General features: G+C 38.6%; 1 protein-coding gene, 3 long non-coding RNA genes, 1 other non-coding gene and 2 pseudogenes across 7 annotated transcripts in view; 5 read left to right on the forward strand and 2 right to left on the reverse strand.

The window, feature by feature from the left end:
- LOC102523517 overlaps positions 1-2,565 on the forward strand; it is an 11,816-nt pseudogene extending 9,251 nt beyond the window's left edge.
- A 32,121-nt stretch (positions 2,566-34,686) lies between these two features.
- LOC102523263 lies at positions 34,687-37,409 on the reverse strand (annotated as a pseudogene).
- Positions 37,410-54,287: 16,878 nt separating this feature from the next.
- Positions 54,288-221,018, forward strand: COP1 (COP1 E3 ubiquitin ligase). Of its 3 annotated transcripts, none has more exons than XM_032463682.1 (20): positions 54,288-54,848; positions 64,422-64,481; positions 71,548-71,645; positions 77,264-77,328; positions 77,998-78,117; positions 86,531-86,599; positions 100,004-100,063; positions 101,485-101,561; positions 114,084-114,141; positions 126,965-127,079; positions 131,007-131,142; positions 152,560-152,703; positions 155,045-155,153; positions 155,531-155,612; positions 165,248-165,364; positions 187,437-187,554; positions 190,181-190,305; positions 191,344-191,504; positions 216,845-216,889; positions 219,040-221,018. In XM_032463682.1, the coding sequence occupies exons 1-20, from the start codon at positions 54,430-54,432 to the stop codon at positions 219,055-219,057; spliced, it is 2,196 nt and encodes a 731-aa protein (XP_032319573.1). In that variant the 5' UTR covers positions 54,288-54,429; the 3' UTR covers positions 219,058-221,018. The 3 variants fall into 3 exon arrangements, with proteins under 3 accessions (XP_032319573.1, XP_014416895.2, XP_032319572.1); XM_032463681.1 differs by having other exon boundaries at positions 54,289-54,848; positions 77,264-77,340; XM_014561409.2 differs by lacking the exon at positions 86,531-86,599 and having other exon boundaries at positions 77,264-77,340.
- Positions 181,819-195,468, reverse strand: LOC116658639. The gene is made up of 3 exons (XR_004313862.1): positions 195,459-195,468; positions 192,704-192,705; positions 181,819-181,905 (listed from the first exon to the last, which is right to left on the reverse strand). It is a non-coding gene; the product is annotated as an uncharacterized LOC116658639 (long non-coding RNA).
- LOC116658640 lies at positions 210,625-215,825 on the forward strand. The gene is made up of 2 exons (XR_004313863.1): positions 210,625-211,853; positions 215,471-215,825. It is a non-coding gene; the product is annotated as an uncharacterized LOC116658640 (long non-coding RNA).
- LOC116658858 lies at positions 211,624-211,763 on the forward strand. The gene has a single exon (XR_004314149.1).
- Positions 221,019-270,140: 49,122 nt separating the features above from the next.
- Positions 270,141-288,358, forward strand: part of LOC116658801 — a 22,462-nt gene continuing 4,244 nt past the window's right edge. Inside the window, exons 1-2 of the long non-coding RNA XR_004314109.1 lie at positions 270,141-270,216; positions 287,690-287,700. This is a non-coding gene — a long non-coding RNA (uncharacterized LOC116658801). The remainder of the gene's footprint in view (positions 270,217-287,689; positions 287,701-288,358) is intronic.

Genomic DNA, 288,358 nt, shown 5'->3' on the forward strand with positions numbered 1-288,358 from the left:
ACTTTACAAATTTCACTTGAATTTAATTCAACTTTCCAAAAAAAAAAAAATTTAAGTCACCTTTGGACTGGGATGAAACGTGGAAAATTTCATCTCAAAGTAAGATTTTTTTTTTTTCTAGGAAGCTGTGAGCAAATAAAAACAAGGGTTGGTGGAGGCATTTTACCACTTCTACCACAGGACGGGTCACTGCCAACGCCACACTTGTTGATGAGACATTTGGCAAAAGGCCTGCTACAGAAACACAGTCTGTGACTTTATTTTGCTGGAGATTTCATCTGTGAAGATTTTCTTTTCCAGTTACAAAGTTCTCCCAAGGGGGACATAGCTGCTTTTTGGAAACCTGTGAAGTGTTGGCAAGCCCTGCCCTGTTTACCATGGAAACTTGTGCTTGGATAGAATTACAGTGTGTGACCTGGTACGAGCATAGATGGATGTCTGATGCCTGCTATTTTCTCTTCATGTTGATTTGAAAATTATAAATCACAAAACTAGATCAAATAACTTTGATTTCTCCAGTTCATTCGCTCATCATGGTATACAGTCATACCTACGCAGACTTGAAAATAGATTGGCGGACAACAGAAATATATGCTACAATATATTAGAACGTATGAGTTTGGTTCTAAATAATCTGCATTGGGTTGCCTGGAAAGGGAGTAGACTGTTTGTAAGCATGGGTGATTTAATATGTGTTTATCTGTTGTTTTTTTCTTAAGAAGTTACAAAATATCATACGGCTTCTAAATTGCTTTGATGGGTTATATTTGTTTAATGAGAAAGAAAAAAATGAACTAGCACTGCCTGTAAACAGATATGATCTGCTTTCCTCTAAATAACTGCTTAAAGCATCTGGCCCAGGATTGTGTAAGAAATTTGTTTTTATGTCTTTGGGAAATAGTTAACAGTCTGGTTCAGGACCTCATCACGTCTTGCCTGGATTACTGCAATCGTTTCTAATTTGATCCCAGACCACGGCTCTCACACCCCACCCTCAATCTATTTGCCACACTCCTACTGGCACTGGCATTCAAACAACAGATCTGATCACCCCAATCCAATGGTTGAAACCCTTCTAAGGTTTTAGGAGTGCTTTGAGGAGAGAGTTAGCATGGCATGCAAAGTTCTGCTCTAGCCTTCCCCCTTGCCTCACACTCCTCTCACTCTGTATTCCACTGTACACGTGTCACTCTCTAAGGTACCACTCAGTTGCGCCTCTCTGCCTTTGAACTAGCCTCTCTCAAGCATCTAATGTCAACTCTGGAGCTCCCTGCCCTTCCCATGGCTTGCTCCCATTCATCTTACAGCTCATGTGCCCCTTTCTCTAGAAATTAACCCAAAGTTTCTCATCTAGGAAGAGTTTGACTCCCATAAGTGTTCTCCAGTAACACTGTGCAAATCTCCAGGATGGCAGCTGTCAACAGCACTGCATTCTAATAGCATGGAAGTTCCAAGAGACCCAATTTTAGGCAGAGCTTAACAAATATCCTGGTGTGCAGATGGTACTCGATAAAAATTGATCAAATTATGAGTGAACAAAAGAATGAATGAAGAATTAAAATTTTTGCGTTTACATTATACTTGTTTTCTGGTTATACTTTTAGACACTGCTAGTCTTGAATTTGCCATTTTGAAAGGATCTCCGTGATCAGAAATTATTTTTTCCCTTTTTACCACTTTGGGAAAACAAAGTAGGTTTAAGAACCAAGTTGCATTCAAAGAAAGTTTAGACAAGCTAAAAAGAATTGAAGAATGCTCTTTCCATGGCTAGCACAACCATGGGCCCAAGAAGGATCTGAAGTGTGTAGCAGCACCAAAGCACTGGATGCTAATAAACTGATGAATATGTTTGTTTCTCACCCATCTATCCATCCACACAAGCTTGAGAGAATGTCTCCCCCTCATCATTTTCGAAGGAATAGACTTAAGTACACTCCATCAGGAGATGAAGTAAAGAAGGTCTGGATGCAACAGTTCATTAAGATTGATGGCAAGGTCCAAACTGATATAAACCTACCCTGCTGATATAACAGATGTCATCAGCCTTGACAAGACCAGAGAGAATTTCCACCTCTGCCATGACACCAAGGCACTTTGATGTTCATTGTATTACACCCAAGGAAGCTAAGTACAAATCGTACAAGGTGAGAAAGATCTCTGTGGACACAAAAGGAGTCTCTCCTCTGGTAACTCATGATGTTTACAACAACTACTACCCTGATCCTGTCATCAAGGTAAATGACACCCTTCAGACTAATTTGGAGACTAACCAGAATACCCATTTCATCAAGTTTGACACTGGTAACCTGAGTATGTTGACCAGAAGCGCTAACCTGGGAAGAATCCGTGTGATCACCAACAGGGAGCGGTCTTCTGGTTCTTTTGATACACTTCATGTGAAAGATGCCAAAGACAACAAACAGCCTTGCCACCTGCCTCTGCAACATTTTTGTTATTGGCAAAAGCAACAAGCCATAGATATCTCTTCCCTGAGGAAAAGTGACCCACTTCACCATTGCTAAAGAGAGAGACGAGAGGTTAACAGCCAAGCAGAGCAATGGGTGAAATGATCTCTAGGAGGTATGATTGGAAGGGTCTTTGTACTTAATGGAAGATATTATGGTACGATTGAAAAACAAAAATAAGAGTGGCACAAGCCATTTAAGAACTAAATATTAATTATTAACACAGCTATTCATATGATTTTGTGACCTTCTACACTGTGTACATTACATTGTCCAACCCTGAGCATCTAAATAAAGATGCTAACTTTAGTTTATGACCAATAAATTGCCTTTAGTTATTGCACAGATAATGGTAATTTTCAGGATAAAATCATTTTAAATTCAGTTGAAAACAAAAGAATTAACGTAAGTGACCTTCTTTAGCACTTCTGGTAAAAAGTATGTTACTAATTTGAACCAGCATTAGGGTTTACAAATCCCCCTCAGATCTGAAACAATTTGCTTGCAGGATTTGTGACTTTACCACTTGTTTTCCTTCATTCCTGCATAGGCACTGACAGTTCAAAAAGCCCAATATTTAATTCTCGTGGCAATAAACCAAACTCCAGTCCAGAGCTCATACTTCCTGACATCTTCCACCCAGTCTCCAAGGGATAAAAGCAGTGTTTGAAATCAGCCTTCTATGTAGAAAAAAAAAATATACAGTGTGATATGAAGTGCAACAGAATTTCTAGCCCCCAAAATACATCCCTCCCCATTCCCTGCCCTTACCTCTCAATGTCTGAAATTACTTTGACAAACAGAAACACACAGTGAGAGAGAATAGGCTTAAGACGTCAAAGACGTTTGTCCACCAACTTAAATTCACACTGCTTATTATGTTTCCCTTTTTGCCTTATTTTCCAGGAAGCTCAGAGACCAACTGATTGTTCAGTTGTAGTAAAACTTTTCTTCCTGCCTCAGTTAGAAGCCTCATCCCTTTTCCTGTATTTTATGGACTGGAAGTTTGTGCCCCCCAAAATACATGTGTTAAAGTCCTAATCCCCCAGTGTGGCTATATTGGAAGTGGGGGCCTCTAAGGAAGTAATTAAGGTTAAATGAGAGCACAAGAGTGGGGCCCCTCCTATAGGACTAGCATCCATGCAGGAAGAGACACTCGAGAACTGGCCACTCTCCTTCTCCCTCCCTCCCTGCACACATATCAAGGAAAGGCCATGTGAGGACACTGTAAGAAGGCAGCCAGGAAAAGAGCTCTCACCAGAAACCAAAAGAGCTAGAACCCTGATCTTGGACCTGCAGCCTCCAGAACTGAGAAAAATTCATTTCTGTTGGATAAGACAGTATGTCCAAGCTGACTATTACATATACGATTCCTGTCTTTCTTCTTTTAATCTCCCTACCACTTACCTGGCACCCAGGCTCTAAACCCTGGTCCCTGTAAACTCTGCTGCGCTGCATCTCCCACTGTCCACCTACCAGTTGTAAAAACCTTGAAAAAAACATTTCATAAACTTAATGAAATCAAGAAGGGTAACAGCCCAGCACAATAATTTGAGAGCCACTCTTAGTCTATACCTGAAAGCTTAAAATTCATCTAGTCTATTGCTTTTCTGAGTATCTGCTATAATTTTATAAAAAGCAACAATGACTTTTTCCCTTCTTATATGTTAGTGTCCAGTTTTATAGGTGATGTTTCTGTAAAACAGGCAAAATTAACAAGTATGATACTGTGGCTTGATTTCATGGGACTGCGTGTCCTTAATGAAGGGGGCTTAATGGGCTTAATGAAGGAAGCCCCTTAATGGGGCTTCCTCCCGCCCCATTTTTTCATGTTTTTCTCCTTTTTCTAATTTTTAATATGATCCAGAATCCAGCCCCACTCTTACGTTCTCAAGCCTTTCCTTCCTCACACATTTTCAGCCAATGATCTCAATATTGCCTATTTCTTTGACATCATTCAGCTAAATTTGTGAAAACTGTTTTCTTCTCCTAAGACCTACTCCAGATAGCTATCCTGTAAGCCTTATGAACTACAAGATCTTCTAAGGGAAGTACAGATGTTTAGAGCTATAACAAGGCTAACCGTGTTTAATTAATAGTTTTTGTGCCAAGAAAAAAAAATCATTAAGATGACAAGTTTCCACTAAAGGTCACATGCTTAAAACTTTCTTTAAAACTCCTCCTTATGAGCTAAAAATAGTCTGTATTTGCATTGAATAAAAAAATTATATTACTAGAATATTTGAGAAAAACCCATATAGGCTTTTTTCCTTAGGTGTGGAAGTAAAGAAATGACATTCATTTTTTTCAAATTTTTATTTGGTCATTCTTACAAAAGCAACTGAAAAGTGGTTGAACTTGTTGATTCCCATGTGGATAGACTTCAGTGCGAGGTAATGTTAGTGAAACACAGGAAAAATAATAAACTGAAGTTAAATGTGATTTGAAAACACTCTATAAGCAACTGAGAAAAATTCTTAACCCTCTCCTGGATGAGCTTGTCAAGATTAGCGTCTTGGGCATTTAGAAGCTGAAAAAAGTTAAATGACTCCAGATGTAATAATGCCCAAATAGAGAAAGACCATTTCCACTGTCAAGCATGGATACAAGAGTCCCTCTACACAGGGTTCTGGAAACAACCATTGGTCGGGAAAGTGAGCATCAGATCTCACTTCTTTAAGAACTAAAGTACTTAGTGTTTTCTAGAAATGCCCCAAAAGAACTTCCCAGGACTGACATTCATGGTATTCCGTGGACTACTCCCCTCCCCAATACAGATCTTTCTAGTTTTTTATTTCACAATCACAGAACCTACTCTCCAGCGAAACTAAACCCCTCCTTGACCACACTACCTAAGGTCTTCCACCCAGCTTCTGCCCTTCTGCTGTCTTCTTCATAATACTTACCCCTGTCAGAAATTATCTAAGTCTACTGTCAGTCCCTAGTCTCTCAGAATGAAAGTCTCATGAGAACAAACATTTTTCCTTGTTTACTGCTGGATATTCAGGGTCTAGGACAGTATTTGTCATATAACAGGTACTCTGTAAATATTTATTGAATGAATGAATGAAACATTCCCCATAAACATCTGAACTTCATTGCCTCTATGTCTTGGCCTATAAAGTTCCCTCCATTTAGAATGCCTGTACTCTCTTTCCACACATCTTCATGGGCCAAGTAGTTTTATAGCATCTAGGCCTGTGTCTGAGTTGACAATGTGCAAGCTTCAGCTCCCTTCAAAGAACAGCAGATATTTAAGGGATCAGCCTGTGATTTTTTCTTTCATACACACAGACACACAAGTGCACATGCACACACATACATACACACACACTAGCACAGTATCACTCAGAAAACATTTATTATATTGATTAATGAGACTAATGTACCATTCTAGTTCTAAATGTGACTTCACTTTAGCTAGAAATTTAACAAGAAAAGTGGACCCACCATCTGGTTAGTGCTATGGCATAGCAGGAGAAATATATCAATACATGTGTTCAATCCACACAGAAACAGCAAGGGTGGCAAATTCTGATGTCAATTCAGATCATTAGTTAAGAAAACTTTAATTCAATTTTGTCATATTACCCTCAGTTGTCCCCTGCCTGGCTCCTGGGACATATCCAGGACTCCCTATGACATTCTGTGGGAGTTTGGAAAAAGAGAAGGAAAGAAGAAAACCCAGAATCTTCCCCAATCTACATAAATCTTCAGGGGCCTCCTGTCCATGGGTTTATGTCAGGCTGACCTCTGTTTTGCTCTAGTTGAAGAATCCAGCTTGAACAGGTCAGTCGTGATTTACGAAGGCAGAAAGAAAAATGCATTTGTTCATCTCTTGGACTCAGAGTCTTAATACCAGGTCAGTCATTCTAGTCCCACACATTTTTCCAACCACCAAATTCCCTTTTCTCCTCCCTCTTCCTCCATGCATTCAGTGTCAACAACCTATTCAGTAATAAGTTCTTTTAATACATTCTAAGAATTCTCATGGCTTATTACTTATTGACAGTAAGTTCTCTGACTACAAAAAAAGTCAATATTTAATCTCATCTTTTTCTCTGTGTTTCTTCTATGCTCATCCTTGGCCGTATAACACAGAAGTATGTCCTTTTTATTTCAAATTGCTATGTAATATCTCTAGCTGGGTCTAGAGGTGAATGTAATCTGCAGATGATAGCATAGTCAGTGCATTTATTTTGATTTTTTGACAAGTGTGAATGGTGACTTACAAACTGGCCAATGATTCCCAAGGTTCATTTTGTGATACCTAGGTTGTGATACGCCAAACGGTATCATAAAATTCTTAAGTATCTTAAAACTAAATTAATTTGGATTTACCTTCAAATTTCTGATATAAATATGGAGCAATAGCATTCCTTGACATAAAACATAACAAAAGTTGTATCTCCTGATTAGAAACTATTGTTTCCAGAGGCAGACTCAGTCCATTCGCGAAGATTGTTCTGTTACTTACTACAAAGTTTAGATGTTTTCTGATGATAATAAATGAATTCATGTTTGCTGCGTTCAAAGACTTTGTCTTTTAAAATATTCACCCTTCTTTAAGCCCTTGGAATTAGAAACCTGATGCGTGTGGGAAGGTTACACAGACAACTATTAGGAGTTGCACCAAGTGTTTCCTCCAGGCTTTAGGTTGGCTTGCTAAGGTTAAAAGACAGTGTAAGAGTTACCTTGTGGTCAAGGAAGAGAGATGCATACTCGTTGATGCTAATCCATTCTACTGATGCAGGTGAGAGTGAGACATGACTATGGCTTACTCACAAGACTGCCTTTAACCATGGCTTAAAATGCCCTATACCAGTTGGGACATGAATTAGAAATAAGAGGAGGAGACAGGGAAAGATTATCTGCACAGCCTCAGTCCCAACTGCACGTGCACAGAGCTGGGAAGTATTTTGCTGGGTACCAGTGCACTCAACACAAATACATTTAGTGCCTATTAATGACATTTAGCACTTATTACTGAGTATTTACTTAGTACTTACTATGTGCCAAGGAGTGTTCTCTAACACATTAGTCCTTTAACACATTAGTCTTTTAAACCTCATGGCAGGTAACAGGCAGTAGGCTACTATTACTGTTTTCAATACTTTATAAATGAAGAAACTGAAACACAAAGAGAATAAGCAACTTGCCCCAAATCATACAGCCATTAAGTGAAGGAACTAGAGTTCAAAGCCAGGAATTTACAACTCCACAATCATTAACCACTCTGTTACCTGCCTAAGGGGTATAAGGCGTGCACATAAAACACTAGTGAAAGATATCTTGAAGTTACAGATTATTCAAAAAGCATTGCACAGGAATGAGGCAATGATGACAATCCAAGGGGTTGCACTGCTACAAACAACCTCAAAGACACAGCAGACTAACCTAGATCCGTACAGACTAATGTTACAAAAAAGGGGGCGATACCTTCATCGTCACTAGAGGAAGACACTCCACAATTACCAAAGTAAGAAGCCATTTAAAACCATCCAGAAAAAATCATGCACTTGTTGTGGGCAAGTCAAATTACTAGGAAGCTTGGTAAATACTATAATGATGGGTTTTCCTGACTTATCTTTAAGGGGGAGTTAGATATACCCTTCTTGGCATGCCAGCCAAACAGGTATGCAAGAAAGGAAATGAACAAATACCAAGTATCGCCAATAGGCATCTTGAACAAATGTCACAATGATCATGAAGGCTCTAGAGGTGTTCTGAAGAATCTTCATGACTCCTTCAAAGTCATCCATCTCATAAGAATAAGGGACTGTATCCCTGCTCAGCACAAAGCCTTCTCCAGGCAACGTGAGCCACTAGCGATAGCTGTATCAGCGGAAATCAGATCAGAGCTCTGTTACTAGTTCATTGCTTGCTTTGTTTTTGCACTTGTGTCAATTAAAATGAATGAAAGGAAACACATGCCTTATGAGATACAGGTTTCCTATTACAGTCAATGAAATAATCACATGAAATGCACCATTTTTAATCTATTCAATTACTTAGCAGATCACTTGGACAGTTATCTAGCCTTAATTAAATTCTTCTTTGGCACGTAAGAACTACAAATATTTCATTAATATTGATTTATTTTTGTAAAAGAAAAATACAAAGTTAAAAATTGAAGTAAACCTGCAAATTAAAAATAAAGGATATAAAAAATAAATGATAAAAAAATAAATTATATAAACATAGTCGTCTAGAAGCAATATTAAGACACTTGGAGACAAGCAGAACATTTAACCATAATTTCAAATAACTCCTTTGTCAATCGCACATGAGTTGCTAATAAAAATTACATTTAAGTCTTTCTTATTTTTAATAAATTCAAAGACTTAACTCTTCAGCAACATAGTGTTTTAGCATTTACGAACTTGCTCATGTCAGTGATTATATAAATAAAATTATAAAAACAATAAATATTTTATTATTATTAAAATCCACTTAGATAATATACCATTATTCTGACACATATTTCTTTATAAAAATAACTAAAAAGTAATAATAAAGCTGAATGATATGATATTACAATTAGGACATGAGGGACATTGCATCCAGATTAAACTGCCTGAACTTAAAATGGTATGTTCTAAAATCTTTCTGAGGAAATAATGTGTTTCATTCATTTATTCATTTATTCATTCATTAAGTCAAAAAGTATTTGCTGAATACCTATAAAACAGTAAAACATATGTTGAACTACCAACTTCTGCTGATTATTAATATATTAATTTATTATATTTCTATTTATATATTCTACTGTAGGATAAACATTGTTCTTCTTAGATATATTTAATGAATTTAATGATGAAACTCTTGAGAAAATCCCATATAGTTTTCTCAAAATGTTGTCCCTGGGGTCAATTTTTCTTTGTAGAAAATACACATTAAAAATTTTGGGGTAGTGGGCCAGCCATGTCAACAATCTCCTTACTCCCAAATGTTTCAGAAAAAAAATTACTGCACTATACTTGAATATTTTCACTGTGAGATTTCTTTTTCAAAACAGATACTTTTTAGCATTGAAAAAGGATAAAAAGACAGGATAGAAAGTGCATCCTTTGAGACTTTTGAATAGTTCCACTGTAGAATGAAGGCTTAAGGCTCTAAGCCTTCTTGCTCTGCCTCCTGCTTGATAAATCCTTTTCCACTTTGGGGCCTGGGCACTTGTGTTCCCTCTGCCAGAAATGCCTTCCCCTGATTATGTCCATGGTTCTGTTCCTCACTGCACTCAGGTCTTTGCTCAAATATCATCTCCTCTGGCTGTACCCTCCTCCATCCCTCTCTATCCTTTTCCCTGCTGCAATAGATTATTATCTGAATCTGCTCTGCACAAGTGTGCTTGAAATAACGAAAAGAAATTTGTGTGTAACAAACTCAGCACTAAGATGGCTCCATGACATGGGTCCTGAAACAAATTGTAGCATTACTCATCCTTGTGCAGCAGTAAAGATTCTATTTCCAGACATGATGACATTCACTGGTTTGAAAACTATTTTCATCTTAACATTAAAGAATACTACTTTTATTAAAAATCCCTTAGAGGAGGAAGGGTATAGCTCAGGGTTAGAGTATGTGCCTAGCATGCACAAGGTCCTGGGTTCAATCCCCAGTACCGCCACTAAAATAAATAAATAAATAGCTAAGTACCTCCCCCCAAAACAAAATTTAAAAATAAATAAATTTTTAAAAAATCTCTTACAGGTTTGATAACATTTGCTGATTGAATTTGAAAGTCCAGTACAGTGAGGTATTTCCTCTCCAGCACTGTGAATGTGGGTTTTAAAGTTAGACAGTCTTCAAATCTCAGGTCTGCAGCTAACTACCTATGTGAGCATACCCTTAAACTGCTCTCATTAACAGCACCAAATACCTTCCTTTGGTTTAATCTAATAGACACATTCCACCTCTCATGTTAAGGAGCTACCTTGAATCATTTGATGCAGATGACAACTCTTTTTTTTCCAGAAATTTTTATTTTCTTTCTAGATTTTTAGCTACTCCTTATCAGTCACCTTTTCAGACTCTTCCTTCTTTGTTTTTCAAAGGTTGATGTTCCTTGGAATTCTAAGGAATTGGAATTCTGCCCTCTTTTCTCCTCACTCTACATTTTCAGTGCTACCATCCTCTCTCACACTCAGATTTCTGATGTATTAACTTAGCTTACAGCTCTCTCTTAAGGTCCAGATCCAAGTATACAACTTCCTACTCGATAGCATTATATGAATTTCCCAGAGACATCTGAAGTACAATACATACAAGTGGCCAAGAAGTCCATGAAAATGTGTTCATCATCAGTTATTAGAGAAGTGCAAATCAAAACCACAATGAGATACCTACTTCATACCCGCTAGAGTGGCTATCATCAAAAAAGAAAACAGACACTAACAAGCGTTGGTGAGAGTATGTTGAAACTGGAGCCTTCGTGTATCACTGGCGGGAATGTTTCATAGTGCGGCTGCATAGTATGCACTATTCACAGAGCAGGGAGACGGTTTGGCAGTTCCCCAAAATATTATCATTATAATATTATGCAGCAACTTCACCTCTAGGTATATATACAAGAGAAATGAAAAACACTGCTACACAAAAAACTTGTACACGAATGTTTACAGCAGCATTATTCATAATAGGCCAAAAGGGGAAACAACCCAAATGTCTATCAACTGATGAATGGAGAAATATAAAAGGTGGTAAATCCATAGTAGAATATTACTCAGGCGTTAACACAGAATGGATTACTAGTACATGCTACAACACATATGAACCTTGAAAACTTTATGCTAAGTGAAAGAAAGACACATAAGACTACATATTATATGATTCCATTCATATGACATGTACAGAATATGCAAATCTGTAGAAACAGTAAGTTGATTAGTGGTTGCCTAGGGCGCGAGGTGCTTGGGGGAGGCAGGAGATAGGGAATGGCTGTAGATGGATAAGGGGTTTCGAGGGGGAGGGAGGAAGCACAAAGGGTCTAAAATTAGATTGTGGTGGTGATTGCACAATCCTGTGAACACATTTAAAAACACATTGCTTTAATGGATGAATTGTAAAGTATGTTAATCATATCTCAAGAAATTTCGATTTCTTTAAAAAAAAAAGAAAGAAGACAGTCACTACACAAAACCTGTTTGTCAATAGTGTTGGATAGAAATGCATTCGACTACAAGCGTCAAAACTCAACTGACAGCAACTGAAGCCAAAAGGGATTTACGTTTCTCCCAGAACCGGAAGTCCCGAGGTAGGCGATGATTTGTGGCTCTCTGAGTCTCTGCATTGCCCTCATGGATCATTTCCTCATCTCTTCCCTGGCCACTGGGATGGCTTTCCTGCCACGGAGGCCACCTTCTAGATGCTTCACTTTCTAGTCTCTGGAAATCCCCAGTTTGAGTGTGTACTGACTAAAGAAAAAGACACAGACAACAACAAAAATCCTGACCACACAGAAAACGCTCTGATCTTTTTAAGGAAAAGGAAAACTTGCTTTCCTTTCCATAATCTCTTTGCCTCCCGCCCTGCAGCCCGTACCCCCCCCCCCCACACACACACACAGACACATACAAACACACACACACACACATACACACACACACACACACACAAAACCTCTTTTTCTGTTCTACCCAGAGAGCTGCTTTCAGTCCCTCTTAGGGATGCTCTCTTCACCTACTCCTCTGGTGGTTTTTACATTTTAGCCATGTTACCATAGTTCTAATCTTATTGAAAAACCAAATGTGGTGGGATTGTGGGCTGTTATCAGTCACATGTAGCAAGGTCTCTCAGAAACCATTCTGTTTCAGATCTTCACATGGACCTGACAGTTTCCACCATCCTATTTGGAAGTTCACCTTTTTTGAGGAAATACTATATGTCAGACACTATGACAAATGCTTTGATGCATTATCACTATTGCTCACATTACCCTTTTCATTTTTTTTTTTTTTGAATTTTATTTTATTGAGTTATAGCCAGTTTACAATGTTGTGTCAATTTCCAGTGTAGAGCACAATTTTTCAGTTATACATGAACTTACATGTATTCATTGTCACATTCTTTTTCACCGTGAGCTACCACCAGATCTCACATATATTTTCCTGTGTTATACAGTATAACCTTGTTTACCTATTCTATATATACCTGTCAGTATCTACAAATTTCAAACTCCCAGTCTACCCCTTTGTTGGCGAAAAATGTGTTAACTACCACTACGCCAGCAGGCCCAGAAGAGTTAACACTCCAAGGTCTGGAACCCGGCTGTAGGGTTACACAGGCCTTTTATAGGCTGCCAGTTTTACACTTTGCAACATCATATGCAAATAAAGTATAACAGAAGTTGACCAACCAGGAACAAGCTTTGTAGAAACAGACCAATCAGGAGTGAGCTCCGTGCAAATGAAGTAGTACAAATGGACCAATCAGAAGTTAGGGAAGTGGACCAATCAGAAGTGAGAGTAATAACCAATCAGGAGTGAAGGAAATAACCAATCAGAAGTGAGCTCAGGGAACCAATAGGATTTTAGGTGTAAGTTAGCCACTTTAGAGGCAGAAAGTGAGATAGAGCCTCTGGGCCAGGGAATCAGTTGGTGCTGGCCAGAGAGTAGTGGTCCTGCTTGGAGGTCCTGCTGGTCTTTTTATGGGGCTTCGTGCCTCACCTTCCCACCCCCTTCCCCTCTGGCAACCACAAGTTTGTATTCTATGTCTATGAGTCTGTTTCTGTTTTGTATTTATGTTCATTACCCTTTAAGTTTGGTGTGCTAGACCAAAAGTAACTGAGTAACTTTCCCAAACTCAAACTAGTTAGTTGCAGAGCTGAGATCTGAAGCTGGATCTGTCTAACTTTAAAATCCATATATATAGTGCCAGAGAGGGAACATCTCATTGTACTTAACTTTCAAATTCAATCAGCAAATGTCATCACACCTCCAAGAGATTTGTAATAAAAGTAACATTTATTTACTATTTTAACATTAACATTTACTATTAAGATGAAAATAGTTTCCAAACCAGTAAATGTCATTACACCTGGAAATAGAATCATTATTGATGTACAAGGATGAGTAATGCTACAATCTGAGGATCCATGTCATGGAGCCATCTTAATGCTCCATGAATTTCTTTTCGTTATTTCAAACACAAAGGTCCAAAGCAGATTCACATAAAATCTTCTTCCCTAAAAAAATACCAGATTATTTACAACATAATGTAAAATAAAAATTATCCATCCAGTTCATTTGAATAATTGTATAACAATTTCCCTGATTGATTAGTTTTTAAAACCTGCTATTTCTAAATATAAGTTCACTGAATTTGTATTAAAGGTTATTTCCATAATCTTTAAGTCATAAAGGAAAAAAGAAAGTTATAAAGGAATTTCAAGCAGAAGTTTTTGAAGGTTAATTAAATAGAATGCCTTGGTAGATTTTTTTCTCAATTATTCAATGGCTAGAGATTTAGGTATGTATTATATTCCATAAACTCATAAAGTAAAAACTTCTGTATTTACCAAAATAGACAAGTGTACAGCTCGTTTATTCTTAGAACAAAGCCTATCTTTGACATCTCATAGTATGTCACATTTCATTATATTGTAGATAGAAAACAATCTCTACAATAGAAAGGTAAAACAATTTCCAGACTTTCCAATAACCTTAAAAAGAAAGTCATGGCTCGGTCAGTATTTTGTAACTTGAGATGCTCTTTTATGTGAGAATGTAATCCAGAACAGGACAAGCCAGGTCTGCCTACAAATGCCATCTGGGAAGTACATAACACTTCTGAAGCCGGAACCAAATGCTTCTAGTAAATCTAGTTGCCATACTATAATGTTTTAAAAGTAAAATGCATTCTTAGTGATCATTTAGTATGTCAAGGCCACATGTTTCCCCCACTGAAATACCTCTGAAACAAGATCAGAGTCACTCTTTCAATGCATTTTATTTCAAGGAATATTACTCGATCATCTGCACACCTACCCCTCCTTTCTTCACCACTTACCTAATGAGCAAAGAAAGAAAGAAGTCCCTAAACACCAAGTCACAGCTCATGCTTCCACATTAAGGTTAAAAGCCCAAGCGTACAGATTCTTGAAAGTATGTTAGCCAAGTTTCTTTTCATTGCAAATGCTAGGCACCCAACTCAAATCAACTTACATTAAAATAAAAAAATGTATTATAGTCTATAGGCTTATGTATCTAAAAAGTCCAAAAACAGAACTAGTTTTAGGCATGATTTAACCTGGAAGTCCAAGTGATATAATCAGGTGTCATTCCTTTCCTTCTTTTTACTCTGCTTCCTTCCACAAATTGGTCTACTTTTCTAACCACAGATAGTCTTCCTCCCTGTGGTTGGGGAAAGTGGCCACTGGCAGCCCTAAACTCACAGTAGCCTAGCACCATTACAGCAGAGGAAAGAGACATTCTTCTCCCACTTTTTCTAGCAGAAAAGTCCCACTTTGCTATGTCAGTTTGGCTAACATACTGACAACCTCCAAGGAGGTTGGGGTATAAAACACAGTGATTGACAGTTCTTATATGACCATAGAATAAAAAAGGTTGGTTCCCCAAAGAAGATAAATAATGGGTAAACAAATAAGATCCATGCAGAATCGAAAGCAAGAAGTAGAGGCAGAACTCTGTTCAACAAATTAAATATGTAATTTAAAACTGCCCCACCAGGAGAAAAACCACTCCAGATTCAGATGGCTTCACTGTTCTGAATTCTACCAAATATTCAAGGAAAAAGGAATATCAATCTTATATAAACTTTAATGAAAGGAAGAAAAATTTACCAGTTTGTTTTACGAGGCCAGCATAACTCTGATACCAAAACCTGAAAGCACACTTAGAAAAAACAAAATCACAGACCAATATTTTTTATTAACACAGATTCAAAAATCCTGACAAAATATTGGCCATTGGAATCCAACAACATAGAACAAAGACGATATAACTGTGATCAAGTGGGGTTTGTCTTAGGAATGCAAAGCTGGGTCAAAGCTGGCCTCACTTTAAGCCAAATGAGGTTTCCAAAGAACCATTTGAAAAGGTAATATGCGTTCTCTGGAATTTAAGGGACACGAGGGCAAATTACCTTATCTATGAATGAACAAAACAGCAGAAGTACACATAGCCAGAGCTGCCTAAAGAAGAAAGAGTTTGTATCACAAGTAAGCTTCACGCCTGTTGACAATAGGGCAGAGGGGTCCGTCTTCCTTGGATCAGGTACAAATCCTGTGGAGTGGAATGACTGAGTCAAGGTGGGCCAGGAGTCCCACCAAAATCTCCTGCCAAGAGTGAGGCAGCCTTAGGTTAAAGGTGTCCCATAGAGGCAGATGTGGAGTGGAGGGATGAAGCTGGCCATGGGCAAGCAGCATCACTCCTGCCAGGAACTGCAGATGATCACCTCCAGGGAGAGTCTCACTAAACTAAAAGAAGCACGGGGGGGGGGGGGGGGGGGGGGCGGGGCAGTGTGAAGGGCAAGGCTTAGCTCCATCATGCTCCCGGGGCATCACCACCACCTCATAACTCTACAGTCCAGGAGGGCTTTTCTGCCCCTGACTTCTCTTTCCCCTATTCTAACATTAAAAGGCCCCCAAATCACAGCTATTAAGTGGAGAATGCAGTGAAGTAAGAAAAGAAAAAAGTCAGATCAAAACTCCTGCCTGTCTTACCCCTCCAATCCTCTAAGCCTGAGGCACACCTAAACTGGGGAAGAAGAGATTTTAAACTGAATGAAATTTTTGATATTCATCTATATTGTGCTGTTGATTATTTAGTGAAACAGAGAAACCTTGGAATCTGACTGAGACTCTATTCCAGAAGCTAGAAATATGTAACTAATCCAAAGAACAAGTGGAAAAGAATAAAGGTGCCGTCTGCTTCAACTCTGCTGAGTGCAGCTCATTCAGTAAACCGATTAAGTAAGTTTAGCTTGTCGTAAGTAGGAAGAACTCCACTCCACAGTTATGAAAATTGAGTTAGACTTACTGAGAGAACAGGCTGACGTAACTGTGGACTCTTTGGATACGAAAAGTAAAGTTAAACAAAGCTTCCTTGACCAATTTCCAATACTCTATGGCAACCGAAGATAAGAGATTCATAGAAAAATAATAATATGTACTCCCTCCACTATTGGGCACCTTTCCTGAGTTTTTCCAAATACCACCATTTTTTCTCTCATCTCATCTCAGGATAGGGAGATTGTGACCTGTGAAGTACAGAGCTTCCAGGTGGGTAACTGTTTTTCTTTTTTTTCTATTCTAAATTTGAGTAAGAAGCCTGTAAAAAAAGGTTCAGCTGGGGTCAAATAAACACAGTGTCTACCACCTTTGCAGTAGGATACAAAGTTCATCCACAATGGGAGATAAATGAGTCAGAGACTAAATATAGTGGATGTTTTCAGATCAGCATGCCCTGGTAGGTAGACCTGGGAATAGTTAAGACGTGTCCTGAACTTATCGTAGAAACAATCTTTCTGAACACACGGTGAACAGCTATGAAGTCTAAAAACAGAGGAAGAGCACGAGTAGGGCCTACTTCTAAAGAAGAAAATAAAGCAATAACCCTAAAAATTATAGCCTGGTCACCTTAACTTTGATACCTGAATAGACCAAACTCATCAATCATTTCCTTTATAAAATACTAAACAATCACAAGGTGCCAGTGACTAGTAAATGGGACTCTGGGAAGGCTAAATCAGTCAGACCTACGTAATACCACCCCATGACAGACTGCCAGGAACTATTGATGGAAAGGGAAGAAAAAAAGACTTTAATCCTGGTGCTAAAGGACATACTCATAAATAAAGCTGGGAAAATATTTTCAAGGTATATCACTATATGAATTCTCAACTTATTAGAAGGCAGAACAGATGGAGTTTTATTCTCCCCTTCTCTTTCCTGGAGAGAGGACAACAAGAGGTATGATTAAGTCTCCACGAAATATGTAAGAATGTAAAAAAAAGGCTTCACCAAATTTTTGTAAATTGGGAGAGTGTCATTCATTCTGCAAGGGGAATTCTACTTTCTCCACTTGCAGAATGAATATTGTAAATTCACATTATTCAAAGTCTGTAATATTCAGCTGTAAATGGCTTTGCAGATAGATTTATTATATGCTACATTAATCTAAAAAAAAAAATCAAAGGCCAAGGAATGTTGCCCCCAAGAAAAATTAGAGAGTTTCACAGTAATTCAAAAAAAAAAAACAAAAAACTAGCTGGGGAAAACCAAGACAGACTGAACAAAAATAGAGGAATTCTTGGGATCTGAGTAGAGTCTTTCATATCAAGGAAGTGGGAAGAAATTTAATTTGTGTAGGTAGAATCACATGAGGACAGGAAATGAGTGCTGGATTCCACTGACGCTGAGTTTTGATCTGAAGCCAAGGGGGTGCACTCCCACAGGGACCCAAGAGACACCAAGGGAATTACTCAAACTGTGAGACAGACTATTCTATATAGTCTCAGACTCTTCCACAAGTGTTGCCTCCACTGAAACATGGTTTGCTGTGAAAATACAACTACTTCATGAATCTTTTGCACCAGCAGAAGTCCCTCTCACTAATTAGGCAGGAGGAGATAGAGCTCTGAACGTTCCTGGCTCCACACTGTTCTGTCAACTCATGACAGCCTTTCCCCAGTTTCATCACCGTTACTTACAGGTCACACCACCATTCCTGATGACTTTGGTCAATGAGCTAATCTTTCTATTCATCGGATCCCCTACCCAACCCCATTCCCAGTCTAATTAACTTAATACCTAGCTCCCTGGCCGCAGAACGCCTCAGTTCCAATGACATGGACTCACACTTAACTTCAGTTACAAGACGAAACAGGCACACTTTGGATTTTATTATACCGCATTGCTCCACCTCCAAATTCATAAAACCTGAATCTCCTCTATATAACAATTTGATTCCCTTATTTGTATTGAACCCTTTCTTAAACTTCATTATAACTCCCAAACTTGGGACACTAAAATAAGCAAAACTAAATTTAAATACAAACTTTCACATTGACAGGCTTTATGACTTTATATGAGTTACTCCACAAATCTCAGGATGCTTCTCTGTATAGTAACATATCAGCACTGCCTGATACAACTCAACTCACACCCAACTCACCATTAAAATTCCGTGACAATACAAGAAATAACAAAAACCAGCTATAACTTTGTAAGCGAAAACTGAGAAGACCATATGACAAATCCAAGTGGAATTTCCATTACCTGCATTGTCAATCAAAATGGATTAAGAAACATTTTTGGACTATAAATCACATTTTCTACAACTGAAATAAAATAGCATAGAAAGCCCCCCAAAAATGGAGGAAAAGTCTTCACCTCTCCCTCACTATGTGCCTCCAGCTCTGAGACACAGTGAATATAATAAGCAGCAAAACAAATGACTGTCCCTAAACTATATCAGCCAAAGCCAGAATCACAAATAGCATTGGCTCTTTGATTTTTCTACTTCATTTTTCCCTCTTTCTATTCAAAAATTACAATCTTTAGCGCTCAATTAGGTAAGATCAGACAGGGTATTTGGAGATACAGCCAATCCAATCATTCTTAGTTGCCTAAGTATGCCTAGATAAAAACATTATTGAGAATACAACTTTTCATATCACACACTTTTTCTATACCAGAAAAAAAATGCACCTTATGTTTTAGCAAATCAGAGAAACCAGCTGTTAAACTAAGAAAAGATTTCATGACAATTCAGCAGGTCCACATAAGATAAATATTTGCTAGTCATTGTACATACCAACCTGCCCTCAATAAAATTAAAAGACAATTCTTTTAAAAGAACCATATCTTTTTAAAGTAGGAGAGGAAACCAGAAAGGGAAAATACATTTAAATAAAAGAAGTAAAAGGAAGATGACTGAAATAAGAATGATGCAAGGAAATTCAAAATACAGTGCCAAATTAAGATCCACATCTGAAATGGTCAAGAAAAGAACAAATATTAAAGGAACTTAAATAAGCAAATTAATTCCATCAATAATAAAAATGATAACTCTTCCCAACCAAGTGGGGTTCATACTAGGAATTCAAGGCTATTCCTATATTCAAGCTACAATCAATTTCATCATATTGACAGATCAAATAAGAAAAACCATATGATTATCTCATTAGATATAGAAAAAGCATTGAACAAAATTCAAAATTCTATATCCATTCATGATAAAAACCCTCAGCAAGATACTGGAAACCCTCTTTAACTTAATAAAGGCATCTACAAAATACTTAGCACTCTGTCACCACTCTTATTCAACATCATGTGAATGGTTAAAGACAATGTTTTCTATGAAGATCAGGAAAAAGGTAAGGTGTGTTCTCTCACCACTCCTAAACTATACTGGAAATCCTGACCAGTGCAATAAGGTAAGAAAAATAATTTTTTAAAAACATAAAGATTGAAGAAAAGAAATAAAACCATCTATTTGCACATGACATGACTGCACAGAAAATTCCAAAGAATCTACAAAATATCTTAGAACTAAACAGAAAATTTATCAAGCTTGCAGAGTTCAAGGTGAATATACAAAAGTCAATCATATTCTTATCTATCAGCAGTGAATGACTGGAATTTCAAATTAATAAAAATACTAATGACTTTATCAAAAAATTAAATACTTAGGAATAACTCTAACAAAATATGAATAATTTCTGTATGTTTAAAACTACAAATCATCATTAAAAGAAAACCTAAATCAATGGACAAAGATATCACCTTCATGAACTGGAAGACTCAATATTGTTAAGATATTAATTCTCCCCAAGTTGATCTATAGGTTCAATGCAATCCTAGCAGCTTTCCCAGGAGGGTTTTTTGTAGATATTTGCAAGCTTATTCTAAAATTGTATGGAAAAGCAAAATAACTAGAATTGCCAAGACAATTCTGAAAAGAGGCACAAAGTTATAGCAAATCAAGACAGTGTGGTACTGACAAAAAGAATATAGTTGGTATGACAACCTGTTAGATGCTAGAGACATCAAGTTCAGTTCTCTCACCCTTCCATACATATAATGGAAGCTATTAGAAATTCTTCATCCCCCTAGCCATGCCATCATCTGACTGCAGTCACGAATGAGCCCAGAATAAAACCAGCAGAACCATACAGCAGAGACCAACCAAAAATTAGTTGGCCTTGAAAGGGACGTGTGTAAGTGGGAATCTCTGCACCTGCAGCTTCATTCAAGGTACGTGTACCTCTGGTAAGCATCATGGTTAATTTTGAAACAGTAATAACATCCTTTAGTGCCACAGAGAATAAAGGAATGCCTGCTATAATCTTGCTACATAATTTTGTTCTAAACGTCTTATCCATAAAGTAACAATGACAGTATATTTAACACTTATTATGTATCATGCCCTTACACTAAGCATTTCACCTAGATTGTTTCAAGCATTCCACCTAGAATTATTACAACAACCTACCCCTTTGTAGGTATAAACCTCTTTCCTTCACTAATAACCATAAGTTTGTTTTCTATGTCTGTGAGTCTTGTTTGTCTTTTTTCAGATTCCACATATAAGGGACACCATATGGTATTTTTCTTTCTCTTTCTACCTTACTTCACTAGAATGAAAATCTCCAGGTACATCTATGTTGCTGCAAATGGCATTATTTTATTCTTTTTTATGGCTGAGTTGTATTCCATTGTATAAATATACCACAGCTTTTTTATCTAGTCATCTGTCAATGGACATTTGGGTTATTTCCATGTCTTGGCTATTGTAAACAGTGCTGCTATGAACATTGGGGTGCAGGTGTCTTTTTGAATTAAGGTTCCCATTGGATATATGCCCAGGAGTGGGATTGCCGGATCATATGGTAAGTCTATTTTTAGTCTTTTGAGGACTCTCCTATTGCTCTCCATAACGGCTGCACCAAACTACATTCCCACCAACAGTGTAAGAGGGTTCCCTTTTCTCCATACCTTCTCCAGCATTTATTGTTCATGAACTTTTATATGATGTCCATTCTGACTGGTGTTATTGTAGTTTTGATTTGCATTTCTCTGATATACAGTGCTTGTTAACTGCCCAAAGTTACATGGTTAGTAAATGTTAGGTTTCTGCTAAAATTCATGTTCTTAATAACTATACTTTGTAATGCTGGTAAAATAAATGAGATAAAGTCATTACTCTTTCCTGCATTATATTCCTTCCATTAGAAGGAGAATATTTTATTTTTGGTTATTATATTTTTCCTGTAAACTGAAGGGAATTTTTCTAATATATTTTCTAGATATAAAGGGAAATCATGTATATTTATATTTATTTTAGAGATCACTACCGTACTGATCTCCCCAATAATGTGAAGCTGATGTTCCAGGATTATACTTGTAAACAAACATGTCATGTGGAAATAGAGATGAGGGCATGTATTTTCCTCCACATGGACAATTCTAGAGAAATAATTAGAAAATGCATTAGAACTATTATAACTAAAATAGACTTCATTAAAGTGAAATACACAATACACATTTTTAACCTAGTTTTCTTCAAAGCCAATAATAAATGGCAAAAAAATATAATAGGAACACATAGTATTTAGAGTAGCATTAAAATATAATGTACCTAGGAATAACACATGAAATATGCAAAACCTATGTAAGGACAATTTCAGATATTCAATCAGCTTCATTAAAAATCCTACAGATAAGGGCGGAGGGTATAGCTTAAGTCGTAGAGCGCATGCTTGGCATATACAAGGTCCTGGGTTCAATCCCAAGTACCACCCTTAAAAACAAAATAGTAGGTAAACCTAATTACATCCCCCTCCAAAAATACTTTTTTTTAATTTTAAAAAATTTAAAAAGAAAAATATCCTACAAATAAATGACTTTACATAATACTTTCCTATATGTGAAGTTTGAACATTACAAAGTTGTCAGTTCTTCCCAAATAGCTTTATGAATTCAATTCCAACCCAGTAAAAGCTTCACAGTTGTTTGTTTTCTTGCTTGAATTATTTTCATGTTTGAATTTTTTTTTCTTGTTCAAATTTTTTAAAAGTAATACATTCACAGTGTTCAACATATCTAAGATACCATATGATGGATCAAAGAACCTAAATATAAGAGCTGAAAAAAAAAAAAAAAAAACCTCTTAGAAGGAATCATAGAAGGAAACCATCATGATGTTGAGTTTGGCAATGACTTCTTGGATAGGATAGCAAAAACACAGGCAACAAAAATAAAAATAAATTGGACCACATCAAAATTTAAAACTTCTGTGTACCAAAAGATACAATCAATAGAGTAAAAGGGTGACCTACAAAATGGAAGAAAATATTTGCAAATCATGTAATAATAAAGGATTAAGATCCAGAATATACAAAGAACTCTCACAACTCAACAACAAAACCAAACAAATCACTTGTTTTGAAAATTATGAAAGGGCTTGAATAAACACCTCTCCAAAGAAGATATACAAATAGCTAACAAGCACATTAAAAGATGTTCAACTTCACTAATCATTAGGAAAATGCAAATCAAAAATACAGTGGAATACCACCTCACACCCATTCAGATGGCTAACATCAAAAACAACAACCACCACCCAGAAACTGCCAGATGTTGGTGAGGATGTAGAGAAACTGGAACAGTTCACAGTTAGTGGGAATGTAATGGTATAACCACTATGATGTTTACTTAGAAAATTATAAGTATAATTACCATGTGATTCAGCAACTCCACTTCTGCATATATGCCCAAAAGCATTGAAAACAGGGTCTCAAAGAGATGCTTGTACACCCATGTTCATAGCAGCATTATACACAATAGCCAAGAGGTGGAAGCAATCAAATTTTCCATCGACATATGGATAGACAAACAAAATGTGGTATAAACACAATGGAATACTATTCAGCTTTCAAAAAGAAATTCTGCCATATACTACCACATGAATGGACCTGTAGGAGATTATGCTAAGGAAACTAAACCAGTCACAAAAAGGCAAATACTATATGATACCATTTATATGAAGTATCTAGAGTAGTCAAATTAATAGAAACAAGAATTAGAATCATAGTTGCTGGGGGCTGGGAGAAGAGGGAAATGAGTTGTTGAGAATATAAAGTTTTGCTTTTACAAAATGAAAAGAATTCCAGTAATTGGTTGCACAACAATGCAAATATACTTAATACTACTGAACTGTACACTTAGAAATGGTTAAGATGGGAAATTTTGTTATCTGTATTTTACAACGATGAAAAAATTTTTAAAACATACAAACATAACATATCAAAGATACCAAATGATAGATTAAAAACAGACATAAAAGCTAAAACTAGAAAACTCTCAGAAGAAACTTTGGGGATAAATCTTCATAAAGCTGGAATGGACAATGGTTTCTAAGATATGACACAAAAAGAATAAGCAACAGAAGAAAAAAATGGATAAACTGAATTTTGTCAGTATTTAAAACTTCTGTGCATTAAAGGACACTATCCAGAGAATGGGAAAAAATATTTGCAAATCATACATCTGATAAAGGTCTAGTATTCAGAATATATAGAGTGCTTACAACACAACAATAAAAAGACAAACAATTCAATTTTTAAGATGGCAAAGGACTTTTAATAGACATTTCTCCAAAGAAGAACTATAAATGTCAAACAAGCACATGAAAAGATATTCAACACCTTAGCCATTAAGGAAATGAAAATTAAAGGCACAATGAGATATCCTACATTATCGGTCAGAAAAATTAAAATATTAAAGAGTGACAACACCAAATGATGGTTAGGATGTGAAAAAACCTGGGTCATACGTAGCTGGTAAAGCCACTTGGAAAATAGTTCCTCAGTTTTTCACAAAACTAAATATGTGGTTATCATATAACCCAGCAACTTCACTCTGAGGCATGTATCCTAAATGTAAAATTACATTCTCTCTCCCTCTCTCTCTCTCACACACACACACGCACACACACACTGTAATGGATGTTTATAGCACCTTTATTTGTAGTAACCCAAAGCTGAAAACAACCCCTGTCCTACAACATTGTTAAGCAAACTGTGGTACATCTACACCAGGGAATATATTGAGCAATAAAAAGGAGAAAACTATTGACACACACATAATGATTTGGATGGATCACAAGGAAATTTTGCTGAGTGAAAGAAGCCAATCCGAAAGGTTATGATTCCATTTACAAAGCATTTTGAAATGACAAAATTATAGGCATGGAGAACAGATTAGCAGCTGCCAGATGCTGGGTGAGGAGGTGAAGGAGGGAGGTGTGGGTGGCTATGCAAGGATAACACAAGGGATTCTTGGATAGAATGATTTTGTATCTTGACTAAAGGCAGTAATCACACAAATCTACACACGTAATCAACCTGCATACACATATACACAGAAGGAGTGTGTGTTGAATTGGTGACATCTGAGTAAGATCAACAGATTATATTAATGTCAGTTTCCTGGTTGTGATATCATACTATAACTAGGTAATATATACATAAGATGTGTGATCCCTGGACTAGTAGCATTACCTGGAACTTGTTAGAAACACAAACTTTGGGGCTCAACTCTGTATCTTACTGAATCAAAAACAGTGGGGTGGGGCCCAACAATCTGTTTTAACAAGCTCTTGTTGATTCAGATGCATATGAAAGATTAATAACCATTGCTTTAGCTTATAATTTGGGAAACCCCTGGAAACCGTATCACATATAGAAAGAATTGTTTATCACCTACAGATTAAGGTTTTCAAGCTGGAAGCAGTAATTGCATGAGACTTCGGGGTTGTTGAACTTCGAGAAGAGATGACAGTATTCCCATGAAAAAGGATAAAGGGTGTGTAGAAAAATTGTATAGCCTTAGGGGTGGACTCCAGTTGTTGGCTCAGCCAACTTTTTCTCCCTTCCTACCTTCTAGTCAGGCGTGGTCATTTGACACTGTTCTAGCTAATGAGATGTAAGCAGAAATCTGCTGGGGGATTCCTAGGAAAGCTTGTTTTCTTGAATCCACATCTAGAGGACATTTATCCTAAGGAAATCATCAGATATGTGTATCAAAAGGATTTAGCTCATGGTGTTCATCACTGTGTACTTTTTGCAAATAATCTTAAGGTTCAATGATAGGAGAATAAATTAAAAAATAATAATTTTTGGTGTTTTTACAAGACGGAACTTTTGTGGCCACTAAGGATAATGATTACTAAGAATTTTGATGATATGGAAATACTTACATGAAAAATCAAAGTGAGAAACTATACACGTGTTTGATAAACAATTTTATATATATTCACATATATACAACCTTTAAAACTTAATGTAACCTAAAAATAAATATTATTTATATATGTATGTATAACTTAATCACTTTGCTGTACACCTGAAACTAACATTGTAAATCAACTATATTTCAATAAAATTTTTTAAATAAATAAATGCATATTATTAATCTTTTGAGGTGGGGTAAGGATCATTTTTTAAGCACTGTTCAAATGACTAGAGTTTCAATTCTTTCTTACATAGGGCAAATTGATAACGATTTTTTTTACTTTTGTTATTGTCATATATATAGTGATATTGATAATGATTTTTAATGTGCAGCCAGGATTGAGAATTATCAGCATATTCTGTGTAAGGGTGTGTGTGTGTGTGTGTGTGGGTTTTTTTAAATGTGTAAGAAGACTAAAATGTTAAGAATGCTATAACTGGGTATAATTCCCCCATTCTAATGCATTTTATATTTCTGTATACTTTAATGATTTTCTACTCCATAATCATTATTATTTTTAATACCCGAAAAAATAACTTTTTTAATATTAAAAATGTAAGAAGAAATAATTCAAGCTCAAGCTAGACCAACATAGAGCCAGGGAAGCAGCTCAAAGAGTGAAGCAAGCTACCTAAGAGTCTTAAATACCTGCCTTCAATGGTAGCCTCACTCCATCAGGCTCCAGTTTACAGATTAACCGCTGCATGCCTGTTTACTTGCTCCTCCATTGGTCCTGACAATGGAATTAGATTAATTTATTGAGCCTTTCCAAAAATTACAGACAGATGGATAATATAGATAGAGATATACAGTTACACTCACACAAAGAACAGATTTAAGTTTCTTTTATTCACACATAACTTTTCCCCCAACATGAGATAAAGCCTTTCACTAATCCATAGTTTTGCCTTTAGGGAGTCCGTATTAGATTCACAAAAGGCAGAAAATAAAAACACATTGGGGAAAACAGTAGTTAGCTCTTCAAGGAGTGGTGTGATCAATGATCTTTCCACGCACCACCTCTCGGCTCTGTTTCCACTAAGATGTAATACAGCAGGAGACACCAGACCCTTAATTTTTTATCAGGTATTTCTCAAAGAGTTTGTGACTCTAGAATTCAAATCAGATTTTTTTTTTTATCTTAGAATAAGGATTTTAAACTATTAAAATTCTTCAGAAGTTTCCCCTGCAGAGCCGGTGATAATGACTAATCACTGAAGTAACAGCCATTACTCCCAAGGCAACACTCCCGCCACATCCAATTCATTTAATGACCACAGGAGTAAGCGCTCTGTTTCCCTCACGACCTCAGAGTCTCCCCATTAATTTCAGGAACTTTAAAGGAGTTGAATTTTAAAAGAATGACGTTCATGGTCTACTTTTTGCCATTGACAGAATACAGAATCTATACTGAACTGAATATATAATTTCTAAAATGAGCTATGTTGATGAATTTATTAAAACACTGAGTTATGAGATGACTTGTGGGAAATCACATGTAGGTCCAGTATTACTGAACAAAGAGCACAAACTTGGAATTTCGAACTACTAGTATGTATGCCCAAAAGACACAGGATTTTGCACTGATGTATCTGGCTCTTGAGAGCCAGATAATTCAACTGATTGTTTATTGAGCACTTCTGTTCTTTAGGAAAAGATGACCTCGAGTTTTTGAATGGCTACAGGACCAAAACGTACCAAGCTTTTGAGGAAGGGTAAACTCAATTTGTTAACAGACATATTTTTAGAAAATAATTACAATTTTGCAAACTTTCAAGGCAGACATTATTGAAGTCACCTAAAGGCCAAACAGTTTCTGTCACTTCCTCAGCGCGAGTCATGGGAACCAACTAGACTGTTTGAAGGTCATTTTTTCAAGACCAGCAACCACTCAGAAACCCAGTCTCCCTACCCTTGGCTGATGCCCCAGATGTCTCAGCTCTGCCAGGGGATTTATGAGACTGGTTAACTAGAAAATCTTTCAGTCAGCTGAATTCAGCGCACCTGCTACTGCTCTGTGCTTGTTCTGTTTAGGAAGCTGCTCTGGTCATCCACGCCTTCCTACTACTCTGCTCTTGGCTTCCTCCCTGCTGATCCAAAGCCTACTGCTATCCTTTCTCCAAAACCGTTCAACGGTGTCCTCTGAAATGTCTGGGTCATGGAAAACTACCTTTTTTTTTTTAAAGATATCAACAGTTAATGTTCCTCATGGACATTTCTCTTCTTGAATCCTTCTCAAATGGGTTCTTCTCACACCCTTACTAACCCCTAAATCATGTGTAGAATTAGTGTTTTCCTTACTCCTCAGTGTTATTTGAAGACCTTTTTCCTTCGCCCTCATGTAACACATCCTTCTCTTTGTGTAGCGTAATCAAGGAATGTTGGTATGTGTCCATGGTAAAGGTGGTATATAAGGATAAGGGTGTGCCCAATGACTTAGTAGAATTCTTACCAAAGCTGAACTAAACAGGCCAAAGATAGAGCCCAAGGTCGGGGCCCCATAGAGAAGAGGGCTCAGAGGAGCCTGACTCAGGTTTGATGAAGGAGAGAGACTTTTTCAGGAGTAAAGGCAACAGAATGGAGAAATGAGGTATTTTCAACAAATGATGTTGCAGCAATTGTGGGGGTCCAGGCACAAAAAAAAAAATGGAACTGGATATAGACCTTACATCTTTCACAAAGCTTAGCTCAAAACAGACCATAAACCTAAACATAAAACACAAATTAAAACTTCTCTAAGATAACATAGGAGAAAATGTAGGTAACTTTAGATTTGGTGATGAATTTTTAGATTTAACACAAAAGCATCATCCATTAAAAAATTTGATAAGTTGAACTTAAAATTTAAAATGACTGCTCTTTGAAAGGCACTGATAAGATGACCCAAAAGACAAGCCTCAAAATGGGGGAAAAAATTTGCAAAACACATATCTAAGAAAGGATTTGTATCCAAAATACATAAAGAACTCTTAAAATTCAACAATGAGAAAACAACTCAATTCTTTCAAATGAGCCAAAGATCCTAACAGATATTCACTAGAGAAGGTATACAGATGGTAAACAAGCACATGAAAAGATGGTCAACATCATTTGTCATTAGGAAAATTCAAATTAAAACAACAAGATCGTGCCAAACAGCTATTAAAATGGCTAAAATCCAAAACACTGATAACACCAAATGCTGACGGGGATGTGGAGCAACAGGAACACTTACTCTTTGCTGGTGGGAATACAAAGTGATACAGCTATTTTGGAAGACAGTTCAGCAATTTCTTACAAAGGTGAAGCATAACTCCCTACCCTTCAAAGTACCAGCTGTGCAAAGTGACTTCTTTCCAAAGGCTACAGAGAGATGATCGGAGAAGAAACTTTACAGTAAAGAAACCTGACAGACACGACCTAAGCTAGATGATTAGGGTGATCAGTGATAAATTATGTTGCTAGAAAGTATTTTTGATATTATATAATGAAAACGGTCATTTACCTCTATGGTCTTGCTCCCAAAAACCTATAAGCTCAGTCTAATCACGAGAAAAACATCAGACAAATCCCAACTGAAGAATATTCTACACAATACCTGGCTGGTACTTTACAAAACTGTTAGTTATTAAAAACAAGGAAAGTCAGAAACCATCACATTTAAGAAGAGCCTAAGGAAACATGATAACTAAATGTACTATATCCTGGATAGAATCCTGGAACAGAAGTACATTAGGCAAGATCTGAGGAACTCTTGAATAAGTATGGACTTCAGTTAAAAAAAATATGTCAATATTGGTTCATTAACTTCAACAAAAGTACTAGACTAATGTAACATATTAATAATAGGGGAATCTGGGTGTAAAGTATATGGGAACTCTTTATTATCATCATAATTTTTCTGTAATTTTAAAACCATTCTTAAAAAATAAAGTCTACTAGAAAAAAATGTGACAATGAATATATGTATGTTCATGTAGAACTGAAAAATTGTGCTCTACACTGGAATTTAACACAACATTATAAAATGACTATAACTCAATTAAAAAATGTAAAAAAGTCTACGGAAAACACACACACAACTTCTCTCTCTCCAGGAGCAGATTCACACAGTGCCACCCCTAGCCCCACCATCAGCACCCCACTGGAGAGGGGATATTTCTTTTAAGAAATTGCTACTAATTCAATAAAAATTTTAAATTAAAAATTTAAAAACAAATGACTGGAGCAAGGAGAGCAAAGGAGAGATCATATAAGAGCCTAGAGAGCCCCTTAAGCTGTAGAAAGATTTTGGACTTCATCTTAGGGTGGGGGAAGGCACTAGTTTTCAGCAAGGAAGTGACAAAACATGATTTGCATTTTCAGCAGGGTTGAAATTTATACCTGATGATGCATGTGCAAAACCATAACTTTATTTGCACAATACAACTCAACTAGCTTAAAAGCCCTCACATCTTCTTGGCAGCAAAAATAAAGACACATTTTGAAAGGTAACAACCACTCTAGAAAAAAACTTAATTATTTCTCAATTAACTCACATTCATTGAGAATAAATATTTAGTATTTCTTTTCCCTCTTCCTTTCCTGCCCTTATCCTAAGGGACAAAATTTCTGGGTGACTTATGCGATGTCTGGTATTAGACTGGAGTGTATGGACCAGGTGCCTTCTCTTGTCACATTGTGTCCTTCGTATACACTTGACATGATGAATATCGGTATGTTATTTTATTTTATATACAGTTTTACTTATTAAGGGTGAAAATTATTCAGAGTGCCCAACATTCTAAGCTATAAAGGTGCTTTTATTGGCACCTGGAAGCCACAAGGACTATCCTTTCCCTACCTCAGAAACACTTTGTTTATGTCTCATTTTTTATATTGTCACTAAGGGTTTGTTTTGTTTTGTTTTTTCCTTACTTTTTTTTTTAAATTGAAGTATAGTTGATTTGCAATATTGTGTTAGTTTCAGGTGTACAGCACAGTGATTCAGTATCATAGTGGTATATTATTATTACGTTAACCCCAAACTTTACTTCGATTTTGCCACTTTTTGAATTAATGCCCATTTTCTGTCCCAGGATCCAATCCAGGATACCTACCACATTATACTGGTCCATTAAATTTCTAAACTATCACATAGAATCTTCATGTAATCATCACTAGTTCATCAACTATAACCCAAATGTGGACAAAATATTGTGTTCAGGCAATAAGCAACAGTCTGTGCATGACAACAGTGAAAAATGGAAACACTCAAAGGGAGCCCCACAGTCACCTCAGATGCCTGTCAGGAAATGCTTTTGAGCAACAGGAGAGGGAAGGAGAGGCCAGTGGAAGAGCTGAGGGAGTAAAGACAAGAGCTAGAGACTTCCGAAGCAGCTGGAATTTGTGGAGCAGGGCACCTGAGAAGAGGGAGCTGCACATCACAGAAGTCCAGATGTCGGTGTGGGACTCACCACGGGGCCAGGACCATGGGCTGGGCTTCACAAGCATAGGACAAGACAGCTCAGGACCTAGCAGGGAGCCTCTGCACAGAGCCTACAGCTAAGTTATGGTCAGACATTGAAGTCCCAGCCCAGACAGGGTTCAGAGATCTCACTGACCATCTCAGAAACATCCTTGGAACTTCAGAAACTCCATGTCTTAAGAATCATACTCCAAAGTAAGGTGCACATCCTAGGACTGTTAACACAAAAAAGTAATCAATTTATGTAAGAAAGAAAGGGAAATTTTTATCCAAGCCAAATAGATTATACCCTGGGCCTCTCAGAAAGCTCCAAAATCTGTTCCACCTGTCAACAGGTCAAAACAAAGTTATGTAAGTTTTTGAGACAGAGGGCTGTATATTAAATGATGTATTACTGACAGTTACACAGTCCAGATCTACAAGTACGAAAGGAGTAGTGGGTCATGGGTCATTATAAAATTAAGAAGGAAGTGGTGACCCTTGATAAGTTTAAGAAGGAATGTTGGATGGACCTGGAGAATGTCATTCTAAGTGAAGTAAGCCATAAAGAGAGAGAAAAATACCACATGACATCACTTACATGTGGAATCTAAAAAAAAAAAAAAAAGACAAACGAATTTATTTACAAAACAGAAACAGACTCACAGACATAGAAAACAAACTTATGGTTACCAGCGTGGGGGGAAGGGGGTGGAAAGGGATAAATTCGGAGTTCGAGATTGGCAGATACTAATATATAAAAATTAGATAAACAACATGTTTATACTGTATAGGACAGGGAACTATATTCAATATCTCGTAGTAACGCATGGTGAAAGAGAATATGAAAATGAATATATGTATGTTCCTATTTGACTGAAGTATTGTGCTGTACACCAAAAATTGACACATTATAAACTGACTATACTTCAATAAATATGTGTATGTGTATAAAAAAAAGAAATGTTTACTCCTGAGGCGCTCTGGTTAATACAGATGCACAGTACACATTAAAATGGAGGGCGGGAGCCCAAACATGCAAAATAAATTTTTATGTTTAAATTTTTCTCGTCTTGATGTAAAATGTGAATTTTATTTCATATCAGGACTAAGCTGAAAATTGAAATCTGACAAGACTAAAGTATCTACCAGCAGTTGAACCTACTGCCAGAACAAAATTCAATATTCTTTATACAGGAATAAGTCATAATCCAGGCTTCCAACAACGTATCATCCACAATCCATATATTATAATAGATATATGTATGTTTCCAAATATATACAGCAGAAATGACAGAAGCAGTAAATGGAACCATGCTGTTACCAGGGTCATACGTTTTATGTAAAGTATTAAACAATATTAACTCTAAATAGGAGAGAGGATATAGCTCAGTGGTAGAGCGCATGCTTAGCTTGCACGAGGTCCTGGGTTCAATCCCCCAGTTCCACCACTTAAAAAATAAATAAATAAACCTAACTACCTCTTCCCACCAAAAAAAAAAAAAAATATATATATATATATAAACTCTAAATAGGTTGTGATTAGTATGCATACGGTAATCCTGACAGCAATCCTAAAATATAAATAAAGAAGTATAAACTGAAAAGCCAAGAGAGTGATTACATTATAATACTAAAATAATATTCTATTAGCCCAAAAAAAGCCAGGAAAGAAGGAGAAAAACTAAATAATAGATTTGGCAAATCAAAAGCAAGTAACAAAAAGGCTAAATGCAACCATATCAATAATTTCTTTAAATGTTAAAAAAAAAAAGTTTAAAAATAGGATGAAAAAGACCCACCAAGTAAATGGTGTGCAAAAGAAAGCTGAAAGTGTTTTATTAATATCAGACTTAATGGACCTCAAGACAAGAAGAATTATCATAGATAAAGAAAGACATTTATAATGATAAATGGGTCAATCCAAGAAGACATAGCAAAGCTAAAATGTAGGTGGCTAATAACTGAGCTTAAAAATAGATGAAGCAAAAGCTGACTGAACTAAAGAGATAAATAGACAAATCTACAATCAAAGTAGAAATATCAATTTCCTCTATAATAACTAGATAAAAATCTAGAAGGATGTGGAAGATCTGAAAATAATAATTAATTACTTTAACCTAACTGGCCCTTATAGAACAACTTATCCATTAACTGCAAAATTCACATTCTTTCCACATGCACATAGAACATTAACCAAGACAGACCTTATGCTGGGACAAAAAGTCTCAATATATTATAAGTTTAAAATTTTATAGAATATGTTCTCTAAACACAAAATTTAATCAGAAGCCAGTAACAATTTGGTATTTAGAAAAGCCTCAAATATTTGGAAATTAAACAAGCTTCTAAATAACCAAAGAAGAAATCATTAAAAATTAATAAATATTTGAAACTAAATAAAAATACATCAAAATTTTTTGGATGGAGCTGAAGTATACTTACCCAAAGTTTATCAGTCTGTCTTCAAGTTTGCTAATTCTTTACATTCTGCCATTCAAATCTACTGTCGAGGCCGCTAGCGAATTTTAAAATTTCAGTTACTGTACTTTTTGTTGATGAAAAATGCCTGCCATGTCAGTAAACAGAGGATGTTGTGGCCACCAAGCCATCAGCCACTGCAGCTGCCCCCAAACTGCATACCGAGTGGATTCAGGATGGAGAAAAACAGGATACCGGCCGTAGATAGTTAAGGTACATATCAAAGGAATGATTTCATTGAGCCCAGACTTCTGCATCTTCCCATACATAGAAAAGCACTAAATTCATTAACTTGAAATACTGATTTTCTTTAATGAACAGTAATCTTTTGATGTTCGGCTACCTGTTTTTTGTTTGTTTGTTTGGTTGGTTGAACTCCCATATGTCCTGGGTCCTCCCTTACCTCTTTGGAGTGGTCCTTCAGGACTGAGAGGTTGCCTCCCAGCCTTCAGCAAGTCTGCTAAATAAAACATAATTCTCAACTCTTAGGTTGTGCTTTTTTTTTTTCCAGTCAACATGTTCAACTTCAAATTCAAAGGAATTTGCATTTGGTTTTTCTTTATAATTTCTCTCTCTTTATAGATATTCTATTTGATGCAACATTGTCATCATATCTTCCTTTACTTCTTTAATCATGCTTTCTTTTAATTCCATGAGCATATTTGTAATGGCTATATTGAAGTCTTTTTCTATTCAATCTGTCGTCTGCTTAACTCTCAACAGGCAGTTTCTGTGGTATATACAGGTCACAATTCCTTTTTCTTCGCATGCCCCAAAGTTCTTGCGGAAAAGTGGACATTTTTGATAATATACTGCAGCAACTCTCATACTTGTCCTCCCAGCCCCTTTCTAGGATTGTTTTTGTTATTTGCTTTTTTTTGGGGGGGGGGCGGGTGGGTACCAACTTACTTTATTTGAAGAAATGGTACTACGGAGAGAACTCAGATAGAAGTTCTGGTACAACTTACAGAAAAGGTAAAGGTAACCCAAACATGCACGCACTGCCCTGGGGACCAGGAGGTCAGCCCCGTGGCCCCCGGAAGCCAGCCTAAGGCTTAGCTCTGGTTATCACTGTTTCTCAGGGTGCCCTTGTAAGAGAGACACCCTTCTAGGACAGATTTGGGGGCCCCACCTTGTGCAAGTTGGTTACGTGGTCACTCGGTTCTTTGATGGATGTCACCTTTTCACTGAGGTAATAATGAGTCTCAAAGAAGTCACACAAGTGGGGGGCATTTCTGTCCGTGGCCAGTTTGTGCAGTTCCGGGAGTGACTGAGTCACACTTTTCCCCAAGTGTGGCGCCCATTCCACTGCATTCAGCCCATTCTCCGGTCACCAAGGTCTCGTTCCTAGATATCCTGAAGGCAGACTCGGCCACCTCCTTGGCTCTGCAGCTTCACCGGGTTCCTAGCGTGTTCCCGCTCCTCAGGAGACTGCTCAAAGAAGTCTGTGGCGAAGTTCTTCAAAGCCACATCATCCTAATCAAAACAGTAGGACACGGACAGGCAGACACAGGAAGCGCAGGGCTGCAGGTGGACTTGGCGGTTAATGGCAGCCTCCAGTCCGGGTAGGCCTGGGGGACGGCCGGCGGGAGGGCGGCGGCGCAGGCGCTGGAGCGGCGGCTTGGCGCCTTGAGGGGGTCCTGGGCAGTGTGAGGAGGTGGCGAGCACCGGCTCTGAGCAGCCAGGGCGGGGGAGGAGCGCAGGGTCACACCAAGCTCTGTTAAAATTGGAATCCCCGATGACTCTCCACGAAATCTGTTATTTGCTTTTTATTTATGTAAAGAAAATGCTTGTTTCCTTCACTCACTATTCAGAGAATACTTATTTACTCTCAGAACTATTTCACTTTCAGTCTCCAAATGTGAGGGTTTGCCCCACAGCAAGCAATTCTGCAACACTACAATTCAATTCAGTTCTGACTCCATCTACCTGGAGTTAATATCAGATCCCAGCAGATTAAGTGATTAAGTGCTCAGTCTTGCAAAACTGCTCCCTCCATCCCCACCTCACTTTATTTTTTTTTAAATATTTTTTGGGGGGTGCAGGTAATTAGGTTTACGTAATTGTTTATTTTTTAGAGGAGGTTCTAGGGATTGAACCCAGGGCCTCCTGCATGCTAAGCATGCACTCTATCATCTTTGGTTATATTTGTTTTCTGTCTTTGTTTCCTGCAATATTTTTACAGTGATAAAGGTAAAATGGGTGCGTTTTGTTATTCATAACAAACCCTTTCAATTACACCTGAGTTCATGTTAGTGAGGTGATTTTTGGAAAGCCGCAAGATAAATTAAGGGTGGGGGCCAGGGGAACAAACTGGGGTGATTAGAGGGTTGGAACTTTCAGCTTCATCCCTCCATCTCCCACCTCCTAGGAAGGCAGAGGGCCTTGAGGTTGGATTCATCACCTACAGCCAATGATTTCATCAATCATGCACCACCCTCCTGTTCACCTACCTGCTTTCCAAACCCCTCACTTTGGGGGTTTTAGGGAGACTTCATTACATGGGCATGATTGATGAAATCATTGGCTGTAGGTGATGAATCCAACCTCAAACAGAACACATCCATTTCACCTTTATCACTCTAAAACTACTGCAGGAAACAAAGACAGGAAACAAATATAACAAAAGATGCCTCTATTGCTCTAATCACTCAGGAAATTACAAGGCTTTTGAGAGCTGAGAGGCAGGAACCACAGACAAGACCAAAATATATATTTCTAGGGGGAAGTTATAGCTCAAGTGGTAGAGACATGCTTAGTATGCCTGAGGTCCTGGGGTCAATCCCCAGCACCTCCTCTAAAAATAAATAAATAAACCTAATCGCCTCCCACTGCCCCTCTCCAAAAAAATCTGTGATATTTCTTATTATATCACAATATCACAGGCCACCCCCTAGCTTTTGAGCACAGATCCCTTGCAGCAGAATGATCATACCTATCAAAACCGTCACACTTGGTGCAGCATTTATAGAACAGATCTAGCAATAGTACTGTTAAACAACAAAAATTCAGATGAGTCAATTTGAAGATCTAATTGGCTTTATTAAGTGATCCAGGACATGGGCACCCTTCAACCTAACAAACAGAAAGGAGCTTCATCCAGCTACAGAAAAGGAAAGGTTATCAGTTTTTGTTTTGTTTTGTTTTGTTTTGTTTTGTTTTGTTTTGTTTTAAGGCAGAAAGGGAGCAGGAAAAAGGAAATTATTAGCAAAGAATGCATTGTTTTAGGTAAGGCCATTCTTCTAAGGGGAACAGAAGGGGTCTGTTGGGCTGAATATCTCAATGCTGATCATATATTTCCAGGTTGACTCATTAAAGGTTACACTCCTGGGGGAGGCTGTAACTGCACTTAGGTTAGGTGTTAAGTCTTGGTTTGCCGACGTGGGGACTTACCACAAGTGACTCCATTTTGGACCTGTTGCTTCTTTTTAACAGAACAAACACAAGTATGCCTCCTGCCTAACATTTAAAGAAGACAGTGTGGGGTAGGGATAGATTTAAAGAGAACAACTAATTTGTCCTATAAAGCCATTGCAAAGATTTTCGTATTCTTGTACTAGTTTGATTATTCTTTTTTTTCCCCTTTATCTACTGCTATTTATACCTTAGGATAAACTTGTGTAGAACAATTTAGCATGGAAATCAGCTGGTGGTTAGCCAGATCTAGGTCCTCCTCAGGCCACTCATTTTCCATTGGTATTACATCCTGAGGAAGCTTTAAGTCAATCTCCAGATACATTTGACCATCAATATCGGTATTATCACGCCACATCAACATGAGTAATCCTAATAACTACATAGCAGGATATGTTTTATTCCAACTTATTCTGAGGGCGAGAGTAGTCATGACATGTTGGTGTAAATTTCAAGTGCCCTCTGAGAACTTCCGGAAGTTTAGAGAACTTAATTTTCCCATAGGCGTGCTTCCTTGAGGCTCAGGGCCTGGGATAGAGGGCCATTGCTTCCTGGCCACTTTAGCCTTCATCTGTGTGACCTGACGTGTCAGGTTGCAGGCCGTTTCCCAGCTCTGGGCTCTGACATGACTGAGCATTGCTGTTGAGTCTGCCTGACCCACTTCGCTAGTACTTCTTTCTCTCCCCAGGCTGCCTCCTATCCTCTGCCTTCCTCCTGGAAGAGAACCCTCTCTAATCTGCCTATTCCAGTGTATAAATCTTCTCCCTCTTGTGGGGGGAGGGTAGAGCGCAGTGGTAGAGCTAATGCTTAGCATGGACTAGGTCCTGGGTTCAATCCCCAGTGCCGCCACTTTAAATGAATGAATGAATGAATGAATGAATCTAATTACCTCCCCCCAGGCAACAAAAACCAAAAAAAAAAAAAAAAAAAGGAAAAAAAATCTTCCCCTGAACGCTGCTCCTTATTAAAAGCAAACTCCACTTGTCCCAGAATACCTAGACTGGTTATCCCCCTACGGCCCTTTTCTGTCTTGTGGGTCATTGTTTAATCCACCATGCACGTTGCTGCCACTGTGTACTAACAGTTTGGGTGCAGTTAGGACACATATTTTGTACCCAAAAATGTTGGGCACCCCACACTAGGCTTGGTTGGTCAAAGCCAGCTGTAATTTAGTGTGGGTATGTCGTGACACGGCCCACAGCCTTCCTGTCTAAGGGTGGGGCTGTTGCCCAGGGGGTCCCATATCCACCACGTGATGCCCACTGCTTTAATCCCCGCAGGAACCCATTGTTTCTCCCCATTCTGCTTATAGTTTTCCATCTGCAAAATCCAGAGTGATTGTGTTTGTGCATAGCACACTGGGGCGTGCTGGGCGTGCTGCCATTGCATTCTGACCATTATAACCAGGGACTTTTCTAAGCGTTTGATCATCAAGGTTTACAGTTACACAGTAATCAGTCTGCTGGGAGCCATCCACCACAGGATCTGAAGTCCCAGGAGGAAACAGTTCTCAGAAATTCCTTCCCAAATGATATCCTTTATAGTAGATGTGGCCTGAGAACAGGCAAAGATACTGGAACATTTCTAGGGGTTGATTTAATCAATAAATGTTGATCCTATTCATCAAACATATCCTATGATTAGAATGTCTCCTTCCAGACTCAGGTTTGCAGACTGCCATCAGACTTTGTCAGGTACCAGAAGTAGGAGTGGTCTCGGCAAACATAACTTTGCCCTTCTGGGCATTTGTATAATTATGTTGAGAGATGATAGTATTCTCTTGCTCTGAGCCTCTCTTGAGGTTGGATTTCCCCCATTGCATAACCCACTTAAACACTCCTTTACACTCAGCTATTATTTCTCCTTCTCTCATTTGCCGTTTATTTTTGCCAAACTTCTCCACATTTGGAAGGGACGTTCAGTTCAGCGACCGTCCTGGTGTAGATTGCTAGCAGCAAAGCTAGTCTAGCAAGTGCCTCCCCTCATTTTGTTTACTGATTGGTTGGATTATTTTAGTGACGTCTAGTCTCCCTGGCAATGTACACACACACACACACACAGTCTTAAACTTCTCAAATTTCTCCTTAAAGACTGATGGTTTTGGATATGCCCGCAGTCACCCTGGGATGACCTTGCTCTCTTCCTCTCTTTCCCTGGCCACACCCAGATGTTCAACTCCACTAATTGCTTGTTAGTTGCTTTATTTTTTTTCATCAATGTCCTGGGGCATAAATTGCTCTATCAACGAATCCAATCAAACTGTACCTTCTTTAAAAAAAAAGTAGTTTCTGAAGTTAGTCTTCTATATATATATTTTTTTTACTTCAAAGGACTCCTCCCAGCCGTCCTGTTCCTCAGTCTTCTCTCACAAACCAGCCAGCCTACAGTCTGGTCTGTATCTTCATTAAATCCATGAATCGCTTTCCAATTTCAACTCACAGCTTCTAGAGTTCAGGCCATTAGGTTTGAACTTCTCCAAACTCTGTTACAGGTGAAGTCAGTTCCTTTGGGAAAAGATTAGGAGCTATCTGTTTCATGGCCCACTTCTCTCCCCAGGCAAAATTTCTGAGCCGAAGCTCTGGAGCTGGGACTGGGAACAATGGCAGGTTTCTCTCTGAGTGACACCCCTGCTGCAGGACCTGAGTGCTCAGTGAAGTGCAGGGAGGCAGAAGCCTGAGATCCTCTCAGCTTGCCTCTCTTGGCATGGAACCATTGCTTCCAAGCTGTGGCGAGGACAACTGGACCCTAGTCTTCTCAGCATGCTGTGACCAAGGCCCCGGATTGCTCTTAACTCACAAAATAGCCCCTACTTCCCAAGGGAGCTGTCATTTAAGTCATTAGTGCTGTGGGACACAGGACGGCGGTGGGCTGGTTGGTGAAAGAATTTACCAGAGATAAAGAAGTTTATTGGGGATGTGCTGCCATAGACAACAGTGGGCCACACAGATGGAGGTACCTGTGTGAGCGCTGAGGGTCGGTTGTTGAGGTCTTTTATAAGATAGGATCACAAGATGCCTGATCGGCTTGTGCACAAATCTCTGATTGGTTGTAGGTCAGGTAAGAAGCTTAGGGTCTGTGAAGAGTAGTGCGGTCTATGACTCTAATATGGTGGGTTGAAACAAGCCAGCCTGAGCTATTAGTTTGTTAAGGCAAATATGCCCAGTAAAGAGTGTACTTTATCTGTTGAGGGATCACAGGAAGACATCTGAGAGCCCAGGAATGGGGGTCATTGGACTTTGAAGACGTCCGTTGGCCCCACAATTAATACACCATTGGCACAGCAGTACCATAGACACCCCAACATGTTCCTTTGATATTAATAGAACATCTCAGTTCATCCTCTTTCTATCCACTGCCATCAGGATGTCCACACTTACAAACTATTCCCTCTTAACAACCAGAAATTCTTCAGTTAACTTACTGTAAGTTGTGGGAAGTTGGCTTTCTTCCCTCTTTCCTTTGGAAAGTATGAAATGGTCATATGTTCACTGACATGTGTCGACTGAAATAAATGCACAGCCTAAAAGTTGAGAGTTATGTTTTATTTGGCGGACATTTCTTCGAACCCCGGGATGACAGCCTCTCAGATCACTCTGAGGGACTGCTCCGAAGAGGTAGGGGAGGAGCTAGGATATATAGGAATTTTACAACAAAGACCAGGTAGTTGGAACAATAAAAGATTACTTGTTAACTGAAGAAAACCAGACATCTCAAAGAATTTAGCACTTTTCTTTGTATGGGAGAGAGCAAATGTTTGGGCTCATTGAATTCATTCCTTTGACAAGCACCTAGCTCTCTAGGGCCAGTATCCTGTCCTTTCTTATTCTGAGTCCCCTCAGGGTGCACCATTGTGAGTGGCTGCAGAGGATGGGCTGCAGGCTTGTCTTCGCTGGGGGGTGGCAGCAGCCACTGATGACTTGATGGTTTCAGCACTCTTTGTTTACTGATATGGTTTGCAGTATTTTTCATTCACACACGCAAGGCTTATTCTTCCCAGAATGAGGGATCACTTTTCTCCCAGGCTTTATTATATTTATCTATTTCTAAAAGATAGTGAATCTGAGCAGGACCCTGTGGAACTCTCCTGGGTACAAAAACCTTTCTGTGTCCCCCATTTCTTGTTTATAGGAAAAAGCCTCAGACCTTCTGTGAGTTCCAAAGGGCAGATTCAGTTACTAATTAGGGAAGGGACGGAATGCAGAAACAAAGAAAAAGCAGTCAAGAAACAATAGTGCAGCAATAAAGCGGAGTCCTGGTTCCACCTCAAGGGATATACATAACAGTGTATCTTTGAGTTCTTCTGTAGGAACTAAGTCCGCCAACTATGTAGAGGATGGGAACTCTCTGGTTGAGCACAAGATTCCTGGAACACCACCCTGTTACCTCACCACCAACCAATCAGAAGAAAGTCACACACCCTGCAGCCCTCACCCCAAATGCTGCCTTTAAAAACTTCTCTGAAAACCACTGGGGAATTCAGGTCTTTTGAGCGTAACCACCTGTTCTCTTTGCTTGACCCTGCAATAAACCTTTCTCTGCTCCAAATTCTAACATTTCAGTTCGTTTGGCCTCACTGTGTCTCAGGCTCACAAAATTGGGTTCCACAACAATAGGATTTTCTGAGATTTATTATAAAAAATTATTATTTTTAAGAAACTGTAGATACAAGAGAAACCCTGAAAAAAAAATAAACACCCTTTTATAAGAGAAAAGTTCATTTATGGAGGAAATTTACATCAGAAAGGGGGCCTATACCAGGAAGAGACCTATTACTAGAGAAATTTTTTTCACCTAACAGGCTTACCTGCACAGCAGGGCAGTCTTTGTTTACCAAACACATTCTCTTCTCAACTAACCAAGAATTGATTTTTCCTCTTTAAAGCCCCAGATCCTTAAACCTTTCCTTAGTGCTTCATGGTACATAAACCTCAATTTTCTGGCTGCCTTTTGAATCTCCTATCTCTGAGGGGATCCTATAAATTTATAATTAAAATTATTACCCCCTCCCGCTAATCTGTCTTCTTACTCCTAGCCCCCAAACTTTGGCTCATCTCAATCCTCCCCTCCTGAGAATAAACTGGCTTCAGGGTAAAATAAAATATTTCTTTGGTCTACTACCTGAACACGCCACCTATTCAATCCCACCTTCCCCATGCCTAGTTCTTTTTAGCTTTGTTTACTCTTCTTTTTTTTTTTTTTTTTGCCTAACTCTTGAGTTGCTTACAGACCTTGTGGTCAAAGCATTCTCCCTGTGGCAATAACCTCTCCCCCCATTTTGCAATAGTTTGTTTCCCTCTCTTGCAATCGTCCTTTTGAATACAGCCTCTCCTTCACTAAATCCAGATTTGATTTTTATTCCCGTATCATCAGTGATTTCTCTTGGAATCGCCTACCCTTTGACATCCCAAACATAGGGTTTTATGTTCTTTGTTAACCTTGAGTTAATACTCAGGATAAAAGAATGAGACACAGCACAGTGGAGTGCAGCAGGTTGTTCCTGTCCCCGCTGAGGTCATCATAGACCAGCTGGCCTCCAGCAGACACAGGAGAGAGTCCAAGTGAGACTCGAAGAACATTCCAGTGGAGCTTAGTAAAAATTATCAACTTGTAGAGTCATGAACTCAAGTGACTTTTCGTGGTATTGTCTTAAGCCTCTAAGTGTGTGGATATTATGCAGCAGTAGATTAATGCTACATTGACTGAACACATGAATGAAAGAATGAACAAATGAATAATGTCAATCTGAAGACTGTAGTCCTTCCCAAGCAGGAAGAAAGGCAAGCAAGGACTTCCAAAACAGATTGCAACTGGGGCTTCTGATGGGAGATGATACATAGTATATGAAGTGACAAGGATGAAAATATGACTTTCAAGTATATTTTTGAAGCTTCAGTTGCTATGGGGGTGTTTGGAAGTGTATCAAATATATCACCCACTAAAAATATGGAGTCGTGATACTAGGAGGATATTAGTGAGTTCTCTGTGAGTCATACCTCCACCTTAGACTAGGAAATGTCTTTATGATATTGTTAAAACTCAGAATCACATAGGAAGTTGGATTAATCTTTAAGGCATGTTTAAAATATGATAGCATCTTAATTCAATATCCATTTAGTAAAAATATATGAACTTTGCCCTCTGTATACCTGGCATGCTGTCAGACGCTGGGAATAGACCAGAAAAGACATAGTCATTGCAATCAAGAATCTGACAACCTAGGGCATGGGTATAGCTCAATGATAGAGTACATGCTTAGCATGCACGAGGTCCTGGGTTCAATCCCCAGTACCTCCATTAAAAAAAAAAAAAACTGTTGTAGGACACAGTGGGGGCCTGTCAGTGGCATAGTGATGGGAAACTTGGTAAAAGAATTTACCAGATATAAAGTATAAGAACAGAAAAGAGTCTATTACGGTATACTGTCGTTGACAACAACAGGCCACTCAGACAAGAGGGACCTGTGTGAGCACCAGCGTGAAGAATAAGGGAAAAGTTCAATAGTTACGCTGCTCTAGGCAACAGCAGGTCACACAGGTGAGGGGTGTCTGCGTGAGCGCCGAGGGCAGGTTGTTGGGGTGTTTTATAATGTAGGGTCACAAGGTGCCTGATTGGCTTATACACAAGGCTCTGATTGGTTGTAGGTGAGGTAAGAGGTCTAGGGTCCATAAAGGGCGGTGGGGTCTGAGTCTGATAAAGTGGGCTGAAACAAACCAGCCTGAGCTCTTATGAGCTTAGGCATTACCTAGGATTATTAGTTTGCTAGGGGAAACATGCCCAGTAAAGAATGTCAGACATCTGAGAGCCCAGGAATGGGGGTCGTTGGACTTTGAAGGATGTCAGTTGGCCCCAAAACACCCCCAAACAAAGAAGAATCTGACAATCTAGTTGAAAGATACTGACAATTACAATACTAAGTGCGTTGACAGCAGTAAGAAATTTATTGCATGTGCAACTAAATATTTTGGGTTAGTGCTGACATCAGGTATGGCTGGATTCAGGGCTGAAAAGATTTGGTTGGAATTTTATTTCTCTCCATTTATTAAGTCTGCTTTCTTCCATGTTGGTCTCATTTTTGGGTTCCACCTGGTAGCAAGGTGATACCAGCATGGTGGCAGTAGCTATTACTTCTTTGGCTTCAGATTCAAAGGGAAGAAAACATGCTCTCCTTCCTAGATGTCCCAAGAAAAGCTCCTCTTTTATCAGTAATCTGTCCACTCCTAAACCAGTAACTCTGGTGGGAAGAGCAGGGGAGACACTAAGAGTGTGATTCACTGATTTAAGCCTGGATTCTACATTAAACTTGCTGGAGTGTTGAGGTTGGCTCTCTCCCCCCATGGGTTCAGTCTCATGGACTAAAAGGAGAAAGGGCACAGATCCCCACATGTCATCAGATGTAGGACAACTGGATGGTGGTATTCAAAACATAATCCCCATGGATTACAGACGACCTAGGACCTTTAGCCAAATCCCTGGTAATTCTCACCACACCATTGATTAAGCTTTATTTTCTCATGGGAAAAAAAATGGAAGTAAAATGTGAGTCAATACTGTTCTCAAGGAAGTCCCACCAAGCACAGCATTAAAACAAATGACATGTGTAGTTTTGCACAGTTTCTGTGAATAATATCTCTATTCAAATTAGAACAGTTTACTATTAAAAATGGCTCCTGCCTACCTGTATTAGTTTTCCAGTCCTGCTATAACAAAATACCACAGACTGGGTGGCTTACTGGACAGAAATTTATTTTCTCACAGTTCTGGTGGCCAGAAGTCAGAGGTCAAGGTAACAACAGGGTTGGTTTCTCCTGAAGCCTCTCTCCCTGGTTTGCAGATGGCCACCTTTTTTGCTGTGTCCTCGCATGGTCCTTCCTCTGTGCATGCCCCTGGTGTCTCTGTGTGTCCAATTTTTTTCTTCTTATAAGGACGTTTGCCAGGTTGGATTAGAGCCCATCCCACAGGCCTCATTTTAACGTAATCACCTCTTTCAAGACCCTATCTCCGAATGTCACGTGCTGAGGAAGCAGGGGTTAGGGCTTCAACGTGTGAATTGGACGGGAGAGGGATACAATTTAGCCTATAAACCGCTTTTTTGACCTTATTTCTTCTCCCCCTCTGTAACATGCTGCTGCACTGGCTCTTGAGATCCAGATGCTAAGCATTTTCCCTGCTTAGGGTCTTTGCACATACTCTGATAATCTCTGCCTCGAATGATGATCCTCCCCTGTTCCCTTGGCCAACTTCCCCTTTTCATTCAGGTCTCTATTCAAACATTGGTCTCACAGGAGTTATTGACCAACTTAAACAAAATAGCATTTCCATCAGCCAACTTTGTTTCATAGAACTTATCTACTGACTTAAATGTTAACTGATTTTAAAATATTATTTATTTGATTATTGTTTTGTTGCGGGGAGGGAGGTAATTAGGTTGGTTTATGTATTTATTTTTAGAGGATTAACTGATTTTTTTATTAGCACATAAAACACATGAGGAAGAAAGCTTGTGTAAATACTGTATCTCCAGAATTCGGTACAGTGGTTGATACAAGGCAAGTGTCTGATAAATGTTTGTTGAATAAATGTATGTAATTCTGAAGAATAGAGAGGGACTGACCCACTACACCTTCTACAAATGAGTAATTAATTTATGTTTTATATTTTACTTATTTATTATTGCATTATTTAATTATTTTATTTTGGAGGATTAGGTTTATTTAGTTTTGGAGGAGGTACTGGGGATTGAACCTGGCACCTCATGCATGCTAAGAATGCTCTCTACCACTTGAGCTATACTTTCCCCCCAGTAATTAATTTATGATTGGATATTATACGCTAATCATATCTGTTTCAGGAACCGAAAATTATATAAAAAGAACCAAGTGAAAATATTTGGTAGGGAAAGTATAATCATTGATAGGATAATAGCAGATGGACGCAGCCATAAAACATGTTGGTGAGATAAGGTAGAGAAACTCCACTAGAAGGTAAAAAAGTGAAGAAAGAAAATAAAAGTATAAAAATAATATATACATGTAGCTAAGAGGTAGAGAGGATAGAAATGAAAGTACCTAATTGAAATTTCAACTAATTGAATTCTCAGAAGGAAGGAAAAAGGAGAAGATATGTGATGAAATACGCAATGATTAATTTCCCAGAATTAAGGAGAAATAAAATACCTCAGATTGAAAAGTTCCATAGAGTGGCAAACAAAAGAGGTAAGAAAAAGGATGTGATCTCAGGTTTAAATGGTAAAGGCGGGAGAGATGGAGTTGGGAATAATGCAAATACAGGCCTCCTTACTCTAAAGCCTGAACCCCCTTCACTATGACCTAAATGTTTTAGCATATTTGTATCATAAGGTTATAGAAAATTATATTAGGCTCAATACAGTATATCAAAGCTAGTAGCTATTATTTGATAATTATTTTATGCTTAAACTTCAATTTACGTGGAATATATTTTTTGCCTAGTGTGAAGTGACGACTTCATTTACAGTATTACTAAATGGACAATTTTCCCAGCAGGATTTATTGAATCATGACAATACTATCTCTTTGTCTCATATTTATGTCTTGTTATTTTCATTTTGTCAATGCTTGCTAAGAATTTGAAGAGTGTGTTGAAATTCTTGTGAATTACGGGCTAGAGTAATTTGCGCTAGTTGCTGTGACAATTTTTCACGTTTCAGTGACTTTCCCTAGCTCTGTGTGGGCTTTGGGAGGGGTCCCCCTGCTCTTTTGGGTGGCTCTTTCCCAGACTCTTCTCAGGCAGTTTCCTCACACGTGCCCTGATCAGAATTGAGCTGAGGACTTGAGGAAGCAGCACATCAGACCTTTGGCGCTCTCTCTTTGTACAGCTCTTTCCTGTCCGTGACTCTGCCCTGAAAACTCTAGCTGCTGGATTCTCAGCCACTTCTCAGACTCCCACTTCTGTTTCCTTAACCGAGAGAGACCTCGGTCCCCTCTCCCTGAAGTACGGCCTGCGAGTGTTCTTCAGACAGTAAGCTGGGGCAATTCAGGGCTCACCTCATTTCTTTCTCCTTTCTCAGGGATCACCGTTCTGTGCTACCTCACATCCAATATCTAAAAGCATTGTTTCATTTAGCCATTTTTTAACTTGTTTCACATGGGAGGGCCAATTTGTTCTACTTCTGGATTCATTTAGAAGGAATAAATGGCATGCTGGCTCAACAAATCAGAGTTTCAAAATTTTCCAGATTTTTTTTGTCTCATTCAGGCAAAGGAATTTCTTGCAATATAAAAATACATTAAGTCCTACAAAAAAATGGGAAGATAATTTCCACCAAGAAAGCAAGACTATTGTTTTCCCATGATATACAAAGGAATGCTCAGTAATGATGTCCAGGATTAAGTATCTAAACTTAGTTGTCAACATAAATCTATTCTATAGGTTATTATATTGCTCAATATTTAGTAAGTACACTGAATGAAGAGCAACCTTAATGTCAGAGAGCGAGACGATTCATACTAGAACACATTTTCTCAGTATTTTTTCTCGAAAAAGACCATCCAAAATGATCATTATCTTATTAAGTGGGTCTTTGGAAAAAGCAAATTCTTACCTGTGTGAATAGGCCGGGAAATACTTCATGTCACCTGATTAACCAGCCAGCTTTCCTTGAGCAATATGTACTTTAGATGCACTGGTAAACAGATTTGGCCCCACCAAAGATGTCCCTGCCCTAGTCCCTGGAACCTGTCAATATGTTAATCATAGTATGATTTGCCAACAATTATATAAGTACAAAGCAAAAGATATTTTGCAGCCTGAATTTATCTGACTTTAAGATAAGGAGATTATCCTGGATTATTTGGGTTGGTCCAGTGTAGTCACATAGGCCCTTTAAAAGTAGAGGAGGAAGGCAGATGATTCAGTCAGAGAGATGTGGTATAAGAAGGTCTTGACCCACTGGGGCAGGCGATGGAGAGGGGAGGCCATGAGCCAAGGGATGCAGGTGGCCTCTGGAAGCTGAGAATAGCCCTGAGCTGACAGCCAGTAAAGAAACAGGAACATTAGTCCTAAGACCACATGGAATTCAATTCTGTCAGCAACCTGAGTGAACCTGGGGTCAGAATGGATATCTTCATATCTTCAGAGCTTCCAGAGAGTAAAGCAGCCCTGCTCATCTTGATTTCAGTCTCCCTTCGGAGATTCAGGCAGGGAAACTAGTGAGCCTAATTCTGTTGTTATAAACTGCTACATTTGCGGTAATTTGTTACGGCAGCAACAGAAAAGTCAAATACTTCTACTGGCACTGCGGTGGATACCGATGCTCAATTAGATGTTCAGCATGGACTTCAGCTTGTAATTTCTTCAGAGGTGTCATTAACATTGGTTACATCTTGGTACCGACCAAGCTTCTGTATGTTATGTAACACCATACAGCAATGGAAGAATAAAGAATGGCATATATGGTACTCAATTTTAACTTGTGACTTTGCTTAACCGACTCAAAACCAATGAATGATCTTATATCAGTTGAACTATCGTCAAACAGAGATGACTCAGATTCAGCAAACCTCAGCTATTGAACACAGGGTGGAGTGCTGGGGTTTTGGCCAGTAGCTTTACTGCTTTGACCTAATTTTTTCAAACTGAAAATGAGACAATACCAGTTTCTATGATTTCACAATAAGTTGATAAGTGCAAATGCAGTTGATGAACTGGTTTAGTAGTGGATGCCCAGGGTTCTGTGTGGGAGGAGTCAGTGGGGAGTAAGAAAAGAAATACCTGCTGTAGCTGAGTAAAGTATTCACATTTGGAGTATAAGAATTACCATAAAAACTCAGGATAAAGGAGAAACGTATTGTCAGACAGAATTCTTGTTTTGCTTGACACCACCTTCAAGGGTTAAGAATAGGCTCCCAAACTAACTTCTCTTCCAACCTGACATAAATCTAATTATAATTATTATATCCAAATCCTCTCCATCCTTCACTCTAGGTTGTTTACACAAGTTCATAATTTAGTGCTACTTTAGTATTCCCAGTTTCTTGCAGAATTCAATAAGTGATAGAAACAGGTCCTGGAGGAGATACAGTATGATTTGCCAACAATTACATCTGAACACTCAGGGTACTAAGCAGAAAGAAATATTACTCATAATCTAGGAAGAGACTTGATGCAAATTACAATGGACAATGCACTGTTTTAAACATTTCTTGATTCTATCTATACACACTTTCCCAGATTACTTCGGTATGCAACACTACACGCACGGCTGTTCAAATCCATGGACAAATTACGTGCAGAGTTATCTGCTTCAGTTTCAGCGTGAGGTGTTTTGTTTTGATTTTTCTTCTGCCCTTTAATATTATCTTGTCTCCACCTCGCAATGATACCAATTGTTGTGTTTTTGCACAATGCATGAGACTTCATTTTGTTTTGGTTTATGAACTTCCAAGTGGATTTAAACCTGCCCATAAATTCATAAAATATGTAAGCCTATGTTTTCCTAGTCGATGTTCATTTTTCCCAATCTTGTTTTTTATTTTTGTTTTTGTTTTTGTTTTTAAAGCTGACTAACTCTATTCAGTAACTTGCATTCACATTCATATAGCTCCACCTACAATTCTTCATTGTTACAGTACTTCTGATTGGCTTAGGCCATATTTTGCAACTACCTTGATTAAATTGCTACCAGTAGTTTGCAAAAGGAAATTTACTTCTCTTAATAGGGTGACTGATTTACTAAGGTATTAGTGCTATTAGTTTACCTTCTCTAAAAAAAATGCTTGTAATTTTATATAGGAAGACTGGAAGGGAATAAAAGCTAATGATGCAATTCTAGCAATGAAAACATGTGATAGACGTTTTCAGAAAAGGGACTGTCCTCAAATTATAAGAGATTGTGGGCAGGAGGGTATAACTCAGTGGTAGAGTCCGTGCTTAGCATGCATGAGGTCCTGAGTTCAATCTTCAGTACCTCCACTAAGAAATAAACAAATAAACCTAATTACTTCCCCTCTGCCCCTCCCCCCAAAAGAATAAAACCAGAGGTAGATAGTTAATCTGTGGAGAACTATAATCTCTTCTCTTTTGAGGGTGGGGTAATTAGGTTTGTTTATTCACTTGTTTAATGGAGGTACTGGGGATTGAACCCAGGTCCTCGTGCAGGCTAAACAGGCACTCTACCACTGAGCTATAACTGCCCCCTCCCTCTGGTTTTAACGTATACATTGGAGCTTTTCATTTTACCAGAAGATTATGGATTATTTTCTGCTAGATGCATTATTACGCTGTTGGGTTAAAGAAATTTTTCTATTTCTTTTCTGTCCATTCGCGTAGAAAATATTTTTCCCCATTTTCTTTTCAAGTTAGCTTTTTAATGGCTGTTTATTTCACGCCCCTTATTTTTTTTTCTTTTTTAATAGAAGGGCAATCACATTAAATTAAAAAAAAATTTAACAGGAAGCTACTATTCACTCAGAGATCTGGTTAGATAGCAAACAGGGCTAAAAGGTAGTAAACCCTTCAGGTGGGTCAGGCAGATAAAGCTTTATAGAGGGCCTCTTTTTAAGAGACTAGTTACCAAAGGGCAGGGCTAGTGGAGATGTAAACCAGCGTTCTCATTTCCCTAAAATATTATATTTAGATAAGACACTTTAGAAATATATCTGGGGAGGTCAATCCTGTCGGTAATTCCATTCCATCTTAACTACATTAGATTTTACTTCAGTAGCAGTGTTTTTGTAGAAGAGTCTGGATTTTGTCCAATCACTTTTGTCATTCACAGTACTAATAATATTTAACAACATGATGCAGTCCTTTTAATTACTAGGGCTTAGTTTTTATTTTACATTTACTTTCACTTTTCATCAGTGTCATCTTTTCCACTCCTATTAGCTACTTCTCCTGGATTGTCTGACTTCCTGCATGTGTTTGTGTGTGTGTTTTGCCATTCTTCCTCTTTTCTCTTCTGCTTTTCCAGAAGATCTTCCTTTTAGAAACTAGTAAAGTCTGAGTATTTTCAGAGTAGTCTTTATACATTATGTGGTATAAAAGGGAAATTATATTGCATCACATCCCCTCAGCTTCCTTTTGCATATATTTAGACTTTACTGAAGAAAGGTTCCAAAGAGATAATACTAAGCATTGAGGATTTTTTTCCTAGGAGACTACTCAGCTGGGGTCATATCATTTTCTGTCCCCTGAATAAGATAACTGGAAGGAAGAGGCTATTTTACTTATTTCTCCTATACTCTCTACAAAATTAATCATAGTGTTTCTCAAAAGGTTAGTCACCTGCATGAGATTCACCTGGGTGTTGATAAGAATGCACATTCATAGGCCCTACCCTGGAACCACAGAGTCAGAATCTCTGGAGTCCCAGCTTAGGGACCGGCAGTTTTATTTATGTTGTACGCTGAATGTTCTCCTGTGCCTTAGCCTGAATTTTCAATCACTGCCTATATATGCTGACTTGAGTGCATTTCCCCCCATGCTCACTCAACACACCCAAAATTAATCCATCCACTGGCCATCTCTAATTCTGCCATGCTGGTATACCTGGAGTCATTATTGGAGTTATTCATCCATGTGTTCTGCTACCTTTACTTAATCAACGTATTGGCCTTTGTGCCAGGCACTGGGAAAGACAGTGACGGACAAAACAGACATGGCTCATGCCCTGAAGGATCACCCAGATTCTTTTAGAAAGTAACTTAATCCTATAGATTCGTTTGTGTATGGGTTTTTTTTTTTTCAAAGAAAACTCTCTTACCGTCCTTGTCAATGTTCCAATCTAGAATTTCATCACTTATGCTTGAACTGCTATAATTTTTCCCTATTCAGTCTCTTTGCTCCTAATCTCCCACCTCTTCTCAAAGATTAATCTGCTGAAAACTTAATCTTCAAAACATCACTTTGAATATATTTTACTCTCACTTAATGCCTTCATTATTTCCAATTGCTTATAGTCTATTTTCCAAAGTAGATTCAAGTCTATTAACGATATGGCCCCCAGATGAATTTTTACTGAATTAACTATTTTACCTCTGCCAAATAGATACCTGAATTTGATGTATGCATTCTTACTTATTTATTTTCTAGGCTCATGATTTTAATTGCACTTTGACTGACCAAGCCATACTTTTCTCTTAAGACCTAACTTTCCCTCGCCCAATCAGCATGGCTGGCCTTAAGCACTTGCTTTTGCTTCAGCTCCTATGATGATTCTATACTTTATTCATTAAATATTTGCAATGTGCTCCTTGGTAATATTACTTATCTTTTTATGTGTTTTTCTAATTGTTCAATTATTCCATAAACTTTCTGAATGTAGAAGCAACATTCCATGTTTCTCTATCTCTTCCTTGCCTAGTCCAGACCTATGTGTAATAAATGTTCAGTATTCATCAAACTCATTAATTTATTTGCACATTCCTTCATTAAAAAATTATTGAATGCCCAGTGAGAACCAATATAGTCCTTTCTTTCATAGTGCTTAAAATTTAGTTGGAAAGACAGACTTTAAGCAAATAATTAAAATAAAAATGAGATAAATTGCTTCATTCGTTTGCCAATAAATATTTAATAAGCACCTGTCATAGGCCAGGTATTGTTTTATATGCTGGGAATACAAAGATGAAGCTGACAGGCTAGTGGAGGTGAATTTTATATATATATATATATTATATACATATATATACACACATACACACAATGTTATAAGTGCAAACAAAATAATATACTAGGAGCACAAATGATGATGCAAATATTTCCACCAAGGAGTCAGTAAGGCTTCACATTTCAGTTGGGTCTTAAAAGTGAATTTAAAACAAGGAGTTGGATGATGCAATGTTCATAAAAGAATGGTGGTTCTTGAAAATCTGATATGACATTCTTATATCATTTTTCTGAGCAGAAACTTGAGGTAGGAATAGGAGGGTGAGCAGCTAAGGCAGACTTGAAAAGGATGGCAGCCTTATGATGGTTTACTGCCAGCTGAATAGCTAGGTCTTCATGTAGGCCCTTCCCTGACCCTGTCCCCTCAGCATGGACAGACGTCCCCAAGGAAAGGACGGCTAGCGGCCTCTATAGACTTCAACAACCAGGGCAGAAGTAAATCTGAGACCTTTCCCTCTAAGAATCATAGAAAGATACAGCTGGAAAGGATATCGAAAATCACAGTTCAGTTATTTCTAATTCACATCCCCCAGATCTTAGGGAGTCTAAAAATGGCAAATGAGAATCTGTAATCAACTTTCAATATTCCAAAAAGCCTAACAGAAGTTGCATCTTCTAGTGGTTTTAACAGCCAGGTTTCCTTGTTTTGCGCTACAATTCTATCATACCCACTTTAGCCTGAGGTTTTGGCTGAGCTGTGTCCCGATTGAGTAGAATTTGTTTTCCCATCACTGTTACGCTTAATTTGGTAAATAATTTTTCAAAATACAAGAGTAAGATCATGATCCAACTCACACGTGCTACAATGCTTGCAATTTACAAAGCACTGCTCACTGACTTCAACTTAACTGGTAATACTGTGGAATGGCTAACACCACCAGCAGAGTCCAGAGTCCTTGACTCTCAGTCCAGTGCTCTTCTCAAATGCTCAGAGCTTCTGAGCTCTTTCCCGAGTGTCCCAGCCTACAGAGCCTTCCAATCCCCGATTCGGAAGCACCTGTCGTGCCCTCCCCACTGGGTCAGGACTGCCCGCCGCTCCCTCTTCACGTTCTGGAATGCGGCTCGCCCCGACGCATGCGTAGTGCAGCGACTCCGCGCCGGAGCCGCTCTTCTTGGCCTAGAGCGGGGACCCTGGGTAACCCGCGAGGGTCGGCGCCCGGGACGCGCGTGCGCAGTCGCTTTTGGAGCCCTCCCCCTCTTTCCCCTCCCCTCAAACACTCCGCCACGCCCACCATCAAGTCCTCTCCCTGTAGCCTTTTCACCCCTTAACACTGCCCTGCCCTCGGGCGCGTCACGAACGAAACCGGCTCTGGACTAGGGCGGAGGTCGTTGCTAACCCGCCGCCGTCGCCCAGGGCGCGCTGTGCGTGTCTGAGCGGCGCCCGGGCCGCCTCTCAAGTTGTATCCCCCGCCGCTCCCGCCCCTTCCGCCGCTCGCGCGCGCGCACGGCCGGCCCACGGCGCGCCCGGGTTGGCTGCGGCGGCGATCGCGGCGGCGGCGGCGGCGGCGGCCTCGAGAGTGGTAGTGGTTCCTGCTCTGCTCTGTTAGTTCCCTCCGCCCCCTCCCGTCGGGCGCTGTTGTGTGGTTGCCTTGAAAATATCAACTTTATTGTTCCTCAGCCCCACCTCCCGGGCGGCGCGCGTCCTCAGGATGCACTGAGGCAGAGGGGAGGGAGGTGGCGGCGGGTCGCGGTCGCGGTCCCTCTCCTCCGAGCGCCCGGCCGGAGGGGAGGGAGTCACGATGTCTGGGAGCCGCCAGGCCGGGTCGGGCTCCGCCGGGACCAGCCCTGGCTCCTCCGCGGCCTCGTCGGTGACTTCCGCCTCCTCGTCCTTATCCTCTTCCCCGTCGCCCCCTTCCGTGGCGGCTTCAGCGGCAGCGCTGGGGTCCGGCGGGGCGGCCCAGGCCGCGGGCTCGGGCGGCCTCGGGGCCCCGGTGCGGCCTGTGCTGGTGGCGGCCGCCGTGTCCGGCAGCGGCGGCGGGAGCGGCGGCGGGGCGGTGTCCGCGGGCCTGTCCCGGCTCAGCTGCGCGGCCAGGCCCAGCGCCGGCGTAGGAGGGAGCAGCTCCAGCCTAGGCAGCGGCAGCAGGAAGCGACCTCTGCTCGCCCCGCTGTGCAACGGGCTCATCAACTCCTACGAGGACAAAAGCAACGACTTCGTCTGGTGGGTTGGACAAGCAGCCTCCTCCCCCTGTCTGCATTAGGAGTTTCTGCTGTGGGGGCTGCTCGGGTCTCGGATGAGGGCGATCTGTTGGGCGCTCTGGCGGTGTCCGCAGATTCGAGCATTTGCGGGGTTGGTGGGGTGAGATGGGGAAATGTTGGCGTCCCTAGGCAGGGTGTGGGTACTGACGAGGTCAGTGCTGGTGGGGAGAAGTGAAGGGAGTTTAGGGAATAATTAATAAAGGGGGAGTTGGAAGGTCAGATTGTGAATAGCTGTGCGTAAAAGGAGAGAGTTGAGGACGGAGGTTGGGCCTTGAATTTTCCGGCTATTTGGTGAATTAGGCATCCTGTCGGGATAGCTCGTTGAGGTGAATTAAAATTGTAAAGGGAGAGGATTAAGCTTCCTGGGATGCGGAGGGAGGGAGTTGTTGGTCAGAATTTGCTTTTTGAAAGTATTGTAGATGGTGCTGTCAACATGGATGTGGATATTTTACGAAGTAGTATTTGATGTAAGTATCTGTCGTGTGTACGTGTAAATATCTCCTCCCACTTCAAAGGCTAGGTCAGTTACTTTTAAATCTGTTGTGGAGGCTCCTGTAGTTGAGAAAGTCTTTTCACAAAAAATTCCACCTCTCAACTGAATGTCTGGAAAGAGGGGACCACATTTATTAAATAACATCCGTGTGTCAAATATAACTGTACTACATCTGTATTAACACAGAGTATACTGGAACTTCTGATTTGAGAAACTCTAGGAATTAGATGTGTTGTCATAGTAAGGCATCTTGAATGACACATAGTAGTACTCACTTATGACATTTGGCATAGAGGGTTCTCCTATTAAGTGAAGACGAAGTTGATTGTCTTGCTTGAGAGTGTTTCGGGATTTTCATTGGGTTTTTGTATCCGAAACCCAATCCAAATGGTAGGATTACAACAAAATAATTGCTTGTAGCTGAGTGAGAACTGGTAGGATTTTGTGTTTTTCCTTTGGAGGAAATTGTTGGTAGGTTTAGAATACTAGTGATGTAGGAAGTTGGTTTGCAGTGTCATTATAGGGGAAGCTGATTCACTTCAGGGTTGAAGATGATCAGAGTTGGTGTCACTAAATATGATAGGGCTAGAAGTTAGAACTATAGGTAAGTTATTGATTAGACTTACAGTTTCTAGTTCCTGCAGTAAATATGTTTTTATTCATATTTTTGCTTTTGTCTTAAATTATTCTCGATTAAGAATTGATTCATTTTTCACTGAACCTGGGCCATATGTTATTTACAAATAATTTGAGCAGCTTATGATTGGGTCTAAGAGGTGTTTTGCTGGTACCCAGTAGAGAATGCCATGTGATAAAAGCAGAAGCCAATGAAGCAAAGTGAGGGTTTGCAGAATTTGTCTTTTCAGCCACCATTTGCATTTCAGTTTTCAGCAGGCTAAAGGAAAACATCCAGCATCCGTATAGCTACACTAAAATAATGTAAAACGTATGGGAAATAAGGGAATTCTTCATTCATTCAGCAGATATTTAGCGCTCACTGACTGCCAGGCTCCGTATGCACATCATTATACTTACTATAAAGCCATTTTATAGGGAATTGCAGAGGGATGGTGGAGTATAAGCAGCTGGTATTAATTTTTATTTTTTAGGGGTAAGATTATTAAAATTTTCATTAGTCTGTCGCCTAATTTTTTTAGAATTTCAACCCAGTCTCTGAATCCTAACCGTGTTGCTTAGATTATTCTGCTTGCATTTGTATTCTGAGCGTCCAGTGAGAGTCTGTAGTTAAAAATTCCAAATATTTCACTTTCTGAGAATCTCATAGTCTGTTGTTTCTTTTTCTGGTGGGGTTAGATACTCAGAAAAATTCATTAATGGGAATCATGTTTTCCTGATTCTCAAGCTAGATTTGATTTGGCCAAGCTTTTGGGGTGGGAAGATAAGGATTAGTCAAGGCCCCAGGAATCTTCGTCATTTCTGACTGGCTTTGGTTGGTTGGTCGTCTGCTTCAAGGTCAAATTGTGAACCAATCCAAATTATTCTGTTTTACATCCAAATGAGGCTGAAGTTTGAATAATGATGATAATTCCTTATCACATTTTAAAGATGTTTATACTTCATGTTTCATTTTATCTTAGAGCAATTCTGTGAATTTATATAGAACTTCCAATTTTAATATAATAGTAATGTAACTGTATTCTCATTGAGGTACAGGGAAGTATCTTTGTTTCGCATTCGACAGCTAAGGGGCAAAATGAAAACTCAGATCTCCTAGTTCTCAATTTAGTGCTTGCTTTGTGTGAAATTTAAAAATTTCAGCTCTGTCAGTTTGAGTACATGTATTTAGCTGTGTATTTAGCCTTGTGGTTCTTAAATGTCATAGATTGTGGGAAACAGCTGTTTCATTATCAGGGGAGAGTTAATAGGTAACTTGGAGTTGGATAAATCTCTGACATTCAAAGAAAGTCTTTGTTACTTTGAATTTCTTTCAAAGTTTCTTGCATGATCTATTTGACTAAACTAAACTATGATTCTTGCCTGTATTTGGAAGGTCACTTCTTTCTTTTATTCTGTCACGCTACTGTTGCCTCTTCATTAGCTTTTCCAACTCCCTGAAATGACGTTTTCTACCTCTGCAAGTCTCAGATGGTCTCTAAGTTGTAGCAGAAATAAGTATTTTTGAGTAAATAGTAAGCCCCTTGTGGGAAGGTTAACTCTGCCTGCCTGCTAAAAAGTAGGTAGGATCTACATTAAGTCCATCTACCATTTAATAAATATATGACTGCCTTTCATGTCAAACTATTAATAATAGACTCTATCCTGAAGGATTGCATGATTTAATGTGAAGAAAGAGTCTTAATCACATAATTATAGTATCACATCCTGGCATCATTGCTTCTGTTAGTACCATGACAGATATTAAGTACTCTTCTGAATTCAAATGTTGTCTCACAGTCCTCAACATAGCCCTCTAGGCAGCCACTACTTATTAATCACAGTAAGTATTAGAAATGAAATCTGTTGACCATTCTTGCTACTATAACTGTTTTCCAGACTACTAAAAAGTGAAATAAAATAGGCGATATCATTGAACCTGTCATGATAAAGATAAGTTTGTTTGATGAAACTTTTGGTTAAATATTTATGTACTATGTATGTACAGTGTATATCTTACTGGGCATGAGGGTGAAAAAATTTCGAAAGTCACTGAATTATGGGATATAATTTCCCTTGTGATAGTTAGGAAAGTTAAGTGGAACATTTAAGTGAAGTGGTCACATTTTAAGACCATTGTGAGCTTATGAATGGGACTAAATAATTTAAAGAGCTGTTAAAAGCTGTTAAAACCACTGAAATAAACTCCAGAGTTTATGTTATTATTATAGTAACATCAGCCAAGAACTTCCTTGAATCTGTTAAACTGAAACATAACGATTCCCTTGCTTTATAATACATGTGCCATTTGGATGACAACGGTGATGAAAGGTACACTGCCGAAGATGATGTCAGATCATAGCAGCTCATTATGGTCCTTCTGACTGTCAGATGATGGGTGATCAGCGTCGCAGTCAGCTGAAGACTTAGGTGGATCAGATGGTAGAGGGAAGAAGCAGAATATGAAAGACTTTCAATAGGTGTAGTAGGTGTAGTACTAGTTCATTACTGAAGAATGCGCTGATTAGAGTAGTTGATTTTCCTTTTACACAGTTTTCCTGAGAAGAGACCACGTTACTTAGTTGACCATATTCCATCTAGGAGTTGTTATTGATTAAAGTACAGCCTTAAGCCTTATTGCACATTTTTTTCTCCTTGCATTTGTATGTTGTTGATGGTGATTTCTTTGCTTTAAATAATTGTTTTAGGCTGCAGCCCATTTCCTCAGAACTTCGGTAGCTTGGGAAGAAAGGCTTTGACAGTAGGATTGGTCAGTCTTCTCTTCCTTGTTTTGTATTTGTACTATCCAGAATAAAATGCTTATTAAATTCTTGACTTGTTTTCAACGTATGGTGTTCTCTCCCCATTGTTGCCCTCTACCTTGCTTGTTCTTCGTCCTCTCTTTGTATGTTTGTATACTAGAGTCTATTTGTATTAGATCTCTACCATCTCAAATATTTTCATTGAGAGTAATATTTTTTCTCTTTATGTCTCTCACATATAAGTTAATTGTCTTTTCGTTTTTCATAGTTAAGATTCATGAACTGATGTTGTCTCTGTTTCTGTGTAGAGGGAAAGGTGGGTTGTAATAGGTGATCTGACTTCTGTTCATTGTGTTTCTGATACTACCTTTGGGAATCATCCTTCTCTCTTCCTAGTCTGGGTGGTTTGATGTTGGTGCTCTTCTTCCCCAAATTCAGAATTGGAATCCATGATACCAGGTAGCCTAGTGCATTGGAATTCTTGGCCTCGGTTTAGCTTAAGGTTGGGCATTTCGCTTAAATAGAGATAATGATGCAAAGTGGGTTTAGTAAAAATTACAGATAACTATTTTGAGGACTCATTTAGATACCTAAAATTCAAAGTTCATAAACGCCAAATTTACTATAAAGTGAAGATTTAATGTATTGCACTAACAGTTGATTCAGCATACATAATAATAATACATACCTACTCCAATACAAGCTGTTGCTAGTTGCCAGGTACTGTTCTAGGGTTTAACATTACTTATTCAGTCTTCATAGCAACTGTTGGATACGGACAGTTTTATAATACCCACTTTATAGATGAGGATCGGAAAGGTTATGTAACTTGTTTCAGCTCATACAGTTAATAATGGTGGTGTCAGTATCTATACTTTTACATTTTGGCTCAAAGCTCAAGTTCTTAACCACTGTATTACTTTGCCTTTATTCAGACACTGGAGATTTTGTTTAAAAATCAGCTTTATTAAGGTATAATTTGCATACAATAGAAGTCACTGATTTTAAGTGTGTAGTTCAATGAATTTGACAAATGAATTCATCTGTATAACCACCCTTATCAAAATATAGGATATTTCCATTACCCTAGAAAGTTCACTGTGCCACAACTTTGCACTCTTGTCTTTTACCTTCACCTCTGACACCTGGGAACCAGTGATCTGTTTTCTATCATTATGGTTTTGCCTTTTCTAGGATTTTGTATTAATAGAGTCATTCAGTATGTAGTCTCTTATGTCTGACTTCTTTCACTTGGCCTAATGTTTTTGAGATTCAATAATACTGAATGTTTCACTATTTTCTTTCTTTTAATTGTTGAGTAGTATTCCATTATATGGATATAACATGATGTATTTATATATTCATCAGTTAAAAGATATTTGAGTTTCTTTGTTCCTAAAGTTTTGGGCGACTGTGAAGAAAGCTGTTCTAAACATTCACAGTCAGGTTTCTGTGTGGCTATGTCTTCACGTCTCTTAGGTAAATATCTAGGACCACATTGCTGGCTTATGTGGCCATGTATGTTTAACAGTATAAGAAACTGCAAAACTGTTTTCTAAAGTAACTATCATTTTGTATGTCTGCCAGCAATGTATAAAAGTTTCAGTTCCATATCCTTGCCGACACTTGATGTTTTCAGTCTTTCAGATTCTAGTGGGTATGTGTAGTAGTATCTTATTGTCACAATTTGCATTTTCTTAATGACTAATGAGGTTGAGTATACTTTCATGTGCTTATTTCCATTTGCACATCCTTCATAAAATGTCTCTTCTAATCTTTTGCCTATTTTTCTCGTAAGTTGTTTGTCTTGAGTTGTAAGAGTTCTTTCTATTTTATGACTACAAGTCTTTTATCAGTCCTGTGTATTGTGATGTTTTTCTGCCAGTCTGTTGTTAGTTGTCTTAGCAGTGTCTTTTGAAGTGCAAAAGTTTAAAGTACAATTTATGGATTTTTTTTTTCTTTTATGATCTATGACTTTTGTGTTCTATCTAAGAAATTGTTGTCTAAGTCACGGAAGATTTTCTTGTATATTCTAGAAGCTTTATCTTTTTGTGGTTAGGAATATAATCATTTCATGTTAATTTATATATATATATATATATATATATAAAAAAATATATGTATATGTGTGTGTGTGTGTGGTAAGGGTGGAAGATTTTTTCCCCTCCACTGTAGATGTTCAGTTATTATAGTACCCATGTGTTGAAAAGTCCATCTTTGTTCATTAAATTTTCTTGGAACTTTTCTCAAGAATTAATTAATGTGTATAAATTTATTTCTGGAGTCTTTAATCTGTCCCATTGACCCATGTGTTTATCCTTATGCCAGTACCACACTGTCTTGATTCCTGTGTCCTTACAGTAGATCTTGTAATCAGATACTGTGGTTTTGTGCCTCTTTTCAAAGTCAGTTTAATTATTTAGGACCTTTGCATTTCCACAAAGATTTTAGAATTAACTTATCCATTTCTTTTTTTAAGAAAAAGCATGCTAGGATTTTAATTTGGGTCAATTTGAATCTATGACTCAATTTGGGAAGATCTGACATCTTAGCAATATTGAATCTTTTAGCCATTAACATAGCATGCTTCTTCAGTTATTTAGGTGTTTAATTCCTCTTAGCAATGTTTTATATAGTTTTCAGTGTTTGGATCTTGCATGTATCTTGTTAAGCTTACCTCTAAGTACTTTGTGTTTTTGATGCTGCTGTTAAATGTTATTTTAATTTCAATTTCTAATTGTTGCTACTGTATAGAAATAAAATTTATTTTTGTGTATTGACCTTGTATCCTGTGAATTGTTAAATTCACTTACTAGTTCCAGTAATTTTTTTGTAGAACCTGTGTGATTTTCTGAGAAGACAGTCATGTCACCTGCAAATCAAGATGGTGCCCTTCTTTCGAATTTTATGCCCTATAAACTAAATTTTTAAAGAAAGACTTTGCATTTTTGTTTGAGTGATACTAGCCTATGGTTTTCTTGCAATATGCATGTATGTACATACGCATGTATATCTTTATGTATTTTTGGCTTTAGTATCAGCTTGTATTAGTTTGCTAGGGCTGCCGTACATAGCTACAGACAGGGCAGCTGAAACAGCAGAAATGTATTTTCTCACTGTTTCAGAGGCTAGAGCATGGTATTGGCAAGTTTGAGTTCTTCTGAGGCCTCTCTCCTTGGTTTGCAGATGGCCACCTTCTTGATGTGTCTTCACAAGGTTGTCGCTTGGTTTGTGTGTAGTCTGTATCCTATTATCTTTTTAGGACACCAGTCATATTGTGATTAGGGCCCATGTATAAGACCTCATTTTAACCTAATTACCTCTTTAAGGCTCAGTCTCCAAATACAGTCTTCTGAGGTACTGAGGGGTAGGATTTCAATATATGAATTTGGGAGAAGACACAATTGAGCCCATCACCCAGGGTGATACTGGACTTCTGAAAGGAGTTGAGAAATGTTCTCTCTCTATTTTCTGAGAGTTTGTGGAGTTGGTATGTTTGGTCGAATCCGTCAGTGAAGCCATGCTATTTGTGGAAAGGTTTATTTACTCCTTCGGTTTCTTTGATGGATGGAGAACTGCGCAGGCTCCTTATTTCTTGAGTGAGTTTATTGAGACTTGTTTCATGGTCCATCATAGCTGTATCTTGGTTAATGTTGCATATGCACTCGAAGAAAATGAGTATTCTGCTGTGTGTATCCTGGCGTATTCTCTAAATGTCAGTCAAGTTGGTGGATGTGTTAGGCTCTGTATACCCCTGCTGATTTTCTATGTACTTGTTTTGTCAGTTACTGAAAGAGGAGTGTTAAAATCTTTAACCGTTCCAAGTATAATCGTGGATTTCACTATGTCTCCTTGCACTACTGTCAACTTTTGTTTCATGTGTTTTGAACCTTGGTAAGTAGGGCACACACATTTAGAGTTGGTGGATTGATCCCCTTGTCATTTTAAAATGTCCTTGCTTATTCCTGGTAATATTTGTTGTTCTGAAATTTATTTAGTCTGTTAAGGTAGCCTCTACAGCTTTCTTAAGTGTTTGCATGGCATGTTATTTTGTCCTTCACTACTTCTATGGCCTGTTTTAATATTTAATAAGTAGATTTCTTGTAGATAGCATTTAGCTGAGTCCTTTTTATTTTATATGATAATTTGCCTTTTTAACTGAATTGGTTAGGCTGTTTGCATTTTAACGTAATTACGATGTGCTTGGTTTTATGTGTACATCTTGCTTGCTTTTTATTTTCTGTTTGTCTCATCTATTATTCCTTTTTTTCTTCCTTTCCTATCCTCTTCTGGATTAGTTGGGTATTTTTAAGATTTCTGTTTTGTTTCCACAGTTGATTTATTAGTGATAATTGTGTTGTATGTGTGTGTGTTTAGAGGGGAATGCTTGCTCTAGGGTTTGCAATACTTATTCTAAATTTTTTATACCCTACCTTCAAATGGCATTACATCATTTCATGTACAGTGTAAGAATTTTGCAACAGTATGCTTCCATTCTGTAGCATTCTTTCCAGTTACTCCCTCATGGCCAGAAGTGTAAGTTAAGTTCTCTATTCCTTTAAAAAAAAAAAAAAACTGAGGTAAAATTCATACCTCATAAAATTACCACTTTAATTATTTGAAGTGTACAGTTTAGCAGAAAGATCTCTTTCCCCAAATCTTAAAAATGCTCTTTTAGCGGTGCTGTTTAAAAGGTTGGGGTGTTAATATCTAGATCGAGAATTTGGATGTTTACTCTTGTCCATTTAACAGTTAAGTTTTAGAAAATTAATCAGTGTTAGGACCGCACAGTTTCATCCAAGGAAACAGTTTTTTTTTTAAATCAAAATAATATGTGGAGAAATTAAGACAGTGTGTTATTGGCGTAAGAATAGACAGATCAGTATTAATGAATAGAGAGCCCAGAAGTAGACCCACATAAATATAGTCAACGATCTTTGACAAAGCAGCAGAGGCAAAACAATGTAGAAAAGATAGCTTTTCTAGCAAATGGTGCTGGAACAACCCGATATCCACATGCAGAAAAATGAATCTAGAAACAGATTTTATAACTTTAACATCTGGTCTCAGTTCCCTCATCTATAAAATGGGTCTACTAATAGTTACCTGCCAACACTGTGCTGTTGAATGGACTAAATGAGTTAATATGTCATTGCTTTAATGGATATGCATAGTTTGTGTTAAGTATTAGCTCTCATTACCATCTTCACTACCTAGAAGAGTTACTGAAATTGGAATTTAAATTTATCACTCAGGAAATTACTTTTCTTTGAGATAGGAAATATAAGGATTCAGATGAGCAGGTCTGGGTAGGTGCTTTTAAGTACAGGGATGGTTGAAAAAATGGTAGAACTTAAACACTCTTGTAATTGTGTTCACTTTCAAAAATTATGGGCAAGTTAAAGTATTGGGGCCAGGTAAACTTTTCATTTACTTCATCTTAGAACTTGATGTCCCCTACGGCCATTTTGAACAAATTGTCATTTTACCAGCATTTCCCTAAAGCTCATTCAGCTCAATAGAAATTTCATCTCTCATTGATGAAAAGTGTGAAGACTTAGCTGTGTATTGAAATATGATTTTGTTAGTATTGTTACTAGCTTTTTTCAATTAGTAACCACTCTACTTTAAAAATGTATTAATTATTTTTCTGTTTTCTTTTTAGCCCTATCTGCTTTGATATGATTGAGGAAGCATACATGACGAAGTGTGGCCATAGCTTTTGGTAAGATGATTTTATTTAGTGAAATTGCCTTTTGGCAATTTTTAATTTGTGTGTAAATGTAGCCAGTGAGAAGTTAATGTTTTTAAAACTAATTTTGGTTATTTTGAATCGTATTTCTGTGACTGATACGTCTTTACAGATTCAACATCTCAAGGCAGTAAACTTGGTGAGTGCATAATTTCTGTGAAGTTTTACCATTGGCCTTATAGATGGATTTTTAAACTTTTGGGTTTATTAATTGTTTAAAGAGCTTTGACTGCTGTTTTAAGAAATTGGGTGATACTGTGTAATCAGGATGAAGCATGAAGCACCTTTAACTCACTTGGGGTTAGATATGAAGGCCATGAAAGCAGTCCACAAGGTCACTGGGAAGGGATATTAGAGAATTAAAAAGTTATGTATCCTTTTCTGTAACATTTTTGCTCAGTGCTATCTTTAGGTTGTATGTCACGTTAATCTGTGTGTTTTAAAAGATTTTTAGTTGTGATAAAATACACGTAACTTAAAATTTACCATCTTAACCATTTTTAAGTGGAGTAACATTGTTAAGTGTTGTTCACATTGGTTGTACAATTTCTAGAACTTTTTCATCTTGCAAAACTGAAACTCTGCCCATTGAACAAGTCTCCATTTCCCTCTCCACTCAACCTCTGTCAGTCACCATTCTTTGTTTCTGTGAATTTGACTACTCTGGGTACGTCATATAAGTGGATCGAACAGTAGTTGTCTTTTGTGACTGGCTTATTTCACTTAGCGTAGTGTGTTCAGGTTTCATCCATGCTGTAGCATGTTTGTGCATTCATCTGCCTGTGGACTCTGGGGTCTCTTTCACCTTTAACTGCTGACAGTATTCCTGCTTTGAACATTAGTGTATAAATATCTCCTTGAGATCCTGCTTTCAGTTCTTTCAGGTATGTACCTGGAAGTGGAATTGCTGGATCATAAGGTAATTCTGTATTTAATCTTCTGCAGAACCTCCGTAATGTTTTTCATATCTGCAGTACCATTTTACATTCCCACCAATAGTTCACAAGGGTCCCAGTTTTTCTACTTCCTCTCCAACACTTATGATTTTCCTTTTTTTTTTTTTTTTAATAGTGGCCATCCTAGTGTGTATGTAATCTGTTTATGTTTAACTCTTTTTATTAATTAATTTGTTTTTTTATCTATTTGATGGGGGCGTGATATATTCTACTTGCAATCAATAATCTCCATAAACTATTTACACTGTTGGTATAGTATTTCTGTTGTGTTCTAATAGTCCTTATATTCTTATTCATGTTGAAGTTAGACCCATATTTTTTATACTGAGATTGAATATGGTATCTGATAGGATGATATCCATTAGTCAAGAAGAATATTATCACCAGTCTGTAAGTCCTTTAGTTTGATCTGGAATGTGATGCTTCACTGATAGGTATATTCAATCTGCTAGTCATTAAAATTTTTCTTTTAGAATAAAATTGCTTTCTTAGTTTGTGTTATCTATGTTGTTTTTTTTTAAAATAAACGGTATTAAAATGATGAGAACAATGTATACTCTTGGCTATAAAAACAACTTTTATTGTACAGAAAAATATAATATGAAATGGAAGTGTTTCCCTTTCCATAGCCTTTCTTTTTTACCTCCTCAAAGGGTATCATTGATAAGAAGTGATTGTGTTTCCTTTCAGAATCTTTTTGCTGTTTTTTTTTTTTTAAGCCATCTTACCTTCAATAATTTTTATTTCCTGGCATTTTGTTGCATTGATGTTATTATCATTTGTGAATCACTTTCTGCTTAATGTTGCTACTGAAATTCTGGCCATGTGGGTCTTGCTTTTAGGCTATAGATGTATGATCTTGGTCTTTTCAAGCTTCTTGTTTAGCAGTAGTGTTCCCTTTGATACATTAATTGATCCAGCACGTTAGCATTCCATAGGAAATCATATACTTCTAGAGATTTTGCATTTTGATTACTCTGGAAAATTGGGTGATTGAGAGTAGGGTTCCTTGACCTTGATAGTGTTAAATTTTAGACCAGAAAATTCTTTGTTGTGGGTAACTGTCCTGGGTATTATACATTGTTTAGCAGTGTCCCTGGCTTCTACCCAGTAGCAACGCCTTTACTCCCAGTTGTGACAACCAGAATATCTCCAGACTTTGCCACATGTTCCTTAGAGGACAAAGTTGCCTGCAGTTGAGAACTGCTGATGTAAAGCTAAAAGAACAAGTTTGGTAGACCAGGAATCTAGGTGGGTCTGCAGCTTACCTCACCTTTGTCAAGTCACTCAGCCTGTCTCTTCTGTTGCTGCTCTCTAGCCCCCGACCCTCATTGTCTTCCTACCCCTTCACCTCTCCTTTCATAGATTTAAAGGTATTGAAGAGAAACAGATTGTAGGTGAAAGAGAAACAGGGTGAAGGTGAAACAGATTGTAAAGTGAGATTTTTATTTTTCCTAACTGCCCTCTGCTAACTTAAATATTCACTGTGGCATTAAAAAAAAAAGGTGAAGAGTCTGTGATCTTGCTTGACTATGTTGTGAAGTATAATAAATTACTGTTTGACTTTATAACTAGACAGACCTGGACTTTTCAATGAGTCCTATAATCTTCATGGTATATCTTTGGGTCATTGTTGGAAAGCCCCATTGGTTTCTTAAATACCTTTTTTTCCTTCAAATAAAAGTAAAGTTTAGATCCTTGTTACAACTCAAGTGACTGTATTAACCCTGTGGTGCTTGTGTTTTAAAATACCAACTAGAGAGCAGGTTTTAGGGGGGAGGGTATAGCTCAAGTGGTAGAGTGCATGCTTAGCATGCATGAGGTCCTGGGTTCAATCCCCAGTACCTCCTCTAAAAATAAATAAACAAATAAATACCTCCCACCCCCCCCAATAGCAAATTTTGGTAGGATAGGGACTATAACATTGGCAGGAGCTAATAAACTTGGAGACTGCCAGTCCCATTGTCAGGCTTGCTGAACTGTAAAACATTTTGTACTTTTTTTTTTTAAAAGCAAAAGCTGGTAATTATTTACTCAACATGTGAGTCCTGTGGAACTTGAATCATTAACAATAGCCTGTTGTATCAACTCTTTGCTAACTGGAACCCTAGCTGGTAACCTGGAGCCAAGGACTATACCAGGTCTTCAAGATTCCATCCAGCTTATTGGGCCACACAACTGTTTATCCCTTGTCCCTCTTATGAATGGCAAGCCTTTCCTGGTAACAGGTTGAAGACAATATAGCAAGAACTTCTTTCGCTTTATTCATACCCACTTGACAGTGAATCTGCTATTAGCTATAGTCTAACTGACTCAATCATAGAATTAAAAACTCTGGCTTCTATATGACATAGAGAGAAGATTTGCTTTGTCTTTGCCTGATCGCTGCCTCGAGCTCCAGCTTGTCCCCTGCCCCTGCTTCTCAGACCTCATGTCTGTCAAGTCTCTATTTACTATTTTGTGTCATTACAGATTAGCTACGATTAACAGGGTCCCTCAGTGTTGCCATTTCCCAGCAAATCTGTGATCAAGCCTGGGTGTCAGTTTGCCTCTTGGGACTTCTGACGTGTACCTTGCTATTTTTCGTTGCACGTGGCTATTAAATATGACCACTGGGACTGATTTTTCTTTCTATTCTTGTTATAGTATACCCTTCTTTTCTGAGAATTTTCTGATTATTCGGTTTTCTGTATCTACTCATCCCTGTTTATATTAGGTAGGTATATACTTAATAGAAGAAAGAGAGCAACTATATGCATCTACAGAGTGTATTCATTCTTTTTGATCTGATATATACTTACTAGGGATATAGGTACCCATTTATGTCAGCACACCATGGTACTGAATAATTTCTTTTAAGAGGTGCAGTGTGAGTAGCTATTGAAAATTTCTCAGGTGGACCCAAGATACATATCCTTCTTACCTCTTCATGCCCACCTACTTTGATGACTAGTTTAGGCACTTATTCTTCTTTTGGAATCCAAAACATTTCATCTGGGCTGGTGATGGTCAAGTAGGTAGATAAATGAGAATGAATTAGAGTTATTATGGTAAGAAATATTGAGACTTTCTAGTAGCCTGTTATATGACCCAGAAGGCTGCAAAAGTACGTTTCTTTTTTTTGTTTATATCTATTTTTTCATACATTCAACATTTATTGAGTTCCAACTCTTTAACAGGATATTGTGCTAGACATGAAGGTGCAGAGATGAGTAAAACAAATCACTGCCTTTAATGAACAAATAGAAGAGAGGCTGATGGACACATACACAGATTAAGTACAGAATAAGACAGTTACTGTTTCTCAGACTAAGGCAAGTCTACCCTGAGGTGGTCGTGAGGTAGTAGATGCTGTTAGATAAACTTGATGGATCTTGTCACTGCAGTTTTATACAGTGGCATGTAATTTGACACATTTTAGTTTTGTAGTTTAGATGAATATTGTCAAGTATAAAGCAGGAAAGTTATTTGAACTTTTGTTTCTGAGGACAGTTCCTTCTGGCTGTGTCCTAGGCTGTTTTTTCCTCTAGGAGAGGATGGTGTGGTAGTAAACTTACTGACAAGGTATATGATGAGGATGCTGAAGAAAAAGGAGAGGAGTATGTTCTGCTGGATTCTGGGATAATTTTTTGTATATTGACAAATTCCTTTTCTGGCTTAACAGTTTAGGTTGTTCTTGTCATATTATTGGCTCACTTTCTAACTATCATTTCTTTTCAAAAGCCATTTACTAAAGCCCAAAGTGTCCTTTTGCTTATCTGTCAGTCCCTGTCTCCCATCTTCAATAACCTCAGATTCTCTCCTTCATGACTTGCTTTATTTGAACTTGAAGACTTTTTTAAGGATTAAATCTTGTCACGTGGACATACATTCTGGTAATATTAACTCATTTCCTTTTCCCCTAAGCAGATTATAAATGTTTTCATGTTGGAGCTCTCAATGTGTTGTAATCTGTTGTATCTTCTTTATGCTTTTTCCTTACCACCATAAAAATGAAAAAAAATTTGTGATTTCTTTTACTGAAATTTCCATGTAGGAAATTTCCTGTCAGAGAGCCTATTTTGTGGTATTATAGTATACCTAGCTTTGTCGTAGTTGCAAGAGATGATGATACTGTTTCTGGAACACTGTGCAAGTCATTTGTTCAGTATATATTTGAGTACTTATTATATGCCAGGCATTTACTCTAACAAAGACCACTGCTACATTGATTCTCTATAATGTCCTCCTTTTCTTCATCTTGTAAGTAACAAATATGAGATGGGAAAGTAGTTGATGACCAGAACAGAGAAACCTGATGGTTGTAGTTTTTGTTTTGATGAGGTGGGGGGAAGTAGGTAAATATAAAAGCTTCAGTTTATAAAGTTGAAGTAAATTTATAGTAATTTGAATATAAAATAAAAGAAGTACTGTGTTTTTAGGAACCATCTTTATTTATAAATCACTCTTACAATTTCTTAGAAATAATTTTTTTTCCTGATTGTTAGGTGCAGCACATATTTACTGTAGAAACTTGTAGACACCTACAAAGAAAAAGTTTCCCATAATTATATGACCTGGAGGCATATACTGTTAATAATTTGGTGAATGTCTTTTTCATTTATTGTAAATGTAAGCAAACATAATTTTTTTAAAACAAATGGGATTATACTACATCCACTGTGTTAGATTATTTTTGTTTGATAATATAGTGATATAGTGACTTTTTTTCTAATGTTGATTTGAATAGTTCTCTGGAGTTTACTTGAATGACATATTAAAAGGTTTTTTTTCTAAGACAAAACACAGTTGTAAAGTCAGACATTATAGAAACATATAACATAAGAGAGGAAAAATTTCTTACCGTATTTCTCCAGCTTTAACTATTGATAGTTATTAGATTGTTTTTCATGGCACATATTCACATATTACAATGTGACTTTATTGGCTGTACAGCATTGCATTGGATTGATGTCTACAAATTGATCTAGTCAGTTTCCTAGTGTTTTGATTGCTTCTAATTTATTTTGCTATTTACATGTAACCTTGAATTGAACACCTTTCTATATACATATCTCTGCTTATCTCCTTAGGATAAATTCCTAGAAGTAAAATTCCTACATCAAAGGGGATACACAACCTGTAAGGTTTTTCTGTACAACTTGCCTTCAAGAAAAGTTGTGGCAGTTACATTTCCTACAACAGGATATGAGATTATTCATATCTACAAGTCCTCCTTAACTCTGATAGTTTTTCTGTATTTTTTCATTCTAATTGGTAAAAAGTAGTATATAATTTTAAATCAGTTTTTCATGCTAATGAAAGTGATAATTTTCTCGTGCTTATTGACTAATTTTTGTCTTGTTGATTTTCTGTTCTTCTCTTATTTTCTTTTTTTATTTGAATGAGTTCTTTTTATATTAAGGACATCAGCACTCCAAGAACATGGATAGTCTGCTTAACTAAATCATAAGCATTTGTTTTTCTTGGTGTCGTTATTAATATTTAAATTGTACAAACTTAAACGATAGTACATCTTTTAAAATTTTATATCTGGTAGACTTGTTATTTGAGTTTATTTTTAAATAACTTTTGTGTACTATTACCTAAAAAAAATACCCTGTATATCATCTCCATTTTTTTTAATTGAACTGTAGTTGATTTACAATATTGTTTTAGTTTCACGTGTATGGCAAAGTGATTAAATTATAATTATGTGTGTGTGTGTGTGTGTGTGTGTGTGTATATATATTTTTTTTTTTATACATATAAGTATAATTGATTACTTTTTTCAGATTCTCTTTCAGATTCTTTTCCATTATAGGTTATTACAAGATACTGAATATAGTTCCCTGTTCTACCCAGTAAATCCTTGTTGTTTATCGATTTTACATATCGTGGTGTGTATCTGTTCATCCCATGCTTCTAATTTATGATTACCTATGTATCTTTATGATGTAAAAGTATAAGCTGAAGTAAGTCACTGCTAGATTACTTATATTGAAAACGAGGAATAGAAAACTAATAGGCATTATTTTGTGACCAGTTTATTAATTTATCCTGACTTAATCAAGCCTGTTTTATTTTTTTCCCTCTGCTAATAGCTACAAGTGTATTCATCAGAGTTTGGAGGATAATAATAGATGTCCCAAGTGTAACTATGTTGTGGATAATATTGACCATCTGTATCCTAATTTCTTGGGTGAGTCTTTGGAATGATTTTTAATTTTTTACAATATTTGGTTCCCAAAAGTATGTGCTGACTAATTTATTCAGAAGACATGGCTTAGAGGTAAGTGTGTCTGTCTCTTCTCACCATGGTGCTTTCCCCAGTCTCCCCTGGGTTGTGACATAGCTTCTGTACCATATGTGCCATATCATATATTTAAATTTCACCAAGAAAAATTGACTCGACTCTTAGATTCTCGGTCATGGCTGGACAGAATGTGAGGCTGAAGAATACCAGAGGTCCAGATACTGGTCTCTTTTTATCATATTGTGCATTCCTATTCTTTCTGCTTCTGGAGCAGAAGTGAGAAACATGGAGGAAAAGGTTAATGAAGAGGGGGAAGGGGGAAAAATGTGGGTGTGAGGATTCTTGGATAGGGGAAGAGAGTCTGTGAACTAGGGAGGCAACTGCAAAGTAAAACTGGGGAAAGAAAGACATGAATATGGAACTTTTGAGAAAGGAATGGTAACTGGAGAAAAGAGACACAAATATGGAACCCTTTAGATAAATAGTAAGTGATTGGGAATAATATGTTGCGAGAGACCAACTGTGAAAAATCCAAAAATTCTACATGTTGAAAAGCCTAAGATAGTGTGGAATGAAGTTTAATTTCCCAAAGATTAATTATCAGGTATGGGTAGGCATGAAGTAGGGCACTATTGGGTATATATCAAAAAGGCTAATTCTTCGTTCTAAAGGGTAACATACTCAAGAGTTAAGGATATGATGTCTCCTTGCATATTAGATTCTGACCTGCCAGTGCTTCGGTTGCAGTTTGTTTCGCTCTAATGGTGGTTTATAATAAATTACCAATTTGAACCATTCCAGCTATGGCTTTCCTTTTTATCTCTGCTCTAAGAGTACATTGGCTATGATCCTTTTTTTCTCTTCCATTCTTCACTACAATCCATTGTTTTTTCATGAAGGAAAATCACTGGATGATTGCATAGCAGAAAGGAACCCTGAAGGAAATATTTTGAAGATTTTCTGTTGGAATACCAAGTTCTTCTAGGTTGATAAAATCTATGGCAAACTAGAAGAACAGACTTAGGAAAAGAAGCAATACTGAGGGGTCTGATACTCTGTAGGACTGGACATGAGCTAGGTTATATAAGAGGGAAACCAAAGTCCTGCAAAGCAGAATCCTTTCTCCCTGAACTCACAAACATGAATTGATGCTGCTGTGTGGGTTCTAGAATCACTTTTCTGTGAGTTGTCATAACTTGAGAAAATTACTTCTTGAATGGTAAACACAGAAAGGAATATAATGGTCTGAAGGTTTTGGTATTTACCAAATTTTTCAGGCTATATTCTTTAATAAGTCCACAAGTTAGAAATTCTGCTTTGTGAATTTCTAAATAGTGAGAGAGAGAGAGAGTGGGAGAATGCAGTATTCCTTCCACATTAGGATACCGTACTAAAGATGTGAAATAATTTCATACTTTTTATGTTCTCAAATGTATATATTCAGTGAATAGTGAAGTTATAATTACTGATTTTCTAAGCTAGAAATTATCTTGGGAATGATCTAGTTTTTAACCTTCTTTTTATATGGATAAAAAGTTTTGATTTGGGGTAATTGGAGTGTATTTTATGCCCTATTTGAAGTCTTTTAATTACAGTGCAACTTCACGTGTGATTATGTCATCCACAGAAATAACATTTCATCCTGATACGTCTATTTCTCTTTTACTGCCCATCACCCTTTCCAGTCTTTACCTTTGTGCAGTGAAGTTCAGATCCTTAGGTTCTGTGCACTCAGGATGCCACTGACCTCTGTTTCTGAAAGTGCAGTACCACTTGTTTTTTTCCATACTGAAAAAACTAAATTATTCCTCTCCATTGCATTGGCTTGAGATTACATGATTTGTATAGTGCTTGCAATTCTTCTTGGTTGGACTGATAAAACCTTGAGCCTTTTAAAAGTCATTTCATATTTCCCCTTGAGCATGGTAAAATAAGTATGTGTTGTATGATCCTGGAGTGTTCTAGCTATCCTGGCATCTTTTTTATTGATAGGTTAGGACTCTTCATTTTTAATGCTTTGTATTTACCTGAGTCACGGGTAGAGGTCTGGGCCACACATTTTCTCTTGCAGGGGTCTTCAAACCTTTTTGCTTGGGTAATGCATACAAAAACTCTGAAAAATGATGTACACCCTCCCAGATTGATGACACATTTTAAGTTAGCATCCACAATTTTTATTTATAAGCTTACATGGTTGTAAAGGATGTGATTTTTAGGAGTATTGTAAATATGGTTATTTAAAAATAAACTTACCTCTTTTAAAATGCACCCAGTCAAATCTAAATGGCATAGTGATTTGTTACTTACCATTGATTTGAAAATAAACACTTTTTATTAACAATGAAAAATTTCGTTCATTCCAGATCTCTTTGAACTTCTACCTAAATTGCATATTGCCCACATAATTTTATCCTTATGTATTTTCATGCTTGAAATTCTTATAGATTTACATGTAATACTTTTATGTAACAGAAAATAGAAATTAGAGACTTTGAAGTTTCTTTTGAACATATTTTCTATTAAATATTAAAAAATCTTAAGTATTTTTTGTTATTGCAATTTTAGACATGTAGTTGTCTAAAAGTTTTATAAAGTATTAGGCATAAAAATTTATTAAAAATGGGCTGCTTAATGTTTGATGATGCCTTTCTCAATTAGTTCCAGTGCCATTGATGATACTAAGACAAGCATTCTGTTTTATTTGTATTCTTTTTATTTATTTATTTAGGATCATCACAGTTTTAAAAAATTGAGATATAATTGACATAAAACATTGTGTAAGTTTATGATTTTTACTTTTTTTTAAGTACAAGTCATGAGAAACTTTGCTTACATAAATAAATTGATGGAAATTGAAGGAACTTTGTTACAGTAATGTCATTCAGTGTTTTGACCTCCTGAATTGTGTGCTTAAAAAAAAGCACTTACTAATTTATAGTTAAGAAAATGTTTTAATGTCCTATTAGTTAATAAGTCCAGTCCTTTCTTCAATTTTAATGAAAGCAGAGAATTGAAAGGCAAACATTCAAAAAGGATTTGGTTTCCTGATCTTTAGGTTTATGACGCACTTTTTGTCAAGACATATTTTGATTTTTCCTTTCCTGCCCTAAGCACTACACTACAGCCCCTCCTTCTGCCCCTTTCCCCGCCACCCCCCCCTTCTCTCCTGTTCTGGGAAGGCTCATGCAGGGTGAGGGGGTGTGTCCCCTCCACTCCTGCCAGGGGCTTGCTTTCTAGCTCTCCCTCTCCTTCCGTGGTACAGGATCTCTCCAGCTGCCCCACCCATTCCAGCAGTCTCTTTTCTAGCTTTCTTTGTCTGTGTATAAAATTTGTATGTTGAATGTTCTTATCACCCTAATGAATGACCCTCTTACTCTTTAATGTAAAGATAACATGCATGCAAAGTTTAAAACCCATTTTTAAAAAAGTAGCCAATGCATACAGTGTCTTTACTACTGCTGGGCACTGTCCCAGGTGCTTTAATGCTCAGTCCTGTGACATAGGTACTGTTGTCATCCTCATTCCTCATGTAAGGAAACTAAGGCACAGGGAAGTCAAGTAACTTGTGTAGTGTTACACAGCCGGTAAGTAGCGTATAACTGGGATTTGGTCCTAAGCAGTCTGGCTTGAGTACGTGCTTTTACTATACTACCCTGCCTCTAAAAAGATGGTGGCTAGAATGAAAGCTTTAGCAGTGGAAATCCATTGTTCTTAGTACTATGGCTCTTATAAGAATCCAAAGAATTACAGTTATGGATGTAGAATATTCCTGTTCAGTGGTGTATGAGGTTTCTTGGTAAAATGCAATGTGGTATATATATTTAAGTATCACAGTTACTGAAGTTACAGTTTTTATTCAGATGGCTAATCCTGTAGCTGAAACATTAAGCTCTTGCTCACGTACTCCTCTTTATTCCCACTACAGTATTTCGGGTTCTCTCCTTTATCTTCCCTGTATTACAATATTAACTTCTTGTGAGAGAATGGGCTCTTCAGAATCAGGCTCTGATCTGTCTACAAATCCAGTGTCAGTTTTTAGCCCCTATTAATCATTAGCAGAATCACTCTGACCCTGTGTTTCAGCCATGTTGATTTTAAATCATCTTATCTCCTGCTGTTTTATGAGTTTACCTGCTCCACACACACACCCTTATCTGAATTCTTTTCTGCTTCTCTTCCTGCTTAGTGAATCTCTGTGTACCTGTTGTGGCCCAGTTTTAATGTCACCTTCTATGTAAAGGCTTCTTATTAACATTTTGAGTGCTCCTTGTCCTATGTTCTTTTAAAATCAGTTTCAATGGTAATATTAATTACCATATTATAACTATTACATCATATATATTTGTCTTCTTACTCTGAGTTGCTTGAATCTTGGATTGAGTCTTACTTAGATTGAGTCTTATCTTTCAAGCTTGGATTCCTAGTGTGGCCCTTGTACTGCTCTGATTTGTTCAAAAATATTTGTAGTTGGACTGTGGTATAGTGGAAAGTATTAGATAGTTGGGTTTGTATCCTAGCTCTGTCTTGTATTACATCATTATGAGTAAGTTCCTTATGCTCTTTCTAAAATTTCCTCATCTCTAAAATGCAGATAATAACCCATAGGATAATTTCTGTAAATTAAATTAAAGGCAAGTAAATTAGACTAGCTTAGTGCTAGTTGCCCTTTTCTTTATCAGTTTTATTTTTTTATCAGTTGTGTGTTATAGACAGAAAAATCGAATTAAAGTGGCTTAAACATTAAGGAGAATGTCTTGATTCACACAAAAAGAATTTCTAGAATTAGTTAATTTGGCAGTTCAGTGATATTATCAAGTTCTTTCCATCTGCTTTCTGTTCCTCCATCCCCAGCCTCTGTGTTCGTTTTTTGGCTGGTCCCAAGATTGCATGGTGGCACTAAGCAGGACCAGATATCACCCCTTAACAAAGGCAGAGAAAGAACTTAGTTTTCTCCTGTCTTTCTCTTTCTGAAAGGCAGCATACCCCTCATTTGTAAAAGTTAGGTCACGTAGTTAACGTTAGCAGGGTGTATGGCTAGACTGGCTTAGGTTAGTCAAGCACCATACCTCGGGGCTGGGGAGGGATCGAGACTCTGAAAGCATGTGGCACTGGGGAAAAAAAAATCAGGTTCTTGTTTTTAAAAAAAGATTATGATGGTTTGCCATGATGTTTATAGAAAAGTCACAAACGAAAAGAAGTAAAAATCTTCAGTGCCTACCTCATAGGATCAGCCAGCTACCATGCAGAGCATGGGACAGTCTCATACAGTGAAGAGCTGTCTCTCTCTAAGTGCGAAGAGTGCCATCACTGAGATGTGTTAAGAGAAAGTACATATTCTGAAGAATGCTCCTTCTGTAGTGGTAATGATAGTAGTAGTTGTAGTAGGAGTAGCTGTGGCAAAACTGTTTCTAATTTGAAATAGAAACCTAGCATTTTCTGTTTAGCATCTTTTGAAATTTGAGACTTTTTAAAATTAAATAGGATCCATTTAAACAGAATAATTAGATGACACATTTAATAAAAACACAGATTATGTGTGCTTTTTGCTTTGTTTCTCTTTTCAGTGAATGAACTCATTCTCAAACAGAAGCAAAGGTTTGAGGAAAAGAGATTCAAATTGGACCACTCAGTGAGTAGCACCGTATGTTTCAACTCTTATTACTATTTTTAATAAAGTTCAACTTACTGTTTTTATTAGTTTAATATTAATTAGGTGTCAAAGCTTAGCATATTATTGATTTTTTTAAGGATATTCTTCTATTTAATGAACTTTCTCACCTGCATTTTCTGAAATTTACTTTCATCTTTTGAAAGGTTTGGTGGGATTACATTGAGTCAGAATTGGCTTGTAATATGTAGCATTTGAAGAATTATATGGCAGGGTGATACTGTGGGTGGTACTTTGCAAAAAAAAAATGTTGAAAGATTCTCAGTTTAAGAGGATTAGCCCCAAATTATTGAGGCAAGTGAGCTTAAATTAATACCTTACCAAATACAAAGTTGAAAATATGGCTAGACAAGTAGTTAAAATCCAGGCATTTATTTTGAAGGGGATTACACCTTTAGAGATGCTGACTTAACATTTATCTTGAAAATGTCTTTCATATCTGTTATTTAAATTCATTTAAGGGAGAAATAGTGTTTAAATTATAATTAGAAGGCGCTGGGGAGCCACTAGCTGGGAAGAAGTAGGTTGGAACATTGTAGTTTATTTTTGATATGTTATATAATAAACATGTTAGGAAGTAGCGAACTCTAAAACAATCTTCTTAGGAAGTTGTGTATCTTTTTTTCTTAGAATGGCCACAGGTGGCAAGTATTTCAGGATTTGTTGGGAACCGACCAAGATAACCTTGATTTGGCGAACGTCAACCTTATGTTGGAGTTACTAGTGCAGAAGAAGAAACAACTGGAAGCAGTAAGTGGCAGCTGAACTTTAAAAAATTGTTTTAAATGGTGCTTTTTCAGTTGCATTGGAAAAGATCTAGCAATGTTTAAAAAATAGTAGGGCGGTGTCATTCAGTCCATCCAGATTTATTTAGCAAGAAACATCTGCAGGATATCACTTGTAACAGATTCCCCTTTTTCAATTCAAAGAAAGAACAAATTTCTTAACAATACAACTTACTTGCAATGGCCAGTTTGTATTAACAAAAGTTGAATGTTAAGATCATGAGAAAGTACAGTTTCATTTTAATAGGGAACAATTATATTGGTCATTTTTCTTCCAAAGAATATCTTCTTTGCTGTTTCTTCCCCTCTTCACGTACGGGATTTGGAGGAGAAAATAGAGATTATTTTTATCTGCATAAAATCCTTCCAGCAGGTGTCCATTGGCAGCAGCAGCAGTCTGTGGCTTAACTAAGGGCATTTAGAAAGATGGGAACTGGAGCCGTTATCCTGTTTCATGTAATGCAATCTAAATAAATGTAAAATTACGTTCTGGCAAATAAATGTAAAAAATGTAAAATGTGAATTTGCACGTATTAGCTGGGAATTGAATAGGCTCCATTATAAGTGACGTACACCTTAGGGTAAGCAAATACCCACCCTGACCTAGCTTAAACAAAAAGCGGGTATAAATTCACAGAATAAGGGAGTGGGTAGGTTGCACACATAAAACAAAGAGCTTCACAACCAAATGTTGGGAAGATTGGGACCATGACTTCTCTAAGGACTAGACTAGATGGAGGGAATTCAGGCACTTGAGTGTTGTCGGGAGGTTTTCTTTTGTACTTGTCGTGACGGTTTCTTTGAGGCAGGTCTGACTTTCTTTTCTTAGATTTTTATTACATGGTGGATAATGTGGACACCTGTACTTCCTAATTTATATTTGTGTTTTTTGATAAAAGCAGAAAAGGAGCTTTCCAACTTGATTTTGAAAAATTCTGTGGATAGATTCTGATTAACATAGCTTGGATCTGGATACCAGCTAATAGAATGGGAGTCTTAGTAGGGAAAAGGAGGAGGTGCGGTTGAACTGACCAACACGAGTCTCCCATGCTGTGTCTTTTTCGGGGGCAGAGTTGGTAGGAATTTCTCCTGTGTTTTTTTTTGGGGGGGAGGGGCTTTGTCTTTATTGTTCTTTCAGTTTTATTGAGATAATTGACATACAGCACTGTATAAGTTTAAGGTGTACAGCATAATGATTTGATACATATATCGTGAAATGATTACCACAATAGATTTAGATTACACCCATCATCCCATGTAGATACAAGGGAAAAAAGAGGAAAAAAAAGAAAAAATTTTTTTCCCTGTGATGAGAACTTTGAGGATTTACTCTCTTAGCAACTTTCAAATAACACCATCCAGTAGAGTTAACAGTAGTCATCATGTTGTATATTACGTCCTCAGTACTTATCTTGTAATGAAGTTTGTAGCTTTTGACCACCTGCATTCACTTCCCCCATCCCCTTCTTCTGGTAACCACAAATTTGATCTTTTTCTGTGAACTTGGTGTTTTGTTTTTTTGGCTTTTTTTTCTTTTAAGATTCCACATGTAAGTGAGGTCGTACAGTACTTGTCTCTCTTTCTGACTTATTTCATTTAGCATAATGCTTGATTTCAAGGTCTATTCATGTTGTTGCAAATGGCAGGATTTCCTTATTTTTTATGGCTGAATAGTGTTCCATTATAAATATACAACATTTGGATCCGTTTATTCATTGATGGGCACTTAGGGTGTTAGCATGTCTTGGCAATTGTAAATAGTGCTGCGTTAAACATGAGGGTGCAGATAGCTCTGCAGCATGGTGATTTAGTTTCCTTTGGATTTATACCCCAAAGTGGGATCGTTGACTCATATGGTAGTTTTATATTAATTTTTTGAGGAACCTTCATTATGATTTTTATGGTGGCTGTACCAATTTACATTCCCACCAAAAGTGCATAAGGGTTCCCTTTTCTCCACATCCTCACCAGCATTTGTCATCTTTTCTCTCTGATGATAACCATCCTAGCAAGTGTGAGGCGATAACTCATTGTAGTTTGATCTGCACTTCCCCAATGATTTGTGATGCTGAACACCTTTCCATGTACCTGTTGACTATTTGAATATCTTCATTGGAAAGATGTCTATTCATGTCCTTTGCCCATTTTTTAATTGGAGTATTTGGGGTTTTTTGCCATTGGATTATATGAATTCTTTATATATAGTATTTTGAATATTAGCATCAGATGTGTGATTTGATCTGCAGATATTTTCTCCCATTCTGTTGGTTGCTTTACATTTTGTTGATGGTTTCTTTTGTTACACAGAAGCTTTTAAATTTGATATAGTCACACTTGTTTAGTTTTTACTTTGTTACTTTTAGACGTTATATCCCCAAAATTGCTGCCAACTCTCCTATGGTTTTAAACATAGTTTTTCTATTAGCATCCACTGTGTGCTAGATGTTGTGTTAAGCGCAGTGGGAAAGACAGGATTCTGCTGTGTGTGGGGGGTGGGTATAGGGTAGCATAGGTGAGGAGGTTAAATAAATTAAGTAAATATTTTCACAGTGATAAATGATATAAAGAAACTTCTCTATGATAGACTGAACATACACAGTTACCTTCCTCCCTTAACACTTTGAAAATAAGAGTAAAGGACTTTAAAAAGGCAAAAGAATGGGAGAGGTGACAATGGCAGCAGTATTCTTTAAGCTATAGAGCAGATGGATGAAAAGTAATAGATTAGGAGATCTGAGAAAGCTGAATACTGAGCCAGCAGTGGGCAATAGCTAAGAACCAACTCTATATATATTGTGGAACAAAGGCCTTGGAATTGGGAGCATAAGGTACCTCATGTAGTAAAGGCTGAAAACAGGAAGCAGTTGAAATCTCTGATCTTTCCCTGTACAACTCACAGCAAATGAGTCTCCCTTTTCTACCTTAAGAGAATACTAGACTTTTTTCCCCCTAGTGGTGGTAAAAGAGAGACTTTCTGGACTGTTGCACTACAGGTACACTTAAGAGGTGTTTGGGGGCATACTGTACTGAAAATAGATAAGTGTACACTTGGAATGTGAGAGCTGTTAATCTCATTCCCCTTTAATCTTTGCCTTTTTGTCTTAGAATTGAAGACATACAGGTATCTTAATTTTGGGCTGCAGATTTTTTCTATTAGTTTTTGAAGAGGGGACTAGTTCAGAAGCAAAGTTCCTATCGTTAGTATTATAGCATTTTCCCATTATTATTTTCCTATTATACTTTGCATTATTATTTAACTTAATGAATATTTCCAACATACAGAAAAGAACAGAAAATAATGAGACTCATGACTAATCCTTTCACTTTTAATGAATAGTAACACTTTGTTACATTTGTCTTAGATCTGCCTTTTGAGAATTAAATTTTTTTCTCGTTTTTCAGTTTTATTAGATAGAATTACTACAGTTTGACTGCACATACATATTATATTGCATGTAAATACATACATACAGTAGATTGCACATTTTTTAGTTTACATATGTGTACTAATTATTGTTTCTAAGAACAGATTAGAGCTTTAGCTTGCTAAACTTACATAGTTATCAAAGGAATAAAGCCAACTACAAAATAAGAATCAACAGCATGTGGTTATCCAGGCATAAAGGACATTCAAATGTGCTTACACATATTCAAGAAATCAAAATAATTAGTTCATTTGTGTCCTTTTTATTATTATTATTTTTTAGATTCTTCATGTAAATGATGTCATATGGCATTTTTCTTTCTCTTTCTGGCCCACTTCACTTAGAATGACAATCTTCAGGTCCATCCATATTGCTGCAAATGGCATTATTTTATTCTTTTTTATGGCTGAGTAGTGTTCCATTGTATATATGTACCACATCTTTATGCAGTCATCTGTCGATGGACATTTGGGTTGTTTCCATGTCTTGGCTATGGTAAATAGTGCTGCTGTGAACATTGGGGTGCGTGTGTCTTTTTGAATTTTATTTTTTTCTGGATATATGCCCAGGAGTGAGATTGCTGGATCACATGGTAAGTCTATTTTCAGTTTTTTAAGAAATCTCCATACTGTTTTCCATAGCGGCTGCACCAAACTAGTGGCCAATAGGCGCATGAAAAAATGCTTAGCATTGCTAATTGTCAGAGAAATGCAGATCAAGACTACAATGAGATATCACCTCACACCAGCCAGAATGGCCATCATCATTATTAAATATTTTTTATACTTAAAGCCCTTTTGTCTCGTTCCATTCTCCCAGAGTAAGCACCGTATGAAGTTGGCAAGGATCCTTCTCAAGTGTGTATGTGCCTTTTTTACATACACTTGTATTTACAACCATATAAAAAGTGTTGTCTTATAATTTAGAAGTTTTTATAAGGAGTTTTATACTATAGTTATCCTTTTGAGATAATGCCTTTTTGTTTACTTTTCGAAGTTCCTGCTGATGAATATAGATCTAGTTTATTTTAACTTCTCTACAGTAATTCGTTGCATGAACAAATCTATTCCCCTACTGATGGACGTTTAAGTGCTTCTGAATTCTTTTTTTCCTTTTTCATTTTATTAATAATAATAATAATAATAGTAATAATAATAATAATAATTTTTGTTACGAGGTCTGTTTTTAGTATGGATGGTTGCCACGTCTTCCGTGTGTGTTGGCTGTTCCGCCTTTGACTAGGGGTGTGGTTGGTGTGATCAGAGCCTGTGCTGGTTGTTGAGCAGGACCTCCTTCTTGTTCTGTTGTTGTCACAGCCCTGACAGCTGGGTCTGCAGCCCTGTTGTTGGAATAGAGGTTTCCTGACCCATTTCTGAGCTGTGGTGTGTGGTAGGTGGGATTGAGGTGCTTCAGCTGGAAGCGGAGCTGCTGAGTATTCCTCTGTAGGAGATGTCCATGGTGAAGTGCCCTCTGTGCTGTTGTCTCACTTGTCATGTGGCCTTACAAAGTACACTTTGTTGATGCTGCCCTTGTCTCCAACTCAGCCACAGGAATGTTGGCCACCTGCTCCGGTGTCCCCCTGGTTCTGCTCCCACTGTGCCAGCAGAGCAGATCTGCTGACGCCTGGTGCTAGGACCCACTGCGGTCAGTGTGGAGTCACACACCTGGGTTCACAGTGAGCCACAGGGTTAGCGCAGCCGCCAGCCCTGTGCTCGCACAAGGTACACAGGCCTGTGTTAATGCCGAGTCCACCCCCACCACGTGCCAGATTGCTGGTTGTTCCTCATAGAGGCTTGGTCCACAGGGACACCAGCGGAGAAAATCCGCCGCTGCTACTGGGGCTAGCATCCAATCTCAGTCCCTTTTGTGACTTTGAGGGACCCATGGGGATGGTTTCAGGTTCAGCCCTGCCTCTACCCAGGAGCTGTGCAACAGGGATTGTGTCCCAAGCTGAGAAGATTCCTGTGTCTGAACCCTACCCCTCTTCTTGCGATAACGCACGCCAACAGTTGTGCCAAGTAGTGAGCCTGGACTCTCAGAGGTGGCGGCTGCGGCCTGGCTGCATTGCGCCCCTCCCTGCCATGTGCCCAGCAGTGGTGCTTTTTTATGGGTCTGCTAGGGTGTTCTGTTCTGCACACTGCCAGCCACAGCCCGCACCACGCTCCAGCCCCTGACGCTTGCTCTGTGCAGTTAGCGCCAGGACTCCCCCGAGGTTCATCCGCGGGAGCCGGAGTCCAGCAGCCAGGCCTGGCCTGCCCTTGCCAGCTTGCGTCTTGGGCTCGGGATTGCAGTTACCCTCTGTGCTGCTTTCTCCCGGTTCTGTCTGCTTTCTCCTCCAGCCCTTGGAAGTTCCCCCTCTGTCCCTGCTGACTCTTTGCTGTAGAGAGGGGCCTCCCATTGTGAGGGTGCTTTTCCTCCTTTGCTGCTCCCTCCCCGTGGGACAGGTTCTGCACCGATTTCCTTTTTATTTTTTTCCCTCCTACCTGTTTTTGTGTGGAATCTTCTTGTATTTCTGAAGAGATACTCTGTCAAAGTTCAGTAGGTGTTCTGTGTGAATTGTTTAGTCTGTAGGTATAATTGTTCGTGTATTCATGGGAGAGGATGAGCTATGCATCCTTCTATTCCTCCGTCTTGGCAGTTCCCCAGATATGCTCTCTTTTGAGACAGTTGACTATGAACTAGATGGGACAAATGTGACAAAACTTGCTATATTGCAAAGAGCACTGAGAGTGGAGTATAAGATTCTATGTTTTTTCTTTTTTTCTAAATAAGTTTCTTTTCACTTTTTCTCTTACTCCAGTTTCCTTATCTGAAAGTGTGATAATTGGGCTGAATGATCATTGTATGTTTTTACAGAAGCTTTACAATTGTAAGAAATGTTTAGAGAATGAACTTCTTGAACTTCCATTTTTAGTAGTGGGTTAAATGAGATTTGGAGATTACTTTAATGTTCAACTTCTGAGACTGCTCTAACAAAAAACATTATGTGACCAGATCTTATTTTGACATATTTGGCTGCACACTTCCCATATTTAAGCATTCTCTTTTTACTCCTCCATAATTTCCTTTACATAATTTTCTTTCATATTTATATGTGAAATTATAGTTTCATAAATTTGCCATTTACCTCTTTTTTGAAGTTATTCATTTGAAGAAGATTAAATTGCAGAAGAATGTGCATGTGCTGAATTCCTAGTATACTTAGTTGTTCACAACTTTCCTTTGACCTTGAGGCTTTGGGAAGGGTTCCCTCCTTTCTCATATCAGTTGCATTCTTACCCTGTTCACACGTCCTTACTGGTAGAGTGAAATGGAATGTTCAAACTTGGTATTTTGAGGATAGTTTGTCCACTTCCTTTGCAAATGAACTGTTATTTATTAACAGTCTTGACCGTGTATGTCCTTTTTATATAAAGATGTGGTTTTTGCTCTCTGGCCAAATAATCTATAGACAGATATAAACAGTGTAAAGAACAAAAGTCCCAAGAAAAATGCTGAGGATTTTGGGATAGTTTATCATTGTGGTTGGGACACAGATTCCCTCTGTGAGTTTGTTCTGTATGACAATTTAACTAACTTCTCAGGAATGTGTCTCAGGTCCAGTAAATACTGGGTTTTTAATGCAAGAAAAAATTACACTTTAAAATCCTTATGATACCCTGTTCTACAAATTTATTCATTTGTGAAACATTAATTCAGTTGTGTTTGTTAACTGGAATATCCTAATGTGATTATCAGTTCGTATTTGTCCTCCTTTGTCCTTATTTGTCTTGACGTAAACATTTCATTTATCTATTTTGCCTCTTACTCTTTAAAATGCAAGAATTCCCACCCTCTCCCCAAATGGGATAGACTCTGGGAGTGGGTGTGAAGTAGCCATGCTTTTTTGTAGTGTATGGAATATCTTAGTGATTCTTCAAATTTAGATTGGCTTATTCTTATCATCTGGGGACTTGTTAAACATATAGTTTCCTGGAATCTTTTCTAGAGGAAAAGAATCAGATAAAATCCAGTGTCTTTTAACAGATGCCTCAGATAATTCTGTTGAATAGCCAGGTAAATGAAAGTTTTATAAATCTTATTTATTTGTTTTGGATGTGCCCCATTGGACTTTTAAAAAATTATTTTCAAGTATTTATTAAAAAGTTAGAACTGTATTTGTTCATAAACCATCCCTTATTGTTATTTCATTTTTAACTTTTGGTATTTTTATATATATTTATCAGGCTTAGCTGGAATTCCTTGGTTCTTTGTGTGAATTTTAACAGTAATATATATCTATTTGTAACTTTACTATTTGTAATTATTTTTTGATATTCAGAAGATGTCAGGCTTATAATTATCATTTATCGATTACATCTTTGTTTCAGTTATCAATGTGTGTTATTTACCCCTCCTTCCTCTTGATTATATTAAAATTTTGTTTTAAAATTTTTGATTTTGACTGAAATATTTCATAGAAATATATTCTCTCATCTGTGTGAGTAGACTATGGCCAGAAATAGTAAATTTGACTTCTGAAAAGTATGAATTTCTTCCTAATTATTATAATTTTTACTCCCCTGGATGTGAAATACTTATGGAGAAAGTGATTTCAGCATCTAGAAACTATGCTGACTCCACTGTTTTTTTTTTTTTTTTTATGTTTTATTAGTTTGGTTGGGGAAGAGAAAGCCAGGACACATAACAGAATTGCCATTTTCCATAAATAGTTTTTTAGCATGGTAGGTGAGGAATGAATTTAAAATACCTGTTTTTTTAAAGTTAGTTTTGGGGAAAATGGCTTGCTTTTAAAAATGCCGATTAACAAATGGAAAACTGATTAAATAAAAATAAGAAACTAACTTGAATGGATAAATAAAATTGCTTCATACTGATTATACTGTGGTGTTAAAGAAAACTTTGAACTCATAGTTATATTTTTAAAAGAACAATTATAATTTTCTATTATAGGAATCACATGCAGCCCAACTACAGATCCTTATGGAATTCCTCAAGGTTGCAAGAAGAAATAAGAGAGAGGTATATTATTTTGTGTATTTTACATAATGTTTCATTAAATATTGTTGACTATTCCCATTTTTTCCCCCATTTTTGTAAAAGCATTCCAGGCTAAAAATTTTATTTAAACATTTGAAAGCATTTGAGTTTTCAGGAGTTTTTTTTTAGAGCTTTATTATTTTAGCTTTTTTTACTTTTACAACTTGATATTTCGAAAATCCCTTTTTAGAGATAATGCTAAAAAGTTTTCTGTAAGATTGAATATAATAACTTAACTCAAAGCTATAAAGATTAGAAAATAGAATGATCAAATAACAGCCTAACTTTCACATTGAAAAGAAAACTTAGGAAAATTTATATAATGAAATCTTAAGTAGAAACGGTTACAGTTTTTCCTATGATAAAGACGCATACTGGTGGGTAAAACATAGCTACCTATTTAGAACTTGGAAAGTGTAAGTCATGTGAGATAGCTAAAAGATAATTTTTTATTAGTAATTTTATAACCCGAATGTCCGAATTTAACATTTATAAGGTTCCTCAGTCATTTCAGAATTGTACAAAACATGGGAAAACTAAAGGCAAAAATCCTGTGTTCTTGGTAGCATGCTTAACTTTGAGAGCTGTTTTATATTTAAATTTCTAACTGTCTCAAATTGCTTATATTTTTACTTTCAGTTATCTAATTGGGATGTTTTTTACTCCAAAAAATATATTATGTATTAGGTTCCAGGCCATCTTTATTATTTTTGAAAATAAAAAGATGAGAACTTATTTTGATGGAGCACTTAAAATGTGCATTGCGAGAACCTTACATTATCTTAGTTTGATATTCTTTTCCTTTTTTGACTATTCATGTCTTATTTTAACTGTTTCTTACTTTGTTCAGGTTGGATTTTTCTGTGTTATGCAAGTACTGATAGCTAAATATCTTTTACATGATTTATGATTGTATTTTTCTTATCTTTAACTTTTGCTGAGGTAACAATTGTGGTTTTAATATGTCTATTAAAATAATCTTAATTATAAATTTAAGGTTTATTTGTTCTTGATTTTTAATTTTATTTATTTTTTTGGTGGGTACTTTATCTTAAACTTCAATTTGCATGAGAATAACCTGAGGATCTTCTTAGAATCCAAGTTCTGACTGAGAGGGTGTGTGCTAGAACCTGATAATCTGCATTTCTAACAAGCTCCAGACGATGATGCTCTTGGTCCTTGGATCACACTTTGAGTAATAAAGCTGAACATTTTATAATATTTGGAAATAAAATTATTCATTCAATATGTACACTCAGCAGTTTTTGCTATAGTAAATTCTTTGGAAGAGTGATAAGTTTTATTGCATACATACCCTCTCCCCTTTTAAAACAAAATTTGAAATTATTTTGCAGTAGTTTCACATGGTTATTTCTCCCTTAGACTGTGAACTCATTGAGTGAGATTTAGTACATAGGAAATTACCTGACAATGAATCAATTAAGTGAACAGTCCAGACATGAGGATATCTGGGGGTTAAATGAAATCATTGATCGTTATTATGACCTAAATTATTCAAGGTTTTTATTAGCCTCTGAGGTTTTTCACACTTCTTTAGTGTCTGTTCATGCTTGCAACGTATTTAGATTTGAAATTGTCTCAGGTAATAAAGATACAGTGTATAACTGTAAAATAACTGTGCAGGTGCTGAGATTTTTACTCTAATAGCAAGCTGACAAGTTAGCCTGCTACAGTTTCCTAGTTGCTGGTGGAAGACATGAGACTCCTGGGCTGGAGATAAAAGTCTTAATTACTCATGGCACATCTGGTAGCATCAGCTTCATGACTTGTAAGTCCTGCAGGGACGGTGTAGACATGGGCCAGGTAGATTCTGCATGTGCAGTGGATGTGTGTTACAACTAAGGAACCTTGAGCTTAGAAAACCAGTCTTTTAAAAGGGTCTGCTAGCAAACCTTTTCAGTCTTTGCCCTCAGGGAGATGCTATTTTTATTTTATTGACAGAAAACAAATCTGCCCTTTGTCCTGGAGGAAGTCACTATTTCTGTCTTGCCAGGGTGTTCACTATAGGAACATCCTTGAAAAGATAGTTTGGAGCAAAAGCTATCACAAGATGTGCAGAATTGGGAGTGATCAATGAAGAATTGTTTGCCAACAGTAACTCTTCCTTGTCATACTAATTTGTCCTCTCCCTGGTGTGGTGGCTGGTGGCTTCCAATAGCTCCTCCTATGATATTGCCTTTGACACATAGCTCATTATTATCAGTGTTTCTACATTTTTTGTTGTTAAATGTCTGGGTTAATTATGCTGTAGAAGTTTTCAGCTTGAGTTTAAGTGAATCTTATGTGATCCTTGTGAGTGATTTTTTTCTCTTGGATCGTATTTTCTTATAGTAGGCAGTTTAACCAAGCAACATACTAGTTCCAGGTATTTCTGGATATTGGTGCCTCTTTTGTGCAGTGATTATGCTGTTACTAAACATTTTGGTTTTCTTGTTTTTTTATTATATCCATAATTGAGTGATTTTGAGTATTTCAGGTTTAATTACACAAGGGACTCTGAGGAGCTAGGTTAACAAAGTTTTAAAACTTTGAAAATTTGAAGCTAAGTTAACAGACTTAAAAACTTAATTATTAAATTTCATAAATTTCTCCATGATTGGAGTCAGGCACACTAGTGATTTGTAATCGTAGGAAACGTTAGAAAATATCATGGATTAATACCTCATGATTTAGTTCAGACAGAATGAAGTGAGCGGTGGGTTTTTTTTTGCATATACTATAAAGTGTATTTGTGGATTTAATCTTCAAAATGAATTTAGTTGTTAAAGGTCTTATCTCCTGTAGTATGTCTTTTCTTGAACTTACTCAAGCAAGATTGAGCAGGAGGCCAACTACTAGTTTTGAATTTATTTTCCTAAGATTAATATTCAGACTTAGAAAATTAACTTTGTGATTTCATACTTTTAACTGGAGTTAACGATGAGTCTTAGTTTAGGCACTGATATATACCAATCAAAGAAGTTGAATCTGCTTTTCAGATTTAACATACTTACTTGTTCTAATGTCACACTTGCTAGTATTTTAGAGCTGTTAGAATCCTACATTTATTTATTTTTAAAATTTATTTTTCCCTACTGACTCTTTTGAGTGTTAAGAGAAGGGAATGCACAAGGCACATAGTAGGCGTTTGCATTAGTTACCTGTTGTTGTGTAACAAGTTACCCTCACACTTAATGGCTTAAAAACATCAAACAATTACTATCTCTGGTCAGGAATCTTGGTGCAGAGTAACTGAGTGCCTTGGCTCAGGGCTTCTAACCAAGTTACAATCCAGGTGTTAGAAAGGGCAGCAGTTATTCTAAGATTTAACTGGGTTAGGAACCCTTCCCAGCTCACTCATTGGCTGTTGGAAAGAGCTACCAAATTCTTGCCACATGAGCTTCTCCATAGGATAGCTTGTTACATGGCAGCTGACTCCCCCTCATAGGAAGCAAGTGAGAAAGCAGGAGAGGGTTTTGAAGATGCTATTACATGCTTTTTGTAACTTAATCTTGAAAGTTTTACCTAAACACGTGTGCTGTCATCTCCATTAGAAGCAAATCATTGGGTCCAGCCCACACAAAGAGAGGGAATTACACTAGGATGTGCTAAGCGGAGGGTATCTTTCGAGGCTGTCTTAGATTGTGCCTACCACAGCACTTAATAAATACATGTATTTAAATGAACATGTTATTCTTTCTTGATGGTCAGATTGAACAAAAGGGCTGTGGGTTCCATGTAAAAGCCAGTCTCATCTGTGCAAATTTGTATCAGCATTTGAGCAATTGCCTTATATTTCATTTGATTTAATTTTAAAATGTACTTCTAGACATTTGTGGTACCTGTGTTGAATTCACTGTGAATAGGACAGTTTTGATGGGTCCTGGTTTCCTTTTGGTTTTGTTCAAAATTCTATTTTGAATATTTGAATAAATTATATTTTTCATAAAACAAAGTTACAGTTTAAAGATTTATAGTAGAGTGACAATCCATGTAACCAGCATCCTGGTTAAACAATAGAGTATTACTCGGACCACTGAAGCTCCCCGCCTACCCTTTTCAGATGATAGCCTTCTTGCCCTTTAGATAGTCAATATTCTGATATTTATGGGAATCACCTTCCTGTTTTTCTTCATTGTTTTGATGCCTAAGTATTTATAATTTATATGTCTCTTGTTTTGAACTGATATAAATGTACTTCTGCGTTATGTAATGTTTTGTTCTTGTCTTTGGCTCAGTGTTAAGATTCATCTGTATTGTTGTATATGGCTATAGTTGATTCCTTTTTATTGTTGTATAGTATTCTATTTAATGAATCATCCCATCTTTGTCTATGGACTTGAGAGTTGTTTTTGTTTGGGCCATTTACAAAGAATGCTATCTTATACATGTATACAGGTATATATTAGTATATGTATCTCTATGTATGTAGAAGTAGAATTAATGAATCATAGGATGTTACATCTTCAGATTTAGTAAATAATACTAGATAATGCCTAAGCAGTTGTATTGGTTACTCTTCCTACAGGCATTGTGTCAATGTTCCTGTTGCGCTGTATTCTTGCCAATACTTGGTATCAATAGACTTCTTCCTGTTTAGCTAATCCTGGGATATGTATTGCTCTCTTTGTGGTTTTAATTTACATTTCCCTGATGACCAGGAAGGTTGAGCACCTAGTACTATGTATTGGTCATTTGGATTTTTGTGTATATGTGAAGTACTTGTTTAAGACTTTTTGCATCTTTTCTATTTAGTTGATTTTCTTAATGGTTTATTGTTTATGTATTCTAGATAAAAATTCTTTGTTCTATTTACCTACATATCTATCATCTACCTACTTACCTATAGCCGATGTTTTCTCCCTCCAATTGTGCTGCTTTTTTCATGGTCTTAATGATGTCATTTGATGTGCAAAAGTTTCTGACTATAATAGAGTCAAATTAATTACTCTTTACTGTTGTAATTAGTAGCTTTTGTGTTAGGTAAAGAATTCTCCACCTGAGGGTATGAAGGCATTTTGCCGTATTATCTACTTGAAGCATTATTCTTTAATCTTTCACATTCACATCTGTAATCTACTTGGGAATTTTTCGTATGGATATCCAGTTGTCTAAGCACGCAATTTAAAAAGTCCATCCTTTCCTCCTAGCTTTGAAAAACCACCTCTGTCATACATCATGTGTTCGTATATATGTGGGTTTGTTTCAGGCTCTGTTCTGTTCCCACTGGTCTATTTGTCTATCTTTTCGGCAGTGCCATGTTGTATTAAATACTAGAACTTTAATTCTTGTTTAGTAAAGTCTCAGCTATTCATGGCTCTTTGTATTTCTCTATACATTTTAGAACCAGCTGATACATTTCCATAGTACACTGGCTGTGATTTTTGTTGGGATTACTTTGACTCTTTAGATCAATTTGGGAGACTGTATCTTTACAATATTGAGTATTCTAGCCCTTGAACGTGGTATTTCTCTGTATGTTTCGGTCCTTAAGAATGTCCTTCAAAGTTGTGATATTTTTCAAGCTATTATTCTTATACATCTTTATTTTAGATTTGTTCTTAGGTCTTCAGTCATTTTTATGCTATTGTAAATGATGTCTGTGTCTTTAATTTCAGTTTCTTTCTATTTGTTGCTGACAGAAATATGGTTGGTTTTTACACATACTTTTTTTTTTGTATACAGCAATCTTGTTAAACTCATTAATTCTAACAATTTATTTGTAGATTATTTTATGTTTTCTGTGTACACATCATCATCTGCAAATAATAGCAGTTTAGTTTCTTTCTTTGTGATCCTTATATCTTTTATTTATTTTTCTTGTCTTACTCTGCTGGCTAGGACATCCGGTTCAATGATGAATAGAAGTGGTGATAGCGGGGCATCCTAGTCTTGGTGCTGATCTCAAAGTGAAAGCTTTCGACGTGTCACCATTAGGTATGATGTTTTCTGTAGGTTTTTGGTAGGTATTGTTTTATCAAGGAACTAAGTTTCTATTCTCAGTTTCCTAAGAGGATTTTTTTTTTTAAATCATGAGTGGGGTTTGAGTATTCTCCAAAGTTTTTGTGCATCTGAGATGATATGTTTTTGTTTTTTTTTCCATTATGTTAAACTGGGTGACTATATTGGTTTAACATTAACCCAGCTTTGCACCTAGGACGGCAAACCTTTCTGATTTGCCCAGGAGTATCTTAGTTTTATTACAGAATGTTCTTCATTCTAGAAATCCCAACAGGAAGGTTGTTTGCTTTACTTACTTGCCTCAATATTGCATTTGTGCTCATTAGTGAGACTGTTCTGTAATCTTTTTTTTTTTTTACACTGATCATGTCCACTTTCATTATAAAGATTGTTAATTTTTTCAAACAATTTGGGGAATGTACCCCCTTATTCTGTTTTCTAGAAGAATTTGTGTAATCTAGGAAGGTTTGTTTCTTTGCTGAATGTTTAAGGGTTTTGCTGGAGAAGTTTTCTGGACCTGTTGTTTGCAGAAAGTTGAAACTAGTATTTCAGTTACTGCGTATTCAGATTTTTGTTTTAGATACCACTTTTGACATACTATATTTTTTCCAGGAGTTGTCCATTTCATCTAAATTTTCAAATTTATTGGTATAAGATTGATCTTAATACTAAGTTTTTAATGCCCTCAGATTTTTTTAGTGATGTCTTTCATTCTTGAATCTGCTTATTGGTGCTGTGCATTTTTCTTTTCTCTTTTTTTCTTGATCAGTTCTTGCCAGGAATGTATCAATTTTATGAGTCTTATCTAGGTACCAACTTTCAGCTTTGTTTATGTTCTTTATTTTTGTTTTCCATTTTATTAATTATTCTCTTTATAGTTCCAATTTCCATTCTTCTACTTTCTTTGGTTTTATTTTGTGTTTCTTTTCTAATTTGTTAACTTGGATATATGTATTATTAGGCAGATTGTTTTTTCTAATCTAGGCATTTGAGGCTGTAAGTTTTCCTTTAGGTGCATCTTAAATTTTGGTGTGGTATTTTGTTGTTATTCCTTAGTTCACAATAGTTTCTAATTTTCATTATAGTTTTTCCTAGACATGTGGGTTATTTATAGATAAACTTATTGCTTGGATGTGGGGATTTTCTTGTTCTTTTTGTTATAGATGTCTGTTACAATTACACTGTTATCAGAAAATATTTAGTGTTTTTTAAAAAATGTATTGGCACTATCACCTCGTAGTTAATTAAATTCTGAAATATTTTTTCTTAAAAAGAATGTTTTCTGCAATTGCGTGGTGTGGCGTAAAGTTTGTTAAATGTGTAATGAGGCTTTCTGCATCCTTACTGAGTCTTTGTTTCTTTGTAATATCACTTATTTGAGGTGAGTTTCATTTTGACTTATTTATGTTTTTGAGTACCTCTCTTTGCATTGGTTTTTATGGGTTGCTTTACGTATTATATATTTGTAACTTATCATAGTCTATTAACAGTGTTGATGTCTATTTACAGTTGCTTTTGAATAAGCCGTCTTAATATGCCCCCTGTAGTCCAATTTTTTTTTTTTTTTGGTCTAGCTTGTTTTATATTTTCTTCTCAACCTAAAAAACAAAAAACAAAATTCTCGTAGGGGGGCTGAATGAAGCCTTATAGTCAAGCCTGCCATTACAGGAACCAGTATGTGTGTGTTTGTGGGTGGTGGTATGGATGGTAAGGCTTTAGTTTGCACTTCGTATGATTAAATTTGTTTTGCTTTTGGTAGTAACTCTCTTAGAATAAGTCTCTCTCTCTCTCTCTCCATATATGTATATATAAAATGGATTTTGTTTCTTAGAGCAGTTTTAGGTTCACAGAAAAATTGAAAATGCCCTCACAAGTTCATAGCCTTCTCCATTACCAACATCCCTCACCAGAGGGTACATTTGTTATAGTTCATGAACCTATACTGTCACATCATAATCACCTAAATTTCATAGTTTACTATAGGGTTTTTGTACATCTATAGGTTTGGAGAAATATATAATGACATATATCTATCATTATAGTATCATACAGAGTATTTTCACTGCCCAAAACCTCCTTTGTGCTCCACCTTTCTTTCTTCCCCTATCTCTAACCCTTGGCAACCATGATTTTTTACTGTCTCCATATTTTACCTTTTCCAGAATGTTGTAGAATTGGAATCATATAGTATGTAACCTTTCAGGTTGGCTTTTTTTTTTTTTTACTTAGTAATATGCATTTAAGTTTCTTCTATGTCTTTTCTTAGCTTGGAAGCTCATTTCTTCTTAGCACTGAATAATATCCCATTTTTTGGACGTATTACTATTTATTCATTCATTTTCTGAAGGCCATCTTGGTTGTTTCAAGTGTTGGCAATTATGAATAAAGCTGCTATCAATGTGTTTTTTTGGAACCTAAGTTTTTAACTCCTTTGGGTAAATATCAAGGAGTGTGATTACTGGGTTGTATGGTAAGAATATGTTTAATTTTTGAAGAAACTGCCAGACTATCTTAAACTGCCAAAACTGTCTTCCAGAGTGGCTCTACCATTTTTCATTCCTACCAGGAATAAATGAGAGTTCCAGTTGCTACACATCTTCCTCAGCTTTGGTGTTGTCAGTGTTCAGGATTTTGGATTCTCTAATAGGTGTACAGTGGTATCTTATTATTTTTATATACATATGTTAATTTTGCTCCTCTTTCTTTAAACCAGCTTTTTTTTCTGAAAGTATATCAGTATTCTTTTGTTCAGTTTTGAATGTCATATAATTGAAGAAGTCTTGGCACCTATAACTTATTCTAATTTTATTAGCTCTATAAAATAAAGTTCAAATACTAAGTTTAATACTTTAGCATATTTTTATCAAATCATGAATGAAGGTCAGATAAGTGAGTGCCAATGATACCTACCTGCACCAAAGCTGATGTCAGTAAAAGGGGACTCTATTTTTGAATTCTTTTGCATTTTAGTCTAATGGGATTCTGAGACTTTCCTTCACTTTTTAAATTTAAAATGTCTCTTTGATTTTCTGTGGGTTTGGCACAGTGCGCTGTGTTAAGAGAGGGCTTGCTGTTGATGTCTTAGGACTGTGCTCTCAAGTAGCATCTCTCCATCCTGCATACCTAGTATTTTCAGTAGCCTGCAAACTCGTGATAGTGTTAAGGCAGATTTCATCTAGGGGTTTGTTTGCTATCATTACCAATTTATGATCGATTTTTCATTCAGATAATGGCAGTTCAGCTTTGTGGACTTCCTTTATGTATCTCCAAAATATTCTTTGACTCTGATTTACACTTTTATTCTAGATTCTGCCTCTCTGATTTATGAAACATGTTTGCAGAGTGAATTTAGCCCAATTCTTTCTCCTTCTTTTAAATGTTTGCATTGATGTCTGAAAGGAAAACACTCATTTCTTTCATTCATCACTACTCTCCATACTTCTGGCCACCAGACAGTAGGTGGTTTCCCACACCAAGTAACTCTCCAGTTCTTTGTGGACATCAACTAGGTATCCTACATTCAGTTCAGTTCAATTCTGACACTATCTACCTGGAGTTAGCCCCAGTCCCCACTGGTTAAGGGCTCAGTCCCACAAGACTGAGCTGCCACTTCAGGTGACAATTGCCAAGTCCAAGAAATCTCTTGTGCTTCTAATTGACTGAATATAAATTAGAGGTTTCGATGACCTCCTCCTTGGGTTCGATAATTTGTTAGAATGGACCCCATCACTTAGGGTAACAAATTACTTACTTGATAACCAGTTAATCGTAAAAGTATACAACTCAGGCACAGGCAGATAGAAGAGATGCATGTGGCAAGGTATGTGGGAAGGGGCACAGAGCTTCCATCCATGTCCTCTCCACGTGTGCCACTCTCCGAGCATCTCCCTGTGCTCACCAGCCTACATGTTCACCAACCCAGAAGCCCTATGATACCCTTAAATTAGGATTTGTTTATGGAGGCTATTAATGAGCATGATTGATTGGCCATTGTTGATTCAACTCAGTCTCCAGTCCCTCGCCCTTCCTTGGATGTTGCCGGGAGTGGGGTGAAAGTTCCAACCCTCTAATCTCATGATTGGTTTCCCTGCCAGCCAGCCTTCCTCTGGAGGCGCTACTGAAGCCCCTAGCCACCAGTCAGGTCATTAGCATACAGAAAACCCCATCAAGGGTTTTAGGAGTGTGGCCTGGAGCCAGAATGAAGACTGACTATGTGTTTCTTATTATAAATCACAGTATCAAATTCCTTAATAATAGAGCTTCAAACTTTTTCAGAATCTCATCATGAAATGTAAATACCTCGTTTAATATGTGCTCTCTAAACTGTTTCCATTCTCCAAATTTCTTTTTGAAAGTCTTCTTGTCTTGACATCTTTTCAGACTTTTTCACAGATAGGTAGGTTACATCGTTTTGTTTTACACTCTACTTATATGTTTACTAGGGCAGCACTCTTACCTTAGTTGTTTTATTTTGAATGGAACCATATGAAATTGCTGTTTTTGGAAGTAGAAATTTTTTGAACGTTGGCAGTTTTGTATCGTTCACCTTATATATGGCAGCCTTCATATATAGTAATAGATGTATTATCCATCAAAAGCTTTGGGGCACTAGAAGGAGCGAATGTTATCTTCAGAGAGTAGGGCATTAGCTTTTTTTTCCTTTTTTTTTTTTTAAATATGTTGCACTATGTATCTTATCTATTTATTTATTTTAGGGGGGATAATTAGGTTTACTTACTTATTTATTTTCAGAGGAGGTACTGGGGATTGAACCCGAGCATACCTTAAGCTATACCCAACCCCCTGGCATTAGCTTTTAATATTTCAGCATTTCAGGCGATACTGGAATATTTTTTTACTGGTACTTCAGTTGCAAAAGTGGAATGGAAATTGTTAATTTGATCTTAATTATGTGTTATATATCATACAAGTGATACTGGCTACTCTGGATTTTGATACTTTAGATGTTTCCTTTCATCCTTCTTTTTAAATGTATTTTTAAAACCATCGTACTAAAGATCCCCTCAGCATTTGTTTAAATAAGGATTTCAGTGGTGGAGCATTGCAAGATAATTAAATGGAAAAGGTTAAAGGATGACTATGGGATGCTCTGCTAAATTAAATGGCCATGGACCAAAAGGCAGAAAGCTTCAGTGATGGTAGGCAGTAACTGGGATATTCATAGATGGCTAAGATCAGTAGTCAGTGATTTGGCTGCTTGGATTGAGCCAGACTAGAGTGTTTTGTGTTTTTTTTTTTTTAACATATATTTATTTATATTTGTATTTATTATTTATTTATTTTTAACTTTTAATGGAAGCACTGGGGATTGAACCCAGGACCTGTGCATGCCAAGCACACGCTCTACCACTGAGCTATAACCACCAACTCCTAGAGTGGTTTTTATGTTAGAGAAGACTAATTTGGGGGAATGGCCATTAAATGCAGTAGAATGGTAAGTCCTCACCTAGTCTGAGGCATGAGAGAATGTATCACTTGAACAGCTTTTATTTGCAAGAGTTCCAAGACAAACTATGTCTTTCTTTGAGGGAGAGCAAGTGTTCAGTTAAGGTAGGAGCATTGTGTGAGCAGTTTTAGGGTGGAGTAAAGTTTAGTAAACTAGATGGAAGAATTGAAAGAATTTGATTATGCTAATCACTTTGTTTTGCACTGCCGTCCCCCCCTGGTTTCTGTGGTACTATGCTGTCTTTTCTCCTGGTTGTGTGTCTACCACCTTGCCCTTAGTGTTAGTTAACACAAAGCTGCTCCTTCTTCCTTTGCCTCCCTCTTAACCATTGATGTTTCCTACCACCCAGTTTTTGTTTTCATCTCTTCTGACTATACTGGTTGACATTGGGTGATTTCATTCATTGTCATAACTTCAGGTTTATTTTTCCCTTTCTCATAGTTTTTAAGCCTTTGTATAAATTATTATTTGCCCTGCTTATTCTGTCTTTTCCTACTATTTTCCACCTGGCAAAATTCTGTTAGCCCTTTGAGGTTCAGCATTTTATTTAATTTCAGATCCTGTTTCAGTTATCCAGTTGCCTCTCCCCTCTCTCCAAGTTATCTGTCTAGGTTAGGTGCAATCTATGTTCCTTTAATCCTCTGTACATACCATCATCATAATGCTGCTTCTGCTGTTTCAACGATTAGTTTACTTGTTTGCCATGTCCCTAGACTGAGCTCCACGAGCTAAAGGCCTAGAGTTTTCTAAATCCCCCTCTTCACAGTGCTTTGCAGAATACTTAGGATTGGTAAATATTTGAATAAACATATTATCAACAATTATGTATTGCCTCAGAAGAAAGTTACTTTAAAATCTGTTCACCCCTATGGTCATTACAGAAATGAAAGTTGAATGACAAGGTGCTGTTTTTAAGAAGTAGTAAAGCACAGTAGTTAGCAGCATGAACTCTGGAACAAGAAGGCTGCCTTGATTTCAGCTTCAGTTCCGCCATGTACTTGCTCAGTGGTCTTGGGCAAGTCTCTTAGCCCTTCTGTGCCTCATTTTCCTACGTGATAATTCCTCTTTTACATCTGGCGATAGGTATTACATAAGCATTTATTATCGTTAGTTTACATTTTAAAAATTGGCTCAATGTATTTGGATTAAATTAAGATAGCCACTTATGTATAATGATGATAGAAATTTCAATTTGATGTTTCTGGAAAGCAGTTTTGTTTTCTGTAGTAAAGATTTCCTATTTTTTGATTGAATAATTTTATTTTTAATAATCTCAATAAAATTTGAAATGCAGACTCATATGTAATTTGAAATATAGAGTCATATATTCCAGAATTACTTACGATAGTTTGCAAACAAATCTCTGTTGAGAGGGGAATGATTAAATATATTGTTGAATGTGATGCAACAGTTAAAATGTTTGCATTTTAATGATATGAGAAAAGGTTATGGTACAGTAGATAAGATATCAAAGATAAAACATTATCTTAAATATGTTTTTAAAAATGATTAAGAGGCTAACATGTGATTACTTTTAGGTGGTAGAAATTAGTCTGAGACTAATTTAAATTTTTAAAATGGGGTTAACAGCTGACATGCTGACATTAATTGCTCACAATTAAATGAGGTAATTTGAAATTTTGGATGTCTTCTATTTTTATTAAGTCATGTTGTCATTGTTGTTCATCTTTAATATATTTATTATAAAGTCAATCCTTTTTGTATTGAAGAAAGTATAACGTTGTGTTTTCTTAAATATTAAGTCTTTATGTTTACTTTTTAACATAGGAACTTCCAGCACTTTTTGTCTACAGTATTTTACCCCTACAGTTTACCATTAGTGCTCAGTTTCCTAGAAATCATTTTCCAAACGTGAAGTTATTGTATGAATGCGGTGATACCAGTGTGATTTGGTCTAGACTTGTTTTTTTCTCACTTTCTCTCTCTTTAATCTACAGCAACTGGAGCAGATCCAGAAGGAATTAAGTGTTTTGGAAGAGGATATCAAAAGAGTAGAAGTAAGATACCAAGAATTTCTCACATCTCTAGTGATTTTTTCAGTTTCAAGCAATTGTTGCTTTTCCTTTAAACTGCTGCATTAAACTTGAGGTTGGTCTCCGTTATATAGAAAGTAACAGATGTTACTTTAATTTTAATTGAGAATGCATTTTTGTAGAAGAAGCATTCTGAACACTTTCTTTATGATAAAATGTATTCTAAATTTGTTTTCACAGTGTTTTATTGCCATAATTATTCTTGGGTAGATAGAAAAAAAATCATTTTCTTGGTTTGCCATCATGTTAATTTAAATCAACTCCCACAAAACTCAGTTATTACCATTAAAATATATCATAATTCCATCCTTTTATTAAGTAAATCAGTCTTTACATATCTACTGTTATAGGATTAATTGTTAAAAAAGATATGATGACAGATTACCAGTAATCTGGGAATTTATAGCATAATACAGTTTACTTATAGAAATCCATGGGAGATCTTAGGGAGGCTTATAGATGACTATGTTGTGAGGTTATTTTCTTCAGCCTTATTTAAATTTAATGTGTATTTTAAATTATTCACATGTGTTATAATTTTCTTTTGCTGTATGTAGGACATCCTAAATGATACTGAGTTTGCTATTTTGTGGAAGTTCAGTACCCATGTGGCATTCGCACCTTTTTACTACTATACTAATGGCCCTTGCTTGGCTGTATGATTGAATTGAGCTTGGAATAGCCAAAATAATTCTACCTGATTAGGTATCTTTAGTGGCATTTTAAAATTTGCTGTTTTTCCATTGATCAAAATGTAGTATATAACACAGGAGGCCAGGTTGTTTGTATGATCCAGGGGCATAATTTATGCAATAATAGTTCAGTGGGAGGCCTTTTCCTCTGAGTTTATGATCAAATGTTTAAGCCATTAGTAAACAAAGCTAATATTTGAATCAAAAGTGTTACTTTTCTTAATGTTTGCAGAAAATACTTTTTAGAGACTGACCTATCCTATTTTTGTGTGCATAGTGAGTTGAACATAATGATCCAATTGCCATGCTGTCATATTTATCTTAATAAGTATCAGTAGATTCTCACCTGGGTTCACGCTTAGCTAGTTTTCTGTTCACAGAGTGTACTGTACATCTTATTTGAAATATTTACATTTGTCTTTTCCTGCGATTGGTGGCTTCATTAGTGATGAAGGATAGTTACTAAAGAGTTTCTAGTTCTTTAAGAATGTGTTCCATAGAAAAGGCTTGTCTCTTAACTTTTACATATCCTTACTTTTGCACTCCATGGGGAGAGAGGAAGCTTTGAGAAACTTGGATGTTGAGATGAAAAGGGACTGATGAAACCTGGGAATGGGAAGGAGTGCCATGACTCCTTTTGATTTATACGTCTCCTATTTGGCATGTCTGTAACTCGGATAATTGTACTTCCAGGAAATGAGTGGCCTGTACTCTCCTGTCAGTGAGGACAGCACGGTGCCTCAGTTTGAAGCTCCTTCTCCATCACACAGGTACAAAACTTGAAACTTGTAATTGCTTAGGATTTATGTTACAAAGTGCACATATGGTACTAGTCCTTGGGAACCTTTTCCATGTAATGCACAAAACCCCTGGGAAATTACTTTTGGTCGTGATCTGGAAATGAGATTCAGATGGCCCATCTGTTTCCTTAATGCTTTGAATTTTCATGCCAAAAGTTAGTAGAATATTATAATACAGTGAATTCACTGTTGGATTAGAAGTTTAGTGGATTTCTTAAAATAATGGCAGCTCTAAATACCTTGTAAATTAAAGTCAGATGACATTAAAAATCTATAATTTGAGAAGACGAAGTGCTAGTATTAGGAAAAATTTGATAAAGTAAGACCTTTGGCCTTTCCGCTAACCCTTGAATTTCCTTGGGCTGATCACTTTCCCCAGATTTAAGATGAGGGCGTTAGATATCCCTCATGTTTTCTTTATGACTCCCCATGATTAATTGAGCCTTCCCTTCTATATGCTCGATTAGAGCAAGAGCTGTATTTGTCTTGCTTGTGACTATTTCCCTAGGTTTCAGAGCAGCAGTAGTGACTGACCTCTCTCAGTATTTGTGGAATATAATGAGTGTTTGTGGTCCCTTTTAGCTCTGAAGTTCTGTGTGATAAAATACTACCTAAAATTTGAGTTTGAACTTTTTTGTTGTGTTCAAAGCAAGTGCAATTTTACATGTTTTTAACTTGCTAATCCATTTAGAGTAATGGCCCTGTGGAAGCTTTTCAGGCAGATAGTTTTAGGGTAACACATGGATTATCAGGCAGTCCAATGACAGTACGAGAGATTACACTACCCTTCAGAATCTGTGTCAGTTCAGCAAAGCTATTTTGGGTCTAGTTTGGTACGATATGTGGAGAATGGGGCACAAGGAATATTCTCGTTAAAGAACATTCCTGGGATGTTTGACATTTTTCACTAACCATTTTATGGAGAATCCTCGTGAGTTCTAGGTGATTCTGGGATCACTTTAGCTCTGTAATTCAGCTTGTTTTCCTCCATATTTTATTTTCTTTAAAACACTCTGGAATGACTCAGTGTGTGGGATGTTGTCTTTAAGTTTAGCCTCTGCTTCCTGATGTACGTGGGATCTTTGTCAATGAAATATTTACGATATGAGTGCATGCAGGCAAGTAAAAGTTGTCATATCATGAAATTTTCTCTAGTAAACTGAAAATTCTCATTGTCATATCACTCTGTTTAGTAGCAGCATTTCTTTCTATCTTTTGTGTGCAGGTCTTTGTTAATCCCTCACTGATGGCTTTTAATAACATGTTGACAATATAGTATTACATTCATTTAATTGGCTCTTTCCATTGAATGCCTCTGGTGTACTAGCTGTTGAATCTAGCTGGAAAAGTCCCTGCCCTTATGGGGCTTACCTTTAGGATATGTCTGGAGGTTGGGGGAGATGCTAAATAAGCAGATATACAATGTAGTAGTGGTGGTACGTAACACATAAGTAGTATCTTAGGAAGGAAACTGGATGTACTAGGGGGCTGACACATGAGTCAAGTGGAGTGAAAATGTGATAGAAAGTCATCGGAGAGTTTTGAGAAGGATCTGTTTTAGATTTTGAAATATTTACTGAGGTTCCCGTGTAGAGGATAGAGAATAAAGAGACTTCCTGTATCCCTCCCAAGCCCTTGCCATTGGAAGCGGGGAGGGAAGCTGGGGACACTGCAAGAGTCCAAACGAGAGGAAATGGTGGCTTGAGTTAAGATTTTACTGGTGAAAGAGATGAGAAGTGGTTGTATTCTAAAATAAAGTAGCAGATCTGATAAAAGACACAGAATTTCATGATATTTTTGAAAACTTTGTTGGAGAATTGCTGAAATCATATGCAAAACTGTTGTCAAATGAGATTCTGGCAGAGTTAGACTGGTTAACAGTTGAAGATGGGCAAATAGTAGGCAAACATGATATTTTCTTCAAAAGTGTTCTGGTATTTTCTTAAAATGAGTAATTTGATTACCACTCAAAGTTTGAGAGAAACACTTGGGAAAAATGATGTAGCCTTAAATACTTTTGGGAAATGACTCTTAAGATTAAGATGTGAGATTGAAAAAAGTGGCAAGAATATTATACACTATCAATATTTGAGTTTGCTTTAATTTTAAGAAATAGCATGTAGTTGCAATCATAACTTTTCCCTCATAATTATTAGCTTCATTATTTAAATGCTGGACAGTTTTTATTTTTATTCCTCACTGTAATGATTTGGTCTCTTTTTTTAAGTGGTTTACTTTAAAAAAGGCTTTTTGTGAATTCATTATTTTCCTATAGTGAGGGCTTTTTATAAGGTTATTAAACCCCTTACACAGATTTGGGTTTATGGTTAGATTTATATCTTTAGTGAAAATAAAAACAAAAGACATACAACTATACCCCCTCTCCAGGATATATACGATGTCTACTATATACCATGACTAGCTATAATTGTCATATCCTGTCTATTCTCTTCCTGCTGCCTTGTTTAGACCCTGAATATCATATGAAGTCTACCAATGTGGTCTTTTAACTGTCCTCCTATTGTGTATTGTGAGAAATCTGATCATGTATCTTTACCTGCTAAAAATCCTTCACTGGCTTTCCATTGCATCAGAATCGGTTTAGATCTAACTCTTTCGCATGACCTTCCATAATCATCTGTACCCTGCCTCCTATTTTCATGCTTTAAAATTGAATTTAACCCTCCCCAAACAGGATGTTAGGGTACCTTAGCTTTTATTATTCCTTTTGTCTAAAAATTCCTCCTGGGTTCCTTTCTTAAGTAGCTTCCTCCCCCACTCATTCCCCGCAAGAATGTAACTGAGGGGTGAGTTTTTCTCTATTCTTTTTTGATATACCAGTTCCATTAAAAAAAAAATTTTGGAGAGATAGAATTAACTACTTTTTTTTTTTTTAAAGATTCCTATTTATTTTGATTCTGCTCTGTACTGAGTGTACTAGTTTGTGTGGATTTCCCATGCTGCACTGTAATCCTGTGAATGTTGGGTTTTTCTTACACTCCTATATTTTTATATGAGCACTTATACATAATAGGACTTAAAATAGGTTTTTGAATAAATGCATACTTAACCTAGAATGTCATTTACTTTCCATAGTTGTGAAATTTTGATTGAAGCATGACTTCTAGTATCCTTAATAAGTAAACTAATACAATCTTTAAAAAACTGTCAGCCAGACTTCATTGGGGTGTGGTTGAGGGGTGAGTGTGTGATTATTTCCTTGATAAAATCAGTTAAAACAGTTTTTAAACACTTCTAAGCCTTCATTCATTGCAAATTTCTCATGTTAGAATTAGTTCAGACCCAAAGATTGCTACCTTCAGGGCTTTTTTCATTCTTCAGATTCTGAGGAAGAAAGTCCCCACAGTTCATAGGATAAACTGCTGTTTATACTTTATTGTTGGATAGCTGTATGTGTCAGATTATGAGTAAATTAGAGAGTGGTAGGCAAACACAGTGCTTTTCACCCGTTGCCAAATGCATTTTTTTTTTTTTTACCTGAGAGTATGATTAGGAGCGTGTATAGCCTGATCCATTCTTCTGGAAGATTATTAATATATGAGGCATTTTTAACTTTTTAGCTCAAACTGTATTTAAGTAATGAAATATTTTAGCCAGATCTTCTTGACAACGACAGTGATGATTTTGTTTCAATTTAAACATTCTTTGACCAAAAAATCAAAACTCTAAAACTTAGATTTTAAGTCTTCAGAGCCATTTATTACCCCTAGCTTTGCTTATAATTTTTTAAGTGCATCTCATTGATACGATTTCTGACTCAAATAATTGTCTCAGAATTGCTTTTATATTTGTCTCTAAATTAAGCAAATATTTCAGAATTGTCAGTTATTAGTCTCTTACTTCTGTGTTTTTGAAACTTCAAAGAACTTGATTTAAAGATAATGTATTAGTTGAATCTTCTCTATCTGCTTGGGGGTGAATATGCTTTAATGTGGTCGAGATAGTTAATGGAGTTAAATTTTCAGAAGAATTTTTGTTTTCCTGTGATACATTAGAAAAGAAATGTAATATAGATACAAATAATAAACAAAATTATTCCAGAATCTCTAATTTTTAAAATGCTTTACCAATAAAAGACTTGCTATTGATCATAAATTTAATTCATTTTAGAAAGACATATGCATCAATTTAAATTGTGAATTGCTTATTAAAGTTTTCTGTGGCATAGAAGAGAGATTCTTAAAAATAAAATATATAGGTAAGACTATTATATAAGATGCTTTTGCTTTTATTTAACTACTCTATCAGATATTTTTGAGACAACCTTTCATTTATGTTTCTGTCATTTCTGACAAAAGTCCAGATGAATCAAAATGTTGTTATAATAGAAGGGAAAAAAGCAAGGGATCACTTTATAGATGCTAGGATTATTTAATTATTATTAAGAATATATACATTGAGTAGTGAGTCAATATCTTGTGAATTTATTTATTTTATAATTTGACTGAGTAAACTAATATAATTCCAGGAATTTGGTGGTGCATAATGGCTCCTGGACTAGGTTAAGAAATTCCGCTTTGAGTGACCCACATGACTCTATGCAATTATACTGTGTCCCCTCCCCCCCCGTCATTAAAAAATATATATATGTGTGTGTGGTGGAGAGAGGGTGGGTTAGCGGTCGTTCTTTGGTACAGTGGATGAAAATGGATCCATCTTCTGTATTCTTGCATATTGGGTCTTTAGCTGGATTATGACCCATAAACAGAGCAGTATTAATGACTTCCTCACATATTAATGCTTAAGTTTTCCGTACTTTTTGGCAGTTACTATTGGTTCAACTGCTTTATTTTACTTGGAAAGATAATTTTTTTAATGTAGAAATTTAAATGTTTTTATGCTCAAATCTAACCTTAATTCTTACAGATTTATCCCTAATTTATTATGTATTTTAAACAAATCTTCTACATAAACCTAAAGAGTTTTTATATAAAATTTATTTCCCTTTATCCAGGAGGGGAATTGTAACGATATAGGAAATCCTCCATACACAGCCTGACACTCTTTCATAGCAAGGTTAGGAGCTTAAGATCTTAAGAAATCTCTGCTACACTTGCATTTATTATTGTGACTACTAAGGATTACTTGCCTTAATTCTGACCCTGTACCATGCAGAGGAGCTGAACTTGATGCCATAAGGTGATAGAGGACGTTGAGGAATCTTACGGAATTTTCAACTTCAGCTAAAACACAGAAAACAAATTTCCTTGGCAGTAATGGAGAGAGTGCTCATCATACATCTGTAATTTCTCATTCAATTGATAGGTATTAAAAATGCAGCAAGTTATGTAAATCTTTTTTGAAATAGTACAACTTCTAAAATTTAGAATATTTGAAGAATTCTTTAGTCACTCAGCCAGTTTGGGGCTGTATCAGAGATGTATAAAACACCGTTTCAGGCACTGAGGATGCAGCTGTGAATATGACAGACCCTAGAACTCTGCTCTCATGGATAATGGAGAGAGATATATATATATGATGGAAAATAAATTATGCTGGCAAATTAATTATTCTGCTTAAATTATGGTGTAAATAGAATTCTGATTCCAAGAATTAATCCAAATGCATTTAACTTTACAACTTTAGTAATTGTATTTGATGAGTTGGTATTTCAGGATTTTAAAAAAACACCTTTGGGTTCTTGTTATAGCTGTAATTGCCACTGCTTGGTGAAGGTATTAACAGTCCACGCCAGTCCTGAAATCTGAGGTATAAATAGGCCAAATTTCAGGATGCATGAGTATCACTCAGGATTCTTGTTTGACATGAAGATTTTTGAACCCCACCCCAAAATCTGATGTTGGGTCTGAGGTGAGTCCCAGAGACTCAGATGCAGGCCTGGGGGAATCATACTTTAAAAATACGTAAATACTGATTCAGTAGATAATGATTATGTCTGTATTACTGACATGATTGAAAAATGAATCTCTAGGTAAAGTATGTTTATTTTATTTCTCTGTAAAGTATGCTTATTTTCTTTTTCATAAAAGAAAGCTCTAATATTCAACACTAACATTTTATAACTATCTTCAGCTTATTTCATCTTTTGGGAAGATGAGGTAAAACTTTCTATTTATTTTATTCTCTCCTCTGTAAAGTTACATATCCGTCTGTAATGTCTTAAAAATGCCTCAAGTCAGGTTCCTGGGTTTGAGAGAGCCAGAAAAGTTAATTTTAAGTTTCTGGAAAGGAGGCAGATTATTGGTATTTACCAACCATTCCCTGTTGGTTCCATTCACATTACTGTGATTCGATCCTCTGGCCTATGGCCTTTTGCCCTTTCAGGTTAGAGTCATATAGGAAGGTTTTCAGCTCTTTGATTATTATAGGTGTACCTTGATTCTTGGAGTTCAGGGACTGGAGAGGCTGGGGAAACCAAAGCTGTACATGGTAACCCTGGCTTCGATGTGAGGATGACTGAGTACAAGCGTAAAATTTCACGTGCAGTTGCCATTTTCTGTTTCTGCTGTTTACTGTCTCTCCCCTATCCAGGTTCCAGCATATTTACCCCATTTTCCAGATCCTCTACCTTTGAATCTTTTGTTACTGTTTTTGGAATGCTGCTTCTACTTTGTTTGCTTTTAAAGCATTTTTTTTTTCCCTGAGATTATTGCAAAGAACTGGGTTTTTGTAACACTCAAGAACTGTAGTAACTGTATCATCTGATAATTAACAATTTCTCCTCTGTGAATTACAACTAAATTGTAATTTGTTCCCACTCACTGGAAAGTGGTAGTAGACCATAAAGTGGTCAAGTACAGCACTAGCCTGACGAACTGGGACTTTGACCAGTTTCACTGGAGGCAGATCAGTCTTGTCAGTGTTATTCTTTTTATCTTGCTATTCTCTGATTTTCTAATTCTACCAAACAAGTTATATACTTCCAAAGGCAGTAAAGCAGTTAGATTCAGACCTCATCAGAAATTTTCCATCATACTTGCTTTTTACGTCTGCCAGCAATACGTTTCTCCCCGAGGAAAGTCTTGTTATAAAGAAAACTTTAAAATGAATTGCCCTTTTGCCTTTCTTTTTCAGCTTTAGTAATGTTGTGAAATTACAGACATTTAAAAAGGCAGCATAAGTATTACATTCATACAGTCCTCCTATGCACTATGTAATTACAGACCTTTCTAACCATCTACAATTAAAATGGGACAAAAGGATGTTGGGGGAAGTTTTTCCTGGAGAGCTGAAATACTCTAATAACTTCTGTTCTTTGAAGAATCAGTTGAATCTGTGTCTTTTTCCTAAAGATCATATTTTTATTATTCAACTCTTGCATTCTTCAAGTAAATCCAGGCTTGTATTATGTATGTTTTCATACCTTTCTGGGAAACCCCTGGAGTTAGATGTGTTTTGGTATGTACTATTCTGCCTGCCCCTCCAACCCTGCCCTCGCCAGTTTCAGGAAGGTAACACAATACCTATGCCATACATTATGTATACTGATGGAGGAGTAGAAGGCAGTTCCACAGCACCAAGCACATTAATATTTCAGTGCTGAAACATGAATGTTAACAGTTAAGTGAGATAAACGGTATCACATCTGTTCAGGTCAGGTTTTACCATCAAAAAAGTTACAAGAATATTTGATTTTCATAATTTTGGGTTTTAGGAATTGAAGTTTTTAATAATCTTTTTGAACCCACTATTTTAAAAAGCCAAACTGTATATTGCTGAAAAGGCCATTGTAATCACCAATGTTTATTTATACAAAATTTATTGTGTAAAATTTGTTGTAAAATATCTTGTTGAAATTCTTACAAATACTATGAGCTGAATTGTAGTACTGTCTGTTTTAAGGATTCTGAGACATTGTATAAGAAAAGATTTCATGTTGATTTTCATTTGGATTTTTGTATCAAAATCAAGAAATCATTACTGTCCTAGAGAACTGTATTTGCAAAAGTTATAACTGTCAGAATAACGTAGCATATGTGTGTTAGATATTGTTTTGTAATTTACATGTACTATCTCTTATAGCCCTCAGAATAAATGCTGTGATTGGGTTTTTGTATCCTTTTCATTTTACAGATAAGGACATTGAGTCATAGAGATGAAGCAGGCCCAGCATCACACACTGAGTGGCATGATCAGTATTTTAAAGCAGGCATCCTTACTTTAGAGCTTGTAAAACTTTGGGAGGTAAAAGAGTTTTGGAAATTGAGTTGAGAATAAAACATTGAAAAGAAGATAAGTAGAAACTTTTGGTTCAAAAATGGCAGCGCAGTGGTTCTTCAAGAAGAGAAGACATGTTACTTTGGCAGTCTTACATAAGGATTCTGGAATTATACTGCCTGGGTTCAAATTTCATTTCCATACCTTATTAGCAGTTTGGCCTTAGGCAAGTTTATTAAGTTCTGTACACCTCAGTTTTATCATTTGTAAACTAAGGATAATAATACGTGTCTTGAATGAGAAGATGTGTTAATACCTTTAAGTAAATGAGAGAGCAGTACCTGGCGCATGGTAAGCTTTCAGTACATGGTGGCTGCTGCCGTTACTGTTGTTAGCAGACAGATTAGTCGCGTTGATTTTGTATAATTTGTTTGAATAGTTGTGTCAGATGTTAAAGGGTATGGGGAATTAGAAAGGAAAAACTGAAAATGAAGACCGATCTTTAGTATCTCTTGAGGTGTCTGCAAAATTGGGGCCATGGAATTTTGTTTGTTTAGTAACTGAGATTTACCATTCATTTGAATTTCAGTGCTTCTACGCTAAGCAACTGACAGAAAAGCATTATTTTGAGGAAAACAAGTAATTTATCTTTGATATGTTTGTAATGCTGGGAATAATAGGGATTACTGCTGTGGTAAAACAGTAAAATAGTGACAAACTTTACTGTTTAAAAAAAATTAAAACTATATTTGGTTTTAATTAATCACTATTAAAGTTTATAAGTCAGGTTATTTTCAGGTTATACACTGCTCAGTATGTTTTTTTGGGAAACTAGTTCAATAATTTTGATGCAGAATATTGAAAAGGAACAGGTTTTGGCTATAGCCCTATATTGTTTATTAAATGCAAAGTTTTATTTTTTTCTGTTTATGTTTATACTTGAAAAAACAAATCAGTGACAGCAGTTAGTTTAATTTCATGTGTATACTCAGTACACTTTATTTTGCACACATTAAAATTTTCTATAATTTAGTTAATTTTGTGCCCATTGAGAGTATAAATATGAATCATCCTTTTTCAAGTAAAAGCCCAATCTAAAAGTAGTTACCTATTATTTTTACCAAGAATCAATCACTGTTTTCTCTTGGCTTCCTAATCACTAGAGGTATATAGTTTATATGTGAAATTGATTTGACAGTCTGTCTTTTAATTACAAAGTAGGTCTTTGCTTTTGGAAGAATATACTTTTGGAAAGATGCTTTGATTTTGGAAAGATAGGGAGTATAGCATGGTGGTTCAGTGTAGACTCTAGAACCTGACTGCATGGGTTTGAATTGTAACTCTTCTGTTGGCTGACTGTTAATTTGGGCCAAATATGTAGTCTCTCAGTGGCTGAGTTTCCTCACTTGAAAATGGGAATGATAATAGTATCTACCTTAGAGTTACGAATTTTAAATTCTTACATCAGTGCCTGGTGCACGGTAAATGCTCACTAAATGATAGCTAATACTGTTGTTAAATTGTTTGTTTAAAGTGAGAGTAGTTGTGTGACATCTAGTTGCATAACTGTGAGTTTCCTTTGTAACTTGAATTAACAGCTACATAGTTTTCATATGTTTTTAGCTGAGCTTCTCATTGTCACCAGCAAGAACGTCAGGAATTTTTTTAAAAATCATATTATTTTCCCCATCGTGAGTAAAGTGTACTATTCCTAACTCAGTTTTGGTTATTACCTTGCAATTTTCTGCTTGCCCTTGTCATTTTTTGGTATCTTTATTTTTATAGCTTACTTGAAAGGATTTATTTGACATTTACTTGAAATAATTGACAACTCCCTTTCATATTTATAGGTTGCTGCTTTTTCACTTTTTCCTTAAATTATGTCCATGAAGTGGGTGGTGCTAATCCAGGATTTCCCCACTCTTCAGATACAGAATTCTTAGGTGCCTAGGGAGGAGAGCATAGTTCAATGTAAACTCTAGGACTGACTGCATGGGTTTGAATTCTAATTCTGCTGTTGACCAACTTTGTTAACTTGGGCCAAGTATATACTTTCTCAGTGGCTGAGTTTCCTCACTTGAGAAGTGGGAATGATAATAGTATCTACCTTAGAGTTATAAAGTTTAAATTACTTAGGTCAGGGCCTGATGCCTGGTAAATGCTCAGTAAATGATAGCTGTGACTGTTGCTCCCGGCTGTTGATTGTGGCCAATCAGAGATGAGAAGTAGAAGAGCACCAGGCCTAAGCTGACCCAGCCCCGTCAGGGCCGTCTCATATTCTCTTCTGATCGTGTTACTTTATACGCACACACACACACACTCATGCCCATTTAAAAAGCAGAATTATAAGGATTTATTTTTTCAGGTTTCTTCTGTTCCAGTTATGTATGCAGGAATAATTTTTTTTCAGTGAATAAGATTAAGGTCTTATATAAAATAAATTTCAAACTGTGCCATCATTATTAATAAAATACCGTTTAAAACATATAATTTCAATACTTTCAACAAACTGATGGGTATTTTTTTTTAATATATATATGAAATGTAGTATTATCTCACTATACACAATGATGTAAGTATCATTGTTCAGGCTTTCAGTCAAAGAAATCAAAATTACAGCACTGTAAAATAATTATATCTAGAAATAGTTCTGTTCTAAATCTATTAGCATCTAAATGTGCAGCTACATAATTTTATTAATGTTTACACAGATGCTAGGGGGTTAGGTTTCATTAGGAGAAGGAACACAGAGATTTTGAATGCATGACATCTCCTCATTTATTAGTCTCTGTATAGAGTATATTGAAAATAGCATGAGATCTTGTCATATCAGTTCATGACTCCGTGCAAGGAAGGTGAACATTGATTATATTTCATCAAAAGAAATTCATAGCAAGATTGTCTTAATTCTTTAATTTGTAGTGTGAGTGCTTTGAAGGGTCTTTCTTATATAATTGAGTCTTAGTATAGGACCAGTTTAGAACACAATATCTATTAATATGTATTGCCTTAAAAAAAAACCTACTGTGAGAACAGTTTCATCTGATTTGTTATATTTTTTAAAACATAAGGTTTTATGTTACTAATTTTACTAATAGAGGGTAACGTTTATTGAGCACGTACCATTTTTTTGGCGGCATTACATTGAGAAATTAACACAATTAAATCTCATACCTCTCTGACATCACTTACTCATTTAATAGATGGAGAAAATAGAGGCCAAATAAGATTAATAACTTGCCCAGAGTCATTTAGCTGCTAAGGGGTGAAATTAAAACTCACTCTGTGCTCTTAAGAATGCCTCTCATAACCTTTGTGATTATTTGAGTGCTAAAGTAAAGATTTTGTATGTATTTGTGTAAAGAGAACCATTTAAATTAGTACCCTCAATTGCTTAAATTTCCTTATGGTAGACAAGAATAGAAACATTTTTATAGTAGAAATAGGGAAGAATTTTTAAAAGCATAAATAACTTGATTTATCATGTTTATATATATGTAATGCTATTTTCAGGTGTTAATAGTCTTTATAGGATTTAAAGATGGAAAGGAGATAGGAGTGTTGAAGTGGTGAGATAGATATGGTAAGGTAGAACTAACAGGAAGAAAAGACAGTCTGGACTTCTAGAGGTTTTGCTAGGGGTAGGTAGGAGAGTGCACAGAGAATATAACCAAATAGAACCAATGGAGAAAGCAAATTGTTTGACAAGGGCAGAAAAATTTAGAACATAGGTTTTGGGTTATGAAACAAAGATAATTGGTATTTTACCATTTATTCCATTCCTTTGATAGTTTTCTTTCACACGAGATGATTATCATAACATTGTGGAGCTTGAAGGGACTCTAGAGATGCCTAGTCCCCACTCATCTCACTTTGCAGATAAGGAAACTGAGTGGTTATAAGGTATTTGTCCAAGGGAACATAAATCTAGTGTCATAGAGAATCTGTTGACCACAGCTTTTGATTGCATGCTTGTACCCTTTTGCCGATACTCTAAATCCTCTTTTCCTTAAATAGAGTTCCAAACAACTTACTAACCTATCTGAAAATGAAATTGAAGCAGATACTTCTATGTGTACACCTACCTTGTGATTCTTCCCTTTTTGACATTCTTTCATGGTGGGTATGTTTAAGGTGGTGGGATGAAGGGGTAAATTGTTTCAAGTATTTACTAATTTGTTGTTTATGGTATATGTATTTATTTGATGTCTATTTAAATCATTGGCAGTAAATATTTTCTTTGCTTAGAAATTAGAAATATTGGATTTATATATGATATATTTTAGATTTACTTTTTCTGTTGCTGAAAGAATGTAAACACTGAAATCACATTTTTCTTTCTTCATTTTGCAGTAGTATTATTGATTCCACAGAATACAGCCAACCTCCAGGTTTCAGTGGCAGTTCTCAGGTAAATGGTGTATCTAACAGTATGTTCTAGTGGTACCATGAATATAATCACCTGAGTTGTAAAATCATAGGTTAGTTTACTGGAATGTCCTGTCCATAAAGACAGCTCTTTTGAATGCTGTGGCACTAATTAGGACTTGAATAGCTTTGATGTGTAATCAGCGATATATTTGCTCATCACTGATGAGTTAAACAAATTTTTTTTGACATACCTTAGAAGGAAGAAAATACTGTAAGAGGAAATTATGAATAATCGGGGCATTGTTTCTCTCAGGGATAAGAAAGTTATAATCTATTGGAGAATTACCCATCGTTATATTGAAACATGCAGCTTTTCTGTGGAAGGTAAACTACAGGCTTGAGTAAAATAGACTCTGGCTTCACCTTTCTTTTAATTAATTGTATGATTATTTTGATTTTTACTCTCTTTGTCTCTGATTTGGGGATGCTGATATTTGTGAAATCTAACTTTGAGGCCAGACTTTTTTTTTTTTTTTAACTTTTTATATTGAAATAACTTAAGACTTAGAGAAAAGTTACTAGAATGGTAAAAGTAATTCCTCTGTATACTTTATGCAGATTATCCAGTCGTTAACATTTAATCACATTTGCTTTATCATTCTCATTTTATCTCTTTTTTTTTAACATATTTACACATATAATTTTTTTCTTTATTGTTTGAGTAAGGTACCAGACATAATGTTCCTTTATCTCTAAATACCTCAGTGTATATTTCTTTAAAACAAGGATATTGTCCTATGTAATCACAATATAATTTTAAAATTCAACAAGTTAACATTGATATGGTGCTGTTATCTACTCCCTATATCTTATTCTGATTTTATAAATTGTTCTTATATTATCCTTTATAATGTCATTTTTTCTTAAAAGGAAAAAAATTGAGGCATTTTTTAATGCATGTTCATTTGTATATTCACTTTATGTGATAGTGCATTTATTTTTATCAAAGTGGAAAGAAATTCTTTTGGATTGTATGGCTTTTGTTTGTGGTTTTCTTTTCTCACTACTTAGGTGACTGTCTCTATTTTATGGTTAGTTTGTGTAACTACTGTGCACATCCTGTTACCTTTGAATGCATGCTTGGATTTGGCCTATTCTTTTTTTATAGTCAGTTTGTAGATTGATTTGTCTCTATTTCTGAACAGCCATGAAAGGATCAGATCTAGTGATTTTTTATGAGACGTAATGGGATATATCAGGAGAAATTTTAAAGAATTAAATTGAAACATTCTTAAGAACTTGAATGGGAAAAGCAGTCTCTGAATCTGGAAACAGACTTGGCATTCACAGCTGAGCCTTGATGTCCTCTTTTCAAACATAATCTCATAAAACATCAACATCAGACATAAGTCACTCTGGGACTGTGATGAAATGAAACAAAAAACAAGGTCACTTCATAAACTTATCTAGGCATGTACAGAAGTCACTGTGCAAGCCACAGAAACTAAACACACCTCTGTCCTGGTTAATGTGAGCAGTTGCTGGTTCTTTACTAATTACAACTTTAGTCTCATTGTAGTCTTCTGTTCGTCTGTAAGATTTAATAAATCTTTTGTAAGATACTCAGTCACAGAATTATCCTCACTTCTTGGATCGTAACCAATCCAGAGCAAAGCCTCACTTCCTTGAACCCGCTCCCAAATCACTTATCGTCAGCCTATATCCTGTAAGTAGTTTGTAACACCCTTTTACTGAGACGCCTCTCTCTTAACCTGTAGTGTGCTGTATTCTTCTTCACTGCAATGAGCAGTAAATAAAGCTTGTTCAACTACAGGTGTGTTCCTATTGGTCTTTGGCTGCAGGGCATTGACAGACTTTGCATAGAAGAACAAGAGAAGATTTTCTACTATTGCCATTTATATAACATTGATTTGGAATTTCTAGCAAATTCTCTGAGCTACAAACAATAGAAATTGAATCTGGGTGAAAAAGAAAAGAAATCAGGGTAGTCTTTTTTTTTTTTTTTTAATTTTTAGAGCAACACTTACTTTTTTCCTATAATAAAGGAGACTTTGGGTTTGAGATGGTACACTAAGCAGTGTGATAGTATCTCTCCAACCTCCACCCACAAGAAATCCCATTGACCTGCTGCTCTCCTGACACTGAAAACTTAAAAAGAATTTATAAAAGATAAAAAGAATACTTAGGAAGGCTGCATAAGGTGTGAGTCACTGTATGCAGTGTAAAAGCATGCCTTGGGATGAAGTAGTCTGGGTCTCCCAGGAGACTCCAACCGTAGCATCTGCTGGAGGACAGAGAAGTTGTTCATAGGATAGAACCAGTGTGACATATTGCGCTCAAGGCCTTACCCTTCATTTCTAGCTGTACTCTTTAGAAGAGATAGACCTAAAACAAATTGAGACAAAAAGAATGGAACATAAAGGAGTTTTTGAGGTTAAGCCTGGCAAATATAAGAATAGTAAGGAATATAGCAAAAACAAAAACAACAGCAAAGGAAAGAAAAGTTCAGATCAAAATAGAACTCAAGGAAAAAAGCGTAGAAGACGGATACAGTTTTTCACGTAAAGGAAGTGTATAGTCCCCCAAAGTAGTAATTTGTGTGACATAATATAAAGCACTGGTATTTATATAAGGCAAAAAATGTTAGAAAGTTTTAAAAAGTTGATTGAAACTTAAACATTGTAGGAAATTTTAAAGTGTAGTCATCTCTTAGTATCCATAGGAGATTGGTTCCAGGAACCTGCTCCAGTACCAGAATCCAAGGATGCTTATATAAATTGGTGTAGTATTTGCATGTGATCTATACAGCACATCCTCCTGTATACTTTGTCATCTCTAGAGTTCTTATAAAACCTAATGTAATGCAAATGCTATGTAGAAAGTTTTAAATACAGTGTGAATACTATGTAAATAGTTGCCAGTGCAGCTGCAGATTTGTTTTGCTTTTTGGAACTTTCTGGAATTTCCTTTTCTTTCTTTCTTTCTTTCTTTCTTTCTTTCTTTCTTTCTTTCTTTCTTTCTTTCTTTCTCTTTTTTTCTTTTGAGTATTTTCTGTCTGTATTTGATTGAATCTGTGGATGCAGAACATATGGACATGGAGGACTGACTGTATAGCTCAAGAAGTAATTAAAGTAATAATAGTATTTAGGTAACATTTATTTTGCATTTACTATTCATAGACATTGTTCAGTGTACTTTCTTTTTAAATTTTTTTTAGAGGGGGGAGATAATTCAGTTTATTTATTTATTTTTGTTATTATTTTTTTACTGGAGGTACTGGGGATTGAACCCAGGACCTCGTGCATGCTAAGCACGCACTCTACCACTGAACCATGCTTTCCCTGCTCAGTGTACTTTACATGTATTAACTGTTTTAAGTCTTAGCACTTCCTTATGAGATAAGTACTATTACAATAATTTTCTGTTTTATTGAGGAGGTACCTGGGCACAGAGAAGTTAAGGAGGTTGTCCAAGGTTAATATAGTTAGTAAGAGGAGGGAGCAGAGATTTTAAGCCAGGCTTTATGGCTACAGGGTCTGTGCTTTTAAATATTAATTTATTCAACCAATAGTTCTTTTTTGAGTTCCTCCTGTTTTCTGGACAGTATTACAGACTCTGGAAATACGTTATTGAGCAAAAACAAAACAGACAAAAATAACTGCTGTAACCAAGCTTTCAGTCTAGTTAGAGAGATACCAGTAGTAATAAAAACAGATTACTTTTGAAGGAAGATGAGGTGAAGGAGCAAGCTATGTGAATATCTCTGGGAGGATCTAGGCAGAGTGATAACCAGTACATAAGCCCTGAAGTAAAAGCAAGCCTGACACCGTCCAGAAGTACAGTATGGCTGGAGAGGAGTGAGCAAGGGGGAGAAAAATAGAAATGAGGTGAAAAATGTAACAGAGGCCACTTTGCTACATAACTTTCTTAGGTCATTATAAAGACATTAGAATTTTCTTTGGGCCAGATGAGATAAACTTGGTTTAATAGGTACTTGGCTCACTTTAAACATTGCATCAAAGGATATACATTATTGATAGTAATCTTGGAGTATTTAGAAAAATGGATTGATTCTGAAACAGGATAAATTGTACTGTCTACATTCTCTGAATCAGAATCTCAAATAAATAACTATTTAGATAGATAGATAATCTGGAAGAGATTAAAGACTCCTCTGAATTTCTTTGTGTCAAAGAGTAGGTCCAGATGTTGCTACAAACAATTCAAAAAAATAATGCTGGTGAAAATACTGCATATCAAAATTTATGAAATATGGCCTGAATTGTCCTAAAAATTTATATTAATAAATGTATTCATTTTAGATAAGAATAAAATAAATGAACTAGGCATTGAGCTCAAGAAACTGAGAAAAACTTAGATGATAAACAGAGAGAGAAACAAGGAGCCTGTATAAAGTGTTACAATGTACAGCTGGAACTGGCCATTATGATATAGGTGAAAATAATGTAGCTAGTGCTGATGCGTATTGCTACAAAGGCAGTCTTAAAAAATGTATAATTTTCAAGAAAAATTTAAAAATTAGAATAGATTAAAGCAGTTGTAGAATGAGAAAAGACCAATAAACATAGCTTAATTTAATGTGATTCCAGTTAAAAAAACCCTCAAAAATATTTTATAAGGGTTTACAGAGAGTGTGACCAACTGACTTGAAAGGTTATTTGTAGAATGAATGCTTCAGAGGGCATTTGCCCAATTAGTTATTATAGTGTATTCTACGACTGTTATAACAAAAAGAGCACAATCAAAATTTAAAAGCTAATTGAAAGGTAATTAAGAGTTTACCCAATGGTAAAGGTGGTTATGTGGATCAATGGTGAAAAGGAAGATTAAGTAAATGATGTTGTGATAGCCAGGAAATTATTTGCATTATTCTATTTTATCACTTACTGTAAGAGTCCAGATCAACTAAATAATGATTTAAATAATAATAGAAATTAAGAAAGAGGGCTGTATATAAGAAAACAGCATAAACAAGATTTTAAACTCAAAGTGGGAGAGGTATTATTGTCAGTATGGTAGGTAGATGGTTTAATTGTTTCAAAATTTAAAAATCTTCTTATATCAATTTCATCTTTTTGATGAAAGCTCCGAATGGCGGGGAAAAATAGGTGAAGAACATGAGAAAAAAAAAGCAAAAATTCAACTGGTTAGTTCACATCTTAAATAATGCTCAGTTTCCTAAATTCTAAAAGCACAGCATGAAGTAATATACGGTACCAGAGAAGGTGCCAAAGAAGTCACCTAGTAGGTATGGCTAAAGATGTTTCAAAATGGGAAATACTCTTACCTGCTGTGTGCATGTGCACGTGGGGCTGAGGTTGGAATGGGGGACTGAGTGAGAGGGAAAGAGAGAGTTGGTTGTCTTTCGGGAAGACTATTGGCAATATATACATATGGCAAATGCTTGTGTGATTTGGTAGTTACAAACATAGGAATTTCCTATAAGAAATGATTCTAAGTACTATCTAAAGATTATATACCAGTAGTATTTATAGAAGCAAAAATTCTGGAAAAATAAATATGCCCAATTAGAATAGAATAGCTATGGAATCTATGGTACAGCTATCAGATGTATCATTTTACCACTCAATAATAATGTTTATAGTTGAAGTTGAATTGAAAAAACTGTTAACAGTAAGTGAAGCCAGAAAATTATTATCTCTGAATTTCTGTAATTGCCTATTGATTTTGCTTTAGAGTTTTTAATATACCCTTAGTACAATTACTTGAAATTAATATTAATATAATATTATATTAAATAATGTGTTCAAATTTTAGCCATTTTACTACTAATCTTTTATAGCTACTAATCTTTTATAGCGAAAGACAAAAAAATTTCCTTGTCTAGTAGGAGTCCAGGGTTACATTTAGTTGTCATGTTTCTTTAGTCTCCTCTAAACTATTACAGTTATTCAGTCTTACATGATGTTGACATTTTTGAAGAGCATGTTACTAATTTTGTAGAATGTTCCTCAATGTGAGTTTATCTGATGTTTCCTTATAACTAGAATCAGATTATTGATTTTTATCAGGAATACCACAGGACTGATGTTGTGTCCTTGTTAGTTTGTCATTTCTGGACTCATGTGATAATTGTTTACTCAGTACTGGTGATGTTAACTCTGATCACTTGATTAAGGTGGTGCCTGCCTGATCTCTCCACTATAAAGATATATTACCATTTTCTCCCATTTGAACATCTATTAATAAATCTTATTTGAAATAATTATTAGTTTGGTTGTTGTCCAAGTGATATTTTTCAAGTACTTATTTCTTCCACATTTGTTAGTTAGAATTTTCTACTATAAGGGAGACCTGGTCCTCATTCCTCTTTGTTTGTTTGTGTGATTATGAAGGTGTGGACTTTTAATTTTTTTCTGTTAATCATTTTGAAACTCAAATTGTTCCCTGTTTAGCTAGTTGGAACTCTTTCAAGCTGATTTTCATGTTCTTATTGCTAAAGTACCTTCATACATTCTTAGACAACAAGATGTTCCAGCATCATCTTGTACTTAACTAGCCTCAGTCCTGGAATCAGCCGTGAATCCAAGAAGCCCTGCTTTCTTTCAATGGAGAATGGTATTTCAAAACAAAGACCTGAGTTTTAAGTGTGCTCATTGCTTTTAGGGCATCGTTGCTTATAGGCCTTTTCAGTGGACAGAGCTAGGAAACTTAGTTTGTGTATAGATAACATTTTAATTAGTTATTAAATTAGTTATTGCATATTAATCCCCTAAAGTGTTTGATTAATGAAAGGACTCACAGGAATCAAGCAGTTTATATACTTCTGGAACAGCTTGATTATAAGCAATGGATACAGTATGGCCAAGTAGAAGGGTATTCACTGAAAGGAGTATGAGGACTTCGGGCACCGTCTTCTTTGTCCTTTCACCACCGAGTCACCCAGGAACTGCTTTGTCTCCAGGTTTAGAACCATTACTGGCTTGCATCTTAAGCACCTTCGTAACGGGAAATCAAAATTTAGCTTGTGGTAGGATCTCTTATTTTAAGCTAGTCACACAGGCAAAAATGCATTGACCAGCCATTACAGGCATCGCTGAAACCAGGTGAAAATCGTAATTTCAATTATCATTTCTAAACAATGCTGACAGACTGATACATTCTGTTCTGAATCAACTCATAGGCCCATGGTTACAGGATATTATTATTCTTTATTTAATGCATTCCACAGTGTAAGTAAGAGTTAGTAAGAGCAGATAACCATTGTGGGCAGCCAGACTAGCTGAGATTACACCAGCTATTTAGTGTACAATACATAATATTTCTATAATCATATACGTATATAACATGTCTGTATGTATTTCTGTATCTGTCATAAAAGCTAAGAGTTCATACTAACGATCTCTCGTTAGAGTTCACCATCACAGGGTTCATTGTAGCTTTAACCCTCTCTTTATCTGTAATTCCCATTTTTGACAGAAACCTAGCTCTCATTATCAAAAGATGTTTTACTTAATGTCATAGTCTTAGAAAATATATACATGAACTAGTATGAAGGTTACTAGGTAAACAAACTTACTAACTAGTGGTGAATATTTATTTAAATTTCTTTTTGTCTTTAGTCTGAGAGAATACATAGTAAACATATAATGTGTTCAAAGGTTACTGGGATTTGATTGTTAATCTTCCATCAGTATTAATTGTGATACTTCTTTGAAATACAGCATGTTCATTTGCTTCTGAAATTTGTATCCTACCATCCACCCTCATCTTTATTACATATAAACTTTTTTGAATATGTTGAACATTGACCTAATTCTAAGGGTCAGAGCTATACAGAGTCAAACTCAATAAATACCACCCCTCCAGCCCTTCTAACAATTCCCATACCCTCTACTTTTTCCCACCACGTTGTTTTTTACCCCCGTAAGTAACCAGTTTTATTAGTCAGGATTACAGGATACATATGCGTATTCTCTTATTTCTCTTTTCTTATGCAAAGTGTAGCTTTCTAGTGATTCTCTACTGTACTTTGTTTATTTTTTAATTTGACAGTTTATCATGAAAACAGATCCACAGAAGTGCATAGAAATCTTCCACATTGCTTTTTATACCTGCATAGGACTCTTATGTGGCTGTGCTGTAATTAATTTAATCAGTTTGTTACATAAAGGTAGGTAGTTTCTGGAGGGGAGGGTATATAGCTCAGTGGTAGAGTGAGTATTTACCACGTACGAGGTCCTGGGATCAATCCCCAGCACCTGCATTAAAAAAGAAAGAAATAAATAAACCTGATTAATTACCCCCTCCAAAATAAATAAATAAAATTAATTGTACAAAAATAAAATTTTTAAAAACAGTAGGTAGTTTCCATTATTTTGAAAATACAAGCAGTGCTGCAGTGATTAACTTGTGCGTATGTATTTGCATATTGTAGGAGGTGTATCTTCTCAGTGTAATTTCCTAGAAGTGAGATTGCTGGGTCAGATATCTATATGGGTGGATGGATGGACAGCTAGATAGACAGACAGACTGGTATAGTTGCCAAATCGTCTTCCTCCCCAAAAGGATTGTATCAGTTTGCATTTTTACCAGCAATATATGAATGTGCCTATTTTCCTAGAGTCTTTCTCAGAGCCTCTCTAGCAGAATGAGTTATACTTTAAAATTTTTACCAGTCCGTCAAGTGAGAAGTGTATCTTCTAATGGTTTTCTGTTTCTTCAATTATGAGTGAGAGTGAACAAACATCTTTTGTATGATTACTGGTACATTAATATACTTTTTAGTGGATTATATATTTATATTCCTGGCCTTTTTTTCTATAAAGTTTTTGATTTCTTTTGTTCAATTTTAAAAACTTGGTATATTTAGGAGTATTAGCTCTTTATCTGTGATAAATGTTGCCTGTATTTTCTTCCATTTATTTTAATTGTCAAAAGTTTTTGATTTTGTTGAAGTTATCAGTCTTTTATTACCTCTGGGTCTTGAGTCATAGTTCAAAATGTCTGCCTGTAACTAGGGAGCAGAGAAGTTTATCCGTGCTTTCTGAAGATACTTGGTCTCATTCCATTGTTTACATTTAGATTCCTGTTTTGTTCAGAGTTTATTGTTGTGCATGTTTTGAAGTATGGATCTAATTTTCTTTTTATCCAAATGTCTAGTTACTTGTCCCTGCCGTATGTTTAAAAATCTTACCTTTGATCGAGTGTTGTGAGATGCAGGCTTTCTCATACCAAGAATTCTGTTTGAATATGGATTTATTTCTGGTCTTTCTCTTCTACATACTGGTGTGTTTCTCTCTTCATCTATCACTGTCACCTCTTTATGGGATGTTTTAATGTCTGATAGGATTAATTGCCCAAACCCTAGCTTTTCTTTTTCACTGTTTTACAGAATATTCTTTTTTTTTTTAATTGAAATATAGTTGATTTACAATGTTGTGTTAGTTTCTGGTGTACAGCACAGTGCTGCATATATATATATATATATACATATATGCTCTTTTTCGTATTCTTTTCCATTATGGTTTATTACAGGGTGTTGAAAGTAGTTCCTTCTGTTATACAGTAGGACTTTGTTGTTTATTTTGTATATAGTAGTTAGTTCTGCAAATCTCAAACTCTCAGTTTATCCCTTCTCACCCCCTTTCCCTCATGGTAACCATAAGTTTGTTTTTTATGTCAACGAGTCTGTTTCTGCTTTGTAAATAAGTTCATTTGTATCATATTTTAGATTCCACATATTCAGTTTGTTTTTTTAATGTGAACTTTAGGATTAATTTCTCTAGCTACATTAAAAAAAAGCTTCTTGTTATCTTTATTAGAACTGCCTTTAACTTACAAACTACCTGAAAGGGAATTAATATGTTTATGATACTGAGTTGAGTCTAGGTTTTATTTATTTCTTCATAAGTTTATTCCTAAGTATTTTTTAGAGTTGTAAAAATAAACTTTTACATTTTGAGATAATTGTAGATTCACATGGCAGTTGTAAGAAATAATACAGAGAGACCCCATGTACCTTTTACCCAGTTCCTCTAATGGTAACACATTAACAATATTGAGCCTTCCAGTCTATGAATATGGTGTATCTTTCCATTTATTTTGGTCTTTTAAAGATTTCTCTTCTAAGTGTTTACATTTGTAATATAGGGTCTTCCATGCTTTTGTTAGATTAATTTCTAATTCTTTTTTGATGCTATCTTACTATTGATACAGTTGGTATAAAATTTTATTTTCTGCCTGTTGTGACTATATAAACATACAGTTGATTTTTGTATGTTAACCTTGTTTCTTAGTTTGCTAAATTTATTTATTAATTCTAGTAGTTTTATAAATTTCTCGTGAATTTATACGTAAAAATTATGTGATCAGCAAAAAGACATTTTTACCTATTCTTTTCTAATCTTTGTGTGTTCTCGTCTGCTCCCCTCCTCTCACCTCTTCTCCCCTCCCGTCCTCTCCTTTTCCCCATCTCCCTTCTCTTCCTTTTCCTCTTTTACCTTCTCCTTACACTTCAACTAATAGGTTAGCCCTACATTTTGGTAGATGCCTTTTATCAAGTTGAAGAAGTATCCTTCTATTCCTAATTTGTTGAGAAATTTTAGCATGTATAGGTATTCAATTTTGTCAGATACTTTTTGTGCATCTCTTGAAATTATTATATGGTTATTCGTCTTTATTATGCACACTTGGTGAACTGTGTTGATTGATTTTTCTAATATGAAAACAACCCTGTATTCTTGGGCTAAATTCTGTTTGGTCATGATGAGTTGTTCTTTTTACATGTTGTTGGAATTGATGTGCTGTTGTTTTGCTGTGGGTGCTTATTTTCATGAAGGCTCTTACTCCCCTCCTTCTTTCCTTACCTTCCCCAGGTGTCCTTGTTGGGTTTGGGTATTAGAGTTATACTGGCCTCATAAGACAAATTGGAAAGTGTTTTCTGAAAGAGATTGTGTAAGATTGATATATCTTCCTTGAATATTTGGTAGAATTTTCAAGTAAAAGTTACCTGGGCCCTCTCTTCTGACTTGCATGCTTTTTTTGGTGCATTTATTCTGTCTTATTCTTAAAGCCCATAAATTAGATATTGTAATTATTGTATATAAACTATTTTAAATCTCTTACATGGTTACGAGTTTCCTTGCATCTCAGACCTTCTAGTTTGTGTTATTGAACTTTTCAAGTACACACTTCCAGAAATTTTTAAAGAAATGGCTTATTGGTGATAATCTTTGTTTTCATGCACATGAAAAAATATTTTGCTTATGTTGTTGCGGAATAGTTTCTTAATATTAGGCTGAGGTTATTTTCTTTCTACTTTTTAGGGATAACTAAAGTTTACTGTGTTCTAGCTTCCATAATGCTTTTGAGAAGTATTTTGTCTGTTTAATTGTTGTTCCTGTTAGGAGGATTATCTTTTCTGTTTGTCTGATTTTTTTAAAAATCTTTCTGTTTTTGACAAAAACACAGGTTTGCTTTAGTTTATCTAATTGTGGATTTCTTTTAAATTATCCTACCTGTTAGGAATAATTTCTGTGTCTGTCTTCATATCTCTTTTCAGTTCTTGGAAAATTGTCAATGTCAACTCTTCAAATATTTCTTCTTCTGTCTGTTACTCATTTCTAGATCTCCGGGTGCTCATATTTTAAATCATATTATTCTGCCTTTTATGTATTTTTTTCCCTTTCATATTTTCTGCCTTCTTGACTTTTATCCTTCATTTTGGGTAATTCTTTCAGATTTATCTTCCAGTTTGCAAATTCTCTCTTTATTCTTCAAATCTGGTACTTGTTCTTTTGCAGTATTTGTCCCCAGATTAGATTGGCCCCTTCCTCTTTTTCCCCTCTTCTGCACTGTTATATTTTGTTTACCATCACCTCTGAGTTCAGCTTCCTGTTTAATTGTCTCTTATGTCTTTGGAATTTGTCTTTTTTTCTTGTGATACAGGTACTGCTTTAAAATACGACTTTACTTACCTACTTTCAGCAGGAATTCACTTTAGATAAGTGTTTTGTTCATGGTAGTAACTTAATATTTCTTACTTAATAAATTTGCAGCTGTGATACGGTTTTTGATGAACTTGTGTCATCTCAGGATCTCATTGTGTGTCTTATCTCTGTATCTGTTAATGCGCCTCAAGCATAGTAGATAGGTAATAATAACCATTAGTGGAAGAATTGTCATACACTTTTAGTTAACATGGTGTTGGTAATATTATATATTTAGCATCATAGACTTGTTTTTTTGTAGGATTTATATACAGTATATTTTGGATTTGTTGTCTGTGTCTAAATATATATATATATATATATATATATATATATATATATATATATATATATATATATATATATATATGTCAGTTATTCTGGTCTTCTAATGTATATGTCAGACTATTAAGTATAAACAAATTAACTGCCCCTTAATATAATAATTAGTGTTAATTTAAATACCTATTCTGTACAACCAAGCACTTGTTCCTATTATTCAAAATGTATAGGGCTATAATATAGGGATCATCATCAAAAGAAAAATAGTTTTCTTTTGGTAATTGTTTTCTAACAATTTCTGCCTATTACAATTCTCAAAATTCTATGTTTTACAGTGACACTTATAGTGGATTCTATCTTCATTTAATTTGGAGAGTTGAAAGAAGCTTCTCATTTTATTCTTGTAAAATTGGCCAATTTTCCCTGTTAAAGTAAAAATTGGAAAATATGGTCTAAAGTTTTTCTACCATTTGTAGTTATTTTCATGTGAACTTTTGAAATTAAATATGCAAGCATTTGGATATTCTTTGCAGAAAAATAGTATGATTTGTTCTGAATTACAAATGCCTTTTCTTTTTATCACCTTAGACAAAGAAACAGCCCTGGTATAACAGCACATTAGCATCAAGACGAAAACGACTCACTGCTCATTTTGAGGACTTAGAGCAATGTTACTTTTCTACAAGGATGTCTCGTATCTCAGGTACATATTCAGGACTTCTTAAAATATTTCAAATTTGTATTTCAGATCCATATCAGCTTCTTCTTGCAGATTTATGGGAAGTCCTATTCACAAGGCAAAAGTGTGTATTTTTGACATAGTCTGCCAGAACACTGTGGAGGTTCTTAGTTCTCTTGGAGAACATTGCTGTTCATAGCTATTTTGTTACCTTTCTCCATTTGGGAATTTTTTGATCTTTATATAGTGAGCTGTAGAAAGTTAAAAACAAATCAGCCATGAATATGTAGCTAGCAAAAATAAGTTCCATTCGGTTGCCTGTCCTCTGTGCTAAGAAAAAAAGATGAAAGAACTGGTTCTTATTGTCAGGGAGTATTGTAAATTTAATGGGGGAGGGCAACAGGTAAATAATTCTATGTGATATGATGTGTTATATAAATATGCAAAGAGCATTAAGAAATAGGAGTATCTACTAAACTGGGAGTAAGAAAGCCACGCCAAGGTGAAAATGGGGAAATGGAAGAGAATGATCACTATAGGGATTTTTAGAGAAGTTGTATTTAGTCAAGGCTAGTAGTAATTAACTTAAAAGGGTAATTAGAAACATATTCAAAATAGAGGAAATAACTTATGCAAAGAAGTGTACGTGATGGCATAGAGTATTTTTATTGCTATAGAAAAGTAATGTAGCTTTGTGCCCTTTTTGTTAGTTCTCTGATCTTTAGTCTCTCTTGGTGTCTTTGCTCACCGATATGGGGACATTTATACCAACCCTACAAGTTGGGTTTTTTTTTAAGGTTTATAGATGATACATATAGAATATAATGCTTGGTATAAGTTAGGTTCTCAGTTAATTGAAGTCATTCGTAGTATAGCTGCTCACCACCAAGGGGAAAAAAGTCTGATATTTTATTGTTAAAAATTTGGCCTTGGTTTTCTCTTAAATAGGCATCTTTGTATTATAACCTACATATTGCTTAGAACCTTTCGACAAGTTTGCTTCAAGATTGGAGGTGGAGGAAAAAAATACATAGCATTTTTCCTATGAAGACTAGGAGGAAACCAAGCTTTGTTTATAAGTGCGTTTGAAATTAATGGTCAACAGTTTTGATACAGATGGCAAGCTTTCATTGTTTTGCCTGAGGCTTGAGCCCCTTACTGAACTTCTGTAATATTCTATAAACTACAGTAGGAAGCTGTTGAGTTGAAAGTGGCCTGAGACCAACATTCTGATTGACAGAGGGTTCATGTTAACCTTTTCAGAAGTTATTTGCCAGCTAACGTTCAAATACAACCACAGGCAAATGGCAGACATTTAAAAAAAAGAGAGAGAGAAAGTGAGATGGGAGAGATTGGAGTAGGCTATTGATTAATAATTTTGAAGTAACTAGCAGCGTAGATATGCTGTGGGATGGTAAAGGTAATCACAAACCAATTTAATTTACATTGGGAATATACCTTATAGGAAGGTAAAATAATAAGTTAAAACCAGGAGGAAGATTCAGTTTTTATTTTTGTAGACATGTCTGTATTGTACATAAAACTCATTGTCTTTAGTTTTTAGGAATCTCAAATTTAACTTAATCAAATTTGCACATTGACTGCACCAATCATATTGCTGAATATGAAGTTCCTCCTAGTTTCTTTGCCTGTAGAGAGGAAATTTAAACTTCTTTCAAATGGGATACCTAAGAATTTGATTGTCCTTTTAAATATTTTCAAATGAGAATCCACTCCCAATCCCCAAATTTTATTTTCATCTGTGAAGATGAGAGGTGAAGATTAAGAAATTAATACCTTCAACTCTTTGTAACTGAAAGAGAAGCTAAATTATAAAGCAATAGAAGAGAGAAAAGACACTGAACACACTTTTACAAACTAATCTGTAGTTAGAATAGTAGAGGTGATATGCTAACAGACATGTATGGGTGTTTGTCATAAACCAACCAAGCAAATAAAATCCTACCTTTTCACCTCCAAATAGGTGAAATCAATCTGTATACTTTCAGATACTGAAATAACTATTTTTAGTGTTATTTTTATAACTTCTGTTGAAAATAGGTGTTAAGTGAGTGGGTATGATGGCTAGAAGTTCAGCTATCCTAGAAAAGGATTGTGGTCTACAGAATGCACATTCTTGAATACTTGTGAATTTTATGTACTTAGCGACTGATGTTAAAATGTAAAAGAATAGATTAACATTAAAACAATTTTAAATGTATGTCTAAGGTATTTAAAAGGATTCTTTTCAGTATTTATTACATTAAGTAGCTCACAGTAATAGGGTTATATATAAAAAGAACTAATTAAATGTTGTATCCAAACGACTTTGCAGTACAGTTGTAACCCATTTTTATTTATAATTTGTTGAATTTTCTGAAAACAATTTTTGTGGAACAAGAGCTTTATTTCAATAACATTATAGTCTTGCATGCTTATTGGGTTTGTTCCCTTTGCTCTTTTTAGGATAGAAGCACTACATTACCATAGGTTGTTAGATGACGACGTTAAGTAGTGCTTAAATCTTTAAAATGTAAAGTATTAGGGACAGAGGCTTAGCTTCCTCAAATAATTGTTTTTCTTTCTAATAATTTTTAGGTAAATTTCTTCATGTCAACAGTTATCTTCAAGATAGCCATATATCTCCAGATAAATAAATTATTTATTATATATCATATAGTATAGTAACTTTTGACTTAGTGATTCTTATACCTTAATTTTTTTATGCTTACTGTTGTTTTCAGAGGACAGGTAAGAAGGGAAATCACAAAAGTTTACATTAAAAAAGTTGTGTACATGTATATATGTAATGAACTAAGAATAAGGAAGAAGGTATAAAAATAGTGTTGTAATCGGCTTACTTCAAGTTTCAATATAGGAAGCTAACTATAGTAATTGTGTCCTTTACTTTTCTTTCTTTGGAAAGGGAAATAAAAGTCCAAAATTTAAGCAGTTTTGAAAAACAATGGTGTTTTTATTCATGCTTTCACTGTAGGCCTGTTTCTAGATTGAAGAATAGATTAACTCTATAGGTCTTTTATAAGGAAATTTTATGATTTATTTTCTACATCATTTGGTTATGAATAGTTCACTGAAATGGACTTTATTCCAAGTATTTGTAAAATGTGCTGTTGGATGGAATTATTGTTTTCCATATTCCACCAAGACATTTTAGTTAACCTATTTTAAGTTTGATTTTGAGAATTAATAATTCACACATTGTAGATTTCTACTCCATTCCATAATTGGATTTGAAGCACTTCAAAGTTTTATGTGAATGAATGTTTTACTTTCTTTTTACTTAAAAATCAATTTTTAATTTATAGTATTATAACTTATGTTTTGACAGTAAGTAAACATGAGCATGAAGATGTATCCCTGTAAACATGTTCCTTCAAGCTAACAAATAACCCTATCCAATATATGTACCCCTTTCTCTACTTTCACTTTCAAACTGTTGATAAGGGATCTTTGTTTTAATAAATAAGTTAACTTTCCTTGATCAAGGTATTTTTTTCATTCCTATTTTTCTGAGAATAATTGCTTAAAAGAGAAAATTCACACTGTGTTCTTATTGGTGATGAAAGAGATGTTGTTTTTCAAGAACCACAAAGAAATTTTTATTAAAGCTAAAACATCAGCTGATTAATGCATTCTAGTCTTCTCTAAATACACTTTAAAATTTTTTTTACTTTATTTTATTTTTTGGAGAGGAGGAGGTAATGCTTGTTTGATTATTTATTTATTGTTTTTTAATGGAGTTACTGGGGATTGAACCCAGGACCTGTGCAGGCTAAGCATGCACTTTACCACTTAGCTGTATATACCCTCCCTGATAAATACTCTTTAAGAATTGTTGTTTGTATTTAGAATATAATTTTTAACCTGTGGATATTGCTCTTTGACTTATGTTGCAGTTCAATTCATTTTTGTTTTATTTCCTTCATCTAGATGACAGTCGAACTGCAAGCCAGTTGGATGAATTTCAGGAATGCTTATCCAAGTTCACTCGCTATAATTCAGTACGACCTTTGGCTACATTGTCATATGCTAGTGATCTCTATAATGGCTCCAGCATAGTTTCCAGGTAAGTATTGGGCAGCGCTCTTTACTGTTTTCTTTTGTATGAGTATCTCAAATTTAATTGAATTGGAGAAGCAGTTATAGTGTTATAGTTAAGAGCCTGTGTTCTGAAATCCAGATTGCCTGCCAATTTTTAGCTCTTTAGTTATAGGAAAGTTTCTAAATCTCTTTAGTCCTCAATTTATCTCTAAAATAGAATGATTAATAGTATCCACCTCATTGGGTTGAAGTTTGTTTTCTTGTTACGTTTTTGTCTAGTTTTGATGACCAGGTGTGCTCTCTTCATAAGTGCTCTCTCCCCTTCAATTTTCTGGAAGAGTTTATAAAGAACTGTCATTATTTCTTCCTTACACATTTTGTACAATTTTCTAGTGAACTCAACTTGGTCTTGAGTTTTCTTTGAGGGAAGATTTTTAAATACAAATGCAATTTTTAAAAGAGATGTAGGGCTAATCAGGTTATCCATTTCTTCTTGATTGAGCATTATTTTTATTTTGTGTCTTTCAAGGAATTTGTCCATTTCATCTAAGTTGTTGAAATTTTGACATACAAGTGCTCATAATATTCCTTTATTATCTTTTTAATATCTTTAGATTCTATAATGGTATTCCCTTTCTCATCCCTGATTTTCAAAATTTGTTTCCCTTTATTTATTTATTTTTTTAATAGTCTGGCTTAGAAGTTTTCAACTTTATTTGTCTTCTCAAAGAGCCAGCTCCTGGTTTATTAATATTCTGTATTTTTCTGTTCTCTGTTTCATTGATTTCTACTCTTAACTTTATTGTTTCCCATTTTCTGCTTTCTTTAGGTTTAATTTGTTCTTAACTTTCTAGTTTCTTAAGTAGAAACTGAAGTGATTGAGTTGAAACCTTATTTCTTTTCTAATATACATAACTTGTGTTATAAATTTCCCTCCAAGCACTGCATTAACTACATCCCACAGATTTTGATGTGGTATCTTTTATTTTTTCCAAAAATTGTTTTATTGTGGTAAAATATACGTAACATAAAGTATACCATCTTAACATTCCATTATATGTATGTACTACATTTTGGTCATCTGCCGTCTCTCAGTGGATACTTGTGTTGCTTCCATGTTTTAGCTATTGTGAATAATGCTGCTATGAACATGGGTGTAAAAATAACTCTTTGAGACCTTGCTTGCAGTTCTTTTGGGTATATACCCAGAAATGGAATTACAGGATCATATGGTAATTGTGTTTTTAATTTTTAGAGGAACCACAGTGCTGTTTTCTACAGGGGCTATATATCATTTTGCGTTTCTACCAGCAGTGCACAAAGCCAGTTTCTCCACATCCTTGCCAGTGCTTGTTATTTTCTGGGTTTTTTTTTAATACCCATTGTATTGGGTATGAGGTGGCATTGCTTAGATTTGATTTGAATTTCCCTGATGATTAGTAATATTGAGTGTCTTTTTCATGTGTTTAGGACATTTGTATGTCTTCTTTGTGAAAGTGTCTGCCTGAATCCTTTGCCCTTTTTTAAATTAAGTTTGTTTTTTGGTTGTCGAGTTTAGGGACTTTTCTGTATATTCTGATTATTATTCCATTATCAAATTTGTAAATATTTTCTCTCATTCTTTGGGTTGCCTTTTTACTCTGTTGATATTGTCTATTGATGCACAATTTCACATTTTTATGAAGTCTAATTTGTCTATTTTGTTGTTGTTGCTTGTACCTATGGTGCCATATCTAAGAAATGATTGTCAAATCCAAAGTTGCGAAAAGAGTTCGATAGTTTTCGTTTTCTAATCCATTTTGCGTTAATTTTTGCATATGGTTTTAGGTAAGGGTCTAACTTCATTCATTTGCATGTGGTTATGTAGTTTTCTCAGAACCATTTGTTGAAAATCCTGTCCTTTCCCCATTGAATAGTCTTAGCCATCTTGTCAAAAATCATTTGACTGTATATGCAAGAATTTAATTCTGTGTTCTCTCTTCTATTCCATTGGTCTATATGTCTGTTTTTATCAGTGTTTTATGATTACTGTGGCTTTGTAGTAAGTTTGGAAATCGGGAAATGTGAGTTCTCCAGCTCTGTTCTTCTTTTTCAAAATTATTTTGGCTATTTCAGGTCCCTTGGAATTCCATGTGAATTTTAGCATGGGTTTTTCTATTTAAAAAGAAGCCATTGGAATTTTGATAGGGATTATATTAAGTCTGTATATCACTTTGGGAAGTCTGACATCTTAACAGTACCCAGCCTTCCAATCCATGAACTTGGGATGTGTTTCCACTTATTCATGTCTTCTTTAGTTTATTTCAGCAGTGTTTTGTACATCTCATTGTACAAATTACCTTCTTGGTTAAGTTAATTCCTAAATATTTTTTTGATGCTGCTAGTGAGATTATTTTGGCAATTTTATTTTTAGACTATTCATTGTTATTGTGTCAAAGATATGGTATCTTTCCATTTTCATTCAGTTTAGGAAACTTTTAAATTTTAAATCTGATTTTATTTTGGCTCATGGATTATTGAGACTTATCTAATTAGTTCCCAAATATTGAGATTTTCTAAGTATCTTTCTATGATTAATTTATATTATTTGTATCTTCATCATCTTGACCATTGCTTAAAAATTTTAATAGAAGTTTCTAATATACCTAAAAATAGAGAAAATAGAAAAATAATCTGTTAAACAACTATCTCCCAGACTCCGCAGGAGTCCAGATTTTGGTATACTTGGTGTATGTATACTCTTCACTCTTACTTTTCTTTGCATAAGTATTTTCAAGCAAATCTCAGGTACTATGTCGTTTCAGCCCTGCATTCTTATGAAACTCTATGTCTTAACTTATGGACATTGTAAAACCACTGGGCTGTATCATGTATCACATATAACACAATTAGCAGTAGTCCATTGGTGTTATCAATTACCAGTCTGTGTGTTCAGATTTTCTAGATAGAGTGAAAGAAGCCTTTAAGAAGATGTTTTTGATGCAGATCAGGAATTTGGCAAGTTTTAACTTGTTTAAAATTACTAAAAGTGCATGTGCTTTTCCATTTGCATAACTAAGATTTTTATTTATGTATATGAATATTGATCTTGAAATTCAAGCCATTAGCTGAAGAGACTATTGCATTAAATCTTTAATTATGCTCAATCTTGGTTAACTTGATTACAAAGACAGAAATCATATATTTATTTATTTTTCTATAATGTTGGCAATGTAAGTTTTTTTAATTATGCAGTGGAGTGATTAAAGTTTAACTGATGAATTAAATGAGTAATTATTTGACAAAAATTCATTGACCAGCTGGTTAGTGTCAGCTAGGCTAGGAACATAACCACAGACAGGCCAGATTTGATGCCTGGATTCAGGGGAGCTCTCAATTGTATTTCAGTGCCTTTATAGAAGAAATAATATTGACCTGCTGTGTATATATTTACCTGTAATTATATGGCTCTACCCAACTAAGATGTAATACAAATTAGAACTCTTCTTATAATACTGGTTAATGTCCCTCACAACCATGAATCCATCCTGTATTGTATTTTCTTCTCCATTAAAAAATGAACAAAAAACCCCAAAATTGAACAAAATTTCCTTCTTAACTTCACATTCCAAAAGCAGTATTTCTGTCTAGGAAATGTAGAATGGGTTGTACATCTCTAGGTATTCAAAAAGGGTAAGAGCTCTTTTTTCATCATTCCTGAAAGCCATTTTAGCTTGATTTAATTTTGTTTGTTTTTTTTTTTAAATAAATAAACTTTGGTCATGCAAAGATATTTATATCAGAGCACTGCATTCTGAGGCAGAAGTTTACTGTCATAGGAAGACTTAATATTTCAGTTTGGAAATATCACTTACTGAAAATGAGACTAGTTATATTAAAATATTTAAAGCAAAATAAAAAATTTAAAGGTGCCTTTTGTTGTTTCATCTTGCATGTTAACATTCATTCTTTTCTCTTGTTTACATGAATTGACATTTCTGAAGGAAAATTTTCAAAGTTATCAGTTTTCAAAGTTTATCAGACAGAGCTGGTGAAGACAATAGTAGTTAACAGCAAAGGAACGTAGTGGCCACTGTTATTGAAGGGACTTTCAAACTTTCACAACCCTTGTGACTTTTTTACTTTTTCTAATTCTCACATTCAGACACATTGTTGATAATAAATTCATTTTAAAGGTTGTTAATTCCTCTCAAATTAGGACATTTAATGAATTTCTTTTGGGAAGAGAGAGAAAGACATGTTAAGAGAGGACAAATAATTTTGAATTTGGTGCGCTATTTCATTACCTGATCGAAAAAATTATTCTTACTGTAAAATTGCATGAAATGTGTCTAGTGTTGATCATTTATTGCAATGAAAATCTCACTGAGAGGAAAAGTGGAACCAGAAACTTTTGTTTTTAAAATTTATCTTTCTTTAAAGGCCTGGGGATCATTTTGGGTTGTTTAATACCATACTCATAAGCCCACAAGGTGGCAGCATTTATTTACTTTGACAATAACTCAACTATTAGAGAATAGACAAAGTATGGCAATCAGTATCTTATAGTGAAGTTCATTCTCATGAATACCAGATGGTCCTAGGTTAACAACAGCAAGTGATGGAAAGGAGAGAACTTTTCTTACACATAGCAATAATGTCACACTGTGCATTTTTTCTTAAATTAAATATTCACTGGCCACCAGAGAGGAATGGCTTGAAACTGCATTGTTTAAACTTATTGAATACTTAGTAGCAATGGCTATTTTGTTGAATTCTTGGTTTGAATTTTGTGTACCTAGATTGTTATGTTTAAATTATTATACATTCCATCTGTAGTTTAGAGATTGTTTTAACATTTTTGCTTACATTTTCTCAAATTCTTGAAATAGAATTACACCAGGCTTTAGTAAATTTATAAGAAGAAAATGGTTATGTATTGTGGCATTTTTTGCTGCTGCTAATGTAGGTTTTGACTACTTTTTTTCAGATACCTTTATAAGTATTTTACATGACATTTTAAGTACTTCAGTAACTCATTTAATATTTATATCATCCCTATCAATTAGTCATTGCTATTAATCCCATTCTACAGATGAGGGATTGAGGTGGAGAGAGCTTTTGTGACTTGTTCAAGATGAACATAGTATTAATAAATGACAGAACTAAGATTTGAACGAAGACATTTTGGGCGTTGAGTTCTGCTGTTTCATTGTCCCTTCAGGATCTGTTGAAACTTTGGGAAAAGTTTCAGAAAGCACTTTACTTTTGAGACAGCTGAAAGAATTAATTCCTTTGAGTTTTTGATACTTTGTAGTCCTATTACTGTCTTCTCTAAATATTTTTTATTTTTAACTTAATGTAGATACTACGTTCCAGTGTCACTTTGGCCATAGTTTGAAAGTGTTCAAATTAAATACTCATTGTTTGGTAGTAGTAAGGTATAAGGATTGTTTCTACCAAACTTCAGTTTATAATGACAGTCAGTGCTGATCCAAATTTGGAGTACCTTTTAATATTCTTTATTGTAAATTCTTTTTTTTCTCCTTTATAACTTCTTTTTTTAAACATTTTTATTGAGTTATAATCATTTTACATGTTGTGTCTGTAAATTTCTTTATTGTAGAATACTGTCAGTTTTAAATTTGAACTTAAAAAAAAAACCTCCAGGTAATTAATGACTTGTTTTCTGGGGAAGAAGTATGGTTTTTAGGACTGCTTATGTTCTTATCTTTTTGTCAGAAGGTATTTCTGTTATTGTCTTAAGAGTTTCTGGGCCATCTGGGGTTTGTGAGAAATGAGAGGAGTAGGAGTGCAGAGGTAAGGATTTTTTTTCCCTGAATTTGGCCTAGGACGAATTTTTAAGTAATTCAGAAAACTATGTTCTAGGCTAGAAGCTTCATCAGGGAAGGGGGTCTTTTCTGCCTTATTTCCTGCTGCATCTCCATGCCTGGCACATGGCAGGTGCTCATTAGTAAATAGTTGTTGAATGAATGGAGAACTTTTTGTATGCTCTGAGAGCGCTCTAGCAGTCGTCCACCTTAACCTGCTTTTACATATTTGCTTGCTGATAAGTAGAGAAAGTATCCTTAGGCTGAAAAAAAAAAAGAAGTCTGTAATCACCGATGACGCATGACAGAAAAATAAGTTAATGTTAACAACTTAAAATAGAGACATCCAAGATTGTCAGCAAATTTTAATATATTCTTTGTTGTAGAATATGATAATGAGTTTTCTGCTTCTGTGATAATTCAAGATATTGGTTAAAGATGAAATACAAATAGTCTGTTTAAGCTTTAGAAATTGCTACATCCTCTCTCTTCCCCATAGCTCTTCCCAATTCCTCTTGTTTTTCCTCTTTATTTTCCTTTACCCTTGCTTAGGCTGAGGCTTGTCAGTAGAACAGTGAAACCATAAGCTCAAGTCATTTTACACTTACTACCACAAAGAGTGTTAATTAGGTTAGCATTTGAGATTTTAGTAGACTAGTAAAAGTTTGTCACTAATTAGAACATAAAATAGATGCCTGCATGAAAGTTAAGAATTAGAAAGTTGCCTTTTATTCATAATAAAATTATTTTCCGGAAAGAGTAGAATTTGTTAACCTAATGACTCTCTTCAAATAATCAGAGTAGAAGAGGAATTAGAATGGTTCAGTTTGGTACCAAGAGATTAAAGTAGGACTGATGACCAGACGCCACACTTTAAGGTCAATATTGGGAAGATCTTCGTAGTTAGCTGTGTGCAGAAGGGTTCTAGGCTTCATCAGGAGGCAGTTGCCTTGTGCTCTAATGACTTTTAAAATTAATCTCTAGGTTTTTTTCAACCTAGAAAAGTTTTCTGCAATCCTGATATTAGTTGTATGTATATAGTCACCTGTATTTTTCTAGGATATTGTTTTTGCTTTAATTTTTTGAATTTATCTATTCATAACAAACACTGTAAGTGCTGAGGTTACAAATAAGAGTGATATAAAGATTACTGGAGAGACAAACCTTTAAGCCTATATATAGAATAAAGTGTTGTTAAGTGTTATGAAAGTGTGTACTGGGTGCGGTATGGAGAGTGGATTTGAAAGAAGCAAGAGTAGGAATTAGGGAGACCTGATATATAGGTGGTTGTTGAAGTTGTCCAGGAATAGTGCATGAAGATGGCCTGTGACCTATACTGGCATGAGATCAGTGGGGCTTCGGTGAAGAAGTATTTAAAAAATATGTAGGGACTAGAGTAGACAAAATTTGATGAGTGATGGATGCTGTCTTTGAAGGAGAAGAAGATAACTAACTTCCAGGTTTTGGGCTTGAGTCGCTGGGCCGAAAAAGATATGTCATTTACAGAGACAGGGATTCCGGATGAAAGAGCAAGTTTATAGATAATGAGACACATGGGAGGTTATGCATTGGCGCTCTGGTTGTACAGAGAAGAGGGCTGTGAATAAGGGAACTTGTGCAGTCGACAGTTGACACCATGGTTGGAGACTCATGTTTAACCTCATCAGGTAGAGGAGGAGGAACCAGTAAAGCAGATAGAGAAGATTCTTCGATGAAAATGAAAACTAGAGAATGTGTTGCCGTGCAAACCAATGAGGAAAGGGGAGAAATTTGTAGGATTAGATCATGTGCAGGATTGAATTCAAAGCATATGCTCTACCACTTGAGCTATACCCTTTCCCCCCAAGTTTTCTAGCATTTTGTGTGGCACACTGTAACATCTAAGTAAATGTTAGACAGTATTCTTACTGTTTCAGATTTACTAACATGCCTAAGGATAGTGGGTCTCAAACTTTGGTAGGCCTCGGGTGTAGCTGGAGGGCTTGTTAAAACAGGTTCCTGCACCCACTCCCAGAGTTTCTGATTGAGTAGTCTGTGCTGGGACTAACAGATTCTCAGCTGACACTGATATTGCTGGTCTGAGATGACACTTCAAGAACAGTCTTAGATTAAGAACTTTAAAAAAGAAGATACTTACGTCTAGTAGAAGAAATTTACTTCTACTAGGAAATACTTAGAATTTTAATTCTTAAGAAAAGACCATGATTATTTATTTTTTATAGTTTATGTTTCAAAGAAAATAAGGTAGAAAACCATTTAGTTCATAGTTCCCTAACCAATAATCTGTCCTAGTGTGCTATGAATGGGTTGCATTTGTACCAAGATATTTATTCCTTCTATTCTTGGATCAGTTGGGTGAGGGCTTGGCTGGGGAACCAGCTTGTAACCAACTGTCCTAAGGACAGAGGGAATTAATCACATGTTTAACTTAATTTGTCTTGCCTGCTGCACAGAGATAGGGAAACTCTAGCTTAGAGAACCCAGAACAAATAAAGTCTCTTAGTTTCTCTCAAAGTTGTCTTAGTCATTTTTGGTGAACGAAGTTTATAGTGAAAATTGGGATTAAGCTCCGTAATATGTAAAGTTTTGTTATTTCATGTTGATAATTAACCTGCAAAGCTGAGTTCTTAAAAGGAAGCCTACTCTTGCTCTGCTGGAGGACTATCTCACTTTGACATAGAAGTGAGTCACTGGGCTGCCAGTAAATAGGATACACAGTTTGGGGGATTGAAAGGGACGTTTTGAACCTTTTAAAATTTGAAAAAATATGTTCTTAAATGTAGTCTCTTTAGTCCTTCTTTCTTAACACTTTTGACTTAATTAGGAGGATATGTAGGGGAGGAAAAATCCTTTTCTGTCTGCCCTTCTGAGTTCTTGGCTGGGACCCCTATATAGTTAAAAAGACAGATTAACAAGAGAAAAACAAACAAGTTTATTAATTGATACATATGTATATTTCATATATATACATGGGAGAAACCCAGGGAAATGAGTAGCTCAGAGAGGTGACTTAGAACTCTGGCTTATATTGCATCTTTAGCAAAGAACTGTAAAGACAGGACAAAGGAAAACAGTTTTAGGCTTTCAAGAGCAGCAAGCTGTGGGAAGGTAAATATATGTAGAAGGGTCTAGTTTGTCTGCAGATTCATCTGGTGCTGTCTCTGGGCTGGTAGGAGTCTAGTGTGTCCAGTAAAGGTGGATTTAGCCTGCTTTTAGGCAGTAAAGGGGAACAGGTCAAGAGACATTTCCCTGCATTTACTGCTTCTTGATTGCCTTTGGCTCAAAATAATTTTCATGTCAAAGAGGCATATTTGGGGGTGACATTCTGGTTTCCTTTGGATAAAAGCAAAGTCTCTGTCCATTTTATCACTAGTGTGAATTTAGTAGGACTGCACTTTACCACACTTTAGAAATAACTGTGATGTCAGTATACATAAACTATAATCTGGTGAAGTGTTTTATAATATAAAAATTTGACAAAGGTAACTTCAGTGTAGCACCATTTTCCTTAGTTGTGGTAATTTGCCCATATATTGCTAACATCAGAGATTTCTAGGCATTTAAAACTTCTTAGATAAGATAGGCTGTTACTCTAAGAACAGTTGTACGCATGTATCATTTCAGTTTCTTCCCCTTTATCTGAGTTAATTTCTCTCTTTACTGTTCATAATAGAGTTTCATATTTACATTTATCTTTTTGGGGGGGAGGTAATTAAGGTGGGTTTTTTTTTTTTTTTAATGGAGGTACTGGGGATTGAACCCAGGACCTTGTGCATGCTGAGCACACACTCTACCACTGAGCTATCCCCTCCCCACAGTAGAGTTTCATATTTCACAAACACTTCACCTGTAAAGAATTTAACCTCTGGCAGTCTCATCTGTCTGAATCACAGTCATTAACCAAGGCTGAAGTGAGAAACAAAAAGGCTTCAGAACAAAATAAATGCCATTAATTTAATGACCAACGCTCATATATTAGCATATGGCTAGCTTCTTGGGTAATTTCAGGTTTATTGACTTTTTTTATATACAGCCCCTGTAGTCTTAGTTATCTGGCTTGTGTCTCTTCAAATTGTAAAGGGAAGAGAAATTTCAGTAGACAGATTTCAATGACAGCAGCAGAAAGTGGTAGTTGTTAGCTTGACAAAGGGAAGAAATGATGAAACTGCAAATAGGAGCTAAAAAGTAAAGCAGTTTGTTTCCATTTAATATAAGATCAAGTGGTTTGACATATCTTAATAGACCCTGAGATCATTGAGGTGTAGTAGAGTGTGGTAGCCAGTGTCCACAGGGCTGTTCACCTTACTGTGCTTAGTGTGTTCATACGAAGGTGGTAGGGAATATATTACATTTGACAGATTACACATGAGTAAATCTGTTTAAAAAGGGGATGAAAAGATGGTTCCAAAATTTACTTACCTGATATTTATTGAGCATATACTCAGAAACTGCTTTTCTATTATCCGTTATTTTTTATATTTATATGTATTTATTTATATTTATTTTTAATGGAGGTACTGAGGATTGAACCCAGGACCTCATGCATGCTAAGCATGCACTCTACCACTTGAGCTACCTCCCCGCCCCCATCCTTTAAAAGTAATTTTAAATATACATATTGCCATTGGTGTAAATGTAATATAAAATTCATATTTCTATGTAATTTTATTTTTACTTATTTATTTTTTAAATCTATTTTTATATATAGTGGCTAACATTTATAAATATCAAACTCCCAAATTTATTGTCTCCCACCCCCTTTCCCTGGTAACCATAAGATTGTTTACTAAGTCTGAGGTAATTACTTTTAAATTACTGATATTTGTAAGTTTCAAGCTTTGCACTGGTTTTACTTTTAGAAAAGAAGACATTGTGAATAAGAAAAATCCTGGCTTTTTGCTTCATACAGGAATCAGTAGGCTATGGCCAAGGGGGCTCAGATTTGGTCCATTACCTGTTTTTGAATGGCCTATGAACTAAGCATGGTTTTCATATTTTTAATTGATCGGAAAAAAAATCAAAAGAAGAATAATAACATATGACGTACAGTAAAATGACTTACAATAATGACATGAAAACTATATGAAATTTGAATTTCAGTTTCCATAAGCAAAGTTTTATTGGAACACAGTCATGCTTGTTTCTTAACATATTGCCTATGGCTGGTTTTATACTGCAACAGCAGAGCTGAGCAGCTTCAGTAGACAGCTGCACAGCTTCTCTGACCTTTTTACAGGACAAGTTTGCGGACTCCTGACCTAGTAGATTTGCTTAGGCTCTAAGCACATGCTATTACACTTGATTAAAGTTTTGTCATATTTTTGGACTTCAGTGTATCTATGAAAGAAAATGGCTTGTGTCAGATCTTCTGATCTTCTAGTGATGACTGGCTATTTTATATGCTTCATCATTATTTAACACAAATAACCTGTCACTTGGCCTGTCGTGTGGTAGGCACTACATCATTGATTGAATGGTAGCTACAGATTTGTAGTACTCATGTAATAACAAATTCTGGTATGTTCAGCAGACAGTTTACTATTTGTGTCTTCTAAAAATTATTTATCCAGTGGAGCTGAATATGCCTTGAAATAAGACGAAAGCTTGCATCATGATTAGCTGTATCATTCTAATCTGGAAACAGGGATGGTTTTCTATCACTAATGATTTTTAATTGTGTTTGTATTCTGTCTCCTCTTCTCGTTCCTTTCCATTTTTGTTGATAGCATGTAAAGTTATAAAATGCTGTTCTTTGATTCATCCCTGAGAGGGCTTAATTTGTTGTTCTATTATTTACATAATTTAAGTTTAATAACTGTAGAATCACAAATTAGATCGTTTTAAAAATCAATTTATTTACATACAATAAAGTGTTAAGTATTAATTTTGGCAATTGTATAGACCACAGTCAGAATATAGAACATTTCTAAAAATTTTATTTCCTGCCACTTTGCCTTTAATTTTACCTCTTCCTCCAGACTCCTGTTCCAGGCCACTAGTTACCTGCTTTCTGTCATCATAGAATAGTTCAGTCATTCTGGAATTTCTTATAAATAGAACTATGCAGTATGTACCCTTCTGTGTCTAGCTCAGCATGTTTTGAGATTCATCCATGTTATTTTTTGTATCACTAGTTAGTTAACTAGTTAATTATTTAGCAATATTCCATTTTATGAATTTTCTATAGTTTGTTTATCCTTCATGTGTTGATGGACATTTGAGTTGTTTCCAGTTGGTGACTGTTATGAGTAAAGTGACTATGAATATTCACACGCAAGTCATTTGGATATTCATATTCATATTTCTTTCTCTTGGGTAAATGCCTGGGATTGAAATTGCTGGGATGTATGATTAGTTTGTGCTTAACATTTTAAGAAACTGCCAAACTGTTTTCCAGAGTGATTGAGTTATTTTAATATTCCAGTCAGCAATGTAAGAGAGTTCCATTTGTCCCCATATCCTCAGTAACACTTGGCATTGTCAGTCTTTTAATTTGTGAGTATGTAGTGGTTTTTCATTGTTGTTTTGCTATGCATTTCCCTTATAACTAATGTTTTTAATGTGCATATTAACCATTTGTATATCTTTTATGAAGCACTTACTCAAATCTTTTCCCCATTATTTTAAAATGAGGTGTTTACTATCATTGAATAGTGAGCAATTTTATGTATTTTGGATATACAAGTCCTTGTCAGAAATACGTATTGATAGTATTTGCTCCCAGTCTGTGGCCTGCCTTTATATTAATAGTGTCTTTCAAATAACATACGTATTTAATTTTTATGAATTCCAGGTAATCAACTTTTTAAAGTGATGTAAGCTCTTTCCTTTAGAAATGTTTGTCTGCCCCAAATTGTGAAGATTTTTCTCCTTTGTTTTCCTCTGTAATTTTAGCTTTTACATCTAAGTCTGTAATCCATTTCGAGTTAATTTTTGTTTAAATTAAACGAAGTAAAGGTTGGAGTTCAGTTTCTCCCCCCGCAGTATGGATATCTGCTTGTTCCAAGCAGCATTTATTTAAATGATGAACTTTTCCCTTGGATTTCTATGTTTAGGATCAATTGAGCTGATATTTATGAGTGTACTTCTTGACTCTCTTTTCTGTTGTATTGATCTGTATTTCTGCTCTTAGACCAGCCCCACACTCTCTTGATTATTGTGTTATAATATGCCTTCGAATCTGATAATGTAGGTCCTACAACTTTGTTACTCTTTTTCAAAGTTGTGTTTCCTATTCTGATTCTTAGCATTTCTACATAAGTTTTAGAACAAGAGCCTTTTTTCTTCTCCTGCTGTGATAGCTTGAAAGGATTTATCTAGTAAAAGTCACATTTTTCTCTTGTATATTTTTCTTCAGTGGTTTTGTCTACTTGTTTCCGTAGGAAACATGACATAGATTTCCGGTTTGTTAAAGTCTATCTGGCTAATGGATATTTTGAGGGCACGCTTTTATATATTCATGATGAAATTTTTCCTAGAGTATACATTTTCCCTCCAGATTAGTCCTCTGCAGTATTGAGTAGTTTCTTTATGTCATGTTATGTTGTTTCTCATGAAGCATCCCAGCAGTGACATTAATGATTTAATATTGCAGTCTTAATTGGTTGCTCATAAATACTTATAGTGGATACAGAACTAAAAAGTTAGGTGTATCTTCTACTTCGATTTCAAAAGTGAAGAATTGGAGTTTTACTTGCACATAGATCCTTCCACTTTATTAAATACAGATAATTCCAAAGAAGACAAAATGTCATACAAGCTTTGGGGACAAGATATATTTTTTTAACTCTTGTTTTTTTCTCTAGTAGATGTTTTAATACAGTCTTTCTGTTAATCTTTACTTCAGAAGTTGTTTTCAGTTTGCCAGAGTTCTGTAATAAACGCTGTCTATCATAGGACACTGTTATACTCTTCACAGAAAGGTGTTTTAGGACAAATGAAGAGTCTACAACTAAATTAATTTATGTGAGTGTAGATTATAACTTGATATATATAGGCTTACATGAGAAAAATTTAATAATCAGAATGTTGATCTTAAGGAGCCTCAAGTTGCATCTTTAGTTTTAAATGCTTTGAGGAGAAAGACATTTTATCACAGTGTAAACTCTTGACATTCACAAAAGGGTTTCAGACTATAGTTTGTCATCCAGTATACGTATTTGTTCTGGCTGTTCAGTGATAGCCAGAGGACACAGAAAAATAAAAAATTTTAAAGTAACTGTTTTAAAGCAAGATCTTGTAGCTTTATGGGATTGAAAACAAAACCAGCCAACTAATGAAAATAATCAAACAAATATATACATAAACTTTAAATGTGGCTTCATTTTAGTGCCTATGAAATAAAATCAAGTATATCCACTCATTCAAGATAGGGGTCAATAAATTAAGACCTACAAGCCAATTTTGACCCATTGCCTAATTTTGTACAGCAACAATCTAAGAATAGTCTTTATGTTTTCAAAATGTTGAAAAAAGGGAATTTTTTGTGACATGTGAAAATTATATGAAATTCAAATTTCAGCATCCATAAATAAGGTTTTATTGGAACATTGACATTATTCTGAAATAAAATTAATGAATATTGCAACCTATACACACATTAAAATGTATAGTGACCTATCTCTAAAGGATACATTAAAAATAACTTAAAATAAGATGTACATTTTAATATGTAAATTACTTGATATGACTACATTGGACAATATAATGGACAGATACTTGAGCCTACTTACAATGAATAAGTTTGGGACATTCAGTGACTATTAGAAATGCATGGTTAGTTTGCCTTTATATGTATAATGGGAGTCATTTCTGTGCTCAGATAATTATTTATAGATTTTTTCACTTGCATAAGAATGAGTGATATAAATACTTTTGAATGTATAAAGTAAATTCTGAGATGATCAATGTAATCAATAGGATGGGAAGAGGAAAGGCAAAAATAATTTTGTCCTTTGCTCAATTAGAGACTTAATCTTTTATTTCTTTCTGTAGTAACTCATAAAGTCATAAAAATAGCCACTAGACAGCAATACTACAATTCCCATTAATGAGAATAACACAGAAATCAGAAAGAAATCAAATAGTCAGATATTTTTTAATTAAAAGTACAGTTAAAATAATATGTATCACAAAATAAAATGACAGAAATAAAAGCAAATATGCGCTTGATAAATGTAAATAGTCTAACCTCCCATCAGAAAGGAAATATTTTCATGTTAGATAACAATATGAAGCATAAAACTGTGCTATATGTAAGAGTTCCTAAAATTTGGAGTTATGACTGTAGAAAGTAAGGTTTAATTCTGGCTAGAAATTAAATCTCAGTTTATCTTCCCCCTACCCCCCGCATGCATACACATGTGTGAGCACACGCACACACACACGGCACTTCACGATAATCAAGATTCAGTCCATGATGAAGTTTCAGTAGTTATAAATATCATATATTGGGAAATCCCTCTGTTAACTATAGTATAAAATAAAAGTATTAGTTATATGAGACTTTAAATCAGATCAGATCTTAGTTCACGACAGATCAGACTTAAGTGGACTAAAAATAAAACTATAGAAGCCCTAAACAGCACATAATTAATAAGTTAGAACACATATACAAACATGTATAAAGAATATGACTTCTTTTAAGGTGTCCTTGGCACATCAGAAAATGTACAGAGTCTAAATCATATATGAAATGTCAAGTTACAGAAAATAAAAATAGCAGAGACAGCATTATCTGATTACAATACGGTAAGACTAGACATTTGTAGCAAAATTAGAAAACAGAAAAAACCTAACACATGGAAATATAAAAGCTATTTTGGCAACTTTAGGGTCAAAGTGGAAATAAAACCACTTTGGTGACACTTCTATGTATTAGAACCTATGGGATGCAGAAAAAATTTCTTGCTTTACACACTCAACTAATGAAGAAGTGAGTATGAAAATAAATTAACTATCCAGCTGAAGAAGTTAGAGAAAGAACAAAATAAACCTAAGTAAAGTAGAAGGAAAGTAATAAGGTAGATGTGAAAAAACAAGTGAATTATAGACAATTATTTTCAATCAATGAGCCTCTTAAAACAAATAAAAGATGCACATTTGTTAGCTTAATCAAGTGAAAACTAGGAGAAACTTCAAGTACGTAAAATAAATGAAACTGAGGAAATAACTACAGGTACATTGGAAGAAAAAAAATAAGAAACTACTTTGCTCATGTCTATTGCAAATAAACTTGGGATCTTAGATGATACAGATTATTTTCTAGGAACTATAAGTGATCTGAACTGGCCCTAGAAGAGTGAAAATCCACACAGGCTAATTACAATGGGAAAAATAGGGAAAGTTGTCAAATAGAAAATAGTAAACCTCACTGGAAAGGTAGGAGATCTAAAAGAAGAAAAAATTTAAAACTGCTGAGGAAACAAAATTTGAGCAAAGTTAAAGCATATGCCTAAATGGAAAGACTAAATGGAAATGACAAGAAATGACAAGAGTAGATTTGGAGAGAGTGATTCTGAGCTGGAAGATAAAATTTCCAAGAACTCATGGATTGGTAGCAGGAGTAACAAGGAACAGTACGGAGTGCTATAAGTTACACGAGGTTTTAAGGAGGTTGGAGGGAGAATGGCTGGAAGAAGGCATGGATAGCAAGGAGGACACTGACTTTCATCTCGGCGGCCTGCTTGAACATGGAGTGTGAGAGAGCTTCAGGGGAATTGGCTTTTTCAGGGGAAGCCAAATTTCAGTTCAGTTAAGGTAAATGGGAGCATTCAGAGGCAAAGTTGAGGTTATCAGTGGTAATCTGGGTGGGGAGAGGTTTAGCTTTATTTATCTATAGTAAAAAGAACATGATTTTTGACCTAGCACGTCGTAATCCAGGTATATTTAAGGATATTCTTGCAAGTGTGAAAAATGACACACATAGAAGGGTATTTACTAGTTGCAGCATTGTTTGAAAGTGAAAGACTAGAAAGTAAATGTTCCTCATTAGACTGGTTAAATTTATGATACATCCATATGTTGGAATTCTGTGCAACCACTGGGAGAAAATTGAGGTATCCCTAATATGAAATGATTGTCAAGATACTGTGTGATGTGAGAGGGAGAGGCAAAGTGCAAATCAGTATGTACGATACCATCCCATGTGTTTAATTTTAAAAAAGAATATGAATACATATGAATACATATATGCATAAGGTAACTCTAGAGTGATGTACAAACTGTAACTATTGGTTGTCTCTAGGGAGGTCAGTTGGGTGCTTATTTGGCAAGATTGGGAGGGAGACTTGCTTTTCTCTGTATACTTTTTGAACCATTGCTTGTATACATATTTTTAAAAATAAAATAAGTTTCAAGAAAAGGTTCAAGCCAGGTTATGAAGGATCTTTGCTAAAGGTTGGAGTTTGGATTTTACATGGTTGTAAATAAAGGTAATTATGTGAACAGAGCTGTGTTTTTGGAAATTTTCCCCAATATCAGGCCTTCAAGTAGATTAGAAAAGAGGAAATCAGGATTAGCAGACTTGTAAGGAGGCTGTTGCAATAGCCCAGGTTTGTGTTAATGCATATTTCTGCAAATTTCTCAAATGAGTTCTGGTTTTCCATCAGTGAGGTCCGTGTTTGACAGGTAACAGGCACGCTGGGTATTTGATGGAGGAAGATACTCACGCATCATCCATTTTCTTCCAGTAGGCCTTAGTGATCATTGAGTCCTGAGTTCCTGCGCCATGTTTTGTCCTTGTCCTTTGGAATTTGCATATTTGTGTATCATCTTTCCCACTAATTAGAAAGCTTATGAGGCTACTTTACTCCCTTTTTTCCTCACTCTGTTTAAATTGTTGCACAGAGTGAATGATATTATTACTGTCATATATAATATAGTAGGTATCATTATGTTATTATTATTTATTTTGCTTTTTATGTATTCCTTGAAGACTGGCCCTTTTTTTTTTTTCTCATTAAAATGGAAAGTTTTGCACAGTGATTTGAGAGCTTAGGCTCTGGAAGCAGATGGCTTGAGTTGGAATTACCTACTGAACCTTGGGCAAATTACTTAACATCAGTATACCTTAGTTTCCTTATCTATATAATGGAGATTTGAAGATTAAATATATTTTATGTAAAGTGCTTAAGACAGTGCTTGACACATAGTGAGTGTTGTGTTATGGAACATTTCACTGTTATTGTTTGGGGAGAAAGTCAGTTAAATAACATCAATTCTTATTTACTTTACCTGTGTTTGTATTCTTTAAAGATCTGCCTTTTTCTTTTCATTAAAATGGCCAATTTCTGAATCTTTTTTTGTTTCCTTGAAATTATGGTAGTGTCTGTCTCTTGGGGCACACTAACATGGTAATGCATTAGACCATTAACAACTGTGTTCACTTTACATTTTCTTTTGATAAATTGGATTCTAGTATGGAGGGGTACTAATTCGCCTTGTCTGCTAATACATGTTTTATAATTATAAATAATATGACAGACAGCGGGAACACCGACAAAGTTCCCTTCTTGAGATATTGACGTCTTTACATTGCTTTGTGCTTCACTCTACTAGATGTATGCATTAATCAGGTGTCTCGTGTGATCTGTTGCCTTAATGCTTATTCACTTGACTGATGGCCCTTTTGACAAAGAATACAGCCAGTTCCTGAAGCTGAATTATGTTTTACAACTGTTTAAATAAATCACCTTTTTAAAACAGTTGAAACATTCTAAGTGTGAAAGAAAAATGCTGTTTATTTTCATGTGTAAGTAAGTCCCCATTTATATTATTTCTTTAAAAAAAGTTTATTTTTTAAATTTAAAAAGTTGTATGAAACTGAATTGTTGCAGTTAACTTGTATAAACCACTTGTTTTATTACTGGTGATAGTGGATAGCAGAAATGAATTTTGTGTATCAAGCAGGACTTATAGTTCTTTTTTGAATTTATTTGCACAAGCGCCTTTTCAGCCTAACTCGTCACTGTTTATTATTTTTGTTTGTGTCATCAGATTTCATAATTAGGGCAGCTGAAATACTGTATTGTGAATTAAGAGACCATCCATTTTGATTAGCTCTGAAAAGCTCTCTGTACCTGGAATGTACATTGTCCTTTTGAGTTTATTCCATGATGTATTTCTAGAGTTTGATTTTATTTGTGTTTGGGAACAGATATGATTAAATTTGTCCAAGATTGGGAACAAATGATTCGGTCTTTGGAAGTACTTAAATTCTTAGTTATATGGAAGGTCTTGCCCTTTTTTCCCCCCCCAATAAAGATAGCTGTTTGTCTTTCTTTCCCTTTCAGCCAACATTTACTAGAAATAATACTATTCTTTACACTTTTTTTAAATCAATATTCCTATTAAAATTTTATTGTTTTTAAACTTCAAAGAACCTCAATATCCCAGAATATTAAAAAAAGGATACCGTGTAGGCTCTTGATATCCTAATATATTAAGAACAAAACATGACCAAAATGTAAGAACACAGTAACAGTAAAGTCAAAACAAAAAGTTAATTTTTTAGTAGAAGAGTTAAGAATGAACTGACATAGCTAAATAATAACCTTTGTTGAAATAAGAGAGCTGTCTTGAATAACAGGGTAACAAGAGAAGAAATAATAGACTTACTTATTTATATTATCAAATCAATTCTTTGACAGCACTTTTATTTATGTGCCAGTTTTCTTCCTGCAGTGTCTTTGGAATTTTAATAAATTACTCTCTAAACTTTTTTATATTAAAAACAAATAGTTGGGAAGTGACATGTTAACTTTTACTGGTACAACATTTGGAATGCTGTTGAGTTATAAGCCATGTATGTTTGTAGGTGGAAGAAAAGTGTTTAGAATAGAATAATGTATGTGGTTCTCCCTTGAAGCCTTTAGCAGTACCAAATTTCCTAAGGGTAAGATTTCAGTTCTGATAACTCTGTCTTTTGCCAGACATAGTAATAGACATACTAATATTTCTCCTTCAGTGGCATAAGGCTGTGGGTATAAATTGAGTTAGGATAGATGAGTAGTTGCCATCAATACAGTTAATGCTGCTTTAGAGTCCGCAGGACAGATAACAGTAGCTCAGACAGCAGTTCAGTTGAGATTATTGTACAAATAAATCTATTGCAGTGCTACATAGTTGTATTGGAGGGCGCATTGGCTGAATTGTGCAATAGTCAATGACATTTAATGAAATTCCTTTAAAATTTTTATAAAATTAAGGAAGGATTTAAAGCTATCATGAAAAATGAGCATCTCGATGTGTGTTTTAATGGGAAATATTCTTAATGTGTACTTTTCTTTATTCATTATCATCAGCTTAGCAGAGCTTCTTACTATATTATTAACTAACTGATTATTAATTTTTTGGTAAAAGGTTATCACAGGTAATCTATAAAGAAAAGTACGTCATGTAGATGTTTGTGTGCGTTTAATGAATGCTTGAAATATGCAGAATACTAGTGTATCGTTTTAGACATTTACAAGATGGCTGACTTTGGGCTAGTTACTACAGTTCTAGGCCTCTGTTTTCTCATGTGTAAAATGTGGATGAATTAATACCTATCTCATTGAGTTATTATGAGAATTAAATGAGTTAATATGCACAGTGGGCATAGTGAGTGGTCAGGGAGTTATCCATAATTATTATGTAATTAGTTGAAGATCAGTGAGAACTCATGTATTGTCTAGCCTTTTAACTAAGTTCTAGAAAGGACGCTTACCTCACTGAGAAATAATGTATGTGATGATTCACTTTACTTTTAATTCCATTAGATCACTTAGTATTCTTGCTGATTATATAACACCTTTATTGAGACTCCCAAGTTAAGATCTGTAAAGGGGAATAGTCTTGTGCTCTGCTAAGTAGCTTTTTCTGGAACTTGTATAAAAAGTCAGTAAGAGAGGGGTGAATTCCCTAAGTAACTCTAAAGGAAGAGAGATGTTTAGCTTTTTCCTTGTTTGTTGGTGGTTTAAGGAATCTGTATTGGGGGTTAATAAGTCAGAGATCATATTTGATTGGGAGATTAGAGATGGACTTGGGGAAATGTAATGATAATTTAAGATTCCATTTTTATTGTGTATTTTACCCTTTTGTCATCACTCCTTCCTTAATTGCTTCAGTAATTCAGCTTGTATACTGACTCATTAAAATGGCATGAAATATTGTGAAATTCTGTCATCCCCACCAAATGGTAAGAAGGGAAATAGCTAGAATTTATGAGAAGATTGATTGACAGTTCTCTTTTGATGTATTTTTACTATACCAAACCACTAAATCTTTCCTCACTACTTAAACAGTATAACTCTGTTAGCTTTGACAGTTGGGTATGTTGTAATATGGTTATTAAAACTGAATTGAAAACTTGTCAAGTTTCCAGGAACAAAAGAACCACCCTAAGCAGAATTGTGTAGCTGTACACAGTTGGCCCCCACTTGTCATTTTACATGTCTTGATAATGACTTCATCTGGACATAGGGCCTAGTACAATTTGAGGGCATTTCAAGCAGATCTCTTATCCTTGTAGACAGGATCACTTTAGAAGTAGGGGAAAAAAAAATTCTGAAATGTTGTCATTGTAAACATCACAAGGATAGGTAAGTGGTGCTACTGACTGCTTACAAGTATGTGTGTATTTTTTCCCTTAGTATTGAATTTGACCGGGATTGTGACTATTTTGCAATTGCTGGGGTTACAAAGAAGATTAAAGTCTATGAATATGACACAGTCATTCAGGATGCGGTGGATATTCATTACCCTGAAAATGAAATGACCTGCAATTCCAAAATCAGGTATTTACATTATTTTCTTGACATAACACAGTGTGTATATAATAATTAGTATCTGTAATTAGTATGAGTTTGTTATTTTACCTTTTCATGAGACTCTTACTCATTCATGGTGAACACTATAATTATATACGGAAGATACATCAGAATATCTTTTTTATAAATACTGGTTGCTTTCCTCTCTGGGGGTTAGTAGTTACTGTTTTTCTATTTGCCAAATGAAAATCCTTTCTTTCCCTTAATCAAGTAAAGGTCTTTATTGTGAATGGCCTTTCACTGGGTATTGGATAAAGGATTCCGGTAGCCCAATAAGTAGGGTCTCAAAGTCAGGAATTTTTCCTCTAGCATGCACACATCTTTAAATATAGTTGTTTAGAGTTTTAAGAATTCTTTTCACAAGAACATTCTGCTTCTTTCCATGAAGGCATAGCATTTGCTTCATGTATTTGAGGGTAAAGTTAATAATGGGTGCTTTTTAAACCTGGAATACTGTTTAAAATGCAGGAACTGGACCCTACTTATGATCTGTCCCCCAAAATCTTAGAGGAATCCTAGAATCTGCATATCTGAAACAGTCTTCCTAAGCTAGTCTCATAGCACTGACTTAAAAGGGAGTAATGTAAGGAAATCACTTAATAATAAATTTATTCAGAACTTTGAACATTTTCCAGTCATCCCTGTACCATTTTTATCTGGATGAATGACACATATAGTATGTGAGTATAGATGGTTATTTTAATAATGTTAATAATATAGCAAGTATTACAGTCTTTTTATAATTTATTTGTTATAGCTTTCCTTTTTGTTTCCTAATTTACTCATTAAAATGATAGACTGATAATGCTCATTTGTCAGTGGTGCTCACCATCATGAGTCTGTTACAGTTATTTTGTCCTAAGTGGGAAGAATACAACATGATTAAGTCATCATTTTGTTGAATTCTTACGTATAGGCATTATCCTAAGTGCTTTGTCTTAAGCAAACAGTTAATGCCCCATTTTATACACAAGGAAGCCAAAGCACAGAAAGGTTCATTAACTTGCTTAAGATTGCACAGCTAGTTTGTAGATGAGTCTGGATTCAAGCAGAAGTAGTTTGGTTCCAGCATCTGTACTCCTAACCTTTTCATACTACAAATAGAGGCCATAATGGTAATACCTATTTCATAGGATTGTACTTTAAGTAAATCCATGTAATACATTCAGTACAATACTTGGCCCATATCAAGAATTTGTAATAAATGTTACTGTAATGAAAATACGGGCTAGAGGGGTTACTTTTTCTGTCTTGACATATGTGAAAATAAGACAATACTTTACGGAACCTTGGAGTAAAGGGAGTAAACCGTTCAAGGCTGAAAACTGTGGGTTTGGGGCTGAAACTACCAATATGTAAGCGTGCCTGAAAGCAGTTTGGAGTACACCAGTTGTGAAAGGGAACTAAATTACCCAAGGCCACAGCTAGTACGTGGCAGATCTGGAGTTTAAGCTCAAGTCTATCTAAAAATCCACAGCTCTTAACTGTTTCATATAATTTCTCCCAGAAATTGCAATAAGTATATTTACATGTACAGATGAATTCTTCCAATCGCTAAAACTTATCCTTGACTGCAGCTAGTAGAGAGCAAAAAGACTTTATTGTGTTCAAATGCTTGGACGTCATGTAGGTTAATTGCTTTGCATTCTAAGTGACTTCTTCCTTCATGTACGTTAGCTTTACTGTATGCATGATGAGCATATGTGTCTAGCCAAAAACATGCATTTTTAGATGTTGCATTCTCAATTTTGGAACATCTGAGGATACCTAAAACCATAAAAGTTAAGAGTTTAATTCTAACAGTTAAATGCTTTTAATTGGAGTTTCAGTCATACACTTATGTTATGATTTGTATATAAACACAGAAACCCAATTCAAACTAATTTATTGGTTTATATGATTCGGCACAGCTGGATCCAGGGGCCTGAACAGTCTGGTTAGATCTCTGTCATTCTGTCCTGGAGTGCTTTGTGCCCCCTTGGCCTCTGTTATCTTCATTTATTGGCATGCTCTCCTCACACGTTAGAGATGGCCAGCAGCAGCTTTAGGCTCATCATATCCATCTTGCAGCTCCTGATGAGAGTGAAAAATGGTTAAGGGTCGTGACTTGGTAGTTTCAATAGAAAAATCTGGGAATCATTTGATATCTTTCTTCCCGGGTGTGTTGTGAGCAGGATGATGATTGTGAACTCATGTAGACCACTTTAAAAGGGTTCTAGGCTTTCTGGACACATCAAAGTGCTTTTTGTGCCTGTTGTTATTTATTTCTATGTAAAGTGAGGCTTAACTATATATTCCTTTCTTTCAGCTGTATCAGTTGGAGTAGTTACCATAAGAACCTGTTAGCCAGCAGTGATTATGAAGGCACGGTCATTCTGTGGGATGGGTTCACAGGACAGAGGTCAAAGGTCTATCAGGTAAATAAGGATACTAGTTACTTGGTTAAAGAATCACATCTTTTACCTTCTTAATAATTGTAGAGCTTCATGTGCTTTATAATTACAAATTTAAAGTCACTGTTTAGGATTTTTGTAGACCTGTGGAATGCTTTTCTGAAGCATCTCTTTAGACTGTTTGCATTTGTAGAATGTATCAAGTGAATTTCCAAAAGCAGTAATTTTAGTAAATGTTTGTATAAAAACTTTAGGAGCTGCTTTGCATCTCATTTGATTTCCGAGCCAGTTCTTTCTCCCTCTCATAGCAGTAAATTTGTGTCATTTGTTTGTTTGTTTTTTGCTTTATTTATTTTAAGATCTATAGTCTGTCTGAGACTTTGTCTTCCTTCTACATCCAGGAGCATGAGAAGAGGTGTTGGAGTGTTGACTTTAATTTAATGGATCCTAAACTCTTGGCTTCGGGTTCTGATGATGCAAAAGGTATTTGAATTCCATCCCCCAGCTTAATTCCTTTTACTGGCAGAGCTGCAGATACTTACTGAAACCCATAGCAATCCTTTGTGGTTACTGATTATTCTAAAAATAATCTAATAAGCACAAAAATCTATTTCTCTTTTGGAGTGAGTGAAAAATGAATATACTGCATCTTCATTATAATAATGTGTTCTGGATTCATGCCACTTGGTGACATTTTTATAACCGGTTCCTTTATATATACCATCGAATGAATTTTTGTTGAAATATTTAGACATTTCTATACTTTGAATTATATTAAATTTCCTGTGTGTATTAAAATCTTTTAGTGAAGTTTGTCACGTCACGTTTAAGGCAAAAATTCTGCATCTCTTTCTGCCAATTTAATTGACCTCTCTTCTATTTTTCCTTGTAGATCCATCTTTACTATTCATTCTTTTCTGTTTTCCTTATTGTCTTGCTTTAGCCTGGTTCTTCTCATCATTAGATTTATAAAGCCCTGTTAGAAGATTTTTTTTATGTTTCGAGTTAGTAGCCTTAATTTCTTTGCCCTTCCCTTCTTTTCCTTCACGTAACTTGCAGACTGGTGACGGATAAGCAAGGTTAGCTCTAACGTTGAAAACTTCATTTCACAATGATAGAGCTATTCTGTTCTATAAAAGTCAAGTGGCATGACTAGACAACGCCCCAAAAAGTTTTGGATTAACAAGTAGCAAGTTGTTTACCCACAGTGTATGTAGATTGGAATACCTTCCTTCTTGATTGCTTTAAGAAGTTATCTTTGAATTTCTAAATTATTTAGAGTATTGTGTTACAATTGATATTTTTATGTTTGAGAACAGTTTCACTAACGTTAAACATCCTTTTTATAATACCACAGTGAGAAGAGTCTTTATGAGAGTGCTTGTGTTTTTGTAATGAAGACTGACATTTGTTCAAAGGTGGTAACTGGTCAGAATCTTCATCAGGAAAATGGAAGCAATTTAAATAGGAAGAGCAATTTAAGTAGGAAGAGATTTTTGGAAAATTTTTCATTAATTTTAAGTTGTATTAAAATACACATACAGTTAACCGTTTTAACCATTTTTAAGTATACTTACTGTTCAGTGGCACTAACTACATTGCCATTTTTTTGCAACCTTCACTACTGTCAACGTATAGAACTTTTTTTCATATTGCAAAACTGAAAGTTTGTTTCTGTTTTACTGAAACAGTAACTCCCATTCCCCCTTCACCAGCCTCTGGCAGTCACCTTTCTACTTTGTCTCTATGAAATTGACCTAGTACTCTTAAGTGTCACATTAGAGTATTTGTCCTTTTGTAACAGATTTATTTTACTTAGCATAATGTTTTCAAAGTTCATCCATGCTGTAGCTTGGGTTAGAATTTCCTTATTTTATAAGACTGAAAAATAATCTTTTCTATGAATATACCACATTTTGTTTCATTCCTTGATGGACAGACACTTGGATTGCTTTCACTTTTAGGCTGCTGTGAATAATGCTGCTATGAACATGAATGACAAAATATTTCTTTAATTTTTTTTTAATTTTGTAGGGCATTTGGACTTTTATTTATTTATTTATCTATCTATCTATCTATCTATCTATCTATCTATCTATCTATCTATCTATTTATTTATTTATTTATTTATTTATTTATTTATTTATCTGGTGGGGGAGGTGGTTCGATTTATTTATTTACTTTCTGAGGAGGTACTGGGGATTGATCCTAGGACCTTGTGCCTGCTAAGCATGCACTTTACCACTTGAGCTATATCCTCCCCCCCAAAATATTTCTTCATATCCCTGCTTTAAGTTCTTCTAGTTATATAGTCAGAAATAGAATTGCTGGATCGTATGATACTTACATATTTAATTTTTTAAGGAACTTCCATTCTGTTTCCCACAATGGCTGCACCATTTTATATTCCCACCAATAATGCCCAACTGTCCTGATTTTTCTACATCCTTGCCAACACCTGTTCTTTTCCCTTTTAAACAATAGTGATCTTAAGTGGTATCTTATTATGGCTTGGCTTTGCATTTCCCCAGTGATAGTAATGCTGAACATCTTTCCATATGCTTATTGGCCATTTGTATATCTTCTCTGGAGAAATGTTTAATCAAGTCCTATGCCCATTTTTCAATTAGGTGTTTGGGTTTTTTTGTTGTTGTTGTTATTGAGCTGTAGGAGTTCTTAATGTATTATGTATGTTAATTCTTTATCAGATATGTGATTTGTTGATAGTGTGCTTTGATGCACATAATTTTTTCATATTGACGATGTCCAGTTTGCCTGTTTTTCTTTCTTTTGTTGTCTGTGCCTTTCATGTCATATTCAAGAAGTCATTGTCAAATTCAATGAAATTCAAGTAAGTTCAATGAAAATTCAAATAAATTCAGTGATACTCAGTGTAAATTCAAGTTTTTGCTCTATGTTTTCTTCTAACAGTTTTGTTGTTTTAGCTGTTACATTTATGTCTCTGATCCATTTTGAGTGAACTTTTGTATGTGGTGTAAGGTAAAGGTCTGACTTTAGTCTTTTACACGTGGATATCCAGTTTTTCCAGCACTGCTCGTTGCAAGATTGTCCTTTCCCCATTGGAAGGTCTTGACACCCCTGTTGAAAACCATTTGTTCATATCTGTGAGGGTTTATTTTTGGACTCTGTTCTCTCCCATGTGTCTGTATCTTTGTCTTTATGCCGCTACCACACTGCTTTGTTTACTGTAGCTTTGTTTAGAAATCTGAAAGTGAGTCCTCCATTTTTTTCTTTCTTTCTCCGCCCCCCCCCCCCACCCCAGATTGTTTTGCTGTTTTAGGTCTGTTAAGAGTCTATATGAATTTTAGGATGGATTTTATTCTATTTTTGCAAAAATCTTCATTGAGATTTTTGTTAGGAATTGCATCAAGGCTCATCTATCTAACTGATCTTTTCAAAGAACCAGTAGGGTTTTGTTGACTTTATTGATTTCTGGCGTTAATTTATTGATTTTTGCTCTGATTTTTATTATTTCTTTTCTTCTGCTTAGTCTGGATTTGATTTGCTCTTTTCTCTCTAGTTTCCTAAATTGGAAGCTTAGGTTATTGATTTTGGATCTTTTTTCTTTGCTAATATGTGCATTAATGCTATAAATTTTCCTCTAAGTACTTCATTCTACAAATTTTGTAAAGTCGTATTTCATTTTCATTTAGTTCAAAATATTTTTAAATTTTGCTTGAGGCTTTTAAAATTTGATTTATATTATTTTAAAGTGTGTTGTTTAATCTACAAGTATTTTGGAATTTTCCAGCTTTTTTTTTTTTTTTTTTTCGACTTCTAGTTTAATTCCTTTGTGGTCTGAGAGATACATTGTATTATTCCTGTTCTTTTAAATCTGTTAAAGTCTGGTTTATGGCCCAGAATGTGATCTGTCTTGGTGAATGTTCCATGTGAGTTGGAGAAGACTGTGTGCTCTACTCTTACTGGATAAAGGACTTTCATAGCTAGAGAGGAGAAGTCAGTGCCTGGCTTCAGAACTTTGAAGGACAAGGTTGTTGTGGCTAATGCAGCTGGTAATTTGAATTGGAAGCTGGGGCTCACTTATTTTGAAAATTGTAGGGCCCTTAATAATTAGGCTGAATCTACTCTGCCTGTGCTCTGTAGATGCAACAGCAAAGCCTGGATGACAGCACTTCTGTTTACAACATGGTTTACTGAATATTTTAAGGCCACTATTGAGACCTACTGTTCAGAAAAAAAGATTCTTTTCAAAATAGTACTGCTCATTGACAGTGCACGGGGTCATCCATGACCTCTGATAGAGATGGACAATTAAATGGATGTTTTTTTCATGCCTGCGGATACAACATCCATTCTACAGCCTGTGGCTTAAGGAGTAATTTCAACTTTCAAGTCTTATTATTTAAGAAATAACATTTTGCAATGCTACAGCTGCCATAGATATATGACTCCTGATGAATCTAGGCAAAGTCAATTGAAAACCTCTGGAAAGGACTCACTGTTCTAGATGCAGTGAACAACATTCATTATTCATGGGAAGAGGTCAAAATATCAACATTAACAGGAGTTTGGGAGAAGATGATTTCACCCTTCACGGATGATTTTGAGGGGTTCAAGACTTCAGTGGAGGAAGGAAGTAACTGCCGGGTGTGGTAGAAATAGCAAAAGAACTGGGATTAGAAGTGGAGCCTAAAGATGTGGCTGAATTGCTGCAATCTCATGATAAAATTTGAGCAGTTGAGGAGTTACTTCTTATGGATGAGCAAATAAAGTGGTTTCTTAAAATGGAATGTATTCCTGGTGAAGATGGTATGAAGATTGTTGAAATGACAACAAAGGATTTAGAATATAACATAAACTTGGTTGATAAAGTGGCCTGGTTCAAGAGGATTGAATCCAGTTTGGAAAGAAGTTCGACTCTGGGTAAAATGCCATCAAACAGCATTGCATGCTACAGGAAATCGTCCATGAAAGGAAGAGTTAACCGACAGGGCAAACTTCATTTTTGTCTTGCTTTAAAAGGTTGCTACAGCTACCCCTGCCTCGGCACCACCATTCTGGTCAGTAAGCAGCCATCAGCACTGAGGCAAAGCAGTCTTCCGGCAAAAGGGCTCTGATGATGGTTACCCTTTTTTAGTAATAAAGTATATTTTAGTTGAAGTATGTAAAATATTTTTTAGATATAATGCTCTTGCACATTTAATAGACTAAAGTATAGTATAATATGACTTTCATGTATATAAAGCACTAGGAAAGCAAAAATTTTGTGTAACTCACTTTATTGCAATATTTGCTTTATTGTGATGTTCTGGAACCTAATGTGCAGTATCTCAAGGTATGCCTGTGTTTAGTATTAATTAAATATATATATCACTCCTTGACTGGTGATTTTACTTACAAAATATAGCCTTTGTGATAATTTTATAGTCAGAATATTTTAAATTACTTTTGATGTATTTTACATAAGTATATTTAATATCTTATATATTTAGCTTTTGATAAATTTTAGCAGTTATTTATTAATGGAAGTTATTTTTTCATTGCATAATTAAGTCCTGAGTCTTTACAAATGATATTTTTCCTATTCATGCTGTGTATTTTAAAAATAGTTTGTTTCCAATTATATATGCACATATTTGCATGTTAAAGAACTATCAATATGTAGCAAGGTAATCAGAAAAGATTTCATAAGCCATTTTATGAGTTCTTTGGGAGAAATGTATTTTCCCTTTTAAATATATAACCTAAGAATCATTTGCAATAAATAATTTTGCATTTGAAATAAAATAAGCACATTCTTTAAATGCTTTTTTTTTAAACTCTAAATATGAGTTGAAGAATTTAGGCTTTAGGACAGAATAAAATTAGTCTTATACATTCTAAGTTTTCATAGTTTTATAAGTTAATGTAAAAGTGCTAACTTTGAAACCTTGCTAAATTTTAAAAGTTAATTTTAGTTAACTCATATTGAATGAAATGCTTTTACTTCTTTTCATCAGAGGACTAAAAAAGTGAACTGCAGCTTAATAAATAAATAGCATTATGATAGCAGTTATCTTTTTTATAAGATATAACTTTACTAAGTGTAGTATCTCCTGGATCCAAATGAAGTTACAATGCTTATTCTGGCCGTCATCCCAGATGGCTCCCAGTGATCTCTGGTTTCCGATATTCCCACACTTGTTTAGTTTCCCTTCCTCCCCCATTGTGCCAGCCTGCATGATGGGAAGAATACTGCAGAAGGTGTGTGGCTTCTGAAGTTTGGTTATAAAAGACAGCACAGCCTTCATCTTCATCATTCTCTTTCCAGTCACTTTGGTTTGGGAGAAGCCAGGTGTATTGTCATAACCCCAAATGGTGGGGAATTGAATCCTCATGCCAAGAGCCATGTTGAGTGAGCTTTGAAACAGGTCATCCAGCTCAGCTTATCTGTGACCTCTGAGCCTTGACACAGTAAGCCAAAAGCACCCAGCTAAGCTGCTTGGGGTGTCCTGTTTCTCAGAAACTATTTGACGTAGTAAATTTTGTTGTTTGTTTTACATTGCTAAGTTTTGGGGTAGTTTGTTGTACAACAGCAGCTAACTGATATGACCAGGGCTGTTTTCTTTTTGATGAAATTTAAAAGAAAAACTTGCATTTGGTAATCAGCATTGTCAAAATGCACATCTTTGTGTTTAATCTTTTATACTTTTTTATAGACTTACCAAATAGTGTAGCTGTTTACGGTAGTTTCTGGTGAAGTAGCACTTTTCCTTTTCACTCGCTCTGTTTTCTGTAGGATCTAGACAGCAGTTCATAAATGGGTCCAGGAGCATCCTATAGCACGCCTACCTGTGCATCCTCACTAAAGATAGGCTTTCTTACTGTGTCAGACTCCTGTGCCTGTTTCCTTTATCTTTTACAATGAATTCTTAAGCTTTGGTCCAAATAGATATGCAGCCCTATCTGAGAAGCTCAGAAACATATAAATCCTGTACATTGAAATTGATACTGACATTATTATAGATGTGCAATGTGTTCTGTTTTTGGAAAAAAAAATTTTGAACATAGAACTTAAACTTAGGGACTCTTTAACCCAAATTTTACAAATTAGTAGATTTTAAACCTCACCTATCCTCTAATGTAGTTGAATTTTTAAAATCTCTATTCTTCAATGGGACTTAAAATTCAGGTCATACTTCAAAAAAAAACCCACAAAAACCTTTTCTTTACCTATTAGCACTTAGTTTTAAGTAATAAAGCACTTAGTTTTAAGTAAAAAGTTTATTTCCTAAATTTGTTTTTATTTTTAGCCTCCTATATTTTGACATGATTTTCCTGAGAGTCATTATTTTGATTTTTTGCTGAATGTCAAAGGAGACTATATATAAATAAGGGCAATGTGTTTTGTTTGATTTAGTTGCCTTATCTATTCACCTTAAGGATACTTACTTTTAAATTCATTTTTACGTTTTCTTACCAAAAGGAGTTTTCACAATAAATGTTGAAACTATCATTTTTGAAGTTAAATAAAATTCTTTCATCCTTTTAAGGAGAAAAATAACAATAAGCATGTTCTTGTTGATTTGCAAGCTGTCTCCTTATTTTGAGAAACATCTCATTTATATTTGTCTTAGACATTTTCTTCTAATACTTTTATTGATTTCTTCTATACTTTCTCCAAAAACTTATATTATTTTACCTTTTGACCTTTGATGATATCATAGGATATTGAGTTGGTTTTAATTGACTTTAATGTTACGTCATCATATTTGTTACATTAGTTTCTTGGATCTGCCATGCAGTGTGCTACTACCTGGCTGACTTCCACAGTAGAAAGTCATTCTCTCGGTACTAGAGGCTAGAAGCCCAGAAGCAAGGTAGTTGGCAGGGCCGTTCTCCCTCTGAAGACTCTAGGGAAGAACCCTAACTTGCCGCCTTCCTAGCTTCTGGTGATTAGTAGTGTCCCTTGGCATTTTTTTTAAACTTGTATCTGCATCCAGTTTCTGCCTCTCTCTACACCTGGCCTTCTTCACTCTCTGCCTTTGTATCCAACTCTCCCTCTTCTTACTAAGGTACCAGTCACTGGATTTAGGGCCCTTGCTAATCCAGTATCACCTCATCTTAACTTGATTACATCTGCAAAGACCTACGTTAACATGCATAGGTACCTAGGGTTAGGACTTCATCATATCTTTTTTGGGTAACACAGTTAAACCCACAATACATGTTCTGTTTAATAACCAGTAACATAATTTGTTCTTCATGCATTTTCCTTTTCTGTACTTTATATATTCAGCGTATCTTTTAGTATTTTAAACCTTTGAGTTATCCTTATAGCTTAAACAGTTATATTAAATTCTAATATCTTATATATTGAAAATTATAGCTATGGTAAGTTGCCATTATGACATTTTTAAAATGTAAATGATTACTTCATTGAGAAAATCACAGTGAAATAAAAAAAAAAGGCTTCACTTCTAGATTAACTGTTGTTCTGTTAGTTCTGGTTCATTTTTATGCTTACTTATATGTAATAGTCATAAAACACTGATATATAAGCCTTGTTTGTAAAGGTCCTCAGTGATTAGTAGTGAGGTTATGGGAATAGTAGATGCTCCATAAATGTAATGTGGTGGGTTAACTCCTTGCTAGGCTGTTTGAGTTCAGTTCTACCCCTTGATATTCTAGTCTGTACATGCTGTTTGACATGCAGACTTTTACTTACAGCCAGCCATCTCATCTCAGAATTGTGTATCATAATTTCCTGAACAAGTGCATGTTGATTGAAATAGCACATGACTCCTATTGGAAAGTAACTTGAAACAAATCAAATATTGCTATTTAAAACTTTTTTTCATTTTAATAATGAGTATCATTGCTCTCTGGGAAGGCTAATAGATTCATCACGTTGTAAGTAACTTTTTAATGATTAATTTTTATTCAGGGATTTCACACATTAAAAGAAATTTTCTATTCTGATGAATTCTCATTCGTAGAAGATAAATGATCTTTTTTTTATTCACACAGAGAAAGTCTCTATTCTTATGTTACAACATGCATAGAAGTGGTAGTTGTTGGAACCATTTTTACCTTTTTTCACTCCTATTTAAAGATTCCTGTGTTAATAATCCTAAAAAAATTCTAAAATTTTACTATGCCTTCCTCCCTATGTATTGGTTTTCAGCCCACAATATGTATTAGAATCACCCAGAGAGCTTTTTAAAAAACACCAGTACCTGGACCCCATTTGCTCACTGTCCTGCATGAGACATTGGGACCCACTGAATGATGGATAGGAATATTTTTGTTGTTATTGTTAATGTTCATTATTAATTCTAATATTCAACAAAGTTATAACCTATATCTTGAAAGTCTATTTTATATCTGTATTCTAGTGTACTAATACACTTTTGTTTAAAAATGATATGATGGTTGCTCTGTTATCTTACAAGATAACATCTCACTGCTTTCAGGTATGACCTGCTCTGATCAGTCAGCTTTTTACTCACTAATCATTACAAATCTCAGCATATACCATTGGAATGGACTAAATATCAAATATTAAAACTAAATTTTAGAGTTTAGCTAAACAATTCTGTCATCTATTACTTTAGACATACTAAATCATATAACTAAGTCCTACATGAAATTTTAAAATCATGGATTTCAATTGAAAGATAAAATAAGAACTGCTTCCAGGCACTTTAAAATGACATTTGTGTATATATCATGTATATAGTCTGATACATATCATACATGAGAAAGTGTGTGTAAGATTCTCAAAAGTGTAGAGTTGGAAGATAAATTGTGTAGTTGCCTGACTTTATACAGACATACAGTATAAAGTATACAAAAATGAATACATGTGTATCTCCAGATTGCATTTTTTTACCTTTTTGCCTTAATTATGAGATCAAGTTATCTCTCATTATATAATGATTATCCATGTTGTTTTCTAACTTTGAAACTAAGCTCTCTTGGTTTAAATACACTGTTCTATTAGTCATTCATTCAGTTTAATCATTTTTAATCCTAGTAAACCAAAATGCTTAGATTAACATGAAAAGATAGCTGTAGCAATAAGCAAACTTTCTAGGTTATAGAAGCTAATGTATTGTTTATTTCTTCTCATTCTCATTGTCCCTTACTCTCAGTGAAGCTATGGTCTACCAACCTAGACAACTCAGTGGCGAGCATTGAGGCGAAGGCTAACGTGTGCTGTGTTAAATTCAGCCCCTCTTCCAGATACCATTTGGCTTTCGGCTGTGCAGGTAAGAAATTAAAGTAGATTTGTCTTCTTTTGATATTGGTTGAATATCATGACTAGAATAAGAGAACGTTTTAAAACGAGTAACTTCCTCTGTAGGTTTAAACTTTGTTTTCATTATTGCACTATAAATTAGAAGCGTGTTGTATGCCATTATTACTCATTAATTGCTGTGCCTTAATTTCCATATTCTGTCACCCATGTTTAATACATACCGATGGGTTTGTTGATTATTTTTGTTATTCTTCTAAGTCTGCATGCGTGAACTAATGCTTGTTCACAAACTTAGGTTATAATGATGTTTAAACAATGAAGCTATATTGTACAGACTCAGGAAACTTTTTTTTTAAGTAAAGGAAAACTATTAATTCCTTCAATAATTATTTATTGAGTGCCTACTATGCAAAAAGCACTCATCTAGGGGCAGTGAATAAGACAGATGAAGTCTTGTATCATAGAGTGCATGTTAACATAGTAATACTCAAAAAAATCATAGCAAAGAATTTTTGGTTGTTTTTCTTAACTAGAGACCAAATGTCTGGGTTTGCCTGAAGCAGTCCTAGTGTATACTTGTCTTAACCATCATAATTACTATTAATGCCTTCTTTCATTCTCAAAAGTGTTATGGGTTGAAAGATAAATCATATGGTCACTCTACTCTTAATTCCTTTGCCTTCTATATTTGGTTTCCCACCTTGAATGTTTACTGAAGCAGTAAACATCTGTAATTTAACTTTGCATTGTGAAATCTCTAGATTCTTTCTTAAATTTATAATCTCAGTTTAAAAAAAAAATGTAACCCAGCACCATATCGTGAGCATGGTATTACCTTTTAGAAAGGTAAATTTAAACCTTAATTTTTCATTACATCTTTTCCTTATTTCAACCTACTGTTTCACTTGGATACTGACTTAATTTCATAATTAAATTCCAGGAGGGTATGGACAAACATGTATGTGTGAATAGAATTCTCTTTTCACTAGCAGATAGGGTTTTTTGTTTTTTGTTTTTGTTTTTGTTTTTGTTTTTGTTTTTGTTTTGTTTTTTCCCTCATGTGCTGCTCTTTCCATTAGAACCTACTAATCCTTCTTTCATTCCTGACTAGTCATTTGTGTCTTCTCTGTTTTTTTCATCTTGCTAAATATTTGTCAGCTTCTTCAAGGTTTCTGGTATGTGCGTGTGTGTGTGTGTGTGTGTGTGTGTGTGTGTGTGTGTGTGGTGAAGGTTCTGTGTGTGTGTGTGTGTGGTGAAGTTTCTGTGTGTGTGTGTGTGTGTGTGGTGGTGAAGGTTCTGTGTGTGTGTGTGTGTGTGTGTGGTGAAGGTTCTATGTGTGTGTGTATTTAGTTAATGGGAAGTGCTTCTGGGGCCAGAACACCACATATTCGCACTGTTCTTAATGTTCTTATGCAAACTTACTTCTTGGAAGGGTTGGAGATCTGCAGATTGAATGTCCTGGAATGACTCTTAGGTCACTCTAAGTACAGGCAGGCCAAGAGAGCTGTTCTTTTTTTCTCTTAGCCACTGGAACTGTTGAGATCAAGCTCTGTTGAGATCAAGAACAAGATGCCAGTGTTGTAATCAAGGAAAGAGAAATCTTTCGCTGTAATTGCCACAAAGCTCGATACTAGACACTGAAACAGTACATCAGAGAATCTCTGCATCATTATGATGATACTTGAAACAGAAATATCCAAGGCAAAATGACCACAAAATTCCTACCTTTCAAATTGTACATAAGCACATTCCATTGTGGACTCTAATTCACATCTGGAAGCATAACTGCAAGGGGATCTGGGCAATCATAGTTTTTTACTTTCCTCTCCCATAGACTGTAAAATACTACAAGGTATTGGGAATGGATGCTAAGTGTCATTGGCTCTGTCCAGCACAATGCAGTTTAATAAGAGTTAAGGACTTATTTTTCCTGGCTTTGAAATACATGTTAGTATCAGAGTAAGGTATTAATGAAGCCGATAGTCCTTACTTCATTCCCTGCTTTTAATTGTACCTTTTACTAACTGAAACATGCCTTTAATCATAAGAAAAATCTTTACTACTAGAAAACAATGACTGATATTGAATCATCTTCATTTAGAATTGAAACATTTCTTAGGCTGTAGGCTGTTATCTAAATATTGCTCCTAAAAGTGTAAAGCGTCAGTCTCTTTAACTGTGCCCTTTATTTTACCACTGAGAGCATGATAGAATCATATTCATGAGGGTGCTTATTAAATATCATTTGTGATGATGAATTTGACATTAGAAAATGGGTTATACATTTTTAAACATTGCCTTTGGAATTATGATAAATAGGTAATTAGTATGTGACTTACCCACCAATTACAGATTGACAACCTGTTGCAAGGGCACTGTGGATCCTGCTTGGGTGGTGATGCATTATGCTAATTCTAAGTTTCCTGCCTACCTTCATTTAGATCTTATATTTCCATTTGGTACAATGAATTCATTTCTCTCTCTCTGCTCATATTTCAGTCTTTCACCTTTTACCATGATTCAGAAAGATGGGGTTTTTTGGGAAGGGGCTTGTTTGTTTTACTGGAGCTTATAGCATGAAAAATTTCTTGAGGTGGACTGAACATTTACAAGCACTTCTTTTAAAATATCAAATCCTAAGTCATGGTCCCCTTGAAAATAGTGAACTACAAATTTTAAACTACCTTTTGTAGTTAATACTGACGAAATGGCTTTAAACTTTATTTTAAACCATTTAAAATCTACTCTTGAGCCCTGAGATTATTTGAAGCATGCTTTTGCCAGAAGAGAGAACAGTATTTTTAAGATAAGAGTAAAGGTGTTTATTGTCTTGTTCCTAGATTACTACATGACGTTTTCTTACTGAGTAGCAGAAAATAGGAAAACAATTTATCTTCCCTAAAGCTAGTTTGAGAAAGCATCATAAGACTATGAAATAAATAGAACTAGCAGTCTGTGGTTTTAATAGAATGGTATAGTTGACTGCTTACTAACTTGAAGCATCTTGCAAGTTTTAAAACTGTAACTGGTATAACAGATAGGAAATACAGGTACTCTTAAATTGTACTCTTTAAAGTAATAATAGTCAGCCCCTGCCGAAATTAGCAGTATAAATCAAGAGTAAGATTAATACTGTTCTGATTTAGGAGGGGTATTTATACTAATAACATATTCAATGGGAGGGAATACTGTTTCTAGAACAAACAAGTAGGAATTCTGAAATGTTCTATTTAAACTGTGTTATCAGTAAACATTTTCAGTTTTGCTTACTGTAAACTCTTTGTTACTCTCAGTAAATGAAACAGTTCATACATGTAAACATACACCATTTATTTTCCCATTTTAAATACTTTCTAATTTTTGTGATTTGGCATATGATAATTCTTAGTCTTCAAAAGGAGAAAATAACCTTTTGGTGAGGGGAGTGGTTGATTAATTTATTTTTAAGTATCGACATTTCTTCCCTTACTCTAACACTTTTAGAGTGGTTTCTCATCGCTTAAAGAATAAACATAGATTCTTTTGCTTTCTGTTCTAGACCCTCCATGATTGGCTTCAGTATTCCTTACACTTGATGTATTTTGTTTACTCTTTGAAAATTTTTACTCAGAAGAATTTTTATAAAACATTATCCTTCATAAAGATTTCTTGATTCTCAGTACAGCTGAGGCTATCTTACATACGCACCTTCCACTTTTAAAAATGTATGTAGTTGTTTAAAAATTGTTTATATTTGATTATACAAATAGTACAAGATTACATCTTCACTCTCAGCTTCCATATGTTACAGATGAAACTTAAGTTCCCTTTGATCACACATTATTAAACTACCTCTTCAGAAGTACTACTGTTAATAGTTTTACAGGCATCTTTCCATAGATAGATAGGTAGCATTCCTTGAGGAGGTGGCCAGTAAGTATTTTTCTTTACTTCAGAATATTTTTCTGTTTCTAAATCAGAGTGGATTTAAAAGGTGAACATCCACACTGTGTAAAACACACAGTTTTAGAATATCTCTAGGTCTCTGAAGTGATTTTATGGACTACCTTCTGCTCCCCGACATCCATCACCAAAATACAATTCCATCCCTTTCAGCTTAAGAACCTGGTGTTTAGTTTAAGAAGCTATGAAACCTAATTTAATTCATTTTATAGAGCTAACATAGAAAAACTTGAGTAGGATAGATAATGCAAGTGCTTAGAATATCCTTTATTATATTTTCCCCATCTTATTTATGTCATGGGAAACATTATAGATTTCTTAGGTTTGTAAATCTGCCTGTTTTTTATTTTATATAATGGTTGCCAGTGGGAATGTCTTTTCCTTCACATTTAAATAAATTGTCTGAATATTTATTTAGTAAATCTTAATTAGCATCATAACATTCATGAACATGTGTTTCAGTTATCTATGCTACATCAAGGACATTTTGTTCTCAAGTTTCTCAGTAATTTGTGTGAATGGAATTGGAAATGGCATGCATAAAGCCAATATTCAAGAAGCAAATTGTTCTGTTATTTTGTCATAAAATCTGCTTTTGAGAGTTAAGAATCTAAGAACAGCTTTGAGGCACCTGTAAAATCTTTCACCGATTTATGTCTGTTTTGCCTTCCAATCTGTAAGTAGCACTCTAACTAGATCTATTTTAAAAAATGGGCTTCACAAGAAATTTTATATTTGTATTAAATTAGAGATATTTTAAAGTCAGACATTTATTATTCAGCTGCTACTAATATAATAGACATGATCATTGATTGGGTGACTTCTGTTATCTTGTCCTCTAAGTCACTTACATGTTCCTCTGCATTATCTAGTCTGCTTTTGACTGCCTTTAGCTCGGCTCTTACTCAGCCATTGAGTTTTCTGTTTTCAATTGGCTCCTCTTTATAGTTTCTGTTGCCTTTTTGTAGTACCCCCTGTCTCTATTCATGGTCTCTCTTATTTCCTTCAGTGCTTTTATCACCCCCTTTTTGAAGTCATGATCTAGTGGACTGTCGAGGTCTGTCTCACTGTTTGTCCTTTCAGGGAACTTCTCTTTTTCTTTTAATTGGGAGCAGTTCCTCTGCTTCTTCATTTTACTTATATTTCTCTGGCTGTATGGATTTAGGAGTGTCAGTTATCTACTGTGGTCCTGAAGGGCTGTGGTTTGTTTGTTTGTTTGTTTTTATTTAAAGTGAGAGCGTTCCTGTGTAGACTGTGCATCTAATAGTTTTGTTGCGATGGCTGTTCTTAGTATGGAAGGTTGCCACGTCCCTCTTCCATGTGTGTTGGCTGTTATCCCTTTGATCAGGGGTGTGATTGGTGTGGTAATCAGAACCTGCCTGATTGTTGTTGTTGAGCGGGGCCTCCTTTTTTGCTTTCTGGTTGTCACAGCCTTAACTGGGTCTGCTCCCCTGTTGCTGGAATAGAGGCTTCTAGACCCGTTTCTGAGCTGTGGTGTGTGGTAGGCAGGGTTGGAGCACTTCAGACAGGAAGAGGGTCACTGAGTATACCTCTGCAGGAGATGTCCACTGGGAAGTGCCCTCTGTCATGTCTGTCACTTGTTATAAGGGCTTACAAAGTACTCTTTGTTGACACTGCCTTTGTCCCTGCCTTAGCTGCAAGAATGTCAGCCACCCGCTCTGGTGTACCCCAGGTTCTGGGCCCCAGGAACCACCAGTACAGATCCGCCAGTGTCAGGCGCTAGGACCCGCTGTAGCGAGCATACAGTCACACACCTGAATCCGTGATGCGCCACAGGGTCAGTGCAGACCCCAGCGCTGCCTCTGTGCACAGTACATTGGCTTATTGTAAATACCCATACTTGCCCCCACTGTGTGCCAGATCTTCGCTCACTGCCTGTTTGTTCCAGAGGCGCAGGTTCACAAAGCACTGGTGGAGCAAATCCACCCTCTGCCTAGGACAAATCTCAGTCTCACCTGTGAAGTTGCAGGGCCCCTGGGTATGGATTCAGATTTCAACACCACCTCCTCGCAGCTAGGAGCTGCGTTGGCTATGACCGAGCCCACTTCTCTTCTTGTGAAAACACGCCAACAGTGGAGCCAGGCGGAAGAAGCAGCTATGGCACAGCTGCATTGCACCCCTCTCCTCCCGTGCAATTCCAGGTGACCAGACAACCTAAACGTAAATTGCAAAACTAGAAAGTATTTAGAAGATAATGTAAGAGAGCTTCTCTTCATGATCTTGTAATAGGGAACGCATTAAGAAGACAAAAGGTATAAACTACATAAATGGAAGGTAGATAAATTTGGTAAAACAAAATTAAAAACTTCTGTTTGTCAAATACCTGAAAAAAAATTTCTTAAAAAGTCATTTTTGGGGAAGACATTTAGAACACATATAAATGACAAAATATTCGTATCTATATTACATGCAGAACTCTTTCAGATAACCAAGAAAATGATAAATGGACCCTGCAGCCTTGCTCCTCGAGGCGCATCTGCACAGCAGTAGCGTCACGTCTCCAAGGAGCTTGTAAGAAACACAAACTCTGAAACCCTGACCAAGACCTACTGAATCAGAATTTCTGGAGGGAACCCTAGAAATCTGTTTTTTAACAGTCTCCTCAAGTGATTCTTATGCACTCTGAAGTTTGAGAAGTCTTGCCCTAGAGAAACACATATTTGATAATGTATATAGTTGCACTGTTTGCACATTCATGCTGTGGAACATATGCAGCTGTGAAAATGAATGAACTACACCTCTATGAACTCTTGTGGATGAGTAACAAGCATAAGTGTTGGATGAAAGAATGTCACCAAAAAACCCACGGTACATTTCTATTTATGAGCATGCAGAACAAACTGCACTGTTTAGGAAGATATACATAGACCATAGGAATGTATAGTCCAACCATGAAGAAAAGAAAGGAAATAGGTATTACAACTTTAAGTAAAGTGATTACCTCTCAGAAGGAGAAAAAGAAAATGTGATATTCAGAAGGCTTTTAAGGTATAGGAATATTGTATTTGTAAGCAGTGTAGTAATTACAAGGATAGTGAAACTATTCACATATATTTTATAGACTCTTCTGTATGCAGGCTGTTTTTCCAGTCACAAAGAAGGTTTTTTTGTTTTTTTTTTAAATGATGGAAAAGATGTAAACTAAATTAAATAAATGCTAAAAATTTAGCATATAGACATTCACAAAAGATGTCATTAAATACTTTCTTGGTGACTTAAGAGATTATGATAGAAACTTCTTAAAATTGATTTTGGGCAGTTATGAGTGAAATGGTTTAAGTGAACAGACATGGTAGTCTCTCTCAAGTTTTTTTACTGAAAGATTGAGATTTCATTAGCACTGTTTAATTTTTGTTGTTTCCATCCCCGGTAATTCACTAAGGCTTCAGGTTCAGCTGTATCACTTATGTTCCTTTTTTGTAAGCACCTGCAGACAGGATGGGTTATGTTTAAGGGAATTATTAGAATAAACCCAATGCCAGAGTAAAGCAAGATTGCTACTGTTTATTCAAATATTCACTCAGTAATAGAAGGTTTTATACCCTGATATATGTGACTTACTTAAATGGTTCTGGAAAATGTGTTTTTCCTCGTTGAGGTTTTTAAAAAATTGACTTCTAAGTATGGCTTACTGTTGTAGATTATTGTAAATCTGTCATATGAACTACTTAAAATATTTTTGAAAAAACTGTGTTAGAAAATTGAAATCATTTTTATGAATTTAAACATTTAGTGTTTTTACTGTTTGCAAGTTGGATTTTTTAAAATATGTTAAATATAGTAGAATGATAAATCATATAATTTATAGATTATTTCTTTAGTGAGAGAATTAGAACGAGATTGGAGAAGAGGCTATATCATAAAGGGTCGCTTCTGAAAATACAAAATTTAGCCACTAGTATCTGAGTTACAGATGTCATTAGTAAAAAACCATAGTTAAAATATTATCTTAAAGGGCTTAATTGAATTAAATCAAATGTGAATGAATATCTTTTCCTTCAGAGATCCTAGTTTAAGATAAAATATATAGATTGCCATGTCAGTATTACAAACCAAGAGCTTGAAAGCCTATCTAAGCCAGCTTTCTTTCCACTTGGTGATTATTATTTCATCCTTTTGTGACCTTCTAGTGTATAAATGGAATGCTTGCACTTGTTAATATTTTAAGAGTCATTTCCTCTAGTGGTTCTGAATTAATCTTAAGCTATATCAACCGTATTTTAGACTCTCCAAATTTTACTTTAACAACAGAGCCAAATGATTTGGTCTCTGTTACAGAATATTAAACTATTGTTGTAAGATGCTGAAAGATTTGTTTTAGATTTTAAATTTTTGGTAAATTGCATTAATGGTTTCAATTCTTATTCCTCCCTGTATCTGCTTTGCCATGAAACAACGCTTTCCTACTTTGGGAAACAACCCCACCCTTGACTCTGGACTTGGGCCATGTAACTTGCTTTGCCCCAAGTGATGTTAGGTGTGACATTGAGCAGAGAAGTTTGAACTGTGCTTATACAGTTGGACTTGGTTATTCTTGCCCCTTTGCCATCACCGTGAAGAGAACATGCTCAAGCTAGCTGCTTGCCCCAAGGGGAGGAAGAAAGGCACTCGGAGCAGCACTGATTTGCCCCAGCCCAGTCATTCAACATCCAGACACATAAATAAGCTTTACTCTAAGCAGCCAACCCTAAGCTGTGCCTCAGGTCTGTGAGAATAAATGAAGGTTCTAAGCTACTAAGTTTTAGAATACTTTGTTGCACAGCAATTTTGTGGCAATGGCTAATTAATACACTTGTATGAAATTTTATGATGTTAAATAAAGGCTATTTCTCTATATAATTATCAAGGTGCTAATCATCTTCTGTTTATTAAAAAAAAACATTACATATAGAGTATCAGTATACTTACAGCCCATTTTATCACCTTCACTGACTTTCAGTTGTCTGAAAGCGCAGAAAAAAAAGTCTACATAAAATGACTAGCTTTAGGCACATGCTTTAAAAAATCTTCACATATGGAAGGACATACTTAAATATTTGTCATGTAATCTAAAGCAAAGTTTTTCAAGCTGGACTAAGAAAAACCTAATGAGCACTAGAAGTATTCAAGATGTATATAGAAACCTGCAGATTAAAAAGAATCAATTTTTGGATCTTCAGATTTCGTATGTAAGTTGATAACGCCTGATAGTGAAACCAGAGATATCACGTCAATTCCCCTTTTCCACTTCAACTTTTATAATAGTGGGTTTTTTTATGTTTTATAAAAGAAAATCATATCTGTCATTATCATGAATCCTAACATGACACATTTTTCCAAGTTGTAAAAACCTCAGGATTTTCAGTCAAAGGGGTGATTATTCTAAATATTGTTACTAGAATAACTCCCTATCATTCTTTGTCTTATAGGTATTTCTATTAAGAGTGAAACATGGCATTAGAAAAAGTATATTTTGTACCTTAAATGTTTTAGTGCTTTTACTTTAGATGCTTGTTGAGTAAAACAGTGAAAGTGGGTGAAGTTTTTTCTTTAAAGGACTTCTTTCTTCTGAGTACTGTCAAAAAATGTATGCATTGTTCTTTATTCTCAGTCCCATGGGAGCAAGGCAGAGAGCCCATTAGCACCAAATATTGAACATAGATCTATTTACTTCAATTGGGCAATAAACGGGTATACTTAATACTGGTCCATAGTCCATTATCTGCGATTTGAAAATCCATAAATACCAAAAGTTCATTTTCATTCGATGGCATGATTAGATGTAGGACAGAGCTATTTATCTTTGTATATCTCACTTTGTGTAATTGTTCATATAAGTTTTCTGGTAGTAATATTAATGTGTTTGATTGTAGAGTGCTGACACAAACCTTATCAGGAGTGCTGCATAATATGAAGCATACTTCCTTTCAGAATCTGAAAAATTCAAAATTATAAAACTTACCTGCCCCAAGTACTTAGGATAAGGGACTGTGGTTCTACACGTTTGATTGTATGTTGGTAAAACCATTTCAGTACTTTGCAAAAATTGTGACTTTAAACTGCTCTTAATTATTAGGTGACAACATAGATGGTTCCAGTTCTTTATATTCAGTAAAAAATTAAAAGAATGGTCTAACCAAGATGTCAGATTATTAAAAATATTTTTGATAATAGATGACTATATTCAAAAAAAGTGGGGAACCTGTAGTCTTTACGGCATTAGCCTGCTGTGACTCTCTTTCCCTAGCAAAGCAATGAAGTGTTCTTTTTTATCTCCCTCCCCTGTCCCCCGAGAGATGACTATGTGATTTGGGGCATAAACTTGAGAATCAGAAAATTGAATGACATTGCTATGAGGAAACTTTCTGTTTCTATAACTGTATCTGTATAAATATAGAAATGAACCATAGGGAAAAAATTAATGCCACACAATAAGAAGGGAATTCTAGAGTACGTAGGAGTAATTTGTAGTTACCAGAACAAGGGCAGGACAGAAGGCAGAGGGAAAGGGGATGCCACAACCGTCTGATGAAGCATACATTTCCAGTAAAATACTACTTCTGTTTAATAATTATCAAAAATTTTTAACCAATTATATACTAATAATTTTAGTAGTAATTCAAATGGAAAAAGTGTTCTGGTCATAGGAAATTAAATTAATGTTTGTATAATATACATTTTTTTTCAAAGAAGAGAGAATGCTAAGTGAGACTTAGTATAAAAAGATAGCGTAAAATTAGTTGGATACATTTTATTTTCCAAGGGGAATGAAAATGCAAATTCAAGGGAAAATTTATATATAAAAGTTTCCCATGGTTAAAGAAAAGCTTGTTCATGAATTTTTTTTAATGGATGATGTTCAACATCGAATTACTATGGCATTTAGATTTCATTACATATACTTAATTTTTATTTCTAAATGTCACTATTTGAGTATGTTACATATGACAGGTCTTGCAAATATTTAAATGTAAGATGAAAATTTTTAGGCACTGATTTAAAAATTAATGAGAGTGTAGTTTTTTTTAATATTGTTTTTAGGAAAAAATTAGAAGTCTGCTTAGTTAATTTGAGAGCAGAAGAAGGCAGATAATTACAGGTGGCAGAGAATCAATGAGTGGTTATTACTAGCCAAAAATGGGTACTAAATGCTTTAATTGATAGATTAGTCTTTAAATGAGCTGTTGCACAATGTTAATTGAAAAAATAAAATTTGTAATTGTAAAGAAATATATATTTTTATGATATAAATGAAGGAGTTTTAATAAGATGTGGAATTTTTTCATAAATTCATACATGAATCCAGAAACTTGGACCCTCTGTACTATTATGGGTCCATCTCTAGGTGTAGAAAGAAGTTCAGAATCTCAGACCCATCTTCCCGTGCCTGTACACGTGCTGGCTCTTGCTTGCTCTGGCTCTCCATTGCTCTCTCTCTCTCAACTCCCTTCCTTCTTTTCCTTCCTCTTTTCTTCCTCCCTTTTATTTCCGTCTTTCCCTCCTCTTTGTTCCCTCCATGTTTCCTTTTTCCCTTCTACTCTTTTCCTCCCTTCTCTTTCTCACTCATATTTCTTCTTTCCTTACTCCTTCCTTGCCTCCCTACTTCCCTTTTTTTGAGAGTCCTCATCTTTCTCCTGCTCCCTCCCCTTCTTCCTCTTCCTTTTCCTGCTTTCCTCTAGTCCTACCTGCGACACTCTGCCCTTACCAGTGGCTCTCAAGCCCATGTTTGGGTCTCTTCCCACAGTCCTACACACACATTTCCGGATTTCATTACCACCAATTCACTTCTCAGTTCTTGTTAACTCTCCCTTTACACTTCTTCCATGCCAGAAAAATTGGGTAAATGCCTATTTTAGATTTCTAATCAAATAAAGATCTGAGATTTTGCTGGTAAAATAGTAAGTCATTTGTCTTCCATCAGCTTAGAGTTGAGTGCCTTGTATTTATTTCATTTTATCAGACGGCATTTCTAACTCGGTATATAGTGATATCAATGTCAAAGAGACAGCCAACTGATTTTGAGACCAAGATCTTGTATGTATATATGTATGTATGTATGTATGTATGTATGTATGTATGTATGTATTTATTTATTTATTTATTCATTTATTTATTCATTTATTTAAATATACACATATAATTTTCTAGCCAGGGAACTTAAGAAATGCTACTACGAAGTGGACAAGGAAAGATGGAGCTGTTACTATTATAGACTGATATGAATGAGAAGGAACACTACACCAGGCAGAATCAGTGTAATGTTCTTGTAAGTATACAGGAATTTAGAATATGTGCTCCATAGTTGTGGTGAGGAAATATTGTCAAATGATAGCACAGTGGGAGTTCTACTTCTGCTTAGTGTGTAGAAAGCGACCAGAGAGTGTTACTCTTATCTTTAAAACATAAAGCACTACATGAGCTACAAAATTATAACTTTTCTTGACCCCTGCCTGTCGGAGAACTGAGTTTACAAGGCACAGGAACTGAATTCCAAGGAATGTCAAGCCCCTCCAAGAAGGATGGGACACAGGAACTATTTCACCATTTGCAGACCACAAGAGGAAGAAGTAGCCACCATAGAAGCCGGTGAGAAGAAAAGAGCTGAAGTTGTAATGCATTCTTAAGGGCCAGGTGTGCACTGCAGTATCAGTGCCGAATAACTGGAAGTCTGAAACAAAAGAGGAATGCATGCTTACTCAGAAGCTCTTCTCTGTGGCCTTCCACTGGTGGCTCACAGAATGAGTGAGGCAGGGCAGTAGCCTGCATCAGTGGCATTCAGAAGTTCATGAAGTGATGAGTTCCTGCTGAAAGACCAGCACAAAATATCACCTTTTCATGGACCCTCCTCTTACATGGAGCAGAAGCTTTGAGCTGTTAGGAGACAAGCAGGAAAACTGGTTAGGCCCAGGGTCCTGCATCAGCACACAGCAGAGGTCTGCTGCCAGTGGTGGAGCGGCATGGAAAGGCCTGCCTCAGATGCTGTGCAGAGTTTGGCTGCCACGGCGGTGAGGGGTTGGAGTGTTAAGAGGCCCCATTCCAGAAGGTCGGGTTTGTCGGCCCTGCCTAAGACTCATGGTGGACCAGAAGAGCCAGGAACCCCTGTGCCAAGCAGAATCCTAGCACCAGAAAGACAAGAAGGAGCCATCTACCAGTAGGAGAGGGACAGGAGCTTGGAGAAGGCCCCTCTCCTAGGCCCAGACGTTCAGGAATTGCTAAAAGGGTAGAGCAGAACACTGAGAAACATTTCTGTTGCCCAGACCACACTAAGCACAGAGTGATGGCCACTCGTTGCTGGAAGAGTCTGAAGCCTGTGGTACACCTGACAACGATGAACTGAACAACCAAAACCAACACTCAGCTCAACCGCTGCTAGATCCGTTGATTCCGTCACACTTACGGCCTGACAGAAAAAGAGGTACTCGTTTCCAGACGAAACTACCATTTACCTCAGCATCTACTGTTGATCTTTTACATTTAATTGAAAAGTAGGTGACATACATGTAAGTCAGAGCAAGCATCTCAGTGCCAGGCTCAGAGGAATCATCAATGTGACAGAGGACCCAAGTGTCGCGGTGTGAGGCAGCTTTTAAAATAGCTGATTGTATGTTTGTTTGGGTTTTTCTGGAGGGGCGGTAATTAGGTTTTTATTTATTTATCTGTTTTTAGAGGAGGTACTGGAGAGTGAACCCAGGACCTTGTGCATGCTAAGCATGCACTCTACCACTTGAGCTACACCCTTCCTCAAAATGTATGTAAAGGGTCTAGTGGGAAAGATAGACAACATGCTTGAAAAGATGAAGAATTTCAGCTGAGAGAAGAAAAGTATTGTTTTGTTTTGTTTTGTTTTGTTTTAACACCTTTATTGAGTTAATAAATACACATATTTTGGATGTACAATTTGATGAATTTTGATAGATATATATACCAATGAAACCACTACCACAATCAAAATAGCTAACATTAGAAGAAAAGTATTTTTTAAAAGTGAAATGGAAATACTAGAAATATAAATCTTGTCAGAACTGAAGACTTCTTTGATGCGTTGATTGGCAGATTGGATACAAACTAAGGGAAACTATGTATTTGAAGGTAGTCAGTAGAAATTATCAAAAATAAAACACAGAGAAAAGACTTTTGGGTGGTAGGGGGCGGGGACCAGAGCACAGTAGCCAAGAGTTGTTGAAAAATGTTGAGCAGTCAGACACACTTGTAATTGGAGTTGTAGAAGCAGGAGGAAAGAAAAGGAAAGAAGTATTTGAAGAGACAAAGGCCAATTTTCCAAGACTGATCAAAGACAGCAAAGCTTAGATACTAGAAGCTCGCAGAACCTGAAACAGTTCATTGCTTCGAAAAAGAAACAGACCAGAAGTACTCAGACATATCAATAGTCAGAATGCCAAAAACAAAGAGAAATTGTGAAGACAAAGAAACATATACTGTGAAAGATAAAAATTATAGCAACCTCCTCATCATAAACTATATAGACTAAAAATCAACGGACCCACCACACGTTTAAAATGCTAAAAAAAATTTTTCAGACCCAAAATTCTATATCCAGCCAAAAACTCTTTTACAAATAAAGACAAAGATTTTTCAAACAACCAAAACCTGTGTTTTAGTGAACTCAGAAACTGTGATGGGTATAAAACATTAACCCTACTTGCATGGATGGATGGACAGATGGTTAAGTGGATGATAGATGAATGGATACAAGATGGTTCTATTCCAGATCTAAACTGTAGAAAATAAACACAACAGCAACCACTTGATTTTGTATAACTCTAGAATACTGAATTCTGAATAAAAGACTATTAGAAAACTCAGAGAAGGGGTGTGTCAGTATTAGGAAGCAGCCATCATTCGGGTGTGAAACATCTGTGGCAGTTAAGTGACACTTGGCTGCACTCTGGATCCACAGGCAAAATGCTGCGATACTGACCAGCATAAGCACAATGAACGTTGTACTCTCCACTTTAACTGTTGATCTGCTTATACAATGTGGCATGTATATCTGTCTATGTTTCTTACAGTTCCTAGAAGGAAAGTAAATATCTGATTACTTAAAGGGGCTTGACCATGTACCATTCTAAAGAAAAAAAGAATTTTTCCCATCTCTATCACGCTAATTAGGATGCCCGGAATTCTTTTCATCAGAATTATATCATTTATTTAGTAACTTCACACTTATTTTTTAAAATAACTTTGTATTTGTTACTATGCATACAAAAATAAAAAATAATCCTACTCCTCAGGGATGGCAGTTTGTTAGGTAAGATAGTCAAGCAAATAAGTTATAACATATTGTGAAGAATAGCGTTAGAATAGTGTTTTTTAAAATCTGAGGCATACCAGTCTTTTTGGAGAAACTGAAAAATTGTTCATGTCTGGGCCCTATCATAAACCTACTGATTTAGGATCTTCAGAGAGGAGACCAAGCATTTGTATTTTGAAATTACTCCTCAGATCATTTTTATGTATACTTCTCTATCTTCCCCTGGGACAAGATAACTATACTAAAAATATTTACAGGTTCCTAAATTGGTGGAATGTAGACATAGGCTAAATAATGAAGACCTTTTATATGTCATAGTAAGAAATCTTGGTTTGGTAACCAGAACAGCTCTTACTTTAATCTATTTGATATCCTGGGATTCTAAGTAAGTTAGGCCAGGAAAGACTTTGTTATAAATGTTTCTGCTACTTTACTGAGATTTTGTTTTTGTTTTTAATTTGGGGAAAGTATACATAACTGAGATGTTTATCTTTTTTAAAAGGGTTTATTTATTTATTTCCTAGTACAGTTTTAGGTTCACAGCACACTTGAGAGGGAGATTCAGAGAGTTCCTGCCCCTGCCCTCCACATCCCCCCACCCCCACCCCATGCCAATTAAATCAGCATCCTTCTCCAGAATGGTACATTTGTTACAGTTGATGAACATACACTGACAGTCATAGTCAGCAGTTCACTCTTGGGGTTGTACATTCTATGGATTTAGACAGATGTATTCATCATCAGAGTATCGAACAGAGTGTTTTCACTGCTCTAAAAAATCCTCTGTGCTCTGCCTTTGAGAACCTGATCAAACTTCTGGAAATAAATCTGATAAAATTGTGGAGGACTCCAATGACTGGATCTCTCCGGAGTTTTTAACTCCCAGACTTGTCCACACGGAACCTTCAGCAGTTCATCTGTTACACTTCAGATTTTTAAACACAGGCATTGGTTCCCCAAGGCAGTTTCTCATTGTGATTCTCTGCTCTGATAAGCTGTGGTTCCCATATTTCCCTTTGTCTCTCCAATCTTTGTGGCACTGGTTGACCTTCACCTTCTTGTGGATCCTAGAATAGTTGTTGATTTTTCAGTCTGTTCACCTTTTAGTTGTTGTGAGGATGAAATGTTGACATCTAAGCTCCTTTTGTGTGGAACTGGAAAACTTTTTCATTTGTTGCTAACTGCTGATGATTTGGTGATTGTGGCTTAATCTCACGTACAGATAGGGAATTGCTACTTCTGTGACGCTAGGGAACATTGCAATTGCTTCCATATCTTTTGTGGATTGGTAAGGATTAGAGGGGTGACTCATAAAGTTAAGGGTGCATATTAGTGGGCTGAAGGGAACATGTCTTTCTAGGGTTTTATTTAGGCTAGAACCAAGGGCTGATTATATATGGTAAAAAATAAGCTACGACAATTTCTCATTCTTCTTAAATGATGAACAAAGATCTACCAACCAACTTTAGAGCTGGCGTTAAAAGGAAGTGCTTCCAAAGTATGCCATATACCCTTACATTATTTAACTTATGCTTGCTTGATCTTTCTGTTTCCAAAGGTTAGCTTTCATTCAGATCTCTAATGTGGTGTATTATATATTAGAATATCATCAAAGGCTTAAAGGAAGTAAAAAGGATTTAATTATTGTTTTAAAAAACTATAACGATAGCTGTATGAGGTGAGTGTCAGTAACCAGTGGACCTGTATATTTTTAAATACTCAGAAGGTATTTGCTCTCCCTAAGGAGAACTTTTCTCCAACTTGGTTTCTCATCCCAACCCCATCTTAGTGATATCCAACAGGTAGGATATTGAGAATTTTTATAAGTTCTCAAGCATCTGGGAAGCCTGGAAATAGAACTGGAGATTTCTGAAATTCGGTTTGCTCTCTGATTGGCCATATTGTACGTGGACTGAGTCTTTTTCCTTTTCTTGGTTTCTGGAACAGAGCCTAGAATGACTGTGTCATAAACTGTATTCAAAAACTTTGACTTAAAAGAAATAACTTTGACTTATCAGTTATAGTTATTTTATTCTTACTTTAGTAAAAGGTAATGAACTCTTCATTAAACATTAAGTTCAACAAAATATTTCTACATATATTCCAAACAAATTATTTCCACGCTATTATTTTAGCATATCAACAGTGATTACCTTATTATTGATGAAACTGTGTTTGTTTAGATGTCTTGGTTTGGGTTTTGTTGTATCCCTATAGAAAAATTATTCATTGTCCTGGAAATTGTTCTCTGTTGGTATTCCTCTTGATGGTTACACAAGTAGCATAGTTTGATTAAAAAGTTTTAAGTAAAACAAACAGATTCTCTTTACCCTGATAAGGCCACGGGGGCATTTAACTGAACAGCCAAATTTAGGATCACCATTGGAACAAACATGACATACTTCCTGATGTGATGCAGTAGGAAAGACCATCAGTTTTAGAATAATTTTGTCAAAAATATGTAACATGAGCATAATAATGAGAAAACATTTAGACAAATTCAAACCTGTGGAACACTTTGTAAAACAACTATCTAGATGCTTAAAAAAATAACACTATTACGAAATTGTTGTATATAAAATGACAGAGAGACTTAGAAACTAAATACAATGTGTGACCCTTGAGCAAAATTAAATAAATAGTTATTCAGGGTACTTTTTAAACAGTTTGGATTTTGAATATAGAATACATACTAAATTATATTCTTATGTCAGTATTAATTTCTTAAGGATGGCACATGGTGTAAAAAGAGTCATCTTCTTTTTAGAGGGTAGGTGCTAACATTTTTATGGGTAAAGTATCTTGATGTTTAAAACTTACTTACAGATGGTTCAAGGGGAAAAAAAGTGGGTATGCTTTTTCATTTGTAGAGGGGAAGATAAAGCAAATGTTGTAAAATACATACATGCAGTTAGTGAGTCTACATTGAAAGGTATAAAGGTGTTCATTTATTATTCTTTCAACTTTTCTGCAGGTTTGAAATTTTTCAAAGTAAGAAGAGGGAAAAGAAAAATAGAAATGGGATCAGATTCTGAGTCTTCGAATTATTTAGAATATTAAAATTATGGTGATACTTCAGAAAGACTTTCCTTTTATAAGGAAAGGAAATTACTGAGGGCTTCACCTACTTACCTAAATTATCTTTATCCTAATATTTCTGGAGTATATGTGCAAATTAAAAATGAAGATCACCTTTGTATATTTGTAGCTCTTAAGCAACTATAAAGTCAAATCAAATTCTAAGTAAATACAGTAAAAATATAAAACCAAAAAAAAAGGACCGCCATGATGAGATAATAACAATAACGTGATAGTGTATACTTTGCTGAAAATAAATTGCACATGGTGAGCTGGTTCTGGGTACTGCAGTGCTTCTTTTGAGGTTGCCGTGTCTGCAGAAACATTTGCCATTTCTTTTTGTTTTAGAAAAATCTTTTTACAGTACACAATGATACAATTTAACCTTCATTTATATCCCTACGTCTTTTGCATATTACATCCCCTTTTTGCTTTTTATTAGCCTGAGAATAAGGTAGTATGTTATTATCCTATAGTGTACTGTTTTTCTAATAACAAATTTTTTTCAGCTTATAAAATAACTTGAGAAATTGAAGACTTATTTTATGAAAATGCTTTTCAATTTTGAATTATTTACTGCAAAAGACATGCCAAATTGTAACAGTACATTTGTACCTCCACAGTATAAGCTGAATGCTGTCATTTGAGGTGATCACTTAATGTAATTGCAGTAATAAACATAAATGGGGATGTGGGAATACTCTTCCATATAAGCAACAGAAATACTGGCAAATTTATTAAAATGAACCAACACTGTGGTTATGGAAGCCTTGAAAACCAGCAGCCTTGTTGCCTCCACTGGGGTAAACATAGCTTTGGAGCTTCTCAAAAATCCCCATTTCCAGAGCATTGTCACTATTTGACCTGACTTAACAGCTCACTGGAAAAGCTCCTTTCGCAGGAGTCGTTTCTGTTTGACCTGATTCAGAGTCTCCTTGGGAAAGACCTGTGCCCAGGGTATTGCTGAAAACAAAGGGATGCAGTATCACAACTAAGGCTGTGACACCAGCTGGGGCAAACGGGAGCCCAGTCAGAAATCAGAAAGGAAGATCTGGGCAGCAAAGGAGCCACAGCTTTTGGAAAAAGCTCTCATATGTTCCTGTGATGAGGATGCTTTGTGCACGTCCAGGCCACTGTGCCTGTCCAGGAAACACTGGAGAGGGCTCTAGTCGCTTACCTCTGGCTGACCCTGAGGGTCTATGTAAGCAAAAAGTGAGGGCTAAGGCCACTATATGAGTTGTCTCAGCTTTGAAAGCATGCCCTGACACCCAGACATCCCCTTGGCCATGGGGGAAAGACACACTGACTCAAACCATTTAAGGAAGCCTTGCGACTACCAGATGACGCTGACCCAGTAGCAGCCTTTAGGCAGCTGGGTTCAAAGCAAAACAAAACAAAACAAAACAAAGCTGATCAGAGACTTCAGTGGTTCCATACAGCAGGGATTACAGACTCTACAGAATTAGTTCTGCAAAAGCCACTAAACAAGCAAGTGGCAACACCACCACTAACTGAAAGACTGGCCACAACAAACCGGGAGAAAGAGGTAGGAACTGACTTCTGGAGTTGTCACATTTTATTATCTGAAATGTCTATAGTTTTTAACAAAAAAAATTATGAGATGTGGAAAGAAGCAGGAAAAATTCAGTCAACAGAAACTGTCCCAGATGTTGAGCTTACTAGATAGAGATTTTAAGTTAGCTTTTAAAAATAATACTCAATGAATTCAACTATAAGGAATTAAGAAAAATATGACACATATATCTTACCAAATAGAGTATTAAAAAATAGGAATAAGAAAAAACAAGTATTGTGGTTGAAAAGTATAACTAAAATGAAAAAAAAAGTCATTGGAGGCGCTCATGAGCAAATTTGAGCTGGCAAGAGAATCAGTGAACTTGGAGACAGTTCAGTAATAGAATTCAGTCTAAGTAATAGAAAAAGGAATGAAGAAAAATGAATTAGAGCCTCAGAAACCTATGAGACACCATTAAACATACCAGCATGTACACTACTGACTCCCAGAAGATAAGGTGAGGGAGGAAGGGCTAAAAACATATTTGAAGAAATAATGGCCCAAACCTTCCCAAATTGGAAGAAAAACATCAGTTTACACATCCAAGAAGCTCAGTGAACTCAAAGTAGTATAAACAAACTGGAAAAGACCAGGAAGTACCGAAACATTTAAAAAAGAAAATTTGGAGGACTTTTTCTTCTCAATTTCAAAATGATAAAACTGTAGTTACTAAGACATTGTTGTCCTGGCACAAGAGTAGATGTATGTGGATCAGTGGATTAGAGTTAAGAACCAGAAGTAAAACCTTGCTTATAGTCCATTCATTTTCAACCAAGGTGCCAAAGCATTTCATTGGAGAAAAGGTAGTCTGTTCTCAAATGATTCTGGGACAACCTGGATTCGTGTCCATCCACATACAGAAAGGTGGACTAAAACCTTTACTTCACACTATACACAAAAATTAACTTAAAATTGATCTCAGACTTAAATATAAGAACCAAAACAATAAAATTTTTTGGAAAAAAATAGAAAAATCTGTTGAGACCTTGGATTAGTCAAAGTTTTCTTATTTCCAACACCAGAAGTGTGTTCTATGAAGAAAAAAAAGTTAAATTGGACCTTATCAAAGTTCAAAACTTCTGTACTTCAAAATAAGAAAATAAAAAGACAGGCAACAGAGAATTTGAAAATATTTGCAAAAACAATTTGGATACATATCCAAAATGTTCAGAGGACTCATGTAAAGGAATTGGAGCCATCGTGCATTGCTGGTGGGAAGGTAAAATGTACAGTCAACAGTTTGTAGATTTCTTAAAAAGTTAAACACAAAATTATCACAAGACAGTAATTCCACTTTTCAGGTATCTACCTGAGACCTGAATAAATGTCCACACAAAGATCTGAACGTGATAGTTTATAGCAGCATTATTCATAATAACCAAAAAATGGAAACAAATATAAACAAAATTGGTCCATGCAATGGATATTCTTCAGCAATAGTAAAGATAAACTGCTAACACATGTTAAAACATGAATGGACTTTACAACCATTAAGTGAAGTGTAAGAAGCCATACATCAAGTCACATACTGTATGATTCCATTTTTGTAAAGTGTCCAGAAAAGGCAAATTTATAGAGGCAAAACATAGTGGTTGCCTAGGGTGGTGCGTGGTAAATGGACTATGAGGGATCTTAATGGGAGGAGGAAAATGTTCTAAAACTGATACATGATGTTGGTTGGTTGAAACACTGGTTAAAGTTAGTAAAAATCATTGAATTTTTATACCCACAGTGAGTAGGTTTCATTATGTGCAAAATGTGTCTCAAGGAAGTATATTTTAAAAAGCAAGAGTGGGAAATAAAATTATATAGCATTTTCTTTAGCCAGAAGCTCAAAATGTTTACATTACTTTTATGAAGCCATCAAAATATAAGGATAAAGATACATTAAAATTTCCAGTTACTTTGAACCCTTCATGTTGTTAGAGCCAAGATCTCAGGAAATATCAGGGAACTCCCTTTCAGAGTGATACTGGTATATGCGTATACACTTTTTTCATCCAATCATATTCTTGTAGATTCAAAACAGACAACCCACTATATCTTTCTTATGTTTGAAAATGAGTCATTGCCCTTAGTTTTCTGGCTGTTACAGGTTTGACATTGTCCCTGAAACATTTGCTGTAAAACACCAAAACCAGTTAAAACTAGCTTTGCTTTCCATTTCTTTATTGACTACATTTTTCTCTTTTTGTTTGTTTTCTTTTACTTTAGATCACTGTGTTCACTACTATGATCTTCGTAACACTAAACAGCCAATCATGGTATTCAAAGGACACCGAAAAGCAGTCTCTTACGCAAAGTTTGTGAGTGGTGAGGAAATTGTCTCTGCGTGAGTATTACTCTCTTCAGAAGATGAGCTTAACATGATTTACTAGTTTCTGATGTCACCGTGGGTATATGTAAAGAGTAACACTGTGGTATATGCGCTATTTTTTTTATTAAATAAGTTAATTTTTTATAACTTACCTAATTAAATACATGTATGTTCTGGTCTGTATTGATCACTTTTATATGTTACTTGTGAATAAAATCCTGATGATACTAGTTTGTAATATTGCCCCTTAAAGATCTGAACTTCAGACTGGATTTCAGCCACTGCTCCTTAAGAAGAGAGAAACAACATAGTTGATGCAGTAGAATGAGAAGTGTTTTATTTATTAAAGTCAACTAATATGTTATATTTATCTGCATTGCAGAGTAGTACTGTTATTTTTGGTTTTAAGCAGTATGTGGTTGACTTTTGTGATTCCATGTTACTTGATTCCATGTTGCTTGATCTCCATATGATGTCATGGTGAGTTTTAAATATGTTTTGAAGAGAACTTTCTAAATAAGACTGCTTACACCTGACATATTATTTGAGAAAGCTTCTGAACTAGAGAATCTAATACAAGCTTTTAGTTGTATTTTATTTTATTTGAAGATAACAAGATGTCAACCAGATAAATAAACCTCAGCTGCTAAAGTACAGTTGACTGAGCTCTTCTGCTGACAAGGGGCAGTCCCTTCGGTCTGTTACCCATTTCATAGTTCTCTTTATTTTATATTATCCTAGTAAATACCCATTCTTAATCTCCTTTTTTCCATATATGGTATTTCTTCTCAAGCTTAATCATACATTGTTTTTTTCTTTTCACATAGTTTCTAGTATCTCTCAGGAGGTTAATAATGCTAGTGCCTTATACTTGTTCCTTCCCACTACATCTGCCTCCGTACTGGCTGCTCTAGATAAGAACTCGGTAACTTGAATTAATTTAGCAAGATAATTTGAATTGAGTTACAAATAAGGGGAAAAAAGAAAATGAAAGCTGAGCTTTCAAAAGGAATTTGATCTAGGTAATTGGTTCACAAATCTAAATTAGATGGTGAGCAGTCAAAAAGTATCCCAACTTTAGGGGTAATAATGGCCAGTAAATAATTAAAATTTTATTCAGATTCAAATATGGATGGTAGATTATGTGGCAAAAATATTTTTCTTCAATTTTAGATTTATAAATGTTGAATCAGTTAGTTTGATTCCAGTTATTTGAAATATATGTATACTTAATTGTATAAATTGGAAATCTTGGTTGACCTTTTTTATTTGGATTTGTGGTTTATATATTCACCAGTCTTTTTTCTTTCTTAGTTTTTATGAATCATCATGATTTTCCTCTTGGACATATTTGCTATCTAGAAGTATTTAAGACAAACTCGTTCACAAGTATATTTGGAAATACTAAAAAGTAATATTAAAATATATACATACTGCTGCAACCTCTGAGTTCTTGGACAATACACACACACACACACACACACCACACACACATATAAAGGGGATATTTCAGTGCAATATTGTTGAGCAAAAAACAAATTTAAAACAACATAAATGTCTAAGAGTAGATGTTATATTGAAAAATGAGGAGATGCGATTTAAAAAGAGAGGTATTCAAAAAGTTTGGAGTTTGGCTTCTGAAAAAAGACAGCTTCATTCTTGGCTCTACTGTTTACTTGCTGTGGTACCTTGAAAATGTCCTTAACCTTCTAAATCTGTTTCCTCATCTCTGAAATAGAGCTAATAATACTAGATATCTTATATTGTGAATCTTTAAATAAAATAATATATGTAAAACATTTAGCATGGTGCCCTATTCTGTGAATGTTAGAGTAAGAGAAAAGATGATTTATTGTATAGTCATTAGTAAAGATATAGAGATGTATTTATTTTACATTAAAAATATAAAACAAATGTTGAATGAGGAGAAGCAGTTTACAAAGTAATATGTGTTGTAAGATCCAATTTTTGCAACAGAAAGTAGAAGAAAACAAAAATATGATATTTTAATTCGAATCCTAAGACTATATGATAGGATTAGCATGATTTTATATTCAATTATTTTTATATTAATAATTGCACTTACATATTATTTTAGTAATAAACCACTTTATATAGACCATTCAACCATTCATAGTATTCCACCCCTATAAGTCCAGCTAAGCTGTGAAAACAATTTATATTCAGTATACTAATATGCTTTAACAGTTGAAAAGTAAATCAAATCAACGGGAACAGCTATATCCCTGACATTAAGCAGAGCTCCAGCAGGGGTCTCTTGTTGTTTGGTGCTTGTGGTATGGTGTCATTGATGGCTGCTGCTTATTAAGGACTTCCTACATGCCCAGAGACTGCTGAAAGCATAAAATGATTTAAAGTGATTCGTTGTTGATAATCTAATTCTTTAAGGTAGGAATCATTATATTTCACATTTAACTGATAAAAAAAGTTGAGGCCAGAGAGGTTGTGTAACTATCCTAAGGTCAAAAATAAATTAACAGCTCACTGAGCATTCTAACTCAGACAGTCTGGCTCCAGAGTCTGCATTCTTAACCACCAAACTGGATTGCCTCTAATTAGTAGTGATGAGTTTCATGCCATGAAATCTTAAATATGTTCTAACTTTGTGTGTTTATCTCAGCTCAACAGACAGCCAGCTAAAGCTGTGGAACGTAGGGAAGCCATACTGTCTACGTTCCTTCAAGGGTCACATCAATGAAAAAAACTTCGTAGGCCTCGCTTCCAATGGGGATTATATAGCTTGTGGTAAGTGAAACTACCTCTTCCTGCAACTTTTTAACAGGTATCTGTCACTGAAATTGCATTCAGTGGAAACAGACTACATAGCAACTCAGGAAGTTATCTGTACATTCGGAAGGTAGCACGCTGAATTTTCCTCAGATGAGAAAAAGCGTTAGCCCTTCCTCCTTTGCTGAGCACAAGCCCTGACCACATGAAATAGCATAAGATTGTTATATAGCTTTTGTGTTTTTCTCCATCAAAACATAATTTCTATAGATGTTATGTAGAAGATGGAAAATATTAATTTCTGATGTCTTAATTTTGGAGACATTATTTGTCTTCTTAAGCTTGATACTCATTTCCCCCTCTATAGTGTTCTCTTCAAAAACCAGCCTATTTGGGTATCTTGATTTGTTATTCTTGGCCTTTCATTGTTGATAATCTATACCAATTTAAATCAGAAGTAGAAAACTCAAATTTGGTACTGTTCAAATGCATTAATATATCTGATGCCTGAATACATGAACTTTTGTCAGCACTTTAAAGTGACTTGGCCTTTACTTAGGAAAGTTGACTCTCTACATGTATATGAACCTAAACCCTGTCAAAGCAAATGTCTTCCATAATTATACTTTGATAGACTGCTCAAAAATACAGGCCTTTTTAGACCACTCATGTAATAGGAGTAATGCTTATCTTGGGAAATAAGTTTTGTAGGTTATGAAATTTTACCTTTTTAAGTGCTATAACTTTCTTTTTCCTCTCTAGACAGAAATTTTTCTAAATGTAATTCAGTATCATGCTATAATAACAAATTTCTGATTCTTCTCTACATCTCTGCTATAAATTTTTATATCAATATTGTTATAGCATTTAACAATGGTTATTTCTTTAGATTAGTATAGTTTTTTTCTGTGAATCCTTTTCTCTCATGATTCCCCAGAAATCCTATGCTCTGGTCTTTCATAACTGTAAAAGATTATTAGTCTTTGAATTTGTGATGTCCCGATTCTAAGCTTTCCCAAACTAAAAACATTGGATTTCTTTTTTTATTTTTCTCAGGAAGCGAGAACAACTCTCTTTACCTGTACTATAAAGGACTTTCTAAGACTTTGCTAACTTTTAAGTTTGATACGGTCAAAAGTGTTCTGGACAAAGACCGAAAAGAAGATGATACAAATGAATTTGTTAGTGCTGTGTGCTGGAGGGCACTGCCAGATGGGGTGAGTTCTCCTATCAGTTTTTCCTCCTTGGAGTCTCGTATAATGCTTTGTGTTTATGTTTACACAGGTGAGTTTTTTTAAGCTTAAAACATGAATTGGTATGTGATGTGCATTTTCTTTTTTGCTTAGTATTGCATCACCAAAGGAAACAGGCATTTTAGGAAGTAGTAGTTGAAATGTCACTAATGGAACAGTAATTGAAATGTCACATCATGCTGACACGATGTCTCTCTTGTGTACCTGTAGCATCTTGTGCATACGTCTGTTACAGCATTATCACATTATCCCTGTATCTCTCCTGTGGGACTGGAAATTTCTCCAGAAAACACCATGTTACATTTTCCTTAATGAGCATATGCAATGTAGGCTCAGTAAATATTCAGCTGAACCTGGTATTGTATTAGGAGGAAAAAAACTGATGTGGGTAGGGGAGAGTGACCTATATGTATACCTAATTAAATACTGTTTCAGGGCAGAATTGCTCTCTACAAGATGTATTTATACATGAATATTTAAATGTATTTAATGTCTTACAAAAGTTGTACTTCTGAGTTGTCAAAAAAAGAAGTTCCCTCAAACTTATTTATATATTTTAAAGTGCAAGATTTCTCATGAGTTATATGAAAAAATAATTGCTTTTATTGTCTTGATTTTGGAAACAGTAGTCATTCACTAATGTCATCTTTTTCAAAAAATAGCTTTTTAGGAACTTACTTGGTTTTGTTTTTGACACAAATTCTACTTAATGCGTACTTTAAGACATCTGAGTTCCAGGTACAGTTTAACTTTAGGTATAATCAATTACTATCTTGTTTAAAGTTTGGTTACTCAACTTCAGTTTTGGTAATGGCAGACTAGGTGATTGGAACCAGTTCTTCCTCTAGGTAGGTCTAGAAAAGTTAGACCCATATATGTTTTAAAAACCAAAACCAAAACCTGTTTTAAGGCATTGGAAAGTAAACAAGATAGGAAAGAATTACCAGTATAGAAATGTGAGCCTGGCTTTTGAGTATTCTTTTCCCCTGGAAGCATCTGTCAATTTTGGTGGAATGGCTGAGAGCACTTACGGTAGATTCACAAGAGCACAGGGAAGAGAGTCTAGTGCTCACCACTGTATGGGTGAACTAGCTTTGGTTTAGGTTCCCAAAGGGCTGTAGTCTAGGGTAAACCAGTAGAAGATAAGTCTTCAGTGCTTTTACAGCTCAACTCTAGATCATATCAATCCTGAATAAACTGAGGTGATCTTGGATTGCTAGTGTTCACAGGATGAAAAATTAAATCCTCTCTGAAAGAAGGTCTCCTAAAGAATATAATCTAAGGATTATAACAAGAACACAATTTAAAAAGCAGGTGTAGGAAAAGGCAAGACAACATGAATAAATTCAGCATAAGCATGGACAACAGAAACAAAATCACAGCAGCTCTGGATATTATCAGACATAGCCTGAAAATAACCATGCTGACAAGATGAAAGAGAAGGTAGAAAACTTCAATTGGGAAATAAAAATTATTTTTAAAATATAAATTCTAGATGCTGAAAAACATAATTACCAAAATTAAGAACTCAGTGGTTGGGTTGAATGGAGGGTAAGACACAGTTGAAAAGAAAACTAATGAAGTGTAGGAAATTTAGAAGAAAATATACAGAAGGAAGCATGGAGAGACAAAAATGATGAAAAAATACAGAAAGAAATAGAGGTTGAAGAAAGGAAGTTGAACATAATTCAGTAGGAGACCTAAAAGGAAAGAAGAGAAATAATGCAGCTAAAGCAAGTATTAGAAAGGATTGTTGTTACGAACTTTACAAAATTAATGAAAGACATTAAGGCAGAAATTTAATAAGCCTTCATACCCCAGAGAATAAATGACATGAAATCTACATTGTGAATAAAGTTTTAAAATCAGATCTGGACCCTAACAGACCTAGGCCTGCCTGAAAACCTGACTTTGAGTCTGTCTTCTCATAGCACCATTCTGGGGAAATAAATTGAGTTAAGACAAATGAGGAATGTTACATGTTAGGAGCTAGTTATCTCTGAAATTTACTGTGAAACACCATCTGTGGTCTTACCTCTGGCCTGAGAGAACCGTGACTTGACACAGTGGCCTTGCATCTGTGAACAACACAGGACTGTCAGGAGACCAAGGCACGTCTCCGTGTCCAGGTGAACTACCTGCACCCTAACTGTCCTTGGCAGCTGTGCTTACTCTGTGTGTGCTGGGGAGAGATTCAAGAAGCTGAGCATGTGAATAGTTGCTTGGCCTCCTGATGAGTTTGAAGATGCTCTGCATGCTGAATATCCTATCGTACATCCCTCTATAAAGCTAATTAAGTGCTAGATTAAAGCTGATTGTGTCTGATCCTCTGACCCTTGCTGGTAGTGGGACAGTCACACCTTCACAGATCATAGTAAAACTGAAAATAAAACACAAAGGGGGATTCTTAAAAGGAGGCAGAGAAAAACTATCTTCAAAGGATGGACAATTAGATTGACAACCAACCTCTCAACGAAGCAGTAGAAACCAGAAAACAGTGGAATGAGATCTTCAGTGTGTGAAGGAAAATACCTACCAATCTAAAATTCCATATGCAGTGAAAATCTCTCAACAAAAGTAAAATAAAGACATTTTTAGATGAATAAAAATGAAGAGTTTGCCATCAGCAAACCTACACTAAAGAAAATCTTAAAGGATATTCTTAAGGCAGAAGGAGAAAATGCAGAAGATGAAGACAAAGGTAAGAGATTCAGAAAGGAATGGAAAGCAGTAGAAATGGTAAATATGCAGTCAATGTAAATGTGTATTGACTGTATAAAACAGTGATGGCCACGGATACATTAAGTACTTGACAATAAGTCAGAAGAATAAATGTAATTAAAATGTTCTCAAATCCTTCCTTTGTCAAGGAAGGCGGCAAAAGAACTAATTAATATTAGACTGAAAGGATGCATATTGTACTTTATAGAATAATCTCCAAGGTAGGTTCTCAAACTGTGCTCCGTAGACCAGCAACAACAGCATCACCAGGGAACTTGCTTTATTTCACAATAAAAAAAAATTAAAAGTTCTGTGCCTCACTCCAGTACCATTCCAGATTTATTTTCCATCTGACTTTTGTATAGCTGTCACTTTGATTAGCCATGAAAAAAATCATTTCTTTATTTAGATGAGGCAGAAGGTGTGAGATACTCTTGTTCATTAATTCAGTGAATTTTATTCATCTTTTTGTACAGTCACAGTTCTAGACATGGGAGATAAACTGTGAACAAAACTTAAAAAAAAAAAGTTCTGTTCCTCTTAGGAGACTTATATTTTTTTGTGCTGGAGGAAACAAAAAACAAAATAAATAAGTGAGTTATTATATTAGAAGGTGATGAGTGCTTTGGGTATAACCAAGCAAGAAAGTGAGAGGGTGCTGGAGTAGGGAGTTGTAGTTTTCAGTTGGTGATGACATGATGCCTATATGAGTAGCTGAATGAGAGCAAAGACTAGAAGGAGATGGAGATGTAATCCATATTTAAAAGTAGAAGATTATTCCAGGTGGAGCAAACAGTTCAGCGGTCTTGAGGTAAGAATGTGATTAGTGTTCAGGGAACAGAGGGAAAGCCAGTGTTGCTGCACTTCAGTGATCTGGGTGGAGAGTAGTAGATGATTTCAGAGTAGTGAAGAAAAGCTGCTTCAACAGAGCGTTGTTTACCATTGTAAGACTTTTGCTTTTCCTGGGAGTTGGGAGCCATTGTAAGATTCTGAGCAAAGTAGTGATATAATGCTGACTTACCTTTTTAAAAACTCAGTTTGGATGTCTTGTAGAGAACGGACATAAGGTGTCACGAGTGGAATCAGGAAGGCTGTTGTGTTAATCCAGCTAAGACTGAATAGTGGTAAGCCAGGGAGAAGTAAACAGATCTTGTTTGTATTTTGAAATTGGAACCAGTAGAATTGTTAATAGACCACATGGGAAGAGTGATAGAGAAAACTCTAGGATGACACTGAGGTTTTTTTCCCTAAGTGTTTTTAAGAGTAGTCTTGCCATTAATTGAGAAGGAGAAGACGACCAGAGGAACTGTCTTAAGGGAGAAGGCCGGAAGTTGACTTCTAGACTGGCTAAGCTTGAGTTATTAAAAATACTAAGTGGAGATGTCAAGTTTGGCATTCACGGGGAAGTTCTGAACTGGTTAAGTTTGCAGTGTTTCTCACCATCTAACTAGACATGTCATGTTGGAGCTCGCAGCAGATTGTTGGACCAGACATAAATTTCTTATCTGTTGACGTATTATATTTAAGCAAAAAGCTGGATAAGATCTCTCCAAGAGCGTTAGACTCCAATTAGAGATGAGAAATAGTATGAGTACCTTACCTTACTTGAGGGTACTTGCGTGTTCAATAATTGAGACAAGAAAAATCAACAAGAAGATTGAGGGAGCGGTTATCGATAGTAGGAAAATTGGTACCTGGGAAGCCAAGTGAAGGAGGTTTTTCAAGGAGAAGGAATTGATTAGCATTGTAAGTGCTACTAATATAAGTAAGATGAGCCCCCCACCCCCCCCAAAAAAAGAAAGGAGTGATAAGATAAAAGTTTGGTGGTTTTAAGAAAGAAAAGAGAGGCAGAAATGGGAGATGGTGAAGTACAGAGAGCTGTTTTGGGGAGTAATAAGATAATACCATGTTTAATCTCACTTAGATTGCTTTTTTAAGATATATTCAACAGCTGTCTCTAGAAAGACCAAACATTTCATTGTCTCTCTGTTTTATTTCTGTTTTACTAATTTTGATCACAATAAAGAGATCAATTTAAGGACACTTATGAAATAGGTTAACTTTGAAAGGTTTTTTTAGTGTTTAGATATATATTAGTGGTACATCAATCTATTGTATGAATGAACAGAAAACATGACACTGTTCAATTAATGCTGATATAAAGATTGCATATGTGTGTATGTTATCATTTATAGTAGTGATTTAGTCATGGGGGAATGAGAAATTAAGAGTGAATGGTAGAAGAAGGGGCACAAATACAAATAAATATATTCTCTTAAGACAGTATCTTGATTTTATAAAAATTTAGAATATCTTGCTGCAGATTAAATTTTGGTCTAGCCTTATTTTTTCTTATCTAAATACATATGTTTTTCTTTTTGGCTACTTCTGGCTAAAAATGAACCAGTAATTTCAAGCTCTGTTTGGAGTGATCAGCCAAGATTATGTATAATTTCTGCTCTTTATTTCTGCCATTCTGCGCATTAACCGGAAAGCATGCTGTACCCTGCCCCTTTAAAAATGTTGGTCAGTTTCATTGTAACATTTATTGCATCTCTCTTTTACTTTATTTCCGCAGTGCTGTGGAGGTTAACAGCATGCTTCTCTGCCACTGTCACACTTGCCATGTCGTCTGTCTACTTTTCCTTTGAGACTTACAGTATTTGCTTTTAATTACTTCTGTTTAAAGACAGAATATGTCTAAGGTTGTTTCTTTTAATCTGAGGGGCAGTACTTTGTCCTTTCTCCTTTTCTTTCTTCCTAATACTTGCCCTGTATCTGAAAGCACTTTTATTCAGTCACTTCAGGGTTTGCTGACAGATTCTTCTGTCCTTTGTTCTTTAACTTTGTCTCAAAGGTAATGGCTCCAGCATTTCTCCCATTAAAGTGCCACAACCACTTGTACTACATTTAATTTTCAAAGGAGTTTTAAGATAAGTTTTGCTTGAACTCTAGTGAAAATACTTTTTTTAGAAGAATTTTTTATTTTACAACTTAAGTCCTCTCTAGAATACTTTGAAATGGTAATGGTTATTCTACACTAATAAAGAATAGAAAATTCTTCATTTTGTAGTTTTTTTCCACTTTATTATTTTAATTCATTTGAAGATACTTTAATTAAAGAAACTTTAGTAGCTTAGAGTTATTGACATAGGATGGTCTGTTGTTGCCAAATTCTTAGGATTTTTACCCCTAAGAATAAATCTTATTTGTATTGCCCATTTCAGTATTAACTTCATCATTTTTTAAAAATACAAATTTGTGAGAAATAACTACCTGGAATACCACATACCACCTTACTTTTATTTAGGCTTTGGAATCTCCCCATTTTAATTTGATCTCTTTAACTTTTATCTCCCCATTGGTTATTTTTTAAATATAAATGAAGTGAACTTTATCATATGTTTAGCTTACTGTAATAAAAGAAATTTATTATCTATTTATTTGAAGAAACAATTGTAAATTATAAAACTGTACTTGAATGTATTATATCCACATAGTATTGAACATCCAGATATATTCCGTTTGAATAATTATACAATCTTTGAAATAATGTGGTTTCCTTTATTTCTGTATACAGCAGTCAACTCTGTATTTTTGATGGATGGATGGTAGGCTAGCAGATTACAATTTCAATTCTTTTTCTGACTCTGTTTCCTTGAAAAGTACCACATAATTTATTTAACCTCTTGTGTTCAGATGTAGTGACCTTTGCTGTCTGACTTACTGGACAGAGCCATCATCTGGATTATTAAATCTGTAATCAACAGTTCATGTTCTGGTTTCAACTTCTCTTTCTAAAATACTCTATTTACTCACAATTTCTAGCCAGTATTAATATAGACTAATATAAGATTTATTTTTCCTTCCTTCCCTTCTAACAGGCAGTAGTGATATGGTTTGTGTAATTCATTAACTAAGTAATTATCATTCAACTAATTTAGAGTTAATTCAAAGAAAGTTTTTTACAGCTTTGTGTTAAGAGAGTGTGGAGTCAGAGTGAATCTCCTCGGCAAGTGCGTGGATAGAGAATAATGTGGTCATCTTGGAACATTATCTCTTAGGTTGTTTATTTTCAAATAGCTTATTACTGAGACGATTAGAAATGAATCTATATATATTTTAAAGAATTTAGAAAAACAAAAGAGAAGAAAATGTCTTATCACTTTTCTCAGAAATAATCAATACGGACACTTTAATGTAATTAATTGTGTGATTTTCCCATTCACAGGAATTTTTTTCCCAATAAAATTGAATATTTTATATATTATCATGTATTCCTTACCTTTTGCCTTTGTTATGAACATTTTTCAGGTGTAAATACATTTTAAAAAGAGTGTTTTCAATGACTACATACATTCCAGTCTAAAGATTTACCACAACTGGTATTCACTGTTTTATTGAGGATACTCATGTTTACCTTTTACTACTATGAATAATGCTTCTTGAATCTTTAAATTTCTAATTAGGAATTTAAGAGAACTATAGAGATTTATTCATTTAAAGAACAGTAATAGCTTTAGGGCTTTTGATTAAAATTGATAGATTGCCTTCTCAATCTATTTCCATTTGGTCTTGCACCAAAAAAGTTCAGGGATTTCAGTCTGACCTTGCCTATAAAACATGGAATATAATGCCACTGTCTTTGCCAGTTTGAAAATATCTTGTTAGTAAAATAATCTTTTTTATTAAATTTTTGCATAAACAATTTTCTAGAGTGTTAACTTTTGATTTTTTACAAATTATATGCTTACATACTGAGAACTGTTTTTTTAAAGAAATTATTGCTTGAAAAGAAAATACCATGCAACTGAGATATTGTTTTATAATTATAATCCTTTTATAATTTGGTATTAGTAATTCATATCCATTTCACTATCTCCTACACCCCACATCCACCTTGAAAGTAATGCTGCAAAGCGAAGGTAAATTTGGTACAATACTCTTATTCTTTATTTCTGTCGTATCTTTATCATCACTGCTTTATTCAGAGACTGGAAGTTTGGTAAAGGAGATTATATATGTTCTATATGTATGGATCAATTCTTGCATAACTTATCTGAAACTGTTGGAATAGAATATAAATTGATTCAAGTATGAAAACTACTTTCTGTTGCGTGATCATGTCTGTGTAAAGGGACACCATTTTTTTTGTTGGAAGCTGATCCTGAGTCCATGGTGATTCCCCCTGAGGCTGTAGGTACCCTTATCATTGTTTTATCAGCTCTGAACCACATTGTACATAATTATCTGGTCTTGAGTTATGAATTCTAAACATATATCTGCTGGGAAAAAGCAGTGCTTGTAAAGGACACTTAAAGACTCTCATAGCTCTTCAAAAATGACAGAAAATCTATATATACTCTATCCTCAAAAAAAGCTTTGGTTATTAAGGGTGGATATTTTCTCTTGTGTCTTGAAACACAAGAAACTGTATTAAAAGTTTCTCTTAACCCTATGGTGAAGGATGTCAAGATAATGATTTTTCTAAGTTCCCTCCCTTGAAACGAAGTCCAGGAAAACTTGGCCTGGGAATTTGTTAACAAAGTTATCACCCATATTATGCAAAGTTATAACTTTGTATAAATGTATGCATATGTAGGGCATCTTTTTTAGTCATATAATGAAATAGATTCTTTCTATTCTTACTTCTAATGAATGAAACTTTATATATTGAAACATTAATTCTGAAGTGTTTTTAACTAAAACTTTGTTTTCTTATGGAGGGCTTCTTTTCTTTACCTAAATCTCTTACGGTTCCTATCCATTAAAAAAATATTTCCTGAATGAGTTAATAATACTGCCTTGTACTGTTATTTATGTTTATGTCTCCTATCCCTGCTAGCCTGCAAACTCCTCAGTATACTGAGTAAGAGCAGATGATGGAGCCAGATTACTGAGGTTCAAATCATATTTTCCACTTACTAAGCTCTATGGCTTTGCTCAAGTTCCTTAACTGTGCTGGACTTGAGTTTCTTCATCTATTAAGTGCTAGTCATAGTAGTAACCTACCTTTAGAGTTGTTATAATGTTAAAGTAAGCTAATGTACATAAAGGGTTTAGAATAGTTTTTAACATACTTCTTTTTTAAAAATTTTTTTATTGTTTTTTTTTTCTTGAGGGGCTAATTAGATTTATTCATTTATTTATTTTTAGAGGAGATACTGGGGATTGAACCCAGGACCTCGAACATGCTAAGCATGCATTCTACCACTTGAGCTATACCCTCCCCCCAGGGTTTGACTGTTTGACATAGAGTAAGAGTTATGTAAATGTTTGCTATTAGTAGCATTCATTTTAAAATTACTGCTAGCACTAAGCAGATGGTTTGCACATAATGTGTAATTAATATATAAGTTTTATAATGAATGGTACAATTCTTCAGACTTGTCCTTTATCTTTTTTGTTCCATTATTAAATACTGGATTTTGAAACTGAAGAAATGCTGGAGTAGAGGTGAGAGATACTTCTAGTATCTAACAGACTCACTTGAAACTCAGTGGTCATATCAATTTAAGAAAAGTAGCTTTCCTGACATGAATATTCATGGGTACCTATATAATCATGTCATAATTACCATTTTGTCCTTGGGATATAACCTCCAGGCTTTTGCACATTTTCAAAAGCAATGAAATTATTAAAGTGCATGCAGCTATAGGGGAATTGGTATTTGTTACTGTTCCTTCCCTTTCTCTATTGCATTTGTACTATTTCACAATTCTGCCTTCTCTCAAAAGACTTAACATTTTTTCCAATTTTTGTATGCTTTTATCTAAGAGATAGGCATCCCCCTCTGACTTAGCAAACACTGTATAAAGCATCAGATTGCACTAAACTAGAGAAGCTAAGTCACTCAGTGAAAAGTCAGCTTCCATTAAAATACAGAAGGCATCTGTGATAAAATTTATTTATACCAGTGAGCATCAGAGTCACCTTGGGATCTTTCCAAAAAAAATATATAACAGAACAGTTGTCTTCTTAGACCCCTGCATCCATATTTTGGGGGAGGAAGGGAGGAGAGTAGAAATTTGTATTTTGAGTTCCCCATTTGTAAGATGAAGAGTTACCCAGGTCTCCTTGGGAAATTATATAAACAATCAAGTTTGGGAACAGATGATTGATGTTACCACTGGAGATTTGTCACACACGATAACCAAGAGGCATTAATTGTTCTCAAGCATCTGTTAAAGAGGGAATAATTGTAATTATGAATACCTGATGTCTCTTAAATTTTGCTACTCCCTTACCCTTCTCAGGAAGAAACTTTCACACAAATAAGATGTGGTCTCATTTCTTTTCTTTAATTAAAAAAAAGCTATCTTTAATATATATTGACTTCCCACACTCATAAACTATTACTCATCCTAAATTCCTGAGTGAACACTGAGAAGACAACATAGGAACTTCTTTTTCTTTCTTCTCTCCTTTCTGTATTTCTGTTTCTCTTTCCTTTGCTTTCTGCTCCCCTCTAGCCAGATGGTTTATAACACTTTAGAAAATTTTCCTGACTGGAAGAGGGCCAATATGAATGAACTCTAGTCTGTCTTGCATGTGGAAGGAAAGAAGATTCTAAGTGTGGACCCTGCCTTCCAGGAAGACTGTGGCTCCCATCTCCTCGTAACCGCCCCACGCTTCCCTTAGTGTGCAGACTAGACTAGGGTGGGGATGTAGAAAAGAGAGGAGACAAGAAGGTTGTGGAAAACTGAAGCAAACCTTTAATTTATTTCTTTAAGTTGTGTTAAGTATAAATATTCCTTAACTTCAGTGTCCACTACTGTATGGACAGCTTCTGTGAAAACACTTGTTGCTTTAGATGTTTTATGGTGACTGTAATGAAATCAACAAAATGATTTTGTGGGTCTGCTAGTCAACATTTAAAATATTTCATTATTGTCATTTTTATATGTACTGTAATGGAATTTGACCTGTATTAGAATGGTTCTTACAATTTTTTCTCATTAAGTACTTCTAAAAAAATAGTGTTTGTCCTTCTGAAGTATGCCAACTTTGAAGAAGAGAATTGACAGAAATCTTTAAGCTACTTGGTTTTGCTTTTTTGTCTTGCTTTTTTAAAGGGAGAAAAGAAATGTATGAATTTGAGAGTGCATTCTGAATTATGTCGTTAACCTATGAATAATTTTCATTATTACGCAACCAGGCTTAAAAGAGTCCAAAATATTTTGAGACGGGAAGGAAGTTAACTTTGGTTTCTGAATGTTTATCTTTTGATAGTTCCTACAAATTTCTATAGCAGTAGTAGAAGGAAAGAACGAATATTGGATGTCATTTCCTTGACTGAAACATTTTTAATGAATACTGCTTGAATTGGTTTCATATGCTAAAGTATACATATGGAAAAATATGATAATTCTTTTCTAATTGAATAAGAATATATTTAAGTTACTTAAAGCAGGATTAACCAAGGACAGCAACTGTAAGAGGAAAGTGTTTCCTCCTAATTCAAACTTGCATCCTGTCTGGGGAAGGGAAATATATTTTTGTATTTTACTTCCACAGTTTCACATTAATCTCTGTTGTTTTTATGACACTCTGTTATATTGATGTGATCCTTATAGGGGTTTGTGCCTTTCATATCTTACTCCATTATACCTTCAGTCCCATTTTATGCAGCATTTTTCCAAATAAAGCTGTCAGAAGTTGGCATTGGCTATTCCCAAAATGGTAGAAAAGTTATTACTGCTGAACATAGGAATAATTTGATTATGTAGAAAAGTCAATCTGTTATAATTGCTGTCTAATTTTTGCCTGTTTATATTAGTCTTTTTTTTTTTTTTTTTTGCTGTAGATAAGAAGATGAACTTGAATGAAAACAAAGATTTTTTTATCTGAACTGTGATAGCCAACCAAAAAATGAAGATGAGGCAGAAAATAAATCTGGATCATTTAGTTTTAATAACAATGTATCCACACATTGTTGAGAATTAAATAGGCAGTTAGTCATGCTTGTATTTGTCTTCAAGATCTTTGACTCTAATGATAGTAGGAAGTGTTAGGGATAGACTGTGTAGAACATAAATTTGGCTTTAAGATTTAGTTCCATTTTGTTAATTTACTGTTTTAAATCCCAAGTATTGACCTGTGGCTTTGTGATTAACCATGCATATCTTTGTGAGTTACTTTCCAGAGATTGGAAGAGAAAAATAGTAGTAATTGTCTTTGCTTTTAGTGTTTTTTAATGCTAACAACATTTGAAACATTAGCTTATTTTAAGAGACCCAAGAGTCTTTTTTTTTTAATTGCTATGAATTACTATATCTCTCAAAAAAAAGTCCTTATGGATTGTAAGGTAGTGTTACCACCTGGTAAATAAAAAATGAAGTACTTCATTTCATGCCACACTATTGGAATACCTTTGCCTAGTTTGAAATATGTAACTGAATATCTGTCATCCTTCTTTTTAGCAGCCAAGAGTCATTTAAGTTTCACTAGTCATACTCATGTGCTCTTTCTTACCATTTTTTTTTTTTTACTGACCAATCAAATTTGTAATTCACATGATAATCCTTGATATTTGTACTAAGGGAAGAGAGTAGTGGTTCAGATTAATCCAGAATGTCAACTAATAAGAATGGATAATTGATCTAGAGACTTATGTGGGTATTTATATTTAAAAACATTTTATCTTACATTTTAAAAAGAATAAAATATAGGAGGGTTTATGTCTCTTCCAATTAGTAAGTTGGCCTTGGAACTTCAGAATTCAACAGGAATCCCTGTTTATAAGGAATATTTTTATTTCCTCAAAGCTTTCTGTTTTGTAAAAGGTTGAGACCTTTCAGTTAGCCTTTTACATTTGGCTGGATTTTAAAGATCTGACAACTGTGTTTCCCTTTACTAATGGAGAGGATGAATTATTGATAGCAAAACAAATTCTAGGATCTTTTACAGGGATTTCACTGGTCTTATTGGTGGGGAGAGCCTGGTTACTGTATAGATTTTACATTTTCCATCAGAGTGATCATCAATTTTTAAAAAACTGTTCAGTCATTCTATAATGAAGAAGAATGAAGAAAAGCATTTAATTTTGGCCAGTTTCTGTTGTTCTACACATTTAGTACATGTTTTTACTTATTTCTCTTTTTCCTTTTCACTCTGTTCTTTCCAAATCATTATTTTAGGAATATGGAGAAAAAAAAAATCACTGATCAAGAGTAATAACTTGGAAAAAAAAAAGAGTAATAACTTGGGTTTTATTTGTTTTTTGGCTTTTGATTTTTTTGTTAGTCTGTGTAAATGTCTAATTTTAAACTCACTCATTTAATATAACTAATGAGGGGGAAAGGTTTTGTTGGTAGTCTTAGTAAATTGTTTGAAGGTGTATTTTTTCCCTACTGGATGAGATTTATCAAAAACATGAATTACTTTTAAGCTTTTCATGTCTGTTTTTTAGATGTAAGGCTTTTCATCAACCTGAGTTACTGAGGGTGAAACTATTGGCTCTGAATAGGTGTGAGTCCTTACGAAGAGATCCTTCCACACGGTTTTGCTGTGTTTCTTACTAATTGATAATTGATAAGCTTGAGGTTTTGGTTCTTTGCATGAACATGTGCATTTGAATTTTCAGTTCTATCTTTTTTAAGAGAACTATGACCTTTTTTTAATCCCTTCATCGTCCATGCTTCACAGTGTTGTGTATTTTTCCAGTAATAAAAACTTTTACAAATTAGAGAATGGGGAAAATTGACCTGGGTTGTTTTAGGAAATGGGTGCTATTCCCTTCCTCCAGCCAGCACCACATGAGAAGCTTTCTCAAGATTCTCTCCTGTCTCCTCTGGTGGGAGTTCATGGAGGAAAAGTGTGCAGGAAGATTCTACCCCCTCAACCTGCAGTGTTTACAGCAGCCGGGGCCTCACCCTCCCATGCTAGCCACCCTGTAGCATCCTGTTAAACATTAATCTCCCCACTGGCTTATCCAGCTGTTTTGTTGCGAAGTAAACAAATACTCTGGTTTTGTCTCTCCCTGCAGGTGCCAGTTTCTCCCAATTTTATCTTGTTTTGCTTGTGACTCAGTTCTCTAGTAGTTTCAAGAAATGTCATTAATTTGAAGTTGTCTAGCTCTTTTCTTGTTGTAAAGCACAGCAGCATTGCTCTTTCCCGCTTTCTCCATCTCTAAGCTCAGCTTTCTAGTTTGTAAGATTCGTATTACATCTACAGGTACAAACAAATGTAAGAGGTTTTTAATAATCACTTAATTATCTTAGACTTCTTGCTGTGTAAATTTGTGTATTGTCAGCATATTTCAAAACTAGGTTGAGAGTAAACAGCCATTCTATTTCTTATAACATTTTAGAGATGATTACTTTTTTCAAAATATGATTTATAATATATATCCATCTGGAACAGCCACCCCCTCCCATACCGCATGCAGTCATTCAGTCTCAGTTACAAAAGGTAATTCGGTGTCTGACTTGATAGTAGCAATGGAATCATCTCTTTGAAATTAGTTTTCTAATGAAAGTCTCCATACAAATTTAGCCAGGGGCAAGAATTTTAAGTGTGAAGGAAATATTTAGGCTGTTCGGAAATTACGATGTGACCTGACCTTTACTATTAAGAACTTTTTAATTATTTAGTCTCAAATACTGAGTGTTTCTATAAAAATTTGCCAGACTTCTTATATGCAACTGACAGGTGCGAAGACACATTTATCCCAATTTCGCATTCTACTTAGGAATTGCTGTAGAAATTCCAATAATATAGATGATTGCTGTGATTTACTATATCATAGAAAATGTTGGCTTTTTTAAAGTTTTATTAGGCACAGTCCTATTCTTTGGCAGTTTATAAATTTAAAATCAAATTTATTTAAGTACAGAGTTTTGACCATTAAAAACTGGAGTCTTAGAAATGTAAAATCAAGTTTGATATTAATGTAAGCACAAATTCTATGTCATTTCTTTTTTATAGATCTTGAATCCATCACCCATTTCTACCCATAGTTACCACTAGTTCAGGCTTTGAATGTATTTCCCTATGTTACACAGTAGGAACTTGTTGTATATCTGTTTTATATATAGCACTTTGTATCTGCAAATCCCAGGCTCCCGGTTTATCCTTCCACACCCTCTTTCCCCTCTGGTAACTGTAAGTTTGTTTTCTATGTCTGTGAGTCTGTTTCTGTTTTGTAAGTAACTTCACTACATTCAATACCTTGTAATAGACTATAATGAAAAAGAATATGAGAAGGAATATATATATGTATGTACAACTGAATCACTATGCTGTACACCAGAAATTAACACGACATTGTAAATATTTCAATTAAAAAAAAAAAGCCTAGAATTAGAAGAAACAAAGATCCTGTTCCTTAAAAATTCAGCCTTGAACTTACTTGTGGAAATTTGTAGGGATCCAATAGTGTTTCCATCTGGGAAGGGAGGAAAAAGTGATTTCAAAGTGTTTCTAACACTGGCTGCCATAGACCTGTTTTTCGTTTCAGTTTCACAGGAATAATTAGGTACTATTTCAAATCCAATTTGTAGGTTGTCTTTTCATTTTGTTTATGGTTTCCTTTGCTGTATAAAAGCTTATAAGGACCCATTTGTTCATTGTTTATTTCTGTTGTCTTAGTAGACTGACTTAGGAAAACATTGCTACAAGTTATATCAGAGATTGTTTTGCCTATGTTCTCTCCTGGATTTATGGTGTCGTTTCTTATGTTTAAGTCTCTAAATCATGTTGAGTTTATTTTTGTACATGATGTAAGGGAGTGTTGTGGCCTCATTGATTTACATGCGACTGTCCAGCTTTCCCAACATTACTTCTGAAGAGACTGTCTTTTCTCCATTGCATATTCTTGCCTCCTGTGTCAAAGATTAATTGACCATAGGTGTGTAGTTTTATTTCTGGGCTCTCTATTCTGTTCCATTGATCCATACATCTGTTTTTGTGCCAGTACCACACTGTTCTGATTACTGTAGCTTTGTAGTATTGTCTGAAGTCTGGGAGGGTTATTCCTCCAGCTTCATTCTTTTTTTTTTTTTTTTTTTTTTTTTTCCAGTATTGCTTTGACAATTCTTAGTCTTTTGTGATTCCATTTAAATTTTAGGATTATTTGTTCTATTTCTGTGAAAAATGTCCTGCATACTTTGATAGAGATCACATTAGATTTGTAGATTGCTTTGGGTAGTATGGCTATTTTAACAATATTAATTCTTCCAATCCAAGAGCGTAGGATATCTTTCCATTTCTGTTAATTGTCTTTAATTTCCTTTATCAGTGTTTTATAGTTCTCAGCATATAGGTCTTTCACCTCCTTGATCAGGTTTATTCCCAAGTATTTTATTTTTTTGATGTGGTTTTAAAAGGGATTGTTTTTTACTTTCCTTTTCTGATATTTCATTGTTAGTGCAAAGAAATGAAACTGATTTCTGTATGTTAATCTTATAGTCTGCTACCTTGCTGAATTTGTTATCAGCTCTCGCAGTTTTTGTGTGGAGTCTTTAGGGTTTTCTATATACAGTATCATGTTATCCACATAAGGTGACAATTTTACCCCTTCCCTTCGAATTTGGATCCCTTTTATTTCTTTTTCTTGTCTGATTGCTATGGCTGGGACTTCCAACACTATGTTGAATAGAAGTGGTGAGAATGAACATCCTTGTCTTGTTCCAGATTTTAGCAGGAATGCTTTCAACTTTTCACTGTTTGAGTTTTATGTTGGCTGTGTGTTTGTCATAAATAGCTTTTATTATGTTGAGATATGTTCTCTCTGTACTCATTTTGGTAAGAGTTTTTATTGTGAATGGATGTTGAATTTTATCAAATGCTTTTTCTGCATGTGTTGAGATGATCATGTGGTTTTTGTCCTTTATTTTGTTGATGTGGTGTATCACATTGATTTGTGTGTTGAACCATCCTTGTGACCCGGGGGTAAATCCGACTTGATTGTAGTATATGATATTTTTTATATGTTGTTGGATTTAGTTTGCTAATATTTTGTTGAGAATTTTTGCATCTATATTCATCAAAGACCTTGGCCTGTAATTTTCTTTTTTGGTAGTGTCTTTGTCTTGTTTTGGTACCAGGGTAATGGTGGCTTCACAGAATGAGTTTGGGAGTGTTCCCTCCTCTTCAGTCTTTTGCAAGAGTTTGAGAAGGATCAGTGTATGTTTGGTAGGATTCCCCAGTGAAGCCATCTGGTCCTGGACTTTTGTTTGCAGAAAGTTTTTTAAATTACAGATTTTACTTCACTTCTAATAATCGGTCTGTTCAAATTCTCTATTTCTTCTTGATTCAGTTTTGGTCAACTGTGTATTTCTAGAAACTTGTCCATTTCTTCTACATTGTCCAAATTGTTGGCATATAATTATTCATGGTATTCTCTTATGATTTTTTGTATTTCTGCAATACCAGTTGTAATTTCTCCTTTTTCATTTCTTACTTTGTTTATATGGGTCATTGCTGTCTTCTTGGTGAGCCTAGCCAGAGTTGTTTACTCTTTCAAAAAACCAGCTCTTGGTTTTATTGGTTTCCTTCTATTGTGTTTTTAATCTCTATTTTATTTGTTTCCTCCCTGATCTTTATTGTCTCTTTTCTTCTGCTGACTTTACGTCTTGTTTGTTCTTCTTTTTCTCATTATTTTAGGTTGTCAGTTCGGTTGTTTACAGAACCTTCATTTTTAACACACTACCCAGGGAATTCCTCAATAATAAAGTGCTATAATATATCAGCTTTTGAACTTTTTTTCTTTTTAAAATTTGCTCTGTAAGTATTTGTTGAATTAAATTTTATCTAATTTTTTTCTAATTATTCATCAAAAAACAGTAACACGTTCAAATATCTCCTGCATTTGTCTCTTTCTTTTCATTCATTCATGCATTTCATCTCCTCATTCCTATTTCTTCCTTTACCTCCCACCCCCATAGATTACTTCTAACCCCTTTATGTCCCCTTCAGCTTATGTTTGTACACTGCTACCAGATGTCCTTCAAGTAGAGTCAAACATTACTTATCTTTAATTGACCCTAGGTCATTTAGAAAATTTTCTTTCAAAGTCAGTATCTGCATGTAACTACAACTTATATATTTGGCCATCATTAAAAATTAGGGGAAAATTTGATAAATATGTTACCTGAATTTGTGAATTGTTTTATATTTTTCATTTCAGATACCTTTTCTAATTTAAAAATTATTTTTTGCCTTCACTATTAATATGATCCTTGAGAAAATCGACTTCCAATTATAGAAAAAAAATACAATAGAAGTGATTCAAAGGTAGCTCAGATTTCAAATTTAGTAGCGATTAAGTAGGAAGCCAGTCTTTAAAATAAATACAAAGTAATCATAGACATGATCTTCAATTGTTGCTCCTCTCTCTGCTCCTTTAATGTTTCCTGTTTCCTCGTGTGTTTGATCTTAGGCATTATATCTAAACTATTACTTGTGTTCAAGGTTTTCTAGAATCTAGAATAATGCTACTTGTCCAAACATTTTAAGTTTTTTAGCACAAAACATCTATTAAGAATGTTTCTTCATTGTCCCATATTATTCCTGTTTTTGCTTCTGGACTTGTGCTCATGTTTGTTGTTCCTTATATATCTGTATTGCCTTGTCCTCACTCTCCCGTTTATCTAATCTCTCTATCCTCTCATTCTGTCCCAGTCCAATCCCTACTTCTCTGTCCCCTCTCTTAACCATTTCATCTCCTTGGCTTCTGGTTTCTCACAGGTACTAATGCAACTATAGAATGCACTATGCCAGCCGCCGTTCAAGTATGTTTTTCTCTAATTGGTGTACTTCATTCATGTTGCCTTAGTTATATTTCTTGCTTCCCCTTTGAGAGCAAAATAACAACACCGACAACTGCTGTAATAAGAGCTACTTCATTTTTTAGGAGAGAGTTATAGTTAAGTTAAATTTTAAGTCTTCGCCTAGAGCCTGCATTGTGTAGTTTTTCTCTTTGTTGTGTGTGTGAGTCTCTTTTTATTTTTAATTTTAAATTCTGTAGTGCTTTATAATTTTCAGAGGTTTCACACAGATGATTTCATATAATCTCAATAACCCTTTTTTTAAATCCCCTACCCCTCCATTGCCTCTCTGCCCTCCCCACTGGTAACCACTAGTTTGTTTTCTGTATCTGTGAGTTTATTTCTTTCTTGTTTTATTCCTTAGTTTGTTGTATTTTTTAGATTGCACGTATAAGTAATATCATACAGTATTTGTCTTTCTCTGTCTGACTTATTTCACTTAGGAGAATGCCCCTCAGGTACATCCATGTTGCTGCAAATGGCAACATTTCTTTCTTTCTTTCTTTCTTTTATTTTTTTTATGGCGGAGTGGTATTCCATTATATATATATATATATATACACACACATATATACATACACCACATCTTCTTTATCCATTCATGTGTTGATGGACACTTAGATTTCTTCTATACCTTGACAATGTTTCCATTATAATGGCTTTTAATCAATTTATAAGATCATAAATATGATGACAAAAATAATACCATAGTATAGTCATACTTGAGAATACTGCCCTTTAGTTGTGAAGAAATGGAGGTTTTAGTATTTTAATAAGACTACCACTTGTTTGGTGCCTATAATATGCAAGTTCCTTTTAGTTACGTACTTTAGTGTGTTTTCTTACAGTCTTCATAAAAATTCTGTGACATTCTTAAGATTATCTGTTTTATAGTTGAAGACATTGAGTTTCTAAGAGTGTTGAACAACACTATGGCAGAACCAAAATGTAGGTTTGGTTCTCGATGTCTTAAATTAATTGCTATTTCCACTGTGTTCCATGGCATTCCTAAACAGTACAGAACTTTTGGACCAGCTTTGCTAGAGTATTCTGGGGGAATTTTGCAAATAGTGCCCTTAGAAATGCACAGCTCCATGTGCAGAGTCTCTCCTTAGTGATAATCAGTGTTGTGGAGTCATTTTTCCCTGTCAGACACACCATTGCGAACACATTGTTCCCTGGCTTTATTCAGAAGAGCATCCAAGGTCTAGAGAGAAGTTACCTGGTGTGGCAAGGAAAATTAAGTTGATTTAGGGCTGCTTGGTGAGAAGGGAGACTTTGGAAAGCATTTGGAATGAAGGAAGGGTGGTGAAAATGATGTAGTATTTTTGTGTATCTCAATCCTCTTTCCCTTGTACATGTTCTTTACAATCTTTTCTCCCTGGGTAAAGATCGCTTTGATTTTGTATGCTTAGTGTGCCTTCTTAATCATTCTTTTTCTATTATCTGAATCCTGGGCTTTTTTTTTTTTTTTCCTGTACCTTATTTGAATGCATTAACGTGTATTTAAATGAGGATTTGATGCAGTCAGGAAGTTAGTATAGAAAAGACTGGATAACAGAAGCCTTCTTAACAATGAAGCACAGCAAAAAAATGGAACCTGCAAGACCCAACCATGTAGACAAATGAAAAATGCCTTTTGTCTGCAAATTGCAGTGATCCTACATGAACACGGAGGTCTCTGTCTGGCTTAGGACAGCTGGCTAAGTCTGATCGTTCCCCTCCGAACAGCCTTTACAACCAGCGCCCCTGCTTCCTTGCCGTTTTGCTCTCTATCTCTGCTGATCAAGTGTAGTAGATTATTATATTAATAGACTGCCAGGTGAGGTTACTTCTTCATTCTTCACAACTGGTTTTTGAGGTACATTGCAGTTTTTGAAAACAAGATATTATTGTTTGTTTGATTAAGGAAACTTCAACCAGGAATTGGAGTGAATGCAGAAACATTATTTTTCTGAGGGACCATATTGGCTTAATTAATCCAGGGTTATCAGTAAAAGTCAGTCAATATTTTAAATATGAAGAAGCTATTTAGAGGTGTCTTCCATGAACTCTTTTTTTCTCATTAAGAATTGATTTGTCATTAAGAAAGTGACTTTTCCAGAGTACATTTTACGTAATATGAAGTCTAACCAAATTTCAGGAATGACTGTCTCCAGGAGGGAGCTTGCTACTAAGAGTTAATTTCTTAGTATTAAATTTGAAATCTTAGTTTTTCGTTGTATATGTTCTGCAATAAGTTGTGGGGAGGGGAGCGGGGAGCAGAAACTGGAAGGAGCTGCAGTGGCATTTCTAATGCACTGAGGTGTAATATACAGCACCAGGGCGTGCAAGCCAGTGCTGGGTTTATTTATAACTAATTGTGTGAGGATCCTTGTTTGTGGTTCTGAAATCCCCGTGTTTCTTACTCCTAGCAGTTACTGCATCAGACAGCTGTTGAATAAGTAGCCTTATTTTTCTAGACTCTTTATAGAATTCCTTATCTACTCTGGTCTTCAGTTCAATGAACCATTTTAAAGATTTTCTTTCCCCTTACTTATATTATTTTTGCTCTATTTCTTTACATGATAAATTCAAATCTAGATTCAAGACCTTTCACTAAGCTGACCTCTAACTAAAAATCCTGAGCACAAATATTATTCAGATCTAACTTAAAAGGGAAAATGATGCCTTATGCCTGAATTATCTCAACATATGCTTACAAATATATTTGAGAGGTATCCCCGCCACTCTTTATTCACTTTCTAGGATGTCTCAATCAAGGCTAAGAAATGTAGCTATAATGGCATTTTTATAGGCAAGCTAGCAAAGAGAAAACTGTCCAGTGAAAACTAGTTTTGTTTCAGGTAAGTTGGTGTATCTCTGGCGTTATAAGCAAGTTGAGTATGTTGGTGTATGTGTCTTCTATTTTTACAATGAAGACTCGTTGCTAATTTTTCCATTGTCTTTTCTTAGTCTCTTTATCTTAGGAAGAAATTAGTAGGTGCATTATTATCTTAACCTTGAGGAAAGCTTTGCAGCAAAACTGCCGGTTTCCAAGAAAGAAGGAGAAAATAATGAGAATTACTGGCTGGCATTTTAAATTTTATTTAACAAGTAAAAACAACCCATTGAGCCAGAACTTAACTTACATTAGGGTTCTGACAGACTACGGCTACAGCTGAGAATTCCCAGTCATTCAAAATGCAAACAAGAATCACTTAAAACCTACAATAATAACTTTGTACTTATCACTTTCATACTTCTATGCTCAAGTAAAATACCTGGTTTTATTTTTCTGTTGCATGCAAAAATTCATTTATCTTAAACTGATATCTGGCTATCTGAAAGACAGTTTAACCCTAAATCTCTTTTTTATGAGTTCATGGTCTTTGGAGGGAGGGGCATACTAAAATGTGAAGCTATGACTTTTCATTCATCGTTTGCTAATGTGAATAGCTTTCAGTGTTTCTAAAAGTGCTTAGGACACTCCTCACCTGTATGTTAGTCCTAAAAGACAATTCCAACTGGAAAGTGACTTTCTGTGTTGGCTTATTTGTTAATGAGATATTTATCTGTCTCCGCAGGAAGAAGTGTTTAGAGTTAACTCTCTGGTGGCACCTAATATGGCCACTTCTTAATGCCAGTAATATTCCTCAGGTTACAAAAAGACATCATTTATTCATGTTGGATAGTTAGCAGATGTCTTCCTTCTTGGGTTTAGTGTAGTAATTGTACAGACTTCAAAGTCCTCTTATGTCATAATCTAACTAGATCTAACTAGGCTTATGTTGAACGTAATCTTTCACACTGTATGATAACATACCATGCTTTTCAAATGTTCTTCCACTAGGAACTACAACTTTAAATTAATGTAATTCATAATCTCTGTAACTCTCAGAAGTGGATTCACCCTTACCCTCAGGGGGAATCCTCATCTCCACCAGGTTTCTCTTCCTTCCTCTGTATCGTAAGGTGACTAGGACCAAAATGGCAGAAAGAGAGAGAGAGCTCTGGGCTGTACGTTTTTCATTATCCTAACATGATGTGTTCCCATAGCAGACAGCAGTTCTTGATGATTGCAGCCTCTGATGACGGTGCTAGTTGCTTTCTTGGAGACAGGCGTCTCCTCAAACAGAAACTAAATTGATCGGTGCTGTTTGTAGCTTCATTTCTGAATGTGTTCACAGAATCATTTCTGGATTCTCTGGTAGCAGCTGTGATATCACACAACTTGTTTAAAGTTCTTGCTAGAAGGAAATCCATATTACACCACACAGTGCTTGCTTTTGCTGTTTTCTGAGGCAGACATAGAAATTCTGCCTCTCGATCAGCTCAGAGTGAGTTATTATTTATCCTAAGGACACCCAAAACTCACTCCAACCACTCTCTGGACTCAGTTTACTAAAAGAGTAGATAAATCACAAATCCCCCTTCTCCAGTGCCCCACCCCCCAGTGTTCCAGTCCAAGCAGTAGCCCATATTCCCCAAAGCGGATACTGAAACCAGTTCTAATAGTGAATGCTGCACTACCTGTGTTACTGTTTTCAAGAATAATTGTGCTGATTTAAGGGGAAAATCTCAGCTAGGAAAATAATCAGCGTAGGGGAGGGGAAAATTTCCTTATCCCTCTTTGGGTCCCTGGCGGGGTCTGAAAATTATGTTGACAGAGACAAATTAACAGGAGAAAAACATACAGGTTTAGTAAGTATGTTTTTCATGATGTGGGAGCCTTCATAAGGAAATGACAGCCCAAAGAAATGGAGCCGTGTATTTGGTGCTGTGTTTGATGAAGACCGGGCAGTCATGCAGCAGTGTGACGGGTTAAGGAGTGTGAGGTGCTCGTACTCAGGAGCAGCGAGCTGCGGGAAGCTTGGCAGGGCCTGTTGTTCCGATTGCTCTTGGCATCCCTGTGTCGTTGGAGAAGGATGCCCCTTTCTCTGGGTATTGGGAGAGCACCTCCCACGTGAGGGTTTAATGACCTGTTTCAGGGGAGAAGGGTGAGAGGTATGGGAGGTCAGAGCGACCTTTCTGCTTCTGCTATTTTCTCAAATGTCTTCAGCTTAAAGTAGCCAGTGTCCCAAGGTGCCATATTTGGGGCTTGTGTGTCCCGGACCCCATCATGAGCAATCCCCCATGCCCATCTCCAGAAAAAACATGTCTTTATTCCTTGTTGACTCAACTGACCATTGACATCACCACTGACTGCATCCAAGGAATATTCTGATTCCAAAACTTTGGGGGATAGTGGAAGAAATTATTTACTTCTCCTTACACCAGTAGCAGCAAGATTTTTTTCAAAAAGTAACTTTACTAGGATTCAAAGAGAAGGTTGAAAGATAGAAATACAGAAGCTTGTAGAGCACAGATGCGTCCTATCAAGGACTCTAAAGTTTAACTCAGATTGACCGAAGTAACTTTCCCAGAATACAGATCAAGAGTTTTCTTTCTTCTCTTCAGCACTTTCTGAGGAAACCGGTGGGATTTTCAGGCAGACTTCCTCCTTCAGTGAGGTCTGAGCGCCTGATCTGTTTCTCGGAGCAGTTACTCGGCCTCGGTCTTCCCCTCAGCCGTGCGGCCTCTGCAGCAGTTTTGAGTCTGTTTACCTCCTCCTAGCTGCCTACTCCAAAAGCAAAAAGACTTGTGTGCACTCCCAAGCTCGGAGCCTTTGGACTCTCTGTCTCCAATGGCAGGCATGTCTCAGCTCTTCCTACTCAGTGAGGTTCTCCCTGGTAAACTGAGTCTTTTTTCACCCTTTCTACTTTCCAGAGAAACAGTTTTTTCTTAAAGGCTTAGAATATTAAAAAAAAAAAAAGTTACCACATGCATTCTATTTCATGTAATTACCAAGGTTATTAAAAATGCATAGAGTGAGTGATAGAATAATTTAAAAGATAGCCTTCCTTCTGCTAGATGAAAACCTTCTGTTTTGCTTTCCTATTACCAAATAGCTATCCACAGAGATTGATGCCAGTTACTAGTGTGTTATGGGACAAAGTGAATGAAGGGGGAGTTTTTTGTGGAAAGGATTATGTACTTTGTTTTTCTCAAGTTATTCTTATTTGTGTTTTATTTCGGTCTTTCTTTCTCTTGGCTTTCCTCCTAGTGGCAGTCTGTTTCTCTTCTGTTTTTCTTTACATTTGAAAGTTTCCTTCTCTGCTTCCAACTTTATTTTTTATTAAAACTTAATCCTCAAAATATTGGATTTTGTGTTTATAATTTATAGGTAAAAACGTGTTAAAGTTGATTCTCCATTTTAGACTTTTTTTTTTTTTGCTTTTTGGGGGATTTTATTTTTACGCATTTGTGGTGCTAAGAAACACAATTGGCAAACAGTCTTTTTTTGTACATGCACATTATATTGCATGTAAATACATATACAGTATACTACTGCACATTTTTTTTTAGTTTACATGTATGTACTGTCCATTGTTTCTAAGAAGAGTTTAGAGCTTTAGCTTTTTAAACTTACATAGTTAATCAAAGGAATAAAGCCAACAACAAAATAAGAATCAACAGATGCGGTAATCCAGTCATAAAGGACAGTCAAATGTGCTTACACATATTCAGGAAATCAGTCATCTAAGTTATAAATAAGAAGTAGTTCATTTGTGCCCCTATTATTATTGGTTTGCTTGTTTGTTTTGGATTCCTCATATAAGTGATGTCACATGGCATTTTTCTTTCTCTTTCTGGCCCAATTCACTTAGAACATTTTAGATTTTATTGATGCCTTAGGATGAAGTGAAAAAAAGAAGGATGAAGAGATTATTCTCTTGGACTGCCCTCCGTTAAATCCTTCTCTGTTCTCTAAAAGTTCTTGTTCTTTTCTAGGAGTCCAATGTGCTGATTGCTGCTAACAGTCAGGGTACAATTAAGGTAAGATATTTTATACATCTCCATCTTAAACTCAGATCCACTTCTGACTATAACATGAAAATATAGAGTTGTACTCAGCCTTAGAGATCATGCCAAGTCATGGGTCTCTGTCTGTTTGGAAGTGGCTTTGATTAAAGGGGAAAAGAACAGGTAGCTTGCAGCTATGGAGAAGATGGTAGTACTTGTAAGAGGTATGTGAAAGCTGAAGGGACTGAAAAGCAGTCAGAGTGAAAAGCAGATGAAAGCTGTTAATTAAGCGTTCACTGTGGGCCAGGCACTGTTTAGCTTCTGTTAGGCCAGTGCAGCCACCCCACAGGGTATTCAATGGACAAGACCCAAGATATAGCAGGGGATGCTTACACATTCACCAGATTTTAAAATGTCTTACTCATATTTTAAACTTCTCTCCTCGTGTTCCTCTTCCATGGCAAGTAGATTTTTCCTCAGTTGCCCAGGAAGAAAAGGTATTCCGGTGTTCACTTGAAAATTGATCATGTGATTATGTCGTTAGTGTAATCTGAAAACTTCCATGTCTCTTCACACACAGTCTCATTCCCCAATTAATACATAGTTTTCCACATGCCTTTCTTTGTAGTTAGAAGTTCAAGGAAGTTAAAACGTTACCTAGTTATACCATTAGATACTCGGCACTTGGGCACAATACGTTGGATAAATGAATGCTGAACTAAGCAGTGAAACTTGTAAACAAAGCACCATTTTAGAGGAGGTTTTTAGTACATGGGTTTGATCAGCACTTTTCCTGTGGGTACCAGTTCTTTCTACATATTCTCTGCTGATACAGACGTATCAGGAAGTATTTTTTATTAATATGTATCTGTTTCCCCCACCACTTGGCATTGATTTCTCTGTGGCTGCCTTGCACTCATCCTGAGTGGAGAATGACCCAGCAACCAGGAGAGCAAGTCCAAGCCTCCTCACACATTGTCCTGTGTAGATGAAATGAGCAGACTTGAAGCAGAATTGCACTGTTAGCTGGGCAAATTAATTTACATGTATTCTTTTTATGGAGCTGGTTTCTGTATTTGGAAAGCCTCATTAGAGAGCTATGGATAACTTAAACGAAAGCCAGGCTTTTGAGTTGATCAGTGCTATGTTCTGGAAGCCTCAAGCCAGATGGTAGAAGGTCTTGATCTGTTTTCAGTGCCTCTCTATAGTATCTCAGTTTCTCTTCATTTTATTCTCATGGCAAGGCATGTATCAAAAAAGCTGTACCTTATTCTTCAACAAGTTTGGCTTCTGAAGCAATTGGGATTGCTAATGCATCTACAGAAAGCTCAAAGCTACATATGTACTTAGAGAATCTCTGTCACAAATCTAAGATTTCTGTGTAACAGCATTGCCATCTTATGTTAAGTAACCTGCTTGCCACAATGGAAAGACAAAAAGCATATGGATGCATGGGTATAAGTCGAGCCTTAGCGCAGCAGGAGATAAATTACTCCTTTAATTTTTTGCCACGTGGAATTGGTCTCCACCTAACGTGATCCTTTTTGACAATGTTCATAATTGCCCTCATGTTCGATGTTCTTTCTCAGCCATTTCTTCTACTCTTTTTATAACTGATCATTGCTGCTTCTTATTTTTAGTTGTAGCGATATCACAACTTTCTTGTATGACAAGGTACTACTTTAACTCTAATAATGAACAAAATATCTTGACACCAGATGATTGACTAGAAGATAAAGGAAGCAACAAAAGAAGACAAGATTTTAGGTCCTGTTTACTTTGATCACTATGAACTGTTTATCAATGCAAGAAATAAATAGATTAAAATTCTAAATAGCAATATTTAGAATTTTTCTTAAGAATGTAGAAAGATACCAACATTTATTCTAAAAATGTTAACGTTCACGCTATGCATCAGCCAGTTCTTTTATCGATGTGTTTTATGTAGTTTATCTGGGAGGCTCCCTAGTTAACTGTGGAGATAACTAATCTGAGAGGGTTCGTGCAACTATGGAATTGAAAGTAAGAATAGATTAATGTCTAATTCATTAAAATTCTATGGCATTTTAGCAGTTAGGGAAAGTTTACATGATTTGGTTCTCCATTTACAATATAATAAAGCCTGAATAAACTCTGTATTTTAAAACTATTTTATTAAACTGATTCTTTTTTCTCCCTGTTAGGTGCTGGAGTTGGTATGAAAGGTTTACTCAAGTTAATTTGTGTTTGCTCCTGCTGAAATCCATCTGCAGCTGACAAAAGAGAAGACAGAGACTGTCGTGTGATGTCTCTCCCCAAAGTCACCATGGGTTTTGGATTTGTTCTGAGTATTTTTTCTTTTCCTTTTTTTTTCTCCTTTATGACCTTTGGGACATTGGGAATACCCAGTGAACTCTCCACCATCAATGTAACTCTACGGACTTTGCTGCTGTTGGTGGTATGGTTATCGAATTTTTGTGATAGGGAAACAAATTCTTTTGAATAAAAATAAATAACAAAAAATAAAAGTTTATTGAGCCACAGTTGAGCTGGGAAAGTTTTTGTCAGATGTGGCGAGAGATAATCTTTTCAAGCAGTAGCACATGTGAACTATAGAATACTACGCTGATGAACAGTTGTAAGATCCATGTTTCCCCACCTTTTTGGTATTACGCCTATCAGTATAAATGTAAATGGATTCCTTTCAGTGAATTTAATGTTTAAAGTAGGTGGAAAAGTTAATAACTTTACCTTATGAATTCCTCTCTTCATTCTCTGACAGATTTATATCATCAGCAAGTATCAGCTAACTCTGCCTTTGCCTCTGAAATGTCACCTGTAAGCCCTAAGTAAGCCCTGAATGCAGATAAACCAACTTATCTTACAAAATCATAGCTGTCAGATCATCATAGGTGTCAGTACCATCCTGGGGTAAACGACTTAGAGCAAAGGCAGCAAACTTGTTCCGTTAAGGGCCGGATAGTAAATATTTTAGGCTTCCAGGTCATGTGGTCTATGTTACAACTACACAACTCTGCCATTGTAGCAACAAAGCAGCCGCAGACCACGTATAAACAGACAGTCAAAGCTGTGAAATGGGTGCAGGGCTGGATTTGGCTCACAGATCACAGGTGGCCAGCCCCTGACTTAGAGGAGAAGAATTTGAAACCCTGCTACCCCAATTTTTAAGCCATGTAATCTATTAGACCGTCCAGTTAATTTTATAAGTTGTTTTCAATTTGTAAAAGGAAAGAAGTTAGGGTAAGCAGGTCAAGCAAAAGTAGTGTGCAGCTTTCTGTTTGAGCTACTTTAAGTCTAAACACTTTTTAGAAAAAGATACAAACAATTATACAACACATGTGTTTTATAAAAATAGACACTTGGAAAAGCTTGTTATGAATAAGTATGTGAATAACAAGGGTAACCAGACTATCCCATTGTATCTCTCCGTTTAAAATTATTGAAGCCTACTACAGACCCACGTTTCATTATCTGAAACCCTTGGGCCAAATGCATTTTGGAATTTAGAACTTTTTGACTTTCAGAAAAGTAGTAGCGTATATACTGTGTATTATGTAACATCCTCCAACAGAGTCTGGAGCAATACTCTATTTTCAAACACATTAATATTTCTGCAGCAAAATGTATGAATGTTCACAAATATGAGATTAATAAAGACTAAAAATAGTCTTGCACCAGTTCAGATCAGTTTTTACTGCCAAATGAGACAACCTTAAGTGAAATTTTTCCGTTTTTCAGAGCTTCAGGACAATCACATCTTACTAACTTCTGGATGTTAAGAACCTGATAAACTTTTGGACTTCTTTTCCAAGATTTTACAAAGATATAGAAAGAATATTCACATGTAGACTCAAAAATCTTTACTTAGATAGATATTTCCAGAACATCATCAAAATAGGAAGCAGAGAGTTAATGCCTTTTTGAATGCATTTAAGTAGAAGCAGATTATTACAGTTTTTGTTTGGGTTGGCTTTTTTGGTTTTATTTCAAGCTGTCAGCATTGTAGGGTCATGTTAATTTCCATACATTTGGGAAGATGTAATAAGGTACCTTTAGTTATCAAAGGGACTCAATGTTTAATACATTATTATTTTAAGAAAGCAATGTTATTTAAATTTGTGTTTAACTCTTTATTGTAAATAAAAACCATTTTAATATTTGAGTTAGTCTTTGCAGAATGTCAACATCAAACTAATATTATTATTTCTTAGGAAAATAACGTATTAGTTATCCAGGGCTTAAAGATAATGGACATTTTAACACCAAAAAAGCTTCTAACTCAAGAAGAATATGAGGTTTTATGTTTTAATGTAATCATTATTTCAGTGTATGTGTGGGAGTTCCTTAAGACAAAGTTGCCTTTGTTTTCAGGCCACACAGCTCATACATAAGGAATATTAAGGACTGAAGAACTTTGAAAAGTTGTTGTAAGATTACTGAGCTACTGGACAGCAAAAACTGTATGGGGCTGAGCTGTGGCTTCAGAAAGATGAGTGTGTCTGAACCAGTAACAGTCAAGGAAGAGATGAGTATGGGATGAGTTTGAAGAGGTAAAAGAGCCCAGTAGATATGTAGAGGCTTCAAGGACATCATTGCAGATTTGAATTTTATTATCAAAGGAGTTAAGTGGAATGACATGACCTCATTTATGGTGAGTGGTTAGATGGGGGCAAGAGTGCACGTAGGAAGGTGACTAGGCAAGAGTTAATGGTGGCTTGGACTAGGGTGGTAGCATGATCCAACCTAAAAACCTGTTTCAGTTTAATAGAATTTATCTTACTCCTATATCTTGGAAGAGTCTTGATTGATTTTTGAAGTCATTTCCTCATAGTAAGTATTGACAACAAAGAATGCAGTTCAGCAGATTTATTTCTTCAGTGGCTATGCAATCCTCAACCTGCAGTGAGTCACTTGGGAACCTCATAACCAAAGTGTGTGCCGTTTGGGGGGTACCACTTCTCTCAAGCCAAGCAGAGCTAGAAGCTACCTAGCTGGGAGTCTAAATATAAAGGTAATTGGTCATTGCTTTTAATTTAATTATGCAAATGTAACTGGAATTAATAGTCAGGAAAAGTCTGCTTCGACATGAGACGTGAGGAAGTGTTAACTTAGATCCTGAGCTTGTTGTGTGTCATGTGGTATGCGACCGACATTAACACAATAGTAGCACCTGCGTGGCTGCTGGTTAATGTATTAGGCATTCCTGGATTCTTGAATGAAAGACAACGATAGTGATCATTCTAGAAATATTTGTTGAACTCCTGCTTTGTGGGAGCAAGGTGCTCTGTACCATATACTAGGCACATAAAGTAAGTTAGATGTGATCTCTGCCCTCAAAAAGCTTATATCCAGTGGGAGAGACAGATAAGTGTATCACCGTAGTAGGTGTAAACGTTAGATATACATAGGAACAGTATATAACCTAGAGTGGTGAGCGATTAAAGGTTGGAGTAGGGGAAGTCCTGTTGGGGATATTTTTTATCTCAGCTGAATCCTGAAAAAAAGAGGTAGAGGAACATTCAAGACCAAGCGAAGCAAAGAAAAAGCTTCAGGTAGCTCCTAGTAACCGAAGTTGGAACAATTTGGGCAACAAAATAAACTAGCGTTGGTTTATAAGTTATAACCAAAAATATAAAATATCCATGCGTCCATGCTTATATAAATAAATGACTGAATAAAGAAAGAAAGAGGAAGTTTTCCCATGCAGAATCCCACATTATGTAGGTACTGCACCCTCAAGGAGATGGAACATAATTCCCCACTCCTGAAGCATGGGCTGTGCATAGTGACTTCCTTTCAAAGAGTACGGTATGGAAAGAAAGGGAAAAAGAGTGACTTTACAACGCTTAACCAGGCAGTCAGAGTCAACATCAGAAGTTATGTCTTGTTGATACTATGTTCTCTTGATATGATGTAATGAAAATGACAGTTGAACTCTGTGATCTTTCTCCCCAAAATTCATAACCCCAGTCTAAATGAGGAAAATACCAGGTAAGTCCCCACTGAGGGACCTTCTACTAAATACCTGACCACGATCCCTCAGAACTGTCACGGTCAACAAAAGAAGGAGAGTGAGAAACTGTCAGCCCAAGGACTCATGACTGAATGTAACGTGCTATCCTGGCTAGGATCCTGAAACAGCACAGGACGTTACATAAAAACTAAGGAAATCTGAATAAAGGATGGAGTGTAGTTGATATTAACGTAGCAATATTGATTCATTAATACTAAGGTAAGATGTTAATAATAGGGGAAATTGGGTGTAGGCTACATGGAAACTCTATTTCTTTGCAGTTTTTCTGTATATCGAAAAATGCCGTTCTGAGATAAGTTTATCAAAACAAAAGGAACGAGGATAGTTTCAGTACATACAAAACGAAGTGTGAGACAGTAGTGTGAGTCGAAGCTGGAGAAGTACACAGTAAATCACAATGATCTGTTTCAGCTATCACCTTGAACAAAAATAGAGGCAAACGTGGAGTTTAGAGGAGAGTCAAGTTACAGTATCAGCTCTATCCCTAAGAAATTGTATGGTTTTGCAAAAGGAAACCTCTGTACTCCATATTTATCTCTAAATTCTACTTACTGAGAATTATATGCTAATCTCTGTTAATAAATAAGATCGCACTATACAAAGTCCATTGTCATTCTTGTGATCCCTAGTCACTAAGATATCTTGAGTGCCTGCAATCATTTGTTTCTTCTTTTTACTTGAGATCACTACAGCTTCTCATGTGAAAATTAGGAATTCTTCCCATTTGTATAGGGTTGTATTTGTTCTTCCTTCTCTGTCATCTGTCCTCCATCAGTTTTCAAATCAAACTTCCTAGTGCCCAAGTTCTGAAGGAGATGTATGTTGGCACTGGGTAGGGATTCTCATGAATTCTGAGTTAAACTTCTCAAAGATGTTAACAGTCCAGGTTCCAATGATTGTGTAATATATTTTGCGATCTCTCTGAAGGTGATCTGATGGATTTTCCTGTGCGCACTGCTTTTGCCCTATTGTCAGTACTGACTTGTGACCATAGGAGCCTTTTGGAAGAACCACATAAAAAACAGTCTTCAGGATTTTCAAGAGAAAGAACCAAGGCAGACACAAATAGTTACTTATGCACTCTAAACGTAAGGATTCACCTTTGGTTTTATATACCCAAAAGGATGTTTTATCCCAGAAACTTTTTTGTGAGTCAGCTTAAGTAGACTAGCAGCCTGATAATAAATCAGTTCATTCCCACGGTTGGCATCCTCACTTAGTGGTCGGTGGTGGATATGAGCTGTTGCTGAAAAGGGATGAATAATGTTGTAGAGCCACGTGCATACGATGGCTCTGTTCATTCCATGGAAATTTGAGTGCCTTTTACGAGGTATTTCTTCCAGGCTAGGAGTCAGCAGACTTTTTACGTAAAGGGCCAGCTTGTAAACATTTTAAGCTTTGTAGGCCATATCTGTCACAACTGCTTAATTCTGCCCTGGTAGCGTGTGAAAGCCGCCCTAGACAAAATGCAAGCGTGTCTGGCTTCCAGTGGAACTTTATGACTGGATGCTGAAATGTGAATTTCATTTAATCTTCATGCGTCACAATTTTTTTTTAATTTTTAATTTTTTTTTCAGAGGGGAGGTAATTAGGTTTGTTTATTTTTTTTTTTAGAGGAGGTGCTGGGGATTGAATCCAGGACCTTGTGCATGCTAGGCATGCGCTCTACCACTTGAGCTGTACCCTTCCTCTGTGTCACAATATTAAAAAAAAAAAATTATTTTTCAAGTTTTAAAAACGCAGAAACCATTTGTCGCTCATGAGTCATATCTTTAAAGTCCAGCAGCTTGGACTGGGTTTGCAGGCCCAGGTGTGCTGACCTGTGTTCTAAGTGCTCACTGTACAGCAGCGACAGGGAAGAGAAGGAAAACCGTGAAAAATCCAGTCTCTTCTGAGCTTTCATTCTAGTGGATGAAAGTATTTCTGCAGCAAAGGAGTTCTCTTTCCATAACGGTGGTGTCTCTAGCTCAGGAGCCTGGGGGGCTGTTTCGGAGGGCACACACATGACATGCTTTTCGCTAACTCCACACGAGTGCACACGGGCGGCGTCGACGGAGCTCGGTACGAGCGTTTTCAGAGAACTAGGGGGCGTGCTTTTCTGCGAAAGCTCAGTAAACGGTGAGACATTTCAGACATTGTATTGTTTGAGTGGAAGGCGAAGATCTCTACACAGCGCTCTACCCCTTGAACAGAGAGACCCGAGAGGTCTGGGGTGAGACGATCTTCACTGAATGCTCTGAAAGGTTAATGCCTAAGGCAGCCTGTCGTGCGGGAAAGCGGAGGATATTTTGCAAAGCTGGCTCCTCCCCCCCCACCCCCACCCCACCCCCGCTCTTTCTTTCCCTTTCCAGTTCTTTCATCCTGAGCTATTGAAATTTTCCATCTGAATATAAAAGAAGCTTCTGGAGCTCTTAGCACTTACATGGAGGCTTGGAACCTGACTGATGCTTTCTTGGAATGACTGAGTCTCTTAGAAATATTCATACATATTTTATGGCTAGTTTTGAGGGTTAAATTTTGAAAGAACAAAATGACTTTTTTCCTAAATTAACCGCTGTTAAATGCCAGCTGAGTTAATAAGCCCTTTATAATTTTTAAAATATTTTTTATATTTAAAGACCAAACTGTGGTCAGTGTTACACTGTAAGAAAAAGTCCTCACTCCCACTTTTCAAATTCTGTTCGGCCAGTCCCAGGAGGGGCTTCTAGTGAGCTCTGTGGTTCCCTCGGGAAAGGCAGCCTTCTATTCTTAGAACTGGGGTGTGGTGTTCCTGCGTTACTGAATTGCTTAGTTTTGCACTTTCAGTAATACATCCTCTCTGGAAGGGCCTCTGGCACTCTTGGAAATTTAAAAGCATCCCTTGAATACAGGGCAGTATTAGCATATGCATATCACAGTTTTAGTCACTCTTCAGTTTCTTTCCATTATGAAGAATCATGAAGTCTAAACTATAAAAATTACAAACAATAACAAAAGGATGGAGGGTTGAAAGGTTAGATTCGCTGTTCTGGAGGTTTCAGTGTGTCCGTAAAGTGGCTTTATTCCTGAGCTCTTTGAACATGGCATCCGCCCTTTAGCTCCTGCCAAAAGGCCACCAACCACAGCTGCCATGAAAAGTTAGAAATGCCCAGAGTGAAATTTCTGAAATGTCCCTTTTCCTACCACATGCCTTGTGCATTTTCTCCCTAGAGAAGATTTAGAGTAGGATTTATGTGGCTACAGGCTAAAAACCTGCATCCTCTTTACTGAGGTCTTTTCAGTCTCGTTGCTCTGCTCAGGCCACAGGAGTGTAGACGGGAGGGGAATTGTGCCTGCAGGCAAGAGATGAGATTGGTTGTGGGGAGAACGGTCACATCCATCGAGCCACAGGTGGGACCAAAGACGTTTTCCCAAGGTTGCCGTCCCCAGGAAGTGTTCTTACGTTCCAGCATCTAGCCACCCTCTAGTTGCATTGTAACAAATCTATGACAGAAGAGGAATATCTCCTTCTCTCTCCCTTCCCCCATCTCTCCTGGGTCTGTGAGCATAGACAGTCTAGTGATGCCAAGTATTTATTTAAAACTCTGTGTTCTTGTTTCTCCATCATCTGAGAACCCCCTGGGAACCTTGACTAGTGTCACCTCTCCTCTGGGTGAGGGACAGGGAGGTAGGCCCATCTGAGCAGAAATCCAGCCCTCATGAGCTCAGTCTCAGTACATTTCATAACGTCATCCCTTCTTTTTCCTTCTCAGAGTCAAAAGATCTGTCCTAACTCTCTCCATAGCGACTAGTGAACTGAATACCCTGCTTAATGCAGGGATTCCTCACAGGGCGCCATGGTGGGCGATCTTGGAGTCTTTACTGAAGTACCTCTGGCATTTGAGAGAGCTCACTGGTTTCTGAGACATTCCTGTCCACATGGTTCAGACTGTTAGGCAGTTTTTTCCCCTAGATTGAACTGAATTCTGTCTCAATGGAATACTCTTTCCCCACCACCACTAGGCCTAGTTCTTTTTGCTGGGCTTTCTGGAAGATACCAAATAGTACAGCGTCTGTTATAGTGAGAAGATTGTTAAAAGGGCAGATTAGAGTGTTAACGGGTTGTATGGAGGATGTAAGATTTAAATGGCTTTCCAAAAAATAACTGGCTCATGTCCAGTTTACTTCCATTGGGCACAGAGGTGCTAAGCGACACAGGTGAGAGTTATCTTCAGGGACGAGAACAGGTGCACATCTTGACCCTGTCAAGACTGAGGAATCTTTTAGATTTGATGATAAATTAATTATCTAGTGATATTTATCTGATAATTTATAGCAGGAAGGACTTCAAGTAAAACTCTGAACCTATCAAGTTGCTAAAACCTGAAAAGCCCTGCCAGAAGAGGTGGGTGGCATCTCCACCCTGGGAGAGGCGCACAGACAGCTGCTGGTCCTGAATGACTCAGACACAGCTGCCAGAAGGCAGGCCTCGGTGGAAGCGTCCGTCCAAATCCCCTTCAGGTCTGAGAATCTGATCCTAATTCGTTGATTCAGAGGGAGAGGAAAACCAGTGGAGTATTTGTCTGCCGACTGCAAGGGCAAATACAAATTAGAGGGAAGAGGCTTAATTCTTTCTCTTTTCTTGGAAATAAGGGGAAAGACTTCCTCTCTCTCCCTTTTCTTCCAGAATTTATTTCTCTCCCCTTTTCAAATATATGTAAATCTTCGTAATGGCTAAATAAGCCTTTGCCAGTCTCACAATACAGGAATGTGAGAATGAAAAGTGCTTTCTCTTTCACAGAAACCTCCTCCATCTTTCTCTGCTGCTGTCTCATTCCCTCTGCTCCTTCTGCCTCACTTTACCCTCCTTGCCTCAGACTGACTCCTGGGAATGGAGAGGTGATGATCTTTTAGACAGTGGTTCCCTTGCTTAGCCGGTTTCCCTGAGAAGGATGCGCCTTTTCTAGCCGATAATGTTACCTGCCCTGTCTGAGGATGCAGAATTGCGCACCTGCTGGCCTAGCCCTGAGTCCACTTCCTGTCCTAGGTCATATTCCATCTCCTCCAAGAGTCCCTCTTCAGACACACACCACATTCCTGGAAAGGCAGAGGTGATAAATGATCCAGGTCATGGGGTGATTGAGAACTGTGTCCCCATATGAAGGCAGCAGGATGGAGACTGGTTGCACTAGTTAACCTGGAAAAAGACAATTGAGAAAGGAGTTAGGCTGACAAGTATGAATATGGGAAAAGAAACCAAGGTGCCATATAGTCCTACCTTTTTCCTACCTCAGTGTGAGGAAAACCAGCGCTTCTATTCAGATCTCTAGCAAAGCTGCAGCTGAGAAGCTACTCAAGCCCCTCCCCCACCCCCGATTCCAGTGCGAAGGAAATACTGAGTTCATGTGCCTTCTCCCCTGTTGATATTATTCGTCTAAAGGATTTTTTCCCCATAACCCAGGAAGATCCACAAAAGTTTGCAAAAATGCTCTGTAGCGTGTTTTCAGTTTACAGCCCCACGTAGGGGTGGCTACTGGATGCTACAGGGAATCCTACAGCCAGATTTTGCGTATTTGATGGAATAAGCAAGGTGGGAGATAACCCACCTATAAGCAGGCACCGTGGCTGAGAGAGGTTGACTACCCACTGTGCCCTCAGCCACGGAAGAATGAATTGCCTCAGAGACTCATTGAGATTTGTTGCTGACGGCGGGACTGGAAGCCCCTCTGATAAAGGTGAGCTGGGAGAAGTTGTGGGCGGTGTATGTGGAAGACGGCGAGTCCTCCATTGATTTCTAACCGCAGTTTGTTGAGGCTTTCTCAGATTTTACAGGCACAGACCCAGGGGCAGATCAGATCTACAATGAACAGCCTTTCCCTCGGCTCTCTTGCTGACTCTCCAAACCCAAATTAAGGGAAAGGTGGCAGGAAGGCAAACACAGACTAGTGCTCAAATCCTAGCATCAAGCTGCTCAGTTTGGGGATAATCCAGAGAAAGACAAAGAAAAGGACAGATTAAAGACCGCTGGGTTGGTTGCTCAGAACTCTTCACTAAAGGAAGTAATCCCTACTCTGGCCAACCTCTGAAGACAGCAGAGGAAAAGGAGAAAACTGCACATCATTATTGCAAAACACCAGGGTATCGGGAGAACCACAAGGGGAGACAGGAGCATGTGGAGGTCGCAGAAGACAGGTGAATCAGGAGACCCTAGCAGGACAGACCCTTAGCTAGGAAACACTAGGCAGATGGATCACTGTGGACAGATGGAGGGAGTCTCAGAGGTGGGAACTGGGCAGCCAAGTATGTCAGTAACTTTTATTGAGGTTCCTGTAGCCTTGCCTTTTCTAGCAGATCTTCGTGTTACTTATTCTGCAATTTCCTCGGAAATTTCTCGCTTTCCATCTGACAAAAGATCGTACAAGCGGTCAGCATTCAGGTCAGCCCGCTTGTTCCTTTTCCTCTGTGATTCCCACACGGACAGGTGCCTTTACTGACGAGCATGTGTGCTTTCCTTTCTCATAATTATCTCGTAAACCTATTTGGGAGAGACCTGTTGTACAAATTACAGGCCACTATATTCTGTACTCTGGATGGAGTGTCTGGGGAGCTCCCTGCAAAAAAAAAAAAAAAAAAAAAAGGCATTTGAATAGGCTGTTACGTGCCTTCTGGAAGAGAAGGGGAATGGCAGAGGGTGGCAGTCTCGCACATGCTGGAAAAGCACCCCAAAACAAGCTGAGGCATTGCTCAGGGCCCCAGGGATTAATAGGGTTGGTTGGATCTGAGATCTAGAACCAATAAAAACAGTTTACAAGAAAGATAACCTGTGGCCATGTGTAAACAACATCCTTTGTCGAGAGCTCCGTTAGAAGGAATAAAGTCGGGTGTAAAAGAATTAGAAAATTAGGAATAATTAAAAAGGGACATTCACCCTGTAACACTCCCAATACTTCCAGTAAAGAAGGAAGGCAAATATGACAGAGTTGACCACTACATAGATTTGTAAAAGACCTTAGAGGAATAAGTAAATTAATTAACCCCCCATCGTCTATAACCCTGCAATTATTCTGACTTCAATATTGCTGTCTGCAAAGCATTTCTTTCTGATCAATGTATATTCTTTTTTTTTTCTGTCCTTCTAGTGGACAAGTCTAAATTTTTGTTTGCGTTTATGTATGAAGAAGCCCAATATTTGTGCTAAAAAATTCCTTAGGGGTTTCAAGACTCCCTTACCATTTTCTCTCATCATTTACAGGAAAACTAAGAAAAATTTAGAGAGAGTTGTGATCATACAATGTGTGCATGATTTGCTGCTAGCCTCAGAAACTAAGCAATGCAAAACTGACCCTTTGGCTTTATTGCAGTTCCTTGCTTCACGGGGTCATAAGGCCTCGTTAGACAAACTGCAACGTTGTCAAGCTGAAGTGAAGATGTGGGACATCGATTGTCAGCTGAAGGTCACAAAGTGTCACAATCTGACAGTCAGCCAAATTTGAATATGAAACAGCCTGCCGCAAAAAAAAAAAGAAAAAGAAAAAGAAAAAAACAACTTGGACAATTTGGGGGACTAGTTGTAGATAACGGATCCCAGCTTTTGCCAAGCATGCATCCCCTCTGACAGAGCAGTTCCAGGATAATGCTCCGGACCCCCTATCTGGTCCTTAGACTGTGAGGAGGATTTTGAGCAACACAAATTGGCTATAGCCTCTCCCCTAGTTTTGGGGACTCCAGGTTTTGAAGAACCTTTCTACTTGTTTGCTCGTGAACTACTGCTAGTAGAGTATTAACTCAAAAACTGGGACTAGACCACAGACCACCAGTTTGTTTCTCCTTTCTAGATGCTGCAGGACTGGGAATGCCTGGATGCCTCTGAGCAGTGGCAGAGGCAGTGGCAGTGGCCAGCATCTTACCGAAAAGACCCAAGCTCTTACCTGGGGTCACTTGATTTATACGCATGTCCATCTGCTACGACAGCAATCTTACAAGTGCAGAAAACCCAGCATTTGTCAGTGAGCCACCAAACTAACTGAGCCAGCATTAGTATCCAGTCCTAATACTGTGCTTGGGAGCTGCCATCTCCCAAGCCTTGCTACCCTCTCACAAGATCCCGATCAAGTAGATAGATGGTCATGATTGTACAGTAGTAACAGAAGAAGGATCAGGCCTCCACCTGATTTATCAGACGTCCCAGGTCGAAATGCAGACTTGATCATGTTTGCTGACAGGTCATGAAATCTGGAATAAGAATGGCCAACTTAAGGCTTCCAATGCTGGAGTGGCTTCTTGATGAAATTTTGGAGACGTATGCCCTGTCTGGAATTAAATCAGCATGAGCTGCTGCGTTAATAGTTGCTAGAGCTGCAGGTCTCAGTTCTGGACTTCAGATGAATGCATGTACTTATAGTAAACAAGTGTTCGGTGTTGGTCATGCAACAGATCAAAATATTTTTTTAAAAAACAAAGGACTTTTGTCATCAATGAGAACAACAACAAGAAGAAAGATCTCATGTCAAATTGAACTCCGATGTGTCAGGGGCTTTCCAACTGCCTGCTCAGATACCAGTAGTTCCTTTTGCTGACAGAGCTGCAAAAGCTTCTGTTAAAAGATGGCAGAGCTCGCTTTTACTATAACAAGAGATTTTTGTTCATTTTCAAACCCTGCTTTGTGAAAGAAAGCAGACAAAAGAATTATACAAGGGGTTAAAAGAAATTTGACTGGACCGTGGGAATTATCTAAAACAAATGCCTGTTTGCTCAGCATTGCTATGTCATCCACAAGGTCACCTGAATAAAAGAGGGATTTTTAAAGACACAAAACTCTTACTACACTCTCCAAGAAGGTGAAATTATTCAAAACATATTAAAAGAGGTGTACTATTTGTCAATAGAATTCTTTAGAAGCCACTCTCAGAGTGGGCACAGAAAGGTCTCCCTGACCGGCTTTACCAGGATCCTGGTGGCAGTTGGATTTCACAGAAGCAGTGCCCGCAGAAGGTAAGAGGGGGTGTCTACTTACAATGTGTGTCGCGTTTGGAAGGCCTGAAGTCTTCTGCTCTTCAAAAGCCGTCCCAGGCAGTGGCAGAGGCTCTCTTACTGTATTGAGTCAGGGGGAGTGACTTTATTTCTCCTGTTGTCCAGGAATTATGCAAACGTTTGCAGAGTCCTGTGAGCCCCAGTCCTCTGGAGAAGGGAAACAGGCGAATCAAACTCTAAAACAAGACAAAACCAAACAAGAACTCCTTGAATAAGATTCAGCATTTACCAGGTTAAAACTGGCCCAGTGCTTTACCCCTGGTCTCGTTAACAATCAGAATGGCCCCAGCAAGCAAGCAGGAAACGTCTTCTTTTGCATTTATATTTGTCAGGCTTATGAATTTGGGTCTGAGGCCATATCCTGCGTCCAGTTTAATGGAATCCTCTCATAGTTATGTTCAGTGCTTAAAATTATGTCAAGACTTCTCTTTTCCCAGAAACCCTGAGATTTAAAGTCATAAAGGTCTGCAAGGGCCTACCAGAGGGAGCTAGCCACGCCTATCAGCTGGGAGACTTGATCTGCATAAAGGTTTCCAGAAGAAAGACAGCTGTCACCGAGTTGGAAGGGGCCCTTTCTGCTGCTGCCCACCCAAAGGGCAACCAAAGTAAAGGACAATTGAGCAGGTTCATGCTTCCCACGTGAAGCCAGCAGCGCAGGAGGCCTGGACTATTCTTCCCTCAGAGGACCTAACGCTTAACTTTTCCAGAGTAGCCGACTGGTATCGACCTCAACTGAACGGAAATAGTCTAGAAAATGTATGACTCTTTTCACAGGCTGCCTGGCTGTCCTATTCATAGTCATGATTATTCCATTTACTTTGAACTGTTTATTTTTATTTTTATTTGGGGGGGGCTGGGGGTGGTAATTAGGTTTATTTTTAGAGGAGGTACCAGGCATTGAACCCAGGACCTCATGCATGCTAAACATGTGCTCTACCACTTGAGCTATACCCTCCCCCAAACTGTTTATTTTTTTTGGCTGCCTTATTAATTTTGCACATTTAAAAAAATTCTTTTTCTTGTTTTATTTTGGCAGAGGAGGTAATTAGGCTTGTTTGTTTGTTTATGTGTCTGTTTGTTTATGGAAGGACTGGGGATTGAACCCCGGACCTCAAGCATGCTAAGCACTCACTCTACCACTGAGCTATACCTTCCCCCATGATGATTCCATTTACTCAGAAAATCACATTTATGAGAAAATAAACAATATTGTTTGTCACCGACTCTTTCTTTCTGCATTTCCAGTAACGGTTCCCAAAACCACATATTTCTGATCAGCTTTAAATGGTGCTCTCAGTGTGACGTGGTCTGGACTTCAGTCCCGCAGCCCCATTATGAGCAGAGTGCAGGTGGGACCGCCTTCACTAGTGGTTTTTGATCATAACAAAGTGAAAGTAATTAATATGCACCCAGGTGCTCAAGCTCTCAATTTGACACGAAAAAATGTTAACTTGTTTGTTTGGAAGGATGATATAGAAAAGAAGAACATCTAATTAAAAACAAAAAGACTGCAAAAGACTGGTCTAATGTTACCAGGGCAACACTGGGACTCAAGTTCTCGCCAGTCCCAGGCGGATGGAAGAACAGCGAGTGACTGCTCTATTTGAAGGTTATTCTATATATACTATGCTGAATATTTCAATCCATCCTTACATTAAATTGTAATTCTGATAATTTCTTTCTTCGCATTTTACTATGGACTTGCTGAACATTTAAGTGATTAAGTTGCCCAGAGAAAGGTAGGCACCACATGGAAATAATTAGAAGATTATAACATCATTATTTTATAGTAATACAGGGAGGCAACTGTAATGACAAATACAAATTAAAAATGAGACTTAAGTCTTCATGTTGAAAATAAAGAAAAAGACAGCCCCCCTTTTCTTTCAGAATTTCTTTTTCTGTCCTTTACAAATGTGTATAAATCTTTATAATGGCTAGGTAAGCTTCTTGCCAGTATCTCAATCCAGGGATGTTTTCTCCTGGACCTGGGAGACATTTTTCTGAAACATAAATATCCAGGGAGCTCGCTCCCTTGTCTTCCACTTCCTGTTGGAGGGTGGAGCCTAACTTCCGTGGGCACCTTCCCCCAGTTTGCAGAGCTACCTTTTGTTCTAAAGATACAAGAAGCTTGTTTGTCTTCTGGATCAGCACAAGTGGTCTCCCCATTTACCAAGATAAAGTTAGGACGAACTATGGGTGACACAGGTATTGTCAAGAATTTGATGGTTGGTGCTTCAGCAGCCATCTTGCAGTCAGGAGGAAATGATCAAAAGAACCTTAGGGATATCAGCCCTGACTACATGGAGCCACCTAATTACCACCAGCAGCAATTATCCACCTCAAGATTTCTTGTTAAGTGAAAAGAAGTCCTTATTTCAGCCTCTATCATGTGATTTCTGTTATTTTCAGCCAAAACTCTATTGGCAAATACACACTGGAAGGTGGGAGGGGGAGCACTCTCATAGCTGTGCTTGCCTATAGAGACCGAAAATAGCCACTCCCAGAGTAGTTTCTAGGTTCAGACCCGCTGGATAAAGGGCAGGGTCCTGAGTGACTCAGATCCCTACTCTGAGACATGGTTTCCAGACCAGCTTGGTGTCCTGAGTGCCTGGAGACATAGTGCTTATGAAGCAATGCTGGGCCCCACCGTGGTCTGGTTTCTGAGTAGCACCCTATTGAACAAACAGTGTTGTCACTCACTTTTCTTGAACATCTTAAGGGAGATAGGTAGACCACAGCAAAAGTTCTTAAAAACCTTCATGTCCTCTTGTAACTGCTTCTCTCACACACTGCAGTTCATTTGCTCATGCCCAAATCTCCCAGGGGCAAGGGGAGAGAGTCTACACCGACCCTGTCCCCCTAGATCCCTCTTCTCTGTCGCCCTGGTACTGCCAGGGCCCTCCTTGCTCCGTGGGCAGGGAGAGGAAGATGCCACGCAGCAAAGCCAGAGTCTCTCTTTATAGCGGAGGGCATGGGCCAGCCAGGAGCACGCTCCCCTAGTAATGTCTGAGGAAGGGAAGGGGAGGAGAGAAACGGGGAGGAGGGCGTGGGCTCTGCCCTTCTGCCGACACCCTGTGCCCGGACATGTCACCTCCACACTGGGGGCCTCCATCTCCCAACCTTAAAGCCCAGTGTGTGGCCTGGCTCGTATTTAAGGGCCCATCTCAATTTTCCAGCATCTGCATTTATCTCCTGGGGGATATCCCTCCTACTTGATCTCTTTTGTGTTTTTAGCTTCTCCAAGGAATTCCAAAGTCATACATGGGATGTATCTTTGAGAAGCACAGGGTGTTACTCGTGGAAATAGAGAATGTTTAGAAGAAGGCAGAGCTGGGATCTGACCTGGCTGGTCTGGTGCCAATAGCTGGGCTGTGCCTCTGCATCCTGTTAGGTGCCCGGTTCCTGAGGGACCCTCCTGCCCACCTCTGGGCACTGACCTGCTTGTCAGTGTGTGAGGGGAGGGAGGGAGGGAGGGGTCTGCACCTGCCATCACTTGTTCATCCTGCCCCCAGCTCTCGGGACACGTTGGGGAAATTGAAGGAGACAGTACGGTGCTGGCTTTGGTACTGGAAGCCCTGGAGCCAAGTCCTGGCCCCTCCAGTCACCATGAGACTTTAGGGTAAGTTCCTGGGCCTCAGCCATCAACTGTAAAATGCGGACATGCCTATCTGGTAGCATTCTTGAGGAATAAGACACTGGAAAGTGTCCACAGGAGTGTCAGGCGCTCAGTAAGCCTCTCTCGGTGTGAGCCGCAGGCTGATGTATTATCAGCGAGTTTCAGTTCTCCGAGTTCCCTCTGAGGTCTGAGTCTCATGTTCCCAGCACCTTCTCCAGAGAGGAGGAAAGACGCTGGGCCCGTCACAGGTGCCAAGGACCACAGGGCCGGGAAGGGGTCTATTCAATACAGATGCAGTGGGCTGTGCGCCTGACCGGCCAGAGTGGGAAACCTCTTTTAAAAAACAAAACAGCCACATTTTAAAGACCTACAGCATGAGCCCTCATCCCCAGAAGAGAAAATGCCTGGTGAAAAAAGCATGTTAGAAAAGCAGTAGGGTGGTCCACGGGGCCTTGTTTAAATAGCCAGTGTATCTTGATTATGCTTTTTAATTCAACCTGTCACGGTCACCAGGAGACAATTTAGGAAATAGACAGGAGGAGGAAGATCAGCGGAGTCCCGGGAAGCCTCAGCTGCTCTCTCTGTGACAACTGGGGTCAGCAGTGCCTGGGGCCGGGGCTGTTAGTTCGTTCATTCATTCATTCATTCATTCATTCATTCATTCCAGGGTCATTAGGTGCCAGATAGGGGACAAGAGAGACTAGATCTGACCCTCATGGAGGTCACATTCTCCTGAGAGGAAACACTGAATAAATGATAGATGCCAATACCCTCATTAATAAATGCTAAAGGGCAATCCTGGGGTGCTGTTGGTGTCAATAGTAGTGGGGAGCTCCAGCTGGGCCAGGCTTCTCTGAGGGTGATGCCTGGAGGACTCAGAGCTGATGGAGCAGAAGGAGCAGACTTGGGGAGAGCTGAGGGCGAGCTTTCCTGGCAGAGGGAAGGGCAGGTGCCAAGGCCCGGGGGCAGGAATGAGCCTGCAGGGCTGCTGCCCAGACCCCCAGCTGGTAGGTGAAGCCAGCTCTCCCCCAGCAGGGAGGGGCAGGGCAGGAGGGACACAAAGAGGGCCCTGGGAGGGCCTGGGAGCAAGGGGAGTGCTCACATGGTGGGGGTCGAGGGCAGGCTCGGGTCACAGGAGCCTTGGAGACCATGGTAAGATGTGTGCTAAGGCGGTGGGAAGCCCGCAGGTGGGGATGGAAAGGGGTCCAGAGTCAGTTCAGTCAAGGTCTGCCAACATTTTGGGACACCAACCATGGGCTGTGTTCTGAGCTGGATGAGGGGCCATGAAGCGCTTCAGTTCTGTCCCACACAGTGGCTCTTTCAAGCCCTCACCTCTGTCCTCAAGATTTTGCTTGAGTCCCCCGACTCCTACCCCCAGCCCACCCCATCATCACCCACCGGGGGATTACTGTCTTCATCACAAAGAAGACAGAGGGGGAGGCTGAGCCCCCCCACCCCCCGGAGTAGTGAAGGTGAGCGTCCTCTCCTCCCCCTTCCCCTGGACTGCAGCCCCCTCTGCCCCTCAGACCGGGCTCTGTACCACTCCCTCCTCCCTCCTGCATCCTCCACCTCTCCCTCTGCACAGCATCCTTTCCCTCTGTATTTAATTATCCTCAAATGTCCCTCACCCAGAAAAGCAAAGCAACAACCAGCTCACCCCACTTTAGCCTCTGCTCTGTTTCCCATCCCCTCCCGCAAACAGAGGGGAACACTGAAAATGTTGCCTGCCCCTGTGTCTCCACTTCCTCCCTCCCCACAGGCAGCAGGGACAGTGAACAGCAGGAAGGCATCCAGCAGGTCCCTTGCAGACTCGCCTCCCCAGGCTCTGACCTTCCGGAAACCTCCCCGGACCATGGCTCAGCTGCCTGCCCCCGCCTGCCTCCCCTCTGTATCTGGCACTCCTCCTGGAAAGCATCATAGTCTGATACTAGTTTCCTTCATTGTCTCGGCCACCCAGCCCTGCCACCGCTGGCTGCCAGTTCCATGATAGGGACCATATCTTAGTCCCTCGCCTTGTCCCCGCACATAGTAGGTGCTCAAAAAAAACATTCAGTCAATGGATTGATGGAAGGCATGCTCTCTGCTCTAGGGGTTTGCCTGTTTTTGGAAGAGACACGCAGAACACACATCATTACAAATACACAGCGTAAAGTGTCAGAAGTGGTGTGGATCTTACGCAGGCCCGTGGAGGGGCAGGGGGACAGCCTCAGAGCTGGAGCTCGGCCCCTTCCCGCTCCGGCAGGGACATCCCCACATGTCTGCAAAGCTGCCTGTTGATGGCCGCACACCAAATGTTCCCCAGGACAGACAGCGCCGGCAACTGGTTAATGCTCCGTCAGGACTCGGATTGTAAATGGAGCTGTGTTGGTTTGAATAAATACACAATTCAACAGTGGTATATGACACCAGAGAGGGAAAGCGGCCTGCTGGCCCGGCCCAGCTGGCAGCTCCAGCACCAACAAACGCACTTGTGCTCTCGTCTTCTCAGTAGACGTCTGGGACCCGTTTCTGTCAAAAATAAAGTCCTTGTCACCTGCCAGGGGGTTGCTTTCATGCCCCAGATCTGCCTGGCTTTGCCCTTCTTAGCTGCGTGGTCTTCATTCTGTGAGCCTCGGGTCCCTCACCTGTAGATGGGCATAGTAACAGCATTTCCCTCGAGAGCTTTTTGTAAGCATTAAACAAATTAATACGGTAATACAGGCCTGCACTCAGACCAGTGCCCATAGAAAGACCTAGGAAGCACCAAATTGCCTGTGACTGAGCTTTCACCATGACTGTGATTTAGAGCATTTGTGATTCTCTCTGTACATGTGTGAACACTCTTTATAGGATTTGAAAAATGCAGGCTGGCGGTTTCCTGGGGGCCATGGATTAGAGACGGCTGCCCCAGGGAGGTAGGGTTGCCAGATGTAGCAAGTACAAATGCAGGGTGCTTCTTTAAATTTTAATTTCAGATAAGTGGCAACTAATTTTTTAGTGCACATATGTCCCGTGCCACATTTGGGACATATGTACACTAAAAAAAGCAACCGCTGGCAGGGTTTTCTCAGGGCGTTGCCCTCTACAGTCAGCCAAGTGGAGGAAGAGACAGGCCCGGGTCCAAAACCTGATGGCCCATCCAGAGTCTCCAAGGCTGGCCTCTTGTGACCTCGGGCTTTGGCCAGGGCTCTTTGCTGTGTCCCCGGGTGCTCTGTCTGCCTTGATTGATTGGTTGACTGAGTGACGGAGTGGGCCTGCAGCTTGCGGTGTGATTTGAGGGGCTGGGGAAGGCTCTGTTCCTCAACAATTCTAGCTCGCATTTCCCTGGAGGTCTGCAGACTTTGCCACCAGAGAGCCAGTCCTCTGAGCTGTGTGTCCCCGGGAGCCTCCTTCAGGGTGGGTGGCCCCAGAGGGTGGCCCTGTACACATACACCAAGCCACCATTGGCCACCACGTTGGCAGGATCTGCAAGTCTTGTAGCGTGTAGTTAGCTGGGGGCCCTGGGGTTCTTGGTCAAAGATTTAAATCTGGACCCTCTGGGCTCCTGGATGTAAATCCAAGCTCCGCTCACTGAAACACATTTACCCTCCTTCTATTTTCTCCATCTCCCATTTGAGTCTGGCAGCCTCACGAGTTGCTCATGGTGACTCTTCTGCGCACCTTGGTGTAAGACTAAACATGATGGACGTGTGTCAAATGCTGTTAAGAGCACTTTGAGAGGGAGAGACTGGAGCAGAGAGAGGGGCTGGGTACTATTTGATGAAAGCAAATTAGGAAGATCACAAGAGCTTAGAGGAGTTTTCTGGCTTCTTCCAGAGATTCCTGGGCCCTAAGAGTGATGTGGGCCTGGAGGGATCATGAGGGCAGGAAAATGGGTGTCTCAGTAGTAAACAGTATGGATGGATCAACAACAACCCCAACAGTGGTGACTGAGAGCTCCAAGCCTGGCACTGTTCCACATGCCTTCCAGGTATTAATTCAGTGCCTCCTCACAGCAGCTTCTGTTTTCCCACAAGAAAGCTGAGGGGAGGACCATTTCACCACTGAACCACTAGAAGGTCTTGGAAGCCCCCGCTTGTGTAAGATCTCGGTTGAGAGGAGCGGCTTTTATAGTGACTGAGGGTAATTTTACTTAAGCTGGAGGAGATGGAGATGGAGACTTGAACTTCACTCCATTTAAGAGAAAAAAAAAAAAGAGTGATATCCTGTTTGTCAGCCAAAATTCAAACTCACCTTACACATTCATTATGACTATATGGTTTTGATGCCACTTTGCCGCCTTCTGACCTGGCTGGGCAAGTGCGAGGAGAGAGAATTCTCTGGCATCAGGACTGCTTCTTCCACCCTCGCAAGGGAGTGGCTGGGCGGGGTTCTGCTTGAGGGAGCCCTTGTTGTCCATCAGAGCATCCCTGGGGGTGGAGGGGTGGGGCTGGGGCTGGGGGACGGTGACAGCAGCCTCATGTGCAAGCACCAAGCAGATCCCAGGGTCCAAAGCGATGTCTCCCAGAAGAGCCCTGAGCACCGTGTCTGCAAGGTCACTGGGGCAATGTCAGCTTGCGGTTCCAGGGCCAGCCTCCATTCGCTGCCTAAGAACCCACCGGAGCTTTTCAAAACGTGGATTTTGATACAACAGCTGGAGACTGTCACTCGGTGAGCCTGGGGCGGAGCGCTAGGAATCTGCGCTTTCCAGCGCCCCTACCCCCACCCCCCAAATCAATTCTGTTGAGCCAGGGACCCAGACCCACCTCCTGCCAGCTCAGGCTCCTCCTGGTCCCTCCCCAGCCCCAGCCCATGGGCCACCCAGCCTCAGCTTGAACACTTCCCGCATCAGGGAGCATCTCAGGCACAGGCCACCAGAGACTCTGAACACTGGAAAGTTCTTTCTTACCTGAGCCAAAGGTTGGCCTCTCTCTGCCACCTCTGCCCCACATCCGCCCTGCCCCCTGACCCTGGGCCAGCCTGCACTGCCTTCTAGCATGTCTTCCCCTGTCAACCCTTTACCTGTAAGGACCAACTTGGGCCCCCACCTCCCACACAGGACCGCCTGGGGGTGTGGTTCACTGGACACATTTGGTTCCATCCGCATACAGGACACCTGCAGCCAAACCTGAGCCTTACCCTCCAAAGGACCTGGTCCGGAGAAGGGACAGAGACCCTGCCTTCACCCTGTGCAGACCCTGCCCTTCTGATGAGGCACATTCATACTGAAAAGCTAATAAAACATTTTTAGGTGAAATGTTTTATTTATCACAACTGTTGTCTCCATCCCCGAGGACCTCAGCAGCGTCGTGGAGGTCTGGGAAATGTTCGTGCATAAGGGTTTTGCCTTAGCGGACTTTTAAAATTGCCCCACGCAATTGGTACATATCAGCCCTTAGTGAAGCCTTTAAACAAAACAAACAGGTTGAATAATGGCTAAAAGAAGACAAATACAGCATCTGCTGTATCAACTCAAAATAGTCCTGGCCTCACTCACACTCGCCTAATTCCATGACTGCATTTCTTTTTAAAATTATCTCAATGTTTTTATTTAGTTGCAATCGGAGTATATGTACTGCTTTATATTCTGCTATTTTTCATAAAGTGCCTCTTTCTTGCTTCTCTGCAGTCTTCCTAATCGTAATTATAATGACCACATAGCACAGCATCCTGTGGCCTGGGTTCAGACCCCCATCTTCCACCAGCCTGCTGCGGGCTACTGCTCGTCCCCGTTGATGGTCACTGCCCCACAGGTCTGGCCCTTGTGTCCCGCCCTTACGACTGTTCCCTTGCTCTGTCCTCCGGCGTCGGTGTGCTTAACCACGCTGCATCCCTGCCACTTGGGGCAGCAGTAGGATGTCACACTCTATGACACTGTCCATGGGGGACAGTGAGATGCCACCTGTTAGACCACCCTTTGCCAATAACCACTGTCGCTTATGAAGCTAAGCTACCTCAGGCCAGCCCTGGGCTGGACACCTGCTTCCTGTTATCACAAGCAGTTCTCAAGGCAACCCTGAGATAGCCACACACAGCTCCACACTGCTGATGAGAAAAGTGGGGCTCAGAGAGGTTCAGCAAGTTATCCAAGGGCACACAGCCATGACAAGACAGAGCAGGGCTTGAGGCGCAGGTCTGTACAACTTCTAAGCCTACGCTGACACCACTGTCCCACGTGGTGCATTCCAGGAAACGCGATCACAGCCACTGGGCTTTTGAGCCCTTGTAAAAACAGGCTTCAGCATAACCGAGTTGCAGCAAGCCTTGCGGATTTTGTACTTCTCCACTCCAGGCTTAGAGACATGCGCTTTCTCTCTTACGGTGCGTGAAAGACACGCCTTCTCAACCCACTGTGCAGATTGAGTAGTTGAGGCACAGAAGGGCGCTAGGCCAGAAAAAGGCAGAGGACCAGCACTCAGACCCCACAGGGCCAGAGAGCGGGTGAAAGGCCGAGGTGAGGGTGGAGTCTGGGGTGGGGCGCCCATCGTGGGCGGGCCTGCCTGCAGCTCAGCCCCTGGGAGCTCTTGGCCCCAGAACAGACCGTCCCATCCCTGCCCCTTACTCAGGAATCCCCCTCACCCAGGCTGTGCCCAGCCCAACACCGTCCTCCCTTCAGGCCCAGCTCACACAGCCCATCCCCCCGGCCTCTCCCGACAGTGCCCATCGCAGTGATCACATGCTCCTCTGAACTCCTCTGCAATTATAATTTCAATAATTCATTTGGCAATTAATCATATCCTGCCTTGTGACATCTCTTCTATTCTGTGTTGAGCTGTTATTTAGAAGTGGAATTGTTTAACTTCCCATGAGCAGCATATGCTGCCTTGCTCATCTAGTTGGGGGTTTTTGTCATCTATTTCCAGGCAGTCAATCAAACCTGGAGAAGTGTGAGGCCTGCGGTGGGGGCTGGGGGTGGGGGGAGCAGAGCTCCTCATTGAGGGGCAGAGGGAGCAGGAGTCATGGCCCTCCTCAGCCTCCTTCCCTCCAGATGCCCTGCGTATGAACCTGTCCCAAGAATTTCCCACGCATGCGTGCAGTCTCCCTGACTGCGTTACGTTTCCTGTGGGCAGGGACCATTCACTCTCTTTTTCCTGAGGCTGCTTAATGTGATGTGACAAACTCTGAAATTAGAGTCCCAGACTGGAGTCTGGGCTCTGCCACCTCCTAACTGGAAGCCTGGGGAAGTATTTCACGTTTCTGTGCCTCAGTTTGCTCATCTCTGCAATGAGGTTAAAAGGCCTATTGCATGAAACTATTATGGGAATCCTGAAACACACACACCAGCCCTCTGTGTATGCTGAGCGTCCACAAACGCAACCCCTTGAATCTTCACAATAGCTCTTATGAAGTAGACTCTGCTGTTATTTCTGTTTTACACAGAGGTTCGGGGTGGGGCGGAAGGAGCGTGGAGGGGGCGCTCTGGGAGCACAGGGAAGGCCCCCCAAGAACATCGGTGCAGAATGAGTTTCCATGCCTGTGGGTGTCCGGGTGTGGGTGAGGGAGAGATGTTTGGAAGGAGCAGTGGATGGGACCGGGGACTTAGTGAGGGGTGGTGTCTGAATGTTCCCCAGAAGTTTCCAGGCTTCCTTCAGATCTGATATTGGATGTGGCAGGGGGTGTTGTCCCAGGCTGAGACAAGCTCCAAGATCAGTGGGTAATTTGCTTCAGAAGAACTTGCCCAGGGACGAGAGGGAAAATCTGAAGTTGGGTCACAAAGTTCTGGGGAGAGTGAAGTGAAAGAAAGGTGGCCAGAGATGGTTTTCTCCACGCCCGTCCCTTTTGAACCCTAGAGCCTCCCAAAGCCAAGTCCAGAAGGGGTCATCAAGCAGGACTCAAGCCGGGGAAGGGCGTCCTCGCTCTCTTTAGCCTAATCAACTGTAGGGGTTGCAGGACTAGGAAGGTCGCCTTTCGCTGCAAAGGCTCTCATCGTTCTGATGCCCTCACAGCACCCAGACCAGCGTGGCACCTGCTTCTCCCTCTGCTCTACCCTCGGGATTGGAAGTGCCTCGTTTCCCTTCCCCAAATGCAGCACCTAACCAGGCAAGCAGACGGGGATTGAGACCACAGGGTCAGGTGCTGGACAGATGCGGCAGGATTTTGAAGAGGAAAAGAAGGGGTTAAAAAGAGGGGACGGACTGAAAGGGAGAGGGAGGGGCTCTAGGGGACGCTCCCTTGACCAAGGAAGTGGCCAGGTGGAAACGCCCTGGGATCCAGGACCAACGAGGACCCAGGAACACCTGATAGATGGGAAGGCTGTCGGACCCCAGCAACTGCAGGATCCAGGATGGTAGCCGCGTCCTGGAAACGCAGCTTTTTAAACCGAGATGTACTGGAAGTGTAAAATTCACACCAGAGTTCAAAGACACGGTACCAAAAAAACAATGTATAATATCTCATTATTATTTTTTACATTATATGTTGACACAATATTTAGACTCTGTTGAGCTAAATAAAATAGTTAAAACTACTTTCCCTTGTTTCTTTTAATTACTTTTCTTTTTACTAGAAAATGCATAGGTGTCTCATAGGATATTCTTGTTGGGCAGTGCTTCTCAGAACCTGTGGCCCCTGGGAAGTTGACTGGCTCAGGGGAAGGTATCTTGTCATAGACTTTACCCCATCCCCCCACCTCCTGAGCAAGGTCACAGGAGTTAAAGGACTGCATGGAGCATGGCCTTGACCTGCAGGGAGAGAACGGTGGGAGGGAGGGTGAGAGGAAGTAAGGGAAAGAGGGGCCAGGAAAGACAGTTCTGATTCTCCAGTCCGTCCGGTTGCCATTTACAGGCAAAGGAGTGATATCATATGGTCCTAGAAGCTGCAGAGTTAAAGAGATGGGAAAGACGCAACCACTCATTTTTGACAGGCAGGTGGAGGTGGGCGATGCTGAGACATCTTAAATGAGCCTCTGTAAGAAAATCACCAAAATAAACACATAGCGTCAGGGCTCTGGTTGATTAGGAAGCATTCTAACTGGAAGGCCTGTGCTGGAGAAAGCCAGGCCACTGGAACCAGGAGAGGAGAGAAGGGGCCTCGATTTGTTGAGCGCCCCTTGTCCCACGCAAGCCTCGGAAGAAGATGATGTTTTGTTCGACGTGTGACGTCTGATCCAGCCACGGATGAGGAACGCTGAGGTGGCTCACTGGCCCAAGGTCAAGAGCCTCCCCGAAGGCGAGTTCTCCTCTAGGCCCTTCTTGCTGGCTGTGTGCGCTCAGGAAACTTGCTGGGCTTTACTGAGCCTGTCTCTGCCTAACTCTAAAGGCTGTGGTGAGCGGGACAGGCCTTATAAACAGGGACCGGAATGCCTCCGCGTGCGGCTCAGCGCACACCACGCATGTTGGCTCCCAAACGTGTCTCTCGGGCCTGGGCCGCTCCCCACTCACCATCTCCATTTGGATGTTGAGCAGGCATCTTAAACTCACCACCTTAAACTGACTGCGCTCAGAACGCACCCCCTGTTAGTCCCCTCCAATCCTGCTCTACCTCTGGCTCCTGAGGCCAAATTCATGGACGTATCATTGATCCTTTTTTTAACTAACTCCCTTGCTGAGCCACTAGCAAATCCTATTGGCTCATATGTTCAAAATACAGTCGGAATCAACTGCCACTGCTGCTGCGCCTGAGCTGCCCTGGGCTCCTCCCTTGGTTCCTGGTGTAGCTTCCCAGCTCCCAGCTCCCATCTCCCACACTGGCCTGCTTGCATCGATACTCCCCGCAGCAGACACGTGTGTAAAACACATCTGATCATGTATATATATATATATATATGTATATATATATACACACACACACACACACACACACACACACACACACACACACACAATGGAATACTACTCAGCCATAAAAAGAGTAAAATAATGCCATTTACAGCAACATGGATGGACCTGGAGATCATCATTGTAAGTGATGTAAGCCAGAAAGAGAAAGAAAAATACCATATGATATCACTCCTTTGTGGAATCTAAAAAAAGTGACACAGTTGAACTTATTTACGAAACAGAAAAGTGCCTCCACTTACGGACATAGAAAACAAACTTATGGTTACCAGGGCAGAAAAGAGGGGTATAGGGATAAACTGGGAGTTCGAGATTTGCAGATATAAACTTCTATTTATAAAATAGATGAACAAGGTCCTACTGTGTAGCACAGGGAGCTGCAGTCAGTACCCTGTAGTAGCCTATAATGAAAAAGAATGTGTATATATATGTGCAACTGAATCACTATGCTGTACACCAGAAATTCACATAACATTGTAAACCAACTATACTTCAATTGAAAAAAAAGAAAGAAAGAAAATGTAAGAAAGAAGAAAACCACATCAGATCACGAACCCCCTTGAAGGACCCTGTGGCCCCCACTGCACGCAGAGTAACGGCATCAGCGCAACCCAGGGTCTGCAGTCTGGCCCCCCATCACCTCCCCGCCTCACCTCCCATCACTCGCACTGTCTCCCACGCAGCTTCAGACACACCGGCCTCCCTGCTGCTCCTCGGACACAGCAGACTCACCCCACCTTACGCTTCACACTTGCCAGTCACTCTTTGTGGATTGCTCTGTCCCCAGACACCCCTGCATGGCTTGAGTTTTCCCCTCCTTCAAGTCAAATTTGATCTTTCACCACTATCCCCCACCCAGGACCCCCATCCTCTCCGTCTGCTGTATTTTTCCTCCAATATAGTATATACTGCCTTTCTTCCCCTCAACTCTTCCCCCACACCACATTGGTTAAGAATTTTGTCTGTTTTTTTTCCGCTGCCATATCCCTGAGTTTTAGAACAGCGTCTGCACATGGTAAGCTTTCGGAAAATGCTTGAGGGATGGATGAGTGCGGAAGGACTGAATGAGCCCGGCCCCTCCCCCAGGCGAGCAGGAGGGGTAAGTAGAGGCACTGGGGTGCTGGGAGGGAGGGCCAGGGGCGACAGGGTGGGCCCCCTGCTGAAACCCCAAGGCCTTCCATTTCATTCTCTGTCATAGAGACACATTTATCCCTTTCCAGCCCAATCAGTTTCGAATAAAACAGAGGCTCTCCTGCTCTCTGTAGGAGCCCCTTTGCTTTGAGCAAACCCTGCAAAAGCAGGTCTGTCTCCAGACTGGGCAGGTCTGCACCCTTGGCTGAAGCTGAAGGTATAGGAGACCAGGGGAGTCTTCCTGCTTCAGTTGGAGCGCAGAGCAGAGATGTCGGCCCCCAGGGCAGGGGCGGCCTGAGATGGCAGGTCTGCCCAGAGGGCTCCTGAGAGGGTGGCTGGAAAAGGAAGTGGAGGCGGCTGCAGAAGGGGCCCCCCGGAACACTCAGGGAGACAGCTGTGGGAGGTGGGACGGGGCATGGAGATGTCTCCCCAGACAGGTAAGGCGGCAATAAATTGGGACCATCTGTGCTGTGGTTAGACATTCTAAGTGCAGCCAGATTCCCAGAACAAAGAAAACAGCTCTTCAAAGAGGGGACGGGGGTGGGGGTGGGGGGAGAGAGAACACAAACACAGCAGCGAGCAACCTGCACACACATGCGTGCACACACACACACGCGCGCCCCTCGTCTAATCATAAAAACATATTCCAAACAGGTTCCAGAGCTGTCTTTTGGAGGGATGTTTGAAATACACACACACACACACACACACACACACACACACACACACACACACACACACACACATCCTTGAAATGTTAACTGTCAGAGCTCTCAGGAAATGGCTCTGCTTGGGCAGACTTTCCTGGACCTTTGTTTCGTGAATGTTGAAAACAGAATTTTTATAAGACAAAGCCAAACAGGACTGGTGACAATTGTTCTTGAAGCCCTTTCCCCATTTTTTTCACACGAGTTGCGTTTCTCTCATGCCGGGAGGACCCCATGGCTCTTCTGGAAGCTCGGAGGTGTTCTTCTCCTTACATGGGGTCAGGGCATGAGGAGGGGAGGCGATCGATTATGGGGACAGGTGCAGCAGGAGGGTGTAGATATGTGGAGCCCAAGAGCAGTCACCAGAAGTCCTGGTTCCCAACCACCTTGGACCTCGGTCTTCTCACCTGTGTAATGGGAACAGTGCCCAGGGCCAAGGTGAGGCATTGAGGAGATGGTGGGTGTAGAGGGGCGGTGAGTCGTCAGATCCTCATGGAAGACTTGGCTCTGAGGACCTTTTTCTCCCGGAGCTTGGAGGCCACACCAGGAGGCTTCACAGCCAGGAACTTCTCTGGCTCAACTTTTTTCTCTCCAATTCTTAATGAAGAAGAGGTGGTCATGGAGGCAGCTAAGAAAAAGAGTGGAGAGGAATGAGACAAAGGAGTTTGGGCTGTGGATAGGGCAGGGAGGGATCAGAACAAATGTATATGCAGAGACCCTCCATGTCAGACACAGCATGACGCTTTATTAAATCTCACTCGACCTCCCAACCTCCCTGCCAGGAGACTGATACCCTTACCCCTTATTCCAGAGAGGAAAGCCAAGGCTCAGAGTTGAAATACTTTGTCAGAATTACAGGGTCGGAATTCAATTCAAACCTGTCTCTTCTCGGTCCTGCTCCTACATCTGAACTGCAAAGTCATCAACACACTTGTACTCTGGCCCCTCCTCTTCTACTGATTGCTGTGTGACCTCAGGTGTATCGCATCCTGTCTCTGAGCTTTCTTCCCCACACCTGTAAAATGAGAGGCGTGGACTAGAGGACGATTGTGAGGCTTTCCCAAGGGGATTGTGCTGTTGTCAAGGTACCCACTGTCCATCTTTGTGGGAAGAGGATGACTCCTCCCCCGCCGAGGCAGGCTGGACCAGGTGACTTGCTTTAGCAGGTGAAATGTTAGTGGAAGTGATGGGCATGAGGTCCAAGCAGAAGCCTGAGGAGCCATTGCTTCTTCTTCAGCGAGGTGGCGCTGGTGTCCGTCAGCCCTGGGTCCTGGAGGGAGAAGGATGTGGAGCCCAACATGAACATGTGGGTGAGCAAGAAAGGACTCCTGGCTGCTCTAGCCACTAAGACTTGGGGCCATTTGTTACCACTGCTGGACTTAGTTTCAGCTGACAGGTACAATGATTAGGTGAGGAAAGGAGGCGGTGGGGGGGGGGTTGGGAGGACAATGACCTAGAGACCGACCGCTTGTGACCTTCCTGGAGCAACCCTGGGAGCCGTAGGGGGAAGGGTGGTGCCTGGGAGCAACCCTGAGCTGTAAGTGGCTCAGTGACTTACCTGAAACCCCAGCGATCTTCCAGAACAGTGTCAACAAAGAATGCAGGACAGACAGAGAGCACTGCGGGTGGCCAGGGTTGCTAACATCCCGGGAACAGTGGAGCAACAGGGTAAGAGGGTTTGAAGTCAGCCAATGGCTTAAGAAAAGAGTCAGGAAGTAGACAAGAGATAGCGCTTATGAGGATGTTGCAGGATGCTTCTCCTGTTTCTAAGAGGAGATGGTATTTGGAGGGTGGGAGAGCCTCTCCAAGCTTGCTTAGGACGTTTGTCTTATTTGACAGGTGAGGAGACCGAGGACGTGTGGGGTGGATGGCATGTCTCAGGTCACACAGTAAGTGGCTGTCGGAGCTGGGACTCAGGCCTGGCCCGATCAAGGCTAGCTCTGCTGGTGTCTTTTTTTTTCCCTTTAGTGATTAACGGATACATTTTTCCAAAGGAAAGGGCAAGTTATTTGACTTGAAGAATAGTGAGCAAGGTGGGAGCTGGGGATTGGGTTCCCCGAGTCCCCTGGGAGAGGGAAGTTCCAGGAAGATAGATTAGGGAGACAGGCAACCAGCTCTGGCCACCAAATGAGCCTAAGGTGCGGGCTTCCTGGGAGGAGAAAGGGGCAACTCAGCTCCCTGGTGCTGAGTGCCTGCAAGGCATAGTTTAGGATTACCCGGCCACCGTATTGCAGCTCACACAATCAGAAGAGTCCCAATAATTGTATGAATTACTCGAAGCTCAAGGAAGTGAAAGGTTTCTCTGAGATCTCACAGTTTCGTAAGTGGCAGAGCCGGGGACTGAACCCAGGTCAGTGTGGTCCAAAGATCCCACTGAGGGAAGGTGGTGGAGAGAGGGTGGGAGCAGAGATGGAGCAGGAGGAAACGGTTACTCACGCTCAGGCCCCCTAAGCCCCGACAGCCCCGACAGCCCCGACTCAGAATGGTTGTCAGAGCTTTTAGCCAGTGGCTTCCAGCCAAGACCCTCTAGAGCTCACCCAGAAGGGCTCAACCCATGGCCAGACCAGCCCGGGTTCCCTTGGTCACATTAGCTTGTGTGGCCTGGCCAGAGTCTCCCCAGCGGTGTCCCCACTTCCCTTCCAGAAGCCAATTGTGAGCCAAGGTTGCCAGTGTTAAACTTCATACAGACTCCTGCAACCCCTGGGCCACCTGCCCGTGATGGACCCCAGCCAACACATCCACCCATACAGGGGCTCTGGAGGGGAGGGCCCAGGCCAGGGGAGGGCTTGATGGAAACTGGGCTCAGCCCAAATGCACTTTTGTGGCTGGACATTTGCTCCCAACTAATAAACAAACAATCATTATTTTTCTCCGGCCAAATGGAAGCTGGCCTCCGAGTGCTCAGCAAGAGAGCAGTAATAGCGCGTTATGGACAGACAGGGAGCGCTCAGCAGGCCGCAGGCCAGTGAGGCTCTGAGATGGATGAGGGCTGTGCTACTGACGATCGGGGCCCCTCCAGCCTTCCCAGAGGGGCTCCCCACTCTGCACTTTCCCTCCCAGGCAGGACTCCAACAGCTCCCCAAGAGATTAGCTGGACTGCGGGGAGAACGGTGCCCTAACCCACCCCCAGTCCCGCTGGGAAGGAACGTATGTGTCATTGTGAGAAACCTGACAGACCATCCAAAGGGCTGGACTTCAGCCGAAATGCTGGATGCACAAGTCATGGTTCTATTTTCCTTCTGCAGCAGCACAAAGTAGCAAATTTTTCGTCAAGATAGAAAACAGCAGCCTTGAAATCATGTCCCCCACCCATGCTTATCCCTTAGGATCAAGAGTCAAAGAGTCTAGAGGAGACTCCCTCTTGTCCAGCTGAGCCCAGGGGCCGTGGAACACCCTGTTACCGGGAGTTGGGGCAGAAGGAGGGCGGTGACTCCTGCCCACCTAGACGGCACTGTGCGGTCAGAGCACGGAATGACAAAGCCAGAGGGAACTAGGGAGCCAGCCGGGCAGACCTAAGTCCACGGGGCCCTGGGGGCTCAGCCACATCCCTAAAATCATGGGCAAAATCTTGTAGGTGTGGTCCATGGTGTTTATGAGACTTTCAGAGTCAAGGCAAGCCATGCCCCAGGACCTGGGCCATCCCCTCTGCTTTGCTAGGTGGGTGGTGGCTCCTGTTGGTATTTATGCGCGCAGCCGTGAGAACTGGCCCTGAGCTTCGCCTGCCCCACCTTCCCGTCCCCCGGTGTCCAGTGAGAAGCTTCGTATTCTGTTTCCCAAACACAGGAGCTCCTCGTGCTGAGCTGAGGAAGCCCCTCAGGCCTGTCCCACCTGCCCACCAGGCCACGACCTCCGGGCCCTCCTGGGGTTGGGGGAGGGCCCAGTCCCACCCATTCCTAGCCCTCAGCAAACAAGAAGGGATGACTGGCCCTAAAGGGCAGCTTCTGTGTGCCCACGTGATCCTCCTCGAGAGCGCCGGGTGGGCCGGGTGGCCTGCGGGCAGTGGTCCTGGATGAGGAGATGCCCAGCGGCTCTGATGATGTGGAGGGGCCTCCACTCAGGCCGCCTAGAAGGAACCACTGGCTGCATTTAATGATGGCTTTTCGGAGTCTTCAGGAGAGAGCCTCCGGGATGAAGGGGAGGTCTGAGATGAAGGGGTTATGGTTTCCAGCGTGTAGACAGCTGCCAGGGCCCAATTTTCTCCTTTGCCAGGAAAGCCTTGGGTTGGACAGTGAGTTGGGAAGTCCCAGCTCCCTGAGGGAGACAGGTGCTTCCAGGTGGCATCAGTGAGGGGAATCTCAGCCTCCCTTGGGGGGGTCACCTTAACCAGGTAAGAGCTCATTTACTAGAGTGACGTGCGTGCCTTCCGGCAGGGAGACTGGGGCATGGACAGGATGACCTAATAGGCTTTGGTCAACTTCCGATTGTGAGCTTTCCTGCTGGGCTGAGGGGACAGAGGCAGCTGCTGGAGTGGCCCCTGGTGACAGACAATGGGGCTGCCATACACTGGGGTCAGTGTGCAGCTGCTGCAGAAGCCAGGACAAGCCCTGCTGCTTCCAGGCAGAGAATAAGAGGGAACCAGACCAAAGCACGATGCACACAAAATCCTCAGCTGAACTGAGAGTCAGGAGAGGCGGCCGGGCCAGGCAGGGAGCCGGAAGTTACAGGGTGACAGGCAGCCATGGAGGAGGCTGGTTTTGATGAAGGCCTCTGGGTTGCAAAATAAAGTGGTGTCATGAGCCTTAGGAGCCAGGCAGCCCGGGCTCCAAGCAGCCGGGCCCTGCACAGTCCTGGGATGCTGGGCGTGCCACGCCTTTCTCCTGAGCCTTTGTTTTTTCACCTTTAAAGTGGGGGATGTTGGGTTGTCTTGTGTACAGTCCATTGCATGGTGTCTGGTACTCAGGAAGCACTTGTAAAGGATGTAACGGTGACTGAGGTTGGGATGCCCACTGCAGTCTTCTCAGGCCTTAAAAGCACCATGTCCCAGGATGTGGGTTGGAGCCTGAGTCCAGAAGAACGTGGAAGGCTCAGGGTTGGTGGTGATGTGGATCGGCGGGGCCGTATATGCACAGGAGAGCAGTGGGGCCAGAGAGGCTGGGGAGGGTGGCCCGGTGTTACCCCTAGTTAGTGACGGGGAAAGTGATCTGACTCACAGTGTTGGTACGACCATGAGATGTCGCAGTGATCCCAGCCAGATCCCAGTTTGAGCTCAAACAGGGATTTTCTTTGTTTCCCCATGATGGAAAAGTTTATTAGATTAAGAAGCAGCCAGCTAGACTCAGTGGGATAATCCTGATTTTGTGGTCAGCATCCGCAGCCCCATAGTCTGCCATGGTTCTTGTCTCCCCAAGGCATGGCAGGGCAGCAGGCTTCTCCGTAGCTCGCCCAGCCCTGGTTTGTTCTGTGGGAGCTCGCATGACATCGACCTCAGTCTTCGCGGCCCACTCTGTGGTCGGGGAACTGGGTTTGCATCAAGGTGGTCCTGGGAGCAGTCTCCCGTAGGCAGTCAGTATGTCTTGGTCACTGGAAGATGAGAGATGTGTGGATCTCTTTCTTTCTTGTGGTTGTCGCCCCTTTGTGCTCAGCTCTCTTGGCCTTCTACGCCTTTGCCCTGGCTTCAGTTTTAGGAGAGGGCTTCCTTAGAGCTTTTAGCACCACATTCAAAGGAAGACGTCCCCAAGCCCATCTGATGACCTGGTGCTGCAACCCCATCAGGAGCTGGTCTTCAGTGGAGAGGGGGATGCTGGCGAATGATGGAGGGGGTGGGAGGAGACCACCTGGTACTCTCTCAAACCCTGTTCCCCTGGCTCAGCCCCACACCTAAGGTGACGGAAAGGAGTCCGCAGCTGAAGCAGAAGTCGCTGTTTTCCCAAGGACCTCTGTGAGGAAGGGCAAACGTGTCCTCAAGGACAAAGGCGTCTCCCTGACAGCAGTGCCATCCTGGTGACTTCACTCCATCCGATGTGGGGGACAAGATGAGCAGGCCCCGCACCAGCCACGAGAAGCTTCTCAGGGACCTCCAGGATGTACTTGGGAAAGGCTTTTCCAGAGGGTCTAGAGATGCTGTAATGGCAGGTGTAGCCCCAGCCAGCAAAACCCAAATACATAGAGGGAACGTGGCTCCACTGGTACCAAGGCTGGTGAGGCCTGGGGACGCCCTGGAAGCATGTCACATTGGGGTCCTCTCTTACTTTCAAAGACACCTAAATGGCTCTTCCAGGAAAGAAGAAAATTCATTAAGTGCTTTCTAGTCTCACCCTAGACAAGTCCGTTAACTGGTCATGTGCCTTTTTAGACTGTGCTTCGATCTCAGCCGTGAATGGTCATAATAAGTTACAAAGGCGGTTGACCTTCAACAATTGCGACTGTCTGTACCAGGGGACCCAGCGCCAGACCACATTTAAATTTGTGACTCATGAATTAGACCGGCAGCTCTTTCTGTCCCCACCTGATGTCTTTCCTTGTGATTCTTTGCCTGGACTTGTCACCACTAGAATCCTTGTCCCATCTCCTTGTCCAAACTGTACAAGAAGTATGCATTTCTCCAGAGTGGTGTCTGGCTGGACTTCCCACCACTGACCTCTTACCCAAACCCAAGATCTGGTGTATGATTCAAGAGACTGACACAGTCTGGTCAAGGCTTTATCATCCCTTCTCATGTCCAGTTCCTGACCCTGGCTCTCGCCCTGATTTCTAGACTCCGCCTAGGTGCTTGGCAGGTGACCCGATCTGGTTTGCATCTGGCCTCCCCAGCAGAGGAGCTGCAGACGGCCCTGGTGCCCCCAGGAATGGCCACAGCTGAATCAGACACCAAGATAAACGCAGACTGAACATTTAAGCTTTGGGGACCAAAGTACAAATGAAAGGATAATTAACACATTGCTAATTGCTTTTTCCCCTCGTGAACAGCAGGCACAAGGCACACCCTGCACAGGACACAGGACTGAGCAGAGCACCCAGAGGAGCGCAAGGCCCGTCAGGGAGACTGGAATGAGCTGTGACCAAACGCAACCCACTTAACATTTCCAGACATGCCTCCCTCTGCGGTTATCAAAGATTTATCTCTGTCTCATAAGTGTCTTTAAATCCTTGGTCTCTTGTGAGGTCTAAAGCCAAGAATTGACATTGCTTCAATGTAAATAGGAAATATTACAGAATGAGTTGAGGTCGGTTTCTTAAAAAATTGCTTTCCTGACTTTTAACCCTGCAGGCTTGCTGACTATTTAATTCTGTGGCAGTCGCTCAGGAACAAGCCTGTGATTGCTTCAGTGTGACGGGGGTTCAGAGCAAGCCATCCACCTCTCCAAATAGCAGCTCGGGTCTATCTAACACGATAAACCCAGTTACCAGAGGGAGGGCGGCTGGGTCTCCGGGGGGCACCCCTGGCTGTGGGCACGTGCAGCGGCCCAGCACCTACAGGCGTCGAGGTCCTAACTCCCAAGTCCGCTGTGTGCTTTGCTCTCCTGAGGATTCTCTGCCTTCTCTCTTCAGGCTCCGTTTCCCCGAATCACTCAGGTGTCGGGTGTCTGTGCCTCCCTGAAGAGTGGACACTGCGCCATCGCCCGCTTCCTGCTCTCTGAGCTCCCGGGGTGGGCAGGGGGCAGGCCCGAGTCTGTCCTCACTGCGTTCCTCCCGGCCCGGTGCCCTGCCCAGCGGAGCAGAAGCTCAGAACGTGCTCTTCCGGGGGAATGAACCTGCGCCTTCCCGCTGCATCCTCCACCGGCTCTCCCTGCCCCGTGACCAGCCCGCTGGCCCCAGGCTCAGGGACAGTGGTTTGACCTTCTGTCTTTGCCTTCTCCCTCCCTGCCCTGCGGGCTCCAGAGCAAGCTAGCGATGGGGTGCAGCATGGGCCTTGGAGATGCAGCGGGAGGTGGGCACCTCGTGGCCCTGCTCGGCGTCCAGCACTGCTCCCGGCTCCCAGCCCCAGCGCTCCCAGGGCTGCTGCAACGAGGGGCTGATTCTGGATCAGAGGACAGAGCTGGTGAGGCCACCTGGGCAGGTATTTATAGAGCCAACCTTGGAGAGCCGGCATGCTCACTTCCCTGGAACCTTCCCTTATCTTGAAGTTTCTAAAGGTAGAGCAGTGTGGCATCTGGTGCGAGACAAGGTACGCTAATTCCTTGTAAATCCACAAGGCTTTTCTAATAAATGCCAGCCAGTTTTCTCAGCTCTACTCCTCCCCGCTCCTCTGGCTGCTAGTCTCAGCTACTGGTGGACGGTCGTCCACTGCCAGGGAGACTGAGGGAGCAAGCAGGTCAGCGCCTTGCTTAGATTGACAGTGTCCCCCCAAGGGCTCGAATCATTAGCCAGGGAAGAAAGGGGAGGGCAGCTCACATGTTTTTCTCATTTGTGAGCACTGTGTTGGGTGCCATATGCGCCGTGACATCTAATCTTTGCACCATCTCCATGCAGTAGGTGTTCTGATGCCCATTTTACAGATGAAGAAACTGAGGCTCAAGGGCTTGCCTAAAATGGCTCTAAACTAGTGGAGTTAAGATGCTACTTGTCCAACTCAGCCTTGGACCCTGGAGAGGAAGGTGGGAGGTTGGCATCACTTGTCCCCAAATTTCAGATGTGCATTTAGCATCCTTATCCCCAAAGCCAGGGGGCCTTAAGGCTGTGTTGGGTGACTCTCATCTTTTGCCCTGAAATGAGAACAATTTCTGCAAACCAGGCCTGGTCAGGCACAGCTTCTAGGGTGGGGGACAGACCCTTCTCTTACCCCAAATGGGGGATTCCTTTCAGGTCCCATATAAAATGCCTCCACCCACTACCTGTCCGTCACCCTTGACAAAACGAGGGTGTAAAATGAATGAGTGGTATTTGTTGAGCACCTGCTGTGGTCTGGACACCATCTCTGTCTCATGAGAATATGGATTGTTCCATCTGCCCCGTCCTCCTGGCAACCTTGTGACAGGTGCTTTCTCGCCTCTTCGTAGGTGAGGAAATTGGGGCTTGGAGAAGTGAGGTCACTGGCTTAGTGTCCCACAGATGGTAAGACGCTCAGCCAGGATGCCCACCTCTGGACCGTGGGTCCCAGTTAGGCCCCACTGGTTTCCTGGCTCCAGCAGTGTCTGAGAGCAGCCACCACACCCAGCGCAGCCTGTGTGAGCTCATGTTCTCACACTTCTCAATCGACTGCTCCGGGTCTGACAGCATCGCCCGTGTAATAGGTCATGGGATGTGATGGTTAAGGTGATCCCTGCTCAGCCAAGCCACAGCCCATTCATCCCTGTCCTAAACACGTGGTGCCCTCCAGCTCGGGCTTGGGGGCGACATCAGGCCCCTCAGAGTTCGAACGTGCGGCTGAGAGGCCAGGGCTGCTGCGGTGGGCGGCTGGAGGCCTGCCCCTCCCCAGGCCCGGGCAGCTCCTCCCGAGGCCTTGGCTACCCGACCTCCATGTGCCGCCTCGGCTCTTCTCCTGGGAATGCAGGAGCAGGAGGCAGGGTGGCAGGACCACCTACAAGAGAGGAAATTGGTCCCGTAGCTTCCCGGCTGAGAACCCTCCAATCTGCCCCTTCTGATGACTCAAACTCCACTCACCCTTGAGGGCCTGAGGCCCCTCCTCCCAGAACACTTATCACTTCTCTGCTCTTCCTACTAGAGCACGTGTCTTGTGCTCCACACATTCTGGAACATGAGGTGAGTGAACTTCGCAGAGCACAGGCCGATCTCCCAGCCAAATCTGGACTTCTCCATCACCCTACAGTGTCCCTCCTCTGCTTGGCTCGCCACCCCTCAAGGGAGCCCATTCCTTGAGGAGACAGTACTAAGCATTTGAACATTCCTCCTCTCTTTGAGCAAATGGTGTCTGGTCACTGACACCTGCCCTCTGAATGTGGTCCCTGGGCAGCCTCCAAATCTCTGAAGAGGACTCTCAGGGCCCCTCCAGGTCTTCTCTTTCCCAAACAAGACCAGGACCACCTCAGCTAAACTCAACAGGTGTGTTTCCTGAGGCTGTGCCTTCAGCGGACGGCGCCACGTGGGTCTTCGTGCAGTTGCATTGGGTCATGTCTATTCAAAAGGTTTAAGTGACATCATTTTGGCAACAACTCATAGAGCACTAGGGGAGTTTCCATTAGCACTGAAAAAATTACCAGGTCTTATTAAGAACAAAGTCCAGCTTAGAAATATACAAATTAACCAACCATGGTTTAAGAGTCCCTTTCTTGACATTACATCTGCTAGGCTGGAGGCTCAGTTTCTTGGACAGGGCACGCCCAGGCGGACAGGGATCGGCCCCCCAGCTCAGGCCTCGGTCTAAAGAAAGATGCCGGCAAAGCTACCCAGAGGGCAGGCAGGAATCGTAGGAGATGCGCTGACTGGCCTTCCTGGGAGGAGCTGGTGTGAGAGAAACAGGACTGGGCATGCGGGGATGGGGATGGGAAGGACCGTGGAGGCCCCGCTGCAGGCTGCTGCTTCCCTGCACAGGACTCCGTCAGTCCTCAGCACCACACGGGAGGGAGCAATCATCACCCCCATGGCACAGAAGAGGGACTGACATGCAGCAAAATGAAGACACCATAGACAAGCCTGTTTATTCCAGATTCACGCTCCTTCCTTCCACTAGGACGCTTGCTTGTTCATTCTCCTATTGTTTCGTATGTAGAAGTCTCAGGTCCCCGGGCCTTGCCTCCCACCCTCCCATCCTCAGTCCTCCACCCACAGGGATGGGGAGCAAACCAGAGGCACTCAGGAAACTGTGTGGAGGTGACCTGCTTTGGCTCCAAGTGCTGTCTGATCCCCTGGGACCTACAGGGAGAGAGAGAGCAAGGAGCAAGTGCCTCACTCATCCTGCTGCTCTGTGGCTGCAGACCCCCGCCCCCTCTCCCAGCTGCCTGGTGCCTGCAGAGCTGAGAGAAAATGTCCCTGTCCCCTCCCCTTCCCTGGACCTTCAGCTGTCAAGGAGTCTTTTCTACCTAACAAAGGAAGGGTAAGACCGGCCCTATGCACTCCCCAAGGGTGTTGAGAGGATTCTCTTTAAAGATGCTACATGGTACAGTAGCATCATTCTTCTTCTTACTAAGTGTCATAATAATAATTTTTTCAGTCACTGATGTCACTGGGGGCCCATTGTTGCTTGGAAGAAGTCTCTAAACCTCACCCTGCCCTGGGCCTTCTGCTGCCTACACGTGCACGCGCGTGCTCTTTGCTTTTGAAAATGAGCCGAATCGTTCCCCTCTCACTCGAGCATCACGGGCTCGTGATCACACTTCACACGAGGCAGCAGATTCAATGGTCAGCTCCATCGTCCTGTGTGTGGAGTTTCTTCTCTTGTCTCTGTCCTCAAATATCACCTCCGGGCCACCCCGGTGGTGAGTTTGCTGAGAAAGAACAGGAGGTGGCCGAGAGCCCAGGGCTTTTGCACCTGCCCCAGCAGAGCCAGGAGAAGATCCTGTCACTCAGGCGTCCCTATCGTCCCAGCAAGGGCAGGGCTTCTCCAGGAGTGAGGCACCAAGTTGGAGCTGAAGGAGGAGGGGGAAGCCAGGGGGCTGGGAGCTGTAGGAACCTTATAGTTTGGAGCAGTGGTACCCAAGCTTGGGGATAAAGCACGGTTGATTGGGTTCCTTGATAAAAATATGGATTCTGGGCCTCTTGCTGGAGATGCTACCAACACAAGAGCTGAAGCTGTGCATCGCTCATGGTGCCAAGGATGTTCTAAGAGCTTTAAGGATGTGAACCCACTCCCTCAACAACCATCCTGGAGCAAGCACTCCCCTCTCCCTTGTCCAGACAAGAGGCCGAGGGACACAGAGGTGCCTCGACTTGTCACAGGCAGAACCAGGACGCACAGAGTCACTGCCCTTTCCTGTGACTAGTTAGGAGGTTAGTGAAGGGCCTTGGGAGCTGCCTTTTTTAACAAGGGCGGTGGTCTAGGGACCCAGCTTGAAGAATCTGAGCTCCGAGGCCAGTATGCTCGCCACAGACCAGAGAGACATCTGTTTAGTGACTTAGGTTCCTCTGGAAAATGCCCCAGGCCCAATCTCCCCAAGATTGCACCTGTCCAGTGCAGAGAGGGGCCAGTCCAGGGACCAATCCAGGAGGCCAGGTCAGGGCAGAGTGAGGCACTGTGGAAGACTGTCTTCTTTGTCCGCATCCTGTAAACCACTGAGAGCTGACTCCGTCCACGGGGGACAGAGGAAAGAAGAAGACCGGGTCCTAGTGTTTACGTGGGGGTTGGTCCAGGGAATCAATCCATCTCAGGCTCCCTGTCAGTGCACAGTCTCAGGCCTGGCCTAGGGGACCCGTTCTTGGGTCTTTACCTGTCTTGTCTACTGGCCTCGGACTCCTGGATTCATGCTGTATGTGTTAGTCTAGGTCTCCCCGGATATCAGTCATCCACACACCCTCGTCAAAGAATTTCATTGTAGCTGAGCACCTCTCGCACAATTATTTGCTTAACATTTTAAAAAAAATTGACTTAGAGTTTTTTAACTTAAAATGAATTGTTTCAAAGGGAATTTTTCTGTGCTGGTTATATGTATTTCCTAGTGCACAGTACAGTGATTCCCAAGCTCAGCATCCAGCCAGGCTGCAGTCCCGCCACTCAACCGGCCCACGGCCCCGGCGGCACAAGGGCGGGAGTCCCTAGGGTCGGGCTGCCAGCTGAAGGGGGCTGGAGCCGAAGGAGGCCGGGAAAGGGCGTCCTGGATCAGCTGGGTTCATCCCAAGTGCAAGCCCCATGCTCTGGGAAACACACTACCCAGCCTGTGGTTTCCAGAACAATCCATGCTGCAGCCCCGAGTCTCTGCACACACTGCTTTTCCGGGAGGCCCCTGCCCTGGTCGCCTGAAGAGCTTCCACTCTTCCTCGAGATTTTGCTCCACTGTGGCCTCTTGGTAACACCATCCTGGCCCCCGAGGCAGGGCCGTTCTGTCCACTCTGTCCCTAGAACACCTTGTGCACATCTCCAGGCTCTGTTAGGGAGGGAGGGACCTGGCAGAGGGAGTGGTGGCCAGCTCTGTATCCTTGTGCCTAGCAGAGTTTATTTTAAGTGATAATTCTGGACTGTTTATCATGTGCCAGGGTCCACGCTGAGAGCTTTCTGCATATTATCTCACTTAGTCCTTGGAACAATTTTTATTCTCATTTTACAAGTGGGGAAACTGAGGCTTCCAGGGTTTGAAGCAGAAACCAGAGTAGGGAAAAGCACACCCAGGTCTGCCCGGCTTCAGGGCTGAAACATCTAAAGCCTACCCCATCCAGCTCTGATCACTGCAGGGTAAGGAACATTTGGTGAATGAAGAAACGGTACAGATGGTTGAACAAGGAGGTGAGAACACGAAATGGTGTCCTCTGGGGCTGTACGTGTCCAGCCTGGGTGACGGGCCGTGCACGGGCCCGGATCCATTCGGCAGGAGGTGATGGATAGTTGAGAATGGTTTTAGGACGCTAAGAAGAGGCCCCGAATTTGAGTCCATGGAAGTGAGAGGGAAGTAAACCTCGAAGCGTACACGCTCCCGCCTGGGCTCTGGAGTTTCCTGAGAGCAGGGTCTGTTTTACTGTTTTGAAGCTGAGCAGGACCCCGTGAGACCTCCCTCGGGACAGACCCCTGTGTCCCCCGCCTCTTGTTTGTAAGAGCGCTTCAGCCTCCGAGGCCTTCCCCAAGTTCCACAGAGCACATTTAACCAAAGACGTGAGAAAATGCAGAGTCAAAGGGAAACAGTCAAGCAGGACAAAGGAATGATAGTTGACCCACAACACAAAGCCAAGTCCTCTAGTTCTTCCTCAGGGGCTCTGGGTAGTATCCTGAGCCACCTCCTTGAGTTGTTTCACAGATACGAAAACCCCCACCAAGTGGAGGAAGTTAACTGCATGCTGACCACCAGCACGGAGACCCCAGGCCGGTCAGAACCAAAGGTGGATAACTGAGATTTCCGAAACATCACCCGTTGCCTTACCTCCAACCAGAGAACTGAGCATGAGCTGATCATGCACCCATGACCCTCTCCCTCACATTGTCTCTAAAAACCCATCCCTACAAACCACCGGGGAGTCCGAGCTTTTGAGGATGAGTGTGGCCCATTCTCTGGGCTTGGTGCCCTGCAATGCACAGCCGGACTTCCCTTCATCACAACAGGCAGTTTGGCTTTGCTGCACGGCAGGTGAGCGGACCCAGGTTCAGTTTGGTGACCTCTTACTTTCTAAGCCCCATTCCTGGAAAAAAAGTGGCTGCTTACACAATTCATTCATTAAATCTGAGCTCATTCACTGGTTTGTTCCTGGTAGGTAGGCCCTCAGTTTCACAGCCTGAGGTTGCAGGGGGCTTCACGTCCCCAGCATATACAGGCCTCCTCCTCACAGAGAAACACGATGGCCCGGGTGCAGAGGGACTTCTCTCCTCCGGGCCTTGGTTTCCTCTGCACAAAATTGGGCAGTTAGACTAGGTTCTTGGCAGTCCTCCCAGGTATGGCGCTCTTGAGGGTAGGGGGGGCTTGTGTCCTGGGCTGTCTGGGGCACCATCGCTGGCCTTCCGGAATGGGGCTGAAGCCATCGAAACCCTGTCCTCGTGCCCTGACCCCCGACCACCAGCAGGTGACTCAGCACAGCTGGGAAAGTGAGCTGCTGCCTTTGCCCAGACAGCAGGCGTTGGAAATTATTCAGGAATAACAAACAGGCCAGAAACATTTGCATAAGGAATCATGCAGAACAATACATGTTATTTAAACCATCTCTGGTTGGCAACAGAAGCAAAAAGCAGCAGAGACAAATCTGCAATGCAAATCAGCCTTATTTGGAGCAGAGCCTTGGCTTGTTTTGGGGGGTGGGGGTGGGGGTGCTGCAAAAGCCCCTGAGAAAAGCAGCCTCATTGTCTCCACCCGCACCCCCCAGCCCTGCTTCCTCCGCCTGCCTTTCTCCTGCTCACATACATTTTCTCATTTCTCTCCTTCCCTCCCTTCTTCGGAGATTAATGGAAACAATTTGTCTTCTAATGTGACTACAGTTTATGAATTCTTTGCCTCACTCTAATCCTTTAAATTACCCACATAATAAAATATGTATCCAGTGATTTCAGGTCATAATTTGATCTTCCAGGGGAAGTGGGGAGGAGGTAGGTGAGCTGAAGTGAGCCCTTCTTATAGTTTATTCCTCTCCATTTGTCTTTATTTGTCTTTTTTTTTTTTCTTTTTTTTTTTGGCTTACTGCTCTCTGCCCATTTCACTTCCATAGTGTGTCAGGGGTCCCACCTGGGGCAGAAGAAGGGCCAGTGCGGAACCCAGGAGGGAGGCAGGAGGCAGCCCCCCAGGGTCTCTCCCTCCTCCTGATCTCAGCAGAGGGGGACCACCGCCCTCTTAATAGCAGTGGGAAGATTTCTGACTTTCCAGGGGGCAGTCAGGTGTAGAGAATTAGGCTTTGACCACCTAAGGGCCACAGGGGCCTTTAAACCCCAGGTGTCCCCAGTCCATGGGTGGGAGGGGGTGACAATGAAAACTTCACTGCTCTGACTTTTGCACCTCATTTGAGTAATATCAAATGACAGCTCCCTGCAAAACACACCCACCAGTCCTGGGGAGTCCCTGGCACGCTCACTATCAGTTTGAATCTCCCATGTTGGCTGCTCTCCCCTGTCATCTGAGGGAGGACTTCCCACTGCCCAGCCTGAGAGAGGTACCGCTGGGGCTGCAGCACCCCCACGCTGGGCCACACATTCAGCCCGCCCTCCTCAGAGCCCCGTAGTGTTCCACGTGGAAGTCAGGAAGGCCCCTCTTGGGGCCGCTATGGAAAATTATGCACCTGGTGGCCGGCACACAAGTGCTGAGTTGAGCCACAGATGGGCTGGACCATGGGCCTTCTGGCCATGGCTGCCTGGAGGGGGAGCCTTTTTGTAATTTACATAAGAGCAGCATAAGGACAGGCTCGTCCCTGCCCTCATCCCCGCTCTAGTTTGCACATTGTGTCCTGGGCCCCACAGTGGCCTTGCCTGTGCGATGACTCAGGGCCTCCATCGGGGTGAGTTGCCCCTTCGGCATTCTCAAGGGCAGTCTGGAAGGTCTGGAGCAGGGGAGCTGCAGCATGAGAGAAGGGGTCTGCAGGAGACCACTGGGGCGTAGCAGGGACTCTGACAAAGCAGGAGGTGACAACCAGGAGGCGAGCGGGGAACAGCCCAGGTGTAAGGTGAAGCCTGGACTGACTGAGTCAGGCCCTCACTCTTTTATCCACAGAAACCAGAAAACAGTCTTTATGTAACTCATTTGGAGGCAAAACCTGCCCTGAATGGAGGCTATTTATAGTCTTTTATTTATGGCCGCTTGGCGTGAATATTCATGGGTCTCCCTGCGAAAGTATTAATGTGCCTGATTGCCTGGGAGTTGGTCCAGACCTCGCTGAGATGTTAGACACCAGAGGGGATAAGCGTCACATCACCTCCCTAAAATCTGAACCTGAATTCCGAAGCACATCAGACTCCACAGGTTCGGGAGGAGAGGTGTGGGCCCTGGATGTGTGTGAAAGCACGCTGCGTGCATGGTGGGGAGGTGCTGCGCACAGAAGGGCGGGGACAGAGAAGGCGGTGTTTTGAAGGGGGTCTGACTGGATCAGGGGATGTGAGGATGGAGTGGACCAGGTTGGGAGAGGAAGGATGGAGAAGGGAGACAGTGGAGTAACCAGAGAGGGGAGGTGCAAGCTCCTTTCTATTTTCCCTGGAACAGCGATGAGATTCAAGTTAGACATTTTTCTACCAGAAACTCTTAAGAAGAGGATGCAAGGATGGGTGCCTTCCTGGAGAAAGCAGGCTGAGGCTGTGGCAGAGGAGGCTTGGGCTCTGGCTGTGGGATGACAAAGGCCCGGGTGGCGGGGTCTGCGCTGGGGTGCCTGGCCGCTGCAGGACTCTTCTTGGTCTCAATGCTGTGATCGGCTGCTCCCTGCGTGGGGCTGCCAGGAAAACACAGCGGTTTCCAGGATGGACAGGCCCCCAGGATTCAGAGGGTGGGGCCCAGGGCCTGGGGCTCAGGGGATCTCACTTTGGAAACAGGACTTCAGGCAAGGCCCTTTCCCGAACCAGGGTTTGATACTCCCCCCACCCCCGGCTCCCCCCGCCCTCCATCCTCCTCCCTCTCTGGGTGAGTTTCTCACCTGGCTTGCCAGGAAACATCCCAGCTCAAGTAGCCTGTGAGGAGGGGGAGCCAGAAAAAGCAGGAAGCCGCTTCACTGGGTGGTTGTGGTCCCCCAGGGCCTGGATCCCTTGGGGCATGGGGCCTCAGGGGGCTGTTCTTTCCTCTTTCCCCCATGGACAGACAGCACCTTGCCGTCAGACGTAAAAGCTTTTATCTTTTTCCAAAGAACACTCCAGAGTTGGGCTGACCTCGGAGAACATTTGGTACCCCCTACACACACTTTACAGGGGGAGAGACTGAGGCACAGCAAGGGAGAGAGGCCCTGGGCGCGCCATGCGGGCTCCTGCTCCCTCCTGAGTCCTGCGCCACCGTGCCTCACCAGCCCCTCCCCCGCTGCCTCCCCTCCTCATTTCAGGCTAAAAAAATTTCTGCTTCCTGAGGACTCACACGTTTTAAATATTTAGAGAGTATTGTCATGCCACTCTGGCTGTTGCTGAGCCCAGCAATCCAGCAATGGGTGTTTAAAGGCTTTGTTTTTGGTCCAACGCAGCCTCCCCTGCCTTCTTTCCCTTCCTCCCAGCCTGTGGTCGCCCAGCTGGTCTCAGGCCTCCCCGCTCCAGAAGCCTGGGGGTGTGGGCCTGCCTCTGGAGGGGTGTGTGTGCTTCTGTGGGGAGGGGTGGCCCTCAGGGTTGCTGGGGACAGGGAAGAGCCTCTGGCCACCTCTGAGCAGGACTGGAGCCCACGCCCTCCACCCTCAGCCTGGACGCCCAGTGTGGGCATAGCACCAAATGTGCATTTGCACACACACACACACACGCACACACACACACACACACTCTCTCTCTCTCTCTCTCTCCAGTGCAAGTAACACTGGTGAAATCTGAATAGGCTCAGTGGGTTGTATTAATGGCAGTTTTCTGCTTGTGACCCCGAATTACAGTTTGGCAAGATGTTCCCACTGGGACTGCAGGAAGGGCATACAGGCTCTCTCTCTATTGTTTCTACAGGTGCACGTGAATCTACATGTATCTCTAAATAAGTTTTAAAAAGCAATGTGAGGTGTTAAGACACAGAGGGATCATCAAGACGTAATTTAGTATGGTGGCAGCAACGGGGGCAGGAGGCAAGAGGATGGAATGGCTTATACTGGGAATTCTCAGCACATCCAGTGTTTCCTTCTTCTAGCGGGGTCGTGGATAAATGGTTGCTTGTGACATTATTTGGTATTTCTTCAAGTGAATGTTTCCGTAATTGAAATAATGGTACAATTTTTTAAAAGTCTCCCTGTTTTAAGAACTGAAGCAGAGTAGAAAGAACTCAAGTCTGGCTGTGCGTCTGTTTTGTCTTGTGTCTCTTGTAAACTCTTTCTTCAGTGAAAAGCTACCATCTTCTGCTGTTTGAAAATGTTTGAAGCAGCCCTGAGACAGTCAATGTTCTCTGTATCATAACATTAAAATGGCACATCTCAGCCGGGTCCACCACTGGCATCATTTCAGCAACTGGGTAACGCTCTTCCAAACAGGTAATGTTATTAAAAAAAGCATAAATCGGGGCCTGCTGCACCGTCTGGCCAGCTTCTCAGAGGGCTCTTGGAGCTTAACTCGGCCTCCCCAGCTGGAGCAGGGATGGGGAGCAGGCAGGGAAGGGTTAGGAGGGGATGGAGGGGCTAGAGGGCTCGCTCAGCTGGGGATTGTTGGCAATCAGTGAGGACCAGCTGAGCAAAGCCTGGGGAAGCAATGGAGTGTTTCCCGGGAGCCCTGGGATTGGAGCATCAAGGTTCTGTTTGGAAATTGCTAGGATATGGTGTCTGTCAAGTGTCATTAGTGCATTGGGAACCAGGCAGGCCTTGCGAGCCAGGCTCTGTTCTTGCCTGGCTGGCTCACCGGATAAATGGCTTGGGGATTGAGACTTGACAACACTTAAATGGAAGTAGCAGCAGCCTCCAAGCTTTCCTGCTTCGGCTTTGCTGGGAGTGAAATACTTCATGATCCCCCAACATCCCTTCTCTAGCTGGTGGCTGCTGTCACCCTACCAGGCCCCCGAGGACCCAGGATGGAGAGCCTGGGCCTAAGGCCAGGGAAGGCAGCCCACTTTGTCTCAGAAATCAGCCACTGGCCCTAAAAAGTGATGAGAGACTAAAGATTAGGTAAACCTTGAGAGAGGAAGGAAAGGAACTCAGACTGCCTGCCCTCAGTTTTGCCCACACTGCCTTCCCGGTGGGTGAACCACTTTGGTTCTTCGTCAATGGGGTGATTCAAAGCTGGAGAAGGAGCAAGTGAAAGGACAGGAAGTTCCCCTGACAGTTAAAGTCAGAAGGGATGTCCTAGGATGGTGTGGTCTGTTCTGAGTAAGGGGCAGGACCTCAGCAGGCCTACCATGTATGGTGGTGTGGGATGTGCACTGCTCAAATCCAGGAAGGGCCGTGCACAGCACAGTTGACTGAAATGGTGTCTCCTAGAGTTGTGTGGCACACAACCTGCATGGTGGCATGTGAGTGGACGTGGGAAGGGCCCAAATGCAGTAATATACAGCTAACTTCTGTTAAGCAGCTATCGTTTGTCAGAACCCGTGGTGAGGGGTTTCATGTAAGTGACCTGATCCTCACAGCAACTTGACAAACAGGTTTTGCCCGCTGTTACAGATGCAGTATGGAAGATGTCATGTGTTCGCTTTCTGTTTAAAGTGGCTCCATTTTCCATGGACTCCCTGGAGCCATGACCTGCCACCACCTGCCCTCCCCACCTGTGCTCTCATTTGCAATGCTTATGGGAGGGGTCCAGTGTGGTAATATGTCACCAACAGCTGTTAAGCTGCTAATCTGCATCAGGCCCCGTGTGCAGGGTTTTACATATGTGACCGAATCCTCACGACAGTTCTGCAGGCGGGGATTTTGCCCACTGTATAGGTGCAGCAAGAAGATGACAAGTGTTCGCTTCCCACGTGAAGAGCTCATCGAGACTCTTACAGACACGGCCTGTCTGACCCCTTGTAAGGCGGCAGGATACAAGGAGGCGATGCTTCTACCATCTGCCAACTGCAACTCAAGAAGGTCACAACTCCTTAAAAATCTACCACCCACCAGCAGCCCTCCTTTATTGTCCTGGAATCTCACAGGAGCCTGGGGGGAACCTTCCAGGATGCCCTCAAACCAGAGGTTCCATGCACTGGGGGACTGAGGACAAAGACGGGTCCCCTTCTGCAGAGCAGATGCCTGGGCCCCCCTTCTGGATTGAGATTCCCAAGCGCTGTCCTCTGAGGTGCTATGTGGAAAGCAGGAATGATTACAGGGCGAATGATTACAGGGTTGAGGGAGTCTTGGGGAAGAGGCCACAGACTCCCAGCAAAGGGCAGGCATGCAAATGGTGATCCCCAGTCGGCCCAGCTGCCATCCCTCCATAGACTGCCAGGCTTTATTATTATTTTTAATTAATAAAAAAATTTAAAATTTGTTAAAATTTATTTTCTTGGCTGGGGAAAGAGGTAATTAGGTTTACTTTTTAATTTATTTTTAAATGGAGGTACCGGGGATTGAACCCAGGACCTCGTGCATGCTAAGCACACACTCTACTATTGAGTTACACCCTGCCCCTCAACCCTCACCAGAGTTTTCTCTCTAGACCAGGAGAGTTCCCTGCCAGGGTTCTCAAGGAACCCAAAGTCCTTCCTGCCTGCACTCCAGAGCTCTCACTTTCTCTTTGCTGGGGGCTCCCTCCTCCCGTTCCAGCAGTTTCTCTTTTTTAGCCCCTCTGTTTCCGCAAACTAACACCCACTTTCTTCCTTCCCATCTCCCCTGTGAGCTGCAAGCAAGCTTCAGGCTGGCTCGTCTCCTCTTGGTCCCACTCCCACCTTGTCTTGGACCTCAGACATTCCAGGATGTCTGTTTCTATCATTCTGTTTCCAGTGGGTTAACTTCCTCCTTATTATGCACAGTGTTCCCCACATCCCTCAGGACTGCCGCCTCTCACGGTCACAGGTGGTTCTTTCAAAGAGTTCAAAACACATGCAGATGTCTGATCCCCCACATTCTCCTTGTGGGCTGGGGAGGGGCAGGGAGGAAGGGAATAGAAAGGATTTCTATTCCACAGCATTGCTTGCCAAAGCATTAATCAGTTATTTGACTCCAGATAACACTGTAATTAATAATGTAATAAGATGCAATTTATAGGCACTCATGCCTGAAGGCCTCTGGTCCCAAGGCCTTTGGTAAAAGGCAAAATTAAAAGCATCCATAATCTCAAAGAGGACAGCATGACCAGAGCTCACGGAAGCTGAAGATAACTGGGGGCCGCCGGTGCTCCGCCCTCAGCGGACAACAGCCCAGGCTCTCAGCTCCCAAGAGAACCTCCCCTCCCGGAATAGCTAGACTCAGCAGGGTGGGAAGTCAGTCAAATGCACTTGACTGCCAAGCCCCCCTCAACACATTCACAACAGACTCCTCAGAAAAGCCTTCCATTCTCTAATGCTCCTATTGCAAGGAGAGGTACAGGAAGGTCACAGCCAGGCATCCCCTGGAATCCCAGGTCTATCATTTAATGGCTACTCACCTCGAATGACCCTCTGCACCTCAGTTTCCACTTTACGGGATTGTTGTAAAGGTGGGTGAGAACAGCTGCTAAGCCCTCCTGAGTTTACAAAGTGCTTATTCGTGTGCATTAGTTCCTGTAATTCCTTAACAACTCCCTGAGGTTTCGCAGCACAGACTGCCTGCCCGATATCTATTCTCATCTGCTTCCTTCCCCACAGACTCCTGCTTTTACTCCAGGGGGCAATGTGCAAAGCTGAAAGACATTCCCCAGCCTTCCTTCCAAATGGTCAATGTGATGTAAGCAAAGTTATTGGGGGACGAAAGGGAGTTCCAGGGGAATTCTTCAGGGAGCTGACTCAGCTAGGGGTATGCCCTTTTGCCCATACCTTCTTCCTTCTAATTTCTACCTAGAATTCAGATGCAATGTTTGGTGCTATGACAGCCTTTTTGGACAATGAGGTGAACGTGAAGTTGGGAGCCATGTGCCAAGCACGGTGAAATAGGAAACTGGAAAGAGCCTGAAACCTCCAATGACTATGACACTGTCATAAGAGCATGGAATGGCCCACTTCTAAACCTTTGTCACAGGAGAGGATTATAAACCTCTACCTTGCTTAAACCAATGCAATCCATTTTCTACTGGTAAGTATGATTATCCTGTCTTTCAAAGGGTGAGACAGATGCTAAAGAAACTTAAGAGATGTGCCCAAAGCCACCTCTTTAGGTTGAGAGAGCTACCATCACATTCCTGAGAGAGAACATACCTAAAATGTTTTGCAGTCTGCAAAGATCCGCTAACGCTAAGAATCAGACGACGTTCTCCTTTTGCCTGAAGATCGAAGCGTCTTGCTGCTTCTGGAGCTGCCTTTTCCTGAGGGCTCTTTTCATCTCTCTGGCTTTCCTTTTTACTTCTCCCTCCTCTTTGCCCTGGGTACTCCCGCTGTTCAGTGCTTTCCAAAGCCATTTACCTACCAGTGAGAGAACACTGCTTAGGAACCTTGAGCCTCGGACTAAGCATGTGAAGTTGAGGACAGTAGTAGCCCTTGCTTTTGTGTGTCCCTGGTAGAACTGAGACAGAGCCATCCCTTCCCTGCGGCACCCTCTTGGCTTTCACAGCCCTCATCACAGTGCACTGCAGGCAGTGGAGGACTTGCCTCCAGTCCTCAATCAACTTCCTCCCACCCACCTGCATAAATAAGGAGTGGACAGATATGTGTGAACTTCCTAGAAGTCCATGAAAGGTCAGCAGTGGGCTGGCAGGCGTCCTGCAGTTACTGAACCAAACTTGGGTCTGCTCACCTGCATTCAGTAAAGCTAATCGCCTGACACCAGGTTGTGGTGAAGGAAAGTACAGTGTTTATTGCAGGTCCGAGCAAGGAGAACAGATGGAGAATGATCAAAAGACCCAAACTCCCCCATGGTTTTCAGGGACAGATTTTTAAGGACAGAGGGAGGGAGGGGGTTGCAGGGTGCATGATCAGCTTGTGTGGACATTCTTCAGATTGGTTGGTGATGAGGTAATCAGGAGTCAACATCACCAAGCTTCTGGTTCCAACTGGTCTGGGGTCCACGTGCCAAAGGTCAACATGCAGTTAACTTCTTCCACCCGGTCGGGGTTTCAATACCTGCAAAACAACTCAAGGCTATGGCTCAGGATAGTATTTACAGCCCTGGAGGAGGAACTAGAGATCCGTGACTTTGTTTCATGGCTAAACTGTTACTATTTTGTCCTGCTTGACTGGTTTCCTTTTCTCCTGCATTTTCTCACTTCTCTGATTAAATGTGCTCTTTAGAACTTGGGGAAGGCCCTGGAGGCTAAAGTTTTTCTACAGACAAGAGGCAGGTAGGGGACATTGTGTGTGTGTGTGTGGTCTTTCCCAGGAAAGCCCCATAGGGTCCTGCTTGTTACACCCCCCCCCCCTTTCCTTTGAACTCCTCAGTCTTGAAGGGGAACAAATGTGGAAGAAGAAAGGGAATAAAGCTTTGGACAGAGAGGTTAATCATACACTCGGCAGAGGAGCTCAGTTTTAGGGGGGACTTGATTTCACTGTCACTGGATTTGTGGCTTTTGCCATCCTACGCTCCATCCACGGGCTAAAAATTCCCTGCGTGTTGGTGTTTGGTTGGGCAGGATGGATTCAAGATTGTTAAAACAGGCAGGAGCAACCTAAGAGAGGCCCTGAGAGTGGAGCTGGAGTCTACAACCCCTTAAGGGCCAGTCCCATTTCCAGACCTGGCAGGGGTTTGAATCGCCATGTGGCAGGAAGGGAGTGGTGGAGATGTCCTAAACAACTGGGGACTCAGAATACAGTAACGACTTTTAAAAACTTATGTACAAAGTATTCTGAAGGGAGAAAGGAGGTCCGCATTGGGTTTTTCACTCCTCATTCAACCCTAGAGCAGAGGATCCTGGGAAAATAAACGCTTCTCTCTCCCACTGATGAACCAGACAATCGGAACAAATAACAGCCACCAGCACTTACAGACCGCCTGCTGTGCCTGGCCCTGGTGTGCTCCTCCCAGCATAACTCATTGAATCTTCACAGTGACTGTCTGCAGTAGGTACTATGGTTACACCCGTTTTATAAAAGAGGACACTGAGAAACAGAGAAGTTTAGTAACTTGCCCAGGGTCACACAGCTGGTGCGTGGGGGAGACCCAGACTGAGGCACTGTGTGTTCTTAGTCATTACAGGCCCCGCTTCTCAAAAGACGGTGGGCTTTGGGGTTCTGGGAAAGCATGGAGGCAGAATCACTTTGGTTCAACCCCCAGCTCTGCCACTGACTAGACTGGTTTTATCATTGAGAGATTTAAAATATTAAAATCTATTTCATATGTAAAATGTCTGGCTCCACGTATCACATGATAACCCATTACTTTCGAACATAGTCTTTTTTTTCTTCCCCCCAAACATGTGTTCATTGCCCTTTCATTTGAGCCTCACCACCTCCAGTGAAAGAATGAGGTCACTTTATATTTGAGACAAATGAGGCCTTGCCTACTTCCTGAACTGCTTCCAGAGGCTTCTACCATCTCTCTTTCTTGCCTTTTAAATATTAAATCTTTTCACTGGTTCGAACAGCACAGAAGCATATAGAGCAGGATTCCCACACTCTTCCTTGGAATCCCCCACGATTAGTATTTCAGTATCATGTCAGCCGTTTTCCTAAGCACAGTGCAGAGTCACGTATGGCTTCTAAGGAGCGTACACGTGATCATCTGTACCCACGGCTTGCCTCGTGACCTTCACGCCCTGCCACCGTCTAGCAGTCGGCTCCATTTTGTTTAATGGCTCCATGATGTCCTACAATACAGATGTCCTATGATCTGTTTATCTCCTCTGCTATTGTGGGTCATTTCGGTGAGTCCCGGCTTTTCTGATTCGAGCATCTGCTGCAGTGATTACTCTCATTCATACATTTCAGTGCAAGTGTTCAGTGGTTTCTGTAGAATGAGTTCCTAGCAGTGTAACTTTGGGTCTAATGGTATGAATGTTTAAAAATTTTAAGTTCTACAAAATTGTAACCTGAACAAGTTTTGACAAATGATGTGTTCACACCTGTCCAAGAGTCACCATTCTGTATTCCTTTTTCGATGCTGGGTATTTTCGATTTTCTAAGTTTTTATTTCTCTAGTTCGTGAAAAATAACACCCTGTTGTTTTAAATTGAATTTCCCTGATTACAAGGTTGAGCATTCTTTTAAAAACATACTTAGTAGCCATTTGTACCTTCTTCTTCTACAAAATCTCCTTTGTGTCCTTCCCCTCTTATTCCACTGGGTTTTGGCTTTTTGATGCAGGGTAATGCTCTATGTTGCAGATGTTGATTTTTGTTTCTGTTGTTGCATATATTGCAAGCATTTCCCCCTGGTCTTTCTCTCTTGTCTTTTAACTTTGTGATGTCTTTCAATGTAAAGATGTTTTAAATTTCTGTGTAAATATTGTTTCTCAGTTTCTCAGATTATGAGATGTTCCAGACTCACAGACAAACATAAGGGATAATATATAATCTATACATTCACTACCAGCTTTGTAAAACCTCAAATGTCACTGCATTTGCATATTCCCACCATCTTGTTTTTCTTTTCCTTTTTAAAAAAGGATTAGGCATGTTCTTTTGAGGGGGGTGGAAACAGGTTTGTTTATTTATTTATTTATTTATTTATTTATTTATTTATTTATTTATTTATTTAATGGAGGTACTGGGGATTGAACCCAGGATCTCCTGTATGCTAAGCTCACACTCTACCATGGAGCTACACCCTCTCCCCTCCATCTGGTAATTTTCACTTGCAGTCTAGTTTTACCCTTTTAAAAGACAAAAAAATAATATTTATTTTTTTCAGTAAATGGCAATTGCATGTACTGACATGTTTTATAAATCTCTGTGCTCCCCGTTGCTTTTTGTGGTCCAGATCCTCCCTCCGGGTTTACTGCATTTCTAAATGAAGTACATCCTTGATAATGCTTTTAGTGAGAGGCTATGGGTGTTAAATTCTTTCATTTTTTTTTTTATGGTTAAACATGTCTTTATTTTGCTCACATTCTTAAATAGTAGCTGTGGCATCAACTGCTAGCTGCCCAGCCCGCATCTTGTCTTCCTTCTCCGTTAGGAACAGAACTGGAACACTGACTCCATTTAGGGCAGTTGAGTGCTCCGTGGAAAGCGTATGCTTTCTAGGCTCCTGTAGCTGTGATTGGCTAATGAGATGTAAGTAGGAAACACTGAAGCGGGGAGTTGACTTAGCAACAAAGGAGCTGACTTCCTAAAGGGAGCTGACTTGGCTACAAGAGGCATACTTTTACCCTTATCCTTCTTTTGTGGGACACAGGACGCTTCATGGGACAATGAAGAGGGGAGCCTCAAGCTAAGGGAAGTAGAGCAGAAGGATCCAATGGACTTGGGTTGTGTGATGCTCCGCCCACTCCCGGGCTGCCACTTCCACGCCCCTTCCTTGCGAGACAAGGAAGCCTTTGTTTGATTTGTTTAAGCCTCTGTTATAAGGTCTTCGATGCTAACAGCAAAATTCAATCTTAGGTTGATATTTGTTTTCCTTTTACCCTTTGAGGGTGCTACTCGATTGTTCTTAGCATCTGTTACTATGGACAAGAGGTCTGCTGTTAGTCTAATTTTTCTATCTTCTTATTCGATAATTGTAAAGATTTCCCCATAACCCTTGCTATTTTTTAATGTGTCTGTGACTGGATTTACTTGTCTCTATCTTACCAGATTCTTAGGATGCACTTTCTGTTTAATGACTCATGTCTTCACCCAGTTTTGGAAAGAGTTCAACAATTATCTCTTCAAGTATCAATTCTCTGCCATTCCTTTCATTCTCTCTTTTTCTGGGATTAGATAATTATTAAAACTTCTCCTTCAGTTATTCTTTCTTGTCCCTTAACTGCATTACATATACTGTGTGTGTGTGTGTGTGTGTGCGCGCGCGCGCGTGCATGGAGTGGCGGGTTCTTTGTGAATTCCTTGGCTCCGTCTTCTAGATTATGAAACATTTTTTAACAGTGTCTTATATGAGTTTTTAACAACTATTGAGTTTGTAAAATTCAATGACATTTTTCTTTAATTTCTAGTATTTCTAATGAGTTCTTCTTCTTATTTTACTATTGTTATTTTATTGCTGCCTAGTTTTGTTTAATGATTTCTTATTCTTTCCAATATGAAAGTTACAGTGTCACTTTTCTCTAAGAACATACTAAAGATGCTGTAATTAAAGGTCTTTATCCAACTGTTGTATAATCTTAATTTCATCTAAAACATCCTTATCACAAATAAAAATTATGTGACTGTGTGTGGTGATGGATGTTAACCAGACTTACTGTAGTAATCACTTCACAATATATATATCAAATCAGTATGTTGTATACTTGAAACTAATACAATGCTATATATCAATTATCTCAATTTTTAAAAAGTTGTACAAAAAAGCCATAGCTAATTATTAAAATACCATTAGAAAAATACAAATAGAAGGATAATTACTAAATATACACAACCACTTCTGCTTAAAACTATTTATAGTTTTTTACTGCAAATAGAATAAAATTATAAATCTAAGCAAGGTTTGCATGAACTGGCCACTGGTTACCACACAGCCTCATATCTCACCAGTAACCTCTTCACTCCAGCCATATTGGCCCATATTTATTTCCTTAAACATAAGACTTTTCCCACCTCAGGGCCTTTGCACATATGACTCTCTTTCTGCAATGCTTTTTGCCAGTGCTTGACAAGACTGGCTTTTTTGGATCCTCTGTGTCTTCACTAAAAAGACACAAAAATGAGAGCAGTGATTATCTCTACATGGTAGAATTCAATATAATTTATTTATATTTCCTTCTTTTTATTAATTTTTTGGTTTGGATTTAATTTTTTTTACTCCATATACATTATGTTTCAAAAGGAAAAAAGACACAATAAATTATTTTAATCTTTAGTATGCTTGAAATGTGCTTGGCAAAAAATAAAATATTGATATTACATTTCCCTTTAATGCCATTTACTGAAAAGATAATCATTTCATCTAGAGTGAATTTGTGTTGCAGATACTTTGCTGCCTGTCTGCACTAGCTTTTTTTTTTAATTGAAGTATAATTAATTTCTTCATGTATATTTGAATTTGGGTTTGAAAGCTCATTTTGAGGGGAGAGGTTTTGGTTTTTTATTTTTCCTCTCTCCTTCCTTTATCCATCCCCATCTCTATCTAGATGTTTTGTGGTTGCCCTGATCTGACTAGAGTTGCCACATAAAATACAGGATGCCCCATTAAATTTGAATTTCAGCTAAACAACAAATTACTTTTGAGTGTAAGGATGTCTCAAATATTGAACCAGATGTACTTATAAAATTATCTGTTGCTGAGATGAAATTCAAATTTAAATAGGTATGCTGCATTTTTAGTTGCTAAATCTGGCAACCTCATACCTGACCTTCTCTACCTCTATCCAGAACCAGATTTTATTATGGGGATTTGGGTTACCACTCCATATGATATTTAGGTCATCAAAAATAAAGTAAAACAAAACAAAAAAACTGCCCTTTTTTTTAGAGCCCTTGAGAAAATTCTTGAGACTTGAGAAAAGAAAATTTCCTCTTCTGGGACTGGACCTTTATGCTGCTTACAACGTGTAAAAGACTGATGCTTGAGGCTCAGCCCTTCCTCAGCCCTCTCCGCAGCCTCGGAACAGCACCTGCTCTCTGATGGTACCCGGCTCATCATTGTAAATCCACCCAGTCAATAGAGCATTGATGTGTCTTGTCCATAGGTCAAGATGCTTAGATGTTGTGATATCGTGATTTACAAAGAAAGAGAAGAGGCAGTTCCTATCCCCCAAGTGTTTATAACCTAGTTTGAAGTCAGAACAAACACATGAAAAAAGATGAAAGGAAATTTTCACAGCAGAGGCAAGAGCCAGTGCCGATCAAGTAGACTGGTTCTGATACAGAGGAAAGCAGTGAATTGAAATGATGTTCCAGGACAAGCAGCCAACACTTACTGGACAGCTAGCATCAGCCCCCTTGATGATCTCACTTAATTCTCATTACAGTCTTAGGAGGTGGGATTGATCATCCTGATTTGACAGGAGGAAATTGAGACTCAGAATTATTAGATGTCCTGTGTCACAGGAGTAATCAATAGGCCTTCTAAGACCATACTGCTTTCTTTAAGCCATGGGCCACTGCTGGTTAGTCCGCATCAGGAAATGTTGGGAAGGGAGGTCAAATAGTAGTGATCACATTTTACGACTTTAAAATGCAAAGTTGGAAAAACACTATAGCAGTCTTGTTCTAAAAGGACTACCCTGCAACATTTCCACCAGTTTTTCCTGTACCTTCTTAGAGACAGATCTTGGATGGATCAAAATTATTGACCAAAGTCTTAGCAGAACAGGGAAGGAGCTCAGAACTGTGGCTATGGACTTTAGTCTGTTTAGATGTCTGTCTGACTTCTTGGAGCCCTGGACTAATTCTGGGGGCTTAGAGTAATTTGAATCACCATACTAAATACTGTTATGGAATCACCCGCAGCTGAGTTTTGATGAATTTCCTTGTAAAGTGAGTTATCACGCTCTGAGAGAGCTGGGTGCTGTAAAGTTTTATATCCCTGTGTTGGGAATGACTGTGTTTCGCCAGAGTGGCAGAGATGCCAGTAACTTATTTCTGTCTTCTCAAATATGTAGCAATGAAATTTATGGCATCTCACACGCCGCCAACCTGTATGCAATCCCAGCTCTTTTCTGGTGCCTTTCTCCGCCTCTTCCGTAGCAGGGGAGGGGCCCAAGGCAGGAGGAATATTTGCTACAAGTCGAGTTTGCAGCTGCCCACAAGTAAGATGGAGATTTTGCAAGTGCTGCCGGTGTAGAATATTTACAAGAGGTCGCTCTGAGCACTGAAAGGGGGTAAATGGTTAATCACGCTGGAAACACGTTGGGAAACCTTACAACTGAGTGTGTGGGCCTGAACTTTTTTAAAGTGTAGGAGAAATTGGAGAGGCTGAGAGAATGGTTCCCATGAGCCTGGCCCTCCCTCCTAGAAGCCTTGAGAAAAGCAATAGAGAGAATCGCGCCAGGAGACTGTGGACTTAAATTATCCACACGGCTGCTTCCCAGCGAGTGTGATCAGGAGATATGACTGAAGTTAATCATGCCTTCAGAGTAGAACCTTATGTTTGTGTTTATAATCTTCCATTTCCATGCACGCATCGTCTTATGTGTCTACTGAGTGCCTACTATGTAGCGGGCAGGTTACTGAGGCCTTGGAGACAATGATGAGGAAACACTAATGTGGTCCCCATCCTGATGAAGCTGATAATTCAGCGGAAAGAGGCAGCTCTTAAGTAGTCAAAAACCACTGTGATATCACTACCAATAAGAGTTCCTGGGATTTGGAAGGTCTATTCTATGTGTCAGGTACTGTGCTAGTTGCTGAGAATACAGCAGTGAACAGGGCAAAATCCTGCCCTCATTATTTTTATGTCCTAGTACAGGAGACAAAACACAACCGAACATATAATTTCAAAGTAAAGTTATAAGGTAATTTCAGTGCTATGATATAGAAGTGCCATGATAAAAGTAAAGCAGAGTAAGTGGTTAGAGTGTGACTGGGTGGCCCCTTTAGACAGGATGTGACAGAAGGGCCCCTCTGAAAGGATGACTCTTGAGCAGGGAACTGGAAGAACTGAGAGAGAATCCCACAGAGATCTGGGGGAAGATCATTCCAGGCGGGGAGAACAGCATGTGCAAATGTCCTGAGGCTGGAAGGACCTTGGCTGTGTACGGAAATAGATTGTAGGTGGGCAACAGTGGTGGGAATGGGGCCAGCAGGGGGCTGTTGCAGGAGCCCAGAGGGGAGCTGATGGGGGCTTGGGCCAGGCTGTTGTTGGTAGAGGAGGTGAGATGGTGTGGGCTTTAGAATTTCCTTTATCAAAAGAGGATTCCACCTGGTTAGGGAAGTTAAGGCAGACTTCCCTGCAGAAGTAACATTTGCACTGAGATCTGAAGGCTGAGTAGAACTAGCTAGATGAAGATGGAAGGACAAACTATTCCAGCACATAAAGAGCCAGGCTGTGTCGAGGCATAAGTCAAGCCTGAGGCACTGAGAGAAGATCTAGGTGCCTGGGCAAAAATGGGGAGTGAGGGAGAGCTGGAAAGATGGGCCGCACAGACCATATGGGGCAATGTGAGCCACATAGAGGACCTTGAGCTTTTTTCCTAAGTGCCATGGGGACTCATGGAATGGTTTTCAGCAGAAGCAGCCTAGGCAGATGTGTGTGTTGGAAAAGCTTCCAAATACAGAGTGAAGAAAGTTCTGTTTTCTTACTGACATTCACTCTCTGGGGGAGGCTCTCCTCTCCCCATTCCACAGACAAGGAAACAGAGTCTCAGAGAATTGATAGTACTTGGCGGGGCCCACAGCATCGGCTGACCCCAGGTCCACAGTCATAGCCCTTTGTACCTGTTCACCTTTTCTGCACCTCCCACCTTCCCCCAACCCCTGGCAACACCCCCACCTGGCCGGAGCCCTCGATAGGGAAAACTATGGTTGTTTCCACCCGTTCCCTTGCAGACTGGGCATCGCTGTTGTCTTCCTTTCCATCTATCCAGGGCTTGGACTTCTTTTTCTGGGTTGGAAAGTACCAAGGATGCAGATGTGGTCTTCATTTTCCTACCTCAATTTGCATTTTGGAATTAAGCATTGTCTTTTCCGTGGAGTCCAGGAGCAGGGAACATACTAACATTCCTTCATTACTGCCAACATCATCCCTCCTGCCTTCCCTCCCTCTCTCCCACAGACTTTTAACTGGGTTCCATCTATGCACCAGGCACCAGGTTTATAGAAATGATCCTTGGTCAGTTTGAAGAAAAAGATGTGAACACCAGCTGTCACAGGTTACATTGATAATAGTATGTGAAGAAGCTGGCCAGGAGGCCCAGGGGAGGTAAGGGGTGTGGAGGCAGGCAAGGATTGGGCTACAAGAGGGAAAAGGATGCAGAAAGAGCTTCCCAAAGAAACTTGCAACTTGCCCACAATCTAGTCCAACAGCAGACACTGAGGAGAAAAACCCTCTTAAAAAAATGTTCTCGGTTCTTCCCATCCTCACAGATTTTGATAACAAGGAAGAAGTGGGCTGACGGAGTATGAAATTTTCAGCAGCTATGGCATATGAGGCCCAGAAATGGGGGCTACTGCTTCTTGAGCCCCCCCAGGGAGAGTGACCCCAGGAGCAGCAGACGACGACGGGGGAGCGGGGCTCTCGGTCTTTCCCACGCCTGCCTCCACTCCCCTGCCCCGCCAGTCACAACTGTCAATTGATCCTACAGGGTAAGGAAGGCTGCTTGGGTGTTACTGTTTCAGGTGGCTGCGGGTTGGGTTTATTTATTTACTGATTTATTTTGCCAGTCAAACTCTGGTTTACTGACAGGCAGGCCTCAGCCAGCCCCTGAGCTCTTCCATCCTGCCGACCGCGGTGCACGGAGAAATAATTAGCTGCTGAGGTGTCGGGAACAGATGTCCAACTGACATCTTCCCTTCTCTAGTGTCGAATTCAGCACTTTTCCTGCCTCCCAATAAATTACCAGCCTCGCGCTGCCTTCCTCTGCCCACCACCTACCTGGTGGGGCTTTTCTTGCTCATTAAGAGCAGACCCAACCCCTCAGCCTGACCTTGGCCTATAATGTGCCCCCTCTTTTCCCCTTTCTGCCTTTTCATCTTATTTATTCTTTTCTGATGGGCGTGGGAGGAGGAGAGTGTGGCTTGGGCAGGCTCTGATTCCTGCTTGCTAAGAAAAGCTGGGCTCTCACTGTTTCTCGGAGGCCTGGGGCCCCTGAACCTCAGGCAAGGGTAGGCGGCTAATTGCTTCCTGTCAGGGCGCTGACCTTTGTCTCCATGGGGGCATCCTGAGGCTTTTTTGCAGATGCTGTCAAAATAGGGTGCACGTTTGAAACGCATGCTCCGTTTTGAACAGCATGCAGCTTCTGTGTTCTGAAACCTCTTGAAAAGGCAGGCTGGGGTATTGGGGGTGGAAGGGGAGTGACAGAGATTGGGGCTGGGGAGGTGGCAGAGAACGCTGCGGGATGCAGAGGTGCGCCAGGCACTGTCCTTTAGAGAAGCTGTCCGCTGGGGCTGACACAGTGGGTAATCACAGGGCAGGCAGGAGGTTTGTTTATGCATTCACTCAGCTATTATTGGTGGGGCTCTTCTATGTGCCAGGCATGGTGCTAGGTCCTGGGGATGCTGGAATGAGTGGCATATGGTCCCTACAGCTGGCTGGCTGTGGAGTTGGCTGGGCCATGCTAAGGAAGTTGACCTTTATTATGCAGGTGTTAGGGAGCCTCTGAACAATCTTATGCAAGGGAGTGATGTGATCCAATTTGCATTTTAGAAAGATCACTCTGGAGGATGGGCAGAGGATGGTTTGGGAGGTGGGACACCAAAGGACACCAGAGACCTCATTAGAAAATGCTTGTAATCCTCTGGCTGAGAAATGACTGGGGTTCCGCAGCTGGTGAGGCAGTAGGTATGGAGGGAAAAGACGTTTTGGAGGTACCTTCAATGAAAATTAGGGGTTCGGGTTAAAATAGATTTAAACCTCTTATCTTACAGCCTAGAGAAAGTTAAAGAATCTGTTTGAGGTCCTGCATCCTGTGAGAGTCGGCAGAACCAAGATGTGACTCAGATTCCCTGATTGCCCCTGAGGATGCTGTTCACCACTTAGAAACAGCTGCCTCTCCCTCCAGATGAAGACCCGGAGTTTGCCCCGTGTTACCTAATCTCATGGAAGCTCAGGACTGGAAGGTGGTCTTAAAGGTGATCTCATTGAACAGTTTACATAATTACCAGCCCCATCGACACTCTTCCCACTTCCCGCCTCCTGGGCTGCCCACTCCATCCTTGGAGGGGCTCTTCCCCAAACCGTACCCAAGCCAGTCTCCAACAGATTCTGCCCATTGTTGGTAGTTCTACACTGGGAAGTCACAAAACCCAAATAACACACATCACACTGCACGTTGGAAAGCTCCTGATAGTGAATTCTCATCCCAGAAGCAAAATCTACTGGAAAGAGAGAGAGAATTGAACACAGGTGCCTGTCAAACATCAAACATCCGGTGCTGGGAGCGTGGTTGTTAGAGGGTCCTTCTAACAGCAGTCTGCTGACTGAGTCACCCCATCACAAGGTGAGGGCACTTGTCGTCACCTGGGCAGTGCAGGAAACACTTTGATAAAACACCGCACTCTCTAAACCCTGGATTTCTGGATTCCACACTCAGTATCTCCCTTCTCCTGCTCCCTGTGATGGACGAAGTGATCCATCAGCACCTTGTTTGTTCCTGTGAACTCTTTCCCTCCCACGTGTGCGTGAGGAGTCAACCCATGGAAGATCCGAGAGCTGAAACGTTGTCCTAGTCACTCAACTTCGGCAGCCAATCTAAGTATCTGATTTATCAGCTCAGACACAAAGCAGTTAGGCTCCGTTTTTAACTTTTAATTGGCTGTAAAGTTGTGTGTGAGCATGACCTCTTACCAAACTGTTCCCATTAAGCTTTCATGTTTACATGGCACCATAAATTCAGCTCATCAGTGCTCCAGAAGCTTCTCCAATTTCTGCCTCTTTCTGTGAAGCCAATTATTTTTCTGTTTGTCTTGCAGGTCTGTTTGAAGGCTGACTTCCCGAACTACAGAAGCAGAGCGTGTGAATCTGCTCTTCCCTCTTCCTCCCGCCCAACCTGGAGATGCCTGGGGCTTCCCCTTTGCTCCATCAGTTTACTGCTGGACCCATCCTCTGGTTTCCTATTCTTCAAGCATCTCTCGATCAGTCAGTCCTCCTCCTCCTTTGTCACCTATGACTTTGTCACCTATGCTTGGACTGCTCCTCAGCCGGACAATGACAAGTTTCAAACTTGGTCAAAGGACCCAGTGCCCCACCTCTCTCCTGAAGTAACTCAGATTGATTCATACAAATTCTGCAGCAGGAAATAAATAAATTCAGCTGTAAAAGCCCAGGAAAAATATGAATAGTGACAGAAATGAAACCAACATAGCCCCAAGTCAGAGTTCAGGAAACAGAGAAAAAGTGCCCAGAACATTTTTTTTTTTAATTTAAGGCTTAATAACAATAATGAAAAACACAAACAGGTGGAGACTATAGTTGCATAATAGATAGGGTAAAAATCAAATATTGTTAGAAATAAAAAAAACACTGAAATTGACTTTAGAATGACAAATTGTGAGATGTAGGATGAATTGGAAAATTAAACCAAAATATAGAAGCATTAAATAAACAGCTGTAATGCATGAAAAAAATAATAGGTTAACTATACAGGAAGATTCACTCTTTGGAAAATAGAAATGAAAATAGTAAATAAAGACATAATAGTAGAAAGTTTCCCGGAGCTTTTTATAAAGAATGTCATCCACATAGAATCTCTTTTAAGATTAACTACTAGAGAAAGAAGATCAGAAAATATCATTTTAAAGCTTTAAAGAAAAAGAAAGGATATATCAAGTAAATAAAAAGAAGAGAAATAGAATTTAAAATCTCTGGGATCTTGCAGGCTGAACAACAGAAGCGCAGGGGATTAGGTAGGCATATAGGATTCTTAATTACAATATTACATAGGTACACGCTCATACTCCAGTCAGAGCGAAGGAAATCTACTCTTGAATGACAAGGCAAGTATAGTGGATGACAGTATTCTGCAGGTAATTTACAGATTTGATCTTATTAAATAAACAGTGGAGATCCCCCATAGAGTTAAATGGAAATTAATTATAAATTATGACACATAAGAATGAAAATAATTTGGGAAGACTTGTTCTTATTTCATTGAATTATATGAAAAAATTATATATTATGAAATATTATATATTTTAATATAGAAAAATATTTCTCACTTTTCCAGCTGTATGTGTGACAAATATTTTCTCCAGGAGTGTGGCTTGATCTATGGCTCTCTTTATGTTGGCTTTTGCTGAACGTGAATTCTCAATTACATCACTGTTGAATGAAGTTAATCAAGTTTTCTTTCACGGCTAAAATGTTATGTCTTGATTAAGGAACCCATCCCTATCCTAAGGTAGTAAATATAGCTTCCTATATTTCTGTATTTCTTTCTCAAACATGTTAAGCTTCCTTTTCTGATTGGATCTCCATCTGTAATTCATTTTTATCAACTGGGTTTTTTTTTTTGCTTGTTTTGCTAAGAAAAAAAAGTATTGTATCTTTAAAAATATTCCCCTGGTTCTACAATTAACCAATGCTCCTTAATACAGAAACATTTAATGAGCCTCTACTGTATGTCAGGTACTGGGTTGTTTGCTAGAAAGTTGCTCTCACAGGTATTTCTTGTTTCACAGTGACAATTATTAAGATGCTATAGTACTGGCTTAAAAACAGAATATAGGTCATTTCATTGGGCGATAACAGAGATTCCAGAAATAGACTCTAAAGAGGAAATATTTTAAAAATATGTGACAAGTGAAGTATAGGGAACTACGGGGGAACATGTAATTGTATGCTTTGTCGAGATCACTAGAGGCAACACAGAGAAAAATTCAGATCCATAACTAACACCATATAGCATCGTACGTCTAGGTGGCTTAGAGACATAATATTTAGAAAAAGAGAATAAAATAGAATCCTATCCTTACTAAGCTGTGGAGGGAAGCTGATTTCTTCCTTGCTTGAATCATAACATTTTCAGTAATGAGGATGACAGAGTAAGATTCATACAGAAAAACAACAAAACCCCCAAATAAAGGAAATGAACGGGAACCGGGTATCACAGGTAACGACGGAGAAAAGTCCATGCAAAAGTTTTATATACGATGTATACAAAGAGCCTACACACATCTACAGAGGATGAAACCACATGCCCATTGAACCTGTGGCTGAAGAACGTGAACAGACATCAAATGCAATAGTAAGGTCAGTGAGGAAGACGATCCATCTCACAGGCAGTTAATTTTTAAAAAGGAAAGATAAAGCAGCTGTGAGCTCCCACTTCACATCTATTAGGAAAAACAAGCTAAAATAATAAAACCCAGTGCTGGTGCAGCTCTGTGCAGACAGAAGTTCTCGCCTATCACCAGTGTCAATGTTAAGACTCTGGAGGACAGACCATGAATAAGTGACCCCTGTAGGAGTCCATCTCCAGGCCTGTGTTTCTCCCTCTGGGAGAGTCTAGCCTGTTCTTTATGGGAGCGTTGCTTATACTAGTGAGGACTAAAATCCCCGCAAATAGGGAGAGGTTATGTAAGCGGAACCTTATTTGTTCAAAGAAATATTATAAAACCATTGGCCACAAATTGAACGTTACTCAGACACATGGAAAAAGTATATACAAAATTTTAAGAGCTAAGCATAGAATGTAAGATCCACTGAGCATAACCGATCTAAAATTTTATATATTTATGGAAATCTAGGGAAGAGACTCTAAGATATGGTGATGGTTGCTAATGACATAGAAGCCAGCTTTCATTGATCCTTCATTTTGGCCATGCTATGTCCTTCGTGAAGATGGTCTCATTTAATCTCCGCAACCACACACGCGGTTGTGCTGGAGGGTAGGGGTGCTCTCCAGAGCAGACATGCAAAATGAAGTAACTTGCCCGAGGCCACCCAGCTATAAACTGCAAAGCTGGGATTTGAACTCCAGAGTCCAAGCTAAAACACAGCCTAATACAGCCTCAGTTATTGAAACCTACACTCTACACGTTCTCTGCACTTTTTCCTGCAGCAGCCCCCAGCTGACTTGTGTGGTGAGCTTCGGGGAGGCCCCTCCGGAGGATGCTAGCTGCAGCCTTGCCTGGGGATGGGGGTGTGGGTGGCACGTCTCAGGCTAAAGGCCTGGAGAGCCATCATCAGGGGGACCCCTGTTCTCCTCACTCCCCTCCCCTCAGCGCTGATGGTCTGGGCTACTTGGAATAACAGCCCTGCCCTCCCTCCTTTCGTGTATACAAGCCCCCAGCCCCATGACCGTGGAACTGACAGGGGTGTTTACTTTCCTGTGACCTCTTTTCCCAGTGAGACCATTTCTGATAGACTGGGCTCCACGTCATTCTATTCTAACTCACTTCCCTTTCATACATCCTCCTCTTTCCGGATGAATATTTAGCACCAACTTCCCTTCAAATGATTCTAAAAGCTTTCTTTTGTAATCAGGCTCTCTGTCTGAGCCAAGTGTCTCCTGGAAGGGCCTTGGCCTCCCCGCTCGCCTCCTGCATGCTTTAATCACATTCCAACGGGCAGGACAGAAGCACTTTTAAACACTTAACAGGAGGTTTCCTCGCAGGAATATTGCATTTGAGGTCAGGCAGCCAGAGAGGCACAAGCTGGGATGGAGACGTCCCAGGAGGGGCTAGTCAGCCACCCCAGGGTTTAGGGAACTCCTGTTATGAACGTGCCCCCGTCTGGGCCTTGCACACCTGTGTGGGAGGGTCCATCATGAAGTTGTTTAGCCTCAAGCAGGGGATGAGAAACTAAAGCCCTCTGCCTGTTTTTATACGATCTGCTAGCTAAGAACTTTTTTTTTTTTTACCTTTTTAAATGGTTGGAGAAAAAAGCCAAAAGAATACTGTGTGTGTGTGTCATGAAGCTAACATGAAATTCAGATTTCAGTGCCTGTAAATAAAGCTTAATTGGAACACGGCTATACCCATTGTGTGCCCATATGGTCCTTATGGCCCTCAAATCCTAGAATGTTTACTATCTGTCTGGTCACAGAACGCTTGCCGATTCCTGGTCTAAAGGAAAGTGTTCTTGAAGGCTGTACCCGCTCTGACCAGCCAGCTCAGTGCCCGCCTTTGAGGGCAGACGGGGTCCTAGGCTGCTGGCGATTAACTGTGCCCCTGTTCTAAGCTCTTGGGTCTAGGTCTCAGTGGAAACCACTCCCAGTCTCTCTCTTTTGGACTTTATGATTCAGAAGGCCTCCCATCCCTGTAACCATGGAGTGATATATGGCACTTGTTTTCCTGTGACTTCTTTTTTCGCTCCAGGGCCATGGAATGAGTCCCTGCAGAGGAAAGATAATATGTATGACTACATAGACACTTACTTACCCGCGACCCAGAGCGGGAGCTGAGAGCTGGATGGAGAGGTGAAGGCTGTCTTCAAAGGGCTTAATGACGTCTCCCTGGTAGAAGCAGAATGATTCGAACTTGTTCCCAGCACGAGAGATGTGTGCTTGGTGTCCAGTGGGAGTTGGGTTATAACCGTCAGAACAAGCAAGCCCACTTTCTTCACCAGGACTGTGTCCAGGCCGACTCACTGGTCTCATAACTAGAGGTCCTTTTTTCTCTTTCTTTCTTTTTTTTTTTTTAAATCTCCTGTCTCCCAACCTTTTCCTTAGAACTATCAAGAAGAGGTTTTCACTTAAAAAAAAAAAAAAGTTAGGCCCTCCTCTCATTCCAGAGAGTTTATCTTCCAAAGATGTCTCAGCGAGAGAATAGAGAAGGACTATGACTCATTGTAATAAGGTAGATATTGTGACAGGAAGGATGTGAACGTCTTAATGAAAGCCTTGAGGGGAAACTTGCATAAAATCATCTCTTTGTTGCTTAAAAAGAGCCACTGATGCCTTATTTAAAAAAAAAACATCAAAACCCAATTTTGTTAAATAGTCAGTCTGGGAATGATTTGGAGTATTTTCCTTATCTCCTGGGTGTCTTTTAAAAAAATTTTTTTGGGGGAGTGTCTTTTTTCCTCTCGACAGATGCTTAGAATTGAAAAGATCTGTCTTCTCTCAGCTCACCTTTCTTCAGGGCCCTGGGGTGGGTGCACTGTCTTATTCCTTCTGGAGCCCCATGCTTTCTGAAGTCTGGGAAGAACCAGAGGACAGAGACTTGAAACTTTGGAAGATAACAAGAAATCCTTTTGCTCAAGTCTTTCTCCGTTCCTACACTTACCCATCTGTTCCTTCAACGCCATTAAAAAAGAAGCTCTCAGTTGGATTTTCAGTCTCCTGAAATTTAATTTTCATTTTGAAATTTATCTGATATTTGGGACAGATTGGTTCTTGAACACTCCCAGGGACAAGGAGCTCACCACCTCTTAGGGCAGGATACGCTACTTTGGGCTGGAATCTGCCTTCCACCAACCTCCCCTACTGGTCCTCGTCCTTCCTTTGGGATTAATTAATGACCTCACCCGTCTCCTTCATGGCAGCTCTTCACGTGGTGGTCAACAATTGTTGCGTATCTTTGGAGGGTCCTACAGTAGCAAAGTTTTGTTTGTTTCTTTTCCAGTCACATTAAAAAGTTCCACTGAACCCCATCCCTCTAGCTGGTTTCTGATGGCACCACAATGTCAGTGGATGTTCCACAAGGGAACAGCCCCATCCCTGAAAGCCAGGCAGATCTCTCTTCTCACGCAAATGCTCTTCCAAAGGGAAAGACTGAGGAAAAAGCAGGGCCCAGACCTGTATCATCCTAGGGTTTGAGGCAAGTTACCCAAGGGCAAAAAGCTGAAGATGCGATGGCACTTAAAAGAAGATCTGTATTTCCACCCTGCACGTTGCTGGGAGATATGGCAGGTTCTTGGGGGGTGGACTCTACAGCTCCAGCTATGTCAGGAATGATGGGACATTTGGGGGAGGTGCTAGTAGCCTCCTGAAGATCCCAGGAAGGGGACTTTGCTGAATGCCAGGGGATAAGGAGAGCAGAGCATCCTTACTAGGGGACAGGGACATTTGATCAGTGAGGGATCACCTGAAAGGAGGAGGAGGGTCCTAAATGAGCCAGGTCAAGGTTACTGGCCTTTCCCACGATCAGGAGGTGGCTCAGAAGCGGGTGGTAAGCAGAAGTTTCCTTCCTCATTCATTCACCTGGCCACAATCCCTCCTCTGGTCCAAGGAAGCCTATTGCCAGTTCCACTGATACAGAGTATGTTTTTTAGCAGGATGCCAGCAGCACCACCAGCAGTCTGATCACCCAGGGGCCCCGGGAATCACTGCTGTGTTACCTGCCTCCCTACTCTGTCCCAGTCCTGCGTCCTGGCCCAAGGCTGCTATCACCGCTCTTTGCAGAGATTCTAGGGGGGACAAGAGGCAAACGAGCACAAGTGGCCAATTCTCCTGAGGCCCAGTTTCCAAGGTAGGGCATCTATATATAGCCTTTCCAGAGCAGGTCTGCTGCGGGCGAGAGCCCTGCTCCCGGGGCAGCTGGAGGCCCAGGCCAAGCCGGACCACAGAAGAGATGTGAGC

Source organism: Camelus ferus, chromosome 21 (assembly GCF_009834535.1).
Source record: "Camelus ferus isolate YT-003-E chromosome 21, BCGSAC_Cfer_1.0, whole genome shotgun sequence".
In the NCBI taxonomy this organism is placed as follows: Eukaryota; Metazoa; Chordata; class Mammalia; order Artiodactyla; family Camelidae; genus Camelus; species Camelus ferus.

Bases quoted from the DNA above. Each gene is read 5' to 3' on its own strand.
- COP1 (XM_032463681.1), top strand. From the start codon at position 54,430: ATGTCTGGGAGCCGCCAGGCCGGGTCGGGCTCCGCCGGGACCAGCCCT. The intron at 64,482-71,547 runs GTAAGATGATTT...CTCTGCTAATAG, and splicing joins AAGTGTGGCCATAGCTTTTG to CTACAAGTGTATTCATCAGA. The intron at 77,341-77,997 runs GTATGTTTCAAC...TTTTTTTCTTAG, and splicing joins ACCACTCAGTGAGTAGCACC to AATGGCCACAGGTGGCAAGT.